The sequence below is a fragment of the Leucoraja erinacea genome, chromosome 1 (assembly GCF_028641065.1).
Source record: "Leucoraja erinacea ecotype New England chromosome 1, Leri_hhj_1, whole genome shotgun sequence".
Taxonomy (NCBI): Eukaryota; Metazoa; Chordata; class Chondrichthyes; order Rajiformes; family Rajidae; genus Leucoraja; species Leucoraja erinaceus.
Genome location: NC_073377.1, coordinates 68481766 through 68754911, shown reverse-complemented (window position 1 = coordinate 68754911; position 273146 = coordinate 68481766). Strand labels below are relative to the sequence as shown.

Sequence of the window (273146 nt, the reverse complement as noted above, 5' to 3'; positions counted from 1 at the left end):
CTCCCAAGGGTTGTCCAGTATCTTTGAGATAAGGAGATCAAAAGTGTATATTGCATTCCAAAGATGATGTCACCTATGCATTTGTCCCCAAAATGTCTTACTCCAACGCCCTTGAAATAAAGTCCACCAGTGAAGATGGTAAATCCCGTGACTGTGACTGCTCTACAAGCAGCACCACTCGTCACGGTTTGTGTGACAACCAATCTTACATCTCTGTCCACACATTCTCCCATCCCAAACACCACGCTCCTATTAATCTATAATGTGGCAATAATATCTTAAAAATCTAAACATACCACATCTCCTGATTCCCCTTCATTTAATCTGAGCACAACTGCTGCAGAAATGTTCTCATTAATTTATCATACAAGCATGTTGATCTTAGTGAATCAGGAAAACCTTTGCTTTGTGCCCTGTATCATGTCGTTAATAATAGGCTCGAGCATTTTATTGAGACTAACCAGTCTACAGTTCCCCTTTCCTCCCACTCACATCACCTTTCCCTACACACACACACACAGCAGATTTCACCCTCCCTCTTAAAATAGCGGTTTTACCTTTGCTGCTTTGCAAATGCAACAAAGATAATTGGGTCCTTGGTTGGCTGAAGGGCCTTGTTCGATGCTGAAACTAAACTAAATGAAACTGATAATAATGAGTCTAACTTCCTCATTCTTATTAGCCACTTCGTTCACTTTTACATTTAAAAATCCATTATTGTAAAGATGAGTGTAAAATCCATACTTGGGTTTCAGCCATTCTGTATTTCATACAAATGTATAGTACATAATTCTGCCTCAGTCTCAGAGAGCAAACACTTTCTTTTATTCCTCCTTTCTTTTGCTGGTATAGTAAGAATATGTCCATACCCACATACTGTTAAGCATAATTCTTTCCAATGTTCATCTCCTCCCCACCCTCCGTCCCCCTTCCCCCAACTTTCTCCCTCACTTCCCCTTCCCCTCCTCCACTCTCAGCCCCCCTCTCTCCCTCTCTCTCCTCCCATCTCTCTCACGCTTCCTCCTCCACCCTCCCCCCTCACCCATCATCCCTCTGCTCCTCCCCTCCACCCCCTTTCCCTCTGTCTCTTGCCCTTCTGTCTCTGCCCCTTTCTCTCTGTATCTCCCCATTCTCTCTCTGCCCTCACTCTCTGCCCCCCCTCTCTCTAGACGTGCCTGCGAGTTGGGGGCTATGCGTCAGTGGATAGGGTTATGTGGTAAAAGGAGCAAATTAATAATATTAATATAATATCAAGGGGGGTAGTTAGTGTCTGTGCGGGGGGGTAGTTAGTGTGTGTGATGCCTCATGCTGCCCCCCCCCCCCCCCCCCCCCCAGCCCCCCCTTCCACCGCAACCACACACATTGGGGAACAGACCCAATAGGTCTGCACTTGGTCTAGTGTTATTTAAATATTGTGTTTAGTGGGGGAGTGGGATTGGTGAGAAGTGAGGGGAGCAGGGAGGGGAGGGGTATATGGAGGGGAGAGGGGTTATGGAGGGAGGGGGGAGTGACTGAGGGTAGGGTGTGACTGAGGGTAGGGGGAAAGGTGAGGGAGGGAGTGGAGGAGGCGAAAGAAGAGGGAGGATGAAGAGGAGGGGAAATGAGCCACGCCTGTGCAGTTGGGGGTTCTGGGCGAATGGTGGAATATTGCGTTGGGGGAACGGGTTGCATTGGGGGAACAGGTGAGTAGTGGAATATTGCATTGTGGGAACGGGATGCAACGGGTCCCACTTGGTCTAGTATCTATTAAAACTGTGTGTGTGTGTGTGTGTGTGTGTGTGTGTGTGTGTGTGTGTGTGTGTGTGTGTGTGTGTGTGTGTGTGTGTGTGTGTGTGTGTGTGTGTGTGTGTGTGTGTGTGTGTGTGTGTGTGTGTGTGTGTGTGTGTGTGTGTGTGTGTGTGTGTGTGTGATTTTGCCTGTGAAACGTATCTCCTGGAAAACCAGATGCCACAATGGGGAAATTTTTAGATATTTCAGAAGAGATTTTCATTGTAATTTTAAAAATCCACTCCTCTGTACATTTCATACATTATTTTCCCGGCTTTATTGTTAAAATTGTTGACCAATCTGATCTTTTTTTTAAAATCTGACCGCTGCCCAGCTGCTGACGTTACAATAACAGTGACATTTTTACATCTTCTGGTAGAAAATGTCCTTATGATTTCAAAAATCCTATTCTCTATAAATTTGGTCAAATATTTCCTGAGATATTTACTAAAATTTATCACCAGACTGACATTTAAAAAAATATATAACGGTTGCCCAACTGCTGACCTCACAATGCTTTTGCACCTGTCCCACCTGCCTCCCGGCCCGGCCCCCCCCAGCCTGCCTGTTGCCCCCCCCGGGGGGGCTGGGGGGTTAGTGTGTATGACGTGGCAGGCTCCTACCCTGAATTCCAGTGAGCTGCTGACAGCTTCTGGGCATGAGACGCACACGCTTCATTTGCAGAACATTCTGAACGCGTGACACTCGGTTGCATTTCACTCTCCCTGTCTCTCCCTCTCTCCCCGATCTCTCTCTCTCATATGACAATTGAAGCAGGAGTCGACTACTCAACTCCTAAGATGTGACTTTCCATTCAATATGATACTAGCTGACCTCCCCAAGGTGCCATGTCTTCTTTCGGGCCAGTTTCCCTTCATCCACAAATTCCTGATCGTTCAAAATTTATCTCTTTAAATATCCCCAGTCATTTAGATCCCTCAACTCTTTGGTAATAGATAATTTCAGAGTTTCAACACTCTGTGAAAAGAAAATCCCATGCACCTGGTTTTAAAGTACACTCTCCAGTCTTGTAACTGCGTCCCCTTGTTTAACATTCTCCTCTTAGTGGAAACACATCTTATAGAGTCATAGAATCATATTGTGTGGAAACAGGCCCTCCGGCCCAACTTGCCCATGCAAACCAACATGTGCCATCTACACTAGTCCCACCTGCTTGCACTTGGCCCATCCCTCTAAATGTATCCTATTCATGTACCTGTCTAATAGTTTCTTAAACATTGCAATAGTATCTGCCTCAACTACCTCCTCTGGCAGCTTGTTCCATACACCCACTACTCTTTGTGTAAAACAGTTACCCCTCAGGTTCCTATTAAATATTTCCCCCCTCATCTTAAACCTATATCTTCTTCAGAGACAGAAGGAACTGCAGATGCTGGAATATAGAGTAAAATACAAAGTGCTGGAATAACTCTGTGGGTCAGGCAGCATCCATGGAGGAAATGGATAGGTTCTTGGGTGAGGTTTTGGGTCAGGACTCTTCATTGGTCTTCATCAGCTGAGTTAGTCCAGCACTTTGTGTTTAACAACATATTTTCTTTATGTTGTGTACTGTTTAACACTAATATTGCAGTTATGATTATTTTTTAATAAACACAAACAAATACACTATATTATTAAGAATGGTTCCATGAAGCATTATCAATTGTTCAGTCAAACCTTTTCTGAAATAATTTGTCCATTTGAATAACGTTGGTGCTGAGAAGATGGCACATTCTCTGGTGCTGGTACCATTAAGATCCTATTTTCAGTATTCCACGACAGAGAGCTAACATATATCTCAACCAAAAAGACATCTTGGTCATAATCCAGAAGACCCTGGTTTCATTCCATTCCACATTGACAAAATCATAAATAAGACCATTTTATTATGTGCTGTTACACAGGGCAATACGTCAACTGAAGGCAGCAAGACTTGCTTGCACAGGGTATTACTCAGAGGTTAACTGGTCAGGATTATTTATATGGTATAAATTTGATGTTAGGAAAGGGAAGGGAAAGGTGAAAATAGATTACGAAATAAAACTGGCAGGGAACATAAAAAAAAACTGACTTCAAAAGTTTTTATAGATATGTGAAGAGAAAAAGATTAGTTAAAACAAATGTAGGTCCCTTGCAGTCAGGAACAGGTGAATTGATCATGGGGACCAAAGACATGGCAGACCAATTGAATAACTACTTTGGCTCTGTCTTCACTAAGGAAGACATAAATAATCTGCCAGAAATAGCAGGGGACCTGGGGTCAAATAAGATGGAGGAAATGAGTGAAATTCAGGTTGGCCGGGAAGTGGTGCTAGGTAAATTGAATGGATTAAAGGCCCAGGGCCAGATAGGCTGCATCCCAGAGTGCTTAAGGAAGTAGCCCCAGAAATAGTGGATGCATTAGTGATAATTTTTCAAAACTCTTTAGATTCTGGAGTAGTTCCTGAGGATTGGAGGGTAGCTAATGTAACCCCACTTTTTAAAAAGGGAGGAAGAGAGAAAACGGGGAATTACAGACCAGTTAGTCTAACATCGGTAGTGGGGAAACTGCTAGAGTCAGTCATTAAAGATGGGATAGCAGCACATTTGGAAAGTGGTGAAATCATTGGGTAAAGTCAGCATGGTTTTATGAAAGGTAAATCATGTCTGACAAATCTTATAGAATTTTTCGAGGATGTAACTAGTAGCGTGGATAGGGGAGAACCAATGGATGTGTTATATCTGGACTTTCAGAAAGCTTTCGACAAGGTCCCACATAAGAGATTAGTATACAAACTTAAAGCACATGGTATTGGGGGTTCAGTATTGATGTGGATAGAGAACTGGCTGGCAGACAGGAAGCAAAGAGTAGGAGTAAACGGATCCATTTCACAATTGCAGGCAGTGACTAGTGGGGTTCCGCAAGACTCAGTGCTGGGACCCCAGCTATTTACAATATATATTAATGATTTGGACGAGGGAATTGAATACAACATCTCCAAGTTTGCGGATGACACAAAGCTGGAGGGGGCAGTGTTAGCTGTGAGAAGGATGCTAGGAGGCTGCAAGGTGCCTTGGATAGGCTGGGTGAGTGGGCAAATGCATGGCAGATGCAGTATAATGTGGATAAATGTGAGGTTATCCACTTTGGTGGCAAAAACAGGAACTGAATGGTGGCCGATTAGGAAAAGGGGAGATGCAACGAGACCTGGGTGTCATGGTACACCAGTCATTGAAAGTAGGCATGCAGGTGCAGCAGGCAGTGAAGAAAGCAAATGGTATGTTAGCATTCATAGCAAAAGGATTTGAGTATAGGAGCAGGGAGGTTCTACTGCAGTTGAACAGGGTCTTGGTGAGACCACACCTGGAGTATTACATACAGTTTTGGTCTCCTAATCTGAGGAAATACATTCTTGCCATAGAGGGAGTGCAGAGAAGGTTCACCAGACTGATTCCTGTGATGGCAGGACTTTCATATGAAGAAAGACTGGATAGATTTGGCTTGTACTTGCTAGAATTTAGAAGATTGAGGGGGGATCTTATTGAAACTTACAAAATTCTTAAGGGGTTGGACAGGCTAGATGTAGCAAGATTGTTCCCGAAGTTCGGGAAGTCCAGAACAAGGGGTTGGGGAAGTCTTTTAGGACCAGAACAAGGGGTCACAGTTTAAGGATAAGGGGGAATTCTTTAGGACCGAGATGAGAAAAACATTTTTCACACAGAGAGAGGTGAATCTGTATTTAAGAGGGAGTTAGATGTGGCCATTGTGGCTAAAGGGATCAATGGGTATGGAGAGAAGGCAGGTACAGGATACTGAGTTAGATGATCAGCCATGATCATATTGAATGATATGATCGGTGCAGGCTCGAAGGGTCGAATGGAGCACCTAATTTCTAGGGATGAGATACTTTGCCCCGTTCCCCCTATATTTAAGAGGGAGTTAGATCTGGCCCTTGTGGCTAAAGGGATCAGGGGGTATGGAGAGAAGGCAGGTACAGGATACTGAGTAGGATGATCAGCCATGATCATATTGAATGGTGGTGCAGGCTCGAAGGGCTGAATGGCCTACTCCTGCACCTATTTTCTATGTTTCTATGTCTATGCTGCTTCTTTACCATTGTGCTCCTCTTTATTCTGTATTAAATGTGCACCAGAGAAATAAACATGAAGGGATACTGGCCTATTGCGAGCAAATGGGATTAATGCAGATAGGCACCGTGGTCAGCTGAGACGAGGAGAGATGGCAGAGCCAATGAGTCAACGGAAATTTTGTTTGGTTCTGAGTAATTTTGGAATAAACAATCTATATTATATCTAGGGGTGGGAGTGGGGCGATAAGATTTTTTTTACCATGATGGAAGGCTTCAAATAAAAATGCTGCTTGAACCACGGCCATTACCATTTCAGTTCAATACCAGATCCTTCTAATTGCAACCAACTGTGGACTGTCTTATTGCCGACCAAGATGAAATGTGAGACAAACCTTGGCTCATGCTGGAAGTCTGTGACCAACTGAGTTCCACAGGGATCTGTGCTGCCTCCTTTGTGTTTGTGGTATATACAAAAAACTTGGACGGAAATGTTGATGAGTTGGTTTGCAGGTAACACCAAGATTGCGGAAGTTGCAGACTTTAGATTAGATTAGATTTAGATTAGATTAGATCCTTTAATAATCCTTTACAGGAAATTACAGTGCCACAACAGCTTCAAGACATACATAACAGCAGACATTTCCTCAGATAGCTTCCATACTTAATAAGTTAAAATACAACGAATGAATACTAAAAAAATGCAAAATTATTTTTGTGCATTATAAAACCTTATAGCAGCTGGTATACAAGACTTCCTATATCTCTCAGTTTTGCACATTGGTGCAATCAGCCTCTGACTGAAGATGCTGCTCTTGATCACCTTCAGGGTGTGGAGTGGGTAAGTGGGGTTGGTCATTATTGAACCCAGTTTGTTCAGAGTTCTGGCCTCTGACACCTGCTGGACCATTAGTTGCTCAGCCCCGACCACTGAGCCGGCCTTCCTGATCAGCTTGTCCAGTCTGTTTTTGTCCGCTATGCGGGCGCCTTCTCCCCAACAGGCCACAGCAAAAAACAGAGCACTGGTCACCACTGAATGGTAGACACTGCACAGTGGGGGTTGGCAGATGTTGAATGACCTTAGCCTCCTTAAGAAATACAGTCGACTTTGTCCCTTCCTGTACACCGCCTCCATATGACTCTTCCAGTCCAGCTCACTGTCAAGCTGCACACTAAGGTACCTGTGGTTGGCGACCACCTCCACCTCAGTGCCCCTGATGGTGATTGGTGTTGGTTGAGTCCTCCTCCTCCCCCTCCTGAAATCCACAACTATCTCCTTCGTTTTTGTGGTGTTGAGATGGAGGTTATTGTGTGCACTCCACTCCACAAAGTTGTTTATTGTATCTCTAACAGCTGTGTCATCTGAAAAATTCTGCAAATTTGAGCTAGTATACAGTGGTACAGGAATATAGGTCAGCTACAGAAATGGATGGAGAAATGCCAGGAGGAGTTTAATCCGAGCAAGTGCGAGTTGTTGCTCTTTGGTAGGTTGAATGTAAGGAGAAAATCTACCATTAATGATGAGACCTGTGACCACATTGATGTACAGAAGGATCTTGGGTTAGATGTCCATCACACTTGGAAAGTGGCAACACAAGTAGATAGTGATAAATAAGTTCATAGGTTCATTAGTGAAAGGAGCAGAATTAGGCCATTTGGCCCATCAAGTCTACTCCACTATTCAATCATTTTATTTTAATACATTTTATTGAGCCATCAAAAAATGGGTACAGATTATGTTGCCATATCCAAGCTTAAAACAAAAGGATATAACAAAAATAAAAACAAATAAATACATAAATAAAGTGCAGAAGGTGACTACAGTACATAGGGAGCAGTGCAATAATTCTTTGTAAAGACTCTTGTTTCTAAAGATTCTAACTCTCTTGTCTTCTATCATAATTTCATTAAAATGGATAGTTTAGAGTGTAGATAGGTTTGTGTCAATATTCTTCTGTGCAACAAATGACATAAATGGTTGCCAGATTTTATAACATTGGTTGACTCTATCCTTTAGAACATATCTTATTATTTCTAAATGTAATGTACTGGTCAAGTCATGAAGCCACATTCTAGCATTGGGAGCTGTTGTTTTTTTCCATGACATGAGCAGTAGTTTATTTGCCGTAATGAGACAGTAGGAGATGAATTGTCATTGAACAGTTGTGAGTTGCCTTGATGTTTCAGATACCCCAAAGGAGGGCTCTGGGTTTAATGGGATGTTAAGAATATCTGAGATATTCTTAAATATATCAGGTGAGTTTAGGGCACGATACAAAGTTATGAACAAGAGTAGCACCTAAGGAGTGACATTTATCACAAGTAGGAGAAACATTTGGATATATACTGTGTATTTTTGCCATGGAGTAGTAAAGTCTATGTATAATTTTGAACTGTTTGAGGCAGTGTCTAGCACTGTTTGAGCACCTATGTATAAGTTTATCTGGTATTTTCACATTTATGTATTTTTCCCAATTTTAGATTAGATTAGATAGATTCAACTTTATTGTCATTGCACAATTGCACAAATACGAGTACAGGTAAAACAAAATGCAGTTTAGCATCTAATCAGAGTGCAAAGTAGTAAAAATACTGGTGAAAACAATATGTAGATGAATTGAACTAGTACATAGGCAAATAAATATATACAGATAAAAGGGTATGAAAGATAGCTAGCGTCGGGCCTGTGAGTTCAGCAGGGTAATGGTATTTTGGAAGAAGCTGTTCCTCAGCCTGCTGGTGCGAGACCTGAGGCTCCTGTACCGCCTCCCTGATGGGAGGAGGGCAAATAGTCCATGGTTGGGGTGTGAGGGGTCCTTAATGATTTTCCCAGCCCGTCTCAGACACCGTGTGCGGTGAAGGGCAGCCATGGCAGGGAGCGGGGCACCGATGATGTGCTGAGCGGTTTTCACCACCCGTTGCAGTGCCTTCCTGTCAGCTGTGGTGCAGCTGCTGTACCATACCGTGAAGCAGGTGGTCAGGATGCTTTCGATGGTACAGCGGTAGAAGTTGGACAGGATCTGGGGGGACAGGTGAGCTTTCTTAAGCCTCCTCAGAAAGTAGAGGCGCTGCTGCGCCTTTTTAATCAGTTTGGTGGTATTGAGGGACCAGGACAGATCCTCTGAGATGTGTACCCCGAGGAATTTGTAGTTGGAGATGCGCTCCACCTCAGTCCTGTTTTTGTGGATGAGGGTATGTCTGCCACCTCTGGTCTTCCTGAATGTAAGGAGAAAATCTACCATTAATGACGAGACCTACGATGATTTCCTTCATCTTCTTTGAGTTGAGGACGAGGTTATTATTGGTACACCAAGCTGCCAGGTGCTGGACCTCCTCCCTGTAGGCTGATTTGTTATTGTTCCTGATCAGTCCTGCCACCGTGGTGTCATCAGCAAATTTTATGATGGTGTTGGAGCCATACATAGGGACGCAGTCATGGGTGAAGAGGGAGTAGAGGAGTGAGCTGAGCACACAGCCCTGTCGCACGCCGGTGTTCAGTGTCAGAGTGGAGGAGGTGAGGTTGTTGATCCAAACAGACTGGGGCTCTGTTGGTGAGGAAATCCAGTGTCCAGTTGCATAGGGAGGTGGTGATGCCAAGTCCGCTGAGTTTGGTGATCAGACTGGTGGGGATAACAGTATTAAATGCGGAGCTGAAGTCGATGAACAACAACCTGATGTAGGAGTTGTTATTGTCCAGGTGGGTCAGGGCAGAGTGAAGGGCCGCAGATTGATTTTATACTTGCTAGAGGATGGAGAGGTTATTGATAGAAGGACATCATACATATAGGTGTTGAATTTGTCTTTATATGGATTCCTAATTCACTCCATGTAGAAAAACGAGAACTTACCAGTTTGAAGTTTGCTCTGTATTTTATGAGGAGTTAGGATGAGGGATTACGTGAAGAACCCGCTCAGCACGCATGCGCGGCATACTTCAAAGCAGCGGTTTGGAAATACAGATAGACACAGTTATTGAAGTAAACACAGTAAAGAAAAGGAGACATCAGTTTAACATTTTGACCCATATTAATAAGGGTGGGAGCGGAGGGCACATAATCCCTCATTGTAACTCCTCATAAAATACAGATCAAACTTCAAACTGGTAAGTTCTCGTTTAATCTTACTATTTTACTTCGGAGTCACATGAGTGACTACGTGAAGACTTCAAAGCTCTGTGATTTCAAACCGTGTAACAGGTATTATTTCACGCACTGCCGAAGTCCTTGAGGGAGGAAGTGTGTTATCGTAATCAACCAATGAATCTGTTTGTAGAAAAACACAATGGTATTTTTTAACAATAATACCAAAGAAATTAAAATGCTCCCCTGGGCTTAAATTAAATATTTGCAGTCTGTAAAATCTTTTCTGCAAATAAAACAGGTTTAGCCAACGGCTTATTATAAAATTTCTGAACGGTCTTTCCCCCGACCATCCTGCTGTAGCCAGGATGTGGTCTATGGGCACGTCCATTCTTTTAGCCGTCGACGTGGATGCTGCCCTGGTGGAATAAAATTTGTACATGTTAGTGTTTATCCCAGCAGCTTTTAGCTCCTGCTTGAGCCATTTCGAAATGGTTTGGCTCGTCACCCGACCATAAGGTTTTTTATGACTGACCCACAAGGCTTTTCATCTCCCTCGAATATTTTGGTTGTGTCTATGTAGGATAGTAGGTGGGTCATGGCACATAACCGTGGTTCTGGTGGGTAAGCCCGGAATTCCACGACTGGATTAGGTGTTCCTAGTCTGCTCCGTTTGATCAGTCCCTGGATAACGACAGAGATCTGGTCTGGAGATGTGAGCATGGTGTTCAGTCGCAATAGGTGTAGTGACTGGACCCTCTGTGCAGATACAAGTGCCATCAACATGAGTGTTTTGAGCATAGATTTGTTCCAGGTTGAGGGATCTGGCTGGTGGCTATCCACTTAGATATGTCAGGACCACACTGACATCCCATACATGGGTGTACCTTGGTCTAGGGGTTAGAGATGTAAATATCCTTCATTAGTTTGACCACCAGTGGGTGGGACCCCATGGCCTGTTGTCCTGGAACTGGTTTTAAATAGACAGGCAGGGCAATTCTAGCTGTGTTGATGGTTCTGTAGCTGAGTCCATCATCGAGGTGAAGGTTCGCCAGGAATTCCAGTACGTTGGTAACTGTAGCGGTTGAGTAGGTGGTCCCTGTATCCAAGCAGTACTTCTCCCATTTTTTGATGTTGGACAAGTGCTGTTTTTAGTGGATGTTCGGAGGGATGCTGACATGGTGTCGACAGTTTGTTCTGATAATCCCAGCCCCAGAAGTGGCTTGTGCAGAATCTGCAACCCAGGAGTTTGATTTGTTCATGGCACGGGTGGCTTGTGCCCAACACTGGGTGTTAATAACTGGGTCACTGGGGAATACCATCGGAGTTTCAACAACCATGTCATGGAGTATTGGGAACCATGGCTGCGTAGGCCAGTCGGGTACTATCAAAATACCTGAAGCAGAGTCCATTTGTATTGTACGTAGTCCCCAACTGATGAGGCAGAAGGGAGGAAAAGCATAGAAGAAGAATTTCCCCAATCCAGCGTGAACGCCTCTACCGCTACTGCCTCAGGGTCTGGTTCCCAAGCGACATACATAGGTACCTGGTGATTTAGCCTTGATGCAAATAAATCGATATCTGGTGTGCCATATTGCTTGATAACTTTTGCAAATTTTTTGAGGTTTAACATCCATTCGATGTTGTCATTAAATTTACGTGACCTGGTGTCTGCCACTGTATTTAGCTTACCTGGCAGATAAGTTGCTGATAGCCAAATATGTCTTTCGACACACCATTGCCAAATAGTGTTGACCAACTTGTCGCATGATACCAATTTTATGCTGCCTATATGGTTAATGTAGTGGAATAAAACTCTAGGAATCTATCATTTATGTCTTTGGATTTTGTTAGCTCTGTTCCATTGTTACTTTTAATTTTATGTATTGTTCGGTCAGTCTCCATTTTTATTAGCTGCCATGCCAATAATTTGTGCGGTCTGTCTCCGAATTCAAAGTATTTTTGTATAAAAATATCTTACTTATTTTTGCAGAGAGTAATTGATTATATTGATATCTCAAATTTGCTATGTTCCTATGTAAATCAGGTGAGGGAGCGTGTGCGTTATCCCTGTTCAATTGTTAGATCTGTTTTTCTAATTCTTCTATTTTTATTTTATTGTTTTTTTTTCTTGCAATTTCGAATGAGATTACACATCCCCTCAAATATGCATTAAATGTCTCCCACAATGTGGCAGGGGTGATTTCTGGGATATCATTTGTTTCAAAATAAATATTAATTAGGGTTTTTAAATATTCACAAAACTCTTTTTCAGTTTAGTAGCTGCGGGTTCAGTCTCCAGGTTCTATACGATTAAGTCATATTTTCCAAATAGAGTGAAAAAATGAGAGGACTGTGATCTGCGATCCCAATATTGTGTTATTTAACATTTGTTGTAAAGGGCATTTTTTTTGTATCTACCAAGAAGTAATTGATTCTACTGTATGAGTTATGTACTGAGGAATAAAAAGAGTAGTCTCTACCAGCAGGGTTCTCGACCCGCCATACATCTGAAAGATTCATATTTTTGAGCAACGTATTTAGGAGTTCGCTTGAATTGTTTCTTGGGCTCTTTTTGGTGGATGATCTGTCAAGATATGGATCCAAAACAATGTTAAAGTCTCCTCCTATGATTAGGTTTGTTTGAGATATATCAGATATAAGGGCAAAGACCTTTTTGAAGAATGAAGGGTTGTCTATATTGGGTGTGTATATATTAACTAGAGTTAAGGATATATTGTGTATTTCCCCGTCATGACCAGATACCGTCCTTCCTTGTCAGCAATTGTTTTGTTATGAATGAAGGGTACCCCTATAATATAATATTTAATAGCTAATTGTCAACTAGAAATTTTTATCATGATATATGAGTGCTGTTCCTCTTGCCTTTGTGGAAAAGGTTGTACGATATATGTCTTCTATCCATTTTGCCCTGAATCTATTTTGAGAGTCATTCTTTAGATGTGTTTCTTGCAAAAACATTATATCTGAATTCAGTGATTTCAGACGTGCCAGTACTTTGCCTCTTTTGACTAGTATTCCAACTTGTGAATGTCAAACCTTTTTCGTGCCAGTCTCATTACTTACTTTGCATCCCAATTGTGTATCATATGGGGTGTCTTTATCTATAAGAGTGCGGTCTTCCTGAATAGATCTGTCCCTGTCTGTTTTCTGCATTAGAACTAGTAACATACCTAACAACAATAACAAAAATAAAATATCTCTAGCCATTACCAAAATAGTTATGGCACGAGTTCACTATGGGAAAAAAAGAAACATAAGAAATAATAATTTTAAAAAATTGAAATATCAAATTTAAGAAGCTTCACTACTAAGTAACTGTAAACTTTGTTTACCTTCGTTACTTCTTACCTTAAAAATAACTTGAGAACTTTGAAAAAATATAAGAAACAAAAACAACTGATTATAACATAGTATCAATGAATTAGTTAACAAAGTTAGAGAACTTGTGAAACATATATAATAGAGAGAGGCTGGACGACCCAAAGTATTATTTGTTTTTTGTTGTGTCTGACCGTGTTCTGAGGAGGTATTCCGTGTAGTCCTGGGTTGTTTGGGGATCAGTGAATGAAGTTTGCTCACCGTTGTAGGTCACCAGGAGTCTCCCTGGGTAGAGCAGGCCGTATCTGATGCCGGGTTGGTCCCATAGCATTTCTCTGGTTTTAGTGAAGAGTGCTCTCCTTTTTGCGATGGTTGGTGGGTAGTCGGGGAAGATCTGGATCTTTTTACCTTGGTATTGGATGTTTCTTGTTCTTGTTAGGTACAGGGAGAGGATGGACAGGCTTGAATTGTTTTCTCTGGAATGCCAGAGGTTGCAAAGAGAATTGATAGAAATGTATAAAATTATAAGAGGCATAAATAGGGTCAACAGTCAGAACCTTTGTCACATGTTGTAAAAATCGAATACTAGACGCCATAGCTTTAAGGTGAACGAGCCTAAGTGTAAAGGAGATGTGCGGGGCAAGATTTTACACAGATGGGAGTGAGTACCAACACACTGGTGGGGCCGGTGGTGAAGGCAGATAAGATAGTGGCATTTCAGAGGCTTTTGGATAGGCACATGGATATGTGGAGAATAGAGTTTTATGGATAATGTGCAGGCAGATAAGAAGTGATCTTGGCATCATGTGTGACACGGAGATTGTGGATCAAAGGGCCTGTTTCAGTGCTACAGAATTATATATTCTATGTAGTAATCAACATTTATGCACAATGTTCCTCATTAACCAAAGTGTTTAGGAAAATACCAATGCTGTCTTTAATAAAGCAACAGAATTAAAATACAATAAGTTGCGAAAGTACAAAGTCAACAAAAAATGAACAAATTATGTATTCCAATTTTGCTCACTTTAGTTCAATTTTATTTTAAATTATATCACACAGCAGATCTCTTTCTGGGTTCTGTAAAAATGAATTTTTAAATCCATATTGTGTAAGTAGAGTACCAATAAGGTGATTTCTCACATGACAGTAAGGGTGAAACATCGCGTTATGTGACTGGTCATTCATAAGGGTTATAGTTTGCATATTCGTTATTCAGTTTGCTAAACAAATATAAAATATACCTGAGCTGAATTCCATCTGTTGTGTGAAAATCACCAAACATATTACTATATATATATACTATTATGCTGTGCATTATTTTATGACTGCCATTAAACAATTTAAAATGAAAAAAAAGAGTGTGTCAAATCACATGCTAGTACCAGAGTAAAATTAAGTCCAAAATAAAATGAACATTTGCCTTGGGGAAATTTTTTATGGACAGCAGGCTATTTTTTCAGTTGAAATTACTTTTTTTCCATCAGCTTCAGAGCAGAAAAAAAAAATTGGTATGCGACAGTCATTATAGTGTCATTTGATCTATGCTTCAAAGGAATTTTTTAAATTGTGTAACACTATCATTCTATTAATTATGCAGCAAAACTATTACAATGTTTAGTCGCTTTGCATTATAGAAAGAGTGGAAATGGAAACAAAAAACGTTTCATGGGTCTCCCACAACTAAATATTTTTCAACAATGAGGAATATAACTACATTTATGAATTAACTTTTCTCGCTAAAACAAAGGCTTTAGAAGAAGTATTTTCAATTTTCAATGGAGACTGTTTCTCCGGTCAACAGTCGTTTTATGGTTATTATCAACTGTTAGTATGGGTGTCAGCGGTTATGGGGAGAAGGCAGGAGAATGGGGTTAGGAGGGAGCCATACTATAGATCAGCCTAATTATTTAACCCTATCACTTATGATCTAGTGATCTATTGCTGGTATCTCATAAGTAAATTCTGCATATGACAAATAACTTGAATACTCAGTTGTATATATTTTCTGGCATTCGGTTTAGCTTTAATTTACTATTAATGATGGGTTATTTAATAATATTTACACAATGGATTTAATTGAAAATAGAATATTATTTCTGCAAGCTTCAAAATGGATGGTATTGGATACAAACAATCTGTAAACAGAAACAAAATATATAAAGGACATTTTCTTTCAGCTGTAGTGGTTGGCAGAAAATTATGTGAATAGATGTTATTTAGCTCAGCAATTTTTTTTAATGGGCAAGGCATCTGTTGCCTTACAGCACTGGAGACCCGGGTTCAATCCCAACTACGGGTGCTGTCTGTATGGAGTTTGTACGAAGGGCCTGTTTCCTCGCTGTATCTCTAAACTAAAACTAAACTAAATTGTAATGTAACATCAGTAATATTCTCACTGGTTTAAAATGCTATTCACTACAAATTGTCTGTCCCCCATTTTACCTTCTGCTAATGCTTGTGAGGGGCATTCTGATGAGGGAGCTGTCTGCACTTTGTTACCTCTTGGTCCAATTGCTCTTTGGCCTTTGCCATCCATCTCGGAGCTGCGGATATCAACCTTCCAAATGCAGCAAAAACAAATGTCCACAACAACCCAATCTATTTTCCACAAGATTGTCCAAATTTCTTGATTATGTCTTTGGCTAGAAAACCCTCTACGTGCAATAAGCAGCTAAATCATCTACACGCTGCAAGTTTAAAAAAAATCTCTCATCCATGGGCCAAGATTTTTTTTTGGCCAGTAACGATCTGATATTGACTAATTTTCTCAACATTCACTAATAATCTACACACATACTTCAAGCAGCTCACTAATCAATTAAGCCCTGAAATCCAATGACTTTACCCAGAGGCACAGATCATCTGAATACATCATGAAGAATGCAATCAATTGAGTTGACTCAGGAGAACTAGGTGGACCAGACTCCATTCAGGAGTGGAGTGGATGGGGGGGGGGGAGCAGTAGGTACAGAAATGCATTAACATTTCTTCATGAAATACGAGGGACATTTCTACAGAAAGCCGAGGGACATAGCCTATTCAAGTCACCTTGCAGTCTCCTAGCATCCTCCTCACAGCTAACACTGCCCCCCAGCTTAGTGTCATCCGCAAACTTGGAGGGACTTCATGTCACCAGATCATTAATATATATGTAAATAGTGGAATCCCAGCACTGAGCCTTGCGGTACCCCACTAGTCACAGGACCATGTACCTGTCGTTATCAGTGGAATAGTGATGGAGAAAATTCACAGATTCAAGTTCCTAGCTGTGCACATCGCTGATGACTTGCCTCGAGCCCAGCACTTTGACATAATTATAAAGAAATTACAATTAAGTGACCGAATTAATTCTTTAATTACAAAGAAAGCAAATCCTCCACTTCCTCAGATGTTCGACAAGTGATTGAATACTCCATCGAACTTCTGCAGGGGCTCGTTGGAGAGCATACTGACTGATTGGAAGAGACAGGCTTGGTTAGAGTGGATGTGGAGAGGATGTTTCCACTAGTGGGAGAGTCTAGGACTAGAGGTCATAGCCTCATAATTGAAGGATATTCTTTTAGGAAGGAGACAAGGAGAAATGTATTTAGTCAGAGGGTGGTGAATCTGTGGAATTCTTTGCCACCGAAGGCTGTGGAGGCCAATTCATTGGATATTTTTAAGGCAGAGATAGATAGATTCTTGATTAGTACAGGTGTCAGAGGTTAAGGGGGGGAGAGCAGGAGAGCAGGGTAAAGAGGGAGAGATACTGTAGATCAGCCAAAATTGAATGGCGGAGTAGACTTGATGGGCCAAATGACATAATTCTACTCCTATAATTTTGGATTGCATGATGGTCAGTAATTTGAATGCTCAAGAACGAGGGAGGCTGCAAAACGTGATGGACATTGCCTGGTTCATCCCAGGTATTGACCTTCCCATCATGAAAGGGATCTACAGGAGGCAATGTCTGAAAGAAGGCAGCAAATATCATCAAAGACCCTCACCACACTGGCAACACTCTCATCTTGTTGCTACCATTCGGAAGAAGGTACAGGAGCCTGACAACCATAACTAGATGGAAGAACAAATTCTTCCCACAAACCATTAAGCTCTTGAACTATCCTGCACAACCTGAGCTACAAGCCTACCGAGCATGAAGTATAATGGACTTTGCACTAATATTAGATTATGTACTTGCACTTTTATGGTCTGGTTTACCAGGAATAATTGATAATTATAAATGTATGTGTTGTATTTAATGTACCCGTAAAGCTGCAGCAATTTGAATTTCATTGTTCCAGTCTGAGTACATATTACAATAAAGGACTTGTAATGTAGTCTACTAAGTACTACCCATCTGACCACAGGCAGGCATGATGCATTTCATGAGCAGATACTTAGAAAATTTACTTATCTTAACATATCATGAACAATTCATAATAAATGCATTGTGTAGGTGTAACTAATGCAACTTGACAGTAGCTAGTCTTGCACTGTCTCTCTTCCAATCATTTAGAATTGTTATATATGAAATTACTGAGATGTTCAGGCACATTGAGTTCCTTGTCATATAAATTATACTAAAGTGCATGTCCTAGCATGACTGACAGCTAATACCAAAAATGTTGGTCCATTTATTTCCAAAGGAATAAAAAATATATATGACAAGGTAGGAAGATTGTTCCATTTCTTCGATATAATAAAGATGTTGCCTTTAAGTGTCAGAAACTAAAATAAAAAGAGACAGTCTTTGGGCTTGACGTTTTATTTTGCTTAAATGTCTGGAAGACCTATGTGAGGATTTTGTTTGTTGATTTTAGCTCTGCATTCAACACCATTGTGCCAGAGCTACTACACTCCAAACTTTCCAAGTTGACTGTGCCTGAATCCCTGTTGGCGGATCACCAGCTTCTTGGCAGACAGGAAGCAGCGTGTGAGGCTGGGAACGCACATCTCGGACCCGCAGACTCTCAGCACAGGAGCACCACAAGGCAGCGTACTGTCCCCTCACCTCTACTCTCTCTGCACCAATGACTGCACCTCCACTTTCCTCCAGGGGTGGAAATCCCAGGGGGGACAGGGGGACGGGCGCCCTCCTCCCCCCCCCCCCACCCGTTTTTTGAAATCCGGATTTTAAAACTCGTTGAAATTTCCGCTTTCCGTGAGACAGTGGTGGTGGGACTGATGATCGAGGGCGCCGATTGGACAAGAGTGATGTCAGTCAGCAGGCAATGGGGTGGCGGGGTACCATGATGATTCAGCACGATGATTGGAGGAGGGAGGTGTCGGTCAGAGGTGCAAGTAGTGGGGTGGAACTGAGGATAGAGCGCGGTGATTGGAGGAGGGAGACGTCCGAGGAGCAAAAATCATAGAGCGGAGCTTGAATTGGCCCGTTCGCGGGGCTTTTTACCGCCCGGCCTGGCGCAGCTTTGATCTTCCATCGCCCCGCGGTCAATCTGCTGTGTCGAGGCGATCGAGGCTCCCGATGTTGAAGCCCCCGCCGGGGGATGGAAGGCCCCGTGAACGGGCCGATTCAAGTCCCACGATTTGGGGCGGACGAACCTGCGGTTGCTGGAGTTTGGAGTCGGTCACCAACCAGGTCAGCTCCTGATGTTACCATCCACAACAAAGATACTAGACAAGGCCCACAGCCGAAGCCTCACGTGTGTGTGCATGTGCGTGTGTGTGCACGCGGTCGCCAAGCAAGTGTGTCCCCCCCCCCCCTGTTTTGACAGCGATTTCCATGCCTGGTTTCGTCTCTCAAGCTTCTCAAGTTTGCGGAAGACACAACCCTGATTGGGCTGATCCAGGATGGGAAAGAATCTGCCTAGACAGGAAGTGACCCAGCTGCCGTCCTGGTGCCATCGCTACAACCTGGAGCTCAATGCTCTTAAGACAGTGAAATTAATTGTAGACTTTAGGGGTCCGCCTCCCCTCACCCCACTCACCATCAACAACACCACAGTCACATCTGTGGAGTATTTTAAGTTCCTGGGAACCATCATCTCCAAGGACATTAAATGAGGGGCCACCATGGACTTCACAGTCAAAAAGGAACAACAGAGGTTGTACTTCCTGCGGCAGCTGAGGAAACACCATCTGCCACAGGCAATGAGGGTCCAATTCAATACGGCAATCGTAGAGTCTGCCCTCACCTTCTCTATCATGGTCTGGTTTGGCTCAGCCATCAAGCACGACATCCGGAGGCTGCAGCGAATCGTCCGATCAGCTGAGGTTATTGGCTGCAACCTTCCCTCCATTGACGAACTGTACACTGCAAGGGCCGGGAAGCGAGCGGGTAAGATCATCTCTGACCCCTCTCACCCTGGCCACAAATTCTCTGAATCACTTCCGTCTGGAAGGCGACTCCGGATTGTCAAAGCTGCCACAGCCAGACATAAAAACAGCTTATTTCCATGAGTAGTAGCTCTACTCAATAACCAAAAATCTGCAGTCTCCTTTTGCTCTGGTATTTTATTTAATTCACATGTTTAAACAATAATGGTTTATTCATAATGTTCAATGTTTTATGTTTCATTCCTAACTGTCACTGTAAGTCATGTTGTCACTTGCGCGTGGAGCACCAAGGTAAATTCCTTGTATGTGAATGTACTTGGCCAATAAACTTATTCATTCAAGATCTACAAGATTTTTCTACCTACACAGATGGTGCAATGGTGGTGATGTCAACAGACTCATGCTATCCTTTATTAGGTATGTTACAAAACCTACCTGAATCGTGTCTAAGTATCTGCCCTACCCCGTGTGCGCGATTTTGATGCTGTTTAGAGGGGGCGGGTTTAAAACGCGATTTTTACTAGGCTGTTGCAATCGAAAATGTTCAGCCTAGTAAATCATTAACGGAAAATCGCTGAAAGACCCCGTCGCAAAAGGTATTATTAGTTTTTATGGCCTTGTATAATAGTTATAGTAGTTTAAAAACCACTCTCTCAACCCGCAACCTCTCGCAGCCCCAGGGTTTTATAAAGCAAACAATTAAAGGTATGTACCTTATTTTTACATTAAAAGGGGCTTCTTAAGAACCCTGTAAATAAAGTTTTCTATAGCGAATAGTTCATTTTGGGCTCTTTATATCCCGCAGTATTTTTCTCGGCATTTGGGGGCACAAATCCACAGCAATGTGAACGTTCTAAACCAGCGCGTTTCACAGGAACCCACTAGAAAGCCGATTTAAATTGACTTTAATTTACAGCAATTGAACACTAAATTCCTTCCATTTGGCCTATAAATTGATGTAAATGAGATTTAAAAATCATGTTTTATTGTGAATTATTTGTGAATATTATTTGGACACTTAGGCTATATAAAAATATTAATCATTTATTAAGAAATGGATAGATGTTTAGATCTAGTAATTGAAGTTTGAAATTAGCTACAATTGGGTTAACTAATTATATGCTTTAATTTCAGGTCCTCCAAGTAAGATTATTTTATATTTGTTTCAGAATGGTTCAATCTATGATAACTGAAAATTTCATTCAGTTCTCTTAATTTTTAAGAAGGTTATGGGCTTTTGACAGCACACGATCACAGCTTTTTTGTCTTGTCCATAGAAAATCAATAGGGAACAAGATGCTAATTTCCGAGTATGAAAATGGCCATAACTTTTTTATTACTTGAGATATGAAAGCGAATTAGGTGTCAAATTAAACTTATTGTTATGCTTTATCTGATGGGATAAATTGCAGACTTAATTTTTTAAATCTCAAAATTTTGTAACATTGCTACCTTTATGCTAATGGAAGGAAAATAAGTAGAAAACAAATCCCTTCGAAAAATTACTAAAATATAATCATAGATTTATGCTACACAGAAACTGGCCCTTCAGCTCATCATATCCATGCCAACTTTTTTGCCCATCTATATTAATTTGACTGCATCTTTCCATGCCTGGTCTACTTTACCAAAGGTGTAAATGCCTCTTAAACATAGTGATTGTATCCCATTCTGACCTTTCCTGTGGCAGCATGTTCCGAACATCAATCATTCTGTGTGTAAAGAACCAAGTTACATTTATTGTCACAGCACCAACTGGTGAGATTTGAGTTACCATACAGCCATATGAACAAAAAGAACACAATGCACGATAGAATTTAACATGAACATCCCCACACAGCGGGATCAACATTTCCCACTGTGAGGGAAGGCAATAAAGTTCAGTCATCTTCCTCTCCATTCACCCATGGTCGGGGCCTTTGTGCCTTCCGCAGTCGCCGCCACTACGGCAGTCCGATGTTCAGGCCCTCTCGCCGGGAGGATCGGAACTCCGACGTCGGAACAGAAGAACACTCTATGCCCACTTTAATATCCATTCATCTTACCTGATGCCTATGCCCTCTTGTTTCTGACCCCCAGATTGTGAGAGTAATACATTTGAATATCTGCCTTATCTTTGCCACTCATATCTACTTCAATCCCATATATCTCTAACAGATGACCCCCACATCCTCCTTCCCTCCAGGGTAAACAAACTCAACCTGTCCAATCGATCTCCATAACTAAAGTCCTTTAGTTCAGACATCATTCTCTTGAATCTCCTCTACATTCCCTCCAGTGCAATCACACCCTTCCTATAGTGTGGTGACCAGAACTGCTCAGCCTAAGCCCAAGTGCAGTGCTCAGTCTAAGTGCAGACTAAGCATGTTTTTGTAATGTTGCAACACTACGTCCCAACTCTTATTTTCTATGTCTTGACCTATGATGGCAAGCATGCCATATGGCTTCTTCAGCTCCCAAATTGGCAACTTCAGGCCACACATAATCGTGAACCCCAAGATCTCCCTGCTTTATCAACTTTGCCTCAACATTTACTGTATAACTGCACTATTTGTCTTCCGAAAATACCTCTCATCTTACAAGTCAGGATAAAATTCCATCAGTCATCGCCCCAGTTTTTCAACACTAATGTATGTAAAATGAAAATTGAATAAATGTTGTTAAATGTTTTTGTTGTTCTCATGTTAATTCAATCTGGTAGTACTTTTGTGGATTTTGCTTACCTTTATTTCTGGTTGAATCTGGCTTGATCACAGAGGATGGGTCTGCCAATTGTTCAGTTGGCAATCATGTCATGACGAGTGAGCTCAGTCTTTTACGGTGTTGCTGTGAATGGGGGGGGATCTACTTGCCTTCAAAGGGACCAGTAACACCCCACCCTCGCCATCTGTCCATCCAGCTCCAATGAGATTTTTTGACAGAATTTAATTGCCGAGTGGTAGGATGCTTCTAAATGATTGGTATCTCTAACATTTGTCTGGGACACCAGATTAGTATATGAGCAATGGAGGATGGAGAAAGGATTGTGTGAACACTATTTTCCCAATAAATCATTTGGCTTAGCACAAACTGTAAGATAGAGCTATATTGGACAAATAATTATTTGAAGGCTAAAGATGGTCCAAACATCTTTTATATAATATTCCCATTTTTCAAATTCCTGCTTTCTCCCAGGTGGTTAATCATACAACCAGTGAACGTAAATAGGAAGAGGAAATGGGCATTCTGCCTCTTGAGCCTGCACAGGAATGTTCGTCATTCAAAGTCCACATTCCTACCCTCTCTCCATAACCCTTAAATCCCATACAGATCCAAAAATCTATCCATCTCAACTTTAAATATATTCAAGGATTGAATCTCCAAGACTTTCAGAGTTAGGAATTTGCTAAAACTAATGACACTTTGAAATTCCTCCTCGTCTAAGTCTAAAAGAGCATGTCCACATTCTGAGATTAAACCCCAGTACTGGACCATTCAATTAGGGTCCCAATGCAACCCTCAAGAATCTTTTGGCTTCTCTAAGAGTAAATGTTTTCATAAGATCATCCTTCATTCGTCTAAATCGTATGAGCACAGATGTGAGCAGTTTATCCTTTCCTTATAAAGTAATGCATTCATACCCAGGATCCTAGCAAACCTTTCTGAATTGCCTCCCATGGTAATTCATCTTCCTTTAAATGAAGGGATTAAATCTATACTGATCTGCTTGTAGATTATTTATTTTGTTATACTCCAAATCTCTTGAAATGTCAGGATTCCATTATTTTTTCACAATTACCTGCTGTACCTCTATATTAGCTTTCCATGTTTCCATGTTTCATATATGAAGACCCTTGATGCTTTGGTGTGGCAGCTGTCTGAAGACTTTCCTCAATTAGAAAACAAACTCTTCTGTCATTCTTCTATTTGTGAACAAATTTAGAGATTTTCACACGTTTTCAAAATTTGGCTATTTTTGGCCAACTCACTTAACCTACTAATGTGTTTCTGCAATCCTCCTCACAGTTTGTCTTCCAATTATATATCACCTGCAAATTTGACTCCAGCACATTTGCTCCTTTCCTTTAATTAAAATATTATGTATTGTAAACATGTGAGTTCTCACTACTGATGCCCATCAACCTGAAAGTAATCACCTTAATCCTGCTCACAGCATCCTGCATGCTAGAAACATAGAAACATAGAAAATAGGTGCAGGAGTAGGCCATTCGGCCCTTCGAGCCTGCGCCGCCATTCAATATGATCATGGCTGATCATCCAACTCAGTATCCTGTACCTGCCTTCTTTCCATACCCCCTAATCCCTTTAGCCTCAAGGGCCACATCTAACTCCCTCTTAAATATAGCCAATGAACTGGCCTCAACTACATTCTATGGCAGAGAATTCCACAGATTCACCACTCTCTGTGTGAAAACAAATGTTCTCATCTCAGTCCTAAAAGACTTCCCCCTTATCCTTAAACTGTGACCCATTGTGACTTCCCCAACATCGGGAACAATCTTCCTGCATCTAGCCTGTCCAACCCCGTAAGAATTTTGTAAGTTTCATTAAGATCCCCCCTCAATCTTCTAAATTCTAGTGAGTTCAGGCCGAGTCTATCCAGTCATTCTTCATATGAAAGTCCTGACATCCCAGGAATCAGTCTGGTGAACCTTCTCTGTACTCCCTCTATGGCAAGAATCTTTCCTCAGATTAGGAGACCAAAACTGTACACAATACCTCAGGTGTGGTCTCACCAAGGCCCTGTACAACTGCAGTAGAACCTCCCTGCTCCTTTACTCAAATCCTTTTGCTATGAATGCTAACATACCATTTGCTTTCTTCACTGCCTGCTGCACATGCATGCCTACTTTCAATGACTGGTGTACCATGACACCCAGGTCTCGTTGTATCTCCCCTTTTCCTAATCGGCCACCATTCAGATAATAGTCTATTTTCCTGTTCTAGCCACCAAAGTGGATAACCTCACATTTATCCACATTATACTGCATCTGCCATGCATTTTCCCACTCACCCAACCTATCCAAGTCACCTTGCAGCCTCCTAGCATCCTCCTCACATCTAACACTGCCCCCCAGCTTCGTGTCATCCGCAAACCTGGAGATGTTGCATTCAATTCCCTAGTCCAAATCATTAATATATATTGTAAATAGCTGGTCCCAGCACTGAGCCTTGCGGTACCCCACTAGTCACTGCCTGCCATTCTGAAAACGGCCCGTTTACTCCTACTCTTTGCTTCCTGTCTGCCAGCCAGTTCTCTATCCACATCAATACTGAACCCCCAATACCGTGTGTTTTAAGTTTGCATACTGATCTCTTATGTGGGACCTTGTCGAAAGCCTTCTGGAAGTCCAGATATAACACATCCACTGGTTCTCCTTTATCCACTCTACTAGTTACATCCTTGAAAAATTCTATAAGATTCGTCAGACATGATTTACCTTTCATAAATCCATGCTGACTTTGTCCAATGATTTCACCACTTTCCAAATGTGCTGCTATCCCATCTTTAATAACTGATTCTAGCAGTTTCCCCACTACCGACCTTAGACTAACTGGTCTGTAATTCCCCGTTTTCTATCTCCCTCCATTTTTAAAAAGTGGAGTTACACTAGCTACCCTCCAATCCTCATGAACTACTCCAGAACCTAAAGAGTTTTGAAAAATTATCACTAATGCATCCACTATTTCTGGGGCTACTTCCTTAAGCATTCTGGGATGCGGCCTATCTGGCCCTGGGAATTTATCGGCCTTTAATCCATTCAATTTACCTAACACCACTTCCCGACTAACCTGGATTTCACACAGTTCGTCCATCTCATTTGACCCCCGGTTCCCTGCTATTTCCGGCAGATTATTTATGTCTTCCTTAGTGAATTCATGTCTTCCTCGAGCCTGCACCACCATTCAATATGATCATGGCTGATCATCCAACTCAGTATCCTATACCTGCCTTCTCTCCATACCCCCTGATCCCTTTAGCCACAAGGGCCACATCTAACTCCCTCTTAAATATAGCCAATGAACTAGCCTCAACTACCTTAGTGTTTTGATACTATCCCTGATTTCCCTTGTTATCCACGGATGCACTACCTTCCCTGATTTATTCTTTTGTCAAACTGGGATGAACAATTGTTGTAGTTCATCCATACGGTCTTTAAATGCCTTCCATTGCATTTCCACCGTCAACCCTTTTAGAATTAATTGCCAGTCTATCTTGGCCAATTCACGTCTCATACCCTCAAAGTTACCTTTCTTTAAGTTCAGAAACCTTGTTTCTGAATTAACAATGTCACTCTCCATCCTAATGAAGAACTCAACCATATTATGGTCACTCTTGCCCAAGGGGGCACGTACAACAAGACTGCTAACTTACCCTTCCTCATTACTCAATACCCAGTCTAGAATTGCTTGCTCTCTCATTGGTTCCTCTACATGTTGGTTTCGAAAACTATCCCGCATACATTCCAAGAAATCCTCTTCTTCAGTACCCCTGCCAATTTGATTCACCCAGTCTATATGTAGATTGAAGTCACCCATTAAAATTGTTTTACCTTTGTTGCACGCATTTCGAATTTCCTGTTTGATGCTATCCCCAACTCCACTACTACTGTTAGGTGGTCTGTACACAACTTCCACTAGCATTTTCTGCCCCTTAGTGTTTCGCAGCTCTACCCAAATCGATTCCACATCCTCCAAGCTAATGTCATTCCTTTCTATTGCGTTAATCTCCTCTCTAACCAGCAACGCTACCCCACCTCCTTTTCCTTTCTGTCTATCCCTCCTGAATATTGAATATCCCTGGATGTTCAGCTCCCAGCCTTGGTCACCCTGGAGCCATGTCTCTGTGATCCCAACTATATCATATTCATTAATAACTATCTGCACATTCAACTCATCCACCTTATTATGAATGCTCCTTGCATTGAGACACAAAGCCTTCAGGCTTGTTTTTACAACTCTCTTACCCCTTATACAATTATGTTGAAAAGTGGCCCTTTTTGATTTTTGCCCTGGATTTGTCTGCCTGCCACTATTACTTTTCACCTTGCTACCTATTGCCTCTACCCTCATTTTACACCCCTCTTTTTCTCTCCTATTTGCACCCATCCCCCTGTCACATTAGTTTAAATCTTCCACGACAGCACTAGCAAACACCCAAGGACATTGGTTCCATTCCAGTCCAGGTGCAGACATCCTGTTTGTCTTGGTCCCACCTCCCCCAGAACTGGTTCCAATGCCCTAGAAATTTGAATCCCTCCCCCTTGCACCATTTTACAAGCCACGTATTCATCTGAAATATCTTCCTATTTCTACTCTAACTAGCACATGGCACTGGTAGTAATCCAGAGATTATTACCTTTGAGGTCCTACTTTTAAGTTTATCTCCTCGCTCCCTATATACACCTTGTAGGACCTCATCCCGTTTTTTACCTATATCGTTGGTGCCAATGTGCACCACGACAACTCGCTGTTCAATACAATAGTCCTTCCCTCCTGTGCCACATGAACATGGCTGCTTCTGCCTTCTCCTTCTCCTGATGAGCCATCTCCCCCAACAATATCCAAAATGGTATACCTGTTTAGGAGGGAGATGACCGCAGGGGATTCCTGCACGACCTGCCTACTGCTACGCTGGCTAGTGGCCACCCGTTCCCTTTCTGTCCGCTTAACTTTTACCTGCGGTGTGACCAACTCGCTGTACGTGCTATTCACAACTTTCTCAGCATCGTGGATGCTCCAGTATGAATCCAACCGCAGCTCCAACCGTTCAATGCGGTCTGCCAGGAGCTGCAGCTGGACACACTTCCTGCACACGTAGTCACCAGGGACACCGCCAATATCCCTGATCTCCCACATGTTGCAAGATGAGCAATCCACGGGGCCGATCTCAACTGACATGGCTTACCCCAAATTAAATCAACTCACTCAAACTATAAAAATCTTAATCCTTTGAACTGTACCTTTACTAAAAAGCACTGTACCCTTAACTAAAAACTAGTTAGCCTTCTGTCCATGCAAATATATCACACTATGTTCAGTAACCTTTTGTGTGGCATTCGGCCAAAAGCCTTTTGAAAATCCAAATTTATGCTATCTACTTTCTCGGTCTCCAATTTGGCTGAAACGTTCATCAAAAACTCTAGTACATCCGTCATACATTGGTTTCCCCTTCATGAAGCCATGATGAGTCTGCTTGATCAGATGGTGACTTTCCAAATGCTTTCATATTATCTCCACATTGAGAGATTCCACCTTTTTTCCAAAAATGGATATCAGGCTCACCAACCCATAGTTACCACCATTTACTTCCAATCCTTTTGGAATAAAGATATTACATTGGCAGTTTAACAGTCCTTAGGTATCTCTCCAAATGTAAAGACCTTTGGAAGATTACAAGTCTAGGAAGGCAAAGTAATTCAGCCATGAAGGAAAGTCACAAAGAATTGTAATGGGTTGATGAACAAAAACCATGCTTGCAATGTGTAAAGGACATCAAAGTGACAAAGACTATACTGAATCGTAGTGTGGGAAAGGATATTAACAAAAAGTGTGTTTTTAAGAGAAAAGGAAATTGCACATGACAACTGAATATTGCACACAATGTATAATTTCTAATTCAATTTCTACTGGAGTTTAACAGAGATACAATAATTCAAAAATAGGTAACTATTAAATGTCACTGAGCCATAGGAAAGAGGTAAACAATTTAATTCAAGACTGGTTTATCCCCTAAAAAAATGTCTTTAATTTCAGACAGTCATGCACTGTTGCCCTGTTACAAACTGTTACACTGTAAAGAATGTAAAACAATTCAAGGCCTGTCTGAAAATTTCCTGGAAGATTCTTTAAATGATAGAATTGTAACACAATCACATAATGGTATGGCACAGTCTTTTGGCCTTTGGCCTTTCACGTCTTTACTGTATCTATATTAGAGCAACCCAACCAGTCATATTCTCCTCCATCACCTCATAACCTTATAAGTTCTTCCTTTTCAAATATTTTTCCAACTCCCACTTGAACACCACAATTGAATCTGGCTTGACAATATTTGCAGTGTGTAAAATAATATTATGCAAGTCACTTTTGGTTCTACTGCCAATCAATTTCATTCCATTTCCCTCTATTTGTTGATGCATCTGCCACTGGGAATAGTTTCATCCTGTCAATATAGCCTGTACCCCTCAAAATGTTTTAATATCTCTATCAGAATACATTGTAACCTCTATTCCATGGAGAATAACCTCAGTTCCTCCAATCTATCCCCTAACTTATATGTCCAGCTTTAGAATAATGTTGGTAAATGTTTTCTGCAACCTCTCGAAAGAATGTACCTCCTCCCTGTGGCGTGGATGACCGGCAGAATAGTTTGCCAGCAGCTGCAGGGCTGCGGGCATCTTCTGTGTGTGGGAACTCTGCTTACACCCACATTTTCAACTTGCAGAGTGTTTGGGTTAGGAACAATTCTCTGGAATGGAACCCAGCCATTATCTGGGAGGGCTAATGCATTTCACTCAGTCCATGTGAGTGATTTTTGGGAGAATTCAAATCAAAGATGATGTTCCAAGTCATTTTGAAGTAAGCTGTAGTATGAATTTCAGAAGTAGCTTCTGGCAGGTGAACTATCTTTTCCATTGCTTACCCCCACCACCATATAGAGACACACAATAAAAGGACAGTGATAGCAAAGAATGGAAAAATGGAAGATAGACACAAAAAGCTGGAGCATCTCTGGAGAGAAGGAATGGGTGACATTTCAGGTCGAGACTCGAGACCCTTCTTCAGACCCGAATAGATTGTGATGGAATGTGACAGTGAACGAGACGCATAGACACATGTTATATCTTTATATATTTTTTTGCATTTTTTCTAGACCTGCCTTTTTTGTTAACAAATTCATTTTGTTAAAATTTTGAATTTGAATTGGAGAATCTGAAAATAATGTTTGTATGTGGAAAGCGATCAATTTACGACATGATATTTTCCAAGCCACAGTGAGAGTCCAAAATAATTATATTTCACATTACTACTTACTTATCTAGGGGGAAAGTTCGCATAAACTTATTTTGTAATGGGTGACTTCTACACTCGCTGTGCAGGAAGGAAGTGCAGATGGTGGTTTACACTGATGATAGACACAAAAAGCTGGAGTAACTCAGCGGGTCAGGCAGCATCTCTGGAGAAAAGGAATAGGTAATGTTTCTGGTCGAGTCAGAAGAAGGGTCTCGATTCAAAACGCCACCTATTCCTTTTCTCCAGAGATGCTGCCCGATCCGCTGAGTTACTCCAGCTTTTTGTGTCTAACTTCTACGCCTATTGCCCACTTCCACATTGGAGAAATGGAAACCCATTCCCTCATGAGCATCAAAACTCAGTCTCACAAAGCACAGCACAGGATTGGAGTTTAGAGCCCAGTTCTCAGCCTCTTGAAACTGATGCTTGAACAATCTGTGTGGTTCATTAATTCCATGAAAATCAGGGTCATATTACTTCAAAAGATAAAAGAGTAATGCAACTATTTTAATGGCCCAATTACTGTGACATACAATGTACAAATCAAGTCGAGTTTATTGTGATATGCAAGTATGGTGAGGTATAGCTACAAACAAAAAATCTTTCTTGTATGACCATAAAGAATGTTACAACTAATTAATTCTGTAGGGAAAGGAAATGCAGATGCTGGTTTATACCGAAGATAGACCTAAAGTGCTGGAGCAATTCAATGGGACAGGCAGCATCTCTGGAGAAGAAGGATGGGTGATGTTTTGGACCGTTCTTTAGATTCATTAAATTCTGTAGGCAGGACCAAAAGGTCATTAGCAAGACTATCTATAAGTGATCAGGAGGAGTAAGAATATTTCTCCCGGCTGGGAAGTCCAGTCTTCACTGACCTCTCTTACTGGCAGATTCCAATGCCTCACCAATGCCTAAATTGAGTGTAAGTGGGGTATCCACTCTTTGTCTGCCATCAGTGCCAATCAGTCTCCTCTCAGTGCCAACTCTAGGTGGGCCACCAAATGGATGTTTTTCTGGCCATTAGAATTAGCTGGTATCCCTCAATTGTAAATCCAGAACAACTTTCTAGTTCTCTGCTTGGAAAATAAAATTGTCCAATAAATAATTTATTATCAACTCACTTTATCAATTTTGGTACTTAATTCAATATCTTACCCAGCAAATGTGCTTCAATATTTACTCATGTGAATATAACTGTAATAGAATGAAATTGAGTAGGATGTTTCTATATTTTACATGAAGACGTTGCTCAATAAACAAAATCTGAAATGATCATGGAATAATTAGCAGACGTAGATTTTCCATGACTTGTTGGGGGAAATGTTATAGATTCATACCCACAGCAGAAACCTGGCGCAAAATGCCATTTAAGCCATTTCTTCAACATTCCTGCTGGCTTTCCATAGGAGTGATGGGTGATTAGGAAACACCACTGGGGAAATTGTACCTGCTTAATGTACACTGTCAATTTTGAAACACCCGAATCGTTTTCCCTACAATGGAGTTCAACCCCAAGGTTTGGAATATTGAGGCTTCATTAGGATTCCAGTCAGGCTTAATGTAGCAATCTTCATTTTTGTAGCTTTCATGGTTTTACCATTATACCGCATTTATGCATAAGCACTTTTTCCTATTCACTGAGATTTCAAATTTTGTTAAAAAAGAAAAAACATTTGAGACACATACATATTATGTGAACCTGAAAAGTGTCCAATTTATTTATAGGTTTGCATTACTGGAGCAGAGACGGGTTATTAAGTTTCTTTTGATCAGACCAATACCAGAAGTAATTACGTAGTAATGGTATACTTTTCATTCATTATTGCTTAGTAAGCATGCAATCTATAACATCCTTATTTGGAGCAGTGCGGCCAATTCACATTCAATATTAGATAAGATAGAATCTGTGATAAGGTTTTTCTTTGGCATATATAAATAATATTGGTAAACATCTGTGTGTCTGTTAGGATTAGGTTATGGAACTTTTCCTACACCATAAACTAAGGAATTTGATATAATCATGCCACATTGCCTATGAAAACATTTCCTTCACAAAGGAACAATCCCAGGAGGGAACACAAATAAAAGGACATCACCATAATAATTGAGATATGTTTTTTTCCACTTTCCATTGCACAGTTTTATTTCTGCTTATTAACGTTCTTTTTTTTCTGTACTTGCATGCATTATAATTGAGTAAATACTAGAAAAACATAATTTTCTTTATTTTTGTTATAGATCTGTGTCCAAAGTTTTAATTTTCTTCGCTTAACATAACATTCTAAAAATCTAAAAGAATGAGAGTCAATCACTCCAACAAAATCCTCAACAGATTTAAGTTGTACTTTCCGCGAAGGGCAGATGAGATTTAACTTGAGGTTTTAAGAATAAAACTTCCTAAATTAGTTTAATGATTTTCCAGCACCAGAGGAGCATCAATAGTTAAATATAAATTTGGTGCTCTGCTGCATACCTAAAACATGCCTCTCTAAAAATGCAACTCTGGATCCTGTTATCGGAACCCAGTGGAAAATTAGGTTACAACGACCGTTCTGCTGTTAATGGTCCTCCTGGATTTAACAAGCACCAAGTGGCTTTACCGGTGATCTGAGTCTGCTGTAGACATACAGCAAAAGATTGAGAAAATTTGCCAATTTATTGCAAGCAGCAGTGAGAGCTGGTATCCTGTTGTGAAATACAAAGTAAGTCCAGGAGTTGAAGTTTCCCAGGCCTCACATTACAAGTGAGGAGATGGAGAAGCTCTGATGGAAATGGTAAATTTTCCTCAGGTCACAGAAGAAGTGCTGGATGACTGGTGGCCAGTGATTGTGGTGCCTCTGTTCAAGATGGGCAACAGGAGTAAGGCTGGCAATTACAAGCCGCGTCAATCAATATTCTTTCTCCGAGTGTCTCAAGTATACACTGGGAGAAGCAGTAATTGATCAAGGATCAATTTTGAAAATGGGAGATTCCGTCTGATTAACTGAGTGGGTGTTTGAGGAGGTGACTAGGTGTGTGAATGAGACTATTGCAATGATGTAGCCTACATGGATTTCAGTGCGTTCTTTGGCAGGGTTCTGCATGAGAGACTGGTTCAAAAGCTAAGATAGGAAGTTGAAGGAGATGATTAAAGGTTATTTTAGTGATTAAAAGTCTGTGACATAATGGGTACTGTAGGAATTGGCTCTGGGAGCCTTGCTCTTTCTTATATGCATTTACAATATGGATGTGATTGTAGGAGATAAGATAAGTAAGTTTGCAGATGACATTGAAGATAGTTGGTGGTGTTCTGGAGAATTGTCTTTGGCTACAGAATTAAATTCAGTAAGATGGGTTGAGAAATAGCAAATAGAAATGAATCGTGAAATTGAGTAGTCACATTTATTTAGATAAACATTTGATAATGCCAAAGGCTAAGGGAAGGTCTTGAGAAATGAATCAGCATAGATAAGTACCTGTGGGCCGAAGGACCTACATCGTGCTCTCTGAATGCCTCTGACTTGACTGCACATCACCTGCTTCAGCCTCATCATTACCAATTCCCAAACCCAAGTTAAAATTGGCCCTTTTATCTTTCATCATCTGTAAAATAATCAATTTCTACGATAAAGACAACATGTAAACACCAAGACCTGCCAACAATTTAATGTCATGTTTCTACTTGTTGATTAATAAAAGAAACACACACAAAAAATAAATGGCACTCATTGTTCACACAATTTTGCAGGTTGTTAACTTATCAAAATTGCAGCACATTTTAGAAATGATTCTAGGAGAAAATAATTGTGTTACTTAAATTGCAATCCCCTGATTTTTTTATGTTTTGCTTTACAAAATATCTAACAAAATATCTTGACTTGGACCAAAATCTTGGAAGGAAATCTATCAAACACAGCTTTGGGTTAACTTTTCTTTATTGTATCCCTCAAGGTTCTGCAATGTTAAAGTTGGTTCTGAAGATAAAATGGATTTCAGAGATGTTAATGTGGTTAGTGAGGCAATTTTTTCTGTGCATTGTATGATGCCATTGTTGGGTTAGTCACAGGATCTGCTCTATGACCTCGGCACCGGTATCATCATGCAAATCCCCAAATCACATGCATCAATATTCAACATTAAAACCAAAATGGCAACACAAAACAAATGTGGAAGAAATACAATAAAGTAAACATTAAAGTTGTGTTATAAGATTTTTTTTTAGAGAAACCTAGCTTTTGCGTTTCTTTAAACGTAAAGTATTTCTTGCACAATATATAAACTTTTTTTTACAAGTTAAAGTTTTGCACTTGAACCAAAGTAAATTGTGTATTAGACACAGGAAATTAAAAATCACTAGATACTACTTTTAACCATCAACACTTTCATATAACATGTGGTATTACATTTTTAAAAATCATAGGAGTAGTAACCTAATTGTTTAATTCAACCAATAAGTGCTAACATATGAACTCCTTTGACTATGTATCTGTTATGCAAAACCTTGTAAACATTGTGGCTCATTTGAATTCATAATCCCATGCTTTGCCCATCATACTTTAAGGAAGCAGATTTCAATCTTTCACCTGGCCAGTAACCTGGCAGAATGATGACAACCCATTGTAAAAGCTTTTGATTTGTAATCCTTTGATTACAATGAAAAACATGTGGATTCTGCAATAGTTGTGTGGTCTGCTCAGCCAGATTACTGTCCAGACTATCGTCCAGACTATCATATTAAAAATGACATCTGTGTCTGTTGTTATAACTAATCAATTTACTGTTCCAATAGCTTATGTCAATTGTTCCTTCATTGAGTTTGTAGCTTGAATCGTTTTTATAAATTGACACATGGGTTGCATGGATTCTGCAGGTCTTTTCTGAATGAAACATGATAAAGTAAAGGTTTAATTCAAAAACATACCAAAGTACATAGATTAGCAATTACCGGTTGTATTTGGCATCATCATCCTTTAGAAATTCCACACGCTTAAATTGCATCAATGATTATGTTGTGGCATCATTCTTTATCTCTTTAATAACTGGTTCTCTGTTTAAGTATGTAGCCCAGTACACTAAATTGAAAGTTCCAAATAAAACTGGGAACATTATCCTGGACATTCTGTCAATTTTGCTTACGCTGTTAAATGTTTTCTTGGCCTCCTGTGGCTTGGTCTCTGGTTTGGCCTCTTTTGGCTCTGCAGTTGCACTCTTCGCAATTGTTGGCAATACTGAGTCCTTGGTGATATTAGGTGCATAATTGGCAACTGCCACTGCATAAGCATTATTTTTCTTCATGACGGAAGCCTTTTTTTTCTTCTGCAAAAGTAAGAAAAAGTAATTCATTAATTTCATCATTATTTGATGGAAACTCATCAAACCATACAGTGCAGGATTGGGCTATTTGGTTCATATTTCCCATGACAGCTCTTTCAAAGAGCTAGTAGTATTGTGATTATAGTACTGGCAATTCTAAAGTTTAGACACAAATTCAAATCCTATCAAAGCAGCTGGGATTTTAAATTTAGTTGATTAAATGAATCTGGGATTTTTAAATAAGAGATAAAAGCATAGAAAATAGGTGCAGGAGTAGGCCATTCGGCCCTTTGAGCCAGCACCACCATTTAATATGATCATTGCTGACCATCTAAAATCAGTATCCTGCTCTTTCCCCATATCCTTTGATTCCGTTTGCCCGAAGAACTAAATCTCTCTTGAAAACACCCATTGACTCCAGATAACATCAGTAATGGCAACCATTAAACTCCTGCTTTGCTCTTTTAAGACCCTTATGGTTCATCAATGCCCATTAGGGACACCTGACAGAAGTGTGACTTTAGTTCTTCAGCAACCCAGTGACCCGGGTTAAATCTTGACCATGGCTGCTGTTCTCCCTGTTACCTGCGTGGGTATTGTCCCAGAGCTACTTCAAAGACGTACAGGTTTGTAGGCTAATTAGCTTGGCATAAATGTAAATTGTTCCTCATGTGTAGGATAGTGTTAGTGTGCAGGGATTGCTGGTCGGCGTGAACTCGGTGGGCCGAAGGGCCTGTTTTCGTGCTGTATCTCTAAACTAAATTAAGTGCCTTACAAAAAAGAATGGCTTTTCTGGATAATCCTATTATTTGAGTGATAGAAATATCTAAAGATGAATTGTGTTAATCATTTCAAAATCCATTAATAAAATCTAGAGATTTAAAAATATATATTTATTTCAAAATATTTTCTAAATCTCTTATAGAATCATTTCTAAACCACAAGTCTGGTCTCAAAATTTTGAACTGATTTTTGGAAATGTTATAACTATTTAATTTATCTTGGGAGTGCACAACACAATGCAGTATACTGTAGATTATCTATCGGCTGTTACCAGTCTACTTCTGTGTCAGTGTCACGAGTTCACAAAGTTTGTGTGATGAATATCACTATCATTGCTGGCTATTTTCTTCTACTTTGTATCTTCAAGTAGATATTGCAATTTGTACTCACAAGCATCATTAATTTGAAATGTATTAGGTCAATAATACAGAGATTTAAATTGAAATTAAATCTGCATTACACATTCTAGATTGAAATATACTTCACATTTTTCCACATATATAGACATAGTTCAATTATTTAATTAAGCATTTCAATTTCATCTCCAAGATGTTCAATAAATAACACAACATGCAATGAATATCAGTTTTGCATTAACCCATCCACTTTCAAAAAGTTAAATGATGTATCATGTGTTAGGTTCCAGTGGGACTTTAGTGGAACCCCGGATGGAAATTGTAAAGTGTTCGAAAACATGTTTTTAATCACTCTATCCCAATTTCCATATCAAAAACTATATTTGGAAAACGTCAAATAAATGAGATGAACAGTGATTGTTCAGGCATTTACGAAGCAACATCTGATGTAACGAGCCAGAAATTCTTCTTAGATTACCTGCACTAAAGGGGAAGAGAATATTAGTGTATGGTTTTGTTCAACTCCAAATACTTAGTCTCAACTAAAGTTAATGGGACCAACGTACATTTGCTAACAGGAAAATATAATTGTACCAGATGTAGAACCATCAACTAAAGATGTTTTTCCCACTGATGTTCCAATGTTGTGTTTGGTTTAGTTTAGTTTAGAGACAGTGTAGAAACAGGCCTTTTGGCCCACCAATTCAACGCTGGCCAGCAGTCACCCATACACTAATTTTATTCTGCACGTTAGGGATAAATTACAGAAGCGAATTAATCTACAAACCTGCACGTCTTAGGAATGTGGGAGGAAAGGAAAACCCAGAGAACACCCATGCGGTCACAGGAAGAACGTAGAACTCCGTACAGCCAGCACCCGTGGTCAGGATTGAACTCGGGTCTCTGGCATTGTAAGGAAGCAACTCTACAAGGTACCACTGGGCTGCCCTTTTTTTTTTAACATTTTTTATAAATTGAATGGACTTTACCAATTTTTATTTAGCCACAAATCTCAACAGTTTTCAGCAGCTTGTTTTTTTCCGCCCTTTTAATAAAAACAGCTGCAAAGTTTGAAAAAGTTTCACACAAGATTCACATAACTCACAAACGAGTTAATACCACATTTAAAATGACTCATGATTTGCAATATATCTAGAGAAAGGCACTGAAAGTGAAAAGCTAGCCACTTTTTTTCTGAGGTTTGGTGTTTTTGCTGCTCACCCAGTGTATGCTGATCGAACTGTTACTCAGCCATGTCTTTCTGAGACGCATCCATATGGGTCAGTTTGGTGTGGAACTTCAATAAAGTTTCTACTAATTCCACTAATATAGTTTCAAACCTTATTATGATTCAAGCAAATAATATAATTTCAAAGTTATAACCAATCATGTAGCAGAAGTTGTGAATAGTCATTCTTATCTGTTTGGGCTGATCTCATTAAGATTATTTATGAATATAATCAATTCCCAAAAAAGTTTCACTTTACCCCATCAGAAAACAGCTTGCTAAAGATACAAACATGCATTAAAATACAATATTATTACAATATTTTGTATTCCATGTATATTACTCATAATTAAATTCGATTTTTTTTTTAAGTGTCTTTACTTATTCGTCCAAGTAGAAAAAATCAACTGTGAATTAGCAGATGGCGCTGAATTTACATGTTCACCAAGGGCTGCTGTGGAAGATTCTGCTAAAATTATGAATCATTTGAAACATTGTTTAAAAAGCTTGTGTGTTGATTCTTTTTGTATAATGTTATCAAGATGAAGTCATATACAGGTAGTTCGAGCCTGTTTTATTCTGATGTCAGCATCGCTAAATGAGGAATGTTTAAATGGAGGACAAAATATCAATCATGTGCTTGAACCACAAATAATAGAAACATCCCTTATATGTTATTGATTTCTAACACAAAGGCCTAGAGATTGTACTCCAGATAATTTTAAGCACTCGACCATTGAATCAGACTGCAAAATTGATTGCATACATCCTGTTGCTCGGAGCGCAACGTGGGGATTTGAACCATGCACTGCTATGCACATGACTTGGATATAGTAGTGAACCCACCAGAGGCACCAATTGGGATGCAGAACATGCTTGTCATTGTCGCTGCACTTTGAAGCAGGAATACGCATCAATGAAATGTTAGCCTCAACCAGACTTTGGGAGGATGATCTGACGCTTTAGGAAAGATTATTCCTTTCATGAGCGTCGCAATGTATCAGGAAGTTAGCCGTGGAATAGAAACATGGTCTGTTTCTTGATGGTAGACAAAAGTGCTGGAGAAACTCAGCGGGTGCGGCAACATCTATGGAATGAAGAAAATAGGCAAAGTTTTGGCCTGAAACCCTTCATCAGACTGATGTGTGTGTGTGTGTGTGTGTGTAGGGGGGGGGGGGGGGGGGGGAGAAAGGAGAAAGGTAGAGGAGGAGCCAGATGGCTGAGGGAGAGCAGATAAGGGGAGGAGCCAACTAGGGCTACTGGAAAATTGGAGAAGTCAATGTTCATGTTTCTTGATGCGTTGATGGATGAGGTTTTTGTTGTTTTGCAAGGCCCTCTACTTTAAGAGGTGGGCGAAAGGGATCTTGACCTGTGATTCTCACACTATTGTCTAATTAAATATCAGAGAAACAGCGTTTCCCATCCTGTAACTGCCAGATTCTTACTTCAAACAGCAGTTCAGGCTAAAGGGCCTGTCCCACTTGGCCATCATTTGCGCCTCATTTACGCGTTATATATAAAATAGGTCAATGTGTCGTGACGCGTGGGGTGCGAGTGGGTGACGCACGCATTGCGCATGGCGAGGTGTGGAATCGCATGTGGTGGCGCGCGGTATCCCGCGACGCCCAGGATTTCGTAGTGTAACAAAATCCTCGCGTGTCACCTGCGTGACGTATCGCGTATACACACTGACGCATTGGCATCGTATGCTGGCGTCGCGACGTATTATGTGGTGACGCGTGGTTACGTCACCTTGCGTCAACGTCCGTAACCATGCATCGCCGCGTGCCGCATGGTATTCTAATGACGTCACAAGCACCAGACGGCTGTGCTGACACGTGATTTGCGTGCGGCATCGCGCATCACGACGCGTTGACCTAATTTACATATGATGCGTAAATGAGGTGCAAATGACGGCCAAGTGGGACAGGCCCTTGAGGACCATTAATTGCACCAACAAAATCCACCTTGGCGAGGCCCAATACAATACAAAGTTTGCACTTTGTGAGTGAGTACCAATGTCCCATGGAGTAATGCTTTGAATATATTTGGTGTTAAGCTCATGGAGCAAACATAATGATCCCTTGCGGGATCAGATAAAGATTGTGTGGTTCCCCTATGCTGGATTATTTCTGAACATATCAGCATATTGCAATCTCCAGCCTGCAGTATCATACCATTTTAAGTGCCCTGTATGAATCGATAAATTAATGACTGTTCATGAAAATTGGGTGTAAGGTAAAACACTGGGGACAGTGCGTAACATGGGAGAGATAGAAGTCTTGATCTGCTCTCAGACATTTTATACCAATGGACAAAAATCTTGCTAGACTTTTTATCATTTATGTACAAAGTTTTAACATCAATGGCTGCAATGATACCAGAGGAAAGTAATACATTTCCACGTTCTTAGGAATGCTAAACTTTGAATGTAATATATATTTTTAGAACATCTCTATAGTGACATAAACCTTGTCTCGTCATACTTTGGGGGAGGAGCAAGAAAACAAAGGGAATAAAATCATGTGATTAAAGTTCAAATATGTCTCCAATAACAAGCCATGTAAAATAACTTTATAATTGAGAAACTACTGCTTGCTTGTGTAGAGGAGGATGGGAGTTTAAGAGTTAATATGTACGTGACAGATTGTATGTTGCACGTGGTGAGCCTGCTTTACTTACTTAGAATTGCTAGCTAATGAATAACAGGTGGTTTTGCAGAACTGCAAAGGGTGTTGTGACTAAAAAGGGAAGAGGCCTGATACCAAGTAGTACTGTGGAGAAAAACAAGTCTGTTCTAGACAATAAGAGCCAGTGCAGAAATGTGTTAATTGTGTGGTTAGCTGGACCTGTGACTACTCGTGTATAAATATACTGCCTGTGCACAAAATAATTGAGTGGGACTGCGAGGAGCTGGCAAGTATGTGACCATACTTGCAGTGACTTTCCCACCCCCGCTAGCGGAATAAAGTTGTATCTTTACTATGAGCATCAGGGTCTGACGGTGTTTATTATTCCAGAGCACGGGCGAGCTGATCTCTTGCTGAGCTTTGTCCAGCCTCAATCTCTCTTTTTAAAAAATTAGTTTCCCCCCCTATTTCTGTCAGTCTGAAGAAGAGTCTCAACCTGAAATGACATCTGTCCATTCCCTCCACAGATGCTGCCTAATAGTTCCTCCAGCACTTTTGTATTTTGATCAAGTTTGTTGTGTTTTCATTACAATTGAGAACTCAGATAGGAGTTGTGTGGTTTCATCATTCAATGGACTGTAAACAATAAATACAACTCGCTGTATTTTTAATATATTTATCACTCTATAAATATTAAAGAGATATTGGTCGAAGCAGCAGCACAAATTGTGTTCAATGAATTACCACTCTGCATGATTTTCTGATTGGAACAGAAAATAGGATGTCAATTTACATGTATTCATTTGATACTTAATTCATTCCCATTGTAATAGTGGGGAAAATCCTTCATCCCTGACTGTCCTCAATCACCACAATTGTATTCTGGTTCAGGCATCTGACGTGATATAATAAGACTTCACAACTAAGGCTGATCTGGTTCCTGTACCGAACCTGGACCCACACCTGTTTCTCTTCTCCCCCTCCCCTTCCACCTACATTCTTTCCTCTAGCCTAACGTATTTTCATCTCTGGCTTTTGTCCAACCATCTGCCTATCAAACCTCCCCCTCACCTGTATTCACATATTGCCTACCTGGCTTTGTCCTGCCCCTCCTCTCTTCCTGCTTTATTTCCCCCATTCTCAACCACAATCAGTCTGAAGAAGGGTCTCAATCCAAAAGGTCACCTATCTATGTTCTCCAGACATGCTGTCTGACTCACTGTGTACTCCAACCCTCTTTGAAAACTAGCATCTGCAGATCCATGTTACTACGTAGGCTAATCTGGTGATACAACAAAGATCCCAGCACCCATCCCTGTGGAACTCCACTGGTCATAAACTTCCAGCCTGAAAATTATCCGTACACTATGACCCTTTCTTCTGCCAGTAAGCCAGTTATGAATCCATATGACCAAGTCACTGTTAATCTTGTGCTTCTTAATCTTCTGGATTAGTCTACCGTGAGGGATATTATCAAATGCCTTACCAAAATGTAGACAGCATCCACCACACTACCTTCACGATCACTTTTGTCACCTCCTCAACAAAACATTATCACGTTGGTTGGACATGACCTGCTGCCTACAAAGCCATTCTGACTGGCCCTAATAAGTTAATTATGTTCCAAATGGGAGGAAATTCTACCTTAAGAATCCTCTCCCATCAGCTCCTCACCACCGTTATGAGGCTCACATGCCTATAAATACCCTGGATTATCTCATTGTCTTTAAAAAAGGAACAACATTAGCTATTTTCCAATCCTTCAGGACCTTGCCTGGAGGTAGAGAAGATGCAAAGATCTTTATCAAGGCTCCAGCAATCTCCTCTCTTGCTTCTTTTAATAATCTGGGATTGATTCCTTCAAAACCTGGGGATTTATCCACATTAATGATCTTCATGAGCCCCAACACCTCCTCCTTCTTAATCTCTAAAGGCCCTTGATTCGGAATTTACTGAACGTTATTCCCTTTATCAAGTATCTGTACACTGCGGATGGCTCGATTGTCATCACGTCTGGTCTTTCCGCAGATTGGTTGGCATGCAACAAAAGCTTTTCTCTGTACTTCGATACACGCAACAATAAAATAAACCAAACTATCCTCCTAGTCCTTTCACTTGGTAAATAAAGATGCAAAGTACTTTCTTAGTATGTGGCCTTTTTCCCCTGATGCCAAGCAGAAATTCCCCCCTTTATTCTTAAGCAGCTCTACCTTCTTCCTGGTTGACCTTTTGTTTTTAATGTATGCATAGGTTTTTTGGTTATTAAAAAACTAGGGTTTTTTTTAAAAGTCTGCTTGCCAAAGTTATTTTGTGACCCGTTTTGCCCATGCCAATTGAGTTCTTTCATTTTTACTTTATATTCCTTAAAGGCCTTGTTTGATTCCACCCTTTTAAACTTTGCATGTACTTCCTTTTTCTTGTTGACCAAAGTTATAATTGCTTTTGTCATCCTTATCCCTCTTCCATATCAGAATGTACTAGTCCTGAATTGCAATCAACTGGCCTTTAAAAGACTCCCACATGTCAGACATGGACTTGCCCAATAACAACTGCCCCAAATATATTCTCTTGAGCTCCTGTTTAAAAACATTGTAACTTGCCTCACTCCAATACCTTCCCGCAAGGTCCGGACCTACCCCTATTCAATACAACCTTAACACTTATAGAGTTGTGTTCACTATCCGCAAAATGCTATTTCACTGAAACACTAGTTACCTGGCCATGTGTTCTGTTTTTTGACAAGATTCATGATTTAGCAAATATACAAGGTCTTTCTTTTTATCTCCAGTACTAAGATGCCAAATATTATTATTATAGTCCTGTTCCCCTAAGGGTCATGTCAGCAAATTCAGTATTGTGAACATGGCTTGTATTGCTCTGTGGTACAAAAGGCACTGAACTTATCCATTACATCTAGGAGGAGAGAATATTATGTAATCATACAGAACATATTATTTTAATTATTTCCATCTTATGATTCTATTAAATGTAGATAAAGGAAACCTTACCTTATCATTCACAACACTTTTGCCATCCCAAGCCCAGCCTCTTTTCGTAAAATAATTTACTGTGGCAAATTCTATTAGTGCAGAAAACACAAAGGCATAGCAGACTGCAATAAACCAGTCCATGGCAGTGGCATAAGCAACTTTAGGAAGAGAGTTTCGAGCACTGATACTCAGAGTTGTCATTGTAAGTACTGTTGTCACTCCTAGAAAAGGACAAAAATGATTAACATTTTACACCCATATGTATACAAAACATCCCTCAAATGCTCTGTTATGTTTATTTTGTTGGCCAAGCAACAAACAGTGCAAGCTTATTGCTCAGTGCAAAGTATATGAAATGATTTTATTGGCAATGCAATTTGCTTTTCTATAACATGTTAGCCTGTTATACTGTATACTAATCACACCTTCTTTGATTCTCATTCACCAGCCCATTAAACAAGTGGAGCATTGATGACAATAAGCTGGAGCTTGCTATCACATGGTGTCTGAGTTGCTGTTTCTGCCATTTTAATCAATTTTCATTACGATGGCCTTTGCAAGTCTAAATAGTTAATTTAGATCCAAATTAGCACCAGTGACTCACAGCAGAAAAATGACTTTCTCTTGCAAAGGGACTGAATTATTATCCTTTTAATTAAAAACTGAATGTGTTCTTCTTTAACCGAATGGAAATGCTATATATATATATATATATATATATATATATAGCATATAGCATTTCCATTCATATATATATATATATATATGCATACATGTATATATATACACACACACACACACACACACATATATATATATATACACACAGAGAGATATAGATATATATATATATATATACAGGGGGGGAGAGACACACACACGGGGATATATAGATATATATATACATATATATATATATATATATATACACACACACACACATCCATATATATATATATACACATATACACACACACACACATATATATATATATATATTATGCTTTGCATTTGTCCTTACTTTTTGACTGCTTATTGAAATTGTAATATACTGATGCTAATACATACAAGAAGCAAAATTAAAACAATCCCTATAAGTGACATGTCCTAGTGAATAATGGTCATAATATTAACATGAAGACCCCTCCTGAGCTTGGGGTGGAAGCCAAGAAGTGTCTACATTGCAACTGCAACAATACTGCTGACTTCCAGATTCTAAGAAAACAAGCTGCACTCAAAGCATGATACTAATCCACGTTAAAATGACAATGTACAAATTGGAATTGTAGTGCATGACGGAAGTTACCTCTGGATTCAGGAGGACCTTATTTATCCCAGGAACGTGAGGAAGAAACCTGAGGCTCTCCCTGAAACAGTGTGTCATTGAATCTTAAAGAGATACAGTAGGAAAAAAAGGCCTCTCAGTTATGACATATTGTGCATTTTCTGCATATCTGAGGAATTTTACTATACAATCAGCATTAATGGTGTCAAAGTGGAGGTGGTGAGAGTTTCCAGTTCCAAGGTGTTAATTTTACCAACAATCTGCCCTGGACTGATGCCAGTGAAGCTAAGACCGCGAAAGCACACAAATACCTATACTACATCAGAAGACTCGGGATGTCCAGCAAGGTCCCCAATTATCCTTACCAACCTCTACAGATGCACCACAGAAAACATCCTATCGGGATGCATCACAGTTTGGTTTGGCAACACCTCTCCTCAAGGCTGCAAGAAAATGCAGAGAGTTGTGGATGTTGCCCAGCTCTCCTCATCAACTCCATCCACACTTCACGCTGCCTCTGAAAAGCAGCCAACATATTCAAAAAGCATTTACATCTGGACCATGCCCTCTTCCCCCTCGCCCTTCGGGTAGAAGATACGAAAGCTTGACAATGCATACCCCTAGATACAGAAACAGTTTCTTCCCCCACTGAACAATACTCTCACAAGCTAAGAGTGTAGTCCCAACCTCTCAACCTACCTCATTGATGCCCCTGCACTTTGTTTGGCTGCACTTTCTATGAGTTGTAATGCTATAATGCTGTGATAGTGTATTCTGCCCTCTGGTTATATTTCTCCCCTGTTGTTCATGTGTATGGCTTGATTGTTCTCGTGTATGGTATAATTTGACTGGATATCACGCAAACAAAGTTTTTTGGTGCAGGTCGGCACACGTGGCAATAAGAAACCAATATTGACAGGAATTTGAACTACAAAGGACTCAAGGGGTTTTAGAAGAGCGTGGTAAAATGGTGCTGAGGACAGTGCTGGGTCCTATTGAATGGCAAAGCAAGTACAAGGGGCTGATTAGTCTTCTGCAGCTTTTTATATTATTTCCCTTATGTTCCCTGCCACTGTGCTATGAAATTGGCTGTAACAAGCATTTCAGGAGATCTATTACCTCCTGCAAACTCAAATACAGTCTTATGTACATGCCTACTTTATCCATTTATCCACTTTCCTTGTATATATGCTGTTAAACATATCGTTTCATACTCAAAATTAATGAAATCATAGATAAACTGAGATGAAATCAATATCCTGTTCACTTGGAACATGAAATAGAACATCTTGTTCATAATATTATGGAGGATGGCAATAGAAGGGGTGATCTGGTTATTTGCACTTATCTTTCTGCAGACTGGTGTAACCTTTTATATTACAAGTTCTTGTCCAATTGTATTTTGAATATAACTATTGAATTTTATAATCTGAGCAATCCATTCCAGAATAATAATGTGATGCATAAACAGAAGAAATCTCTGCGTTTTCCCTCTAGTTCTTTTGAAAATTACCTTAAATCTGTGATTTCTGATCACTGGAATTTTTCCAATAGAAATGTTTTTTTTCTCTCTACTATTACATAATAGCACATAATATTGAATGTCTGACCTTAATCTTCCCTCCCCTAAAGAGTCCCCAATAGCTTTTGATATGCACTCAACAATGAGATAGATGTCAGCAGACTTAGAATACCTGTGCATAAAAGGGTCCATCATGCTTATAGTTAGCCCCTAGATCTGTACAAATGACCTAGCTGGTTGAAGTACACCTCACAGACTTGTGAGCTTGCACACCACAGTATTTTGATCGAGTCTTCTCTGCTTGGCTCTGACAATAATGAGTCCAGTGGATGTTTCATAAGGGACTGAACTTATAGAGCAATTACCATTGTCAAAACCCCCCATGATCTACTTTCTGGAGGTCATCTTTAGAAAAATATTCAATGAAGTCAGCCACATTAATATCATGGCTACAAGGACAGATCAGAGGCTGGGTGACTCACCTCCTAATACTACAAAGGCCTTCCATCATATATAAGGCACAGAGAAGTAAGATGCTGCACTCTGCACTTGCCTGCACGAGTGCTGTACAGTCAAATCAAGACTCAGAACATTCCAGAACAAAGTATTTGGCTTGACCAATATTCCATCCTCCACATTAAACATTCATTCCCTCCACTATCAGCACAGTATCTTCTGTAAAATGCACAGCCATATCTAGGCTCTGCCATCTCAACAGCACCTCCCAGTGCTGCAACCTTTAGGGAAGGGCTTCAGGTCATGGGAATACCATCAACTGGGCATTCCATTCCATTCCGAACCACATACCAACCCGATTTCAAAGTGTATTACTGCTTCTTCTTTGTCGTTGGTTCTAAATCCTGAAACTTTCTCCTGAAATACATTATTGGAGTAGCTTGATGGGAAGGACTGCACTGGTTCTAAAAGATAGCTCACCATGATCTACTCGGGGACAATCATAGATGGGAAATAATTGCTGGCTGGACTTAAAGCACGCAGAATATGAAGAAATAAAAAATACACTACAGCTCAGAGGAACTCATTGCGGAGATTGACAGATTCTCGATTTGTATGGGTGTCAGGGCTTATGGGGCGAATGCAGCAGAATACAAGATACAAGATACATTTATTTGTCACGTACCAATTGGTACAGTGAAATGTGTGGTCGCCATAGAGTCATACAAATAATAAAGATCACAGAACACGATAGTGTTTAACACAGACATCCCCACACAGCGAGATCAAATTCCCACTGTGAGAGAAGGCTCCAAAAATTCAGTCATCCTCCTCTGTTGTCCTCCTGTGGTCGGGGGGGCTCCCAAACCCCGCGCTGTCGCCACTACGGGCGGCCCGATGATCAGGCCCGCTCGCTGGGGTGATGGAAGTCCGACTTCGGGACTGGATGACCTCCTCAGCGGCTTGGACATCCAAGTCGGGCACCTCCTACCGGAGTCCGCAGCTCCCGAAAACCGCAGGCCGCGCTGGGCGGAGATGCAACTCTGGGGGCCCTCGGCAAAGGGCCCCAGGGCTCCGCGATGTTGAAGTCAGCGCCGCCCGTGCTGGAAGCTCTCCAAACCACAGCTCTGCAATATTGGAGCAGCGGCCCAACGCTCCGGAGCTCCACACGGCGATCCAGGTAAGGCATCGCCCGCTCCGCGGTGAATCCAGTGCTGCGCCGCCGCTGTTGAAGTTCTGGTCCGGTCCCCGGCAGGAAAGGCTGCTCCAATCCAGGTGGTAGGCTGCGAGGAGGGGGCGAGGACGAGACTCGGAGAATAGTCGCGTCCTCACCAGGAAGTGATTGGGAAACAGTTTCCACCTTACCCTACCCCCCTCCCCCACATAGAAAAGTTAAAGATCCCCCAAAACAAATTTTAAAACTGACTAAATTTTTTTTTTTAAAGATTGAAAACGAACAGACTGTAGGCAGAGGCTGCCTTCAATACAGCGCCCCTAGTGGCACCGCATAGGGTTGAGAGAGGAAGATAGATCAGCCATGATTAAATGGCGGAGTAGGCTTGATGGGCCGAATGGCCTAATTCTGCTCCTAGAACTTATGAACATATGAGCAAATCTCACAATGCTACTTTAGAACATTCAATACAAGATCTTTTTCCCAACTTCCAAGCCCATGCCACTGGAAGACATCCTCAGCGGCTTGGCAACTAATGATGCAAGTCTAAAATGTTGGGCTATAGTAAAGGTTCTGAAGAATTGCTGCGGCAGAGTACAGGGGCCAGGATAACTTGTAGACCAAATCATGGCGAGTTTGATTCAAGTACACAATATGAGAATATCTGCATCTTCTACAAGAGCAACACGAATCACCTCTCTTCTCATTATCAAATCTCCTGCTACTGACATCCTAGGTATTGTAATTGGCCAGAAATTTGACAGAAATACTGTCAAAACACGGAGGCAATGAACGCAGGTTAGAGATTTGATGTTCTACATCAAGTCATTGACCTGCCTTTCCACAGCTATTCTATAAAAACACGGCTATTCTGTAAAATCAGGAGCTCCTCGCTTGCCAGGATCAGTACTTTGTTAACAGCACTCAAATAGCTTGGCAATATTCTAAATAAGTAAGTCTGGTTGATTGGAACCCTATCAGCACCCTATTTATTCACTCATTTCAGCACCTGTTCATTTTACACACACACACACACACACATTCCACACAACACACACACACACACACACACACACACACACACACACACACACACACACACACACACACACACACACACACACACACACACACACACACACACACACACACACACACACACACACACACACACACACACACACACACACACACACACACACACACACACACACACACACACACACACACACATATATATATATATGTATATATAAACCCTTCCACATAATAACTGAATCAAAATTCCTGAATTCACAAAGTAACAGCACCATCAAGTACCTTCAATGAAACTTCTGGGAAGCAAATGCTAGACGTGCCAGCAATGCCCAGCCCCTCGGACATCAATTTTGCAAGCATGCTGAAGTTATATGGCACATTCACTTTCATTTCAATTCTTACTGAATTGTCTTCAAGGGCTTCATGTGGAACTTTGTTGAGCTGCATCTAAATCAGCTGCTTTCAATATTCTTTGTGCTTGAATTCATTTTATTTACCTGTATTAGTTTTATTTTCACACAGTAAAATATGAGCCAAAGCAAAGTCTTAGTACACACAAACATTTGGTGGTTGTTATCTGAACACAATAAAAGTAAGTTGGAGCAGCTGTACATTGCAGTAAACCTTTACAAAATCTTTATGCTCATTCTCTCCTGATTTATAACCATATAACAATTACAGCACGGAAACAGGCCATCTCGACCCTTCTAGTCCGTGCCGAACACGTATTCTCTCCTAGTCCCATATACCTGCGCTCAGACCATAACCCTCCATTCCTTTCCCATCCATATAACTATCCAATTTATTTTTAAATGATAAAAACGAACCTGCCTCCACCACCTTCACTGGAAGCTCATTCCACACAGCCACCACTCTCCGAGTAAAGAAGTTCCCCCTCATGTTACCCCTAAACTTCTGTCCCTTAATTCTCAAGTCATGTCCCCTTGTTTGAATCTTCCCTACTCTGTGGGAAAATCTTATCCAGGTCAACTCTGTCTATCCCTCTCATCATTTTAAAGACCTATATCAAGTCCCCCCTTAACCTTCTGCGCTCCAAAGAATAAAGTCCTAACTTGTTCAGCCTTTCTCTGTAACTTAGTTGCCGAAACCCAGGCAACATTCTAGTAAATCTCCTATGTACTCTCTCTATTTTGTTGACATCCTTCCTATAATTAGGCGACCAAAATTGTACACCATACTCCAGAAATGGCCTCACCAATGCCTTGTACAATTTTAACATTACATCCCAACTTCTTTACTCAATGCTCTAATTTATAAAGGCCAGCACACCAAAAGCTTTCTTTACCACCCTATCTACATGAGATTCCACTTTCAGGGAACTGTGCACAGTTATTCCCAGATCCCTCTGTTCACCTGCATTCTTCAATTCCCTACCATTTACCATGTACGTCCTATTTTGATTTGTCCTACCAAGATGTAGCACCTCACACTTATCAGCATTAAACTCCATCTGCCATCTTTCAGCCCACTCTTCCAACTGGCATAAATCTCTCCGTCGACTTTGAAAATCTACTTCATTATCCACAACCCCACTTATCTTAGTATCATCTGCATACTTACTAATCCAATTTACCACACCATCATCCAGATCATTGATGTACATGACAAACAACAGTGGACCCAACACAGATCCCTGTGGCACCCCACTAGTCACTGGCCTCCAACCTGACAAACAACCATCCACCATTACCCTCTGGCATCTCCCATTCAGCCACTGTTGAATCCATCTTGTTACTCCACCATTAATACCCAACCATTGAACCTTCTTAACCAACTTTCCATGAGGAACCTTGTCAAAGGCCTTACTGAAGTCCATATATACAACATCCACTGCTTTACCCTCATCAATTTCCCGAGTAACCTCTTCAAAAAATTCAAGAAGATTAGTCAAACATTGACCTTCCAGGCACAAATCCATGTTGACTGTTCCTAATCAGACCGTTTATCCAGATGCTTATATACATTATCTCTAAGTATCCTTTCCATTAATTTGCCCACCACTGACGTCAAACTAACAATCTATAATTGCTAGGTTTACTCTTAGACCCCTTTTTAAACAATGGAACAACATGCCCAGTACGCCAATCCTCCGGTACTATTCCCGTTTCTAATGACATTTGAAATATTTCTGTCATAGCCCCTGCTATTTCTAACTTCGCTCAATGTCCTAGGGAATATCCTGTCCGGACCTGGAGACTTATCCACTTTTATATTTCTCAAAAGTGTCAGTACTTCTTTTACTTTGAACCTCATAGTTTCCATAGCTACTCTACTTGTTTTCCTTACCTCACATAATTCAATATACTTCTCCTTGGTGAATGCCGAAGAAAATAAATTGTTCAATATCTCCCCCATCTCTTTTGGCTCTGCAGATAGCTGTCCACTCTGACTCTTTAATGGACCAATTTTATCCCTCGTTATCCTTTTGCTATTAATATAGCTGTAGAAACCCTTTGGATTTACTATCACCTTACTTGCCAAAGCAACCTCATATCTTCTTTTAGCTTTTCTAATTTCTTTCTTAAGATTCTTTTTACATTCTTTATACTCCTCAAGCACCTCATTTACTCCATGCTGCCTATAATTATTGTAGATCTCTCTCTTTTTCCGAACCAAGTGTCCAATTTCCCTTGAAAACCATGGCTCTTTACAATTTTTACTATTTCCTTTCAACCGAACAGAGACATAAAGATTCTGTACTCTTAAAATGTCACCTTTAAATGTCCTCCATTTCTCTTCCACATCTTTCCCATAAAACAAACTGTCCCAATTTACTCCTTTTAAATCCTTTCGCATCTCCTCAAAGTTAGCCTTTCTCCAATCAAAAATATCAACCCTAGGTCCAGTTCTGACCCTCTCCATAATTATATTGAAACTAATGGTATTGTGATCACTGGTCCCGAACTGTTCCCCAACGCATACCTCTGCCACCTGACCCGTCTCATTTCCTAACAGGAGGTCCAGCACCGCCCCTTCTCTAGTAGGTACTTCTATGTATTGCTGCAAAAAACTATCCTGCACACATTTTACAAACTCCAACCCATCCAGCCCATTTACAGCATGTTAAATAATTTTGGTCCACAAATGCTACATGTGTTTCATTTGACAGCCTTTAGAAGTAGCCTGGAGAACAAAATAAACAAGGCTCTTAAAGTGATGAAATGTTACCCTGAGGCCAAGGATGAAATTGTTTCATTCTTAGAGTCTTGCAATTAATGCTGTTGTAGAAAAACATTAACAATATCAGGATAACAGGATAAATAAGCCTGTTTCCCCTTGTGTGCATTCAGAATGCAAAGTGGTTTAGATTGGAACATAATGAAGCACTCTTAAATATGTAAAGTTACTTTTTGTACGCATTCACCATAGATCTGGTATTATTGCCTGCAAAAAAAAAAACTGATGGAGGTCAGGCAGCATATCTGAAGGGAATGTACAGATGGCATTTCGGGTCTGGTCCCTTCTTTAGACTGCTGATTCCAGCCAGGCGGATTATGATTTTTTTTCATAATGCTTGCCGAATGTAAACAATAAAAAAAACTTATTGGCCTCTGTAGAGAATAAGCTTCATGCTATGAGGAACACAAAACATTTTTGACTTTACTGGCATGAAATTGGGAATCTATCTGATTTTATTTCCTTGAAATCTGCCTAATTTCAATCCAAATGGTGAAGACAAAGATATTGCTATCTTTCTAATTTAATATGACTGGAACCAAGATGATAATGTTCAATAAAGTTTTGCACAGACTTCATTTCTGTCACAAGAGAGACCGGTATGAAATATTATAGCACAATCTTAATACAACTGCAGAAATATGACAGTCAGCAGCAAAAACAAAGTGCTGGAGAAACAGCAGGTCAAGCAACATCTGCATCTGGGGAGGGAGTGGGCAAATTTTGTGTCTGGACTCTTCTTCAGACTGAAGACTTCTCGAGACTGAAGAAGGGACCCAAACTGTTGTTAGTCTATTGCCACCACAGTTGCTGCCTGATCCATAGGATCCATAGATTATATGGTGTACAACAATGACAGGCAACTTGCACAGTGCCATTTTCTCTGAAAAGCAAATAAATAAAGCATAGATAAATACAAAAGAAGCATAGATAAAACAATTTTCTTGCAGTGGAAATGAAAATAGAAAGTGCTGGAGATATCCAGCAGGTCAAGCCACGTCAGAGAAAAGAAAAACTAAGTTTTTATAGGTATATTAAGAGTAAACAGAGGCCACAGTAAAGGGTGGTAAGAGAAAGAATAGGTTCCCTGAAAGATCAACATGGCCATCTTTGTGTAGACAACAAGAGACGGGAGGTGATATTAAATGAATATTTCTCATCCAATTTTACTGAGGAGAAGGTCGAGGAAACTAAGGAATGAGGCATAGGAGTTATGATGCCTTAGATCATCGACGACTTCCAAAGGAGGAGGTATTGGCAATATCAAGCGCATTAAGGTCAATAAACGCCAGCACGTTAGCATGCATCCTGGACCTTGTGGGAAGTTAGGGAGGAAACTGCGGAGGCTTTTTGCAGAGATATTTGCATCTTCTTTAGCTCCAGAATACTGGAGGGTGGTTAATGTTGTACCATTATTTCAGAAGGGCAGCAAGGACAGGACAGGGAATTACAGGCCAGTGAGCATAACATCAGTGGTGGAAAAGTTGTCAGAGGGCATTCTTAGAGACAGGATATACCAACAGTTGGATAGACATGAACTGGTTAGTGTTAGCACGGCTTTGTGTGTGGGAAATCATCTCATCAATCTGGTAGAGTTTATTTTTAAACAGATCACTAACAGGATAGATAAAGGCAGGGCAATGGACCTGATCCATATGGACACAAAGAGCCGGAATAAATCAGCAGGTCACGTAGCATCTCTGGAGAACATGGATAGGTGATTTGTCGGGTCGGGACCCTTCTTCAGCATGGTCACCTATGCATGTCACTGAAAAGTCACCTTCCATGTTCTCTAGAGATGCTGCCCGACCTACTGAATTACTTCAGCTGTTTGCGTCTTTCTTTCCTGTAAACCAGCTTCTGTAGTTCCTTGTATCCACATTAAGAAGGGTTTCGGCCCAAAACGTTGCCTATTTCCTTCGCTCTATAGATGCTGCTGCACCCACTGAGTTTCTCCAGCATTTTTGTGTACCATCCACATTATGTACATGGGCTTTAACAAGGCCTTTGACAAAGTTTTGTGAGGTGGGCAAATCTGTTGTGTTAATTGGCGTCTATGTTCCACCCGATGCTAATGCTAACACGGCTATGGATATTTTATCACACCACATTTCCTCCATGGAAAGCTCGCATCCGGACTCCATCATTATAGCCTTGGGCGATTTCAACCACAGCTGTCTAACAAAAGAACTTCCTAACTACACTCAGCAAGTTACATGCCCGAGCAGAGAAAACAATACATTGGATCATTGTTACACTAACATCACTGGCGCTTACCGTGCCTTTCCTCGTGCTCCACTGGGCAGATCCGATCATGTAATGCTGCTGCTTATCCCCACATACAAACAAAAACTGAAATCCATCAAGCCAAAAACAATAACCGTTAAGTCCTGGTCAGAGGATGTCATCGAAACGCTAAGGGGATGTTTTGAATGTACTGACTGGGACTCTTCCTCGACGCATCCGGCAACAACATCGACGTGTACACTGACGTGGTGACGTCATACGTCCGCTACTGTGAAGAACTGTGCGTCCCCTACAAAACTGTCACAATACCCAGCAATGGTAAACCCTGGTTCAACAAACACATACAACTTCTTCGCAAAAAGAAAAATGCAGCCTACACCAACTGTAACAAGGATCAGTATAAATCAGCAAAATACGAACTCAGGTCTGCAATTCGGAAAGCAAAATTAGCTTATTCAAACAAATTGGAACAACAACTCAAAACCCACAATTCAAAACCCACAATTCAAGAGAAGTCTGGAAACATCTACAGACGATGACGGACTACAAAAAACGTCCTGTTCCCATCCCAGACGAGGATCCGGATTTACCGGAAAAACTGAACACTTTTTATGCACGCTTTGACAATGCCACCCCGCCATCCATGCCTCCCGCCCCACCTAACTCAGCACCATTCACCATCTCTGAGGAGGTGGTTAGGGCGGCCTTCAAAAATCTTAATAAAAGAAAAGCGGCAGGGCCTGACAACCTCAGCCCCGCTGCTCTCAACCACTGTGCAGCTCAGCTGGCCCCTGTGTTCACCTCCATCTTTAACACCTCCCTCAGCCAATGTAGAGTCCCGCAGTGTTTTAAATCATCCATTATCATCCCTGTGCCCAAGTCCTCCAAGGTGAGCTGCCTGAACGATTATAGACCTGTGGCATTAACATCAGTCGCCATGAAGGCCTTTGAGCACATAGTCCTCACCTATCTGAAAATTCACACTGCCCCCATCATGGACCCTTTCCAATTTGCATATAGTGCCAACCGGTCTGTTGAGGATGCTATCAACTTAGCTCTTCACTATTCCCTACATCATCTGGAATCACCGAACACCTATGCACGCATCCTGTTTATAGATTTTAGCTCGGCCTTTAATACTATACACCCGATTAAACTCTACAATAAAATGTTGGACATGAGCATTCACCCAGCCATGTGCCATTGGATTCTACACTTTCTAACAAACAGACAGCAAAGAGTCAAGGTGGGTGAAAAACTCTCCAGCCCTCTGACTCTCAACATAGGAGCCCCCCAAGGGTGCGTTCTGTCACCCCAGCTCTTCTCACTTTACACCAACAACCTCACATCCCAATGCAGCTCAGTTAAAATTTTTAAATATGCAGACGACACAACAATAATTGGCCTTATCTCAGACAACAACGAATCACAATACCATCTAACAGTCGATAGCGCAGTCAAATGGTGCGCAGACAACAACCTCCAGCTTAATACTTCAAAAACCTTAGAAATCATCATAGATTTCAGACGCAATCAAAACCACAAACCCCCGGTCCATGTCAACTCTCACCCCATAACCTCCACGAACTCATTTAAGTTTCTAGGCACCTATATCTCCAATAACCTAAAATGGCACATAAATGCAGACCACGTCATCAAGAAAGGTCAACAACGCCTATATTTCCTCAGACAGCTCAAAAAGTTCAGAGTCCATAAACACCTCCTGGTCCGTTTCTATCAATCAATCATTGAAAGCATCATCACCTCCTCAATCACAGTCTGGTACGGTAACACCGATAGTCACTCACTACATAGAATACAGCGCATTGTTTCCAAGGCCTCCAGGATCATCAACTCCCCCCTCCCCTCAATCCATTCCATTTATCTTCAACGTACCTCAAAACGGGCAAAAAAGATCATCTCGGACCACTCCCATCCAGCAAATCACCTTTTTCAGTCTCTCCCTTCAGGGAGGCGCCTCAGGTCACTTGCTACTAAAACCACCCGCTTTAAAAACAGTTTCTTCCCCTCAGCAATAAGAACTCTTAATTCCGTCCAATAATCAGACAATAATATGATTTCTGATGTATACAGTGTCTTGTCTATGGTCTTTGTTTGTTCTTTTGCATTATGTAATGTTGGTGAGATGTGTGATTTGTGATGTGGTATGGATGCACTTTATTACGGTGATCTGTGTTATTAGTGGTATGTAACTAAAGCAGTGTACCATCATGTACCGAACCCAAATACCACCAACCCTGGTTGCGTGGCAAATAAAGTTTCTATTCTATTCTATTCTAGAATCAAAGAAGAACTTATAATATCTAGATCATTTGGTAGTGTAGGTCAAGGAATACCAAATTAAATTTAATCCTGACAAGTGTGAGGTGTTGCAATTTGGGTATGTCAAATGAGGGCAGGACTTGCACAGTAAATGGAATAGCACTGTTGCAGAACAGATAAATCTCGGACAACAGATGCAGGGTTTCTTAAAGTGGCAAATCAGGTGAACTGTGTGGCAAAGAAGATCTTTGTCTTCATTGAAAAGGGTATTGAGAACAAACATTGGAACATTATGATGCAGCTGCACAAGTCATTGGTGACAGCATACTTGCAGAAATGTGTGCAGTTCTGGTCACCCAACTATAAGAATGATGTCATTAAGTTGAAAAAGGGTGCTAAAAAGATTCACCAGGATGTTACTTGAACTTGCTCGCTTGAGTTATATGGAAATGCTAGATAGGCTGGGACTTTTTTCTTATAACACAGAAGATTGATTGAGATTGACCTTCTTGAGGTGTACAAGATAAGGAGGGACATTGATTAAAATGAATGGTCACATCTTATTTCCCCAGGGTAGAGGATTCTAAACCTAGAGAGCACAGGTTTAAGGTGAGAGGAGAGATTTAAAGAAGACCTCACAGGAAACTCAGAAGATAGTCTGTGTCTGGAATGAGCTGCCAGAGGAAGCTATAGAAGCAAATAAATTATGACTTTTAGTTTAGTTTAGAGATACAGTGCGGAAACAGGCCCTTCGACCCACTGAGTCAGCACCAACCACCACACTTACACACATTATGGAAATTTTACACTTAAACCAAGCCAATTAACCTACAAACCTGTATGTCAAATCGAAGACCTCTGAGAAAACCCACATGGTCACGGGGAGAACATACAATCTCCGTACATCCACTTCTAAAAGACATTTGGACAACTCAACTTATGTCCTCACATTTATGCTGGGAGTTGAATCCAAAACTTTGTAGCTCAACAGATGATAGCAAATTTAGGTTTGGTAGAAATTCAATGAGATAACCTCAATGGTTGCTTTTGCAGATTTGTGAAAAAGGGGCAGTATAGTTTCTTTACAACATGTTGACAAGTTGCTGAGCCAAGTTTGTATATTACTCCCCATGGGAAAATTTAGATTTCTGGCCTCATTCAAGATGTGTTTATTGTCACATGTACCATAAGGTACAGTGAAATTCGAGTTCCCAAACGGCCACACCAAGTGAAAAGCAGTAAGACGCACAACCACATAAAATAAAATATAACATAAACATCCACCACAGCACATCCGTCACTTTTCATATTTCCATATTATACAGGAGAGTATTTGGCCCATCAAGTCTCTGCTGGCTCTCAAAGCTAACCGATCAATCCCATGCCCACACTATTTTCTTGCAACCTATTTTTTCTCGTAAATGCCCGTTAATATCACTTATGTCCCCAACCTGCAACCGACATTATGGAAAATGAACCTAATCATCACCTTGTGGTGCGTGGGTCTCAAAAGGAGGCACGAAGTCCAGTGTTTGAGAAGCACCTTTATTGTATTCCTCCCGGTTGAAGGGAAGACGAAACCAGAGGAAGATGGCACCCAAACCCTGCCTTTTAAACCCTCCGGCTGAGGGCCGCCTCCGGACTGCACCACTCCTGTGCCGAGGGGTTCGGCAGTATAATGGCACGACCCTTAGGAGCCGCCACAACCTTATCTCTGTGATACGCAATAAACTAGCCCGTCCGAAGGAAACCCATACAATCACGGGGGGATGTGCAAACTCCATGCAGACAGCAGGGGAGGTCAGTTGCAAACTGCGGGAAATGGTGAGATGGAGGCATTGCTGGAATTGCCTAATTCAGTTCTTAGTTTATCTTACAAAATCTGATCGATAGTTCAATTAACATATATATTGTATGAAGAAACATTAAGGAAGAAGGAAATAGATAAAACAAAACGACATTCCACAATTTATGATCCAACATTTTTGAGGAACAATAAGCTATTATTTTTATTAACTAACCTATAAAACATAGATTTAGTCCTGGAGAAAATATGTATTTACTTGGGGAATCTATTTTAATTCAACAAATACTTAATTAGGGCTGAAATATATCAAAAGAACCTTACAGATTTAGACAGTGCAATCTTTTTTTGTAATTTAAAAACACAATATAATCAAGCTTAGTATTTCTTGTATTCAGAATTTAAAGATGATACTACAAATCTTTACATACGATGATCAATACAGAGGAACAAGACTAAGTCAATTTTCAGTTGGATAATTTAAATTTCGCCATAGTTTAACTTCAAGATTGTATCACCAAAAAGAAGATTAAGGTGTTGAGTTAAAAGATTAATTTCTTAATCTCAAAGCATCAATTTAATAAAATTCCATTTGTGCAACTTTTATAATATTTATTGAACTTTAAAATGTACAAGCAATTTATAATATTCTATTTCAAAATGCTGTATTATTTATGTCTGGAGGTGGCACTGTAAATACTCATTTATTTCCATTACAACTGTCACCATGTAGTTAGCAAGAACATTAGTAACATGAGTGTATTTAAAGTGAGTTGAGAACAGTGGGCTTTCATCCAATCTGAGACCATTCCATTTTGTTCTGTCTTCCTTCCTCCTCTCCTCACTCTTACTTTGTATTTTCAATCTTGTGCTCTTTTCAGTTCTGATGGTATATCATCAAACAGAAACAAAAATCTTGTTTTTCTCTCTCTATAGATGCTGCATGACCCGTTGAATATGTTTTGTTTTTGTGTTGATAAGTACCCTTTATGCGATGAAGTTATCCTAATTAAATTTAGCCATCCACACAGTTTTCTGTAGTAACAATTATTAATTTTGAAATCTTGAAAAGAGAAATATGTGCATTCAAATGTAAAAGATGGCATGCATCTGCCTCAGATTTCTATGGAGACCCCTTAAGAATATGAATATTCAAAGTGAGATTCCTGAACTTACAGCCAAATGGAGAGAGGGTTAAACCACAATGTGGGTTTCCGTGCCTCAGGAAGCCGCAAAGTTAATTGCGGCTTGGCTTGTTCTGGGGCAAGGAGGGTGTGTGCAGAAACCCGTGTCACTATTGTGTCACAGGTCATCCAAAGTCCGTACTAAGTTCTGGTTCTCAACCCATGGTCCAAAACGACATGTCAGGGAAGTTAAGTGCTTTTGCTTCATCAGGCTACATAACCTGGATGTTATTTAAGACGTACAGGTTTGTAAGTTAATTGGCTTTGGTGAAATTGTTAATTGTCCCTAGTGTGTGTGGGATAGTGTTGGTGTGCAGGGATCACTGGCCAGCATGGACTCAGTGGGCCGAAGGGCCACACTGTATCTCTGAACTACCATTTAGAATTATTATTCCACCATCAAAGTTACACTGCTTTTGCAGAATGTTTATCAACATTTCATTAAACGGTGTAATGAAGCTATGGATTAAATAAACAATATTTCACTGATAAATATAAATGGATAATGATTAATTTAATTGTACAAAGCTTATTTCATGACACTCATGGATAATAGAAAGTCACCAGACCATAAATAACCATATGACTATTTTTGACATAAATAATTCAATTTTATGGCTGCATTCACTGAGGATTTTGTTTACAGTTTTTGTATTTAATTATTCAAATTATTGTATTCAATTATATCAAATCAATTAATCTGAAATTGGCTTTTAGTTCTTGGGAAATTACCTCAATAATCTGTTCAATTTCTATTGTTCATTCTTTATGGTTAGACTACTTTAATAGAACAAGAACAAAGACATCTTAATTCCCTGACTATTTTAGTGGATAAAGTGCATTAAAACTAACTATTACTTTCATTGACTATTTCAAATCCCGCCTTCCATTAATGCCCATTTCATTTTTTTTACACAAGCATAGATGCTGCTACAATTCAAATGAAGAGAACAGATCATAAAAAATGGCATCAGCAGAGGCCATATTGGCTCTGATACAAAGCATTCCACACAGGCGCATTCACCATGTCCTTTGAAAAAATGTCTTCCTTAACTAGTCTCCCTCTTTCATTGTGGACAGTATCTTTGACTGTATCTCATCTATTTCCCAAGCCTTTACTCTAATTGTTTCTTATCTTAGAGAAAGGATTGATGGTATTCATGGTCCTCATCTTCTATCTACATGTCTCTGTATTCAACTGATCAAATTCTATCTTCTTTAACAGAATTCCAGCTGTAGACAGAAGATGTTTTTCTTCCTTTGATTGGGTTTTTTAAGGAGGAAACAAAGGCAATCAATGAGGCTAGGGTGGTGGATGAGGTCTACATAGATCTCAGACTGGCATTTGATAAAGTCCTCCATGATAATCTAATCTAGCAGATCAAAATGTGCAGAATTAAAAGTAACGGTTGTATGCATTCAGAACTATCTTACTGACAGAGGGTTGTGGTGAAAGGGCACTATTTAGGCTGGAGTTGGTGGAACCTCAGTATGCAGCAAGGATATGGATCAATTACAAACAATGGATAGATGGAGTTTAATCCGAACAAGGGCGAGGTGCTGTACTATGGGAGTTTGAACGTAAGGAAAAAATATATAATTAATAACATAACATCTTAACAGAATTGATGTACAGAGATATCTTGGGGTCCAAGTCCTTAACTTCCTGAAAGTGGCATTACAAGTAGATAGATCGGCAAAGAAGGCATATGGTATGCTTGCCTTAATTGGTCGGGGCATTGAATATAAGAGTAAAGGTGTCAGGATACAGTTTTAATGGACTTTGATTCGGCCACATTTGGAGTACTGCGTGCAGTTCCGCCCCAATACAGGAAGGATGGGGAGGTTTGGAAAGGGTGTAAAGAAGGTTTATCTGAATAATGCCTGGATTAGGCTGTATTAGCTACAGTGAAAGGTTAGGTCCATTGGATTTCAAACTAATCTAAATTAAGTAGAATCCATGTAGGTGTGTCTGAGATGAAAAATGTAACCTGGTGCAGTGTGTTTGCAGAAAATGTTTCAGTGCAATGTGTTTTGCAGCAATTTTTAATTTGTGATTTAGCTAAGTATGGAATCTTATAATCCAGTGAAATTTCTTGAATTTATTTTATTAGAAATGATTGTACAGGGATAAAGCGATCAACATAACAATTATACAATCATTGTACAGCTTCATTTTTAACGTTAGAACCTAAATTTTAAAAAAAAAGAATAAAGAAAAAAAGTGAGAAAAAAAATGAAGAAAGAGAAGTAAAATAAGAGACAGCAAGAAAAAGACCCTTAAGCTACCAAAGAAGTGCAAGAGAAAAGAAAAGAAATAAGAAAAGAGAAGATGGAGATATACCTCCCCCCCCCTCGCACATCGCAGGCATCGGATTTAAGTTTGTGTTTAACCGTTCTGTTGTTGCAGAAATTCAGTAAAAGGGAACCATGTCTTAAGAAATTGATCTGCTTTTTCCGCCAAGACTAATTTTTTCCAAATGTAGCGTCTCGGACATATCTGTAATCCACATCTTCACTGTAGGGATTGTTGTCTGTTTCCAAAATTTGAGTATTAATTTTTTCGCCGTTAGTAGGCCGTAATTGAGGAAATTTGACATACCTAAAGTGATCAGTTTTATATCTGGTTCCAATTTAATTTTAAGTATTTTGGAGACGATATCAAATATTCCCCTCCAGAAGTTTTTTAATTTTATACAGGAGGAGAAGGAATGGGTTAAAGTGGCTTCTTGGAGGAGACATTTGGGAAGATCTTGTTCAATTTGGACTTTGAGTAATAGAGTCTGTGCAATATTTTAAATTGTATCAGGAAGTGCCGAACATTGAGAGAGCAGTAGTGTATGTATAGAAGGCTTTCCTCCCAGCTATCTTTTGAAATTAATAAACCCAATTCGTCTTCCCATGCTCACCTATGCCTCAGAAGATGGGATGTGTGCAATTAAAAGAGTAGTGTAAATGTAGGATATTAACTTGCTTGTATCAACCTGTCTATTCATGCATTCATCTAGTATATCTGGACCCATAAAGTGACAGTCTTGTGTATATGTTTTCACATAGTCTCGGATTTGAAGATATCTAAACAAACTACTTGCTTTCAAATATAGAATGTCTCCAACATCAACATTTGATCCTATTCAATTATTTTATAACGTGCTATTTTTACTAAAAATATCTTAATTGAATGTCACATCCTCTTCTTTGTGTATTGCAACATATTTAGCAGGTGTTCAGAAAGATATTGACAAGCAAAGGAATCGTAGTTGAACCTGTAATGTTGATGGAGCCAAAGCACATTCTTATCTGAGGCAAGCTTTCAACATTATGCAGATCCATTGACTTATTGTTTCTTAATTCTAATTCCCAGATATCCATTCTTGATATCCCACAGAGAGTTGACATTGTCAAAGATCAATGTCTACAATAACTGCACACGGTATACGTTCCAGAGGAATCGGGCAGACATATTGTTTAAATTATTGGCCATATCTCTAAATATTTATTCACTAAGATTTTACTAAAATCATTACGTTGAGGTGTGATAAACAGTACCTGGACGTGACGCCGACAGACAAGAGGCCGAAGCAAAGAAGTCAAAGCCAAAGAACTGAATAGAAACAAGGCCGAAACGACAATAAACCGAAAGAATCCGAAGACGAAACTCCTACTCACTGAAAGGATGGGACGCCTAAATGCAAACTAACCGAAAGGACGGGACGCCTAAATCCCAAGGAACCGTGAAGCTGCGTCGCCTAAAAGCAAACTTATCGAATGGCCGCTCTGTCGAAATGCCACCTACCCGAAAGGCGGCGTCGCCTACAGGCCACAGGACCAACTGCCGTTCAACAGAAACGTCCAATAACGGACATGACATTGCCGGGGGGCGGGACTTGTCAGCGATTGGACGCGGGGGTCTGGACCAATCGCTGACAAGTCCCATCTCCCGGCAACGTCAAGTCCGTTATTGGACGTTTCTGTTGAGTGGCAGTCGGTCCTTTGGCCTGTAGGTGACGCCGCCTTTCGGGTAGGTGGCGTTTTGACAGAGCGGCCATTTGGTAAGTTTGCTTTTAGGCAACGCAGCTTTTCGGTTCCTTGGGTTTTAGGTGTCCCGCCCTTTTGGTTAGTTTGCATTAAGGCATCCCATCCTTTCGGTTAATAGATGTTTCGTCTTCGGACTCTTTCGGTTTATTGTCGTTTCGGCCTTGTTTCCATTCCGTTCTTTGGCTTCGACTTCTTTGCTTCGGCCTCTCGTCCGTCGACGCCACGTCCGCACGCGGTGATAAATAGATAGCTTTAATTAGTCAAAACAATTATAGTACTTCCTTGCACTTTATTCATATACAATAATGTACTGAAATATTTTTGACTTTAACATCATTTGCCCTGCTTTTAATTAGTTAATTAAGAAGTGTAATAGAATCCAAAAGTTGTCTTTAATCACACGAAACCATGTTGGATTTCTTTCACCTAAGACATATCCATTTTGGATTTTATTAAACTTTTAAAATTTAGATCAGTTGAATCCAATAACCAGACAATAAATGAAAGGTGAAAACTGCTTAGTGGTTCAAAAACTCAAATTGAGTTTTGTTTACTGTTGCAGTAATTAACTTGCAGCTGAGCTACTATAGCGAGTACAACTTTAATTGACAATTTTATGGATCAACATATTTAATAACACCATCTTGCATTCGTCATTCTTCATTGTAAAACCGTACAAGGTGATGCACAGAAACATTAATGACCAAAATAATATCAGGTAATCTGTGTGTACTGAAATGCTTCGCAGCTATTTTCTGCATGTCTAGGAGAATTATTAAATTGTGTCCCAATACCTTGTGCACTATGTTTTCTGTATCCAAACTGAAACACTGCAAGGTGCTTTGTACCTCCAGTCAGTAGTCCCTGTGATGTACCAGCATTTAATGGGACATGCAAATCATGAAGAGATAGCATTCTTGTCTTTCAGTCAGAATTTTGTGGGTTCAAGATACTTGGGTACATAATGTATGACACTTTCCAACAGAGCAGAGTCCTCCTACTGTCCTGTCTGACATTCATCATTCAACCAACACCATTCAGCAGAAGATCCAGTCAGATATATCTTCTTTGCTCTCCTCTTTGCTAGCGTTACACATCAATACATATATATATATATATATATATATATATATATAACAGATAATCTAATCAAAACTTCCTAAAGAAGTTCCATTAGTTCTTCATTCAGTCACCCATCTAACAACGGCTATACGCCACTCATCGCAAAATAAAACCTGCAGTCATCACATTACATTTCCTTTGAAATTCATATAAAGGTACCATAAAGAAATCATAGGCCATTTTTTAGGAGTGTAGTGGAGAACAATATTATACCCTAGTTAGATTACTGAAATTTTCATCTGTGACAAGGCTAAGGAATTCAGTTAGCTGGCGTTTTTTACTGTATTGGAACTATGGAAACCAATTGTTTTTGGAAGCAGATGTGAATTTGCCATTTCAGGTTGAATTCACATCACTCGGGACATTTGATTAGATGTCTGCAGTTAAGATCCACCATCGCAATAAAGTTTTACCAAGAGATCAGCTCCATATAAGATGATGCTGGGATGTTACCTCAGAAATTAGGATTAGGTTTATTAATGTCATGAGTACTGAGATACAGTTGATCACTGTTCTGAGGATCAACGGCAGCAGATCATTGCCAGAATACGAGTCATGAGAGTTTTGTTCCCTTTCCAAAAGTGCTTCCTGAAAGGGACCACTCCTCAATCCAGTGCTGAAAACTTGCCTGAGATAATTTCCTTAAATCTTGCACAGTCTCCTCTGGGCATCCCCTTCCATTGTGCCACTATCCTAACTGCAATCACCCTGTTATCAGAGCCATGCTCCTCGGGCACCTCCCATCTGGTTCCAAGTCCTGATCCGGTGCCTGACTGCATGCCCACCTCCCCCACCCGATTTCCATAGACCCAGCCCCAGTCCTGGACCTATGTGTTGATACTTGATGGCTTATGCTTGGACGTGATTGAATGTTGCAATATGGAGTAAAGAATCAAAAACAGTTGACATGCTATGCAATGATCCTTTAGTATTTAATATCGCAGATTGATTTCTAGGTCAAAATGTTTTAGAATTGACAGATTTGAATCAGATCTTCGCAGAGGCAAACAACTAGTGAGGAGACTGTTAATTATGTTTAAACTGCTCCAAATTTATTCTTATGATATCCCAATTGTTGAAAATCATTCAATTTTCCCTTACAGAACTATTCAACAGCATCAACAGGCAAAATACTAATTCCCTATATTTTTCAGTCACTAAAATCTATGTATAAGAACAGATAGATTTCTTTAAAAAAATTAGCTTATATTAGTGAACTCATGTGATAAATCTAGAAGCCTTCTCTCGCCCACGACCAATCAGATAATGTATTTTATTTGTTCCTGATTAAAGTGTCCCGTAATTTAAGCATTAATTCATAGTTTGATAACAATTAGATAGTAACATAGCACTATATGACATCAATAAATGGTATAAGAAAAAAATAATTCAGTCCCTATAACTGGTCTACTCATCATAAATTAATTTGAGTCCTAAAACATAGATTTTGACCTATTATTTTCAATAATATTACACACTATGACTACATCCCAACCAAATGCATAGGTTAAGTCATTTTCTAAATTGATACTATTGCCCTCTTATTGAAATAACTGTCCATGAATGATCTTACATTGTGGTGTCAGCCTAATTTCTCCATGATGAACAAACCTTATCTCTTCTGCAGTCCACTAAATAAATGTTACATTTTAATGAATGTTTGTTGATTTGCCTTCGTCCAATTTTTTTTTAAACATCGAAATGCAATATATAAAATAATCATCATCAATCCCTAACAAATGTACAAATATAACTCTTCAAATTCAATGTGTTCTGCATGTCACCAAGTCCCGGTTTTAAAGTGATGTGTCACTTGTAAATACACATACTAATGCAAATAAAGAAACATTTACTACAATTAGTTCAGTGAGGCATTTCACAGATTAGAAAAGCGCTCCACTGATACAATACGATCAAACTTTATTTATCCCAGGAGGGAAATTGATCTGCCAATAGTCATAAAACACAAAGTATATGAAATTAAAGTGACGAGTGGAAAAGGATTGGGGATGTGCAAAAAGATTGGGAAGGGGGGAGGGGGGGAGCCAGTCTGTGTACCCCACAACAGAAGGAGGAGGGGTTGTACAGTTTGCTGCAGTGTTCTGTACTGCATCTTGGTGGAGCCACTCTGTTGCTGAAGGTGATTGTACTGACCAGGCTCTGTACATTGCACACAGATTGTACAGGCTCTTGCCTGATTGTAAGACCTTACTTACCAAAGACAGTCCTTGCAGGCACTGACTCTCTGTTCAACCAGAATGACACTTGTGAGAGTATGACAGTCATGATGCATGGCAGGTAGGTCTGGATCACAAAGTATCCGATTTTTCTTTTCAGATGGAAATATGTTGTCATGACTTTATATTCGCCTGAAATGAAAAGCAAATCAAGAGTGGGTTTGCAATGTTAAATTAGATCAGTTCTATACCTCATGTTTTATTCCGTTAATTTACAATACAAAATACATGACAAATGCTACATACTACAAGTACAAATTACAAACCTATTCTACCTTGTTTAACCTGAAATGACCAGTGAGAAAGATTGAGTTGATTAATTTTGTTTTTCTTTTGGCTGTTGCATTCAGAGTGAAGAGATTCATACTTCAGTAAATGTAACAAAACCAATTATTAAAAACACATACCCTGTGAGACATGTGGATATAAAATCATTAAATTGGAATTTATGGTCTTAGTTTATAGCAGAGAAATGTAAAGGTTTTCAAGGACATTTGATTAAACTTGCTAAATATTTATAATGACAACAAGTTACCGTATATCAATTTTACTAGAGACCTCCAGATCTTTACAAGCAGAAGTGCACACAGAGATATTATCCTAGATATTTAATCATGATGCACCTATTTTTATTTAGGGGCATAAAATCAATCAGCAAATGCAACTGGGATGTCGCAGTGCCACAAGTCACGCATTACTTTTATTCATTGAATCCTGTGCGTGCTGGGTGCAGAGATTTTGTCAATCCATTTGCCAAACCTAACTGACACCTACCCTGCAAAACAGATTCAATTCACACCAATTAAAAAGAACCAGGGTGGGCCACACATGAGAAAGCAGGTCCTTACACCAGTTGCAATTGTTCACTGGATATTTGTTGCCAAATTCTAGCTTAGCCAATAAGACTTTTGGAGCAGATAAATTAGTTTTCCTGAACAGAAAAATAAAGAATCCATCCTTTACCAACCATGAACATTTGAGACTTTATCATTACCCATGGAGCACTTCAGTATAACCAGATATAAGGTAGAGGCTGGTGGTAAGGCTCTCTTTGTAACGTAGATTAAAGCCGAGAATGGGTAGCGCTACGATCAAGAGGATCTCTTCCATGGAGTTGACCAAGAGTCAGGCTCATGAGTCCAATTCCTCTCCAGAGCCAACAGCTGCTTTCAAAACCTGCCATAACAATGACATGTCACCTTCTGAAGACAGTGTCTGGGCTGCAATGTTTATAATGAATGCCACCATCACTTTGAACTTCTTAGATCCAGACCATCAGGAATGGGCTGGGTTATTAGCCACATTTAATATCACAGTGTATCAGAGATGCTCGTTCCCAAAAGTGTAAGAACATCACTACCATCAACAGGAACATAGGCTTCTTGAAGGTTCAGGGAGTGATGAGTGCATCCAAGTGGCACTTTAAGCTCCACTTGAAACACAAATGCTATCATTTTCTGAACATCCATATAATTGCAATATCATATGTGCATGAACGTCCTGTGCCAAGTCCACTGTGCTCGTGGTATTTTACTGTGATGGGTAATTATGGGTAATGGGAGTCTTGATGGTCCTATTCGAAGCTCCTCAAACCAGACTTGAATCTCATTCCTCAGGTAGAACATCATTATATTTGTCCCCATGAAATCATATAGAATGCAGCGGAGAGTTTTGTAGGGTAGTTAAAACTGAATTCCATCGTCTGGATCCCTTGGCCCTCAATACCCAACACAGATTACCCAACACTGTACTGTCATGCGTCCCCTTTGATCTGTGTTTTCACACCTTACCCTTCCATGTCTCTATGTCTCGCTCTCTTCTGACTCTCAGTATGAAGAAGGGCCTCAATCTGAAACATCACCCATTCCTTCTCTCTAGAGATGCTGCCTGTCTCGCTGAGATACTCCAACATTTTGTGTCTATCTTCTATGTTATATAATGTAGACAGCTGAAGGTCACAGACCTTCTCAGCAAGAGCGATAAGGAGCACTAAGTAAGGAAGAAAGACCTAATAGTGATTATAATTCCTGTCAGAGCACATCTTACTGCCCTCAGATTCACTGAGACCCCATTCTAGGAAATCAGCCAATGAAAGATTGTGGGTACACAAAAAAGCTGGAGAAACTCAGCGGGTGCAGCAGCATCTATGGAGCGAAGGAAATAGGCAACGTTTCGGGCCGAAACCCTTCTTCAGACACAGAAAGATTGTGATCTATTTTAAAATTCCTCATGTTGACATATTCATTTGAGAGAATTAAATACATAACAGAACTTTGGATCTTGTGCATAACAGAAAACAACATCAAAGACAAAAATGGCATGTTCCCCCACTTGTACCCTATCTCTTTCCAACTGTGGTGGCATTTTAACATGCCTCATCATGATACCTTTGCTGAACATGATGCCAAGACCAACTCTGATCGAACTGTGCATAGTCCATAGGCCTATGCAAGTCTAAATGTCAGTATTGTATCTGACTCTACCACCACCCCTGGCAGTGCATTCCAGTCACACATTTATGTAAAAAAAAATCTGCCCTCCATGGCTCCTTTAAAGTCACCTTAAAACTACGCCCTCTAGTATTTGATTTTTTTATCATGGGGTAGACTGTCTACCCTATGCCTCTCATAATATATCTTCTATCAGGACTCTTTGTAACCTCTGGCATTCCAGAAAAAACACACAAGGTCTGTCCAAACTCTATCTGTAGCCAATACACCCTACTGCAAATGTCAATAAACCATTATGGTAAACCTCCTCTGCACCCTTTCCAAAACCTTCACATCTGCCCAGCTATGACAACCAGAACTGCACACAGTACTCCAAATACAGCCAAACCAAAGTCCAACAACGCTGCATCATGACTTCCTGACTCTTATGCTCAATGCCCTGACCAACGTAGCATACAATATGTCACTCTGCTCTTTACCACTGCTCATGTTGCCACTTTCAGGGAGTTATGGGCTTGGACACCAAAATCCTTCTGTACATCAATGTTGTTAAAGGTCATGTCATTAATTGTATATTGTCCTCTTATATTAAACCTCACAAATTTCAACATCTCACACTTGCTCGGATTAAACTCTATCTGCCATTTCTCCACCTATTTCCGCTATATACTTTGACGGCCTTTCTCACAATCTATGATCTCAGTAATCTTGGTGTCATCTGCAATCACAAAAAGCAGAGACCCCAGCACAGATCCCGGTGGAGCTCCGCTGGTCACAGACCTCCAGCCTGAATATTGATCTTCCACCACAACCTTCTCTTCTGTGAATAAACTAGTTCTGAATACATATGGCCAAGTCATTGGTAATCTTATGCATCTTAATCTTCTGGATCATTCTGCCGTGGGGCACCTTATGAAATGTCTTACTAAAATCCATGTAGACAACATTCATCTTCCTATCCTCATCAATCACCTTTGCCACCTCTATCAAGTTAGTAAGCCACAACCTGGTGTGTACAAAGTCATGCTCACAGTCACTAATTAACTCACTCCCTCCAAATAGGGCTAATACCTATCCAGAAGAATCATTTCCAATAGTTTTTCGCTCTTACAGGAGCCTCAACAGCCTATCCTTACCTGAATTTTCCTACTTCCCTTCTTTAACAATGGAACAAAATTAGCTAGTTCTCTAGGACCTCACGTATAGCTAGAGAAGACACAAAGATCTTCATCAAAGCTCCCACAATCTCCTATTTGCCCTGTCCCAATAACCTGGGATAGATCCCATCAGATCCTGGAGATTTGTTTACCTTAATGCTCTTTAAAGTCCCTAACCCCTCCTCCTTCTTAATCTCAAACTACCCTTGGATATTAGTATTCTCCACACTGATCTTACTGTCCTTCGTGTCCTTCTCCTTGGTAAAAAACAGACGCAAAGTGCTCATTTATTACCTCGTCTACATCCTCCAAGCACAAATTCTCTCCTTTTTCCTTGAGCAGACATACCTTTTCCCTGGTTACCTTCTTAGTTTTAATGTAGGTATAAAAAGCCTTGGGATTTTCTTTAATCCAACTCGCCAAAGCCATATTGTTTCTAGTCATCACATCTGCAAAAATCAGGCAAATACTTGTACCGTTGAATAAATGTAGCTTTAAATAGATTTTTAGTTGCTTTCAATCAGACTAAATTGAGAGTAGACACCCAACTGGATTCAAACATTAATGTTAATTTAAACAAATCTGCTGCATTTATACTTGTTCATCAAATGAGCAAATAATTACTGTAGCATCACATTTCAATTTAATTTCCTGTAGCTTTTTTGAGAACTCCAAAAACTCTCTAAACAGATCAGTTCCAAATGACATATCCTGTTATTCCAAAACACTGCCAAACACCATGATAATACTAAATACCTACTCAAAATCATGTACAAATTATAAATCAGTGTCTTGCACTCCGCTTGTTATTGCTATTTACTAATTGTTATCTGGGTATCCTTTAAAATGTAAGTGAATATTCTCTGATTTGTGAATAACCAGAATTGAAGCAATGAATCAGGTGGCAAGTCCATTGAAAAGAGGCCTTTGGCATTCATAATGCAGCAGCTACCAATTTAGGTGTGAATGAGGCTGAGTTTGCGGTACATAGATGTATATTGTACATCTAGCCCATACCTACAGTTAGTCCAGGTAAAGAGCAGCGTTTCATGTCAATTTGGTGAATGCAGAAATAAGCGTACTTTTCCAGACACCAAAAAACAAAATTAATGCTTGCATAATTTCTCCTAACCTTTATACTTTATCATCTTTTCATTTCAGAAAGCCAAACTTTCTAGAATCAGGCAGTGGGAACTTGTAATGAACATCAATTTATTGTGATATGTATTTGTCTTTCTGATATAATGTGAAAGTTCATAGAAATTAATATATTTAAAACATAATATTTATTTTCCCCCAATAATTACAAATATAAAAAGAGACACAAATGTTATTATGTTCTCGTAAATCAAACACAATGATGAAACAATTAAATTCTTACTTGAATTACTTGAATCGTTTATAGATATAGCACGGAAACAGGCCCATCGGCCCACCGAGTCGACACCGATCATACTTGAGGGTCTTATGTATAGTGGCACCTGTACTGAACTGTGTACCTGTACCTCGATCCATGATAAATAAAGTATTTATCTTTATCTATATTTAATCTTTAAAATTCTAATATAAAAATCAGTCCAGTCCCCTTGGTTTCAGGAGACCTGCGCTGCTTTGGAAGCATTGGGAACAGTATTTCTAGCTGCCCAAGTAACATGGTTAATAGAGGTTACACAATACAGTATAACCTTTAGTTCAATGTTGGTTAATTATCGTGGTTTTCCTTGAGTAATACATGTTGGGGCCTGAACCGCAGGTGCATCAAAAGGTTTTTTGAACAATGCCATCCTACTATTCTGTCGGGAGTGGATGGGGTGGGAGCAGATTAATCTAGCAGGCTACATGATGGCTACTTCATTGTCAATAACTTTCTAAACAAAAAATGGTGCAACAGGGCAAACAGGAGACCATCGGAATGATGTAGACTCTATACGACCGGGAGCTGGTGAGATGTCTCTGGGATTCTAAAATGTTAGAGGAGATGATATCCTGATGTGAGACGACAATGAAGAGAGGGGTGAGTGGAAAAAGTATTTGTGTATTGAATTTAGAAACAAATCCCCAGAAATCTGGAATTCTGACAGAAACCGACTCTGCCAGAAAACAACATTTATTCCAAAATTAAAATAACTCGCAATTCCCAGTAGATAGATAGATATAATTTATTGCCACACAACCAGGGTCGGTGGAAATTTGGGTTGTCAGCAGCAGTACAATAATAAAGAACACACAACCACAATAAAACTGTAACACAAACATCCACCACAGCAATCATCATTGTGGTGGAAGGCACAAAATTTGTCCAGTCCTCCTCCATTGCCCCCCCCCCGTGGACAGGACCAGAGTCCAGAGTCAGTCCAGGATCGGCTCTTCCTCATGCATTTCCCAAATGATAACTGAAGTTCCTAAACATGTTACGATGTTTAATACGATCATTTACATGACTTTTCAAGCAAAATATTTTGTGAATGTCAGTACTATTTTTCTACAATTCTATTTACAAACCTGTACTGGACCTGATAAGTTCTTCACCCACAGTTTGTCCGAGTAGGTCATACTGATTCAGGCGAGAACCATCTTCTGCAACCTCCACAGATTTAGCTGGTCCATAAGTCCAATTGTAATTCACCTCAAAACGGGTATATGCATCTGCAAATGCAATAAAGGTAGTTTGAATTGTGAGTACAGAGATTATTGCCTTTGGCTTAAGCACTACTCATCCCCAGAGTACATAGAGTCCACCAGGAGAAACAAAAGCAGAAAGCAGACATTTTTCTTCCTTCAATAAAACTGCTGGCAATGTGCCTGATTCTCAATAAAAGTGAGTCAATGCCTCAAAGGGTTTCTAAACACTCTCTAAATTAAGGGGCATCATTACAATTTTCAGATTAAAAATAGAAACAATGCACCAGAAATAGCTCTCATTGCAATTGCATTAAAAGACAGCTATGGTGGGTTCATGCAGTTATTTATGATTTAACGGTGCTGATATTCTTTCCTCAAGGATTATCCAGCTCTGCTGCACTTCCATTTGCCTAAGAAATATGATCAGGCATGATCAGAAAGACCAATACATGAGGACACTGCTTGCATTAAAATCATTAGGAAATAAATCGACAGGTATAACATCTGCAGTTTTAATTAGAGCTTTGACAATAGAGCCTTGAAATATTTCCCCTCTAAATGGCGTAATAACAATATTAAGGGATGGGAATGCAAAGATATTTAAAGAAAATTAGTGAAAGATATTTACTGCTCAATATTCTCTAAAATAAATTCTCCAGTCCTGATATTCCTCAAAGGTTCTCTGGGTCTCCTGCACTTCTACCTGTAGAAGTAGATTTCTTGGAGGTTCAACAGGTCTCTTGTTGGAGTTCCTGCAGCAGCATGGGAACATTTCTAACATAACTTTTGATACTTTATTTTTTCTTTTTTTTTGTGAAATTGTTCACGCATTCAAATTTTGTATCTATGTATATCCATTTGTCACTCTGCCTCAGCAATAAAGCACTGGTGTCTGGTACAGCAGAGTGAGAGCAGAGTAAAACTCATTTTAATAGATTTCAAATTAATTTCTTAACTCCACAGGAATAAAATGCTAATGTTTGCAGATGCTGTAAACATTAAATGAAAACAGTAAATGCTGGGAAGTGTCACCAGGTCCAATTTCAGAGCAACCACAAACAATATATCCATGTCTCTTAAAAAAAACCCTGCCATTTTATGATTTCCAAATTTATATTTCATATGTGTGGCCTGGCAGGACTGAAGTTCAGGGAATTTAATCTTCAGTGGAATTGAAACAGCAAAGGTAATTCTTGTAAAGCAAGGATATGTTACTGATGATTCAGCTTCTTTACTTTGCAAGTTAGCCAGTTGAAAGTCTGGAAGCTCAGAAGATTGAGCAAATCCAAAAATCATTTTACGTTAGGTAACATCATGGCCGATGCCCTCTGGGACAGTTGAGGAAAGCTGAAAACATCTGGGGCATTAATGTTGATTGGGAGGACACACACATCTGAGCTGCCTGTTGAAGCGAACGTACACGTCTGCATAGCCAGCACGCAACTGGATACATGCGTTAATCAGGCAAAACTCAGAATTTTGCAGTAGCCGATCACCCTTTTGCAAAAGTATACGCGGAAGAATGCTAAGATTTTCACGATGGTTCGGATAGAAACATAGCCTAAGATGTAGACATACATTGGAAAAAAAACTAGGTACTTCCTAAGAAGTGCAAAATAAATGGACTGTCAGACGTTTGCAGATAAGGAAACTGATGGAATAATTTTCTAAAGTGAAAATGTATTAGCACAGCTATCTGGAGAAAAATGAGAAGTGACTACCGTTTGTGTTATGTTGAGCAGCAGAGTGATTGATTTATTATCTTGTACACGTCAGCTCATGCTGCTTCTTATGCACAAGAAGCACGTCTCGTAAATAAAAAGCATTTTTGTGAACTGTAGTTTTATAATCAGATGGCTGCACACCGCCTCAGTGAGCTGTTACACTGAGAATATTTATGAACTTCTCTGCGTGATGGATCATTGGTGACGACAGTAATTATAAAACTGCATCATTCCAATTCCGCTGCCATCAAATAGTTCTAAATCCGACACAGGAGATGTCAGTGATGGGAAGTTGACAAACTCTTTCAAAATAATATGAGAAGCATAAATTATATTACAATAGTAACAGCTTGGTGATTTCCAATACATATTTAAACAATTTTGCCCTGAAAATATAGCTATCAAACTCAATCTTCATTTCTATTTCAGACTACACAAAGATACAGACAACAAGTGTGTTTTTGTTCTCTTTTTGTTGTGATTCATAGGATAAATCTAAAACAATTGACATTTGGTTCACTGTGACATTATTGTTCATCTCTTCAGACATTTGCAAGTAGCTTTCTCATACATCTGAAAATAATTGCACATGCAATGAAGTGAAATGCTCTATGCCACTGACCGCTATGCCAAGACAGATCAGTGTATCCAGAATCACAGTGGGTTCAGACATTTAGAATGCTGCTGGCTGGAATCCAGATCAGCATGGGGGTTAAGCATTCATATCTGGGGTTGTAGCAGATATGGTCTCAATTAATATTGCATTCCCTCTCCCGGAAGTAGAGGATAGGAAGGGCGCTGATCAGGAAAATTTCTTCCACAGAGTCAAACAAGAACCATGATCCTGACTTCAATCCCTCTCCAGAGATGATGGCTGCTTCCAAAACCAGCCATAACAATGACACGTTACTTTCTGAAGATGGTTCCCTGGACTGAAATGTTTTTAAAGAGGAATGTCATCATCACTTTGAACTTCTTAAATCCAACTATTCCAGAATGGGCTGGGTTATCAGCCACATTTAACATCACATTGTGTCAGAGATTCTCTCTCCAAAAAGAGTAGGAACATCACTACCTTCAACAGGAGGAACAAGGGCTTCCTGAAGGTTCAGGAAGTGATGAGTGCATCCAAGTGGCACTCTGGGCTCCACTTGAAATACAAAATGCGAGCACTTCCTGAACATCCAAATACCGACAATGTCATATACGCATAGACCTCCTGTGACAGGTTAATTCTGTTATCATTCACTGCGCTCTCAGCATTTTACATACAGGTGGGTATGGGACTCTTGAGGGCGAGAGCTATTCCTCCTATCCTCAGCTCCTCAACCAGACTGAATTATTATTCCGAAGGCAGAGTATAATTAACCCCATGAAATAATGTAGAATACAGTGGAGAGTTTCAGTGGGGTGGAAGATTGCAACCTTCACGTGGTCCACCCTGTTTCAACTAATGCAATCAACTCAACGTGCACAAACGGAAGATCAAATAGAACAAGTTGTCCAACAACTTTAGGCAGTGCATGCCACACGTTGAAAAAGAAGAAGAGAGTTTCAGTAGGATAGTCAAAGCTGAATCCCATTGTCTGGGTCACTTGGCCCATAGATGTCCTAAAACTGTACTGTCATCAGATGTATGTTACATATTGTAGACAGGTCAAGCCAAGGTCACAGACCTTATCCTCGATGCCCAGCAAGAGATGGACAAGAAGGAGAAGGAGAAGGAAGTGAGGAAGAAAGACCTAACAGTAATGATACTTTCTATCAGACCACATCTTACTGCCTTCAGATTCTTTTTGGGATCCCATGCTAAGAAATCAGCCAATTAAAGAATTATGATTTATTTTTAAATTTCTCATATATTGAAATATTTACATGAGAGAATTAAGTACATACCAAACTGCAGGCATGTTATTATAAAGTCCAACATGTCCAAAATCTATAATTTGCAGTCAGTCTTACAAAGTAATGATATCAATTTCCAATAGGACATAAAACAGTACAGCACAGGAACAAGTCCTTCAGCCAACAGTGTCTGTGTCAGACATGATGCCAAGACCAATTCTTATATGCACGTACATAATACATGTCCCACCATTCCCTGCATATCCATGTGCCTATCCAAAACTCTCTCAAATGCCACTTTTGTATCTGGCTCCATCACCACATCCACAGTACACTTCCGGCACTCACCACTATTTGTGTAAAAATACTTACTCAGTACCTTTAAACTTTCTCAATCTCAACTTAAAGCTACATAATGTTTGGGGCAAAGACCCATCATTTTTTATTTGCATCTGTACTCCAAAATCACATGTGGTTAAAGTGCACATTGTCAGATTTTAATAAAGGCCATTTTTATACATTTTGGTTTCAACCTTGTAGAAATTACAGCAGTGTTTATACATAGTTCCCCCATTTCAGGGCACCATAATGTTTGGACACAGCAATGTCATGTAAATGAAAGTAGTCTTGTTTAGTATTTTGTTGCATATCCTTTGCATGCAATGACTGCTTGAAGTCTGCAATTCATGGACATCACCAGTTGCTGCGTATCTTCTCTGGTGATGCTCTGCCAGGCCTGTATTGCAGCCATCTTTAGCTTATGCTTGTTTTGGTCCTAGTACCCTTCAGTTTTCTCTTCAGCATATAAAAGGCATGCTCACTTGGATTCAGATCAGGTGATTAACTTGGCCACTCAAGACATTGACAATTTTTTAGCTTTGAAAAACTCCTTTGTTGCTTTAGCAGTATGTTTGGGATCATGTTCGGGAACCGGTAGGCGGCGCGGCTCTGGCCAGCAGCGGCCTCTGCAGCCTGTCCGCGTTTTTATTATTTTTTGTCTGTGTTTTTATGTAGTTTTTGTTATTTTATGTTGGGGTGTGTGTGTGGGGGAAGGCGGGGGTGGGGTGGGGAGGGGGGGGGAAACTTTTTGAATCTCTCCCTGCACTGGAGACCCGACCTTTTCTCGTCGGGTCTCAGGTGTCGTTGAGGCCGCAACGAGGAGCGGCCTCCAACAGGAAGAAGCCGGGGACTCAGGTGTCGACTCACCGTTGCCGTCGCGGAGCTGGCCGAGTCCGGAGCGGGTGGAGCGGTGGAGGAGCGCTGCTGCTGCTGCTGTCGTTGCTGCTGCTGCTGCTGCTGCTGCTGCTGCTACCGGAGAGTCGGAGGCTCCAACGACGGGTCTGTGGACGGCGGCACCGGGAGCCCACGGCTCCCTGGAGGGAGACCGCTTCTCAGGGCTCCTGCAACGGCGACTTCTCCCGCCCGAGTTGCGGGGCCGAAGAGCTCCTGGAGCGGGGCCTGACACCACTGCCCCGCGCGGCTGGAATGGCCGCGGACTCTGCGAGCGCACACCGGGGGCTCTAACACCAAGACCCGGTGTGCGACCTCGCACCACCCGGCGTGGCTTTAATGGCCGCGGGACAATCGCCATCGCCAGCCGGGGGCTATGACTTTGACTCTGACATCGGGGGGGGGGGGAGAGTGCAGTGGAGAGATAAGTTTATTTGGCCTTCCATCACAGTTATGTGATGGATGTTTATGTTAAATGTAATTATTGTTGTGTCTGGGGTCTATTTGTATGTAATGTATGGCTGCAGAAACGGCATTTCGTTTGGACCTCCAGGGGTCCAAATGACAATTAAATTGACTCTGACTCTGATTGTCTTCGGTCGAATGAACCACCAGCCAACGAGTTTTGAGGAATTTGTCTGAACTTGAGCAGATAGGATGTGTCTATACACTTCAGAATTCATTATGCTACTACCATCAGCAGTTGTATCATCAATGAAGATAAGTGAGCCAGTACCTTCAGCAGCCATACATACCCAGGCCATAACAACCCCACCACCGTGTTTCACAGATGAGGTGGTATGCTTTGGATCTTGGGCAGTTCATTCTCTCCTTCATACTTGCTCTTGCCATCACTCTGATATAAGTTAATCTTTGTCTCATCTGTCCACAAGGCCTTTTTCCAGAACAGTGGTTGCTCTTTTAATTACTTCTTGGCAAATTGTAACCTGGCCACCCTATTTTAGCGGCAAACCAGTGGTTTGCATCTTGCAATGTAGCCTCTGTATTTCTGTTCATGAAGTCTTCTGCGGACAGTGGTCATTCACAAATCCACGCCTGACCTGAAGAGTCTTTCTGATCTGTTGGACAGGTGTTTGGGGATATTTATAAAGAAATAAAGACATTTATAATAGAGAGAATTCTTCTGTAATCAGCTCTGGAGGTCTTCCTTGGTCTGCCAGTCCCTTTGCGATTAATAAGCTCACAAGTGCTCTCTTTCTTCTTAATGATGTTCCAAACAGTTGATTTTGATAAGCCTAAGGTTTGGCTGATGTCTCTAACAGTTTTATTCTTGTTTTTCAGTCTCATAATGGCTTATTGTTTCCAAAGATGGAAAGACTGGAGGAAAGACTCGGTGCTGAGAGCTCTCTTGTACCTGCATTAAGGAGGCAATTAAACGCACCTGAGCAATTACAAATGCCTGTGAAGCCATGTGTCCCAAACATTATGGTGCCCTAAAATGGGGGACTGTGTATAAACACAGCTGTAATTTCTACATGGTGAAACCAAAATGTATAAAAAAGGGCTTTAATAAAATCTGTCAATGTGCACTTCATTCTATTACAAATCTCAAATTGTGGAGTACAGAGGCAAATAAATAAATGATGGGTCTCTGTCTCAAACATTATGGAGGGCACTGTATGCCCTCTAGTATTTGATTTTTCCATCCCAGGGGAAAGTTGCTGACTGTCTACTCTATCTGCCCTTCATCATTTTATCTCCTATCAGGTCTCCCCGCAACCTCCAGTGTTCCATAGAAAACAATACCAGTCTGTCCAACCTCACTTTCTAGCTAATACTCTCTCATGCAGACAGCAATCTAGTTTTCAAAATGTGGCCTAACCAAAGTCATATATAACTACAGTACATCAAGACTATATTCAATGAAGGCAAGCATACCATGGGCCTCCTATACCAAATATCACATGCCTTCTATGGTAAAATATGCATAGGAGTCTATTGATAGGCATTAAAGCAACAGTCCTTTGCATAGGAAAGGCATGATTAGGAGGTTTAGCAATGATCTTGTTCAAGAAAGGCTGGGAAAATCTGGGGAAGCCAAGGCTTCAACTTTGTTTCTGGAGACTGGAAGGGGCCAGCTAATATAAACAAAGATCATGCTTGCCAAGTGCTCATCTCACTGATTCCACTCAGAAAGCAGTACAGGAGCCTGACAGCCATGACTTCCAGTTCAAGCAGATTCATTCCAGCAGTCATCAGGCTCTTGAATCATATTGCACAACCCTAACAAAAAACCGTAGTCATTAACAATCTACAATGGACTTTGTTTTTGTTGCATTGTGTATTTCAGGTTTGCATTTTTATGGACTGGATACCTAGTATTACTGATTACTAATTTACTTAATTTTTGATCGTAGTATATTTGTTTGTTGTGCTATTGCGTTTAGGCGCCTTTAACGCTGCATCAAGTAAGAATTTCATGGTTCCATTCCCGGTGTGTATGAAATTAAACACACTTGACTCTTGACTCACAGCGCCAGAGATCCGGGATCAATCCTGACCTCAGGTCCTACCTGTATGGCGTTTGCACGTTCTCCCTGTGACCGCATGGGTTTCCTCCAGGTGCTTCAGTTTTTTTCTTCCCAAATCCCAAAGATGACGGTTCAGGAAGTTAAATGGCCACAGTAAATTGCACCTAGAGTGTCGGTAGTGGTAGAATCTGGGGGAATTGAGGGGGATGTGGGGAGAACAAAAAATGGGATTAATGTAGGATTAGTGTAAAAAGGTGCTTTATGGTTGATGTGGACACGCTGGGCCAAAGGACCTGTTTCCTTGCTGTAACTCTTTATGACTCTAACAAGGGAAACATTGCAGGAAACGACCAACCTGGTCCCCTTCTGGTCCTAGCACCTCATCCCTCGATTCACTCCAGGGGAAAGCCACATAAATCTTCAGGACATCTTTAAAGCAAATCTACATTCTTAGAGAAGGAAGGTGCCATTTTGACTGTGCCTTTCCAGCGTGCTCAGAAGAGCAGGTCAAAATTGAGACTTTTTTGGGCAGGTCAAAAAAGACCTGCCATAAGGCAACTTTCTTGCACAACAGTAAATGACTGCCTTCCCAACTGTAGGAAGTGAAAATCAGATCCTAAAACCAGACCACTACATGGCCAAAAGAGACAAGGAGGAGAAACAGATTTCCAGTTTCCTAAACTTTTCCCCTTTTAGATTTGGCAGTTGGAGACCTAACAGAGGTGAGAAGTTAATGTTCTTACAAAAGAACAGTTACATTGGGCTGGTCTCAAATTTGGTGACCTTTCATTGGCTGGGACATATGGAAAACTTACAGAACTGAATTTAAACTACTAAAAGGATTGGCAACCTCTGCTATACAGGGTGCTAGTTTAATCTTGATTGGATTAGGTTCCTAAACCCCAGTAAATCCAAAGGCTGAAAGGCCACTTTGCGGTGTCATAGAGTCATAGAGGACAAAAACAGATCATTCGGTCCACCAAATCCATGCCAACCATCAACCACCTATTTAAACTAATCCTACTTTTCTTCTCCCCATATTCACATCAACACTCCCACCCCACTTCACCCCCCCCCCCGCCCCCCGCAAATGCTCTCAGTCACTTATACAATTGGTGCATTTTATTTTATCGTGGCTATTTAACTACTCACCCACACATCTTTTGGATGTGGGAGGAAACTGGAGCACATGGAGGAAACCCACATGGTCACAGGGAAAACGTGCAAACTCCATTGAGAAAGCAGCAAAGGATAGCATCAAACCCGGGTTTCTGGTGTTGTGAGGAAGCAGTTTTACCAGCGGTGCCACTGTGTCATCCATCAAACAAGAAGTCCCAGTTCTTGTACTCAATGCCCTGCCAATGAAGGTAAGAGCTTTCTTAGGTTTTCAGCACCATATCATCAGGTATCTTCTATACTTTCCTCTGGGTTAGAAATTAGACCACCCACTAAACCATACCATACTTACCACACTGTCAGCCATCTTATGCACAGCTCCTGTTTCTTCTGGAATGTAAATCAGGTTTTAGATTTCAGACTTTATAGGTACAGCGTGGAAACAGGCCTTTGGGCCCACCGAGTGCACGTCTACCAGCGATCACCCTATATACTCGAATTATAATACACAATAAGGACAATTTACAGAAGCCAATTAACCTACAAACCTGTACGTCTTTGGAGTGTGGGAGGAACCTGGAGCACCCAGAGAAAACCCACATGGTCACAGGGAGAACCAACAATATCCATACAGACTGCACCCATAGTCAGGATCGAACCTGGGTCTCTGGCGCTGTAAGGCAACAACTCTACTGCTGCACCACTATGCCGCCCTAGGTCTGACAATCAGTTTGACTTCCAGGCCAAAAAGTACACAAGATCTATGCGGAATATAAAGAGAGTACGAATGAACTCAAGCAGGCGGTTAGAAGGGTCAAAATGGTTCACAAAATGGCATTGGTGTCAGATGAAAGAAAATCCCAATTTTTTAAATCCCTACATTAAAAACAAGAACCTGGGAGAAATAGGACTGCTCAATGATCAAGAAGGGAATTTGTGCTTGGAGTCTGGGGATGTAGACAAGGTTCTAAATGAGTAATTAGAATCCATTTTCACAAGGGGAAGGACATGGAGAATATTGAGATCAGTGTGGAGAATACCACAATGTAAGGCTTGTTTGAGATTAAGAAGGAGAGTGTTGGGACTCTAGAAGAGCATCAAGGTGGATAAATCCCCAGGATCTGATGGGATTTATCCCAGGTTATTGAGAGAGGCAAGAGAAGGGATAACAAAGATCTTTGCACCTTCTTCATCCACAGACGAGATTCCAGAGTATTGGAGAGCAGCTGTTGGTGTTCCTTTAAAGGCCGGAGAGCCTCATGACAGTGATAGGGAAACTATTGGAGAGGATTCTTCAGGATAGGATTTGCTGTCATACGGAAGAGAACGGGTTAATTAAGGACAGTTAGCATGGCTTCCTCCACGTGTGTTACTAACATGATCTTGATTTTTAAGGAGGTGATGAAGGTGTTCAATGAGGGGAAAGTGATGGATATTGTCTGTGTGGATTTTAGTAAGGCATTTGATGAAGTCCCCATGGTTAGCTGATCCAGAAGATTAGGATGCAAGGGATCAACATTCGTATGGATTTGGATAAAGACAGAGGGCTGTAGTGAAAAGACAATATTCAGGCTGGAAGTCTGTGTTCAGGTAAGGTCAACATGGATCTGTGCTGGGATCTCTGATGTTTGCAATATATATAAATTGGTTAGTAAGTTTCCAGATGACACCGAGATTTCTGCGATCGCAGACTGTGAAGAAGGTTGTCAAGGTGTACCACGGGATAAGATCATCTACCGAAATGGGCAGAGAAGTGGCAAATGCCGTTTAATCTGAGTAATTGTGTACTCTGTACAGACAGCATCCGTAGTCAGGATCGAACCCGGATCTCCGGCGCTGTGAGGTAGAAAATCTACCAGCTGTGCCACTATGCCACCCATACATAGTCAAATGTTCTACTAAATGCCATGTAGATAATATCCACTGCCCGACTCAGCGATCACAGTGAATGGTGGGTCTGGCTGGAAGGGCCGAATGGCCTACTCCTGCACCTATTGTCTATTGTCTATTGTCTCTCATCAATCATCTTCACCGTTACGAAGGGGAAATCATGCTTAATGAATCTTCTGGAATTTTTTGAGGATGCAATTAGGAAAATGGACAAGGGAGAGCCAGTGGATGCAGTGTACCTGGACTTTCAGAAAGCCTTTGATAAGGACCCACATAGGAGATTAGTGGGCAAAATTAGAGCACGTGGTGTTGGGTATAGGGTACTGACATGGATAGAAAATTGGTTGGCAGACAGGAAACAAAGAGTAGAGATTAACGGGTCCCTTTCAGAATGGCAGGCAGGGGTACCGGAAGGCTCGGTGCTGGGGTCACAGCTATTTACAATATGCATCAATTATTTAGATGATGGAAAAAAAGTAACATTAGCAAATTTGCAGATGACACAAAGCTGGGTGGCAGTGTGAACTGTGAGGAGGATGCTATGAGGATGCAGGGTGACTTGGACAGGTTGGGTGAGTGGGGAGATGCATGGCAGGTGTAGTTTAATGTTGATAAATGTGAGGTTATCCACTTTGGTGGCAAAAACAGGAAGGCAGATTATTATCTAAATGGTGTCAAATTGGGAAAAGGGGAAGTACAATGGGATCTGGGGGTCCTTGTTCATCAGTCAATGAAAGTAAGCATGCAGGTACATCAGGCAGTGAAGAAAGCTAATTACATGTTGGCCTTCATAACAAGAGGAGTTGAGTATAGGAGCAAAGTGGTCCTTCTGCAGTTGTACAGGGCCCTAGTGAAACCACATCTGAGGTATTGTGTGCAGTTTTGTCCTACAAATTTGAATTTTTGCTATTGAGGGAATGCAGCATAGGTTCACGAGGTTAATTCCCAAGATGGCGGTACTGTCAAGAATAGGGCGGCTGTAATTGTAACATTAGCAAATTTGCAGATGACACAAAGCTGGGTGGCAGTATGAACTGTGAGGAGGATGCTATGAGGATGCAGGGTGCCTTGGACAGGTTGGGTGAGTGGGCCATTCCTGCAATAGGTGCAGGAATGGCAGTATATTCCAGTATATTGTCTATTAACCATTTCTCTCTACTGATAGTGCCTGCCCTGCTGAGTATTCCATTATTTTCTGAGTTTATTTCAGAATTACAGCATCTGTAGTTTGTTTGTTTCTAAATTTAACTACCCTTATTTGCTGCAAAGATCAAATGCTGCAAATAAAAAGCATCTGGAGCACAATAAATGTTCTGGATATTAATGCTGTCAATTATAGGGATGCAAAAGCAAACCTTATACTGAGAACACTTTGGGATGGACTATAACTTTGTGTGATAATATTAATTAAATGACAGGCATGTTCACAGTCCATTTTCAGATCTTTCTCATTTAAAAAAAAATTCAGATTATGAAAATTATGATCAAATTATTAAATTAAATTTGATTAAATTATTCGAAATGCCGTGTACTTAAAATTACATTGCAAACCTTGCGGTATCGATATGACATTTTGTGCACTGTTGATTTCTGGTGATAGAATGGCAAGGTCAAGCAAGGTCTCAAGAAATCTGACATTATCAATGCACACTGGGAGAAGGAACACTGTTCACAGCCACAAGCCTGGAAAAGCCAGAGCACGAGTTGTGCAGCCATGGTCGAGGGTCACCAGAATGCCTAAGCTGCTCCTCTGGCCCAACCTCCCTCTGGTGAGTATGGGTGTAGTCACCAAAGAGAAGGTTCACTGTTCTTCTTCCAAACCACTGTCAAGCACCAGTGAATGAATGACTTTGTCGTTCCTCCTTTTATCTGCCAAAATTTCAGATGGTTTTTAATTCACGGAAGGCAACGGAATGTAACTGGAATGATAAAAGTTTCTAAATCAAACAAACCAGATTATCTACTAATCTTAATACTTACAGCTTCCAAATTTCAAGGGGCAAGCATGTGCATCCATTGGAAAATCCTCCAGATGCATTGGGCACTCAGCTTGAACAGTAAGCCTGTCAGAACATAGAGCAATTAACCACGCAAGAAACTACCACCGGAATAAATTGTTATTTCACCAGTAAATGCATTTATTTCAAAATTACACTGCATCATTTATAAATGTAGACACAAGGAACTGCCGATACAGGTTTATAATAAAAGACACAAAATGCGAGTGTTACTTAGCGGGTCAGGATGTATCTCTAAAGAATATGGATAAGCGATGTTTGGGGTCAAGAATTTTCTTCACACTGAAGAAGAATCCTAACCCCACACATCACCTATCACAGACCTCAAGAGGTGTAGCCTGACCTGCTGAATTACTCCAATTCTTTGTGTCATCATTTCAAAAGCATTTAGATTTCTTATTATTGGTTACACAAGAGAGACTACAGATGCTGGAATCTGGAGGTGAGAAACTCAGCATGTTAAGCAGTAACCAAGAAGGCAGAGGAATAGTCAATGTTTTAGGATGAGACCCTGCATGAGAAGGGATTCATTTTCCAAATGCAAAGTGTTGATATATTTTCAGACTGCAATATTCAAAAAAGGATTTTAGAAATACTGTTCAGAACTTGAAACATCTCAGTGGAAGAAGTAAGCGTGTTTCACGGGGCAGAAGGCCAAATAAACTTTTGATGGAAATGGGAAAAAAAAGCTCAAAGGCAACAAAACCAGCATTCTGCAGTGAACTGTATGATCAAGAATGCACTGACTGAAGGAGCGGTGGAAGCAGATTCCATAATGTTTCAGAGGATATTTGCATAAATACTTGAAAAGATAAAACATGTTGGATTGTGTAGTGAAAGTAATTGGAAATGAGTTGGGCTTGCTGGGACTCCCAGCTTACCTCCACCAATAAATGGATTTCATTTCATTCACAATTATTGCCAACCGATCAAGCAAAAATATCTCCTGAGACATTGGGGGGAGAGAGTAGCACACTGTGAATAAATGCACATAATTAACATTTTGAATGCATCCAGTGTGAAAGTTGTAGAGCTCATCCCTGTCCCTGTACGCTGAGGTTTAATATTCACTGTTCTGTGCCTCTGTTCCTTCACTACTTTGGGGATGTGTTCACATCAAGTAGAGTGCTTTCCATAATGTTTGGGACAAAGACCCATCATTTATTTATTTGCCTCTGTACTTCCCAATTTGAGATTTGTAATAGAAAAAAATCACATGTGGTTAAAGTGCACATTGTCAGATTTTATTAAAGGGTATTTTTATACATGTTGGTTTCCCCATGTAGAAATTACAGATGTGTTTATACATAGTCCCCCCATTTCAGGGCATCATAATGTTTGGGATACATGACTTCACAGGTGTATGTAGTTGCTCAGGTGTGTTTAAATGCCTCCTTAATGCAGGTACAAGAGAGCTCTCAGCACCTAGTCTTTCCGCCAGTCTTTCCATCACCTTTGGAAACTTTTATTGCAGTTTATCATCATGACGACCAAAGTTGCGCCAATGAGTTGCACAAAGAAGCAATTATGAGACTGAGAAACAAGAATAAAACTGTTAGAGACATCAGCCAAACCTTCGGCTTACCAAAATCAACTGTTTGGACCATAATTAAGAAGAAAGAGTGCACTGAATATAGACAATAGGTGCAGGAGTAGGCCATTCAGCCATTTGAGCCAGCACCACCATTCAATGATATAATGGATCATCATCAACAATCAGTACCCCATTCCTGCCTTCTCCTTACGTCCCCTGACTCCGCTATCTTTAAGAGCCCTATCTAGCTCTCTCTTGAATGTATCCAGATAACCAGCCTCACCGCCGAAAATTCCACACTCACACCTCTCTGAAAAAGTGTTTCCTCATCTCCATTGTAAATGGCTTACCCCTTATTCTTAAACTGTGGCCCTTGGTTCTGGACTCCACCAACATCAGGAAGATGTTTCCTGCCTCTAGCATGTCCAAACCCAAGTAGATTGCCTTCCATAATGTTTGAGATGTTTCAATAAGATCCCCTCTCATTCTTCTAAACGCCAGAGTATACAAACCCAACCAATCCATTCTCTCAGCATATGACAGTCCAACCATCCCGGGAATTAACCTTGTGAACCTACGCTGCACTCCCCCAATAGCAAGAATGTCCTTCCTCAAATTTGGAGACTAAAACTGCACACAATACTCCAGGTGTGGTCTCACTAGGGCCATGTACAACTGCAGTAGGCACTCTTTGCTCTTATACTCAACTCTTGTTATGAATTGGGGAGCTTACTAATCGCAGGCCAAGGAAGACCTCCACAGCTGATGACAGAGGTATTCTCTCTACACTAAAGAAAAATCCCCAAACACCTGTCTGACAGATCAGAAACGCACTTCAGGAGTGCTTCAAGGAGTGCGCCTCTTCAGGAGTAGCTTCAAGGAGTGCGCCTCTTCAGGAGTAGCTTCAAGGAGTGCTCCTCTTCAGGAGTAGCTTCAAGGTCGGAAGCGAGAGCAGCTACATTGAAGGAGTGCATGGATTGGTTAAAAGATAAGCTCTTGGGAGTTTTTTTCAGTGTTTCTTTTCAGTAGCGGTTGGTTTAAACAAAGGCAGAACCAGCCTAGAACACATAGCTTCAAGGTCAGAAGTGGGAGCAGCTGTTGAAGGAGTGTGGGGATTGGTTCCTCTGGCTGCTACAACTGTGGAAAGTGTGTCCAAGTTCAGCTCCTGAAGAAGCAGCTGGATGGCCTCAGGGCCATCCGGGAAAATTAGAGTTTCCTGGACAGGACCTACAGTGAGGTTGTCATGCCAAGGATACAGGAAGAGCAAAGGTGGGTGACTGGGAGAAAGGGGAGTAAACGTAGAGTGCAGGAGTCCCCAGTGGCTGTGCCAAATGAAAACAGGTACACCCATTTGGGAGCTGTCGGGGCAGACGACACTTCCAGTCCGAGCGGCGGACAGGCTCCAATCCTAGCGATGAGACTCGACTGGCAGGACCGATGTCAGGCAGAGCTATAGTGGTAGGTGACTGCATTGTCCGGGGAGCGGTCTGGAGATTCTGTGGCGGCAGGCAAGACACTCGAGGATGGTCTGTTGCCTTCCTGGAGACAGGTTTCAAGATATCACAAACCGACTTCAGAACATTCTCAAGAAGGAAGGTGAGCAGCCGGACGCAGTTGTGAACGTGGGTACAAACAACGCCGGGAAGAAGAGGAAGGAGGTTCTGCAATGCGAGTTTGGAAGAAATCGGAAAAGCAGGCCTTCTCGGGTGTTTATCTCTGGATTGCTTCCAGTACCTCATGCTAGTGAAGGCAGCAACAGGGAGATGGGGGATCTGAATATGTGGCTGGAGGGCTGGTGCAGGGAGCAAGGATTTAGATTTATAGACCACTGGGATATCTTCTGGGGTAGGAGTGACCTGCACAAAGGGATCGGCTTGCACCTTAACTGGAGGGGGACTCACGTTCTGCCAGGCTGGTTTGCTAGTGCTACACGTGTGGTTTTAACTAAATAGTTGGGGGGGGAGGAGTTAACAAATTGGGAGTATAATGGGCCTGTTTTTTGAGGTTGTAACTGGAAAAAGGGACAAGGGAGAGCCAGTGGATGTAGTGTACCTGGAATTTAGAAAGCATTTGATAAGGTCCCACATGGTAGATTAGTGGGCAAAATTAGAACACATTGTATTGGGGGTAGGGTACTGACATGGATAGAAAATTGGTTGGCAGACAGGAAGCAAAGAGAAGGGATAAACGCGTCCCTTTCAGAATGGCAGGCAATGACTAGTGGGGTACTGCAAAGCTCAGTGCTGGGACCGCAGCTATGTACAATATGCATTAATGATTTAGATAAGGGATTAAAAGTAACATTAGCATTTTTTTTATAGGTGACACAAAGCTGGGTGGCAGTGTGAATTGTGAGGAGGATGCTATGAGAATGCAGGAGAGGTTGGGTGAGTGTGCAGATGCATGGCAGATGCAGTTTAATGTGGATAAATATGAGGTTATCCACTTAGGTGGCAAAAACAGGAAGGCAGATTATTATCTGAATGGTGTCAAGTTGGGAAAAAAGGGAAGTACAACAAAATCTGGGGGTCCTCATTCATCATCACTGAAAGTAAGCATGCAGGTACAGCAGGCAGTGAAGAAAGCAAATGGCATGTTGGCCTTCATAAAAAGTCGAGTTGAGTGTAGGAGCAAAGAGGTCCTTCTGCATTTGTACAGGGCCCCAGTGATACCACACCAGGAGTATTGTGAGCAGTTTTGGTCTCCAAATTTGAGGAAGGACATGATTGCTATTGAGGGAGTGCAGCATAGGTTCACAAGGTTAATTCCTGAGATGACAGGACTGTCATATGTTGATAGAATGGAGCGGCTGGGCTTGTATATTCTGGAATTTAGAGGGGCGGGAGGGGATCTTATTGAAACATATGATATTAAGGGTTTGGACACGCTAGAGGCAAGAAACATGTTCCCGATGTTGGGGAGGTCCAGAACCAGGGGCCACAGTGGAGGCCAATTCTCTGGATGCTTTCAAGAGAGAGTTTGATAGAGCTTTTAAAGATATCAGGGGATATGGCGAGAAGGCAGGAATGTGGTACTGATTGTGGATGATCAGCCATGATCATATTGAATGGTGGTGCTGGCTCAAAGGGCTGAATGGCCTACTCCTGCACCTATGGTCTATTGAGTCAGGTGCGGATTTGTCAATGACCATTGCCGCAGAAGACTTCATGAACAGAAATATAGAGGCTACACTGCAAGATGCAAACCACTCGTTAGCCGCAAAAATAGGATGGCCAGGTTACAGTTTGCCAAGAAGTACTTAAAAGAGCAACCACAGTTCTGGAAAAAGGTCTTGTATATCAGTTGAGACAAAGATTAACAGAGTGATTATCAGGGTGATGGCAAAAGCAAAGTATGGAGGAGAGAAGGAACTGCCCAAGATCCAAAGCATACCACCTCATCAGTGAAACACGGTGGTGGGGGTGTTATGGCCTGGACATGTATGGCTGCTGAAGGTACCAGCTCACTTATCTTCAACTGTTGATGGTAGTAGTTTAATGAATTCAAGTCAAGTCAAGTCAAGTCAAGTTTATTTGTCCATACACATACGAGATGTGCAGTGAAATGAAAGTGGCAATGCTGAACAAACAACCAAACTAAACACAACATAACACATATTATTTACATAATAAATAATGAAAAACGTTGGTAGTAGTAGTCCTGGTGAGAAAGGCGTTTACATGAATGCCTCTGGTCCGTTCTACTGCATGGCAACGGACTGACCGTCGGCTGGAACTCTGTTGCAGGGGTGGAAGAGGTCTCTCATGGTGTATAGACACATCCTCTCTGTTTGTTTGTTTTTTATATTCTTCGGTTTGTTTTATGTGGGGGGAAGGGGGAGGGGATCGGGGGAAATTATTTTTCAAGTTCTTACCTTCCCGGAGATGTGACCAATTTTTGGATCACATTCTCCGGGCTCTGCGACCTACCATCGATGGAGCTGGAAGCCTCCTAAGACTGTCGTGAGCCCCACCGCGGGGCGCGGACTTGACATCGGAGCTGATCCCTTGCCTGGGATCGCTCCCACCACGACCACTGTGGTCTTTAACATCAAGAGCTTGCAGTCAGGAGAGGCTAGTCGGGAAGCTCCAACATCGCGAAGGTTCGACCAGACCCGACGCAAGGTTTGATCGCCGGCGTGGGGGAGCTGACATCCCCCGATGCGGGAGCTGATTGCTTGATGCAGAGGTCCCGAACGCCGCCGGCTACGGGAGTCAAGATCATCCCATCAACTGGGGCTCGAGGCTCACGACCGAGGAAGAACAAAAGGAAGAGACTTGAACTTTATTCCATCACAGTGAGGAATGTGTAGGAGTCACTGTGGTGGATGTTCATGTCAAAATGTGTTATTATGAGTGATCTGTTGCTTTTAATTGTATGACTGACCTGGCCAATGAAATTCCTCCTTTGTCCCAAACATTATGGAGGGCACTGTGAATGCTTGCATTGCATCATTAAGACATGGGTGGTGCTGTGGTGCAGCAGTAGAGTTGCTGCCATACAGCGCGTGCAGCGCAGGAGACCCGGGTTCAATCCTGACTATGGGTGTTGGCGGTACGGAGTTGTAGGTTCCCTCCATGACTGCGTGAGTTTTCTCCGATATCTTCGGTTTCCTTGCACACTCCAAAGACATACAGGTTGTAGGTTAATTGGCTTGGTGTATGTGGAAATTGTTCCTCGTGTGTGTAGGATAGTGTTAATGTGCGGGGCATCGTGGGTCAGTGCGGACTCGGTGGGCCGAAGGGCCAGTTTCCGCACTGCATCTCTAAACCCAAACAGACGAGAATCAGATCAGAGAAGGGAATCTGGGGGTCAAGCAGGTCTGGTGATGTTAGGCTAAAGAATGGTGACGAGGGGGGATAATGTTGGCGATAGGAGAGAGAGTTATAATGATAATTTCTTTGTTTTCCAAATCCCACATTTGAGTAAGTTAGTTATGTAGTTAGCCAAAGTATGGAATCGTAAGTCTTGTTGCCTTTTATTCATAGTCTATGAAATGTGCCATCAAGCAGGCCTATATGCATATGGGAAGGGTCAGCCAACAGTTTCAGGAACGGTTAAATTACTTCTATCTGGTCTTACTCAAAATGATGGATGATAGATTTTAACTGGAAATGTGCTCATGTTTCTTGTTTGCGATTCTGGGAATTCCTCAGTCCAGCATCTGGACCAATTTCTCAGATGCAGCTTAAAAGGATGAATAAAAAGGTAATTTGGACACGAGTATTTGATTCATAAGCTAATTTATATATTAGATGTGTTGCCATCTGGAAGATTCCCTTTGGAATGCAAAGGTCTTTGTAAACAAACATTAATGCAAAATTGAATTCTTCCTCCATCATTTACCTGCACGGTCACAGCAAAGCAACACCAAGATAATACATATTATTTGCATTTACGAACAGATTGTTTTCTTTGATATTTAGTTCTCAATATTAACATTAATTTCATGACAGGGCACATAGTATCAGTCTATCTTCATGCTGCCTCAAAAATACAATCACTATAATGAAGGACCACTTACTTATACCCTGGTCATTACCTCTTCTCCCCTTTCCCGTTGGGCAGAAGACACAAAAGCTTGAAATCATGTACCACTAGATTTAGGTTATTGCTGACATGAGACTACTGAACAGACCTGACATAATTTAAGGATGTAGTCCCAATCAATCGAAAAGTTGTAAGGATTATGGCTGCAATGTATAATATTGAATCCTTTACCTCATTGTATAAAGAAGAGTTCCATCATCTTGTATTCGGAGCAGTTTGTTTGGCATGGTCATGTTATGCGCCACCGATTTCTTGCCATTATAAAAGAATGTGTCTGGTGTCCATATCTTACTGGCCATCAGATTGTTCAATCGAAGAATGTTCATTGGACCCTTAAATCTAAGCCTTTCATCTTTCCATCTTTGTCGAAAGAATACATCAATTGTATATTCCTGTTAACAGCAATCAATTTATGGTCAAACAAAAGCAACAAAAATGGAGATCTTGTAAAACCAACACATATTGTGCAAAATCAAGATCAAATCAGCCAAGTTTTGTCTGCTTTCCCATGGTACCAATTTCCCTCTTGGGATAAATAAAGTTCTATCGTAGTATCATATCGTATGGTTAGAATCTAGTCTTCACAAGATATTGGAACAGTTCATTGTCAAAGTTAGGCTGTGCCACTTGGCTGAAAACAAAATGTCCAATGACACTGGCCTTTGATTTTATTTTCAGACTGCCACTAAAGGAAAAGAAGAAAAATTAATGCTCATAATTCAATCTTGTGAAATATTGGAATCCAGAAAATGCCTATTTCAGATTGTGAAGTGATGTTGGCAATCTGAAAAAAGACAGCTAACATCATCAATGGCCCACACCACCCTGACCACATTCTCATTTCACCCCTGTCATCGGGAAGAAGTAAAAAAAAGGAATCTGAAAATTGTCCAGGTTCAGGAACAGCTTCTTCCCAAAAATCTTCTGGCTCTTGAACACTACAAACACCAACTAAACTATAAACTACAAATTGTCTTGGTTGCAACTAGGGACTTCAGCCTTTTGTTTTGCACTAATATTATTTGTTTAATTTATTGAACATTTTTATTGTATATTGTGTTATCTACGAGTGCTATGATTACAGACCTAGTATGCTGCTGCCATTTGAAATTCATTGATCTGTTTTCAGTACCAGTTAAATTCTCTTGAAAATTGCAACAGTGCTGACATCAATTTTTCAAGGTAATATATTATGAGCAATCATGATCAACTGCAAAAGCTTTTATAGATATGTGAAGAGAAAAAGATTAGTTAAAACAAATGTAGGTCCCTTGCAATCAGAAACAGGTGAATTGATCATGGGGAACAAGGACATGGCAGACCAATTGAATAACTACTTTGGTTCTGTCTTCACTAAGGAAGACATAAATAATCTGCCGGAAATAGCAGGGGACCGGGGGTCAAATGAGATAGAGGAACTGAGTGAAATCCAGGTTAACCGGGATGTGGTGTTAGGTAAATTGAATGGATTAAAGGCTGATAAATCCCCAGGGCCAGATAGGCTGCATCCCAGAGTACTTAAGGAAGTAGCCCCAGAAATAGTGGCTGCATTAGTGATAATTTTTCAAAACTCTTTAGATTCTGGAGTAGTTCCTGAGGATTGGAGGATAGCTAATGTAACCACACTTTTTAAAAAGGGAGGGCGAGAGAAAACGGGGAATTACAGACCTGTCGGTAGTGGGGAAACTGCTAGAATCAGTTATTAAAGATGGGATAGCAGCACATTTGGAAAGTGGTGAAATCATTGGACAAAGTCAGCATGGATTTATGAAAGGTAAATTATGTCTGACGAATCTAATAGAATTTTTCGAGGATGTAATTAGTAGAGTGGATAAGGGAGAACCAGTGAATGTGTTATATCTGGACGTTCAGAAAGATTTCGACAAGGTCCCACATAAGAGATTAGTATACAAACTTAAAGCACACGGTATTGGAGGTTCAGTATTGATGTGGATAGAGAACTGGCTGGCAGACAGGAAGAAAAGATTAGGAGTAAATGGGTCCTTTTCACAATGGCAGGCAGTGACTAGTGGGGTACCGCAAGGCTCAGTGCTGGGACCCCAGCTATTTACGATACATATTAATGATTTGGACGAGGGAATTGAATGCAACATCTCCAAATTTGTGGATGACATGAAGCTGGGGGGCAGTGTTAGCTGTGTGGAGGATGCTAGGAGGCTGCAAGGTGACTTGGATAGGCTGGGTGAGTGGGCAAATGTATGGCAGATGCAGTATAATGTAGATAAATGTGAGGTTATCAACTTTGGTGACAAAAACAGGAAAGTAGACTATTATCTGAATGGTGGCAAATTAGGAAAGGGGGAGATGCAACGAGACCTGCGTGTCATGGTACACCAGTCATTAAAAGTAGGCATGCAGGTGCAGTAGGCAGTGAAGCAGGCAAATGGTATGTTAGCATTCATAACAAAAGGATTTGAGTATAGGAGCAGGGAGGTTCTGCTGCAGGTACAGGGTCTTGGTGAGACCCCACCTGGAGTATTGCGTACAGTTTTGGTCTCCTAATGTGAGGAAATACATTCTTGCCATAGAGGGAGTACAGAGAAGGTTCACCAGACTGATTCCTGGGATGTCAGGACTTTCATATGAAGAAAGACTGGACAGGTTTGTACTCATTAGAATTTAGAAGATTGAGGGGGGATCTTATAGAAACGTACAAAATTCTTAAGGGGTTGGACAGGCTAGATGCAGGAAGATTGTTCCCGATGTTGGGGAAGTCCAGAACAAGGGGTCACAATTTAAGGATAAGGGGGAAATCTTTTAGGACCGAGATGAGGAAAACATTTTTCACACAGAGAGTGGTGAATCTGTGGAATTCCCTGCCACAGAAGGTCGTTGAGGCCAGTTCATTGGCTATATTTAAGAGGGAGTTAGATGTGGCCCTTGTGGCTAAAGGGATCAGGGGGTATGGAGAAAAGGCAGGTACAGGATACTGAGTTGGATGATCAGCCATGATCATATTGAATGGCGGTGCAGGCTCGAAGGGCCGAATGGCCTACTCCTGCACCTATTTTCTATATTTCTATGTTTATTAAATTCACATAAGCAGGATAAAAATAAATGAATAGAATTTGTATATTGTATATTGATCTCTTATAACTCTGTTTCTCTGCTAGACAGCTAGACAACATTTCCATGCACATTCACCTTAAATTCTTGATATTGCGGTAGGATGACATAAGGTAACATTATAAGAATTTGCTCATTGTGTGAGCAGATTCACAAACATGAAACAGAGATACTGCTGTACACTATAAAATTGTAAGCCTGATTCCTTGTGCACCAAAATGAAGACTCAAAATTAACCAGTATGACAATAAACGATAGGTGCAGGAGTAGGCCATTTCGGTTCTTCGAGTATCGCCATTCAATGTGATGATGGCTGATCATCCCCAATCAGTACCCCGTTCCTGCCTTCTCCCCATATCCCCTGACTCCGCTATTTTTAAGAACCTTATCTAGTTCTCTCTTGAAAGCATCCAGAGAACCTGCCTCCACCGCCCTCTGAGGCAGAGAATTCCACAGGCTCACCACTCTTTGTGAGAAAAAGTGTTTCCTCGTCTCCGTTCTAAATGCCTTACTCCTTATTCTTAAACTGTGGCCCCTGGTTATGGACTCCCCCAACATCGGGAACATGTTTCCTGCCTCTAGTGTGCCCAAACCCTTAACAATGTTATATGTTTCAAAATGTGCACTGATATTATGTGTAGGAATGAACTGCAGATTCTGGTTTAAATCAAAGATAGAAACAAATGCTGGAATAATTCAGCAGGACAGGCAGCATCCATGGAGAGAAGGAATGGGTGACGTTTCAGGTCGAGTCCCTTATTCATACTTCAAGGGTTTCGACCCGAAACATCACCCATTCCTTCTCTCCAAAGATGCTGCCTGTCCCGCTGAGTTACCCCAGCATTTTGTGTCTATCTTGTGTACTGATATTAATTTATGTAATATATACCTGCTGATAAAATTATGACTTAACTTAGCAAAGATGGTCTCCGTTATGAAGAAAAATATTGACTAGGAAAGACAAATCGACAATGTTGTAAGATCTTATTCCCAGATGATGCTCTATGCATGACTGAGTAAAGCATGGAGGGTCTGAGGAGATCTCTTTAATTTCATGGCATCATTTGTATGACATACCCAGCCAAAAGGAGGCCGCATAATCTGGTAAAAAGGATAGGATGTTTCCTCCAACCCTTCCAACAGTCAAGCATCATAAAACTGTGTCATTGGTTGTCATTCTTGAATTGATATTGTATAATATTTTAACATTCTATTTGATTGAAACCTTATGGAGGTTATCAGCCTCAATCCCATAGGGAACAGAATGTTCCCGATGTTGGGGGTCCAGAACCAGGGGCCACAGTTTAAGAATAAGGGGTAGCTCATTTAGAACTAAAATGAGGAAAAACACTTTCACCCAGAGAGTTGTAAATTTTTGGAATTCTCTACCTCAGAAGGCAGTGGAAGCAGATTCACTGGATGCATTCAAAAGTGAGTTAGATAGATTTCTTAGGGCTAGCAGAATCAAGGGGTATGGGAAGAAGGCAGGAACGGGGTACTGATTGTGAATGATCAGCCATGATCACATTGAATGGCGATTCTGGCTCGAAGGGCTGAATGGCCTACTCCTGCACCTATTTTTCTATTTCTCTGCCTTCTTTGCCTTCATTGAGTTGGCTGGTAGAGCTAGTAATCTCTGCAGCATGTTGACAACATATTGGATCCATCTAATCCCAGTAGGCAGCTGGACACCATGTTATAGGAAAGATGTTGCACAGAGTAGTGAAGATTTATAGAGGTGTACAAAATCATGAGAGGAATAGATCGGGTAGATGCACAGTCTCTTGTCCAGAATAGGTGAATCAGGGACCAGAGGACATAGGTTCAAGGTGAAGGGGAAAAGATTTAATAGGAATCTGAGGGGTAACCTTTTCACACAAAGGGTGGTGGGTGTATGGAACAAGCTGCCAGAGGAGGTAGTTGAGGCAGCGACTATCCCAACGTTTAAGAAACAGTTAGACAGGTAAATTGATAGGACGGGTTTGGAGGAATATTGGCCAAACACAGGCAGGTGGGACTCATTTAGCTGGGTCATGTCGGCTGATGTGAGCAAGTTGGGCCGAAGGGCCTGTTTCCATGCTGTATCACTCTATGAGAGTGACAACATGTTAGGCTTCATATACAATTGAACTAAGGAGCAGCAGGCCCCCAGAACACTCATCTACAGGCCCACTGAAAGCTGCACCTTTAACATTCATTACCAGCTAACTAAGACTTAGTAAGGCAATTTCTTTAAGATGCAAAACTCATCTTTATTGGTCACTAATGTTTTTCTTTCCCGAAATAAATTTTGCATATGCATTGCACACGTAAAATATTTGGTTACATAAATATTTCAAATAAATAATCATTCTGCTTACATTGAATAATCCATTCTTGGTAGTAAAGAGAAGTACAATCAATAGTTATTTCTGGAGTTGCTCATTAGAAAAGGGCAAATGTATAATTCTGCTAATCAAGGATGACTGAATAAATTCATTATTAGATGTGTGACAATAAATGTCACAGAAAACCAATATGCTGAATCAAATTATATCTTTCTATAGTAACCATAGCAGTTTACATCAAATGGAGAATAGATTTTATAAAATGCAATTAAATCTGAAATATATTACTGTAATGAAGATGAGAATATGTAACATGTTTCTGCAACTTACCAAAAATATGCTGCCATTCCAGTACATCAAGGCACAGAGATAAATAATGTGCATAATAGTGTTAAATTCTATGTCCAGAACAATGGAACTAGAGAATTAATAAGCCATAAGAAAGCAAGTTCGTCCTGTTTACCTAAACTCTGGACCAACACTACCAAGAAGAAATGTCAGAATTGTTGGACAAAGATGATGCTTTGAAAATGAAGTGAATATTGAAATATAGAACAGAGATGCAGTTAGATTTTCCATTTATTGACCAGGCAGAAATCTAGAATTACAGATAGGCCAACTAGCAATGAAAACGACCCATTTTACAGTTATGAATAAAAAATAAATTTAAAAATGTTGGAATGAATGTGATAATCTATCAGAATATAGTAAAATAGTAAGATTAAACGAGAATTTACCAGTTCGAAGTTTAATCGCTATTTTATGAGGAGTAACGTTGAGGGATTACGTGAAGAACCCGCCAGGACGCATGCGTGTCATTCTTCAAAGCAGCGGTGTGAAATCACAGATAACAGTAATGACTGAATATAGTAAGATTAGAGAAGAGGATACCAGTTGAACTTTATGATCTAGGGTGGGAGCGGAGGGCACGTAATCCCTCAACGCTACTCCTCATAAAATAACGATCAAACTTCGAACTGGTAAGTTCTCGTTTAATCTTACTATTTTACTTCGGAGTCACGTGAGTGACTGCGTGAAGATTTCAAAGCTCTGTGATTTCATGCCGTGGAAACGAGTCCATGCATCACATCTGCCTTAATTGACTAAGGGAGGAATTGTGTTAACATATTTAAACATGAATCCGACATTGAAAATCCATGATAAATTTATTAACAACAAATTATAGCCCCTATTTCATGGGGTGAGATCATATTACAGAACTTAAAATTGATTCTGCAAAAGTTCCAGGTTTAACCACTGGTTTATGGTAGAATTGTTGGAACGTTTTTTTCCCTTGACCATCCTGCTGGCTCCAGGATTTGGTCCATCAGTACGTCCAACTCCATAGCTGCCGATGTAGCTGCAGCCCTGGTGGAATGAGATTTGAATATGTTAGTATCCACCCCAGCTGTTGTTAAAACCTGTTTCAGCCATCTGGAAATAGTTTGAACCAACACTTTTTTGTGGGGTTGCTTGTGGCTGATTAGTAGTGCCATCTCATTGCCTCTGATGTTTTTGGTGTTCTCCATATATAATAATAAATGTCTTATTATACAGAAACGATCATCTATAGGGTAAGTCCTAAATTCTATTTTGAGGCCTGATGATCCCGGTCTATTCTGTTTGACTAATTCGTGAATAAAGAAAAGTTATATTTCTTGATGAAGAAGTCATATTGTCCAGCCTTAACTTATGTAAAGACTGTACCCTTTGTGCTGTGACCAAAGCCATCAGCATGACTGTTTTATGCGTCAGTTTTTGCAGGGACAGAGCTGTTGCTGGAGACCAGTTCCTTAGCAACGTTAGGACAATACTCACATCCCATGGTTCTTGGGGGATTGATATTAAAAATTCCCCTCATAAGTTTGGTTACCAGGGGGTGAGTCCCAACAGAATGATGCTCTGATCCTCGCCATGCTGAAAGGGCACTTCTGGCGCAGTTAATGGCACTGTAACTGAGCCCCTCATCATAATGGAGGCCTGCCAGGAATTCCAGAACAGACATTATGTTCATTGAGCTGTAAGTGATCAAGAAGGAACTGCAGATGCTGGAAGATCGAAGGTACACAAAAATGCTGGAGAAACTCAGCGGGTGCAGCAGCATCTATGGAGCGAAGGAAATAGGCGACGTTTCGGGCCGAAACCCTTCTTCAGACTGATGGGGGGGTACTGGGAAAAAGGAAGGAAAAAGGGAGGAGGAGGAGCCCGAGGGCGGGGGGATGGGAGGAGACAGCTTGAGGGTTAAGGTAGGGGAGGAGACAACAAGGGCTAGCAAAATTGGGAGAATTCAACGTTCATGCCATCCGGACGCAAGCAGCTGTAAGTGATGTTGTTTCTGTGACAATATATCTCCCATTTCCTGATGTATACCAGATGTTGTTTTTTTGTGGACTGCCTGTGAGCCGTTGAGATAATGTTCAATGTTCGGTCCATCAGTCCCAGTTCCAGTAGAGGTTTCTTTAGACTCTACAAATTAATAAGTTTGTTGTATTATGACATGGATGGCTATCCCCAGTTACGGGATGAACCAACAAATCTGGTCATTTCAGGATGGTGATACATGGTTCTAAGACCATGTCGAGTATCAGAGGGAACCATGGTTGAGTAGGCCAATCGGGCACTACCAAAATACCAGGCGCCGAGTATTGTATTTTGCGTAATACCGGACTGATGAGGCAGAAAGGAGGGAATGCATAGAAAAACAATTTCCCCCAATGCAGCGAAAAAGCATCTATCGCTGATGCCCCAGGGTCTGGTTCCCAAGAAACATAGTTTGGTAACTGGTGATTGAGTCTAGATGCAAATAGATCGATATCTGGTGTTCCATACCGTGCTACAATATCAGCAAATACTTTTATATCCAACATCCATTCGATGTTTTCATTGAATTTGCGTGACCTGGTGTCTGCCACTGAATTTAGGTTACCTGGTAGGTAAGTAGCTGATATCCAAATATTTCTCTGGATACACCATTGCCAAATTGTATTAGCCAGATTGTCACATGATGTCGATTTGATTCCACCCATATGGTTAATATATGCTACCACGGTGGTATTGTCAATCTGTAGTCTAACATGCTGGTGATATATTCCAGAACAGTATGACGTTAGGCCATAGAACACATCCAACATTTCCAGGTAGTTTATGCCAAGTGTCTGTAGTAATGATGCCTCCTGTGCATTCCATCTACCTCCACAGCTGGAGATGGAATTGGTAGCACCCGAACCAAGTGCACTGGCATCAGTTTGTAGCACCACTGAGGGGTTGCTGATAATGATAGGGCTGGAACAATGCCGAATGTTATCCCTCCACCATTTTAATTCCATAATTGCTTTGATTGGTAGCTTCATTGGTCTGTCGAAATGACCAGCATTAATTTTGAGTGCTTGTATTTTTGCCCTTTGTAAATTTTGATAATACAAAGGTCCAAATTGTGTGGCTGGAAAAGCAGCCACTATTTTGCCAATCACCGTTGCTACCAATCGGATAGATGGTTCACTGATGTTAATGAGGTTGTTGCAGGTCTCTGTTAAGACTGTAGCCTTGTTCTTTGGTAAAGTCACCGACATGTGAACTGAGTCAATAGTGAACCCCAAATAATCCATTATGGTAGAAGACGTTAGTTTAGATTTAACTGGATGGATGAGAAACCCCAGTTTCTCAAACAATTGTTTGGTGGCTGATACAGCTAATTTGGCTAATTCTAAAGTTCTGCCCACAATTAATATGTCATCTAGATAGGCCATGATCATATGTTTTTGTTTCCGAAGAAACGCTAAGGCTGGTTTCAAAATTTTTGTAAACAGCCTGGGGGCTGATGTTAAGCCATTTGGTAGAGCTCTATACTGCCAAAGCTGCCCCATCCAATTGAATTATAAATAACGTCTGTGGTCAGTCCTTATAGGCACTGAATAGTAAGCATGTTTTAAGTCGATGCTAGCCATGAAGTAGCCTTTGGAAATCAATTGTTTGGCAGTAACAAAGGTTTCCATTTTGAAATGAATATATTGCACACATGTATTCAATTTAGTCAAATCTATGATGATGCGACAACCACCATCTTTTTTACTTTTGTTAAAGATATTAGACACAAATTCCAGAGAATCGTGTTGGGTTTTTTCAATTACCCCCTTTGGGTGAAGTCTCACCAGTTCAGCATGTGCTAATAATTTTTCTTTTCGTGAAAGTACGAACGTTCGGTTCGGTACATGCTGAACTGGGGGGCTATTTTTGTACACATTTTCAATGGTATATCCCTGGATACTGTTTAGGATATAAGTGTCTGTAGGTAATGTACTCCATGCATGCAAAGAAGTGTAATCTTCCACCGATATGTGTATTATCCACACTTCCTATAATTTGTAAGGGACCAGACCAACCTACCTCCATGGTTACCAGTGGAAGGTTTACTTCTTCCTGTGTAGTCTTCGAGGAGGTTGAGACGCTGGTGTCTGGGTTTGGGTTTGGGTTTTGGGTTTGCGCATTTTCCATGAAGGCCGGTCTGGGCCATGGCCTAAAAAAGACCGCTGTCCTGTATGCCCGGCCTTTGAGCTTTCACCAGCTCTTGTTGTGCTGGTGGGTGCTGTCTTTGGCTGTGGGAGGTCCTTGCTGTTGTCGCCTTTATGAGCCCATGGGTTTTTGCCTCCTCATCAAGCTCCTTAACCTGCTTGGACAGGTTTCCCCCAAATAATAATATTGGTGGCTGTGTCTCCAGGTTTGCACAGGCCTGCAAATTTTGGATTTAAGGCAGGTCGGATGGCACTCTTTCTGATACTATTGATTTCATACTGCGTATTGCAGATTAGTGCCAGTACATCCTGTTGTTCTTGCAACATTTCCTTCCCATCCACTGTGCGAGCGAATGTTTTGATCCCTGCTGTTAGTAGTATTAGTATTTTCTGGAGCTTGACATCCAGGTTTCTAACTCCTGCTCCGACGTGTTTCCAGATACAATTATTCACGACTGGAACATTCAGGAATACTCAATTTCCTGGTGCCATATATTTGGCAGTGGTGTCCATCACAGCCTGTTCCTGTAGTTGCTTGAATGACAGGAAATAAAAGCTGGCAGCTAGTTTCTGTTCTAGGTTTTGTCCAGTCTGATCCGGCTGTATGTAGTTGGACACCATGTCCAGTAGATTTTCTCCTTCCTGCACCCACTGCACACTTGTAGGTTGTTCGGCAAACCCCTCTTCAGGGTCAGCCGAGAATTGACCCCCAGTACTCCCCTCTGACGAGGGAGATGCACTGTGCAGCCCTACGCAAGGTGCTGCTGTGGGTGTTATGTATGACCCACGGTGACTAGATTCCATCTCCCGGAGTCTGTCACGTTGGAGCATTTGCTCCATAAACCGCTCCATCCGGCTCCAGCGCGAACGGTCGCTGGCCGCTCGCGGTTTCTCAAAGTCGGACTCATCAGAGTCAACGGCTGTTTGTTTTTTGTTTTGCCTTCCCGCCCGGCCGCGGTGTTGATCTGGCCGGTGCGAGGGCTAAGTCGGGCACAGCTGATCCCATTACAGGTGATTCCTGTGCCGCCGGCCGCTGCTGGCTGCCCGAAACTCCACGGTCCTCCCCCGCCAGCTTTGTCGCAGCTCTAGTTGACTTTTTCGATTTATCCATCATTTCCCCACCTGTGAAACAGCATGGGAACAATAATGACCGCAGAGTAACCACTTACCTGTTGGTCCTGGCTTTTAAACTTGCCGCTGCGGGGGAACGTCATTCCACCCCGCCTGTTGTTTCGCAATGCGTGTAGCGATATGACACACATGCGTCCTGGCGGGTTCTTCAAGTAGTCACTCACATGGGTACAAAGTAAAATAGGAATGTTTCTGGAGTTCATCTCCTGGCACACTGTGATGGGTGTTATAGCCTGGGATTGGATGTCAACTATCCCAACAGGCTTTGGGAGGATGCTACTAGCGAGAGACAGAGCGAAATGCTGGAGCCAGGAGAACGAAGGAGCGCAGTGAAAATGGTCACGTGATGGACATCTGGTGAGAACAGAGCTGCAGGTAACGTCATGGCTAGGCAGTACGGCCTTGAGAAGATAAGGTGTATGGGAACGGCCATTTTGCAAAGGACTGTATGATTAGAATGAAAATATGGACATAATTAAGAACTCTCTAGCCTGATAAAGGATGAAGATGCTTTTTGTTTATTTAGCACTTGGATGTGACAACCCACAATGGTTGACTTTAGAATTGTGAGAGCCTTGGGATAGAACAAAGGCTTCCTTTCAAACATTGAAGGAAAACTAGTATAAAGGAATGGCTGTCAGACATCAGGACCGATAACGAGGGAACAACCATGGCAAGAAAAAGGGACCCGAGTTCGAAGCTCAGAGAAGACTGCACCCGACCAACAGAGTGAATCTGGCCAATTAATTCATACAGGTAATATCTGACTCCAAGTCATGAGTTTTGTGATTTAGTTTAAGAAGTGATAAGTTTAAATGGTAAAGTAAATGAGGTTATTAGAAGTCAATTGTTTGCATGCATGTTTAAGTTGCTCGAGTGTTAATAAAGATTTTACTTTGGAGTCTGGGAGATGGAGACTAGTCACAGTCAGCAGCTAGTAAGTCCTACAGCAGTACCTCTTGTAGGGCTGCACAGTGTTTCTCCCTCATCAGAGGGGAGTACGGGGGGTCAATTCTGGGCTGACCCTGAAGAGGGGTGTGCAGAACATACCCCTAGTGTGCATGGGGTGCAAGAAAACCTATTGGATATGGTGTCCCAGTTTATTCAACCCGACCAAACTGGCCAAAACCTGGAGCCCAAAATAGCTGCAAGTATTGACCACATGTCATTCAACCAGCTACAAGGACAGGAATTATTGGACACCACAGCAAGACACTTACCACCAGGGAACTGCAAATCACTAAATGTTCCCAGTGTCAACCAATGTATTTGTAAACATGTCGGAGCATCAATCAGAACCAGGGACTTGAAACTACAAAAAGTTCTGAAAGTCCTAACAGCGGGAATCACGCCTTTCACCCGCACATTAAACGAACAAGACATGACATAAGATCACCAAGATGCACTGACTTTATTTTGCAACTCCCAATACGAGTTAAATAGTATTAGGAAGAGTGCCATCCATTCGGCTTTAGACCCCAAATTTGCAGGCCTGTGCAAACCTGGAATCTCCAAACCACCAATATTACTATTTGGAGGTGACTTATCCAAACAGTTAAAATAACTTGACGAAGAGGCTAAAACCCTGGGGCTCATTAAAGCAACGTCCAAAAACTACTTCGGCCAGAAACAGCACCCCTACGCACCCACCAGTCGGCCAAGACAAACTGGTGAAAGCTCGAAGGCCAGGAATACTCAACATCGGTCTTTTTTAGGCCATGGCCCAGACCGGCCTTCCTGGAAAATGCGCAAACCCTCAACACCGACCCAACTACAGACCCAGACACCGGCGCCTCAACATCCACGGAGGATGCCGAAAAAGTAACAAACCTACCACTGGTAACCATGGAGGTAGGTGGGTCTGGTTCCTTACGAATTGAAGGGAGCATGGAGGTTGGTGGGAGATTACACTTCTATCTGGATGATTTCCAAAGGTTACTACATGGCAAGCATCGATTTAAAAGATGCTTATTATACAGTACCCATAAGAGGTGACCACAGATGTTATTTAAAATTCAACTGGATGGGTCAGAATTGGCAGTACAGGGCACTACCTAATGGCCTAACATCAGCCCCCAGGCTGTTCACTAAAATTTTGAAACCAGCCCTAGCGTTTCTGCGGAAACAAAAACACATGGTAATGGCATATCTAGATGACATACTTATTGTGGGCAAAACTTTGGAATTGGCTAAACAAGCGGTAAGAGCCACAAAACAATTATTTGAAAAACTGGGGTTTATCATCCATCCATTAAATCTAAATTAACGCCTTCAACCACAATGGATTATTGGGGTTCACCATTAACTCAGTTCACATGTCAGTGACTTTGCCGAAAGAAAAGGTTACAGCCTTAATAGAGGCTTGCAGCAAAATCATTGACATCACTAAACCATCCATCAGACTGGTAGCAAGAATAATTGGCAAAATAGTGGCTGCGTTTCCAGCCACACAATTCGGATCATTACATTATCAAAATTTACAGAGGGCTAAAATATGAGCACTCAAAATTAATGGTGGTCATTTTGACAGACCAATGAGTTTACCAACAGAGGCCATAATGGAAAGATAACATTGGGCATTGTTCCAATCCAATCATTATTAGCAACCCGTATATGGTACTACAAACTGATGCCAGTGCACTTGGTTGGGGTGCTACCAATTCCATCTCCAGCTGTGGAGGGAGATGGAATGCACGGGAGGCATCATTATTACAAACACTGGGCATAAACTACTTGGAAATGTTAAGTGCATTCCATGGCCTGAAGTCATATTGTTCTGGGTTATATCATCAGCATGTTAGACTACAAATTGACAACACCACCGTGGTAGCATATGTCAACCATATGGGTGGAAACAAATCGACATCATGTGACAATCTGGCCAACACAATTTGGCAATGGTGTATCTAGAGAGATATTTGGATATCAGCTACCTACTTACCAGGTAAACTACATTTAGGTGCAGACACCAGGTCACGCAAATTCAATGAAAACACTGAATGGATGTTGGATAAAAATGTATTTGCTGAAATTACAGCATGGTATGGAACACCAGATGTCGATCTATTCGCATCCAGGCTCAATCACCAGTTATCGAATTATGTTTCATGGGAACCAGACCCTGGGGCAGCGGCAACAGATGCATTTTCGCTGCATGGGGGGAAATTGTTTATTGATGCATTCCCTCCTTTCTGCCTCATCAGTCGGTTATTAAGGAAAATACAGCAAGACTGCGTCTGGTATTTTGATAGTATCCGATTGGCCTACTCAACCATGGTTCCCGGTGATACTCGACATGGTATTAGAACCATGCATCACCATCCATCATAGACCTAATTTACTGGTTCATCCCGTAAAAAAGGGAAAGTCACCCATGTCATAATTATATAAACCTATTAATTTGTAGAGTTTGAAAGCACCTCTGCTACACCTGGGACTGACGGACCGAGCAGTGGATATTATTTCAGCGGCCCACAGACAGTCCACTAAAAAACAGTACTTGGTGTACATCAAGAAATAGGAAATGTACTGTCACAACAATAACATCACCCACAGATCTATGAACATCCCGTCTGTTCTGGAATTCCTGGCAAGCCTCCATTACGATGAGGGGCTCAGTTATAGTGCCATCAACTGCGCCGGAAGTGTTCTGTCAACATACCTGTGGCAAGGAACAGAGCGGCATTCTGTTGGGACACACCCTGGTAACCAAACTCATGAGGGGCATTTTAATGTTAATCCCCCAAGAACCAGGTACTCCCAAATATGGGATGTGAGCATTGTACTGACCATGTTAAGAAACTGGTCTCCAGCTACAGCTCTGTCCCTACAGAAACTGACTATGAAAAAGGTCATGCTAATGGCCTTGGTCACGGCACAAAGGGTCCAGTCACTACAGAAACTAAGGCTGGACAACATGACTATTTCATCTGGAAATTTAACTTTTCACATCAATGAATTAGTCAAACAGAACAGGCAGGGTCAGCAGGCCTAAAATTAGAATTCAGGGCCTACCCGAAAGATGACCGTCTCGCTATTGTAACACACTTACTATTATATATGGAGTATACGAAGATTATCAGAGGCAAAGAAATGGCACTTTTAATCAGCTACAAACAGCCACACAAAAAGTGACAGTCCAGACCATCTCGAGATGGCTAAAACAGGTCCTAATAAAGGCTCGAGTAGACACTAACATTTTAAAATCTCACTCCACCAAGGCTGCAGCTACATCAGCAGCTATGAAGTTGGATGTTCCTATGGACCAAATCCTCAAGACAGCAGGATGGTCAACGGAGAAAACTTTCCAATGATTTTATAACAAACCAGTAACTGAACCTGGAACATTTGCAGAAACAATTTTAAGTTCTGTAATATAATTTTACCCCATAAATAGGGGCTATAATTTGGTGTTAATAAATTTATCGTTGTTTTTTTCAATATCGTATTGATGTCTAATGATGTTAACACTATTCTTCCAATAATTAAGGCAGATGTGATGCATGGACTCGTTTCCACAGCATGATATCACAGAGCTTTAAAATCTTCACGTAGTCACTCACGTGACTCAGAAGTAAATAGTAAGATTAAATGAGAACTTACCAGTTTGAAGTTTGATCGTTATTTTATGAGGAGTAACGTTGAGGGAATACGTGCCCTCCGCTCCCACCCTTGATCATATACTCAACTGGTATCTCTTCTCTAATCTTACTATGTTTAGTCATTACAGCTATCTGTGATTTCACACCGCTGCTTTGAAGAATGACACGCATACGTCCTGGCGGGGTTCTTCACATATTCCCTCAACGTTACTCCTCATAAAATAATGATCAAACTTCAAACTGGTAAGTTCTCGTTTAATCTTACTATTAATTTGTACTAAACCTTGGTTTGGAGTCTTTTGTTTGACACGTCGGTTGATACCCTATAGAAGTAATAGGGTAAACAATGTGCAGGAATTCAGGTGGGATTTACAGATAGGAATAGACAAGGCAGCAGAATTCCTAACCCACTGTCAGGTCTTACAGATATTATAAAAAACAAATGTGTACATGACATTTCTGTTTGGTGGAGTTTTAAGGTTTATTAAAATTACCATTACCATTATAGTTACTGTAAAGAATTATTCAAAAACAATTCAATATTAGCTGACAGTTACAATTCCATACAATTCAATAATGATGGACAAAAATGTTGAGAACATGGACATTTTATAGCTGGTACAAAAAAAATGCCGGATGATTGAAGGCACTGAGTTTAAATAACTCCCTATCTCGCTGTTGCTTTTGCCGAACAGGCAAAGTACTTTCAATATTTTGTTTCTATTTCTGATTCGGCAGTGCTTTGATTTTGCATTTAAAAACGTTACTGGCAAGCAGCATAGTTTTGTACTGACCATTCATGATGAATGGACACCTATCTCTATAATTACCAACAAGGACAAAAGTAATGAAACAAATCAGAAATAACTTTGAAGAGCCACAAATTTCAAAAGTCAGATTAACTTTATTTTGTCCACAAAATGGAATTGTAATTGTCAGCATGGAAGAGATTAATCACAATGTTGTAGAGTCTTTATTCACTGGTCAAAAGATGTGATCACCCCCAATCACATTTTCTTAACTCTTTCAAGCATTTATTAATGTTGTTTTTATCATTATTTAAAAATAAGCATGAACAAAAGTGGATATAATGCTGATTCTCTGGGATATATATTTTCTTCTAACACTAATAAAAAGTGAAACCAATTAATTGTTTAATCATCAATAAATATTCTACAACTGCTATTATAAATCTGCTTACACCCCCTGGCTAACTTGGCCCACACGCCTCTACTATAAAAACCTTTCCTGATAATTTATATATGTTCACATATTGATGCATTCATTTTATTCCATTCACCCAGATCAGCCGTAAAAGTTAGAAAAAAAGAGAATTGATGCAAATTGCAAATAATTTGTAAAGAAAGAGAGGAAACTGGTAAAAAGTGAAGAGTGAACCACGAGATTCACCATCTGCTGAGGACAAGAAATGTTGCATTTTTAACTGACAAATGAGAATCATACAAGGAACTCAGGTACAACTTCCTGTGGGCCATCAAAAGTGCAAAGATACAATTCCAACCGAAGCTGATTCTGCAATGCTTTGATTTCGCATTTATAAACTTTACCAGCAAGCAGCACAAATTAGTACTGAACATTCATGATGAATGAATGTTACAGACGGACATTCAACAACTGTGCTTACACCCTGCAAGGCAAAACAGGGTAGCATAATCATTAACGATCCATCACTTCTGGGGGAACTCAAAGTCCTTCATGCACGTTTTGAACGAGAGAACAATGAAAATCCTACACAAGCCCCCACATCCTCTAACAACACTATGACCTCAGTTTCTAAGGTTGGCACCAGAGCATACTGCAAAAGGGTAAATTCATTCAAAGCAACCAGCCCAAATGGTGTTCCTGGCCAATTGCAAATGACCTATACAGACCAACTGGTGCATTCAAGGACAACAACCTCAATTCCACCTCTCAATTCTGGGGTTCCCACCTGTTTCAAAAGGCTGTCATAGATGCAGGAGTAGGCCATTCGGCCCTTCAAGCCAGCATTGCCCTTCAATGTGATCACGGCTGATCACCCACAATCAGTGCCTTGATCCTGCCTTCTTCCCATTACCCTTGATTCCGCTAGCCCCAAGAGCTCTGTCTAACTCTCTTTTGAATGCATCCAGTGAATCGCCCTCCACTGCCTTCTGAGGCAGAGAATTCCACAAATTAACAACGTTTTTCCTCATCCAAAACTGCACACAATATTCCAGATGTGGTTTCGCCAGGATCCTGTACAACTGCAGAAGTGCCTCTTTGCTCCTATACTCAACTCTTCTTGTTATGAAGGTCAACATGCCATTATCTTTCTTCACTGCCTGTTGTACCTGCAAGTTTATTTTCGATGATTGATGCACTCCAAGAAGAGTATGGTGCCCGACTCAATGACTACTGTTCGGCAACACTTACATGCACCGTAATGAAGTGCTTTGAGAAGTTGATTATGGTGCAACTTAAGGCCCCAAAATTGAATCTGCTTCAATTTGACCAGAGCCACAAATGGTTGACAGCAGAGGCTGTCTCAGTGGTTCTCAACTCTGCTCTGAACCACCTAGATAACAAGAACACATATGTCAGGTCACTGCTCATCAATAACAATTCAGACTATCATCCCCTCCAAACACATCAACAAGCTCCAAGACCTTTGCCTCTCTACCACTATTGCAATAGAATCTTTGATAGGCTTATCACGTCCTCAAACAATATGATTGGTAATGACCTCTCCTCCTCACCAACTATCAAAATAGGTGCACGACAAGGCTGAATGTTTGCTCCCCACTCTATTTTCTATAGCCCTGACTGTGTGGCTAAGCACTGCTCCAGAGTCATCTATAAATTAATCAATGAAACCACTGTTGTTGGCCGAATCATAGCGGTCAACGTCCAGGAAAGAGATAGACCACCTGGCAGAGTGCTGCCACAACAAGCTCTCAGCCAACATTAGCAAAACCACAAAGCTAATTGGTGACTTCGGAAAGGGGAAGTCGGGAGATCAAGTGCAAATTTTCATTGATGGATCAGCAGTGGAGAGTGAAAACAACGTAATGAAATGCTGCCAGAGGAAGTAGTTGAAGCAGGGACTATCCCAACATTTAAGAAGCAGTTAGATAGGTACACGGATAGGACAGGTTTGGAAAGATATGGACCAAATGCTAGCAGGTGGGACTAGTGTCACTGGGACATGTTGGCTGGTGTGGGCAAGTTGGGCTGAAGGGCCTGTTTCCACACTCTATAACTTTGAGAGATGGGCTGTCAAAAACATTCTGACTAGTTGCATCATGGCCTTGTATGGTAATTCCAACACACAGGAGTGCATGAGGCTGCAGAGTGGTGGACCCAGGCTAGTCCATCACATGCACAGCCCTCCCACCATTGAAAGCATCTGGACATTGCACTTGCCTTAGAAGGTGAAATTGAAATGGATTCAAGTCGTATTTGGGGCTTAAGTTGCACCATAACATCTAAAAGCACTTCATTACGGTGGATGTAAATGCTACTGAACGGTAGTCATTGAGGCAGGCACCATACTCTTCTTGTGCACCAGTGTGATCGATAGCATTTTGAACCAGGTGGGATCTCCAAAATTGAGAGGTAGAATTGAGAGGCGGGTGTTGTTCTTGAGTGTCTTAGAAGGTGGCATCCATCATCAAGGATCACCACCATCCGCTTCTCACTGCTTCTATTGGGCAGGAGGTACAGAAGCCTGAAATCCCAAACCATTAGTTTCAGGTATAACCATATTCCTACAATTATCAAATTTGGGAAAGAACCCTCACAAACTTAATACTAACTAATCAACAGAACACGAAGGTCTACTTCTCGTACCATCATCGACTGTTCTCCAAATGTGTTTTGCACTAAAACCTTATTTTTGCGCAGCTTTTTTTCTACTGTCATGTAGAATTGGTGTGTGATTTATGTACACTTTATGTTTTTGTGCATTGTCTGAGTCTATATACCTGTGGTGTTGCTGTTGGAAGAGGACCTCACTATATTTGTGAATGTAACAATAACCTCAACTTGACTTGATCGTGTCCATTCAAAAAGTATCTTAAATGCCACCATCGTATTTGGCTCAGCCACCACCTCCGGCAACGCGTTCCAGGCACTCACCACCTGGTGTGAAAAAACTCCATTGGGCAGGAGATACAGAAGCCTGAAAAGGGTTCTGACACTCTTTCCTATCTACGCCATTGTGCTTTTGAATACTTCGATCAGATGTCCCCGCACCCTCCAGTGCTCCAGAGAAACTAATCCAAGTCTGTCCAACTTCTTCCTGCTGCTGAAAACCCCTAATCCAGACATCATTCTGGTAAACCTCCTCTGTGCCCTTTTCATAATGATCACATGGGCCTAGAAGTTCTTGTGTGTCTTCTGACTATGTTCTGCTTACAAATGATAATATTTTATGCAAACCAGGAAGTTAAGAACAATGCAGGTACCGAAAGATTGAAAGTCTAACTAAAAAATAATTTAAATATTTATATTTCAAAGGTACTTTATTTGTCACGTGTGCAACTGCACAGTGAAATTCTTTTTGCATATTTACACATACAGGCACTGATATGTTTTGGTGTCACTTCCAAAGTCCAATTTACCCGTGTGCTAGGTCTACTGGGACAGTTCAAGATCCACACCAGATCATCACAAGAACTGATGTCCCTCTCCTCGCCTGGTCATCTTTGTGTCCCGAGACATCTCTTGCAGCTGACTTTGAAGGAGCTGGAGACATTACCCCAGCTCATTCTCCTACCGGCCCTTCATCATCGTGTCTGACGTCTCCAGTGGCTCCCTTCTGGTACCGCGGTCCACTGAGCCGTTGGGTCCTCTGGGCGGGTCCCGGTTCCGCAGTGCACTGAGTTTCCGTGTCTTCCAGACAGGTTCCTGGTTCTGCAGCAATGGCACCTCGGGAAGGCCTCTTGCATGCAACACTTTGCCTATGTTTGCCCCCTCAGTGTGAAAATAAAACAGACAGGTGTCTTTTATCTCGTGAACTGATATACATAGGGACAGAAGTTCCAAGAGTTATTAAAATTTAGGTTAGATCCCTATATGCAGGACCAATGTCACATCTGGGTGCTGGACCTTATGGTGAACACATTGGCCACAGAGCAGGTCTGGGTTAGATTTATCTGAGTACTGGCCAAACAAAAAGGGATAATTGATCTGCAGTTCCTTCCTACCCAGGGATAATTTATGAAGGCTTGTGCAGACTGAGCTGTACAACTTCCATTTAATACTGTCTAATTCCAAGCACTACCAACTCAGTGCAGCTCTTCCACATACTGCTAAATACCAGGAACACAGTTCCAACTGATTTGTCACACATCATTGCCCTGTTACATTCATCGGCATTAATAAATGTCAGATAAAACACTAGCAGCAAAAGAATATGTATAATTATTCAGTCATCCAGAGTCACTGACACTATTATAACATTTTACACAGCACAAAGATATCTATTGTAAGACAAAATACTCTCCAATTCATCATGGGCAACCTCATTTGGGGTTTATTAATAATATATTACAGATCTTATAAATGGCACTCACATCCACCTAAAAAAATGTCCTATAATTGCATGGTCTATTTAGTCAATCTTATATACTAATGCTGCAAAATGCTATTTGCCCTTTATTAGCATGTTGCTAATAGCCCTTCCTGCTCTTCTAACATTTTGTGTATCTCTGGCCAAGTCTACTTCATTCTTTAACGATGGGTTCGCCTCCAAACCAGAAATATCAGATCCCCAGTGCAACCTACAACATAATAAGTATGAAGAATGGTCCCCACCCAAAACGCTGTCTATCCATCCCTTCCACAGATGCAGCCTGACCCGCTGAGCTACTCCACCACTTTGTGTTTCACTCAAGATTTCAGCATCTGCAGTTCCTTCTGTCTTGACATAATGCTAAGGGTGTCTTGCAACCTGTATTGAATCCCTCACTACAAAACAACTGGGCATCCACCACTTGAAGCCACACCTGAAATCAAAACCACATTTCTCCATTCTCATCGGAATCATCACATCCATCCAACAGTAAAGAATAAACATAAAAGCAGGAAATACTGCAGCCGGAAGAGGCAAAATGTAAACAACTAAAAACTATTTGACACTGAGCAGTGATGAAGATATGTATGGAGACCAGGATAGTAGAGATGTCAATACCAGTAATTGGTCTCTGCTACACTTAAAATTCAAAGAGACATATAGTCCCTTCAATCCAACTTCTTGCCGATCAAAATGCTACATGTAATCTAATCCCATTTGTCCATGTTTGGCCAATAGTCCTTAAGCTCTTGTCACATTTATTTTAAATGTTGTTATCGTGACTGCCTCAACTACCTCCTCTGGCCGTTCATTACATATGCCCACCACCCCCTGTGTGGAAAGGTCATCCCTCAGGTTCCTCTTAAATCTTTCCCCTCTGACCTTAAACTTATTCCTCCAGCTCTTGATTTCTCTACTCTGGGAAAAAAATTATGTGCATTGACTGTATCTATTCCCTGATACTTTTATGCATCTCTTTCGGATGTTCCCTCAGCCTCCTGCACTACAAGGAAGAAAGTCCCAGTCTGCTCAATCTCTCCCAACAGCTCATGTCTTTGATGCTCAGACCCTTGTTAGTTTCTTGTGCAAACTCCATATCACATGATTTTTTTTAATATCCAAAAATATGAACGTGGGTTCATTCTTATCAAGGAGAATGTAGAATTACATGGAACAAAAACATAGAACAGTACAGCAAAGGAAGAGGCCCTTCAGGCCACAATGCCCATGCTGAACATGGTGCTGTTAAATTAATCTCCTCTGCCTGTACATCAGTCAGTCAGTCAACTTTATTTGTATAGCACGTTTAAAAACGACTCACGTTGACCAAAGTGCTTCACATCAGTGCAGGTACTAATTTGATACATACAACGGTGGACAGACCCAACGATACATACATAAACTGTTTACAGCGCCCCCTCAGAGGGGCACAAAGACGCTGGGGAGTAGAAATATCTTTTGAGTCGTGACTTAAAGGAGTCAATGGTGAGGACAGTTCTGATGAGGAGCGGGATGCTATTCCACAGTCTAGGTGCTGCAACCGCAAAAGCACGGTCACACCTGAGCTTAAACCTAGACCTGCAGGATAGTCAGTTGCCCCAAGTCCGCCGACCTGAGGGACCTGGAGGGAGAATGGTGGGTTAGAAGATTTTTTATATAGCGGGGTGGCAAGCCCTTAAGGACTTTGTAAATGAATAAGAGGAGCTTGAAGTTGATTCTATACCATACTGGGAGCCAGTGGAGAGAGGCCAGGATCGGGGTGATGTGGTCCCTTTTCCAGGTACCCGTCAGAAGTCTTGCTGTGGCATTTTGGACCAATTGCAGACGGGACAGGGATGGTTGGCTGATGCCAGTGTATAGGGAGTTGCAGTTGTCAAGGCGGGAAAAGATGAATGCGTGGATGATTTTTTTCGAGGGCGTCAAATTTGAGGAATAATTTAACTTCAGCTATTGTACGAACTTGGAAGAATCCAGCTTTTACCACAGAGTTGACGCTTGTCAAACTTTAATACGGAGTCAAATATCACACCAAGGTTTTTGACGTGCGGTTTGAGTAAGGAGGTTAGGCTTCCAAGACTGCCTGTTATCATTTTGATGGAGTCGGAGTGGCCGAGTTGGATGACCTCAGACTTGCTCTCGTTAAGTTGGAGGAAGTCTGGGTCATCCAACATTTTATGTCCTCGAGGCAGTGCATGAGGCTGATTAAATTGGACCAGTTGTGGGTTTCAGGGGGAGATAGAGCTGTGTGTCATCTGCATAAGAGTGGAAAGAAATCCCGTGCCTTTGAATGACTTGGCCGAGGGGGAGCATGTACAGAGAGAAGAGAATGGGGCCAAGAATGCAGCCTTGTGGCGAGCTGGGGAAGAGAAAGAATTGCCTATGTTGGTAGAGAAACTCCTATTTTTGAAGTACGAAATGAACCAGCTCAGGGCAGTGCCATCAATACCAACACCGTACCGGAGACGGTCAATTAGGATGTAGTGGTCCACTGTATCAAACGCTGCGCTGAGGTCGAGAAGGAGCAGGATTGCACAGTCGCCGGAGTCAATGGCGAGAAGTACGTCATTGTGTACCTTCAACAAGGCAGACTCTGTGCTGTGGTGGGCCCTGAAACCTGATTGGAAAGTTTCCAGGATGGAATTTTAGTTGATTTTGAATTACCTGTACATGATCTTTATCCACCCATTTCCCTGCATATCCATGTGTGTATCTAAAAGCTTCTTAGATGCCCTATTGTCTCTACCATCTCATCTGGCAGCTCCTACCTGGCACCCACTCTTCTGCAAATTGCAAATTAGGCTGTGACATTAATGCAGACCCATTGTATTATTCTTGTCTGGGAACCATGGACATTAGTTTGCAAGATAAATAAAACCAATTTGAATGGATCCAATGTGACTTGATGGACACTGATTGGGAGCTGAATTGGTTGGAGAGCCGTACAGGGAGGGAGGGTCTTGAAATTATATCCTGAATTATTCCAAATGCTCCTGAAAACATGCAAGAAGGAAAGAGAGAGGGGCCACATAGTAAGGCTACCCGTCACAAATCATAGAAACGTACAGCGCTAGGAATGTGCCCTTTCCACCCACCTGATCCATGGCCTATCACATTGTCTTCAATGCTAATTCCATTTGCCTACATTCGGCAAGTGTCCCTTTAAGATTTCACTAACCTAGTATCTGTTCAGATGCGTTTAAGCCCCTGTCCCACTTTTTCGGTCACTGCAGGTGACTAGGCTGTTGCCACATGGTCGCAGGGTGATGCCTGTATGGTCGTGAGTAGTCTCCTCAAGTCGCCTAAAGAATTGTAACGTTTTTCTGGTCGCCACTGGGTTTTGAACATCGCTTGACGTAGCTTGTCTTCTCCTGTCGTAGGTGTTGTCGTAGGTTGTCGCCAGGATGACGCAGGTTGTTGCCAGGTGATGTTGGTTGTCACCAGGTGCTGACTTTGGTGAATACCATTGGCGACTACCTACGTCAACTTGTGACAGATACCGGCAACTGAATTGTCTTCAGTTGGCTTCAGTTGTCGCTGACAGGGTAGTTGCTTGTCGAGGCTTGTCGCGGGTGGATGTAGGTTGGCTTTGGTTGTCATAGGTTGTCGTCTGTGTGGTCGTAAGTTGTCATAGGTGTGTTCGTAGGTGGACGTCCTAATTGTCGCGGGTTGTTGGTAGCTTGCCGTAGCTTGATGTCGACTAGGTGGTAGGTTGTTGTAACTTGTCGTAGACATTGTCTGAGCTCCGACTCCATCAAAATGTTAACAGGCAGTCATGGAAGCCTAACCTCCTTAGTCAAACCGTACGTCAAAAATCTTGGTGTGTCCTGTGACCTTTACTTCTGCTTTTGCAATGCATGACTGTGTAGCACCATGTGGATTGTACCAATACTGTTATGTCTGGCGGTTTTGTTTTATTATTATTTTTTTTTAATTATAATTTTTTTTTCCTTCCTTTTTTTTTCCTGTTGTCTTTTTCAGTTTTTTATTTTTATTTTTTGAATTGTATAAAATAATTTAAAAAAAATATTAAAACGAAAAATCTTGGTGTGATATTTGACTCTGTATTAAAGTTTGACAAGCAAGTCAACTCTGTGGTAGAAGCTGGTTTCTTCCAGCTTCGTACAATAGCTAAAATTAAATAATTCCTCAAATTTGACGCGCTTGAAAAAAATCATCCACGCATTTATCTTCTCCCGCCTTGACAACTGCAACTCCCTATACACTGTCATCAGCCAATCATCCCTGTCCCATCTGCAATTGGTCCAAAATGCCGCAGCAAGGCTTCTGACGGGTACCCGTAAAAGATACCACATCACCCCGATCCTGGCCTCTCTTCACTGGCTCCCAGTATGGCATAGAATCAACTTCAAGCTCCTCTTACTCATTTACAAAGCCCTTAACGGCTTGCCCCCCCCACCTTTATCAAAAATCTTCTAACCCCCATTCGACCTCCAGGAACCTCAGGTCGGTCGACTTGGGGCTACTGACTATCCCGCAGTTTAGGTTAAAGCTCAGGTGCAACCGTGCTTTTGCGGTTGCAGTACCTAAAATGTGGAATAGCATCCCGCTCCTCATCGATGCCCCCACCATCGACTCCTTTAAGTCACGACTCGAAACCTATTACTACTCCCTAGCATTTTTGAGTCCCTCTGAGGGGGCACTGTAAACAGTTTATGTATGTATTGTTAGGTCTGCCTACCGTTGTATGTATCAAATTAGTACCTGCACTGATGTGAAGCACTTTGGTCAAAGTGAGTTGTTTTTAAATATGCTATACAAATACATTTATTATTATTATTATCGTAGGAGGGGTCCAGTCGCTGCTTTTTCGGCGACCTGCTACAACTATAACAGTCGCCGAAAAAATCGCCTAACTGGGACAGGTCCTTTAATGTAATTGCCTCAACGAGCACCACCACCAGCTCATTACAAATATTCACCACCACCACCATCAGTTTGAAAAATGTGCCTCTCTGATTTATATAAATTAAATTTCACCCCTCTCCACTTTCAACCTTTGTGACAGAGCAGGGAAAAGGATGAGAAGAGTGTGAGAAGGGACTACTCTTCTCCTTATCGATGCAGGACTGCAATCCCAGTATACATTTTCCTGTGCTTTTAACATAGCATCGAATCATTTTGAAATTCAGTAACATTATATGCAATCAATCTGTTGTTAAATTATGCCACTATTTCATCAGTTGTGTGACACATTTATTGAATAATTCACATTTTTTGTAACTATAAATGAAGTTTTATAATGCATTGGAAATGTTTCAGTTGCACACAATATTTTGGCTACAAAAGTATATGAATTGCATTATTATTGAGTGATGTTGGAATTAATCACAGTTGAGGGCGACTGTAATGTTCCAACAGCAGGTAGAGCTAGAAAGTAACAGTGAAATTCCACTCTTTTATCAATAGTGTAACACTTGGAAATCTAATCCATTCACTGGTTCCATTGGTTTTGTTCACTAATTCAACATTCCTGTTTGAAACGCAGCACTTGTCTTATGTTTTTCAATTTATTTTGTTGGTTATGAACAACGGAAAACAAATATTAATTCTAGTTTTCCACATATCATGCTTCGTTCGTTCCACTCAACAGAAATGTTGCTGAGCTGGATAATATTTTGAAAATCATAATTTTCCCAAAAACAGTCACTATTTAGGAAAAGATTATCATATTCAATAACCAGCTGAAAGTTGGTTGGAAATATTGCTCAGATGATGAAGGAAGTGGAATTGATATTATGTAATCGTAAAAGGTCCCTGCAGCAATATGGTGGCGAGTCTTCCAGCTAAGAGCTGATTTTATTCTAAAATTTCTCGGCCTTCAATTTACAAGGTGAGTAACTCCAAAGAGAATTGAGCTAGGAGCTTAGAACTCTGTACCTCCATCTGTATCTGATGTATCCACTGTGCTTGATGAAACTTGCCACTATAAATAAGAAATCAATCTCATCCACAGTGGCATAAAAAAAACACCTCTCTGCTGGTAAGAATGCGGTAGAGCCACTTTCCAGAGAAACAGTGCGAGGTGGAGTCAACAACGTGAAAGTGTATGCGTGCAGTTAATGGGAGAGTGTGGGAAAGGTCACGTTTACAGGGCAGGGGGATGGGAACCAATGCAAGGAGACAGAGGAACATAAAAGGAGGACAAAAGCAAAAGGTAGAAGGGAGATAAGAAAAACTAACCTGAAAGCTTTGTGCCTTAATGTGAGGAGCATTTGTAATCAGGTGGATGAATTGAATGTGCAGTTGGTCATTAAGGAATATGATATAGTTGGAATTACGGAGACATGGCTCCCGGGTGACCAAGGCTGGGAGCTAAACATGCAGGGGTATTCGATATTCAGGAAGTATAGACAGAAAGGAAAATGAGGTGGGGTTGCATTGCTGGTTAATGAGGAGATTAATGCAATAGCAAGGAGAGACATTAGCTTGGATGATGTAGAATTGGTATAGGTAGAACTGCAAAATGGCCAAGGGCAGAAAACACTTGTTGGAGTTGTATATAGACGACCAAGCAGCAGTAGGGAGGTTCAGGATAGCATCAAGTAGTAAATTAGGGATGTGTGTAGCAAAGGTACAACAGTTATCATGGATGACTTTAATCTACATATAATCTACATACAAATTGGTAGCAACACTGAGGAAGAGGACTTCCTGGAATGTGTACAGGATGGTTTTATACACCAATATGTAGAGATCTTGTTATGCAAAGCCCCTTGGGCAACAGTGACCATAATATGGTGGAATTCTGCATTAGGTTGGAAAGTGACACGGTTATTTCAAAGACTATGGTCCTGAACCTAAAGTAAGGAGACATTGAAGGTATGAGACGGGAATTGGCTAGGATAGACTGGCAAATTATACTTAAAGGGTTAATACTTAAAATCATAGCAATGGCAAAGATTTAAAGACCGCATGGATGAATTCCAAAAATTGTTCATGTTTGGCGAAAAAATAAAATGGGGAAGGTGGCTCAAACTGTGGCTAACGAGGGAAATTAAGGATAGTGTTAAATCCAAGGAAAAGGCATATAAATTGGTCAGAGGAAGCAGCAATCTGGAGGACTGGGACAAATGTAGAACTCAACAGAGGAGGACAAAGGGGTTAATTAAGAGGGGGAAAAAAGTGCATGAAAAAAAGCTTGCAGGGAATATAAAAACTGTCTCTAAAAGCTTCTTTCTTCTTTTAAAAACTGGTCACCACCATGAAACCTACTACCTGCCCCCTCGACGTTGTCCCCTCTGCCCTTCTGAAGGATCTCATTACAATAGCCAGTCCCAGCATCCTCGCCATCTTCAACAGTTCTCTGGCCATTGGCACTGTTCCTACCTGCGTCAAGCATGCGGTGGTCCAGCCCCTCTTGAAGAAACCTAACCTCAACCGCCAACTTGCCAAGCAACTTAGACCTATTTCAAAACTGCCTTTCTTTTCAAAAGTCCTTGAAAAGGTAATTTTAAGTCAACACATATACACCAAAATACCATCCTGGAAAATTTCCAATCAGGTTTCAGGACCCACCACAGCACAGAATCTGCCTTGTTGAAGGTACATAATTACATACTGCTCACTGTTGACTCCGGCGATTGTGCAATCCTGCTCCTTCTTGACCTCAATGCAGTATTTGATACAGTCGACCACTCCATCCTAATTGACCGTCTCCGGTATGGGGTTGGTGTTGATGGCACTGCCCTGAGCTGGTTCATCTCCTACCTCAAAGGTAGGAGTTTCTCTACTAACATAGGCAACTCTTTCTCCTCCCCAGCTAGCCTCTGCTGCGGGGTTCCACAAGGTTCCATCCTTGGCCCCATTCTCTTCTCCCTGTATATGCTCCCATTAGGCCAAGTCATTCAAAGGCACGGTATTTCCTTCCATTGCTACACAGACGATACACAACTCTATCTTCCCCTGAAGCCCAACAACCGATCAAATCTACTTAACCTTATCCATTGCCTCAAGTATATCGACTGCTGGATGGCCCAGAGCTTCCTCCAACTAAACGAGAGTAAGTCTGAGGTCATCCTATTCAGCCCCTCGAACTCAATCAAAACGATAGCAGGCAGTCTTGGAAGCCTTACCCCATTACTCAAACCTCATGTCAAAAACCTTGGCGTGACATTTGACTCAGCATTGAAATTTGACAAACAAATCAATGCCGTGGTAAAAGCTAGCTTCTTCCAGCTTCGGACGATAGCTAAAATAAAACAATTCCTCCAGTTTGACGACCTCGAAAAGATCATCCACACATTTATCTTCTCCCGCCTCGATTACTGAAACTCCCTTTACACTGGCATCAGCCAATCTTCCCTGTTCCGCCTGCAACTGGTCCAAAACGCCGCAGCAAGACTCCAGACGGGCACCCGAAAAAGGGACCACATCACCCCGATTCTGGCCTCTCTCCACTGGCTCCCTGTGCTGTTCTGAATAAATTTCAAGATCCTTCTTTATGTTTACAAAACTCTTAACGGGCTTGCCCCACCTACACCAAATGTTTGCTTACCCACCACACCACCCACCACCACATAAGACAGTCAGGACTTTCTTATCAAGAAAGACTGGATAGACTTGGTTTATACTCTCTAGAATTTAGGAGATTGAGAGGGGATCTTATAGAAACTTACAAAATTCTTAAGGGGTTGGACAGGCTAGATCCAGGAAGATTGTTCCCGATGTTGGGGAAGTCCAGGACAAGGGGTCACAGCTTAAGGATAAGGGGGAAATCCTTTAAAACCGAGATGAGGAGAACTTTTTTCACACAGAGAGTGATGAATCTCTGGAACTCTCTGCCACAGAGGGTAGTTGAGGCCAGTTCATTGGCTATATTTAAGAGGGAGTTAGATGTGGCCCTTGTGGCTAAGGGGATCAGGGGGTATGGAGAGAAGGCAGGTACGGGATACTGAGTTGGATGATCAGCCATGATCATATTGAATGGCGGTGCAGGCTCGAAGGGCCGAATGGCCTACTCATGCACCTAATTTCTATGTCTATGTTTCTACACCACCTCCAGGTCCCTCAGATCGGCCGACATGGGGTTACTGAACATCCTGTGGTCTAGGCATAAGCTCAGGGGCGATCGCGCCTTTGCGGTTTTAGCTCCTAGACTGTGGAACAGCATCTCTCTTCCCATCAGAACTGCCCCCTCCATCGACTCTTTTAAGTCGAGACTTAAAACACATCTTTACTCTCAAGCCTTTCTTGACGTCCTCTGAGGGCTTTATGTATGTATTTATGTATGTACTTAATCTATGAACCACTGTTGTATAACGTTAGTACTTCCACCAATGTAAAGCACTTTGGTCAACTAAAGTAGTTTCTTTAAATATGCTATAGAAACAAAAGTGAATTGACTTGATTTTAGATATGTAAAAACTTAGTGAAGCCAAATGTAGGTCCCTTACAATTAGAGACAGGTGTATTTATAATGGGAAACAAGGTAATGGCAGAACAGTTAATCGAGTACTTAGGTTCTGTCTTCACTAAGGAAGACACAAACAATCTCCCAGAAATACTAGGGGACCGAGGATCTAGTGGGAGGGAGGAACTGAAGGGAACGCACATTAGTCAGGAAAATGGCGTTAGGTAAACTGTTGAGACTGAAGGCAGATAAATCCACAGGGCCTGATGGTCGGCATCCCAGAGTACTCAAGGAGTTGTCCTTAGAAATTGTGCATGCATTGGTGATCATTTTCCAATGTTCTCTCAACTCTGGGTCAGTTCCGGCAGACTGGAGGGTAGCCAATGTAACCCCATTTTTTAAGAAAGAAGGGGATGGGGAATGGGGAAGGAAGAAAATGGGGAATTATAGACCAGTAAGCCTTACATCGGTAGTGGGGAAGATGCTCGAGTCGATTATTAAAGATGTTATAGCAGCGCATTTGGAAAGCAGTGACAGGATCGGTCAAAGTCATCATGGATTTATGAAGGGGAAATCATGCTTCACTCATCTTCTGGAATTCTTTGAGGATGTAACATGTAGAATAGATAAGGGAAAGCCAGTGGACGTGGTGTATCTGGACAATCAAAACGCCTTTGACAACGTCCCACACAAAAGATTAGTGAGCAAAATTAGAGCACATGGTATTGGGGGTAGGGTATTGACATGGATAAAGAACTGGTTGGCAGGAAGTAAAAAGTAGGAATTAACGGTCCTTTTCAGAATGGCAGGCAGTGATTAGTGGGGTGCTGCAAGGCTCGGTCCTGGGACCCCAGTTATTTACAATATATATTAACAATTCAGATGAGGGAAATGTGACATCTCCAAGTTTGCGGATGACACAAAACTGGGTGACAGTGTGACCCTGCGATGAGGATGCTATGAGGCTGCAGAGTGACTTGGATAGGGTAGGTGAGTGGGCAGATGCATAACAGATACAGCATAATGTGGATAAATGTGAGGTTATCCACTTTGGTGACAAGAACAGGAATGCAGATTATTATCTTAATGGTGTTGTATTTGGAAAAGGGAAGGTGCAACTTGTACATCTGTCACTGAAAGTAAGCATGCAGGTACAGCAGGCAGTGAAGAAAGCTAATGGCATGTTGGCCTTAATTGCAAGAAGATTTGAGTTTAGGAGTAAGGAGGTCCTACTGCAGTTGTACAGGGACCTGGTGAGCCCGCACCTGGAGTATTGTGTGCAATTTTGGTCTCCTAATTTGAGAAAGGACATTATTGCTATTGAGGGAATGCAGCGTAGGTTCACCAATTAATTCCCGGGAGGGCGGGACTGACCAATGATGAAAGAATGGGTCAACTGTGCTTGTATTCACTGGAATGTAGAAGGATGAGAGGGGTTCTTACAGAAATATATCCAATTCTTAAAGGAATGGACAGGCTAGATGCAGGAAAAAAATTCCCGATAATGCAGTATCCAGAACCAGGATTTACAGTTTAAGAATAAGGGGTAGGCCATTTAGGACCGAGAAGAGGAAAAACTTCTTCACCCAGAGAGTTGTGAATCTGTGGAATTCTCTGCCACAGAAGGCAGTGGAGGCCAATTCACTGGATGTTTTCAAGAGAGAGTTAGCTCTCGGGGCTTAAGGAATCAAGGTATATGGGTAAAAAAAAGCAGGAACAGGGTGCTGCTTTTAGATTATCAGCCATGATCATATTGAATGGTGGTGCTGGCTCGAAAGGTCGAATAGCCTACTCCTGCACCTATTTTCAATGTTTCTATATCTGGCAGCATTTGCTAGAAAGCAATTACTGACGCAATTGTTAAAGGTATTGAGAGCCACAACCAACTGCTCAGAACCATTATAGGTCTTGAATGTAATTAAAAAAACAAATTGATGAATTACTGGCTGGAGCTCTGAGAATAAAAGTTGAGAGTTTAGTTTAGTTTAGAGATACAGCGTGGAAACAAGCTCTTTGACCCACCGAGTCCACACCGGCCAGCGATCACCCGTACACTAGTTCAAGTCCTACACACTAAACAATTTACAAGAGCCAATTAACCTACAAAGGCGCATGTCTTTAAAATGTGGGAGGAAACCGGAGCACCCGGAGAAAACCCACGTGGTCATAGGGAGAATGTACAACATCCGTGCAGACAGCACCCGTAGTCAGGATCAAACCCAGATCTCTGGTTCTCTAAGTTCCTTAAAGAGACCCGGATCATCAAAGAAACAGTCCACGCCACGGGGGAGATTCAAGAGAATTTAACAGCTAAAAGGGCAGAATTTCAGGCTGGTCATGCGATGAAGAAGCAGATGATAAATTAAAGGAGGATTAACCTATTTGATCCTTTGAGCCTTGTCTGGTTCATGGCTCATCCATTGCTTTGGCACTACTCCCCGACAATCTCTGCATATCTCATTGATTTCATTAGTCTCTGGAAATATATGAAACACCGCTTTGACTGAATCAGCGACTAAGCGTTTCACAGTTGGTAATTCCAAAGATTCACCACTCTCCGAATGAAAACTTTCCTTGACATTTCAGTTAGCCTTCAGTTCTAAAATGTGCAGCAAATATAATCAAAGATGTCCCTCCCTGGTCATTCCTTCTGCTCCTTGCTCCTATCCGTCAGAAGGTCTAGAACGTTGAGAGCACGTATAACCAGCTTCCCCTCTGATATCAGGTTTCTGAATTGTCCTTCCATCAGCTACTGTCTCATTCACCTCTACCCATTACTGACATTGGACGTTGGCTGAGGAATTGATGTGTTGCATTGCTGAGAACTACACTCTGCATTCTATATCTTCCCTTTTGCTCCATTGACTGTACTTAAGTTTGACTTGATTGTGTTGATGTATAAGTATATCTGATCTGTTTAGATAGCATGCAAAACAAAGCTTTTCACTCCAGTTAGGTACACATGACCATAATAGACTAAACATTAGCATGCTGCAATTTCTGGCAACTTTATAAGCCTCTTTCTTGGATTTAATACCATATTTAATTACTCCTGGACCCCAAATGTTGAGTTTTTGAAATAGTGAGCTTGTGGCAGGTTCTGTCAATAGACGTCTCATTTACTTAGGCTTTCCAACTATAGTGAGAGAGTGCTTGTATGACATTGCTGTGTCAGGTAATGCATGCAAGGATGTGGACAATAATGGTGGCAGGGAGAATATGACATGTTTAAGTTTCCAATTTAAACAAAAAGTTAATGAAGCAGGCATGGGGAAAATAGAAATTCTTGTGTGAGATAGAATGACATGGAACAATACTGCTGGCAAGCACATGATCTCTGCCAAACAGAATAAAACCCAAGGACAATCTGGCATCAGGATTTACGATACCAGGAGCACGGCAGAGTTTTCAAACGCCGTAGTCAGTGATGGGAGGTAGGAGGGGTTACAATGGATGGGATTTGGGTTATCGGGTGGCGCCTCACGCGGCAGCCTCGCCACTAGTGTGTCCATCCTTTCATCCTTTCAGGTATTTTAAAAGGTTCGCCAGCATTGAATCTCCGTCCAGCTCGGCCTGTGGAGTTTGGGAGCCACGGTCTCTGGTAGGATGCGGTCGATTCAGAAACTCCAAGCCGCTGAGAGTGTTCTCCCATTCCGACGTCGTCCCAGCGAGAGGGCCACAAACACCGGGCCGTTCGTAGCGGCGACTGCGGAGGGCTCAGAGGCCCTAACCACGGGTGAACAAAGAGGAAGATGACTGAACTTTATTGCCTTCCCTCACAGTGGGAAATGTTGATTCCACTGTGTGAGGATGTTCATGTTAATTTCTATCGTGTATTGTGTTCTTTCTATTCGTGTGGCTGTATGGTAACTCAAATCTCACTGCACCAATTGGTGCTGTGACAATAAATGTAACTTGAACTTGAACTTGATTTGGAGCAGTAAGAACAGGTGGTTACTACTATAGCAGGGGTGATAATTGCACTCTCATGGATAAGGTAATGTTGTGGTTCAGAGTCATAAAGCCATGAAGTCATAGTCATAGTGATACACTATGGAAATCGGCCCTTCGGCCCAACTCGCCGGCTAACATTTCCCACCTGCCTACGTTTGGTCCATATCCCTCCAAACCTGTCCTATCCATGTAGCTGTCTAACTGTTTCTTAAACGTTGGGATAGTCCCAGCCTCAACTACCTCATCTGGCAGCTTGTTCCATACACCCACCACTCTTTGTGTGAAAAAGTTACCCATCAGATCCCTATTAAATCTTTTCCCCTTCACCTTAAGCCTATGTCCTCTGGGCCTTGATTCACCAACTCTGGGCAAGAGACTGTGCATCTACCCAATCTATTCCTCTCATGATTTTATACACAGAGGGTGGGTAATATTGGGAAAATTAGATGACAAAGTTATTGAGGGATTGGGAAGCCATCTAGTTTATGGGAGATGGTGGGGGGAATAAAAGAGGGAGGCGCTGTGCCAGTTGCAGAGGAATTGTAATGTCAGAAGAATCATACATTACTGGAGTTTTGTTGACGAAGGGGGCAAATGGGAGCCATTACTTTGCAAGCCCCACAATTCAGTTTTGCAGTGTGAAGACTATAGAACTACAGTTTCATCCATTGTTATGGGTTACAACCACTGAATAAACAATTAGCTTGTCTAAATTTAAAAAAAATGTATTCCTACTTACCATGTCGGTGTCTGAAACTGGTCCAAAGCTGGTTACATAGATGTCAGTCTTCACTTCCGTTATTCTCTCTAATAAAATAAAACAAACACAATGGGTCATTCGATAAATAAATTCTGAACATTCTCCATCTAATCAAGCATTAAGTTATAATGCACAAGTAGACTTTTCAGATTGTATGCTACTGATATTAGCATATCCTGTTTGTTACACAGTTCATAATTCACATTTCATTCAATGCTAAACTTATGTTTGCTTTGAATTTTCAGCATTTGAAAACATTGAGCAATTCGTTTTTTCCACAGTTATTTTGGAAACATATATTTTACATTGTGCATTGGATAATGGACCCCGGGAAATGAAATTTATTGCAAATGAAGTACTGTTGATCATCTGGAGACATTGCTAACACTGAGTATCTGGTCAAGGATTTTAGCCAATAATCATTGCAAAATATTGTATTGATGATTATCATTGGTGGGCGGCGCGACTCTGGTCAGCAGCGGCCTCTGCAGTCTGTCCGCGTTTTATTATTTTCTGTCTGTGTTTTTATGTAGTTTTTGTTATTTTTGTTGGGGTGTGTGTGTGTGTGGGGGGGCGGGGAAACTTTTTAAATCTCACCCGACCTTTTCTCGTCAGGTTTCCGTTGTCGTTGGGGCCGCAACGAGGAGCGGTCTCCAACAGGAAGAGACCGGGGACTCAGGTGCTACGACTCACCGTCACCGTCGCAGGGCTGGCCGAGTCCGGAGTGAGTGGAGCGGTGGAGGAGCGCTGCTGCTGCTGCGGCCCGACCTCCGGAGAGTCGGAGGCTCAGCGGCAGGTCTGTGGACGGCGGCACCGGGAGACCGCTTTTCAGGGCTCTCGCAACGGTGACTTCCCCCGCCCGAGTTGCGGGGTTGAGGAGCTCCTGGAGCGGGGCCTACATCACTGCCCCGCGCGGCTTGGAATGGCCGCGGGACTCTGCGAGCGCACGCCGGGGGCTCTAACACCAAGAACACGGTGTGCGACCTCGCACCACCCGGCGTGGCTTTAATGGCCATTGGACAATCACCATTGCCAGCCGGGGGCTTTGATGACTCTGATCGGGGGGGGGGGGGGGGGGGGGGAGATTGCAGTGGAGAGATAAGTTTATTTTGGCCTTCCATCACAGCGATGTGATGGATGTTTATGTAAATTATGTTGTGTCTTGGGTCTATGTGTTTGCAATGTATGACTGCAGAAACGGCATTTTGTTTGGACCTCAAGGGGTCCAAATGACAATTAAATGTATCTTGTATCTTGTATCTTGTATCATTGCATTTAAAACATTTGAGTTCACAATGAATGACTCACCAAAGATTTCAACAAAACTTTTCCAAATATATATAATCACTAATTACTTGATATTATAAGATTGCATGTAATGACTGAGGTACAATCACATTAATATACTCATTCTCAATTTGTCAAGAAGGGGTTGGTGTTAGGTCTCTTGAAGGGCATAAGGGGCATAAATTTCCATTGCCAGATAGGATGTGGCCCATGTTATTGTGAGAGGCAAGAAAGTAGACTATGGACCTTTACTATGATCTTTGTATCTTCTCTAACCATAGGTGAGGAACCAGAGGACTGGAGAATAGCCAATGTTGCTCCTTTGTTGAAGTGAAATAGGAATAATTCAGGAAATTATGCGCCAGTGAGTTTCACATTATTGTACTTTTAGGTATAGAATTTATTCACATTTGGAAGAGAATGGACCAATTAGGGGTAATCAGTGTGGTTTTATCGGGACAAGCGTGTCTCGTAAACGTGATTGCGGATTTTGGCAAAGGTGGTTGATTTGAGCAGGGCAGTGGATGTTGTCTACATGGACTTTAGTAAGTTATTTGACAAGTTTTCTCATGTTATTATTAATGTTTAATGTTTTATGTGTCATTCCTAACTGTCACTCACTGTATGTCATGTTGTCACTTGTGGGCGGAGCACCAGGGCAAATTCTTTGTATGTGAATACTTGGTCAATAAGCTTATTCATTCATTCATTCAAAAAGGACATTAAAAGGCTGTCAAAGGATGTAGAAGGATATAGATCAGTTACAGAAATGGGTGGATTTATGGCAGATGGAGCTTAATCCGGGAGAGTGTGTGGGCTAAATGTAAAGGAAAGTACACAGTAAATGATAGAATTCTTAACAGCTTTAATGTATAGAGGTATCTAAAGGTCCAAGAGCATATCTCTCTGAAAGTAGCAATGTAACTACATAGAACGATAAAGAAGGTGGTCATAAGGAACTACAGATGCTGTAATCTTGCATAAAACACCAAGTGCTGGAGTAACTTAGCGGGTCTGGCAGAATCTGTGGGTGAAATAGCAAGGCTACAATTTGCCTTGCTATTTTCTCAGACAGAGGAATGGAGCCTTTCTCAGACTGAGGAATGGTGCCGACTCAAAACATTGCCTGTTTATTTCTTCCACAGATACTTCCTGACCCAGTGTATTACTCCACCATTTTGTGCTTTTGGTAAAGAAGGCATATGGTATGGTACGAGTCTGAAGAAGTGTCTCAACTCGAAACATCATCTATTCTTTTTCTCTAGAGATGCTGCCTAACCAGCTGAGTTACTCCAGCATTTTGTGTCTATCTTAGGCATATGGTATGCATTGAGTATAAGAGTTAGAAAACCATGTTGCAGGTTTATAAAACTTTGGTTAGGTTGCATTTGGAGCATTGTGTACAGTTCTGGTCATTGTTACTGGAAGGATGTGGAGACTCTGGAAAAGGTGCAAAACAGATTTACTAGAATCCTGCCGGGATGAGAAAGTATTAATAATAAAGAGGCATTTGACGATCTGAACAAGGAACCCAACCTAAAACGTCACCTATCCTTTTCCCCCAACCTCGCTGCCTGACCCACTGAGTTACTCCAGCACTTTGTGTCTATTGGACAACTTAGGTTGTTTTCTCTGAAGCGTCGAGGGAAGGTCTGAAAGAAGTTTATAAAAATAGGAGAGGCACAGACAGACATTGTAGGTACGCATTCAGAACTTCTCCCGAGGCATAAATGTCAAATACCAGGGAACATAGCTTTAGGATCAGAGTGGATAATTTAAAAGAGATGTGTGGGGCAGGTTTTAACAGAGAATGACGCGCAAGGAACCAGGGGTTGTGGTGGAATTAGATGTGTTAGTGGTGTTTAAGAGATCTTTTGATTGGCACAGGCAGTTTAATATGGAATCATGGTTGGCACAGACATTGTGAGACAAATGGCTCCAGTGCATATATTCTGTCAAATGGTGTGTTTTGAAAAATACATGTACTTTTGGCTCCATTTGGAAGTGTAAAAAATCGTACTTCCAGTTTGTGGGTTTTTTTTAAATTTTCATAACATATTCATTTTCAGGATCCTGCATCTTCCTAATTCATTGCTTGAGGTCAGTTTTCTGCACTCTTGAGGTATTGTAGTACTTTCTACTTTTTGTTTACAGGTTTTTGAAATTGCTTTACATTTTCTTCCCCCTGAAGTGGTGAAAGTGACCTTGATCAGTATTTTCTCCCAAAAAGCCTCCCACAAAATTCCTCCCAATAATTCAATTCCACTCTTTGCATATATCATTGCAACTTTTATGCAACCAAATAGAATATTTCACATGTATGTGCATTCAGAACATATGGTCAGTTTTCATGGCAGCAAATCTAAACTAATGTTTTCCAAAAAATTGTGATTGGTTAAACGAAATGTTTGCTGGTGTGGACATATGGACCACTTTATCAACACAAAAAGCTAGAGTTACTCGGTGGGCATTGGACCACTTTATACACAGAAATATACATTTGTACTTTGTTTTGTTTTATGCTCACCTTTCATAGGAAAAGATGAATAAATGGAAAATTATATTGGTCTTCCTCTTGTACATTAGTTTCCTTGAATATTTCGTAATGAATATTTAAAACAATAGGCTCAAATCACATAATGATTTAAAACAAAGTTCTGCTAGTGAAAATGTTCACTCTGTTTTTATCTTCAAAGATACTGCCTAAACTGCAGATATTTCCAACATTTTCTGTTTCTGTTTTTATCCCGAATAACAATTTATCCATCTAGTCAGATATTTTATTTGAAACGTATCCATTTTATACCCTAAGAGCAGTTGAGAAAATGCCAGTTTGTTATTGTGCAATAGATACAAATCAATACAGCAGCCAATACAATGTTGCCTACAGATTTTTATTTTGGGTTTCTTTAAATCTCTTGGATATAAAATGTAGTATTACAAATCACTATCAAACATCACTATTGGTTTTCTATTTATCACGGAATTACTTTCCTAAGGGAACATAGTGGTCAATTATTGTACATATTAAAACTAAATAGGTCAATCACTTTCTTTCTGTGCCTTCCAGGCATGTATTGTTATTGAAATTTATAACTTTTGTAAAAAATATTTTTGGAGTCATCTCCATTTAAGAAAAGCTGTACGATACTGTTTTCTTCTGGAGAAGCTCCTAAAGTTAGAGAAGATGAACAAACCATATACGAGTAAAACAAGTGGACCTGAAATACCTGAAATTAATTTACAAATCATTTTCCATGTGCTTGCAAAATATTGGGGTTGGTCAGATGGTTGTCAACTGCAGGTGGAATTACCACCTTTGCTTTCCATTGAAAGGGCTTGTTGTAGATGGACTGAACAGGTGTTAGTGAGCAAGACCACAAGATCCACCATATACCAGAAGATTCCAGAAACAGCAACAGCACATTGAGCTAAATTATCTCCTACAGTGTGGAGATTGTATAAATGTACATAAAATGGGTGAAAAGGAAAAGTGAAAAATGTCTAGTTGTCCAGACCTCCAGTGATGGGACCATATTTTGGTGGCAATGCAGATAGTGAATGTTGTTACTTTTACAGGTAAACTCTAAAGGTAACATCTCAAGAATAATTAGAACATATTAATAAAAGCTACATTATTTAATTTAAAGCTGGTTATTCACATCATCCCCTTAGAAAGGCATCATTTCCCACTCCCCTAAATCAGGAATGGATGCATTTCCTCCTGTACAACCTTGGAATTATTGTACTTCACAGCAACATCTTAAACTCCTCCGGCTCACATGCACGTGCCTGCATTTTACAATATTAAAATCTATGGGGGATATTAGAAACATAGAAACATTGAAAATAGGTGCAGGAGTAGGCCATTCGGCCCTTCGAGCCTGCACCGCCATTCAATATGATCATGGCTGATCATCCAACTCAGTATCCTGTACCTGCCTTCTCTCCATACCCCCTGATCCCTTTAGCCACAAGGGCCACATCTATCTCCCTCTTAAATATAGCCAATGAACTGGCCTCAACTACCTTCTGGTGGCAGAGAATTCCACAGATTCACCACTCTCTGTGTAAAAAATGATTTTCTCATCTTGGTCCTAAAATATTTCTCCTTTATCCTTAAACTGTGACCCCTTGTTCTGGATTTCCCCAACATCGGGAATAATCTTCCTGCATCTAGCCTGTCCAACCCCTTAAGAATTTGTAAGTTTTTATACGATCCCCCCCTCAATCTTCTAAATTCTAGCGAGTACAAGCCTAGTCTATCCAGTCTTTCTTCATATGAAAGTCCTGCCAACCCAGGAATCAGTCTGGTGAACCTTCTCTGTACTTTCTGGCAGGAGTGGGAATATAAATTATCCAACAACCCCTTTGTCTACACAAGCTTTCCAGAAGAGCTCTTTGAATTGCAGATAGTGCCAAGGAGAAAAATGGACCCTTTAGTGCTGCACTCCACCAAGTGCTGTGCCTCACTGTTATACATTGATAGACCTGCAACCACGGGTAGACTATTCCAGTGCTACAAAAAGTTAAACCTGTATTAAACAGTACTTTACGCATATTATAATAACAGACTGATCCAATCAAACCACAGCCATGTTGTCTAATTTGGTCACGTGACCTCCCTTTTAGGCTGGCACCAAGTGGAATTCAGGGACTGAGAGGTCAGCAAGAGGAATCACATCCTTCTTCCTGCCTGTAGCCACAGTCTCCTCCTGGCCACTATGTGCTTCTAACTGTGCAACTACCATGTCTTGGGGCTGGCCTGAAAATTCCTAGTCACACCATTATAGCCTCTGTTACTTTATTAGAGAACTGGTGTCCTGTATGAATGGTATATAGTCATCTGAATGTTTCTGTCACATAAGCAAACTTCCATACCATTTATATTGGTGGGGAGGGGGTGGAGGATATAGTTCCAAGATTCAAGTAAGTTAATAGTCTCCCGTTTACTGCCTTTACCTTCAAAGTTTTTGTATCCTGTGGTCCAAGAATCCATCATAGGGCCAAATGGCCTCCTCCTGCACCTATTTTCTATGTTTAACCATAAACATATTCAAATGTGCTATTAAGGGATAGAGCCTGTGTGTGCCCCAAGAAAGGCCAATAGAATTGGAGAGGAAGGAACTTGTATTGACCAATTTTCTATCATCTCAGTAGCTTGACAGATCATCAGCAGCCATTGGGAAGGAGAAGCTTGCCGTAGCAAAGTGCCTTTCCACAACATAAGAAACACCCAAGTGTTTTAGCTCCAGGGGGTGCAGAGATTGTAGAAATGTAGAAAACACAGCCAATATGCACATGCAAAGGTCTCATGCACAACAAAATGGTAATGATCAGATAATTTAAGTGATATTGTTTGAGGGATAAATATCGCCTGCAGTCCGTTTGTCTTTTACTTTTTTGTGTTGTTTTTTTTTCGTTTTGTCTAGTTATGTTTTTGGTTTTTAGGCTGTGTTTATGTGGGTAGGGGGGTGGGGGGTGAAACGGGGGCTGCTGTCACTCCCTTCGGGGGGAATACGACCTTTTTGTCGTGTCCCCCTTCTTTGCCTCCGTCTACGCTGAGGCCTAGCGGAGCCGGCGACCTCGGGACTCTGGAGGCAGCTAACAGTACTCGTCCTGGGCTCACTCCCGGCCCAGCCCGGGATGGAACGGTGCTCCCGTGAGAGCGGCATGGTGAGGGGCTGGAGTGGCCCAGCCCGAGGGAGGAACGGCACTCCCGCTGGAGTGGCCCAGCCCGAGGGAGGAACGGCACTCCCGCTGGAGTGGCCCAGCCCGAGGGAGGAACGGCACTCCCGTCGGAGTGGCCCAGCCCGAGGGTGGAACGGCACTCCCGTCGGAGTGGCCCAGCCCGAGGGAGGAACGGCACTCCCGCTGGAGTGGCCCAGCCCGAGGGTGGAACGGTACTCACGTGAGGGCGATCCGGTCCGGGGGCTGGGACGACGTTCTGGCGGCAGTGTCCAGAGTCCTGGGATCAGCCGCGGGCCGGCGGCTGCGTGTGCTGGACTGGAGGTACGGCGTCTTCGACCACCCTGGGCCACAGTGTTTGAACCGGCCCGTTCGCGGGGTTCGGTGAGCTGCGGGACTGTTTGTACCATTGCCCGGTGGGGAATCGCCTCAGCGCAGAGGGAGAAGAGGAGGGAAGAGACTGCAGCCCTAAGATTTTTGCCTCCAACACAGTGAGGAGGTGTTTGGAGGACTCACTGTGGTGGATGTTAATTTGTGTTTATTGTTATTTATTATTGTATCATTGTATGTATGACTGCAGGCACGAAATTTCGTTCAGACCGTAAGGTCTGAATGACAATAAAGGAAATTCAATTCAATTCAATGAATCATATTATTGAAAATAACACAAATGCTTGTTTTCAAATTCTAGCACGAGACCTTTTATATCAATCTGAAAGAGTAGATGGGTTTTTAATTTAATCAAGAAGATGAATCTCCAACAACATTGCTTGTGGGTATCAGTCTTGATTTTTAATTATAGCATACAGGGAGCGATGTGCATGGTAAAATAAGGCTGTATCTAACATACAAGCTAAACAATTTCAGAAAATATCAACCTACAAAGTTTTCCCTCAAAAAACAAGTGTCAGTGATGTGGCATAATGACTGGTTTGCAAGTGAAACAAACTCCCCTGATTACAAGGTATTTTACGTTCTGCAGTATGCTCCCAAAGGTATTCCACCACTATGATTCAACATAGTCTGTGATGACAGAGAAGCGCCTGATAAGGCAGAAACATCCTAGAATTTAAGATCTCTTTTACAAGATGCACTTTTGTTTAAACATGATAGATTAAGGGGCATATCTACCAAGTTAATTGCAAAGTAGATCCATTAAAATGAATGCACCAGATACTGTGCAAGTTAAACTCAATAACAAGTTCTCAGTCCTAAACAGCCAAATGAAGGCAGAATGCCAATTTTCTCTGCTTGCTTGTTTTCTGGATTGTTGATTCCAGTTAATGATTATCAGATGATTATGGCTGGACGATTCAGCAGGTGGTCAAAAGCTCTTAAAGGAAAGGAACAGGTGTTGGTAGGGATTCACAAATAGAGAAAATGTACAAATAGAGAATAGTCACAATCCCTTGGATTTAAAACACCTGAATGGAGACCTATGTGGAGGAGAGATAGAGACACAAGAAACTGCAGAATCTCGTGTCGAACATAAAGTGCTGGAATAACTCAGCAGGTCAGGCAATGCCTCTGGAGGACATGGAGAGGCAGCGTTGCAGGTCAGAACCCTTCTGATAGATATCCAGTACACCCTAGGGACAATGAATTCACGTGCATGTACACACATTCACACATGATCAGAAATCAGTACTTCCCACAATCGCTCCAAGATTCATACCCAACATCTAAATGTATACTGCATTCAACACTGCTGAAAGAATTATACCTACAAGTTAAGCACACTGCCAGTTCTGCAACCAAAATAACCTTATCGCTCCAACACATTCAATGTTACTTTACAATCTTTTCCAAGACAAGCTGGATGACAACTGAAAAGAGCAGCAATTTATGGGAAGACACAAACTTCATGAAGGGATAGAGCAAGACATCATTGCAGCCAAAAGATTAGATTGTGACATTGCATATTAACCAAGTGTACAACATGAAGACAAAATCTACAGGTAGAGAGATACTGGACTCGCGTCTTGCAACAAAGACAAGGGAGAGAATAGCTCACTGGTGATTAAATTCATGCAAAAATTATGATACAAAGAACTCAGACAAGGGATAGGTTACACAAGGAACGTTGCATCAATAATTCCTCAAAAAAACCTGTGGACCATGTTACCTGGTATCGACATTGCGAGAGCGAGAATATTGCCTTGGGGAACGGGTTGCGTTGGGGAACCAGGCCTCCTGTGGGGGCTATGGCTGAGTGGTGCAATATTGTGTTGGGGACCAGGCCTCCCATGTGACAGGGACCCAACGGGCTCCACTTGGTCTAGTATATATATTTGAGCTCCATGGAACACCAAAAGATACATATACAACTAGACCAAGTGCAGACCCGTTGTGTCTGTTCCCCCAAAGTGCGGTGTGTGTGTTTGTTGGGGTGGGGTGGGGTGGGGTGGGGTGGGGTGGGGGGGGGGGGGGGGGGGGCATGCAGCGTCACCAACCCTAACTATCCCCCCCCCCCCCCCCACACTCACGCTAATGGAGGGGCGAGGGAGAGGGAGAGGGAGATGGACAGAGAGAGAGGGGGAGAGAGTGAGAGGGGAGAGAGAGAGGGAGTGAGAGAGAGAGAGAGAGAGAGAGAGAGGGGGGGAGAAAGAGGGAGGGAGAGAGAGAGAGAGAGTGAGAGAGAGGGGGGGAGAGGGGGGGAGAGAGGGGGAGAGAGGGGGGGAGAGAGGGGGGAGAGAAGGGGGTAGGGGGTGTGTGGAGGGGGAGGGGGGTTTAGGGGAGGGGGAGAGAGAGGAGGGGGAGAGAGGAGAGGGGGGGAAGAGGAGAGGGGGGGAAGGGGAGAGGGGGAAGGGGAGAGGGGGAAGAAGAGAGGGGGAAGAAGAGAGGGGGGAGAAGAGAGGGGGGAAGGAGAGGGAGGAGAGAGAGAGGAGGAGGGAGAGGGAAGAGAGAGGGAGGAGAGTAGGGGGGGGGAGAGGGTAGGGGTGTGTGGAGGGGAGGAGGGGGTTTAGGGGAGGGGATTGATTGGAGGAGGGGGGAGGGGTGGAAAAAAGGGGGGGGGAGAGGGGGAAGAGGAGAGAGGGGGAAGAGGAGAGGGGGTGGAGGGCGTGGAGAGGGGGTGGAGGGGGAGAGGAAAGGGGGAGGAGGGGGCGGATGAGAGGAGGGGGGGGGGGGAGGGGGGGGGGGGGGGGGAGAGGGGGGAGGGGGGGGGGGGGGGGGGGGGGGGGGGGGGGGGGGGGGAGGGGGGGGGGGGGGGGGGGGGGGGGGGGGGGGGGGGGGGGGGGGGGGGAGGGGGGGGGGATGGGGGGGGGGGGGGGGGGGGGGGGGGGGTAGGGGAAGGGCGGGGACAGGGGGGGGGGTGGGAGAGGGGGGGGTGGAGGGGAGGGAGAGGGGAAGGGGGGAGAGGGGAGGGGGGAGAGGAGAGGGGGGGAGGAGAGGGGGGAGGGGGGAGAGGGAGTAGGGAGATAGGGAGTGGAGAGGGGGGGAGGAGGAGGGGGGGAGGGAGGGGGAGGGGGGGGAGGAGGAGAGGAGGGGGGAGAGGGGAGGGCAGGCAAGAGACAGGAGGAGAGGGGGGGGAGGTGAGGGGGGGGAGGAGGAGAGAGGGGGGGAGGGAGGGGGGGGGGAGGGGGGGGGGAGGGGGGAGGGGGGGAGAGGGGGGGGAGGGAGGGGGGGAGAGGGGGAGGGAGGGAGGGAGAAAAAGAGAGAGAGAGAGATAGAGGGAGAGAGGGAGAGAAAGAGAGAGAGGGAGAGAGGGAAAGAGAGAGGAAGAGGGAGAAAGCGGGGGGGAGGGAGAAAGAGGGGGAGGGAGTGGGAGAGGGAGGGAGAGGGAGGAGGGAGATAGGGAGTGGATGGGGGGGGGGGGGGGGGGGAGGAGAGGGGGAGGAGGAGGGGGGAGAGGGGAGGCAAGAGACAGGAGGAGGGGGGGGGAGGTGAGAGGGGGGAGGAGGGAGAGAGGGGGGGAGGAGGGGGGGAGAGGGGGGAGAGGGGGGGAGAGGGGGGGGAGGGGGGGGAGGGGGGGGAGGGGGGGGGGGGAGGAGGGGGGGAGGGGGGGAGAGGGGGGGGGAGCAGGGGGGAAGGGGGGGGGGGAGGGGGGGGAGGGGGGGGGGGGGAGAGAGGGGGAGGGAGGGGGGGGAGGGGGGAGGAGGGGGAGAGAGGGGGGAGAGGGGGGGAGAGGGGGGGAGAGGGGGGGGGAGGGAGGGGGAGAGGGAGGAAGGGGGGGAGAGAAAGGAGGGGGAAAAGAGGGGGGGAGAGAGGGGGAGAGGAGGGGGGAGGGGGGGGAGAGGGGGGAGGGGCGGAGGGAGGGAGAGGGAGGAGAGGGAAAGGGAGGGGAGGGGGAGAGGGAGAGAGGGGGAGAGGGGAGGAGGGGGAGAGAGGGGGAGAGGGGGGGGGAGAGGAGGAGAGAGAGAGGGAGAAAGAGAGAAAGAGTGTGAGAGAGGGGGAGAGGAAGAGAGGGGGAGAGGAAGAGAGGGGTAGAGGAAGAGAGGGGGAGAGAGGGGGAGAGGGGGGGAGAGGGGGGGAGAGAGGGGGGGAGAGAAAGGGAGGGAGAGAGGGAGGGAGAGAGAGGGACAGAGAGGGAGAGAGGGAGAGAGAGAGAGAGGGAGGCAGAGAGGGAGAGAGAGGGGGAGAGGAGGAGGAGGGAGGAGGAGAGAGAGGGGGAGAGGAAGAGAGGGGAGAGGGTGGGGAGGGGGGGGGGGAGTGGAAGATTGGGGGAGAGGAGGAAAGGAAGAGGGGGGAGAGGAGGAGAGGAAGAGGGGGAGAGAGGAGGAGAGGAAGAGAGGGGGGAGAGGAAGAGAGGAAGAGAGGGGGGGAGAGAAGAGGAGAGGAAGAGAGGGGGAGAGGAAGAGAGGAGGGGAGGGGAGGGGGGGGAGGAGGAGGAGAGGGGAGGAGAGGGGGGGAGGAGGGGAGGGGGGAGGAGGAGAGGGGAGGAGGAGAGGGGGGGGAGGAGGAGAGGGGGGAGAGGAGGGGAGGGGGGGGAGAGGAGGGGGAGAGGAGGAGGGGGGGGGGGGGGGGGGGGGGGGGGGGGAGGGGAGGAGGGGGGGGGGGGGGGGAGAGGAGGGGGGGGGGGGAGAGGAGGGGGAGAGGAAGAAGGGGAAGAGGAGGGGGGGGGAGAGGAGAGGGAGGGGGGGAGAGGAGGGGGAGGGGGGGGGAGAGGGAGGGGGAGAGGAAGAAGGGGGAAGAGGAGGGGGGGAGAGGAGAGGGGAGGGGGAGGGGGGGGGAGAGGAGAGGGAGGGGGGCGGGGGGGGGGGGGGGTGTGGAAAGAGTGGAGGGGCGGCAGTGCTTTTTTACCTCTAACCAAATTTCATTTTCAAACCAATTAAGGGTACTCACAGTGCTGTAGACATTTGTCAGTGTCATTCAAACCTCTCATTGAGGCACACCACTTGCAGAGACTAATTGAGGCACACCACTTGCAGAGACTAATTGGGGCACACCACTTCCTGGTTTTATAGTCCCTCCCCCTGCTGCCAGCGGGGGCAGCAGAGAGAATGGGGAATTTTGTAAAATCATTAATGTCTCTGTCGTATTTAATCGACGAGAAAAATCCTCGGCACACATACGGCGGAGGGGGGCTCTGAGCGAGGTGGCCAAAAATGACGGCCGTAGGTGGCGGAGTTCTCTCGGAAATCGCAGCACAGATCGCCAAAACCGGTCAAGAAGAGAGTTTTAATAATATATAGATGGACTGGCACAGAATGAAATCATCATGAGCCAAGATATCAAACATCCACCTGCGTGATTCATCACAAGCATTTGGGAAGGGCATATGCAGAGAATACAAGCAAAACGCGTAGCTGGGCAACTTGGTCAGCATGGACAAATAGGGCCGAAAGAGTCTGTTTATGTCCTGTGCAACTCTAGGAATCCCTCTGAAACCAGCATTTAACAACTGGAAAGTGTTTCAATTTGAGCACTTGTGTTGTGTAAAACATTTATTTCCAGAAAACATTCAATAATAAACTGGTGATGGGCTACAGAGGACTTTCTTATTTTCTTCAGTAATTGGCTGTAGGCTGTGATATGTTTCATCTTGAGTCTGGGTGCATAAGTCATCCTATTGTTATGAGGCCTGGTGGAGGGACCATCTCTACTGCATCATTATATGTATACTGATGACTGCAGATGTTAAAAATCAAATTATTTTTTTTAAAACAGTTATTTCATTCTTCCAGCATGAGCACAAATTACTAATTTTCATCCTATCGGGTTATATCACTTTTTCTTCATGGAATAACTTCAGAAAATGTGAAATGGAAGGTGTATTTGGCTGAAATTGACAAATTAAGGCTTCCATTGAATCATTCATTGAGGAGAAAAAGCAGCCAGACAGAAAATTCTATTAAAACATGCAAATTCAACAATAATTAAATTTTAGAACTGAGAATTAATTAACCAGAAATCCCTATAATTTCCAAAGGTAATTTTCCACAGAGGTGAGAAGATTTTGTGTTGTGTAGATTACATGGAAGTGACAGGTAAGCCTAATATTTATCATCTTCACCATGATTAGGCAGATGTTCAAACGCATGTAAGGTTTCATTTTATCATTTTCTTGTCAACACAGCGGTAGAGTTACTGCCTTCCAGCGCCAGAGACCCAGGTTCAATCTTGACTATGGGTGCTGTCTGTATGGAGTTTGTATGTTATCCCTATGACCATGTGGGTTTTCTCCGGATGCTCCCGTTTCCTCCCACACACCAAAGAAGTACAGGTTTGTAGGTTAATTGGCTTCTGTAAGAATAATAAATTGTCCGTAGAGTGTAGGATAGTATTAATGTAAGCGATCGCTAGGCTGGTGCGGACTCGGTGAGTCAAAGGGCCTGTTTCCGTGCCGTATCTCCAAACTATACTAAACATTAACCTGCTCTTTGTGTCAGTTCATGATGCATGGTGCAGCTGCCCAACTGCTGACATTTTATATCAGTATATCCTCCTGGACAACATTACTGTACCTTACATATGTAAATATCATGCGGAGCAGTTCTGAATTTTCTACTATTCTTGTTGACATTTACAAACACTTTCCACAATTTAGACACGTCCTTGATTTTGTTCAGCCTTATCAATTTGACTTGCTTTGAATCCAGTTCTGAAGAGCCTGAAGAAGGGACCCGACTTTAAAAGCCACCTATTTATTTTCTCCAGAGATGCTGCCTGATCCGCTGACATACTCTAGAATTTTGTGTCCATCTTTGGTATAAACCAGCATCTGCAGTTCCTTTTTTATTACATGTTGTGGATTTTGAGATGGTTGAAGAGATCTTTGCCGGATCTACTAAATGTCCATTACATGTACTGTAAATTAACTCTACTGCAGCGAGCATGCTGGAGGCCTGACAATACTGCAGCCAGAAAGATTAAAAGAATTAGAGCAAATTATATAGTCTTACTTGACCAGTCTGCACTGGCACTGGATTCCTGTAGGATCAATTAGCTAGAATTGTGACATTTGTCATCATGCGGCGATGCAGAATGGGGATAAACCTCTTTCAAAGGTTTCCTCAGAGTCGCTCTCAGTTGAAAGAGTCAAATTTTTTGAGGTGTATAAAGGAAACATTTAATGGTTACTGTTACTCTCCCAAAGTCATCACGGTATTTGTCAAAGGGTAAAGATCATGGCCATTGTACAAGGAGCTGGACTCAACTCCAATTACTCTACCACCACAACAGATGTCATTGTCTCTCCACAGGGTACTTGGACAACAAGAACATGTATTTGAGGCTGCTGTTCATCAACGGCAGCTAGGCATTCAAAACCATCAGTGGAACTAATGTAGATGGGATATCATGGTTAGCATGGGCAAGTTGGGCCGATGGGCCTGTTTCCATGCTTTATGACTATGACCATCAGCTTTTCCAAACAAGATCAAATTCAGGGAACAGAGGCTCTGCTCATCCCTATGCAACTGATTCCTCAACTTCATAATTGGCAAACTTCAATCGGTATGAATTGACTACAGCACCTCCTCCTCACTGACAATCAGCACCGTGACATCTCAAGACTATGTGCTCTAACCTATCAGTAACGAGCTTGAGGCTCAGTTAGAAACTGACAAGTATGATATTGTGGGAAGTACTGAGACATGGCTGCAAGAGGGCCAGGGCTGGGAACTGAATATTCAAGGGTATACCTCCTATCGAAAAGACAGACAGGTGGGCAGAGGGGGTGGGGTTGCTTTGTTGGTGAGAAATGAAATTCAGTCCCTTGCAAGGGGTGACATTGAAACAGGAGATGTGGAGTCAGTATGGATAGAACTAAGGAATTGTAAGGGTAAAAATACTCTAATGGGACTAATCTACAGGCCCCCAAAGAGTAGCCTGGACATAGGGCGCAAGTTCTATCAGGAGTTAAAATTGGCATGCAGCAAAAGTAATGCTGTGGTTGTTATGGGAGATTTCAACATGCAGGTAGACTGGGAAAATCAGGTTGGTACTGGACCCCAAGAAAGGGACTTTGTAGAGTGCCTTCATGATGGATTCTTAGAACAGCTTGTATTGGAGCCTACCAGGGAGAAGGCAATTCTGGATTTAGTGTTATGTAATGAACCGGATTTGATAAAGGACCTCGAGGTTAATGAGCCATTAGGAGGCAGTGACCACAACATGGTCAGGTTTAATCTACAATTGCAGAGGGAGAAGGGTAGATCGGAGGTGTCAGTGTTACAGTTGAATAAAGGGGACTATGGGGCCATGAGGGAGGAGCTGGCCAAAGTTGACTGGAAAGATACACTAGCAGGGATGACAGTGGAACAAAAATGGCAGGTGTTTCTAGGAATAATAGGCAGGATAAGTTCATTCCTAGGAGGAAGAAAGATTCCAAGGGGAGAAAGGGACGACCATGGCTGACAAGGGACGTCTGGGACAATATAAAAATTAAAGCAAAGAAGTACAACGTAGCAAAGATGAGCGGGAATCAAGAGGATTGGGTAATGTTTAAAGAACAACAGAAGATAACCAAAAAGACATTACGGGAAAAGAAGATGAGGTACGAAGGTAAGCTAGCCAAGAATATAAAGCAGGATAGTAAAAGCTTCTTTAGGTATGTGAAGAAGAAAACATTAGTTTAGACCAAAGTTGGACCCTTGAAGACTGAAAAAGGAGAATTTATTATGGGGAACAAGGAAATGGCAGATGAGTTAAACAAGTACCTTGGATCTGTCTTCATTAAGGAGGACACAAACAATCTTCCTGATATAGTAGTGGCCAGATGATCTGGGGCGACGGAGGAACTGAAGGAAATCCACATTAGGCAGGAAATGGAGTTGGATAGACTGATGGGACTGAAGGTTGATAAATCCCCTTGGCCTGATGGTCTGCATCCCAGGGTACTTAAGGAAGTGGCTCTAGAAATCGTGGACGCATTGGTGATAATTTTCCAATGTTCTATAGACTCAGGATCAGTTCTTGTGGATTGGAGGGTAGCTAATGTTATCCCACTTTTTAAGAAAGGTGGGAGAGAGAAAACAGGGAATTATAGACCAGTGAGCCTGACATCGGTGGTGGGGAAGATGCTGGAGTCAATTATAAAAGATGAGATTGCCAAACATTTGGATAGCAGTAACAGGATCGGTCTGAATCAGCATGGATTTACGAAGGGGAAATCATGCTTGACTAATCTTCTGGAATTTTTTGAAGATATAACTAGGAAAATGGACAAGGGAGAGCCAGTGGATGTAGTGTACCTGGACTTTCAGAAAGCATTTGATAAGGTCCCACATAGGAGATTAGTGGGCACAATTAGGGCACATGGTATTGGGGGTAGAGTGCTGACATGGATAGAGAAGTGGTTGGCAGTCAGGAAACAAAGAGTAGGGGTTAACGGGTCCCTTTCAGAAAGGCAGGCAGTGACTAGTGGTGTATCACAAGGCTCGGTGCTGGGACTGCAGCTATTTACAATATACATCAATGATTTGGATGAAGGGATTCAAAGTAACATTAGCAAATTTGCAGATGACACAAAGCTGGGTGGCAGTGTAAACTGTGAGGAGGATGCTATGAGAATGCAGGGGGAGTGGGCAGATGCATGGCAGATGAAGTTTAATGCGGATAAATGTGAGGTTATCAACCGGTAGCAAAAACAGGAAGGCAGATTACTATCTAAATGGCGTCAAGTTGGGAAAAGGGGAAGTACAACGGGATCTGGGGTCCTTTGTACATCAGTCTATGAAGGTAGGCATGCAGGTACAGCAGGCAGTGAAGAAAGCGAATGGCATGTTGGCCTTTATAACAAGAAGAATCGAATATAGGAGCAAAGATGTCCTTCTGCAGTTGTACAGAGCCCTAGTGAGACCACACCTGGAGTATTGTGTGCAGTTTTGGTCCCCTAATTTGAGGAAGGACATTATTGCTATTGAGGGCGGCTGGGCTTGTGCAGCGCAGGTTTACAAGGTTAATTCCCGGGATGGCGGGACTGTCATATGCTGAGAGAATGGAGGAGCTGGGCTTGTGCACTCTGGAGTTTAGAAGGGTGAGAGGGTATCTCATTGAAACATACGAATGTTAAGGGTTTGGACATGCTAGAGGCAGGAAACACGTTCCCGATGTTGGGGGAGTCCAGAACCAGGGGCCACAGTTTAAGAATAAGGAGTAAGCCATTTAGAATGGAGACGAGGAAACACTTTTTCTCACAGAGAGTGGTGAATCTGTGGAATTCTCTGCTTCAGAGGGCGGTGGAGGCAGGTTCTCTGGATGCTTTCAAGTGAGAGCTTGATAAGGCTCTTAAAAATAGCGGAGTCGGGAGATATGGGGAGAAGGCAGGAATAGGGTACTGATTGGGGATGATCAGCCATGATCACATTGAATGGCGGTGCTGGCTCGAAGGGCCGAATGGCCTACTCCTGCACCTATTGTCCATTGTCTATTGTCCACTCTCAGTAGAAGGGGCGGCACTTCACCACCAGATGTTCCAGGTGTGGAGAGCAGGAGTTAGACAGAACTGCCACGTCTGAGCACCACGAAGAATTGACCACGAGGCAGATGCCCCCTCCTCTCCCTTTCCCACATGGCTGCATACGGTCCATATGATGGATGGAGAAATCTGCAGGCTGGATGGCTGAGTGGGGAGCTGGGGGTGAACCATGTCTCTGTGAAACATGTCCTCCACTTTAATTTTCAGTGATTGTACATTGGCTAGTAGGTTGGTAAGGAGAGGGGGTCATAGTCCCCTGCGCTTCAGTCTGACTTGTAGTCCTGCCCGCCGACCACGTTTCCGGACTCCATGGAGGCCTTCCTGTTGTTTTCAGGTACAGTACTTAGTGATTCCCTGTGATGGGGATTTCCCTTACAGTTGGCAGCTCCGTTGCTGCCGGTAGATAGCAATAGCGCTAATGTGTTTAAATGCATTAGCAGCTTGCCAGTTCCATCGCTGGTTTCTGCTATTTCTTTTATACAGGTAAGCTGAGAACTATTATATTTGATCATTTTCTGTTGTGCTGCTGGCAACATGTTGCCACTTGGCGCCTGTCTGCATGGGCTGACCGGACATTGTACTTTGAATAATCTACTTTGAAAATGGCAGCGCTTACATGTGTAATATAGGAGAAAAATAATTTCACTGCGCTATAGCGTATGTGACAAATAAAGCACTATTGATTGATTGTTAAAGGTAATAAGTTGCTTTGTCTGCTGAGGATGATTATCTGAAAGGACGTGTGCTACCTGTAAAATGTTGTAATAGTAAATGTGTTTAGCCTCTGTTGGTTGTCAAATAGTTATGAGATGTGATACATGGAGAAGTGTGTAGGTTGATTATGCAGTTGAAATATAGAGGGATATTTTGATGCATTGTTCATTGATCTTGATCATGCGCACAAGCTTTAAACATTTGCACCACAGGGACCATGGACTTGGAGGCTTGCTGCCGCGCATCCCCCCCCCCCCCCCCCCCCCCCCCCCCACCCCCCCCCCCCCCCCCCCCCCCCCCCCCCCCCCCACCCTTCTCCTCTCCATCCCCACCCCCAACCCTGAAGTGTAGAAACCCTTTCTCCTGGTATCAAACTCCTCCTGGATGGTATCAAGGGCTTGGAGCCTAATGATTACATTATCGTCGGTTTAATGAGTGATTCTTAAGCACTGCAATATATTTAACTTTGTTTAAGATGCTGTCGCACCTGCTGAGAATTTCCAAGATTTTCTCAATACTTCAGCAGCAGTGGCAAACAGGAAGAAGCTCCATTTTTAGAAGTACAAACATGAATTTAATCAGTGCACATTCACTGCACAAGACTCCAACATTACCTCCTGTCATTGTGCACTAATGCAAAAAAACAAAATAATTGGTGCTGGTATAAACAGGCATGTATTCTCAGCACACCAACAGTTTAACACATGTTTTCCAGTGTGATCAATCTTTCTAGATACACAGATCTAAAAATCTGTTTGGTACTTGACCATACAAGGGAACCAATGCAAACCAAGGTATTACTGGGCAGCACGAGGGAGGGCTGTGGACAGTGAATGGTGACTATGTGGGCCTCAGTGCTCTTGTATTATATTCAGCTACCTGGCACAACAGTCCCAATTTTACAATTTAATGACCTGTGTTTTGCTAACAGCAAGATGTAAGAAGTTCACACAGATGAAGATGGCTTTCCAGGAACCGGCAGAATTTTCTGGGAACAAGTATAAGCATTGTGCTCCTTTTTCGTTAACTGATCCAAACTGATGGCAACAAGAACTTGTAACAATATCACATGGATCCACTTGAGTTCTACACCTGCAATTACAACTTGGAAGGATCATGCCGGAGATCAGATGCCAGCACATTTGATCTCTGGCGCCATCACCGAGTTGGGGTTTGAATTCAAAGTGTATCCCAGCTTTTCATTTGAATATGGTCATGTTCCTGAACTATAAACATAAGGTGTTTACATCGTATTATTTTAATTAATGCAAACAGCACAGCTAGATCAATTAAATATGTTTTCACACAGATTTAAATAATTTTAAAAGAGCTTTACCTCTATTTTTAAATGTATCCGATGACCAGCAAAGGCCTTCATGGGCCAACAAGGGACATGGTCTCTGGATCTACCACTTGAGGACTAGTCACTAGCTATGGGAGGCTCCATTTCTCTTTACTGGAATACCTGACAGTGCGGACTGGAGATCAATTTGTCCCCTATGGCTACAAAAGGTTAGCACAACTACAGGGACAACCCAATAGGTGAATGAGCCATGCCGTGCATGATCCAGACCATTCCATACTCGCCTTCCTGTGGGCTCAGGGAACAAAGAAAAATTGACAGAGAATTTTATATCCAGAAGTTTCAGCAGAATCCATGCTTTGCATCTAAATTTAGTAAGCATTACTAAATAATGCACATATTGATGCAATCGCAGTGACAACCGACTACAACACATTGAATAGTCCAATGATTGACAATCCTCACTGCTCTGGCCCATCCATTAAGTTGGCCATTTCGACAACTGGCATTCATGGCCCTTCATGTTTTCAGGAAAAAGAATATTATGCATATGTTTAAAACACATTCATAATGTATACCAGATTCATTGATGGAATGGTAGGTCTGCAGTATAAAATATCTGGTTGACTAGGTTTACTTTCACTGGAGATTAGATGAATGAGAGGGATCATTGAAACTTACAAAGCTGTGTGTCCAGGTCTAGACAGACTGGATGTCAGGAGGATTGTTCCCTTTGTGACCCACCCAAGTGTTGACAAGCAATGCATAGATGTAAGTGTGGTCTGAGGAGAACATGTTTCACTCAAAGGGCAGTGGGCGTGTGGAATTCACGACACAGCAGACTATAGAAATCACTGAATATAGATACATTTCTAGACACTAAATGTATCAAGGGATTATAGAGAGAGAGCGATCCTATGGTACTGAGATGGAGGATCAGCCACTCCCATATTAAAAGACTGCACTGACTCAAAGTTCAAATAGTCGACATTTGCACCTATTTTTCGTGCCTATGCTTTTTCTGCTTTGCACACGCACACACACACACACAATTTGCACAGATCACTACAGCAATCTATAAGATTCCAAAATGTGGAATTTGTATCAGAAGATCGAATGTGCAAACTGGCATTAAAACATCTATAGAAATAATCCAGGCTTGAGGAGAAGAACACAGATGTTCTGTCCACCTACATCAATTTGCTACAACAAAAACTGCACTTGCTGGTTTCAATCGTACAAGTAAAGGATACCATAATGAAGCATGAAAACAGTTTCCAACATTACAAATTCAGCTGCCATAAAATGGCATTAAAAATTATAGCGCAGATCTTTAAAAAAATCACTTCAAAATACCAGAATCTGGTTCTTTGTGTTTAGTTGCACTTGGAACGTATGGTGGAAATTGATGGTGCTTGAGAATAGACATAAATATAGGAATTACTTGCTCTCTAACATAGTTCTATGCCATATAAAAAACGAATATGGAAGACTTGCTGGTAACTTGCAAACACTACAAATAACCAAAATAAATATTCAGACAGTAACATTTCAGTGCCAATCAGCAGCTGATTGGCTTGTATCCTGTGTAAGGCTTTATTGTATTCGAATAAAGGGGAGAATGAGGGCCAGGGCAGTTTACTGTTCTGGATGTCAGATGTGGGAGGTCATGGAGTCCGAGTGCCCTCCAGACATCCACATCTGCGCCAGGTGCGTCGAGATGGGGCTCCTAAGGGACCGTATTAGGAACCTGGAGCAGCAGCTCGATGACCTCTGTCTGCTCAGGGAGAGCGAGGAGGTCATAGAAAGTAGTTACAGAGAGGTGGTCACTCCAAGACCACGGGAGACAGAAAACTGGGTCACAGTTAGGAAGGGCAATGGGCAGAGGCAGGGACTGGTGAGTACCCCGGTGGCTGTACACCTTGAAAATAAGTACTCATGTTTGAGTAAGGGTGGGGGAGACAGCCTACCTGGGGGCAGCGACAGCGGCCGGGCCTCTGGCACAAAGACCGGTCATGTTGCTCAGAAGGGTAAGGAAAAGAAGAGGAGGGCAATTGTAATAGGGGACTCTATAGTCAGGGGGTCGGATAGGCGATTCTGTAGATGCAGACAGGAGACCCGGATGGTAGTTTGCCTCCCTGGTGCCAGGGTCAGGGATGTGTCTGAACGTGTCCAAGAAATCCTGAAATGGGATGGAGAGGAGCCTGAGGTTGTGGTACATATAGGTACCAACCACATAGGTAGAAAACGAGAAGAGGTTCTGAAAGAAGAATTTAGAGAGTTAGGTAGAGAGTTAAGGAGAAGGACTGCAAAGGTAACAATCTCAGGATTACTGCCTGTGCCACGCGACAGTGAGAGTAGGAATGGAGCGAGGTGGAGGATAAATGCGTGGATGAGGGACTGGTGCAGTGGGTATGGATTCAAGTTTCTGGATCATTGGGACCTCTTTTGGGGAAGGTGTGACCTATACAGAAAGGACGGGTTGCACTTGAACTCGAAGGGGACCAATATCCTGGCGGGGAGATTTGCAAAGGCTACTGGGGAGATTTTAAACAAGTATGGTTGGGGGGAGGGACTCAAATTGGGAAAGCTAGCAGTCAGTGTGTGAAGCAGGAGGCAGAGAATGGTAGCGCACTGACCCAAAATGTAGGGGAGAGAGACGAAAAAGACAATAAACAGAGAACAAGAGAGGGTGGGTTTCTTAAATGTGTATATTTTAATGTTAGGAACATTGTAAGAAAGGTGGATGAACTTAGAGCCTGGATTGACACCTGGAAGTATGATGTTGTGGCGATCAGTGAAACATGGTTGCAGGAGGGCTGTGATTGGAAACAAAATATTCCAGGATTTCGTTGCTTCAGGTGTGATAGAATTGGAGGGGCAAGAGGTGGAGGTGTTGCATTGCTTGTCAGGGAAGATATTACAGCAGCGCTTTGGCAGGATAGATTAGAGGGCTCGTCTAGGGAGGCTATATGGGTGGAACTGAGAAATGGGAAAGGGGTAGCAACACTTATAGGGGTGTATTATAGACCGCCAAATGGGGAGCGAGAATTGGAAGAGCAAATATGTAAGGAGATAGCAGATATTAGTAGCAAGCACAAGGTAGTGATTGTGGGAGATTTCAATTTTCCACACAGACTGGGAAACACATTCTGTAAATGGGCTGGATGGGTTGGAGTTTGTAAAATGTGTGCAGGATAGTTTTTTGCAGCAATAGAAGTACCTACTAGAGAAGGGGCAGTGCTGGACCTCCTGTTAGGAAATGAGACAGGTCAGGTGGCAGAGGTATGCGTTGGGGAACAGTTCGGGACCAGTGATCACAATACCATTAGTTTCAATATAATTATGGAGAGGGTCAGAACTGGACCTAGGGTTCATATTTTTGATTGGAGAAAGGCTAACTTTGAGGAGATGCGAAAGGATTTAAAAGGAGTAAATTGGGACAGTTTGTTTTATGGGAAAGATGTGGAAGAGAAATGGAGGACATTTAAAGGTGACATTTTAAGAGTACAGAATATTTATGTCCCTGTTCGGTTGAAAGGAAATAATAAAAATTGGAAAGAGCCATGGTTTTCAAGGGAAATTGGACACGGTTCGGAAAAAGAGAGAGATCTCCAATTATTATAGGCAGCATGGAGTAAATGAGGTGCTTGAGGAGTATAAGGAATGTAAAAAGAATCTTAAGAAAGAAATTAGAAAAGCTAAAAGAAGATATGAGGTTGCTTTGGCAAGTAAGTTGAAAGTAAATCCAAAGAGTTTCTACAGATATATTAATAGCAAAAGGATAACAAGGGATAAAATTGGTCCATTAGAGAGTCAGAGTGGACAGCTATCTGCAGAGCCGAAAGAGATGGGGGAGATATTGAACAATTTCTTTTCTTCGGTATTCACCAAGGAGAAGGATATTGAATTATGTGAGGTAAGGGAAACAAGTAGAGTAGCTATGGAAAGTATGAGATTCAAAGAAGAGGAAGTACTGACCCTTTTGAGAAATATAAAAGTGGATAAGTCTCCAGGTCCGGACAGGATATTCCCTAGGACATTGAGGGAAGTTAGTGTAGAAATAGCAGGGGCTATGACAGAAATATTTTAAATGTCATTAGGAACGGGAATAGTGTTGGAGGATTGGCGTACTGCGCATGTTGTTCCATTGTTTAAAAAGGGGTCTAAGAGTAAACCTAGCAATTATAGACCTGTTAGTTTGGCATCAGTGGTGGGCAAATTAATGGAAAGGATACTTAAAGATAATATATATAAGCATCTGGATAAACAGGGTCTGATTAGGAACAGTCAACATGGATTTGTGCCTGGAAGGTCATGTTTGACTAATCTTCTTGAATTTTTTGAAGAGGTTACTCGGGAAATTGATGAGGGTAAAATAGTAGATGTTGTATATATGGACTTCAGTAAGGCCTTTGACAAGATTCCTCACGGAAGGTTGGTTAAGAAGGTTCAATTGTTGGGTATTAATGGTGGAGTAGCAAGATGGATTCAACAGTGGCTGAATGGGAGATGCCAGAGAGTAATGGTGGATGGTTGTTTGTCAGGTTGGAGGCCAGTGACTAGTGGGGTGCCACAGGGATCTGTGTTGGGTCCACTGTTGTTTGTCATGTACATCAATGATCTGGATGATGGTGTTGTACATTGGATTAGTAAGTATGCAGATGATATAGGTGGGGTTGTGGATAATGAGGTAGATTTTCAAAGTCTACAGAGAGATTTATGCCAGTTGGAAGAGTGGGCTGAAAGATGGCAGATGGAGTTTAATGCTGATAACATGGTAAATGGTAGGGAATTGAAGAATGCAGGTGAACAGAGGGATCTGGGAATAACTATGCACAGTTCCCTGAAAGTGGAATCTCACGTAGATAGGGTGGTAAAGAAAGCTTTTGGTGTGCTGGCTTTTATAAATCAGAGCAATGAATATAGAAGTTGGGATGTAATGTTAAAATTGCACAAGGCATTGGTGAGGCCAATTCTGGAGTATGGTGTACAATTTTGGTCGCCTAATTATAGGAAGGATGTCAACAAAATAGAGAGAGTACAGAGGAGATTTACTAGAATGTTGCCTGGGTTTCAGCAACTAAGTTACAGAGAAAGGTTGAACAAGTTAGGGCTTTATTCTTTGGAGCACAGAAGGTTAAGGGGGGGACTTGATAGAGTTCTTTAAAATGATGAGAGGGATAGACAGAGTTGACGTGGATAAGCTTTTCCCACTGAGAGTAGGGAAGATTCAAACAAGGGGACATGACTTGAGAATTAAGGGACAGACGTTTAGGGGTAACATGAGGGGGAACTTCTTTACTCAGAGAGTGGTGGCTGTGTGGAATGAGCTTCCAGTGAAGGTGGTGGAGGCAGGTTCATTTTTATCATTTAAAAATAAATTGGATAGTTATATGGATGGGAAAGGAATGGAGGGTTATGGTCTGAGCGCAGGTATATGGGTCTAGGGGAGAATACGTGTTCGGCACGGGCTAGAAAGGTCGAGATGGCCTGTTTCCGTGCTGTAGTTGTTACATGGTTATATGGTTATATTTGCACATAATCTCCTCAGGATAAAATGGTGAAACTGCACACTTGAAACACAGTAACACAAAACATTTCCAGAGTAGTATGTAGCAACATAATCTTAAGATTGAAAAAAAACATATTGATTCTTAGATAGTAAAATTCTACATTTTTATTCCAAGTAAAATCACCAATGCAAAATCTGTGATATTTACCAATGTGCCACGTAAGCAAATGATGAGATATCTTCTATGATTTCAAGTTGGTTTAAGGTACTTGTGTACATACAACACAACAAATCAGAACTCAAAATGCACATGAAACCATTTAACAATCATGTATTTAAATAATTTAGATAATTTTAAACACCAGCACTTCGCTGATATTTTAAACAATATAGCTTTACAAGGCTGTTAGGAATTACTTGTAGTCCCCAGTGACATATTATTTTTAACTTGTTTTCTTTTTTGCATAGGTCTACAACTTGGCATCATCCTGAAAACCAGTTTTCAACTGAATGATAAATTGTTAACAAGGATAATGAGGACGTTATCTGGTGTGTCTGGACATGGAGGAGCCACTTCCTTATTTTATTGACTTTGATTCCATAATGCACCCATTTCTTTAGGAGAGATTTGTCACATTATGTTTCCCAAATATTTTAATTGCAAATGTTCAGAAATGACTGAAGATTAAGCGAATCAAATGCTGATCAGGAGGATTTTCCACAACTCTTAATCTCAAAATTTCTGGTCCTATTTGGCTTTGATGGTGTTTGCAGCATGCAGCCATTTTGGACTCTCAAGGACAATATGACAGGCTTGTCAATTTTCATTATACAACAGCAGACAAAACAACTGATGGAACTGTTTTCTGTTTTTCCTCAGTGCTATTTCCTTACAAGCAGGCACAATTCCTCCATTCTGCTCTCAGTAATTTAAATGCAAAGCATCTATCTCTCTGGAAACCCTAGTAACTCCTACCTACCAATTTTCCACTGCCAAGCGTGGTCTCTCGAACACTACAGATAAATCAATGCTCCTCTGTGTTTGCTGGCAGAGTGTTTGGACAATCACAAACAAGACCTTTGCTATCCACAGCATTGTGGTGAACAATTGCTATAATATCCTGGCATTGGCTGTAAATAGATGGCAAGCTACCTTGCTCCTTACTTAAGTTTATTTACTGCTAATTCCCATGACCAGCTCGATTAAAATGGCTAGGACCATGATGCAGTCCATGCCACCTTGGCTTCTCATCTGATTCCAGGTCCTCCATCTTCAGACACTTTTTTTTACAATTTCTAGCATATTAAACAGCAAGTTCTCCCAGCTTTTCTTTTGATCCTCGTCTCCTTTTGCCTCAGCACCATGACTCCTTATGCAATTTTCTATCTTCAGATCATATCCTTTATAGACCTTCCCTTTTCTACAATTTCCCTCCTTGCTTTTTTTTTCTTGCCCCTTAACTAAATTCCCAGTAAAATGCTTACAATCTAACCTTCCTCTCATGTCCTCCATATAATTGACAATATAAACAATTCCCTCTCCTTCACTTACATTGTTAAAATCCTCACCATCAACCTTTCCTCAAATAATAATTTCACCCTCATCTTCTGAGCCCTTGAAAACACTCTTATGCCCCTGTCCCACTTAAGAAACCTGAACGGAAACCTCTGGAGACTTTGCGCCCCACCCAAGGTTTCCGTGCGGTTCCCGGAGTTTGCAGGTGGTTGCTGGAGGTTGCAGGTAGTGGAAGCAGGTAGGGAAACTGACAAAAACCTCTGGGAACCTCCGGGCACCGCACGAAACCTTGGATGGGGCGCAAAGTCTCCAGAGGTTTCCGTTCAGGTTTCCTAAGTGGGACAGGGGCATAACTTTGCACCCAACTTCACTTCCTTTGCAGGCTCCTTAATTAAACAACTTCCAAGTCTATTCTCAGCTGTTCTGAACTCCATGCTCAACCCCCATTCATACGATGATGCAAAAAAATGGTCTAACAACAGTAACAAGAATGGGCATGTGGCATAATTTATCTCTATCATCCCTAACCTCTCTTCAGTGTTTATCCTGAACCAAATCGAACTTCTCCAAAACCGCGTCTCCTGTATTGAGCTGTGTGGCATGTTCCTCACTTGATTACACTCTTAACCATCTGATTGTAGCCAGAGCATTCCTACATCTGTATCTTCAAATGCCCTGCACATACTCTCCGCATAAATCTCAGAACATCTATTCCCAGAGCAGTCTGTATCCCAACTCAGTTTACACTTCCCATTACAAGGATTTGGAATATTATCTTTTCACTTCTCCAACTCCTCTCTATCTTTAAGACTATAGAATGCTAACTATTTGACCAAGCTTGTTTATCTTCAAAGTCTCCCTTTTAATAATATAATAATATATTTTATTGTCATTGCACATAAGCGCAACGAGATCTGGAATGCAGCTTCCATCCGATGTCATAACATAAATAAGTAATAAAATTTAGATTTATATACCCGAGAACGTGGATTGTAAAAAGAACATTAAAATAGTCAAAGCAGTTCAAACAGACTAAAGGTTTCTCAACAGATTCTAATTACACTCTGATTTTCCGTGTTTGTTCCCAAACCAGGATAGTGAAATGAAAATAAGGTGACTTCCAAGTAATCGAGTGTTAAATGCACTGTTCTGAACATTTCTAATCTATGAGGACCACGGGTAGAGAAATCCCACATTAAATCAGGCACTTTGTACTGCTTCACTATTTTACTGCAACATTGTACCAGTGATTAATTGACCTTTACATTGTACCCACCTTTTTCAGGAAGGCACGAGTATTTTGTTTAGAATAAATTTAGTTTCCTAGATAGAACAAAACTACATTTCAAATGCTTTTCCTTTACTGACCTCCTAATCCTGGTCTTAACCGGTTGTCATAGCCATCCAGTAATCGGTCAAGAATTCTAGTAAAGACCGTGATTTTGTCCCTTGCTTCATCTTCGACTGAACTAGGTTGCCCTGTTCTGAAATTAAAATTGTACATGTTAAAATGCATAATATGGCCAGCAATTCCTGTAGTCAAACTATTTGTAATGAATACAATGTAAATATTCAATCCAATTCTCACAATTCTGCAGATCACTGCAATTAATTTGTGATGAAACTGTTCTGGGAATATTTATGAATTTTATACAAATATTATACAGAGGGTAACTTTCCCCTTGATTATTTCTCTGAAACACACCATTATTGTTCCCGATGTTGGGGGAGTCCAGAACCAGAGGGCACAGTTTAAGAATAAGGGGTAAGCCACGTAGAACGGAGATGAGGAAACACTTTTTCATGCACAGAGTTGTGAGTCCATGGATTTCTCTGCCTCAGAGGGCAGTGGAGGCCAGTTCTTGGGATACTTTCAAGAGAGAGCTAGATAGGGCTCTTGAAGACAGCGGAGTCAGGGTATATGGGGAGAAGGCAGGAACGGGGTACTGATTGTGGATGATCAGCCATGATCATATTTAATGGCGGTGCTGGCTTGAAGGGCCGAATTACCTACTCCTGCACTTATTGTCTATTGTCGTTACAAATTATTGAGATAAATGCATATAAAGATATAATTTCACAACATTGAGATAATTGATCAAAGTTAAGGCATGTCCCACTTTCCCGAGTTACTCATGAACTCTCCCGAGTTTTTCCCTTGATTCGAACTCGGGGAATGTCGGGGAATGTCGGTAGTAAGCTCGTAGGAGCACGTAGGAGTCTGTTGAATTTTCGTAGCGGCTTGTAATGCCAGCCATAGGAACTTGGGGCATCAGGGAAGTCAGGATATTTTTCAAGATGTTGAAAAATGTCCACGAGTAAATAAAATAGCCCCGAGAACCGACGAATGGCTATTACCGTAATTCTCTGAGTTCGAAACAAGGGAAAGTTCGTGAGTAACTCGGGAAAATGGGACAGGGCCTTAAGGATGCCTACTGCTGCAATTAATTTCAGTAACATAATTCAACATGCTATTAGAAAACTCTTAGAATATTAGCAGATATATTGTGATGTTAAGATAAACAAAGCTTCGCTGGGTTAAAATAATTGGAAACACAGCAGCATCATTGTGATTGCTTCAGAACTGAGGAAACGATTTTCAATTAAATGTCTCTGTTGATGTGCAGAGGGAAACACATATACATCCTCCCCCCAAAAAAAAACATTTTAATGTTGTTGGCAATTTAAAACTTTAGAGATTTAAATTCTTTTCCAGCATGTACGGAATCAAAAAGGACTTCCAATAGTACCATTTGTAGTAAAGTCCTTCTAACAATGCTTGTTTTACATCAATGTTGAATGTTAATTTACCACAATGTAAAGCTACATGAAAAGTTTCTAAGCCAATATCATACAGCCACAATTGAACTACTTAATCATTTTGCATTTCTTTGATATTAGCAGAAGTCACTTTGCGTAGCAGATGGTCATTTGTGAGGTTTGTAACTGAACTGACATAAGGAAACCGGATGCATGTTCTGCAATATAACCCAATCAGACGAAGATCTGAGCAATCTCTAGATGAACGGAAAGATGATTTTGAATCACATAACTTTTTTGAAACCTGACTACTTTCAATGTTTCATGTTGGATACCTCTGTATGCATTGTTTATATATAATATATACAGGGGCATACAGTGTTTGTATAGCCCAATATACATCGATGACGCTGAAGTAGAGATGGTTGAAAGCTTCAAGTTCCTCGGAGTGAATATCTTGCAACTTGTCCTGGACCAGCATATTGAAGCAATGGGCAAGAAACCATAGCAACATTCTTAGAAGGCTTAGGTCAGTATGTCCCCAACAATTCTCACCAATTTCCACAAATGCACCATATAAAATATTTTATTGGGATGCCTAACAGCACGATTTGAGAAAAGCACGATTTGATAACAGCTCCATCCAAGACCGTAAGAAATTGCAGACAGTTGTGGAGGCAACCCAGACCATCACGCATACCAACCTCCTTTCCATTGACTGCATCTACACTTCATGCTACCTTGGCAAAACTACCAGCATAATCAAGGATGTCTCAACCTGGACATTCCCTCTTATCCCCTCTCCCATCAGGCATGAGGTACAGACATACAAAACCAAGTACATCCAGCTTCAGGGACAGTTTCTACCCAGCCGTTATCAGGCAACTGAACTATTACCAACCAGAGAGCAGTCCTGACCTAACATCTACTTTGTTGGAGACTTTTGGACTACCTTTAAGCAGACTTTACTGGACATTTGCTCTGAATGTTTTCCCCTGTGTCTTGTATTTGTACACTGTGGACAGCTTAATTGTAATCATGTATATTAATTGGATAGCAAACATCAAAATATTTTCACTGTACTTCGATACACATGACAATAAACAAAAACATGGATTTAGCATACAGAGCTTTTATTGTAGCACATTTGCTTGCAAAATAAACAGAGGGGTTTATCAAAAGGATTCCCCTCTTTTCTTCAAAGACTAGTGCCATGTAAACGTTTACAGCCATCTGAGAGGCAAATATGAGGGCACACATTTGGTGCACAGTTGATGTCATACTAGATTAGGTGCAAAAAAAGTGGTGCATGCATTAAATATGCAACAGTTACACCAGTTTAGTGAGTAAATAGTATTCAAGAGAATTTAAATCTTAAACTGCAGAGTTTAGAGACACCAATAGTGAAATACCATTCAAAGAAACACTTTACCCGTCAGCTGAACTTCAATGGATACTCTTTACATGGCAATGTACAAAATGCATCAGACAACATATTAACTACTTGAAATAGATGCTGCTCCTTCATTATTCTAAATGCCATCCAATGACCCGTTTCATCAAGCCATTTGCAATTTTAACACTTGTAGGCAAGCATTACTTGGCATTACATTCTTGCAAAGTACTGTGCAATTGCATTTGGCATAGTTGAGAAAATGTAGATTCTCTGATCAAATTGAAACTGCATTCTCTGCTGTGCTTTGAACTGTAGCATCATCATGGGAGTTTTCCACAGCTTCTGTGACCCCCATCTTGTTGTGCGATTGTGGTGAACTCTGAGCTGACGCCATCCTCAGGTGCAGTCTTGAGGTGACGAGTGTCATCAATGTATTACAAATCTGCAAAAATGAGGACAAGTTTGATCGTATTAGAATATAGTTTATCCTAAATTATTCTGTTAGTGGCACAGTATGCTAATCTGTTACTGTCTTGTATTCTTTGCACGGAACTACTTTACACAACATATTTGACTAGAAAATTAGTAACTGCACTGGAAGTAATTACAATGATAAATAGATCACGTAAATTGCAAAGTGATTGTATAGTTAATACTTATCTGTCGATGAAACAAGGAGCTTATTTTCTTACTTCCGTCACCATCGTAGTTTTATGCCAGTGTTTCTGTCCAAGTAGATTTGTAGACTTCCATGTAATTTCTCTTCATTGTTCTGGCGAAAACTGTTGAAATTTCTGGAATGCTTAATCATGTAACAATCATTTAGCCCTTATAAGTTTCACTAATGTTGGTGCATTCAACAGAACTTGATGTTTGCTGTGCCAGATACACAGAAGTAAAATAAATCAGTGTGTGGTATATGGTTAGAAGTGCATCATGCCTAATATGGGCACTCATAATCATGCATTATTCTAATGCGTTTCAGATATTTACTGCACAGTGAATAGGAAGGAACAGCAGATGCTGGTTTATACTGAAGATAGACACAAAATGCTGGAGTAACTTAGCGGGTCAGGAATAGTAGACGTTTTTGGTTGGAACCGGACTTCTGAAGTAAGAGTCTTAAGAAGGTTTCCAACCTGAAATGTCACCTAAGAAAGACACAAAAAGCTGGAGTAACTCAGCGAGAGAGGCTGCATCTCTAGAGAGAAGGAATGGGTCACGTTTCGGATCGAGACCCTTCTTCAGACTGGTTAGGGATAAGGGAAATGAGAGATATAGGCGGTAATGTGGAGAGATAAAGAACAGTGAAAGAAAGATATGCAAAAAAGTAGCAATGGTAAAGGAAATAGGCCATTGTAAGCTGTTTGTAGGGTGAAAGTGAGAAGCTAGTGCGACTTAGGTGGGGGAGGGATAGAGAGAGCGGGAATGCCGGGGCTACCTGAAGTGAGAGAAATCAATGTTCATATCACTGGGCTGTAATGATCATATGTTGATCAGAAATCAATGTTCATATCACTGGGCTGTAAGCTATGTATCTGGCACAGCAAACAAAATACGAGATGCTGTTCCTCCAATTTACATTTAGCTTCACTCTGACAATGGAGGAGACTGAGGACAGAAAGGTCTGTGGAGGAATGCGAAGGAGAATTAAAGTGTCTAGCAACCGGGAAATCAATAGTGTAAGAAAGAACTGCAGATGCTGGTTTAAATCGAAGGTAGACACAAAATGCTGGAGTAACTCAGCAAGACGGGTAGCATCTCTGCAGAGAAGGAATGGGTGACTTTTCAGGTCGAGACCCTTCTTGTCTCTTCAGACCCGAAACGTCACCCATTCCTTCTCTCCAGAGATGCTGCCTGTCCCGCTGAGTTATTCCAGTATTTTGTGTCTAACCGGGAGATCGGGTTTTCAGGCGGGCTGAGCAAAGGTGTTCCGCGAAACGATCGCCCAGGTGGATGGAGTTGAGGTACGTGGAAATCATTTCAGTGGGACAGAAGCAGGCACAAACAATGGGTCTGCCAGGGCAGTTGTGTTTGTGGATTTTGGGGAGAAGGCTCTGCGGGGCTGGGAAACGATAAGTTTGGAGGCTGTGGATGGCAGACAGCCAAAAGTGATGAAACCAGTAATGCTGTTTTAGATTAAGGCCTAGTGCTCATCTGTGGAATCATGGTCCAAGGATAAGTAGGAGGATGCGTCGGAGAGTTGTTGCCTGGCCTCAGCCCAGTAGTGGTCAGCGCGCCAGACTACCACGTCACCTCCCTTGTCGGCAACTGTCAGGGTTGCTGCAGTGCGATCGTAGGGCTGTACGTACAGAAGTGTCAGGGTTGCTGCAGAGTGAGCGGAATGTCAGGATTGCTCTAGAGTGAGCAGATTGAAATGCCACCTATTCCTATTCTCCAGAGAAGCTGCCTGAACCGCTGAGTTACTCCAGCATTTTGTGTCTATGTTTCAAGTGAGGTTTGCCAGGGAGAATAAATCGATTTTGAGCATTGACAAGCTATATATGTTTTAAAGACTTAGACGTAGATATTCATTCAGATTGAAGTGGTACTGAGCAGTTGTCAAAAAATAGGGCTAACCTGGAGTAAAACAATTATACACAAATTTCATGTGACCCGAGGGAAATTTCTCACTTCATTTTTTAAACAGGATATTTGCACTCACTAGCATTTTTTTCAGTGTAAAACTCTTTTACATAACATTGACAATAGAGAAACACACAGCAATTATACCTGCAGTGAATGTTTTATCCTCACTGGTCTAAAAAGCAAAAGCTATTATTTACTCACAGAAACAGCTTTTACTAAACCCATTTCCGTGCTATTTCAAGGTCAATGCAAGCTATTTTTTCCCCCTCAAAAGAAGATCTGTCACCTCCTTTGACCGCAAAAACAACTCAAGTGCCTTGACTGTTTTGCGATATGGAGCTCTTGGTCACGGTCACTTATGACTCCCGAGACACAGGATTATTTCAGTTGCTGCTGCTGATCTCTGCCACATCTCATAGTTTGCCATTCACTGCTGCATTTGGGAGGTCAACACAACTCTACACTCAAAAGAGATGACCATTTTTTCTTTATTCACTAGTCCACAGGAACAGACAGCGTGGGCTGGTGTTTATGCCAATGTTGTAGACTTAACCAGACTTCAGAAGAAGTGATTGGCAATAGACAATAGGTGCAGAAATAGGCCATTTGGCCCTTCGAGCTAGCACCGCCATTCAATGTGATCGTGGCTGATCATCCCCAATCAGTACCCCGTTCCTGCCTTCTACCCATATCCCCTGACTATGCTATTTTTAAGAGCCCTATTTAGCTCTCTCTTGAAAGCATCCAGAGAACCTGCCTCCACCGCCCTCTGAGGCAGAGAATGCCACAGACTCACCACTCTCTGTGAGAAAAAGTGTTTCCCCATCTCCGTTCTAAATGTCTTACTCCTTATTCTTAAACTGTGGCCCCTGGTTCTGGACTCCCCCAACATCGGGAACATGTTTCCTGCCTCTAGCGTGTCCAAGCCCTAAACAATCTTATACGTTTCAATAAGATCCCCTCTCATCTTTCTAAACACCAGAGTGCAAAAGCCCAGCTGCTCCATTCCCTCAGCATATGACAGTCCCGCCATCCCGGGAATTAAACTTGTAAACCTGCGCTGCACTCCCTCAATAGCAAGAATTTCCTTCCTCAAATTAGGGGACCAAAACTGCACACAATACTCCAGGTGTGGTCTCACTAGGGCTCTGTACAAGCGCAGAAGGACCTCTTTGCTCCTATATTCGATTCCTCATTATAAAGGCCCCCATGCCATTCGCTTTCTTCACTGCCTGCTGTACCTGCATGCTTACTTTCATAGTCTGATGTACAAGGACCCCCAGATTCCGTTGTACTTCCCCTTTTCCCAACTTGACACCATTTAGATAGTAAGAAGAGGAGTGTTGCATGCAATGCTGCACAATAGCCATTAGCAAAGACCATACTTCTTTTGTTACATTGTGAGAACTTGTAACATCTCAAGAGGAAACACTAGTGGAAATCAAACTGAAATTCTTATCCTTTGTATAGCTTTCACAAATAGTTTTAGGATGTTTTGGTGCCAAATAAAACGCACAGAGCAATTTCCAGAACTATATTCAAATAATTAGCAATCCCATGTCCTACAAAATGATTAAATGGCATTTTGTCAGCATCAATGCTAAACATTTTGTCAGCATCAATGCTAAACATTTAACTCTGAATTACAATTATAATAGTGTGTAGGATAGGACGGGTGATAGTTGTTCCGCGTAAACTCACTGGGCCGAAGGGCCCGATTCCTTGTTGTATCTCTAAACTTTAGTGTTGTGGCATTCGTCATTGCATGTGAAGACAAAGGTTCAAAGCTTATTTATTAGTCACATACACTAATTGGTGTAGTGAAATGCGTGCCATTGCAGCACATAAAAAAAGAATACAGACATAACAATAATAAAGAAATTTAAACATAAAAAACATCCCCCCACAATGGTTCCCATTATGAGGGAAGGCACAAAGTCCAGTCCCCATCCCCATGTCTACCCATAGTCGGGCCTATTTTGGCATCCGCAGTCGCCTTTACGGAGGCCTGATGTTCCAGGCCCTTCTCGCCGGTTGATGGTGCTCCGTTGTCGGGAGAATCCTCACAGCGACTTGGGAAACCTGGAACGGCCGCTTCCTTACCAGAGACCGCGGCTTCTGAAGCCAACAGGCCGTGCTGGATGGAGCTCCACCACTGGTGAACTCAGCAAGAGATCCCAAGCACCCAATGTAAAGTTCAGTGCCGCCGCCCACGGCTGGCCGCTCCACAGACCCGCAGTTCCGCAATGTTTTTATCGGCGGTCTCAGCTCACCGGAGTTCCAGCGTGGCGACCCGGGCAAGGCATCGCCTGCTCTGCGATGGCGCACCAGCAGATGGCGTGCCGCCGCCGAAGTCGAGGTTCTGGCCGGTTCCGACAGGAAACGCTGTTCCAGGCCTGCTGGTAGGCCGCGAGGACGGGTCGAAGACCCTGCCAGGATAAACGGCGCCTCTCCGACCAGGTAGAGACCCTGAAAAGCAGGTTTGTCCTTCCCTCCCCCCACCCCCACATAAAAAAAGACTAGAGCTCAAGAAAACAAAACACTTTAACTCACTAAAAATACAAAAAAGGTGAAAAAACAGACAGCTGCAGGCTGGGCAGCCATACCCTACAGGATGGCGCCCCCTACAATCATCAGCATGTAGCAAAGCTAGTCTCAATTAGAGCCAGATCGCACAATATGTACATGAAAATGATTGGACTGCAGAGATAGCTGAAAACAAAACTAAACGGTGCAAATAACAAGCATAGAACCAACCACTCGACAAAATATCAATCTTTAATAAGTGATTTTATAGATCTAGTCGAGGAAGATTTCCTGGAACTTACCAGCGTCTCAAAAGTTTATTCATAAGGACTGCAAGGTAAAAGTTGAGATCATAGATAACCATATCAAAAAACTCTAAACTGTAGAATTAAAATCTATTGTGTTTGTAATTTCTAACTGTACAAGAACCTGGCTTTGACCATTGCTAGGATAAACCCAGTAACACTTGTCATAGAAGTTCAAATGTTTTTTATACTATCGGTGCATGTCATGGATCTTTCCATTGTGTGACTTTTAGTATGGTATGCACTTCCAATCTTACAGGATCCTTCTTTGACAACCACCACCATAAAACCGCCATAACACATTCTCAAAATACAGGTAAAAGTAATGCAGAACATATTAAAAAGAGAGCCTGACCTACTCAATAACCGTTAAATTGCATTGCTGTCATAAAGTGTTTTCCTTAGGGGATCTGAGATGGCTCACCATCCATCTAAGAAGACAGGCCAAGAAAATCCTTGGGAGGCACATTACCTGAGCTGATTTAATTGAAAGGCTGGTAAGAATGGCCAGCTACTTGGCAGGGTGAAAATTGAGAGGGCTCACTCCTATATAAAATTTAAGAAAGCAAAACAAATCCTTATATAAAAGAGTGGGCAGTCAGCTGAGTCCCTGGAGTCTGGAAGAAGAACATAGTTAATAATTGGCTGTCTAAGAGTTGACAAATAAAATGGTTTTGGCAATATGTTGTGATGTTAGTTCTTGTAAATTAACATTTAGTACATCTGATAGGAACAGCATTACGTCTTAAAACACATGGACTGGAATATTCAACACACAATAGTAGATTTAGCCTGTTTTTTAACCAAGATTTCTGTTCACTATTGGCCACCCTGTGCCCCATTTTTTCTAGGTCAAGGACGACTCATCACAAAACCATAAATGACACAAAACCAAAAAGTGTATAATCAGGGGTGGTACTGAGATGTAAACATTCTGACCCAGGTATACTCAGGGTGGCACTGAACAGGTTAAATAACTTCCCTCTACATTAGAGAGAAGCGTTGATTCTCAGAGTACAAATTATAAGGAAAGAGAAAACACTTTGAGGTGTATGGAATCATGAAAGGAATAGGTTGGGTGCATGAACGGAGTCTTTCGACCAGGGTGGTGGAATTGGGAGTCGGGAGGCATAGGTTGGGATGAGAGGGGGAACATTTAGTAGGAACCTGAGGGGCAACATTTTCACACAAAGGGTGGTAGGTATTTGGAATAAACTGCCAGAGGAGGTAGTTGAGGCAGGTACTATAACACTATTTAAAAGACATTTGGACAGGTGCATAGAAAGGAAAGTTTTAGATGGGCCAAATGCTGGCAGTGGGACTAGTGTAGATATTGCATATTGGTTGGCATGGGGAAGTTGGACTAAATGATTTGTTTCCCTGCTCTATGACTCCATGACTGTGACTGAGTTTTGCGTTGAAAGACATGTGAAGACAAAGAAAGGTATTGACAGTGCCCAGAATTAGTCATGGATAGTAGAACCAGGGAGGATTGTTACCTTTGGATTTGAATGGCATCCTCCTCTTACGTTTGGTGTTTGAACTACCTTGGAAGAAGACACCTAGATGTTCTTTATTGGGTGGATAAATACTCAGGAACTTCACCCTTCATCATATATAAGAGAATAAGACATGATGCAATTTGACACCTCAACTCATTTTAAATATGGGATGTATCCTGATTTTTTTTGCGCTCCTTAACTTTTGATACATGATCTCAAGGCATCCTACTTTTAATATGCAAAGGTATTTTCCACCTTCTATGAAAATATCCAAACGACATATCCACTTCAAGAAACAGACAGAAATCTCAGCTGTTTGAGGCAGGATAGGTATTCACATGACATTTCTTTAAATTTGCATCATATCATCAAACACTTTGCAGCTGCATAAAAACCCATCTAAAGAAAAAGGTACCCCAATCTAAAATTATTAATCCACTTTCATAAACATAGGAACATTCCAACCATGACCCATCACTTACAATGATTAATTGGGCCATCTCCTCAATTACATTTGCCCAATTTTGCCTCATCCTTTTCTTTCAAAGGTTTATCGACCTCAGTCATGAAGATTTGAACAGACCTGGTGTACACTGACATTGGGCATTGACAGACTTTGTCAAAATATGCATCCAGACACCATTCCAAATGGCCTAGTTGTATTGTGTGGCACCACTGCAGTGGCTGCCTTGCCAGTCCTTTCACCTAGTCCTTTCACCCTTTTTGTTATTTTTAGTGTGTCTAAATGTATTTTTGGGGAGGGGGGGGTTGGTGTCTGTTGTCGCATCTTCCCCCCACCACCACCCCCGCGGCTTACCAACTGGATTGGTGCGGCCTTTCCTACCGGAGACTGGCCAGTTCGTCAGCAGTGGTCGCAGCGCTGAATTATCATCGCGGAGCGGTGTTGGAGCTCCGGAGTGTTGGGCTTGGTGGTTTTAACACCGTGGAGCTGTGGTTTGCGGAGCTGCTAACTGCGGGCGGCACTGACTTTAACCTCACGTAGCAAGGCGATCCCTTGCCGGGGCTCGCCAGTGTTGGCCCAGCTCGGCCTGTGGACTTCGGAAGCCACAGTCTCTGGTAGAAACGGCTGATTTTGAAACTCCAATCCACGAGTGTGTTCCGATCTGTTCTGAGGTCGGAGTTCCGATCAGCCCGGCGAGAGGGCCTGTACATCGGGCCGTCTGTAGCGGCAACTGCGGAGGGTTCAAAGGCCCCAACCACGGATGAACAAAGAGGAAGATGACTGAACTTTATTGCCTTCCATCACAGTGGGAAACATTGATTCCGCTGTGGTGGATGTTTATGTTAGACTCTCTCGTGTATTGTGCTCTTTTTATTTGTATGGCTGTATGGTAACTCAAATTTCACTGTACCAATTGGTGCTGTGACAATAAATGTGAATTTGAAAGAATTATTGTTAAGATTATCCCTAAATTATTCTGAATTTCCATAAGCAATGTATTCTCTGCATTTGCCCATTGGATTTTTAAATTATTTTGTGTTCATTCCTCTGCCTTCCAAAAGCAAGGAAATGCAATTCTATAGAGTAAGTCTTCCCAATTTGACCCTTTAAGATATCAGGTACTGCTGGCGAATCTAAACTGTGTGCCTTCTAAAGCCAGTGTATTATTCTAAAGGACTGGAACCCAAACTGACAGCAGTACACCCGATAGGATTTTCCTTGCTTCTGTTCAACCAAAACATTAGATATTCAGAGCACAATTACTCTGTCCTATTTTTAGGATTTGTAATTACTTTTATTACCAAAGCAATAACTTTTATTGACATATACAGAGTCACTCAAACACCTCTGTTTCTCCTGTTATTGGAAAAATATCAATGGGACAGAATTAATCTGTGCAAATCATGTGGGCTACATGGAATACAGAACAAGGTGCCAAGTGAGAGACTAGTTCAAAACGTAAAAGCGTCTGGGATCTTTGCAATTGGCAAATTAGGTCTAAAGCAGGGTCGTGATAGGAGCTATAGAGTCAAAGTGATGTTTTTTTGTGGTTGGAGGTTTATGAGCAGCGGTGTACCACAGGAATCTGTGCGGAGACCTTTGTTGTTTATCATATAACATGACAAATCTGGATGTGAATGTGGGAGGTGCAATCAGCAAGTTAATACGCATCCCTGCTGCCTCAGTCCCATATATCTCGACGGCAGAAATCAGATCTGTTTTGACGAGGGTAAACTCTGGCAACGCAGCCAGCCCTGGACCCCAGTCTTCTGATATTGTGCACCAAACAAATGGCCACAGTCTTCCCAAACATTTTCAACCTCTCATTTCAACTATCCACATCTGTTTTAAGGAAACCCCCATCATTCCAGTCCCCAAGAAAAACAAAATGACTTGTCTCAATGACTACCACCTTGTAGATCTAATATTAACCATCTATATCTATCGTATCATATCTATCATATATCTATCATATCTAATCTATCGAGTTTTAAAACTGTGTGTGTGTGTGTGTGTGTGTGTGTGTGTGTGTGTGTGTGTGTGTGTGTGTGTGTGTGTGTGTGTGTGTGAGGTCAATTAAGAGACCAAGTGCAGACCCGCTGGGTCTGTTCCCCCCCCCACAGTGGGGGAGGGGGGGGGGAGTGCAGCGGCTTCACACGCAAAATAACCACCCCACACACACACAGGGGGGGGGGGGGGAGGGGGGGGGAGATGGGTGGGTGAGGAGAAACCTCTGGGTCCCGTTCCCTCAACGTGCGGTTGCGGGGGGGGCTGCGGCTTCACTCACACACTAAGAGGAGGGGGAAAGGGGAGAGAGGGGGAGGTGGGAGAGACGGGTAGAGAGAGGACGAGAGAGAGGGGAGGAGTGGGAGAGAGAGGAGGTGGGGAGAGAGGAGGTGGGGAGAGAGGAGGTGGGGAGAGAGGAGGTGGGGAGAGAGGGGAGGTGGGAGAGATGAGGCGTGGAGAGCCTGTTCAGAACGGCAGAACAGAGGATGTACTTCCTACGGCAGCTGAGGAAGCACAATCTGCCACAGGCAATGATGGTCCAATTCTACACGGCCATTGTAGAGTCTGTTCTCACCTTCGCCATCATGGTCTGGTTTGGCTCAGCCACTAAGCACGACATCTGGAGGCTGCAGCGAATCGTCCAATCAGCAGAGAAGGTTATTGGCTGCAACCTTCCCTCCATTGATGGACTGTGCACTGCAGGGGCCAGGAAGCGAGCGGGCAAGATCATCTCTGACCCCCTCATCCTGGCCACAAACACTTTGAATCACTTCCCTCTGGAAGGCGACTCCGGACTGTCAAAGCTGCCACAGACATAAAAACAGTATTTATCCCCTTTGATCTGGTATTTTGTTGGTTCACATGCTTGATCAATGGTGCTTTATCATTAATGTTTTATTATTATATTATTATTATTATTATTATTATTATTATATGTTTTCTGACATTCGTAACTGTCACTGTATGTCATGTTGTTACTTGTGGGCAGAGCACTAAGGCAAATTCCTTGTATGTGAATACTTGGCCAATAAATTTAAACTTACTTAACTTACTTACTTTTAAGTCATGACCTGCCTTGCACAAAGCCATTCTCTTCCAAATGTGAATAAATCATATCCTTCAAAATTCTCTCCAATAGCAATTGGTAATGTGAGGCTCACCAGCCTATATTTTCTTGGATTATCTTTACTTCCCTTCTGAAACAAATTAACAACATCAGTTATGTCCCAGTATGCTTGGACATTGTCTGTTTCCAGAGAGGATACAAAGTTCTTGGTTAAGGTCCCATCAATCTCCTCTCTTGCTTCCATCAATAACTTTGAATAGACCCCATCAGACCCCGAGGATAAATTCATCATAACTCTCAAAAGATCCGAACACCACTTCCTTCTTGATCACAAAATGGCCATTACAATGATCGAATTACCTTCCATGTCCTTCTCCTTGGGGAAAGTGATGTAAAGTATCCATTCAATACCTCACCTACATCCTCATATAAGTTTAGTTTAATTTAGTTTAGTTTAGAGATACAACGCAGAAACAGGCACTTCGGCCCACCGAGTCCACAACGATCAGCGATCCCCGCACATTAACACTCTCCTACACACACTAGGGATAAATTACAATTATACCAAGCCAATTAACCTACTAATCTGTACTTCATGCATACATGTGTAGGAAGGAACTGTAGATGCTAGTTTAAACTGAAGAGACAAATGCTGGAGTAACTCAGCGGGACAGGCAGGATCCCTGAAGAGAAGGAATGGGTGATGTTTCAGGTCTGAAGAAGGGCCTCGACCAGAAACATCACCCATTCCTTATCTCCAGAGATGCTGCCTGCCCCGTTGAGTTACTCAGCATTTTGTGTCAATTTGTGGGGATGACAGTTTCAAGTTCAAGTGACAAGAGCCAAGCAAGGAAAGGACTTGGGAGAGTGCGACTGGCAGCATGTTGGGTTTGCAGTGGGTGGGAGGGAGGCGGGAGAGGGAAGGAGGATGGGGAGAGGAAGGGGGAGACAGAGAGGGAGAGGGCAGACCTGAACTCGGTGAGCAGGCGGCTATGACGGGGCACACACACACACACACACACAATATTTTGATGAACCTTCATGGGATAGAAGGCTTCTGACTGTGGTGGAGAAAGGAATAAACAGATAGATACTCAATAGACAGCATGGACATGGTGAACCAAAAGGCCTCTTTCCATGTGGTATTGCTCTATAACTCAATGCCTGATCTGTTCCCATTAAATTAATATTCCATTTGTCGCTCTCAAAACCAGAATAGATGGCATCATGCCTCCTCAAACAAAATGGCATATTCAATAGATCTCCCCACTCACTTGGCCTGAATGCTCTTTATAACTTCTAACTCCTATTCACATGGATATGCATCCAACTTTTCTTTCATCCAAATCATAAGTAACACCAATGTAACCAAAGCCCTTGTGTAGGCAACTCCTCTTGCCTTAAGGGCTTGTCTCACTTGCGTGTCATTGGCACGCAAATTACGTGATCTTGTGGTCGCATTGAGGTGCACGGGCATCGTATGGCCGCGCGGGGCCGGTCCCACTTAGAAGCGTGGAGGGGTATGTAGTTGTGCGCGACATCGCGTGGGGCTCTGAAATTTTTGTAATGAACTAAATCTTCGCGCGCCAACAGCCTGTCGCGGAACTGACGGCCAAAGTGGGACAGGCCCAAGACCCTGAGACAACGCAACGTGTCACCTTCAACAGCAGCAGAAGCAGGCAAACGATCGGCAAACTCGGCCTGGGGCTCACGGCCGTTGCGGTCCAGATCCGCCCCCACTTCTACTCCCAGAGCGGGGCCAATAAATTAAAGATCGACACAAAATGCAGGAGTAATTCAGCGGCAGCATCTCTGGAGAGAAGCAATGGGTGACGTTTCGGGTCAAGACCATTCTTTTCAGACTGAAAAAGAGTCTTGACATGAAACGTCACCCATTGCTTCTCTCCAGAGTTACTCCGGCATTTTGTGTCCATTTTCAAATGACGTTACGCGTTCCAGACGGCTGTGCGTACGCATGTAATCGCGACCTTCGCAGGACCATCGCGGTTCAACGCGACCACGAGGTCGCGTAATTTGCATGCTAAAGACACGTAAGTGGGACAGGCCCTTGACTCTATCAATCAGAAATTACAGTTCTCCAAGCTCTTAACCAAAACATTCAGGTGGTTACAAATCATCTGCTTTAGTGCAGTAAATATTCCAGGATGCAGATAGAAGACACCATGTGAATGGACAGGGAAATGGGGAAGTGATTACATTAAAACATGGCACAAAGACTGCAGAGGGAAAGGATAGTGGATTACAAAAATCAAGTAGAATCAGTTTGGTGAATTAAAAAAACAGGAAGTAAACATTGGTGGGAGTTGTATGTAGGCCTCATAGTGGTTGTAATGGATGAAATGGTATAAATCAGGAATTTTAATAAACAATAGACAATAGGTGCAGGAGTAGGCCATTCGGCCCTTCGAGCCAGCACCGCCATTCAATGTGATCATGGCTGATCATCCCCAATCAGTACCCTGTTCCTGCCTTCTCCCCATATCCCCTGACTCCGCTATTTTTAAGAGCCCTATCTAGCTCGCTCTTGAAAGCATCCAGAGAACCTGCCTTCACCGCCCTCCGAGGCAGAGAATTCAACAGACTCACCACTCTCTGTGAGAAAAAGTGTTTCCTGATCTCCATTCTAAATGGCTTACTCCTTATTCTGAAACTGTGGTCCCTAGTTCTGGACTCCCCCAACATCGGGAACATGTTTCCTGCCTCTAGCGTGTCCAAGCCCTTAACAATCTTATAAGTTTCAATGACATATCCTCTCATCCTTCTAAACTCCAGAGCGTACAAGCCCAGCTGCTCCATTCTCTCAGCATATGACAGTCCCGCCATCCCGGGAATTAACCTTGTAATTCGATTCCTCTTGTTATAACGGCCAACATGCCATTCGCTTTCTTCACTGCCTGCTGTACCTGAATGCTTACTTTCATAGGCTGATGAACAAGGACCCCCAGATCCCGTTGTACTTCCCTTTTCCCAACTTGACGCCATTTAGATAGTAATCTGCCTTCCTGTTTTTGCTACCAAAGTGGATAACCTCACAATACCTTAAAGTAACAAAATCAATGTAAAGACTGGTCAGACCAATTCTGCAGCAAATTAGTAAATAATGAATTAATGGAATGCATAAGGGATTTTTGTTTAAATCACCATTTTAAGGAACAATCAAGGGACCTAGCTGTCTAATGAGATTGGGTTAATTGATGTTCATGTCATTGCAGCAGCCTTGAGGACAGTGATCAAAGTATGATTGAATTTTGTAGAATGGCTGAAAGTGATTAAGTTTAATTTGAGATTAGGACCTTAAATTAATGAAGCACACTATAAAGGTATTAATTGTGCATTGACTATTGTAGATATTTGCAAGGTATAGCAGGTAACCAGTCGTGGATAACTTTTAACAAATTAACATATAGCTCTTAACATATACATTTAATATACATCTCTTGGACAAAATGATCTACAAGAACAGTCCAGCTATAGCTTGAGAAGTTAGAAATAGCTTCAGATCAAAGATAAGGACATAAAATTGATAAATCTGATCAGGAAAGGGAAAACAGATTACAAGGGGAGACTAGACAATAAACATGGAATGTGCAGGCAAGAACTGCAGGTGCTGGTTTAAAACGAAGATATGGCTCTTCAGAATGGCTGAAAGAAGGATCTTAACATCTTAACAGAGGCCCAGGAACCGTTGGTGTGGGAGGAGTAACCAAATCTGTAACTTTCCATTCGCAATTCACAGTTCAAAGCAAGTGGGCTTGAGGGGGGGGGGGGGGGGGAAGGGGGGGGGGGGGGGGGGGGGGGGGGGGGGGGGGGGGGGGGGGGGGGGGGGGTGGGGGGGGGGGGGGGGGGGGGGAGGGGGGGGGGGGGGGAGGAGAGTGGGGGGGGGAGAGAGAGTGGGGGGGGGGAGAGAGAGTGGGGGGGGGAGAGAGAGTGGGGGGGGAGAGAGAGTGGGGGAGGAGAGAGAAATAAAAGGGGAGAGAGTGGGGGGGGGAGAGAGAGAAAGTTAAGGGGGGGGAGAGAAAGTTAAGGGGAGGAGTGGGGGGGAGAATGGGGGGGGGGGAGAGAGTGGGGAGGAGGAGAGAGTGGGGGGGGGAGAATGGGGGGGGAGAGAGAGAGTGGGGGAGGAGAGAGAGAGGGGGGAGAGAGAGTGGGGGGGAGAGAGGGGGAGAGAGAGCGGGGGGAGAGAGAGAGGGGGGGGGGAGAGAGAGCGGGCGGGGGGGAGAGCGGGAGGGGAGAGAGAGAGCGGGGGGGAGAGAGTGGGGGGGGGGGGGAGAAAGAGTGGGGGGGAGAGAGAGTGGGGGGGGGAGAGAGAGTGGGAGGGGGAGAGAGAGAGAGTGGGGGGGGGGAGAGAGAGAGGGGGAGGGGGGGGGGGTGGAGAGTGTGGGGGAGAGTAAATAAACCGACAAATTTGTCACCAATGATTTTAAACAATTTATCGTGTTCGAATTAAACTCCCTGTCATGGATTTGACTGATTTACTGAACTGAATTTTATATTGCAAAGTGTATCAGATTAAGATCTCAACCAGGCACTGATGAACATCCATACTTTACAGCATCGGGTGGCACCGCGCGCGGCAGCCTCGCCCGCAATCTGTCTGTCCTTTCACCCTTTTTATTATTTTTAGTCTGTTTAAAAGTATGTTCCTGGGGGTTTCTTAGTCATTTTTATGTGGGGGAGGTGGGGAGGGGAAGGGGGAAACCATTTCCCAGTCACTTCCTGGTCAGGATGCGTCTATTCTCCGAGTTGCATCTTCGCCCCCCTCCCCCCCATTGCAGCCTACCATCTGGATTTTCCTTTCCTGCCGGAGACCAGCCAGAGCTTCAGCAGCGGCGCAGCACTGAATTACCATCGTGGAGCGGGCGATGCCTTACCAGGGATCGCTGTGTGGAGCTCCGGAGTGTTGGGCCAGCTGACGTGGAGCTGTGGTTCGTGGAGCTTCCAGCCGTGGGCGGCACTAATTTTAATATCGTGGAGTCCTGGGATACTTTGCTGGGGATCGCCAGTGTTAGAGCTCCGTCCAGCTGGGCCTGTGGACTTCGGGAGCCGCAGTCTCCAGAAGGAAGTGGCCGATTCAGAAACTCAAGCCGCTGAGAGTGTTCTCCCGTTCCGACGTCAGAGTCCTCCATCATCCCGGCGAGAGGGCCTGAACATCGGGCCGTCCGTAGCGGCGACTGCGGAGGGCTCAAAGGCTCCGGTCATGGGTGAACAAAGAGGAAGATGGCTGAACTTTATTGCCTTCCCTCACAGTGGGAAACATTAATTCCGCTGTGTGGGGATGTTTATGTTAAACTCTTTCATGTATTGTGTTCTTTTTTTTATGGCTGTATGGTAACTCAAATCTCACTGTACCAATTGGTCCATGTGACAATAAATATAACTTGAACTTTGCCACCCACCAATTCATTTGCAATAGGATGTGACTAATTTAGAAATATTAATTCATTTTGCTCGCTACCATACTTTGAAACATTAGGCTTCATCCACAATGAGCAGTTTGTTGATGTCTCTCCCAATATTAATTCAACAGAAAAAAAGGTTTGACTGAAATTTCTTGAGGCTAACAAACCTCAAAATATATTATTTTAATGAGACATGGTTAAAGTGCGAAATTGCTTAATTAGCTGTGAAGTAAGATAAACTGGACGCAAGGAGAACATATCCAATGTGTTAACCATCAATGTTTCTTAGCAGCAAATAGCAATCCCAACTGTGGACCAACTCGGTTACATTTTGCGAGCAGCTTTAATAAATCAGATTTTCACCCTTGCTCTTCAATTGTCAAGTCCATTAAAGGCGGAGAGTAGGCAGAAAAAGTAACAGTGAGGACAGTTTCTAAGCCAGTTGTAATTTAATAAGGCATTTGATGCACATTACATAGCACACCACAACTACAATACCCTGCAATCCAACCATCCGGAAATTCCAATGTTTTGGCATCTGGGTCACAGTGTAACATTTGGCATGCTTCCTTCCAGCTCACCATGCTCCAGGTTTCCCTGCTTCCTTCCTGTTTGCCAGGGCCACAATTCCCACATTGCCATTCAACTAACCAGTTCCTGGTTGAACTCCAGTTCCAGAATTTTCAAATGACCAGGGTCCCGTTGCCCATGCTTCCAGTAAACTACCTGGTTTGCTGGATAATTTAGTTTAATACTATCTAATGTCTAAGAAAAGTGAATTTTAAAATGTACGAGGGTATTAATATGAAAAAAAATTCAACTGTCGGAAAAATATAATAAACTTATCCAGAAACTCCCTCAGTTAAAGAGGGTGCAGAAAGAAAGTCATGGCGATCTTGCTTGAGCAAGTGGGCTTGAGTTATAAGGCTAGACTGGATAGGCTGGAACTGTTTCGCTGGAATGAAGTAAGCTGAGGGGTGATCATTTTGAGGAAAAGGTAAGGCATATAGTCACAGTCTTTTCCTGGCGTAAGGAAACATAAAACTAGGGGGCATAGGTTTGTGAGTGGAAAAAGATCTAAAAGAGGTCTGAGGGGCAGATTTCTCCACGTTAATGGTGGTGGGTTTATGAAACGAGCTCCCAGAGACGGAGGAGGCAGATAAAATGTCAACATTTAAACATTCAGACAGATGCATGGATAGAAATAGTTTAAAGAGATATAGGCCAAACACAAGCAAATGGGATTAGGCATTATGGTCAGCATGGACAAGTTGGACCAAAGTGCTTGTTTCCCATACTGAATAACTCTATGAACCAATTTATAACATTCCCTGGCATGGTGGATTATTGAAGCTTTACTGTAGTTTTGTCAGTTTTCTCCAAGCACTATCATCTACAACTTTGAATATTTTACCACTGTGAATATATTCTGGGCTTTATACAAGTAATTCTCATTTTACAAAACAGGTAATGAGGCCAGGTACCTTCAGGAAGATGTGTAACATTTTCCAAAAAGTGACCTCTATTCGAATAAAGTTGCTATGACAAATTAGGGGACCACTTTAAAGCAAGTTGACAAACAACACATGCCACAAGTTGAAGTAAGCTGGAAGGAAATAATTTCCTTCACAAACAAGATGAACCCATGGATATATTTAACATTATCCGTTTTTTCCACAATCTATGAGATTTCAGCAACTTTTCAAGATAGTGATACACTTCCCCATCGTAACAACCTTCCTGGGGAAATTTATGAGATAGGATGAATTGGGTCAGGGTTCATGGCCTTACAAGAAATAAACTCTTCTTAAAATGGACAACCACAAGTGGAGGGCTTTATATCAATCATTTATTATCGGCCTGGCTGCTACATTATAGAAAGGGGGGTTGGGGGTAACCTTTTACAACAGATCAAATCAATTAGTGCAGATGGAGAAACAAGGAATTGCAGATGCTGATTTACAAAAAATCAAAAAAATAAAAATAAAAAGATGTTTCAGGTCAACTTCATGATTTAGATGAAGGGATTACAAGTACACTAGCAAATTTGCAGATGACACAAAGCTGGGAGGCAGAGTGAACTGTGAGGAGGATGCTATGAGAATGCAGGGTGACAAACAGGTTGGGTGAGTGGGCAGATGCATGACAGATGCAATTTAAGGTGGATAAATGTGAGGTTATCCACTGGTGGCAAAAACAGGAAGGAAGATTATTATCTAAATGGTGTCAAGTTGGGAACAGAGGAAGTACAACGGGATCTGGGGGTCCTTGTTCATCAGTCAATGAAAGTAAGCATTCAGGTACAGCAGGCAGTGAAGAAAGCGAATGGCATGTTTGCCTTCATAACACGAGGAGTTGAGTATAGGAGCAAAGAGGTCCTTCTGGAGTTGTACAGGGCCCTAGTGAGACCACACCTGGAGTATTGTGTGCAGATTTGGTCCCCTAATTTGAGGAAGGATATTCTTGCGATTGAGGGAGTGCAGCGTAGGTTCACTAGGTTAATTCCCAGGATGGCGGGACAGTCATATGCTGAGAGAATGGAACAGCTGGGCTTGCATACTCTGGAATTTAGAAGGATGAGAGGGTTTCTCATTGAAACAGATAAGATTGTTAAGGGTTTGGACACGCTAGAGGCAGGAAACATGTTCCCGATGTTGGAGGAGTCCAGAACCAGGGGCCACAGTTTAAGAATAAGGGGTAATCCATTTAGAACGGAGATGAGGAAACAGTTTTTCCACACAGAGAGCTGTGAGTCTGTGGAATTCTCTGCCTCAGTGGAGGCCAGTTCTCCGGTTACTTTCAAGAGAGAGCTAGCTTAGGGCTTTTAAAGATAGCAGAGTCAGGGGATATGGGGAGAAGACAGGAACGGGGTCTGATTGGGGGATGATCAGCCATGATCACATTGAATGGCGTTGCTGGCTTGAAGGGCCGAATTTTCTATTAACCCTTCTTCATACTGATTATGGTGGAGGGGGGGAGGGGGGGGGGGGGGGGGGGGTGAGGGGAAGGGTAGAGAAAGCTGCAGAGATGTGGGGGCAGGACAAAGTCCAGCAAACAGGTGACGATGGGGGGGGGGGGGGGGGGGGGGGGGGGTTTGATTGGTAGATGGTTGGACAAAGGCCAGAGATGAAAAGACACAAAATGGGAGGTAGATAGGTGTGCGAATTGTGAAGCTAGACGATGGAATATAGGTGAAAGGGGATGGGGAGAAATGGGGGGGGGGGGGCGGGGAAGGGCAGAAATGAGTAAGAATCCTAATGGGGAACAGGAAAAGAGGGGGAAAAGGTGGGGAATGAGAAGAGGGATTATTGTACATTAGCTACCTGAAATTGGACACTTTATTGTTCATACGAATAGGTTGTAAGCTACCTAATTGGATATATTAGTCAAGTCTGCAGCAGTTATTATTATATAACGGCGATATTGTATTATTGTGTTCAAGAAGGAACTGCAGATGCTGGAAAATCGAAGATAGACAAAAATTCTGGAGAAACTCAGCGGGTGCGGCAGCATCTATGGAGCGAAGGAAATAGGCAACGTTTCGGGCCAAAACCCTTCTTCAGACTATTAACTTGTAGGTTTTTTCAGGTTGGGTCAATAAACTTTTATAAAGAGAACTGAGTTATGCTGCTCCGAGTCTTCATTGGATCTATTCCACTCAGATCAGTTGCAGATCAAGGGCAGATAGGAGATATCAATAACATTCACCCACAATAATAATCACATTGCCTCTGCACCAGATAAAGATAGGTGAAATGTTATCAGTTAATAATGCTGCCAATCTAATCTCCAAATGATAAAACTGGCAATGGGAGAGTGATAATTTATTAAAATCCATTTACAGGCGACTACTGCCCCATTTCCACTGGGTTGCAAAGCAGAAGATGAATAGCTATATTTTGAAATAATTCACAATCACAGAATTTGTGTTATAGCAAACATCTCCAAAGCGGCTTACAAAGACCGGACGTATTATATTATACTCTTACTTAAACTCATGGATTTTGACAGTTGCACTGTTCGGTATTAAATTCCATTCGATCTGCCATAACTTAACAGAATATTTAAAGACCAGAAGTGCAAAAGAGACAAATATTTATGATGATACATTTGTTGGACATGAAGCAATTTTACACCATCAAGTACCATCAATATTCTACCTGCCACATAATTTGCACAGAACTCTTAAAAAAACAATGGTGAACCTGTTCAGGGAAAATCAGATCACACCCTGAACAAAATACAAAAGATCTACTTTAACCAAAACTGGGATCTATCCTTATCAATCAGAACACCAACTAAAGGCAGTTAGATGATTATTCCAAACACCTTGTTGAATAAGTTTAAATAAGTTTATTTGCCAGGTATTCACATACAAGGAATTTGCCTTGGTGCTCCGCATGCAAGTGACAACATGACATACAGTGACAGTTAGGAATGACACAAAATATTAAACATTAATAATAAAGGATTTAAGATTGCAGATTGCATTAACTGGGTAAGATTGTTTAAATGTGTAATAATTATATGTTTTTTTTTCATTTATTATATTGCTTACTGAGTACTATGTTTACATATTCCGTTTGGCTGCTGCAAGTAAGAATGTCATTGTTCTATTTGGGACATATGACAATAAAATACTCTTGACTCTTGGTCTCAAACTACAACAGACTCGGGTCAGAAGCATAAAATGGAAACTTATTAAAAAACTTTGATCAAGAACTTTCATACATCGAGATGTGATAATCATAAAAAGACAACCCGAGGTGCACATCAGTGGCCAACCTGAAAGTGCCTCATCTTGCCACAAACAAAAATCACACCTGTCCAATTTAAACTTATTTGGTTGCCTCCAACTTGAGCATGACCCCTGTGGTATTACAACAACAACAAAAAATGCTGTATCCTATGACAAATATTGATACACAATTGTAAAGTGTTTATGAACAGATTGAGTAACCAACCTATAAAAGGAGAGTCTAGACCTTTTATAAAACCTGGAGTGTAGAAGGTTGCAGCTGTTGATTCAATAGACAATAGGTGCAGGAGTAGGCCATTCGGCCCCGAGCCAACACCACCATTCAACGCAACCATGGCTGACCATCCCCAATCAGTACCCCATTCCTGCCTTCTCCCCATATCCCCAGACTCCACTATTTTTAAGATCCCTATCCAGCTCTCTCTTTAAAGCATCCTGAGAAGCCGCATCCACTGCCCTCTGATGCAGAGAATTCCACAAACTTACCACTCTGTGAAAAAAAAGTGTTTCCTCGTCTCCGTTCAAAATGGCTTACTCCTTATTCTTAAACTGTGGCCCCTGGTTCTGGACTCCCCCAACATCGGGAACACGTTTCCTGCCTCTAATGTGTCCAAGTCCTTAACAATCTTACAAGTTTCAATGAGATAACCTCTCATCCTTCTAAACTCCAGAGTGTACAAGCCCAGCTGCTCCATTATCTCAGCATATGACAGTCCCGCCATCCCGGGAATTAACCTTGTAATTCAATTCCTCTTGTTATAAAGGCCAACATGCCATTTGCTTTCTTCACTGCCTGCTGTACCTGAATGCTTACTTTCATAGACTGATGTACAAGGACCCCCAGATCCCAACTTGACGCCATTTAGATAGTAATCTGCCTTCCTTTTTTTGCCACCAAAGTGGATAACCTCACATTTATCCACCTTAAACTGCATCTGCCCACTCACCCAACCTGTTTAAGTCACCCTGCATTCTCATAGCACAGTTTCAATGAGATCCCTTCTCATTCTTCTAAACTCCAGAGTGTACAAGCCCAGCTGCTCCATTCTCTTTTCTTACAGAGGTATGCAAATTCATGAGGGGCATAGAAATTGTGAAGAGCCAGTCTTTTTTTCCCCAAGGATAGGAATGTTTACAACAAGATGGTGTACGCTTAAGGTAACAGGGGAAAGATTTCGCAGCTGAAGCTGAAACTTTTCACACCACTTTCAAAGGGTGATGCATATATGGAACAAGCTGCCAGAGGAAGAGGTAGAGTCAGCTACAATTACAATGTTTAAAATACACTTGAAAATGCACATGGACAGGAAATTGATATGGACCAGATGCAGGCAAGCGGGACTAGTTCGGTTAGGCAACTTGTTTGGTGTGGGCAAAATCGGGCCGAAGAGCCCGTCTCCATACTGTGCAGCTCTACAGCTCTTATAGTTTCAGAAATTAATTTTTTTTTTAACTTATGAAACTATTTGGTGAGCGTGGTGTGTGTTCCTTTTGAGTTCACACCAATAAACAACAGCAAAATGGTAACAAATTGTCAATAATCTTCACGCTGACCATAAAGATGGCAAATTATGTAAATGATACCATTGGGAGAACAAGAGCACATATACAGAAAGGAGGGAGATTAAAAAGAAAACCATCGGATATGTCAGCAAAATTGGCAGCTAAGTAATAACGTAAATAAATGCAAGATTTAAATTAGCAATGTGATGAAGGCTACAGGAGATACATGTATCACATGAGAATATAAAAGATAAAGAGGTCACATACCTTTATGCAAAAGGGATACTACTAATAATGGAGAGGTGGTAGAAATAAATTACTAGGAACTAGCAGGAGACAACTAAAATGTTTGTCGTTAAATTTGTTGAGATTTTTGCCAACGTAATTAAAGTTATAAGAAATGTATTTCCAAGTAAAGACTTGAGAAGAATGATAAACCCCACTCTTGTGGGTTTGCACTACTCATTTGGATTTTGATGATAATTTTAAAACTTCCCAGTCATTTTTAGTTATTAGATATTTATAAACTAAAAATATTTATTCAAAACTGCCATTCGGTAATTCCTACTCCCATTCTCTGAATTACTGTTGTAGGTTTTTGAATTGCTCGTCTACCTGCATAAGACCAACACAATCTATGCCTTTCTACCTATACATCTAAATGTACACATTTGCAATTATACATGTCAAAATGCAGCAACATGTGTTAATTAATCCAGGAGTAAGATTAATTATAGGATTTATGTTTTAGTTAAAGAGCTCCATGGCTACATTAAAAAGATGTGGGGTTTGAACAAAACTGATCAAATTAATTGATCATTATGAAGGACACTAGATTATAAAAGTATATGACTTTCTTCTATTTCAGTAATGTTGTCAAATATTATTATGTGAAAATCAAACAAAAATAGTACTGCAGATGCAGGAATTCTAAAAGAAAAACAGAAAATGAAAATATTCAGCACGTCAACTTCATATGTGGGAAGATAAACAGAATCTCCATTTCAAATCAGAGACCCTTTGTCAGAACTAATGAGGCCTGACCTGTTGAATATTTTCTTTACTTCTGTTAATGCATTTATAAAATGTATTCCCAAAGAAACAAGCTAATTATTTTTTGCAATTTGTACAACAAAACAAACCTAACCATCAGCACTAGGTTCAAAATTAATGACAAAAGCAAATACCAAATGTAACAAAAAGTCAGGATTTACTGATTGAAGCCAATTAATTTAAATCTTTAAGATTGAATGAGTGAGGCAGGATTAATAGGCTGTTCGTAGAACGAGTTAAAGTAGAAACCATAACAAGACTTGAGTTTTAAGGGGGTTGACTGGAAATAGAAAATACTTGAGATGTGATATTGTTGGAGATTGGAAGCATCACACAAGGAATTTAGCAAGCATTGATTGAGGAATATGAAGAAAAATACAAAAAACAGTTACCATAGGACGAGGATAATTGAATGCTAGAGGAGAGAGGTAGTTCAGCTATCCCTTCTAATTGGTTCATGAGGTGCTGAAACAGCAACCGAATGTGGAAACACTTATCATACCTGGAGCAGCCTTGGTTAATCGGAAGTCAGTAGTGAAGATTGCATTTTGTTGCCAGTATGTGCAGCTGATAGAATATCATCACAAAGATGCATTGAAGGATCAACAAGTCACCATAATTCAGTCGAATCAATTTACAAATGTAATTTTGAATAACAAAAATTGATCCAATGTAGCAAATATATTGCTCATTGACCAGAGGTCTACTTCACCTCTCTGAATCCATTAAGTTTACAATTTGTTTCATTCCACAAACTTCAGCAAACCTTCCGAGAAATCAACAATTCTCAAATAAAAATAATAAACCAGATTATGCTAATCCAATCCCCTGTGCCCAGAACTGGCAACTCCAGTCCTTTCACCAGGGAGTGTGGGCATAGTGGCACAGCAGTAGAGCTGCTACCTTACAGCACCAGAGACCCAGGTTTGATGCTGACTGTGGGTGCTGTCTGTATGGAGTTTGTACGTTCTTCCTGTGACCATGTGGGATTTCTCCGGGTGCTCTGGTTTCCTCCCACACTCCACAGATGCGCAGGTTTGTAGGATAATTGGCTTCGGTAAAGATTGTATATTGACCCTAGTGTATAGAATAGCGCTAGTATACAGGGTGATCATTGGTAGGCGAGGACTTGGTGGGCCGACAAGCCTGTTTCCATGCTGTATATCAATTAAACTAAACTAAACCTACTCAGGCTCAGCATGACGGGCCATGTGGTCCTCTGAACCACGGAGTCTACAGAGTAACAGATTCACAGGCAGCACAATGTAGGTAGCTAGTCGAGTGGCTCTCTCATAACGCCTAAGAGCTAGGTTCAACCATGATCTCCAATTACATTTCTATAGAGTTTCATCGAATCCTACACTATGGAACTACACTACATCTATGTTCTGCTAGAGCTGCACTCTAAAGATTGCTTGTAAGTCACTATAGGCTTTCAGGTACCTTATATTTAAACATAGAAACATAAAAATAGGTGCAGAGGAAGCCATTCGGCCCTTCGAGCCAGCACCACCATTCATTGTGATCATGGCTGATCGTCCCCAATCAATAAACCGTGCCTACCTTCTCCCCAATATCCCTTGATTCCACTAGCCCCTAGAGCTGTATCTAACTTTCTCTTAAATCCATCCAGTGATTTGGCCTCCACTGCCCTCTGTGGCAGGGAAATCCACAAATTCACAACTCTCTGGGTGAAAAGGTTTTTTCTCACCTCAGTCATAAATGGCATCCCCTTTATTCTAAGACTGTGGCCCTGGTTCTGGACTCGCCCAACATTGGGAAAAATGTTCCTGCACGTAGAATTGTCCAGTCCTTTTATAATTGTATATGTTTATATAAGATACATATACAATTCTTGATACATCCTTCTAAACCAGTGAATCCAAGCTTAGTCTTTTCAAACTTTCCTGATATGACAGTCCCGCCATCCCAGGGATCAATCTCGTGAACCTATGCTGCACTGCCTCAATCACAAGGAAGTCCTTCCTCAAATTAGGAGACCAAAACTGTACACAATACTCCAGATGTGGTCTCACCAGAGCCCTATACAACTGCAGAAGACCCTCTCTACTCCTATACTGAAATCCTCTTGTTATGAAGGCCAACATTCCATTAGCTTTCTTCACTGCCTGCTGTACCTGTAAGCCAACTTTCAGTGACTGGTGTACAAGGACACCCAGGTCTCGCTGTACCCCCTTACCTAACCTAACCCCATTGAGATAATAATCTGCCCCCTTGTTTTTGCCACCAAAGTGGACAACCTCACATTTATCTATATTATACTGCATCTGCCACGCATCTGCCCACTCACTCAACCTGTCCAGGTCACCCTGCAACCTCCTAACATCCTCTTCGCAGATCACACTGCCACCCAGCTTTGTGTCATCCGCAAACTTGCTAGTGTTTCTCCGAATTGCCTCTTCCAAATCATTAATATACATGGTAAACAGTTGCGGCCCCAACACCGAGCCTAGCGGCACTCCACTCGTCACTGCCTGCCATTCTGAAAAGGACCCGTTCATTCCTACTCTTTGCTTCCTGTCTGCCAATCAATTTTCTATCCATGTCAACACCCTACCCCCAATACCATGTGCTCTAATTTGAGTCACCAGTCTCCCGTGCGGGACCATATCAAAGGCTTTCTGAAAGTCTAGATACACTACATCCACTGGCTCCCCTTAATCCATTTTACTTGTCACATCCTCAAAAAATTCCATAAGATTAGTCAAGCATGATTTTCCTTTCATAAATCCATGCTGACTTGGACTAATCCTTTTAATGCTATCCAAATGCCCCATTATTACCACTCTAATAATTGACTCCAGCATCTTTCCCACCACCGAAGTCAGGCTAGCTGGTCTGAAATTCCCCATTTTCTCTCTGGCTCCTTTCTTGAAAAGTGGGATAACATTAGCTATCCTCCAGTCCACAGGAACTGATCCTGAATCTATTGAACATTGGAAAATGATCACCAATGCATCCACTATTTCTAGAGCCACCTCCCTGAGGACCCTGGGATGCAGTCCATCAGGTCCAGGGGATTTATCATCCTTCAGTCCCATTAGCCTACCCAATACTATTTCTCGCCAAATGAAATGCCCAGAAATTCCCGCCATTATTGTTCCACCGTCATTCCTGCTAGGATCCCTTTCCTGTCTATCTTGGCCGGCTCCTCTCTCATGCCTTCATAGTCTCCTTTGTTCAACTGCATCACTGACAGTTCCGATTTAACGTTCTCCTTCTCAAATTGCAGATTAAAACTAATCATATTATGATCACTACCTCCAAGTGGTTCCTTTTCCTTGAGTTCTCGTTATCAAATCTGGTTCATTGGACAACACTAAATCCAGGATTGCCTTTTCTCTGGTCGGCTCCATTACAAGCTGCTCTAAGAATCCATCTCGGAGGTATTCTACAAACTTTCTTTCGTGGGGTCCCGAACCAACCTAAATTTCCCAGTCTACCTTCATATTGAAATCCCCTATCACCACAGTGGCATTACCTTTGTTACATGCCAGTTTTAACTCCTGCTGCAACTTACACCTACATCCTGGCTATTATTTGGGGGTCTGTAGATAACACCAATTAGTGTCTTCTTGCCTTTACAATTCCTCAACTCAATCCACAGTGACTCTACATCGTCAGTCCCTATGTCTTCCCTCGCAAGGGACTGAATTTCATCCCTCACCAGCAAAGCTACCCCCCCCCCCCCCCCCCCTCCTCTGCCCACCTGCCTGTCCTTTCTATAAGATGTATAACCCTGAATATTAAGTTCCCAGGCCCGATCCTCCTGCAGCCACGTCTCGGTAATCCCCACAAGGTCATATCTACCAACCTCTAACTGAGCCTCAAGCTCATTGACTTTTCTTCTTATACTTCGCGCATTCAAATACAATACTTTTAATTCCTTACACATTTCACCTTTCTCTTCGATCCATATTACACTTGGCCACACTCTCCTATCCCTTTGTGAGCTTTCTTTCCCGTTAACTATCCCTTTACTCCCTTACCCTTTAACTCCGTCCTTGACTATCCCATTTGACACCCCACCCTTATTTAGTTTAAAACCACCTGTGTCGCAGTGGCAAACCTGCCTGCCAGAATGCTGGTTCCCCCACCTGTTCAGGTGCAATCCGTCCCTAAAGTTGCAATTGCAGAATGAAATGCATGTAATTTTGATTATGACCCTTTATGCTTGTTTTAATTTCTTATATAATTTCTTATATAATCACCACATGAGGTGAAGTTTATGTATTTATATATGCTGCTCTGCATTTTACCCACTTCCCTGCATTTTGTTTGTCATTTTTAAATTAGATACTTAACTTCCTTTGAAAAGTTACAACCAAAGCTGCTGCTACTTCTAAAAGCAATGCAACCCACATTAGGCCAACTGACTGCATTAAAATATTTCTGTTCCTTTCCCCTCAGCTCTTTGACCATTATCTGTGGCAGAGTAGAAATGGTATAAGTTGACCTATTCTATAAAACACTTTAGAAATGTCAACACCCAGGTTCAATCTCTCTCGGCGGTGGTGCAGCGGCAGGAGCGGTGAAGCCTCGCAGCGATGTGGTCTTGGCAGTGGTGAAGCCTCTCGGCAGCAGCGATGCCTCGCGTGTCGACCCACGGTTCGATGGTCGATGAGAGCATGGAGGACTGCTGTGAGGGGGGAGGGGAAGAACAATGGAGGACCCGGCGTAGAGGGACCATAGTGAGGGGGGAGGAGAGGAGAGAGAACAAAAGAAGGAGCCGGTGTGCTTTGTAACTTTGTCAGTGCCGTAGGTGGCTGCTATTTGTATACATTGGGTACGCAAGCAAAGAATTTCACTGTGCCTGGTCACATGTGACAAAGTATTTCATTCCATTCCTTAAACATCCTTGATCAAAGAAGACAAAATCCAACCTTGTTACTTTTTCCTTGTAATTTATGTCCCTTGTCCCAGGTACAGTTCAGGTTAAAAAACTCTGCATTTTCAACATCTGGGTTTTGAAAATTGTGACAATTCCAGTGACTCTTGCATTCTGTCTAGGTGTACAACTACTACAGGCGTACAATAGCTAAGATGTGCTTGTATATAGTAATACTTGTACTGAACTGTATACAAAAATGAATTTTACAATATCTCCATAGGTGACAATAAAGTACCATTGAACCTTCTGCACTTAGGCCAAGACGTGCAATCAGCTTATAATATGCTGTCCATAATGCATATTTCAACTCGAGCTAAGGCTTAGACCAGTAATCTATAAAGGTTTGGCATGACTTTTCTTTTTCTTCTGTACTCTGTGGTTTTAGTTACAAAACCCCTGTCCCGCTGAGTTACTCCAGCTTTTTGTGTCTATTTCCAGAATCCTCCATATTCCTTGTAAACTGTCTTTATCAGCTTTGTCTGCCACCTTCCACAAATTGTAATTTTGAATCCCACAGGTTCTTCTATTTGTGAACCTTAGTTATACCAATATTAATTTTAATTCCTTTCATACGAGTAATCTAGTTTAGTTTAGAGATACAGTGAGTCCGCGCTGACCAAGGATTACCCATACACTAGCTCCATGTTATCTCACTTTTGCATCCTACACACTAGGGGCAATTTACCGAAGCCTATTAACCTACAAACTTGCATGTCTTTGGAATGAGGAAGAAAACTGGAGCAAACCCATGCAATCATGGAGAAAATGTACAAATTCCATACAGACAGCAGTCATAGTCAGGATCAAAGGCTGATCTCTGGCACTGCAAGGCACTATTAAAGGCAATAGGCTCCGTTAATAGGAACACTACAACTGTGCCACTTTGTGCCCAAGGCTTCAAGAAAAAAAAATGGACACAATTTCTAGATACATAAACTCAGAGAGTTAGCTGTTAGGATGTCAACATGGTCAGCCATTTAAACCTGTATCACTATTATGGGCTATCATCAGCTACAAATCAATGCCCAGTTTTGGCTCAGTGGCAGTCTTCTCAAAGTCAAAGTCAAAGTCAAAGTAGCCTTTATTGTCATTCAGACCTTGCGGTCTGAACGAAATTTCATTGCCTTGCAGTCCTACATATAGTAAAAATGACAAAAACACACAATAAACACAAATTAACATCCACCACAGCGAGTTCACCAGGCACCTCCTCACTGTGATGGAAGGCAAAAGTCTTAAGTCTTTGTCTCTTCCCTTCTTATTCTCCCTCTGCGCCAAAGCGATCCAGGCTTCTGATGTTGTGACCTCGCCGGGTGATGGTAAGTAATGTCAGTCCCGCGGCTGAATCTAAGCTCCGCGAACGGGCCGGTTCAAACTTCGCGGCCCGGGGTGGTCGGAGCTGCCGAAGCTGCCACCCTCCAGTCCAGCGGACGCAGCTGTTGTCGCAGGAGCTCCGGAGAACAGGTCACCAACCTGTGACCTGCGAGCTCCCGACGATGTCGTCCACTGGGCCCGCGGCCGAGTCCACGGGGCCTGCGGCCAATCCCCCGAGGTCGGGTCGCCGCAGACGCTGCCCCAGCTCCGAGGTCGGGCTGATCCTCCGAGGTCGGTTGGTGAGTGTATGGAAAAAGATGCTTGTAGAGGTAGTCGAGGCAAGTGGATAGGAAAGGTTTAGAATAGACAGTTGGGACTAGTGAGGATGGGGCACCTTGGTCGGTGTGGGCATGTTTGGCCGAAAGGCCTGTTTCCATGCTGTATGATTTTATGACCATGGGTGGGAAGAAAGACAAATATATTTTATTCTGTGATGCAAAACATCTAAAAACAAAATAAAATGAGCAAAAAAATTGAAATCCTAACAGAAAGTCATGCATTGAGGTCTTTCAAGGAGTAACCAGAATAGAGGATAGAGATACTGCAGGTAAAAAAAGCCTTTCATCATTCATATAGGGACCATCAAGTCCATGACACCTACCAAGCACACATCCACACTAATCCCAATTGATTCTACCCACATTCACATCAGAATCCCCCCCACCTACCAGATTCTACCACTCACTTATCAGGGGAATTTTCTGCAGTCAATTGATGTGTAGACCTGCACATCTTTGGGATGCAGGAGGAAACCGAAGCACCCAAAGGAAAGCCAAGTGGTCAAAGGAAGAGAATACATACTCCATACAGGCAGCACATGGATAGGACAGGTTTAGAGGGATATGGACTAAATGCTGGCGTGGGACTAGTGTAGCTGGGACATGTTGGCCAGTGTGGGCAAGTTGGGTCAAAGGACCTGTTTCCACACTGTATCTCTATGACTCTAAGACACCAAGGTCAGGATTGAACTCAGATCACCAGAGCTAAGAGGCAGCATCTCTATTAGCTGCGCTGTGGGTTACTCTATATTACCGTGTTAAAGATTTATCAGGGGAATTGATTAAAAAAATAGCTTCAATCTGTGGTTTGGAGGTGTGGGAAAAGCGATGGTGCAAGCACAATCTTTTTTGCATCCTATGCAAGGAGAAAAGTAAACACACAGGAACATAATCCCAGCCATTATCACCTGACCCAGCACATAACAGTAGTCTTACTTCTGAAGACCAATCTCACTGATTCCAGGAGAGTGAAACACTGAACACGTGCAATTATACACTAGCTGGAAAAGGCAAAGAGTAAAGGATAAAGGAGAAGTCTATCAGCGAGCAAGATCAGCGGATTACGCAGCACTCAATAATGGCAATCTACTCATCCCACAATATAAAGGCGTCAACATTTTCAGGACAACCATAAACAACTAATGATACCCACAAGTTTAGTTCAGAGATATAGTATGGAAACAGGCCAAATCTGCGCCGACAAGTGATCACCCGCACACTAGTGTGGCAGATGTTTATAATTTAACTTAGTCAATGAAAGACGATTCTGTTGCACTTGGTGCAAGCTAAGATTTAACTTGTTCTATTACTTTGAATTATCTATTACTATTACAGAGCCCAGCATAATTCTATTGGTTACAATATGGAGAAACTGCTTTTTTAATTTGATTTAAATTATTAGACTTTTTTAATATATAAAAGAAGTAATTATCTTTCCAATTATCTTTTGGAGATTCTGAACATTAAAACATCAGCCTTCACTGCAATTGGTGAAGAGTCCTCACTGTCCAACTAGCTGTTTATGGTTATCCTGGAATTCTGGCATCGCCATGGTCCTGGGATGAGCAAATTCCCAGAAGACGGTGTGCAAGGACAAATGTACCCAAGGCTCGGCAATCGGTGGGCAGGAGCTGCACAGTGGTGCAGCGGTAGAGCTGCTTGTTCACAGCGCCAGAGACCTGGGTTCGATCCTGACTACGGGTGCTGTCTGTATGGAGTTTGTACGTTCTCCCCGTGACCTGCGTGGGTTTTCTCCGGGATCTCCAGTCTCCTCCCACGCTCCAAAGATGTACAGGTTTGGAGGTTAATTGGCTTGCTCTAATTGCAAATTGGCCCTAGTGTGTGTAGAATAGTGTAAGTGTACTGCATCTCGAAACTCTAAACTCAATGGTCAGTGGAAAGTTCCCTCCCAGCTCCATCCTTCCCTCTCATTTTAGCAACTTTTGGAAAGAATTTAGCACCAAGTACAAACCAGGCCTGCCAAAAAGCTAAAAGCAAGAAGTCATTTGTAAAACACAAAGTACTCGACGATATTTTTTTTTTACTCATAGGTTACTCGCAGGTCGTAGATCGTTCAACATGTTATTCGTAGGTAACCGAGAGTAGTCGAAGGTAATCAAAGGTAGTGATAGATAGTGTTCAACAGTCGAAGGCGGTCGAAGGAGGTCTTCTACATAGTCGAAAGGGGTCTTCAACATGACACTTTTTCAAATGCTTCTAAACTCGCCAATTAGTTCACCGCAGTGGGACAGCCCCTTAATAAGCCTGCTCAGCCTCTCCCTATAGGGCCTGTCCCACTGCGACGACATAATTGGCGAGTTTAGAAGAGTTTGCCCTCGACTCATACTCGCAGCATGGTCGACACGAGGTCCTAGGAGGTCTTTGTAACTCTCCTTCATGCTCGAGAGTAGCCCCCGCATACTCGTGGCCTCACTAGGTCGCGGCCTTTTTTCAACATGCTGAAAAAAGCCTGCGAGTATAAAAAGATTTCCTTGGGAAAAAAAAAAGAAAAAAATTGATTTTTTGTTTTACTCATAGGTTTAGTCGAGGTAAGGCGTAGTTGGTCATAATGCTATCGTAGGTAATCAAAGGCAATTGAAGGTACTCGAAGGTAAAGCTCGTTGCGAGTAAAAAGGTAAGTAAGCCGACCGGTAATGTTAAATGCCCGCTAAACTTTATTAAAAGTTATCTGGCTTCTTAAAAGTGTCTACACTCCTTCTCCCTCCTTCTCTGCCCGCCCCCACCCGCTCTCTAAAGGACTTGCCATAACTGTGCCAACCGTCTGTTACCTTCCTGTTCATCGCGGGTATGAATTTCAGACAGCGCTCCCCGCTTTGCCTGGCCCCCACCTTTGCGATGTGTTTGTGTATGTGTGTGTATTGGTCGATCCGGCTCGTGGTTTCACCGCTGATGGTCGATCCGGCTCAAGGTTTTTCAGTCGAGTGCCCTCGAGCTTGAAGGTTAAAGACAGTCGCTGAAAAGTCACGTTAGTGGGACAGGTCCTTATAGCTCAGGTCCTCAAGTCCAGCAACATGTTGTAAATCTTTTCTGCACCATTTCCAGCTTAACAACATATTTCCTATAACAGGGTGACCAAAACTGAACACAATACTCTAAATGTGGCTTCGCCAATGTCCTAGATAACTGTAACATGATCTTCTAACTTATATACTCAATACTCTGACTGATGCAGGCCAATGTGCCGAAAATCTTCTTGACCTACTTTTGATACGACTTGCAAGAAACTATGCAAATGCATTCGTAGATTCCTCTGCTCTACGACACCCACCAGAACCCTGCTATTTACATATGTCATATGAACTGGGATCAAACCAACAAGATTCTTAAGGGCCTGTCCCACTTACGTGTCCTTGGCATGCAAATTACATGACCTCGTGGTCGCGTTGAGCCGAGACGGTCGAGCAAAATTACATGCGTACACACAGCCGTCTGGAGCGCATGACGTCATTTGAAGATGGACACAAAATGCTGGAGTAACTCAGTGGGACCGGCAGCATCTTTGGGGAAAATGGGTGACGTTTCATGTCAAGACTGTTCTTCAGTCTGAAAAGAAGGGTCTTGACCCGAAACGTCACCCATTGCTTCTCTCCAGAGATGCTGCCGGTCCCGCTGAGTTACTCCTGCATTTTGTGTCTATATTCAATTTTCTTGGCCCTGCTCTGGGAGGAGAGTGGGGGTGGATCCGGACCGCAATGGCCGTGAGCCCCAGGCCGCGTTTGGTGATCGTTTGCCTGCTTCTGCTGCTGTTGAAGGTGAGACGTTGCATCGCGCCAGGGTCTTGGGCCTGTCCCACTTCGGCCGTCAGTTACGCAACAGGCCGTTGGTGCGCAAAGATTTTGTTCACTGCAAGAATTCCGGAGCCCCGCGCGATGTCGGGACCGGCCCCTCACAACTCCATACCCCTCCGCGCTTCTAAGTGAGATCGGCACCACACGGCCATACGGTGTCGCGTAATTTACGAGCCAAGGACGTGTAAGTGAGACAGGCCCTTTACTTGCTGCAGGTTTACAGGCACATTTAAAGCAGCAACGCTACAAATAAATATACAATAAATTATTAATTGTTCTAAGAAAATCAGATATTGATAGTACAAACCATAGCACAAGTTCTTGGGAAGAAATTGTTCTTAATCCTGGAGGTAAAGGTAGCTACCTGTGATAGAGTCAATAGCAGGATGCACCAAGTTGGAATATCAAGATGGAAAATAAAGAGTTTCTCACAAGCTCAAAATAAAAAAAACTTCCTCTGCCTGGGAAAGAACTGAACAGAATTGACTCTCTCTGCAGCCGTTTTCCCTATGGAGCTCCCTTCCCATTTTTTCTGAGTTGTCAAATATACTAGTAGAGGCAGCTGTAATAAACTCCACTGCATGTGAAAGAATATAATGCAAAAGTGCAAAAATAATTTCAATGCCAAATTAAACATAAATGAAGGAATTTAAAAAAAAAAGCAGTAGTGACAAACATAAAAAAGGTATTCTCTTTTAATTGGAGACAATTGTCAATGCACACCTTTGAGCATTAGGTTCTAGAGTCTTGTATTAAGGGTAGGATTTAAACAATTCACAGAATATACTAAAAAGGTAAGCCCTGCACTCACATAATGTGGCTCTTACGAAGCTCATTCATTCCAACAACTTTAATTTCTTGTGCACTCCACATTACTTAATGGGAAAATGCACTCCATACACCATTAAGGAAACCACTCTGCACAAATCCAACGAGTCGCTCAAGTCCAGAGCATGGTAATGAAACATTATATTTTCAGTTCACATTTGAAGGAATTATATTCCTTGCACCTGTTACTTTCTTGGAAGCTAATGTAGTTGCTTCCAAAATGTAACCATCTGAAGCCAAATAGCAAACCCAAGCAAGGTTGAGACATACCTGAAACAGGTCCAGTTGAGGTCTGCGCTTGGGTAAGTCAGATTGTCTGAAGAGTGCCCAATAATGGTTGCTCCCAGGTCCACATGTTCCCACAATGCCCCAAGTGTGACTTTGTACAGGGAATTTTATCATTCAATTTGTTCCACACATCGATAATGTATTGGGAATTCTGCTGTGATGTTGAAATTGTCTTTGGAGTTTACGCCTCAATAAATACACAATCAATTTTCAATCACATAATAATGATAAGGGGATATGATATATAATTGAATTTCTAGGCAAAGCTATTCAAATGTATAATATTATAAACAGAATGACTTTGCAACCCCAAATAAACATTTCAGGGATTCTGCACTTTAATCTCCACTGCTTTTGCCTTGAGTTAGCTTCATTCACCCACTCCAATAACTAGATTTTGTTAGTGCCCCCTCCCTTGGATGCCACTTACTAGATTCCTATCACTGGCAGACAGGTCAGGAGAGGCCAATCCCTAGCATCATTGGTAACAGCTGGTTTGACCCCTGAACCTTGTCAGCATACCCCTCTATACAACCCAAGCATTCCACTCAGAGGCAAAGACAGCTGTGTAGGCGGGATAAGCCCGACATGCCAGTGTCTCTTCCTGCCCACGACACCGAGACTGCGCCCATATACAGAGGCAAATAATGAGTTGGCAGGATAATCCAGAGACCCAAAGCTGAGCTGCTAGGATAAGCCTGGGACTGCCAGCACCTCCTCTTGAGGCAAGGGTGAACTACAGGCAGAAGTCTGAGATCGCCACGCCTCTTCCTTCAAGGCCAGGAAAGAGCTGCTGGGGCAAGCCCGAGATCACCAGTGCCACTGTACATGCGAGAGACAGCGCTGCCGTGTGGTCCTGGAGTTTCTTACCACCTTAAATAAAATATATCACGCGAGTTCACCCTACTGTGAGCATCGGTGTGGTCATTGCCGAAACTGGCATCATCACCAACACATCTTATAAACATGAAACGTGTATAAACTTACTGGATTTTGATATTTACTACCTATAAAATTATTAATCTGTTTAATTGTATCTGAGATAAATTGTCAGAAGTTTCTGCTTCAGCTCCCAAAAATATTTATTAAATCCATTTACAAATTCATTAAAAGTTTTGATACTTACTTGCAATATACTTCTCAAATCTAAGTTTCCATCTCATTGCTACGTTCAGGAGTTACCCAAGCTAGAATTCAGAAATAGTTCATTCACTTTTCCTTCATATCCACGCAATGATCAGTTCGGGCATAGGGAATTGTTACCGTAACAGGCCTCTTCAAAAGGCATTAATTCACCTCACTGGCACCTCCTGCCAAGAGTACCTGGCTGTACACTTGAAGAGTTTCTGTGGACACCCGAGGAGAACATGACCTTTATGGATAACATTATCCACCATTCCATGAACCACTCCGAAATCCTGGAAGTGCTCTCATTCCACCTCTCTTGACATGGCAGCAGGCATTCTTGAAGCAGCAACACTTTCCAGTAATAGAAAGAGTGAAGCTAATTCTATGCCTTAAACCACTTAGAAATAGCTCCAGAGATCACAACTGCAAGGTTATGTGCCGGCAACTACAGTTACCTTGCAATAGATGTTCACAACTGAGCTAAAATCCAGAGAGCCTCATCACATTATTCTCAACAATTTTACAGTGAACCTCACTATGCAAGATTCAGGTCTTTATGACACTGCTTTTCCATACCACTGAAACTGAAATCTCACAAGAATACAAAATTAGGTTTACAATGTTGCTGCACTACTCTATTTCAGCACAAATAGTAAATCAGAAAGAATTTTCCATCGAGTTTCTCCACCCTGCTTCTCCCTTCTGGATGTTGCCAGGATGTGAATAGAGAACTGGCTGGCAAACAGGAAGCAAAGAGTAGGAGTAAACGGGTCCTTTTCACAATGGCAGACAGTGACTAGTGGGGTACCGCAAGGCTCACTGCTGGGACCCCAGCTATTTACAATATATATTAATGATCTGGATGAGGGAATTGAAGGCAATATCTCCAAGTTTGCGGATGACACTAAGCTGCGGGGCAGTGTTAGCTGTGAGGAGGATGCTAGGGGACTGCAAGGTGACTTGGATAGGCTGGGTGAGTGGGCAAATGTTTGGCAGATGCAGTATAATGTGGATAAATGTGAGGTTATCCATTTTGGTGGCAAAAACAGGAAAGCAGACTATTATCTAAATGGTGGCCGACTAGGAAAAGGGGAGATGCAGCGAGACCTGGGTGTCATGGTACACCAGTCATTGAAAGTAGGCATGCAGGTGCAGCAGGCAGTGAAGAAAGCGAATGGTATGTTAGCTTTCATAGCAAAAGGATTTGAGTATAGGAGCAGGGAGGTTCTACTGCAGTTGTACAGGGTCTTGGTGAGACCACACCTGGAGTATTGCGTACAGTTTTGGTCTCCAAATCTGAGGAAGGAGTCATTATTGCCATAGAGGGAGTGCAGGGAAGAGTGCCCGGGGAGGGGGTTCAGAGGGAAAACTGATTGACAAGGGAGATGTCTTGGGGGACTGTTGATATGAAGAAAGGTTCTACTGCAGTTGTACAGGGTCTTGGTAGATTGGTTTATACTCTGAGGAAGGAATTTTAGGAGGGAGTGCAGAGAGTTCAGGGGACTGATTCCTATGTCAAACTGTCTTATGAAGAAACAATAGACTTGGTTCTTAGAATTTAGGAGATTGAGAGGGGATCTTATAGAAACTTACAAAATTCTTAAGGGGTTGGACAGGCTAGATGCAGGAAGATTGTTCACGATGTTAGGGAAGTCCAGGACAAGGGGTCACAGCTTAAGGATAAGGGGGGAAATCCTTTAAAATCGAGATGAGAAGAACTTTTTTCACACAGAGAGTGGTGAATCTCTGGAACTCTCTGCCACAGAGGGTAGTCGAGGCCAGTTCATTGGCTATATTTAAGAGGGAGTTAGATGTGGCTCTTGTGGCTAAGGGGATCAGAGGGTATGGAGAGAAGGCAGGTACGGTATACTGAGTTGGATGATCAGCATGATCATATTGAATGGCGGTGCAGGCTCGAAGGGCCGAATGGCCTACTCCTGCACCTAATTTCTATGTTTCTATGTTTCTATGATTTAAGGGCTAGTGCTTTATTCCTTGGAGCGCATGAGGCTGAGGGGTGATCTTATAAAGGTGTATAATATCATGAGGGGAATAGATAGAGTGCATGCATTATTTGTCTTAGTGTAGGAGAGTCAAGAGCAGATATAGGTTTAAAGTTACAGGTGAAAAAATTAATAACAACCTGAGGGTGATCGTTTTGCACAGAGAGTAATGGGTATATGAAACAGGTTGCTTGGGGAAGTAGTTGAGGAGCGAACAAACACAACATTAAAAAAGACAATTAAAAAAGATAGGGGCCATGAGGATTGAGCAGACATTGTTCCAATGCCATCTTCACATTTGTCCACAATTTGGTCGCATAGCGGGTAATGATGAGGCAAAACACTGGAGGGAGATTGAAAATCTGAAAAATCTTGCTTTCATTGTTAGCAGTACCAAGAAGCCGATTAATTACTTCAGAGCAGGAAAGCAGAGGGTCCACAAACTTGTCTTCATCGATGGGATGACGTGGAGTCAACAGCTTCAAGTTCATGAGTATCCTGGGTCCAACACATTGATTTCCACACAACAAAAGCTCATGAACATCTCTTATTCCTTAGAAGATTGACTATGTCGACGAAAACTCTATCGAATTTTTACAGTGTACAGTAGGGAGCACATTAAGAGGTTGCATCATGGCCTAGTTTGGCAAGTCGAATACCAAGGAACAAAAGAGATTACAGAGAGTGGCAGATACTGCCCAGTCCATCACAGGTACTGAATTCCCCACCATCAAAGGGATCTATAGGAGGCTGCTTCAAAAAAGCTCCCACTGTCAAAGACCCATACCACCCTGCCCACGCTCTCATTTCACTCCTACCATCAGGTAGAAGGGACAGGAGTCCAAAAACTATGACCACTAGCTTCAAGAATAACCATTTACTAGCAAACATCAGGCCCGTGAACACTACATGATACTAACCTCAACAACCATGAACTTCTATGGACTGTGTTTTTGGTTGCATTGTCGACTTCACCTTTTGCACTATTATACCTGTAGTTATTAATTTACTTGATTTTTGACATGGATAGGAAATGTTTAGAGGTATGTGGAATATGTCCTAGCAATTGGGTCAAGTGTAGATGGGGCTTAGTAACATGTGGTCAAGACCACATCCTATCTCTCAATGTCAGCCAAATGAAGAAGTTCGTCACCGACGAGGAAGTGGGTTGGAGCACATATCGTGTATTAATCGTGCTGAAGTGACGATGGTTGCAAGCTTAGGTGTACATATCATCAACAACTTTCTTTGATCAATCACTTTGACGACCTAACCAAGAAAACACACTTGTATCCAGTTCCTCAGAAGATTAAGGAAATTCATCACGTCTACAATAATAATTTCTACGGTTGCACTATGGAAAGCATCCTATCAGGATACAGCTCAGTTTGGGTTGGCAACTGCTCTGCCCAAGACCACAAGAAATTACAGAGAGCTGTGGTCAACCCCAGTCCTTCGGGCAAACCATCACTCCCACCCCACCCCCATTAACTACAACTAGACCTTGTGCTGCCTTAGGTAATCACCAAACATAATTAGGGAACAATTACATGTTATTCATTCTTTCTTCTCCCCTCTTCTGTCAGACAGGAGATACAAAGGTTTGAAAGCAAATACCACCAGATTCAAGAACAGCTTCTACCCTGTTGTTATCAGACCACTGAACAGATTTCTCATAACTATGGATGCAATTCCCATCTCCCAATCTACATCAGTGACCCTTGCACTTTTTTTTAACCTGTACTTCATCTTAATGGTAACACGATATTCTGCATTCAACCCTTTTTTTCTGCACTACCTGTTGTATTCATGTGCGTATAGTGTGATTTTACTCATCTATGGCATAATTTGCTTGCATAGCGCACAAACAAGGTTGTTCACGTATCTCGATATTCCTGCCAATAAACAAATAAATCCAGTGCCGATTTAGGAATATCAACCGTTGCATGACAAGTCTGACTTTTGGAGGAACAGTACTATTTCCTTCACAATAAAAGATCTGACGCATTTAAAGATACTCAAAATTTCAGTTTTATTTAACTGGATGAATAAGTCTTCCACTTCTTTGACATATTTTCAATTTCCCCTTAAGGACCTTGGAGTTTTAAAGTCTGAAGATGGGTCTCGACACGAAATATCACCCATTCCTTCTATCCAGAGATGTTGCTTGTCCCGCTGAGTTATTCCAGCATTTTGTATCTATCTTTGGAGTTTTAGATACTGCTTCAGCACTTGTGATAACATCTGGTGCTTCACTGATCGAATGGGCCATGATGTCTGGCCACTGACTAAAAACCACTAAACCAACCTGGGATTTTGCAGATACCCTCCCCAAAACCATTCGGAGGCCAACATGCCACAGTTCAAGTATTTCCCTGCATTATACTTAGCATAATTCACTGCTTCAAGGTAGCACCACAATCAATTACATATATAGGGTTGTATACATACATATATAGAGAGAGTACAGAGGAGATTTACTAGAATGTTGCCTGGGTTTCAGCAACTAAGTTACAGAGAAAGGTTGAACAAGTTAGGGCTTTATTCTTTGGAGCGCAGAAGGTTAAGGGGGGACTTGATAGAGGTTTTTAAAATGATGAGAGGGATAGACAGAGTTGACGTGGAAAAGCTTTTCCCACTGAGAGTAGGGAAGATTCAAACAAGGGGACATGACTTGAGAATTAAGGGACTGAAGTTTAGGGGTAACATGAGGGGGAACTTCTTTACTCAGAGAGTGGTAGCTGTGTGGAATGAGCTTCCAGTGAAGGTGGTGGAGGCAGGTTCGTTGTTATCATTTAAAAATAAATTGGATAGTTATATGGATGGGAAGGGAATGGAGGGTTATGGTCTGAGCGCAGGTATATGGGACTAGGGGAGATTATGTGTTCGGCACGGACAAGAAGGGTCGAGATGGCCTGTTTCCGTGCTGTAATTGTTATATGGTGTTATATGGTTGTGCAGTGATCGAAAATTGCCAGCAATTCATGACCACATGGATACCAAATTGCCCCATAATGTAAATAATCTACTTTAATAAATGCAAGAGCTTCTATTGGAGTCTTCTTAATATGTACAAAAAAACATTGTCCAAGCAAGCTGAAATTGAATTTTGAAATTATAGAACTTCAAAGAATCTGAAAGAAGTATTTGAGAGATGCACTTACTTATGCACCTATAGTTTTTGTGAAAATACTTGCTACTGCACAACCTTTTATCCGGTGTTCCAGAAACCGGCTCCGAAAACCGGCCATTTTATCCGGATGTCGTCTGCGCTCCTCGCGTTTGGCGCCATGCACGACCCACGGTCAACAGGTCTGTTACAGCGGCTGCCTCCTCTCCATATCTCATTGCAGTAAAAGCAGTTAAGCATGAAGGGGTAAAAATTCTAGTCCCCTACCTGGTCGGAAACGGGGAGCGGTCCATGCCTTACCGGGTCGCTGTGCAGTAAGCTCCGCATGTCTGGCCGCGGGCGACGCCGGTTTGTTCCGAGAAACTTACCCCTGGCTGCGAGGCTTCCAAATACTTTGCGATCTGAGATATGCCAATGAGCGCTGTAGCACTCTGGATATATGGTCGGAGCTCACTCCAAATCTAGACGCTGCTGTTCTATTATTGCCGCACCGACCCGGTAAGGCACCTGTATTAATAGCAAATAGCTATCTTTACAAGTCCATCTGTCCTTTGCCCTATATTGCTTCACAGTTTATCTGAAATTTCTGTGTTCTAGCTGTTAATTGATGCAAGTGTTAGTGATGATAGCTTGTGAACATTCTTCCCACTTGTCATTGGTTTCTCCATGCTCTGTGAGAAGAGGAAATTAGCAATTATTAGTGTCCAAACATACTGATCATCGGAGAATTATATTTTCATTGCATGAACTATGAAGTACTTGGACACAATTCATGTACTGTACAAACACTGATATAGTAAATGGAACACAACAGAATATACGATTAATGCATACATACCAGTAGCCTGCATTCATCTCAAACATTCTGAAGAATCTCCCGATAGTCTTTATTTCTCCTGCTCATGTTCAAGCAAAGAACTTTCAAAATGAAATCCACCAGATGTTTGTGCAAATGGCTTCCACAGCAAGCTTTCGGATAAAAGGTTTTGTACTGCAATTGGCACTTCTATGGAGTCTGCTCCAGCATGCAGCATGGACATTCATTTCTCCATATCTCACAGTAAAGCAAGCATGAAGAAACTGCCTTCCCAAACAATCCAGGAATTGTCTCATGTTTTGTTAGAAACCATTTAATACTTTGCATCTGAGATATTTATGAGTAGCACTCTATATATGGTTCACTCACTAGACCTGCTGTTCTATTATTAACCAACACCTGTATTAATAGCAAATAGCTATCTTTACAAGTCCATCTGTCCTTTGCCCTATATTGCTTCACAGTTTATCTGAAATTTCTGTGTTCTAGCTGTTAATTGATGCAAGTGTTAGTGATGATAGTGTCCCACTTGTTGTTTCTCCATGCCCAATTATTAGGACAAACATACGATCACATTGCATGAACTATGAAGTACTTCCAATTCAGCTGTACAAACACTGATATCGTAAATGGCTACAACAGAATATACGATTAATGCATACGCCAGTAGCCGAATCTCAAACATTCTGAAGAACTTAGTCTTTATTTCTCCTGCCATTGAACTTTCAAAATGCCATCTGTCGTGCCCACAGCTGTACATAGGTTAAGGTTAATTTAATATTCAACAATACATTTATGTTTTATTTATCTACTCGTCTTTATGAAGATGTCAATCACAATCTAATCATTCATATCTTCATTCTCTTCATTTAGGAAAGGCTGAAATCTCAACTACAAAGTAATTTTTTTTAATGTCTGGGCAATGTGTTCACTCAGTTCATTCAAACATGCAAATATTAAAGGCAGGGAAAGACCACCCAGTCTCTTAAGCTTCCTCACAAAGTCATGGTGCACAAAATATTCTGATGAACAAACTACCAAACCAGTCATGTAATCTCTAAAACAAGGTTAAAAACTGTTTAAAACTTGAGAGAATGTTGAAAAATTCTATTCCTACTTCCGAAGGCATGCAAAAACTCATTCAGCACAACACATTGCCAATGATCATATTGCCCGATGTTTCATATACAACTTACTGGATGTCACGTCTGCTCTAGTCCAGCTCTCTGTAGAAAATTTGCAATGTCAGCAAATAGCACAAGCTGGTATATTGTTCCAAATATCCTCTGATCTGGGAACTATACCAGTTAATATCTTACGCAATTCTCTCTTGAGTGACTCATATGTATGGACTTTCTTCACCAAACTAGCCAACATAGTTTCAATTAGTTGCAGTGATGCAGTGCAGAAACAGGCATTCAGCCCACTGGGTCCACGCTGACCAGCGATTCCCGCATATTAACTGTCCTACACACACTAGGGGCATTTTTTATATTTTACATTTACATTTACCAAGCCAATTATATACCTGTACGTCTTTGGAGTATTGACATAATCCATCAAGAAAATCACAATCAAGTCCTTTGCACATGTACTTTATCAAATCTCCCTTAGTTATTGCATGTCCAGACTTTTGTTTCACATTTCACAATAAGCATTTGCAGATTTTTCATTCTTTCAGCCTTCCAATGAGCACTTTTCAAAGCTTCCATGCGAAGGACCAAAACTGACCAAAATCTGGTCAGCCAGGTTTTGTACAAGGAAAGATAGTGCAATGCATTTTATCTTGAATAAATTAAATTAATACAAGATAAAATATGTCTGTTCTGGATTTATAGTGTTTCTATGGACTTCTAGTGAATTGCAAGTTGTAACTCCAAAGGCTGTTTTCTTTCAATCAATCAACCTTTATTGTCATCTTGCAAGCAACAGTTGTACAGTGTAAAATGAAAAGACGTTTCCCAGGGAATACCGGAGCATCGCACATGAAATTTAAAATGTTTCACACATAATAACACTAAAAACAATCCAGTCCCTGATGGAACAGTATAAATAAATAGTTAAAAGCAGGTAAAACACAACGTTAAAATACAATAAACCAAACATAAAAATGTCCGGGGCAGCTGATTTGAGTGGCCAGTGCCAGTTATTACAGTGTCCGTGTCAGTTATTAAAGTGTCCGTGCCAGGCAAGAGATCCAGGTGTATGTGGAGGGGGTGCAGTTTGTCCTTAGCAATTCTCTGAGCTTTTTTCAGACAGCGGCTCTGGAACAGTTCTTGTACCGAGGGTAGGGAGACGCCAATGATCCTCTCTGCTCCCCTCACTACCCTCTGCAGAGCCTTCCTGTCCGAGCAGTTGCAGGTGGAGTACCACGTATTCTCATAATCAATGTTAACTCTGATCCGTGCAATTTGTGAAAATACTTTGTTTTGTTTAAACCTAAATAAACAAAACTGCATTTATTAAAAAATTATATATCCTAATTTCAGGCATAATTTTAGTAAACCTCCTCTGCACCCTCTACAAAGTCTGCATATCTTTAGGGCAACTAGTACTGCACACAATACTCCATATGCAGCCTAACCAAAATCCTATAAACTTGCTTCATGACTTTCTGACCCTTGTACTCAATGCACCAACCAGTGAAGGCAAGCAAATCATATTCCTTCTTTACTACCCTTCTACTTGTGTTGACACTTTCAGGCAGCTATGGACTTGGACTCCAAGATCCCGATCTACATCAATGTTGTTAAGGGTCTTCCCATTAATTGGATATTTTCTCATACATTCGACCTACCAAAGTGCAACATCTCACACTTGTTTGGATTAAACTCCACGTGTATTTCTCCACCCACTGCTATAGCTGACTTATAGTCCGCTGCATTTTTTGACAGCCATCGTCACAGTCCATAACCCCAGCAACCTTGGTGTAATCTGTACACTTACTAACCAACCCATCTACGTTTACATTATATATATATATATAATATCAAGTTCAAATTAGTGTATTGTCATGTGTCCCTGTATAGGACAATGAAATTCTTGCTTTGCTTCAGCACACGGAACATAGTAGGCATTTACTACAAAACAGATAAGTGTGTCCATATACCATAATATAAATATATATATACACATGAATAAATACACTGATGAAGTGCAAATAACAGAAATTGGGTTATTAATAATCAGAGTTTTGTCCGAGCCAGGTTTAATAGCCTGATAGCTGTGGGGAAGTAGCTATTCCTGAACCTGGTTGTTGCAGGTATACCATCAGGTCCAGGCGCTTTTCGAAGGTTACCCCTCTGAAGGATTTCCTGGCGACGGCCTTTGTGACTAAGACTGGAATATCATCACAGTTCTGCGAGTTTGGTAACCAGCTTGGAGGGGATGATTGTGTTAAATGCCGAGCTGTAATCGATGAATAACAGCCTGACATATGAGTTTGGAGGGCTGGTTATCCAACGCAATATTCCACCTCTCCACCAATTCTAATATTTGTGGCCAGTTGATGGTGGGGGGGGGGCTTTCTGGAGCGCTAGTATGGGTGTTGTGGGCTGAAGGGACTGGTTTCCAGAGGGCTAGCATGAAAATTGTGCGCCAAATGGATTCTTGGGCTGGCGTCTCAGTCAATCAAGCCTGTTGTGCTGGCAACTCACTCACTCACGGCTGGTGGGCTGGTAGTTGACTCAAGGCTAATGGCTAATCCTTGAAATTCTATTTCAAGCAGGGTATAAGGCCACCAAATTCAAGTGCAGTTTCATACCATTTGAAGTAGGGTGCAAAGCCACTAAAGACAGCGAGTCATGACCTCTCCCTCCTCCATCTTGCAGAGACTAAGCCACACCCACATTTCCGGGTTTTATAACCCACTCTCCCCCTCCCCTACCCCACCAGAAAAGGTGTGGCTTTCATGGCGTGATTGACAGGAGCGAGATTCTCATTAAAAAATGTTAAACTAATAACACTTTTATTTTACATTGATGGGAAGAATTATCTGCACCTGCTCAGTGGAGGGGGACTGAGTAAGATGGCCAAAAATCACAGCCGTAAGTGGTAGCGTTTTATCTAAAATCAATATACAGTGCAAACAGGAAGTAATTGCATTTACAGTAGTGCCTTTTAACTTCAAGCCAAAGCACCCAGCCACCATTTTCAGTAAGGAGTGCATTTCAACTTCAAGCCAAAGCACCCAAGCCACCATTTGCAGTAAGTAGTGCATTTCAACTTCATTCCACCATTTGCAGTAAGTAGTGGCTTTCAACTTCAAACCACACCCAAGCCACACCCAAGCCACCATTAGCAGTAAGAGGCGCCTTTCAAGCAACCAAGCCACCATTTGCAGTAAATAGTGCCTTTCAACTTCATGCCAAAGCTCCCAAGCCACCCATTTGCAGTAAGTAGTGCCTTTCAACTTCAAGCCAATGCACCCAGGCCCCCATCTGCAGTAAGTAGTGCCTTTCAACAAGCCACCATTTGCAAGCCTTTTAACTTCAAGCCACACCCAAGCCACCATTTGCAGTAATTAGTGCCTTTCAACTTCAAGCCACACCCAAGCCACCATTTGCAGTAATAGTGCCTTTCAACTTCAAGCCAAAGCACCCAAGCCATCATTTGCAGTAAGTAGTGCCTTTCAACTTCATGCCACCATTTGCAATGTGGTGTCTTTCAACTTCAAGCCACACCCAAGCCACCATTTGCAGGAAGTAGTGACTTTCAACTTCAAAGCTCCCAAGCCACCATTTGCAGTAAGTAGTGCCTTTCAACTTCAAACCACCATTTGCAGTAAGTAGTGCCTTTCAACTTCAAGCCAAAGCAACCAAGCCACCATTTGCAGTAAGTAGTGCCTTTCAACTTCAAGCCACACCCAAGCCACCATTTGCAGTAAGTAGTGCCTTTCAACTTCATGCCACCATTTGCAGTAAGTGGTGTCTTTCAACTTCAAGCCACACCCAAACCACCATTTGCAGTATGTAGTGCATTTCAACTTCAAGCCAAAGCAACCAAGCCACCATTTGCAGTAAGTAGTGCCTTTCAACTTCAAGCCAAAGCTCCCAAGCCACCAATATATATATATATATATATATATATATATATATATATATATATATATCATATACAACAGATCCCTGTGGAACCACTGGGTCACAGACCTGAATATTGTTCTTCCAAAACAATCTTCTATCAGTACACCAGTTCTGAATCCTTACAACCAAGTCACTGTTAATTCCATGCATCGTAATCTTCTGGATCAAACTAGCCTAGGGAACTTTATCAAATACCTTACTAACTAATGAAATTAATAAGACACGACTAGTCACACACAAAGCTATGTTGACTGTCCCTAATTGACACAATCTCTTCCAAAGGGGAGCAAATCCTCTCCTGAAGAATCCTCTCCAATAGCTTCTCTACTACTAACAAGAGGTTCACCGGCCTACAATTCCCTGGATTCTCCCTATTTCCCTTCTTAAACAAATGAACAACATTTGCCACCCTCTAGACCAAAAATGAAGTAATTGGGAATCAGGCTAATTGCTGGCAAGTCTCTGTCTGGCAAGTCTATGACTTTTTAGGTAAGGAAACCAAAACAACATCTCACAGGTGTCATCGTTCTAGTGTAATCTCACTAAGGCCCTATATAATTGCAGTAAGACATCATCACATCTGTACTCAAATCATCTCACAATAAAGGCCACTTTACTATTTGCCTTCCTAATTTCTTCTCACATCTACATATGGGCCTTTTCTAATGAATGTAAAGGATACATTGGTTCCTTTGAATATTAACATTATTTAATCTCTGATCAGATTTCTGTCCAGTGCACCAAAGTAGTTAACTTCAAACTTTTTCACTGTCATCTATCATCTGCCATATTCTTGCCACACATTCAGTTGAGTATATCCCCTTGAAGCTTAAACACCAATTGAAAAGTTTTTTTTTTCTAATTTTGGGCACCACGCTTAAGCACAGAAGTTAAGGCTTTAGAGAAATGGCATACACTACCAGAATGGTATCAGCGATGAGGGAATTCAGTTTAGTACAGATAACAGAGAATCACACCTCAGAGCAGAGAAGAATAAGTATAGATGTTCAGAATTAAAGGATGTTCTTTTAAGAAGGAGATGAGGAGAACTTTCTTTAGTCAGAGAGTGGTGAATCTGTGGAATTATTTGCCATAGAAGGCTGTGGAGGCCAAGTCAGTGGATATTTTTAAGGCATAGATAGATAGATTTGTGATTAGTACGGGTGTCAGAGGTTATGGGGAGAAGGTGGGAGAATGGGGTAAGGAGGGAGAGATAGATCAGCCATGATAGAATGGCAAAGTAGACTTGATGGGCCGAATGGCGTAATTCTACTATTCTTTATGACCTTATGATGTAATAGAAATGTTCTAAATGGTGAGAATGTTTGAAAAAGCAGGCCGGGAATACAGATTCTACTTGTAACTGAGTTAGTAATGAAAGCATACCGATTCAGTATTCAAGGCATATCGACAGAAAAAAACAAGGAGAAACAAAGCATGTCTTTTTTCAAAAAACAAGAATTCCTATTGTCTGGGATTAACTTTCTAATTAGATGATGAAGAAGACTTAATAGGTAGCTTCAAAGTGATATTGGATGGATGATTAAAAAATAATTATGAAGAGCTATTAGGGAAACCAGAAATACATAGGATTTATTGGGTTTCACTCTTTCAAGCAATCATTACAGACATAATCAACCGAATGACTTCCTTCCGAACCAGTTGATGCAGTGTATGTGGGCTGTCAACGGCCTTCAATGAGTAATTATTCAAACAGATCAGTCCAAAATACTGGCATGAGTGAGGATTGGTTAACAGATTGCAGGAATAAGTGGGTAATTTTGAGGTTGGAGGCTGTGATAACACATGGAGTAGAATAAAACAGCAGATGGACTCCAGCTTTTCACAATCTATAATCAATGATGTGCTTAAAGAGATAATGTATTATTTCAAAGTTAGCTGATTAACACAAAACTAGGTGACAATAAGTAGGCTGAAAGAGGCTTCAAGGACATCAAGATAAGTTAAAACAACAGTCCGGCACGGCAGATGATTTTAATGGGGGAAAATGTAAGATCATCGACTTTGAGAAAGAAAAATGTAGTTTCACAAAATGGTGAAAAACTAAAAAGCTTTTGTGATCAGAGGGACCTGGGATCTTTGAACATGAAACATCTAAAAGTAACCTGTGGCCTCTGCAAACAATCAGGAGGGAAAACATTATGTTGGATAGAAACATGTAGTTCCATTACACTGAGCCCTGTATTCATCTGAAATATTGTGTACTGGTCTGGTCTCTCAACCTAGTAAAGGATGGAGGAAGAGAAAATGGAGCAAAGGTTCGCCAGAATAATTCTTTGGATCATGGTTCTACTGTATATTTTAGACCGATTGAGCCTATGCCATCTTGATTTTTTAATCTCATTAACCAGCATAGAGATCTTTTTTTAATTGAAACATTACCAATTCCTATGCAGCTTGATAGGGAAAATTCAGGGATTATGTTTTCCGTATCCAAGGTATCTAAATAAGGTGGAAGCCCTTCAGGACAGAACTAAAAAGGAATTTCTTCATCCAAAGGGGAGTGAAATATTGGACATTTCTGCCCAAGAATGGAGGAGGCTCAGTCACTGAATATCTTCAAGCTGGAGATGAATAGATTTTTTGATGATAGGAATTAAAAGGTTGGTGCATGGAAGTAGTGATGGGGATATGGATCAGGCTGAGCCTTATTGCATAGCAATAAGTCTGCATGGCCTTTCCATTTTCTATATTCTTGACTTTATCAATTGATAATCTTACGATGTTACAATACTCCCTCCCATGGAGCGGCTGGGGGGGGTGGGGGGGTAATATTTATTGGGGAGGAAATAAACAAATGTTAGAGTGTCTGCTCCTTATAGCTGTTCAGATATTTGTAGGGTTAGTGTGTGTACACTTTGGTTGAGACCAAACAAGATTCATTTTACAAATCGCCACCCATACACCCAATTGCACACCAGTTGAAAGCACAATCCCCAAATCAAAAATATTGTAAAATCATGACCGAAGCATTAATAATTCTTCACCTACTTTGGTGCACTGTGGTAGAAATGACTGGATCCCGCAGATTTTCTTCATTACTCCATTTTTACTTAAAGTGAATGCAGTTAGCTCCTCACCTTGGATCTATGTTTTGCTTTACTTGCATCTCTGGTAAATTATTCTCTTCCCAAGCAGTGAAAACCAGCATAAAGAAACTATTGATAAAGACCTGCCACTTCCCGATTTCCCGACAAACGTTACATGGCACACAACCACACTGATTATTAGACAGTGGAAAATCACTTTGCACTATCAACATCAAGGTCAAGATGAAAGCAAAATTCTTACAAAGCTGTCAGCCTCAGCAAGTGTTTGCATTAAGTTAAATCTGTATGAACATTAAAATAAACACAGGAAAAGAAAGGCATACAGCCAGCTGTTCAAGGCTGTTTCACCACACACCAGTCATGGCTTATCTGGTCTTGACATCAACTCCACTTGCATTAAAATTCTCCATAATCCTTGATTGCCTTGTGGGTTAAAATCTATTTTCCTGGCCTTGAATAAATTCAATGAATTAACCTCCACAGCTTTCTTGGACAAAGTATTCCAAATATTCATGATTCCCAGAAAAGAGATTCCACCTTATCTCCACCTTGCACAGCATATCAGTAGCCTGTAAACTTAACCTCAGCAAAATTAGGCCATTTGACCCATCAAATCTACTCCACCATTCGATTATGGCAGATCTATCTTTCCCTCCTAACCCCATTCTTCTGCCTTTTCCCCATAACCCCTGACACTTATACTAATCAAGAATCTATCTATCTCTGCCTTGAAAATATTCATTAACTTGGCCTCCACAGCCTTCTGCAGCAATGAATTCGACAGATTAACCTCAGTACAATTTGCTCTCCCTATTGTAAAACCAAAGCCTTGTCGAGCAATAGGCCCTGGCATAACCTTTTTTAAAAACGTTTTCATATTTCAGGATAGGGTGATCATTGGCAAGCCAATGTTTGTTGACCATCTTTAATTGTCAATAGGGCTTACCAGGTCATGCAATTTTAGCTTGGTGTCAACCACATTGGGAATGGAGTCACATGTAGCCAGACGGGGTAATGGTGGTAGAATTATTTTCCCGACAATGAGAACCATATGGACTTTTGCAAATTTCAGTTGCCATCATTGATCATCTTCTTGACGATCGTTACTTTTATTATTTCTTTTTAAAAATTACAAATTACAAACCAAATTTAAATTTCAGAGCCACAAAAAGAGAATATAAACTTGTGTCCCGGAATCGTTAGTCCAGTCCTCAGGGTTACCAATTAAATAATTGATTTCTCACTTTGCCAGTTAAGAAGGATTTTCAGCCTGAAATACTTAAAGTCCAGATACCTTTATTTATCTCTCCACAGGTGCCGCCCGACTCACTGAGTATTTCCAGCAATGTTTTTGACAGAGCAAGTCCCACCATCAAAACTGCTGATTAGGCTTTGATATTCATCTTTGCAAAATTTAAAACCTGGCAAAGGCCTTGAATGCTTTGGGAGCATTCAAAAAAACTTTTAAAAAATCAACACAAATTTTAACAAAAATCTTCAAAATTTTAATAACTTTCAAAACATTTAACTTTATTAAGTCCTGGGAACTGAGGGGCGAGTTAATAGATGTATACAACATTAAGAGGGAGTCAGATAGAGTAAAACAAAAAAATATTTTTCCCTTGGCGGGAGCATCTAAAACAAGCCTGTGTGGGTAGAAGATGAGACGGACATAGGAGATTTAGAGGGATCTCAAGGGGAATTTTTTCCCACATACCGAATGGTTAGAATCTCAAACATACTGCCTGAGTACACTTTCACATTTTAGAAATATCAAGCAAGCTACTGCATTTCACCTCTGGAAAGGTATGGATGAGGTGCTGGTGAATGGGTCTAGTATTGTTAAATACAATCGCCAGAATGTACGTGGTGAACCAAAGAGCTGGTTTCTGTGCTGAATTACTCTATGAACCCATGGCTTAACTAATTCAAACAATATAAATTCATCTGGTTGAGTATGTGTTAAGTCTGTACATTCTCCGTGTGATAACATGGGTGTCCTTGGAGTTCCCTAGTTCTCTTCCAAATCTCAAATATGTACCAGTAGGTTAGTTATCTCCAAGTCTACGCTGGTTGCGGGATATTCAGAGTATAGTTGACAGGCAAATTATGCGGAATAGTGGGGAAACAAATGGAGTGAATAGGATTGATGGGATTGTTCCTAAGAGATGGCACAGACATGTTGAGCCAAATAGGCTCCTTCTAAAAAAAATAAGAAAGTATTAGGATAATGTTATCCTCATCTGTCATACTGTAGTTCCGATGCCGCATTGAAATAAATGAACAAGCTTCTATGCCAGATTAAACTGAGTGCAGATTTCATTCCTGTGTCAGATCAAACTGAGTGCAGATGCTCCATTGGGAGTACTGAGAATGTGCAACAAACTCATCATGTACCAACGGGCTTCACGTTCACGTGGGAGTTACCAACTCGTTTCTGTCAAAAGAAGAATAATCGGCAGATTTTTGGGGAATGGGGGACATTTCCAAGAAGGTCCAGCCCCTTATTTATTTAGCTGTGGCTCGGAGTAATGGGCTACTCTGAATACATACAAAATAACAAATTACAGATCCATTGCAAAACTTATGAAACATGATGCCCTGATACCATCCAAGACTCTCCCAAGAATACACCCAAGCGGTATGAACATTGACTTCTCTAATTTCCAATAGCCCTGGCTTTCCCTCTCTATCCCCTCCACCTTCCCAGTTCTCCCACCATCTTACTGTCTCCGATACACTATAGACAATAGGCAATAGGTGCAGGAGCAAGCCATTCGGCCCTTAGAGCCAGCACCGCCATTCAATGTGAGCATGGCTGATCATCCCCAATCAGAACCCCATTCCTGCCTTCTCCCCATTTTCCCTGACTCCGCTATCTTTAAGAGCCCTATCAAGCTGTCTCTTGAAAATATCCAGAGAACCGGCCTCCACCGCCCTCTGACAATTCTCTGTGTGAAAAAGAGTTTCCTCATATCCGTTCAAAATGCCTTACCCCTTATTCTTAAACTGTGGCCCCTGGTTCTGGATTCCCCCAACATCGGGAACATGTTTTCTGCCTCTAGCATGTCCAAACCCTATGTTTCAATTAGATCTCCTCTCATCCTTCTAAATTACAGAGTATACAAGCCCAGCCGCTCCATTCTCTCAGCATATGAGTCCCGCCATCGAGGTATTAACCTTGTGAACCTATGCTGCATTCCCTCTATAGCAAGAATGTCCTTCCTCAAATTAGGGGACCAAAACTGCACACTATACCCCAGGTGTGGTCTCACTTGAGCCCTATACAACTGCAGATGGGCCTCTTTGCTCCTATACTCAACTCCTCTTGTTATGAAGGCCAACATGTAATTCGCTTTATTCACTGCCTGCTGTACCTGCATGCTTACTTTAATTGACTGATGAACAAGGACCCCCAGATCCCGTTGTACTTCAACTTTTCCCAACATTTAGATAATAATCTGCTTTCCTGCTTTTGATACCAAAGTGGATAACCTCACATTTATGCACATTAAACTGCATCTGCCATGCATCTTCCCACTCATCCAACCTGTCCAAGTCACCCTGCATTCTGATAGCATCCTACTCACAGTTCACTCTGCCATCCAGGTTTGTGTCATCTGCAAATTTGCTAATGTTACTTAGAATCCCTTCATCTACTGTAAATCATTGATATATATTGTAAATAGCTGCGGTCCCAGCACCGAGCCTTGTGGTACCCCAAGGCTCTCACTTAACTTTTTTTCCCTGTTGCCAGCCGGGCAATCTTGGCAGCTTTTTTGGTTGCCAAATGACAGTTTAGGTGGTCATTTTAGACGGTTTGCATGACACGTGCGATAATGTGCTCAGACAAAGGGCGTAGTTACCAGTTGGAATTATGCTCACATATTATTTCTGCTTCAAATAAAGTCACAAACTAAACATATTCACCAATCAACACATGATATATACCACAATGACATGCAGCAAAATTATAATACAGTATCTCAACTCTTTTTATACATTGCAATTAATGCAAATTCTATTAGTTCTTTCCACTTCCAAACAAAAATGTGGTTGGATTATTCAGCGTATGATCAACCTGTGTCAATAAATCCTGGACCATTGAAACATATATGCTTAACCATGCACACCACAGATTGATGCAAGCATGTTTTCTGTGAAGGACTGAAAATTACCATGACATGACCATAGCATGGGTCGTTATTACTATTGGTACAGAAACACTCTCGCTTCCCACATAATTTATCCATAACAAAATATACAGGTTACAAGGAAATTTCTAAAGGTATTTTATGATAATAGCTGTTAAAACCGACTATACCCATCTGACAAGTTAAACATTACGCTAACTGACAAGAGATGGCCAAAGGACAAAGGACATAACTGCAGCAAATGTTCTTTTGATAATATGTGTAAAGGTGTCAAAATGCCACATTACCGGGCATTCGGATTAGATGTACGTGTTGCGAACAGCAATGAAGATACCCAGTTTGAACGCACCAGATTAAAAAAAATAATTGATAAACGTTGTTTCCATCATTCCCACTTAAGAATTAACGTTAAAATTTCAACTGAAATATCTCCTGACCAAATTTGTGATGTATATGACCGACTGTAGAAGTAAAATCTGTATAAATCCAACATATAGTTGTGAATTTGTGTACCTTCGATATTCCAGCATCTGCAGTTCCTTTTTAAACATATAGTTGTGAATGTTGCTTATTAAATAACTACAGTACTTATACTCCATTTTAAGAGCATTGACTTGCCGTTAAAATGAATTCTGTAATAACGTGTCAATGGTAGCAGTGACAATCGAACACTGCGGTTTTAATATTTAATGAACTGCAGATGCTGGAAAATCGAAGGTACACAAATAATAACATTGGGGAATTAAAATACATAGTCAATGTTCGCTCTGAAGACATTTCCAGCACAATAAGGTCAGGGAGGGGGAGGGGGGGGGTTGTGTGAATCAGTGCGGGGTGGATAGATGGTGGTGGGGGGGGGGGGGGGGATCAGTACAGGATGGATCGGGGGGGGGGGGGGGGGGGGGGGGCAGTACAGTGTGGTTCGAAGGGTCTGTGCAGGATGAATGGGATATCACGAGGATGAATGAGGTGATCAGTACAGAATGAATGGGAGGGGGGGGGGGGGGGCTCAGTACAGGATGAATGGAGGAGAATTGCAGGATGGATGGGAAGGAGGGTAAGTACAGGATGAATTGGGGGACCAGTGTAGGATGGATGGGTGGGTGGCAGGAGGTGGATAGGGTGATCAACGCAGGATTAATAGATTGGGGAGGGGAGCACAGGGGATGTCAGTGAGGACTGAATAGAGGGCGGAATGGGGATCAGTGCGGGATGGAGAGGAGGGGTCCCAGGATAAGGGGGGGGGTGTGGGGGGGGCGTACAGGAGAGAGGGAGGAGTACAGAGAGAGAGAGAGAGAGAGAGAGAGAGAGAGAGAGAGAGAGAGAGAGAGAGAGAGAGAGAGGAGGAGAGTGGGGAGAGAGAGAGAGAGAGAGAGAGAGAGAGAGAGAGAGAGAGAGAGAGAGAGAGAAGGAAAGTCAGCGCTCCTCGGACAATCGCGCCCGCTGCCTTGGCCGTCCCTGTCCAACGCCAAGTGCCGCCGCCATCTCCCCTCCTCCGCCAGCCAACAGCAAGGTGTGGGACCGAGCTGCTTCTGACGGCAGAAGGAGGCCTCCCCCTCCCTCTCTCCTCCCGGCCTCGTCGTGTGAGAGGGTATGTTTTGAAAGAGCCGTTGGCAGAGTGGCAGGCAGCGGCCGCAATCAGGGCGGGCGGGGTGCGGGAGGAGGAGGAGATGGAGCCGCTGCGTGGGGCCCGTCATTCGCTCCGATCCTTCGTCACCCTGCACCTAGTATCTTTGCCCCACAATACAGCCGGTGCTGACACGAAAAGTCACGTTCCTTTTCTGCACAGATGCTGCCTGGCCCGTGGAGTTACTCCAGTTTTTTGTGTCTATCTTCGGTATAAACCAATATCTGCAGTGCCAAGCTGGCCAAAATTACTCAGCATTTAGGTTACCCGGCGGTACTTTGGGTGGTCAATGGCACCCGGGCAACCACTAATTTCTAGCCCTGGGTACCCCACTAGTCACTGCCTGTCATTCTGAAAGGGACCCGTTAATCCCTACTCTTTGTTTCCTGTCTGCCAACCAATTTTCTATCCATGTCTGCACTCTACGCTTTGACTACATTCTATCGTTGTCCCGCCCGCTCCCCTGACATCAATCTGGAGAAGGGTCTCGACCCGAAACTATAAGAACGTGTAATAACTCAGAATCCATACATAAATATGTTATTTATTATAGTAAACACACAGAGCTCAAATACATAGGTGTTGTAAACTCAAGCTCAACAACGAATCTAACTAGAGGCTGGACTAACAGACTAGATAATATGAGACACTCAACCAGATGACTGTTTGAGTATACAGTGGTATGCAGTAAAACATGACATGGATCAGGTCAACTAATACTGATCTGACATCCTCCTTTTTAAGTATAATAAATCATGCATCTAAATAAGCATATAACTAAAATTTCCAAAGTATAGTAGGATGACACCATGCTTTATAAATTGCAACTAAGCGGTGAATAATATGAATAAGGAGGAGTACAATGTGGCATGGAGGATTGCGATATCTACATGGCTGCAGTGCACCAAGGTCAAGTGATCACACCTGCTGAAACAATGTAACAGTGGTGGCGAAAATTGATACAGGTGCTCGCTGTAATGTTATGTCTCAAATGGATTTCTCAAAGCTACGCAATGCTGAGAAGATGAAAGCAAGCAGCGCCACATTACTCGCTTATGGTGGAAGCAAACTACTTCCCATTGGAGTTGACGACCTGTAGTGCCACCTAGCGACACAGTCATACAAACTACGGTTTTATATTGTATATACCCCTTCTGGGTATAGAAGCTTGTATTGACATAGGGCTGGATTCATTCAGCAAAGCTGTTCATCCACTAATACCAACCCCTGACTCTACACAACGCATCTTGGTCGATTACAAAGACATTTCTCAGTTCATGGGGCCCCTCTCTCTCTCATGTCGGACAATGCAGGACAATTTACAAGCCAAAGCTTCAAAGACTTTGTCCAACGCTGGGATTTCAAACATGTCACCAGCAGCCCAGAATATCTGCAGTCGAACGGGTTAGCGGAACAAGCCGTTCGCAGTGCGAAACAGATGATGGAAAAATCTAAAAGGGCAGGGTCCGATGTCTTCCTGGACCTCACGCTGGCTAGAGCAATCAGGTCTTGTCGAGTTAATGAGTTGACCGAAGCACACATTAAAACACTGACCACACGACAGGCTGCGTATAGCATCGATGCTGCGCAACTGTATGTTAGAAGAGATCGACAACCTTATCAGCTTAATGAAACAAAACAGACCCCTTCTGACTGGCCTGGCATAAAATTTATTAAATACCACAATAATTGCGGAGGTTCAAATTTGCCATGGCTGCAAATGCAGAAACCATTTCTGGAGAACTGGTAATCCCACTTCTGACACCATATAAGAATGTGTAGTAACTCAGAATCCGTACATAAGTATAATTTATTTATTATAGTAAACACACAAAGCTCAAGCTCAACTACAAATCTAACTGGAGGCTGGACTAACAGACTAGATACAGTGGAATGCAGTCAAACATGACATGGATCAGGTCACCTAATACTGACTGATCTACAGAAGCGTCATCCATTCCTTCTCTCCAGAGATGCTGCCTGCCCCGCTGAGTTACTCCAGCATTTTGTGTCTACCGTCAACAGCCTATTGATTTATCAAATAGTTTGAGAATCCCCAAGATTCAGCCTGATTTTTTCAATAGTTTAGGTTTTCTCAGCACCCAAGATAAAACAATGGTTATTAAATTAACCCCAATTCTCATTTGCAATGCAAAATGTTAAAGTCATAATCCATGTTGGTTAATTTGCTACATAGATTAGCTAGCAATAAACTATTGAACATGTAATATTTCACTTTGTTGAAGAAAAAACACTTCAGGTAATCAGTTACATACATCCAGGAAGCTGCTGATATTTACATTTCATTTCTCCCTGCATGTCTATAAAAATATCTGATCCATCTGTTTGATCATGACATGTATTACACTGTGCTTTTCTGGTGTTGATATGCAATGCTACAATGCATCAGAACCTCTAACTTGACACGGATGTTTATTAAACATGCTTAATGGATAAGGTAAGTGAATGAATTAGAACATTTATTTGTTTAGAGTTCAGTTATTATATTACATTTTTAAGTTGGGTATATTGATGGAAAAATTGTAGATCAATGTAGCTTCATTTTTAATTGGAATTCATACCGGCGCCTTAATGTTTCCAAAATAAGACCAGTAATACAAAGTAGATGGCAATCTCCAGCAGTGATCTATGCACGGTGAGGTACACGGCCAATAAAACAAAAGATATTTATTGATATGCAAGCAGTGCTTTGAATTAGGATGATTCACCAATCTCATACAGTAGGATCATGTACTGTCCATCAACCCTGAAGAATTAATTATTCATTTATTATAGAAATAATAACAAAATACTTCAAGACTCTTTTCTTGCTATAAGCAGTCCCAGACTCTTATAATCAAACCCATCTCTGATTCAAATTTGACTAAAAATCAGCAGATGGATATTAACAAGGAGACTGACCCACACAAAATGTTTGATATATTATCAATTGTATAAGGCGTTGCTACTCCAAAAATACAGTTCTGTGTACATTATCTAAAAACAGAAGCTTGACCATTGACAACAAATGTAGACAGATTCAGAAACTGTGTCTTTCTCAATATTATCAGACTACTAAATGGTCCTCCCATTAATTAGGGTGTAGTTCCAATCTTCCAACCTACCTCATTGCAAACATTGGATGTTTTCTTAGCAACTGTAACACTATAATCCTGTATTCAAGTATTTTTCTTTTTGCTCTACCTATTGAACTTGTGTATTGTTTGATTGCATTCATGTTTAACCATATAACCATATATGTACAATATAGTACAAATTGACGAAGATAGCATACTAAGCATTTCGCTGTATTTCAGTACATGTGATAATAATAAACCAATACCAATACTAACTAATGAATGGCTCAAAATTTCAGAAATAATTGCCATAGAAAAGACAAAAATCACAAAAGTAAAGCTTATATACCTTTAATATGCTAACTCAACAATGTTGGCAAAATGTTAATCGTGTATCAAGATTCAGCCTCACTAAAGTGTAGGAAAGAACTGCAGTTGCTGGGTTTAAATGGAAGGTGGACACAAAATGTTGGAGTAACTCAGCGGGACAGGCAGCATTTCTGGAGAGAAAGAATGGGTGACGTTTCGAGACCCTTTATCAGACTGAAGTTCAGTATTCTCATTCTTCCATCGAAAAATAAAAATAAAAAAGGTCTTGACCCAAAACGTCACTTATTCCTTCTCTCCAGGGATGCTGCCTGGCCCGCTGAGTTACTCCAGCATTTTGTGTCCACCTTCAGCCTCACTTATGTAGCAGTCTAATGTATCAGTCAATGTTTGTTGAAGAATCATTCAAAACAGACAAGTAAATTTTACCAAAATATTTACAACCTGCTTAAATCTGATTAATTAGAAATTAAAATATCGTTTGAAATAAGTATCCCACAATAAATATTCCAAAAGCACAGGAAATAGACTGAGTCCAATTATGAATAGCAGGCCCATAATTTATACACATCAATCATCGCAATAGCTTCAAAGCTCTAGTTCATTGTAAAATGGCTCTTTTTGTTTTCAAGATTCCTTTAATCTTACTGACAAATTTCTAAAACACTATTTGTAGAAACTACAATTTACTTGGTCATTTGTCAGCTGTCACATTTTCAATATTATTTCTAACACAGCATCAACTTCTCAGAAGTAGATTACAATTTTGATGTAATTCTTTCTTTTAAAGTCACTCAGGAAAAAATCCTTAAAACTGAAGGAGAACCAATCACTCATATTTCTTCAGTTATACTGTATTAATTTCTTAAAGATATCAACCAATCTTTAAGTAAATGTACTATAAAGTTTTTAACTTTCATACAGTTTAGGACGATTATTTTTAAAAGAACTATGAATGCATGTATACATTAATAGTCAATAAACCTGTTATTTGATTCGACCAGTGATAACAGATTTCAATGAAAGATATTGCTAGGCATTTCCAGCTAAAATATTTTAGATGCTTTGTCAGGGGAATAGAACAGATGGATAAAAAAATATCAGAACTTATCTGGACCTATCATTTTTCTCCCATCAATGTTTTCTGAAGCAAACCTTGCTTATATTAAAAGGAAGATTCAATAAATTTAATCCAAGAAGAAGCCTTCTACCTCGCGACCATTGAGAGTCTACTGACATATTACATGTCAGTGTGGTATGCAGGATGCTCTGCTGCAGACAAGAAAGCGCCCCCGAGAGCAGAGAGAATCACCGGCTGCCCATTGCTCTCTCTGGAGGACATTGCCACCTCACGCTACCTCAGCAGAGCCACTAACATCATCAAAGACTCCACACACCCACACTCCACACACCACCTTTTTGAACTGTTGCCCTCTGGCAGGCGTTACAGGTCAGCCAAAACACGCACCTCCAGACTCAGAGACAGTTTCTTCCCCAAAGCAATCTGCACACTCAATATGAACAAACACTGAGTATTATCCATGCTGCACTTTTCCATGCTGTTACCCACCTCGCACTTTACTATCACCATGTGCAATACAGATTATTTATTTATCTTGATACCTAGTTTTATAACATTGTTTTTAAATTGTGTCCTGTGTTTTTATGTTATGCACCAATGGAGTGGCAATAATAATTTTGTTGTATGCAGAGCATACAATGACAATTAAAGGCATTCAAATTCAACTAAAAGATGATCAGGCAAAATGCCTTTGCTTATAATTGTACTTTCTAAGTATGGGATTCTTTAAATTTAGTGAGTCTGTAATCTTATCATTCAAGGTGAATGTATTTGGAAGCATTCATGAGTTTTCTAAACAAACCACTGCCAAAAAGAAAATGTTCACTGTTCTTGGTATTTTACACAAATTTCAAAAGTACAAAACGAGAAAAAAACATGCGAAGGAAACTATAACTTCATTTTTGCAGGTAACACTGACGCAAGGATGCCGCCGGACGACCAAGGAAAGTTGTGCAAAAAGGTTTAGTGACTGCTGTGGAACAGACTTCCAACAGCAGTTAACAGCTGTGATGCATCCAACGCATCAAGCAACAATGAGCAGCCATATCAAAGATTTCCTACCAACAACAGACCAAAAAATAAAAGGCACAGTTTTTCCAATAGGTTTTTATACATTTTACAGTGCACAAAATGATGATACCTGTACAAGATTAAGATAGAAGCGGGTATATCAAAAACAACATAGAAACATAGAAAATAGATGCACAATTTCAAAAGTACAAAATGAGAAAAAAACATGCAAACTAAACTATACCGTCGTTTTTGCAGATTAACACTGAAGCAAGGATGCCGCCGGACGACCAAGGAAAGTTGTGCAAAAAGGTTTAGTGACTGCTGTGGAACACACTTCCAACAGCAGTTAACAGCTGTGATGCATCCAACGCATCAAGCAACAATGAGCAGCCATATCAAAGATTTCCTACCAACAACAGACCAAAAAATAAAAGGCACAGTTTTTCCAATAGGTTTTTATACATTTTACAGTGCACAAAATAATGATACCTGTACAAGATTACAAGGAGGCCATTTGGCCCTTCGAGCCAGCACCACCATTCATTGTGATCATGGCTGATCATCCACAATCAGTAACCCGTGCCTGCCTTCTCCCAATATCCCTTGATTCCGCCAGCCCCTAGAACTCTATCTAACTCTCTTTTAAATTCATCCAGTGAATTGGCCTCTACTGCCTTCTGTGGCAGAGAATTCCACAAATTCACAACTCTCCGGGTGAAAACGTTTTTTCTCATCTCAGTTTTAAATGGCCTCCCTTTTATTCTTAGACTGTGGCCCGTTGGTTCTGAACTCCCCCAACATTGGTAATTTTTTTCTTGCATCTAGCTTGTCCAGTCCTTTTATAATTGTATATGTTTTTATAAGATACCTCTCATCCTTCTAAATTCCAGTGAATACAAGCAGAGTCTTTTCAATCTTTCCTCATATGGCATTGTTTGTATTTTTATTCTTCGATGGGAGAATGAAAAGAATAAGAAACATTTTTTTGTATGATCCACCTTGCAGTCCTCCCCAATTCCTAGCTATCACAAAAACTGTTTTCACATAATCTATGGAAATGGCAGAGTATACAGACAACCACAATAGTGATGTGAAAATCGCACTTCAGAAACATTCACTTCTTAGTTAAGCTGTTCCAATTTTTACAACACAGTTAATAAAATCAATTTACTGTCCAGTCTACTCCCAAACATCAGCAAACTGATGGGATGTGTGAGATTTGACCAAAAGTGCTATCTAGTTGCATGTAACCACCAATAACCTCCTCTCATATGCTCATTTTGAGATTCATCTGGACCATATAGCTCCATGGCTCAATAGTTGTGATCTAAAAATGGACAAAATAATTGAATACCAGCCACAAAAGTAGACTGATTTCCCGTACTATCAAAGCAACTAACCAAGTGTACACAAAGGAACTTCAGTACAACTTAGGTCCATTGGAAATAAAGGAGAGAGCATTTGAATGGAAGGAGTTATACCATGTACAAACTAAGATTGTTGCAATATTTCAATGATATCGGTGAATTCTACAGCCAATTATTTTGACAATGACCTTTTCATCATGAGATCAAAAGGTGGGCATGGTCACTGATAATAACACCGTTGTCAATTCCAATCACAGTTTTGCAGGAAGTAAAGTAGCACAAGCCTGTTTCCAACAAGACCTAGACAGCATCCTTGCAGGAATTGATAAGTGACAAGTAACCACTGGTCAATACCCAACTTGGGACAGTCTCAACACTTATTCTTCATAATCAAAGGTATTACCATCACTGAGTCCTTTACAATCAGCAACTTAAGGGGCTTGCCATTGACCAGAAATGTAATCCAACCAGCCACATAAATATTGTGGCTACAAGATCATCTTAGAATTTAGGTCACCCTGCATCAAATGACTCTCCTCCTGACCTTTCCATCACAAGTAAGGCACAAGTGAAAAATGTGATTGAATTTGTCCACTTGGTAAACATAGTTTCAAGACACCCAAAATTGTCCAAGGCAAAACTGCCCTATTTGTTGTTACCCAAATAAAAATGGAAATAGTTGAGGTTCAAGTTCCTTGCTGTTAATATTATCAATGATCCGTCATGGACTGACCTCATTAATGCGCCAGCCAAAAAGGCACACAAACACCTCTACTTCCTGAGGAGACGGAGGAAATTTTTGCATGTCTCTAGTGACTCCTACAAACTTCTACAGGTGCACCATTGAATGCATACTGTTGGGTTGCATCCAAGCTTGTTTTGGGAGCAGCCCTGTCTAAGACCGGGCTTTAGAGCTTTATTCTTTGGAGCGCAGAAGGTTAAGGGGGGACTTGATAGAGGTTTTTAAAATGATGAGAGGGATAGACAGAGTTGACGTGGAAAAGCTTTTCCCACTGAGAGTAGGGAAGATTTAAACAAGGGGACATGACATGAGAATTAAGGGACTGAAGTTTAGGGGTAACATGAGGGGGAACTTCTTTACTCAGAGAGTGGTAGCTGTGTGGAATGAGCTTCCAGTGAAGGTGGTGGAGGCAGGTTCATTTTTATCATTTAAAAATAAATTGGATAGTTATATGGATGGGAAGGGAATGGAGGGTTATGGTCTGAGCGCAGGTATATGGGACTAGGGGAGATTATGTGTTTGGCATGGACTAGAAGGGTCGAGATGGCCTGTTTCCGTGCTGTAATTGTTATATGGTTATATGTTATATGGTTATAAGACCATAATAAATTGCAGAGAGTTATAGATATAGGCCAGTTCATCACACAGACCAGACTTCTCTCCATTTGCACTACATGCTGCTTCGGAAAAGCAGCCAACATCATCAAAGACTTGTCCTATCCTGGTCATTCTTCTTCTCTCTGCTCCCATCTAGCTGATGATACAGAAGCTTGAAACCTCACACCATCACTCAGAACCCCCCCATCCGCTATCAGGCTTGTGAATGATCCTTCCATAAGCTAGGGTGCTGTTCGATAAATCTATGCCCTATCGAGGATATTTCATAATCAGAATCAGAATCGAACTTTATTCGCCAAGTATGTTTTGCAACATACGAGGAATTTCATTGGCCATGTCAGTCATACAATTAAAAGCAGCAGATCACTCAAAAACACATTTTAACATGAACATCCACCACAGTGACTCCTACATATTCCTCACTGTGAAGGAAGGCGAAATAAAGTTCAAGTCCTTCCCTTAGTTCTTCCTCGGTCGTGGGTCTCGAGCCTCTGTTGAGGGGACGATATTGACTCCCATAGCCGGCAGCGTTCGGGCCCTCCGCGTCGAGGCGATCAGCTGCCGTATCGGGGGGGATGTCAGCTCCCCCGCGCCGGGCGATCGGACCTCGTGTCAGGGCTGGTCAAGCCTTCCACGACGTTGGAGCTTCCCGACTAGCCTCTCCCGACTGCGAGCTTGATGGTAAAGTCCGCGGTGGCCGCGGTGGGATCAATCCCAGGCAAGGGATCAGGTCCGATGTTAAGTCTGCACCCCACGGTAGGGCTCAAAGTCGGTTCGAGGAGGCTTCCAGCTCCATCAATGGAAGGCCACAGAGCACCCGGAGAATATGATCCGAAAATTAATCACATCTCCGGCAAGGTAATAAATTGAAAAAAAGTTTCACCCGATCAGCTCCCCCCACATAAAACAAATCAAAGAACATTAAAACAAACTTTTAACACACTAAAAAATAATAACAAGAATGAAAAACGAACAGACTGCCAGCAGAGCAGCCTTCGCCCCGGCACCCCAGAGTATTTTTACCATGAAACTCGCAAGTAATTAAGCAAATTAGTCCTGCTGGAGAAGACTGCTGCAGTACACATTCTGAAGAAACTTGGAATCAATGACATAAACTTCTGGATTTTCACTTTTGAGTTTTCTGTAAATTAATTTCAGTTATACTCTGGGGGTGTGAGATTGCAACCCTCATATGCTGCACCCTGTTTCGACGAATGCAATCAAACTGGCATGCACAAACAGAAGATCAAACAAAACAAGTTGTCTTACAATTTTAGGCTGTGCACGCCATATGCAAGAAGAAGTTATACTCTGTTTTTGCGCTCAGTGCTAATAGCCTTACCATTATTTCTTCCCACAAATTCCAACCATCAACTTTTTAATATTAATTTCATATTTGTCCTCAGTAGCCAATTATTCATCACCAACTGCTTTGAAAGGAGTAAGAAACGAATGGGTTCTACTAACACCAGGTGTTTGACACAATAAGATTACTATTCTTAATATTTGCAGGGCAAATATTTCCCCAAAGCCTTTTAAAACACCTGGGATTGTATGCATTAAGTATCTTATTTGCTACGGGGAAACACAATGAAAAAAGCACCACACAGTGCAACCCTAGCATTGTCACAGCATAGCATTGGGTGTTAGTAAAATGTACAGAAAATGAAACTTTCAAAAGCAGTTATTTAACCAATTTGCAAAAGTGCACCAAATGAAGTCAATCACAATTTAAATAATTATTTCTAAGTTTGCCCTGAAAGAACTATTGCAAGTAACATTACCAATAAAATTATACTTGTCAATAACAAGGCAATTCCAGGTCACATACACAAGTAATATGTTAAAGCTGGCTCCACTGAAGAGTCAATCAATGTTCCTTCAGTTATATCTTAAATTTAGAGATAAAAAATAAACTCTCTGCTCATCCCAGAAAGAATCATCCTGTCAAACTGTAGCTCATGAATCAAGGTATTCACTGAATCATCAAAACAACACATGTAACCATTATGGCCTGTTTCCGTGCTGTAATTGCTATATGGTTATATGTTATATGGTTAAGACCGTAACTGTACTAAAAACAATCGCATTTGTCAAATCATTCTGGCTTTATCTTAAATAATGACAATACAGGCGGCTGTGCCTCACCATCTCCCTCAAATTGAACAGATCACAAATACTGTACACAAAGCTACATCAACATTGATCGTGACATGTTTAGGAAGAAACTGCAGATACTTGTTTAAACCGAAGATAGACACAAAATGCTGGAGTAACTCAGCGGGACAGGCAGCATCCCTGGAGAAAAGAAATGGGTGATGTTTCGTGTCTGAAGAAGGGTCTCGACCCGAAACATCATCCATTCCTTCCCTCCAGAGATGTTGCCGGTCCCACTGTGTTACTCCAGCATTGTGTGTCTATCATTGATAGACTCTTAAAGGTAGCGGAGTCAGGGGATATGGGGAGAAGACAGGAACGGGGTACTGATTGGGGATGATCAGCCATGATCACATTGAATGGCGGTGCTGGCTCGAAGGGCCGAATGGACGACTCCTGCACCTATTGTCTATTGTTTATTGGCCGTGACATCTTGTGTTTAATTATGTTAAAAGATACTGATATTTAGGGAAATGACTGTAGCATGCCAAAATATCTCCTCGAGAACTGTATCATACACATATCTAGCTTTGTTTGATGTATGCTTTTATGGCCGTGAACAATTTTCACTATTTTGCAGGTGAATGTAAAAAGTGTGGACCAGAAAAATATGAAATAGAACATTTTACTGCATTGAGTCATACATGTGCTATTTGTTTATTCTTACAATTGCTGAACAGATATAGGAAAGGTTAAATAACAGGTTCATTTTTATGCAATGTACAGATGTTTGGGATTCCATATTCATATGCACATTCTAGGTATACTTTCAGGGCACACCCATCAGATGATATTTAGCAAAAAACTATTAGTGAATAATGTGAAAGCGATCTAATCAAAAATTTAAATATCCTACTCTGTGAATGTGACTTTAAGTGGTTTACCTTCAATAATGATTAAAGTAATTTTCTGTTGGGCATACATTATTTATCATTGGTGAACAGTATTGGAGGCTACTCCTCTCATGTGACTGAATAAATCAAATTCTGGGTTCATTTTCTGACATTTGATGTTTCTCTCCATCTATAAGTGGACTACTGCTTTACTCTGACTGAAAAAATGTCCAATTACGCATGCCTATATTGCAGGACTGCTTGGGACCAATGTCGAAACTACACCAGTCATAACTTTATATAAAAATGATAACCCCTTTGACCCTAAACAACTTTCACTGGCAACAGAATATACTTGGAATGCAATGCTTGTCTTTTAAGTTTAATGCGATATTTCCGATAATGTTAGAAATATTGAATTCAACATACAGTAAGAAAGCCGTCCAACTGCTATCCAATTGTACAAATCCTATATAAATGCAAAGTGTTTCATAATAATTGAACTGCATCCTTATAATATCCATTGCAAGTTACAATTGATACACAAATATTACTAAAATGACAGGCCCTTTAATCCTTTAGAAATGAGAGCTCAAAATAATCGATTCTGCATTCATTGAGGACAACTGATTTAATCACCTAACAAACAAGGAGTTACTTTGACTTTCAATATCTGTGGTTTGCCACTAATCGATTCATCAGTCGGAAATGATATCTTTCAAAGCCAGATAAAAGAAGAGCACCAAATGTCACACAAACGTAATGGTGATTCTGTACTCTTTGCTCAGTGATATTCAGCAGTAAGTTATAACTTTGTGAAAATGCAATTAATAAGTGTCAGTCATACAAGCTACTTATAATTTAAACTATAAATTCTAAGTAAATCATTTGTTAAAAAGTAATTTTAAATAAATACTCGCAAGATGCTGTTTTAATGCAGAATTTGTTAATCTTAATGCACACTGCTGCATTCACCAACATTACGTTAACAGTTTAATCATTCTGGAAAGTATAATTATAATGTTTATGGAATATTTGTGAACCTTGCCATATTAATAATGCTATATATCTGCATATTAGAAAGATTACAGAAAAAAAGAATGGAGTTTGCTGCTTGACAAAACACAAATGTGTACCAAGACACTAGCATCCTTCACTTACAGCTTTGATACATGGATGCCCTATGTCAGACACCATTCCATATGATAATAATTTTGTTTATTCTAGTCATTCTGAAGCAAGTAGCATTCTGATACTTCTTATATTTTTTTAACTGATCATGCATTGCATAAAACTGATGACATTGCAGAAAATGTTACAAAATGTACAGTAAAACTTATTTGAGTTATCATGAACTAAGTTTGAGCTTGGGGACATTCCCCAGGTTTGACAGCTGGGTTCTGCTAACTAATATGAAAGTACATCAAAAATTCTTCCACCATGTATGGAACAAGCTGCCAGAGGTAGTTGAGACAGGGAATATCCCAACATTTAAGAAGCAGCTAGACACGTCCATGGACAGTTTTGGAGGAATATGGACTAAATGCTGGCAGATGGGACTAGTGCAGCTGGGACATGTTGGCCAGTGTGGGCAAATTGGGCCGAAGTGTTTCCACATTGTATCACTCAATGACTCTATGACACCTTGTAAATTCTAACATGATTACTCTTCTGCAGTTCTGAAAAAACATTCCAGGCAAGGGATTCATTTTTTTTTTTAATTTCATATGCCGACAAACCTGTATTGTTTTAATTTTTATTTCATATATTTCACTTTAGATGCTTAAACTGTATAAACATGAAACAGAAATGAATTTAATTTTGGATATATACACCCACTGAAAATGTTTCAAAATCTAATAACTGAATATTACCAACCAATTGAGTGATATAATAATCTCTGTTAAACATGCTATGAGGTATCATTAGCTTGGCCATAACATCCATGTTTGGTACATATTAAATTGCCTTATGCCTATAATGTGTTTTTTTTTAATGTCTATGTTTAGCTAAATTTACAAATACCTCAAATATGGTACACTAGAAGATTTCAGTATCTGATTGAGTTATCTGTCAATTATACCTCTATACAAAGTGCGGCTCTTCCTAAACTTCCAGGGTCTAAAAATTTAAACAGGCAAAGTAAGGATAATAATTGCCAGTGTAAGTAAAACAGGTTTACTTACATTAGCAGGATCAGTCGATATTAAGTGACCTCTAATCCATAGCTGCAATATTGCAGTTTAATGTCTATTATAAATAAAGTCAGTCTTAACATTACTGTTAATGTTAAAAGGAAAAAAAAAAACTATAGTATTCTGCAAGAGAACTAAAAAATCTCTTTGAATCTTACAGAGAAAATAGCCTCTTACCTTAATTTATAAAGGAACATAACTGCCAAAAATACCAGAAGAAATATCTCCACCATAAGTACAGTCCCAAACAGCTATTCTTACCTCATTAATTTGTAAATTAGTGCTCTTGCCACAGTTCCATTTACATCTTGAACATGGTTATAATAGACAATAAGTGCAGGAGTAGGCCATTCGGCCCTTCAAGCCAGCACAGCCAGTGGTGCTGATCAGCCAGTGGTGCTGACTATCAGCCAGTGGTGCTGATCATCCACAATCAGTACCCCGTTCCTGCCTTCTCCCCATATTCCCTTTATCCATATTACATTTATTGGCATTTTAACACAGGTTCTGATCAATTTATGATAGCTTAATCTACAACATTTATATGAATGAATAAACTTTACTTCAATGATCAACTATTCCCACATGTAGAAGCAGTGTTGCTCGGCCTATGTTAAAACATTGACACTAGCTCAAGTAAAAAAGTATTTCTAACAGGCTCTTGAAAGACTTTCACTAAAATCACATGATATTGTCTGGGACCATTTTGAATATTCAATTGATATGTGATCAATCAAATTATTTTTCCTTAATCATTCATCTTTTTTAAAAAACAGACAGATTTCATAATATTAAACTGTAAATGCCTTGCTCACTCAGACAGCTAAAACTGCTGGGTTTTTTAGCTGAAGTTGTCTGCTGACTCCACCTAGAGGTTTTAAATCTGTTGCAACTCTTTTTTCTCAAAGTAACCAAAGTAAAACATCACCTGATGTTTCTATAAAACTATGGTTAATCTCCGAATATTGGCTTGGTTATGTTTACTTTTACCCTTCTGCCTTCAAACACCTCTGGTTTACATCACTGGCCATAATGAAATGAAAAAAAATCCAATATGGCAGCTATAAGTGTAGCTTTTATAATTTGTCCAAAATGTTCTCAATTTGAAACATGAATAATAATTTGCTGCCATTTACACATTAACGTAGATTCCAATTAATTATCCTCCTGCAAGTCTATGTACAATTTTGATCATTCTTATTTTTCACATACAAGATATGTGACATTAAATGCCGATATTGTTTGCACAGGAGCACAATTCTAGTTCTTGTGGTATACCTACTTTCAAGATTTCAGCATATTTTCTGATTAGCTATATACATCAATAGCTTTTATCTGATGCACATAATGTACAATGGAGGAAATCAACTGCATGGGTAACATTATGGCCTCATGCCCACAATCACATTAACATTTTCAATAAGCATATTGAGGATTGGAAAAGCGTACAGTTCCAGTGAATGACAATGCATTTAAAACAATCATTTATTTCAGATTTTCATAGTGGAAAGAAACACCACACACATACTTTTTTTTACATACTAGTGGTGATAATTGCTTAAACTGTGAACTGGGCATGTTCTTTCCTGCCTGACACCAGGTTATAAAAGGTTAACAGAAAGCCATGGGTGAAAGCAGTTTAATATTCATCACTCCTCTACTCACCCTACTAGCCAAGAGACCATCAACACCAGACTAATAAGGGCTGAAGGCTGAAATTTGTTCATGGTCAGATGTGTCTTCATGACTGGTCCTCTAAAAAAAAGTTAAAACACAACACAGCTATAGCATAAGGTAAACGTTAAGGCTGCATAAACCTCTACAAGTGTCGGAATCGTGCTCCTAAGCTTTCCATGACTTCAGCACCAAGCAATAATTGATGTGACAAAGCCAATTTTACAATTCCCAGCTGTATGGTCCCCGAACTACAGGTGTGGGTTTTTTGCCCCTCTTGTGCATTAAAAATAACCTTAAAGCGTTCATTTTAAATCGGATGTGTGCAAACCATATTTCCACATGCGGAGAGATTCATCCCCCTACACCCTCCCCACCTTCCCCAAGTAGCTCACACTGTTTTGGGGACACCGTTGTCACAGCCGCTTCCAATATCGAAGTGGAGAGGCCAGTTGACGGCAGTGGTCAGACTTTAGGACATTTTGCAAGCTTCACTCCACGAATTGGTGCGATCGCAGGTAAAATGCGTTTACAAATCGCAAAGCAGGGCGAGATGCAGGAACAGAAACAAGAGCTGGAGCGTTGCAGTTGGGGTCGACAGCGATGCCCAGGTTGCGAGGAGCGAGCAAGCGACGGGCGAGAAGCAACCCGCCGGAGCTGAGAGTTTGCTTCCCTTGCGGGATTGCTGGTGCGGGCAGCCGGCTCCTGGGGGAGAACACGGTGGGTGCTCTTACCGACCTCTTACCTGGGGGTGCCCGAGGGCTTTGGGGAGGGGGGAAAGGGGGGAACAAGACAGCGGGGCGGGAGGGGGAGGGAGTTGTCTCCCACTGAAGTGAGCGGCAGCCGGAATCCGCGCCAAGCCAGCAAGCCAGAGCCAGCCCTGAGTTGCCTTTGCTCCGAGTGAGCTGCTGCTGCTGCAGAAACACTGGGTGACAGTGCTGTTGCGAGCCCTTCCGCCCGCGCCCGCCCGCCCGCGCGCTCCCGATCCCACTCCCGCTCCCGCCAACCCCAGTGGCCGGGAGCGCGCCGCCGCCGGGGGGGAAAGGGGGACACGCCGCGGGGACGCGCACTCGCAGAGTCTATCCGCTGACACCACCTCTGGGGTAACCCGAGTTGCGGCCGGACACTTGCCTTGGAGGTTGCGGCAAATTGCCAGCGGATCGGATCTGATGCCCGACTGCAAAAAAAAGGAAATTCCCCACCGTGGCGCAATACAACACCAAATACCCTTCCTCTTCAGTGCAAAATAAAACCCACCCCATCTCGGCCCGGTGCAAAAGCAAATACCGTCACCCCCCATCCAGCCTATTGCAAATAAAATGCCCTAATCCCCGCCTCTATTATAAAACACCCTTGATTCAGGCCTTCTAGAAGAGGAATGTATACCCTCTTCAAGTGCTAGCAATGCAAGTCAGAATAATATCTTGCCTCGTGCAAAATTAAATACCTCCCAACCCACCAGGTCTATTTGCAAACAGATAACTCTCTACCCCCCTGCCTCTTCACAACGAGAAATTCTTCCCCTGTCCCTAAAAACAAATCAGCTGTCATCCAGCTCACACCTGTCCCCACCTTGCCCAGTTCCACACTGTTAAACACCCAGACTTGTCATCCAGCCCAACTCCAAATCTGCAAACACCCAGGCTCTCCTCTTGCCCAACTCCATATCCACTCATACCCTGCTTTTCCACCCTGCTCGTCTCCGCATCCAGCCTGGCCACCACAGTTTCTTCCTCAGCTCCGCACCTCTACACATCCCGCCTTCCCACTCTGTCCAGTCTTATTCATTCACACACCCATTCTTCTCAGCCCAGATCCAACCGTGCCCAGCTCCACCCCTGTCCATACCCACTCTACCCAGATCTAGACTAATATACACCCAACCATCTAATCCTGCCTAGCTCCACGCACATTCTGCCAACGAGAACAGTGTTAGCCTTGAATCCATTTATTGGTACTTCTGATGCTTGTTTCTGAAAACAACATTAATATTTCTTCAGTTGCCTTTTGGCTTCTGCCTTGCCGTTTTGCAGCGGTCCGCTGTGATATGGAAGGTCGCTTCAACCAGCCTGCTGTTTTAGTTTTAATTGGAATGCAATGTGTGCATTTAGCATGAAACATGTTGATGTGCGTTTCCTAACTCTGTTTTTTTTACATGCGCCGCTCCTCATCCGCAAACATATGACGGGTGCTCGTATCTCAGTATAATTTCCAAACTAACAGTCTCGGGGATCTATAATGGTCGCTATTTTTTTTATTGCTCGTGCAACAACTGCCAGTTCGTTTACTTAAAATTACATTGTTATTATTATTTTTAAATGGAATGAAAGGCAATAATGCGCCTTTTAATGTATGTTGTTTACAAATTGAATAGGTATCGTTGCGATAATATATTGTTGCACATGTGTTTATATCCCTTTTGGCAGTTTATAATTCAAACTTAACATGTCTGTATTTTTGGCCCCAGTCGTGATCGTATATTTCAAATGTATCCTCCGCTCCCCGATATCTTGTCGGAAACCAGGAATGAGAATAAAGTAAATGAACAATTAAAAACAGTAAAATGAGTAGCCTGAAAGACAAAACGTATAGTCATTAAGTCATCGGGGTTTCTAGTTTAACGCACCCTTTACATCTGATTTACAACACTTAATGCTGATATAAAGCTCTTCAAGTTATACAAATCAGTCATTTATATTCTGCCTATGTACACTGCCCATGAATAATTAAATGCCTGTATTTTCACAGCCTCCCTTGACAAGACAGATAGAGAAACTGCGGGAGAAAAGGAGCACAGAAATTTTGAATGCGATGACTGTTGTTACAGCACTCCGCGTCTGTTTCTTGTTCTTTATTCCTGGGATGGTTTCCATTGCTCCATTGATAATAGATTAATGTGTTTTCATTACATCGGATGCAGCTTATCTTTTGTCCTCAGAGGCTGATATGTGTTTTGTCGTTGCATTACGTTTAAATTGCAGAGCACAGAATTATCACATTTTTATGAAATTAAAGTAATGGAATTATTATTGATTTGCATATTATAACTAGAGTACGATTTTGATACATTCCTATAGATACCTTTTAACTAATAAACTCTCGCTATCACACACAAAATCATGTCAGTGAAATATTAGTTTACACGAAACTTTTCGTTTTAATTTTAAAGACATTGGAAATCAACTTTACACAGCGTCTGTTTGCTTTGTTACATTTTAGTGACATGACAAACATCTTGCAGCAGCCTTGCAGAGCATGGTGTCCATGGCAACTATGCAAAATCTGAGCTTTAAACATGACAAACGTCACAATCAATAGGCAAGTATCCATTCATTGAAGTGAAGTGCCGCGTGTATCTATTTATTTTGCTAACGACAGAACAATGAATAAGCAAAGAGTGTGTTTTCTCTCCCTGTAAGCAAAGCTTCTGAGAATGTTATGCACCACGGTGATACATTTCAGTATTCCTAGTTTTAAATTTCAAAGTAAATGGTCGCACGTTCTCTAATCTCTATTTTGTATTCCAAAACTTTGTCGTTTTGAATAGAGTTTCGAGATTTATGGTTGTGCACACCGTAAACTGTGGTTCATTTTTGTACGTTTGTAAACACACACACGAACACACACACGTATACCTATATACATGCAGTATATATACACAGATACACGCATAATCTTAAAACAAAGTAAAGAGCATGGTAATTTCAAAAAATGTTGTTTATCTTTGGAGCCAGGCATTGGTTTATTGCCACATGTACCGAGATGCAATGAAAAATATCCACCTTCTTTATCTGAAAGTGTTGATTCCTTGTTAAAACATTAATTCCTTCAAATTTATTTTTGTCTTTTTTTTCGCAGGCTATTCATTTTTTGCTGTCATTAAAAAGCCTGGAGAATCTGTGCATAACAATATAGCCTGTGATCTGTATTGAGATTAATGGTGATGATAACATTAAACCTGACATGAATCCCTGGAGTACACATCTATGCATTTTCAAAGAGAAAATCTATATTGAACACCCTTCTCTAGCTTTTGTGCCCTCTTTGATAGACTTGGTGGAATTATGTAAACCTAGGTTGCATGCCAACATTGAAAACTCACAAAAACAACTTTTTCAAAATAAAAAAATGTGATTTTAGCCCATATCTCTCTTATAGAGTCATAGAGTGTGGAAACTGGCCCTTCGGCCCAACTCGCCCATACCAGCCAACAATGTCCCAGCTGCACAGTCCCACTTACCAGTGCTTGGTCCAACCTGTCCTATCCATGTATCTGTCCAACATTTTTTTAAACAATAGGATACTCCCAGCCTCAACTACCTCCTCTGGCAGCTTGTTCCATACACCGACCATCTTTTGTGTGAAAAAGTTACCCCTCGGATTCCTATTAAATCTTTTCCCTTCACCTTGTACCTAAGTCCTCTGGTCCTCAATTCCCCTTGGGCAAAAGACTCTGTGCATCTGCCCGATCTATTCCTCTCATGATTTTGTATACCTCTATAAGATCTCCCCTCATGGAATAGAGACCCAGTCTACTGAACCTCTACATATAGCTCACACCCTCTAGTCCTTGCAACATCCTCGTAAATCTTTTCTGAACCCTTTCAAGCTTGACAATATCTTTCCTATAACATAGTGCTCAGAATTGATTTTTGAACACAATATTCTAAATGCGGTCTCACCAACGTCTTATACAACTGCAACATGACCTCTCAACTTCAACTAATACTATGACTGATGAAGGCCAAAGTGTCAAAAACCTTTTTGACCACATTATTTACCTGCGACTCGACCTTCAAGGAATCATGCACCTGTAGTCCTAGATCCCTCTTGCTCGACAACACTACCCAGAGGCCTACCATTTACTGTGCAGTTCCTGCCCTTGTTAGACATATAAATACCTTGGAGTGCACCTTGATAACAAACTGGACTGGTCTGTCAACTCTGACTCCCTCTACAAAATAGGCCAGAGCAGACTCTTTTTCCTCAGAAGGCTCAAATCCTTCAATGTATGTAATGACATGCTGCACATGTTTTACAACACTGTGGTTGCAAGTGTTATTTTCTACGCTGTTGTCTGCTGGGGCAACAGCATTAGTGCAAAAAACAAAAAGAAGCTGGTCAAACTGGTTAAACGAGCTAGCTCAGTGCTGGAGGGGAGAGTAGACTCTGGGATGGATGTGCTTGAGAGGCATATGAGACACAAGGTGCAGGTCATCCTGAAAAACCCCCGGGCATCCCCTCCATGTAATTCTGGAGAGTCAAAAGACTCTCCCTGCCCTGTAGAACGGAGCGGTTCAGGAGATCCTTCACCCCTGCAGCCATTAGATTTTATAATTCGGACCGCTAGGCTGTAGGGGGATGCATTCTTGCAATTTTTAATTTTTAATTGTTAATTATTGGTCTTTTTAAGTATTTATTGCTTTCAGGTAGTGTCCACAGTGCATTCTATGTATTTTCTGTCTGCGTTCGTTTTGAATCTGTGGGTTTGTTGGTTGGGGGCTTCTGGACATCTGAATTTCCCTGAGGGGATCAATAAAGTATTTATTATTATTATTATTATTTATTGTTCGACATCCCAAAATGCAACACCTCCCACTTCTCTATATTAAATTCCATCAACCCTTCCTCCTCCGCCCACCTGGCCAATCGATCCAGATCCTGCTGCAATCGTTCACAACCATCATCACTATCTGCAAAAACACTACATTTTGTATCATCAGCAAAATTGCTAATCTTGCCCTGTATGTTCTCATCCAAATCATTGATGTAGATGACAAACAGTAACGGGCCCAGCACTGAACCCTGAGGCATTCTACTAGTCACATGCATCCAGTCTGAGAAGCAAGCTTCCATCATTACCCTCTGCTTCCTTCCATGGAGCCACTTTGCTATCCATTCAGCTACAGTATCTTTCCTTGGATCCCATGCAATCTAACCTTCTAGAGCAGCCTTCCATGTGGAACCTTGTCGTACACCTTACTGAAGTCCAAGTAACGAACTCTGCTCTCATCAACCTTTTCGGTCACGTCATTAAAAAAATCTATCAGATTTGTGAGACACGACCTCCTATATAAAAAATCATGCTGACTGTCCCTAATCAGCCCTGGTCCATCCAAATGCCTGTATATACTATCCCTCGGAATACTCTCGAGTAACTTACCAACTACAGATGTTAAGCTCACCGGCATATAGTTCCCAGCATTTTCCCTGCAGCCCATCTTGAAAAGAGGTACAACATTTGTCACAGTCCTTCTGCCGGCACCTCTCCTGTATTAAAGGACGACTCGTAAATTTCAACCAGGGCTCCCGCAATTTCCTCTCTAGTTTCCCACAATGTCCTCGGATATATCAGATCAGGCCTTGGAGATTTGTCTACCTTCAAACACGACAGTATCTTCAGTACTTCTTCGACAGAATCCTGACTGCTCTCAAGACACTTCCAGTGACTGATCCAATTTCCTCCATCCTACTGTCTTTCTCCTCGGTAAATACAGAGAGACGTAGTGGGAGAGATTTAAAAGTTTTAAAGTGACATTTAAAAGTTGGATTTCTTCAAATCTGACCGACATCCACTATAAACCCACTGACTCCCATGGCTATCTAGACTACACTTCTTCCCACCCTGCTTCCTGTAAGGCCTCCATCCCCTACTCCCAATTCCTCCGTCTACGCCGCATCTGCTCCCAGGATGAGGTGTTCCACACCAGGGCATCGGAAATGTCCTCATTCTTCAGGGAACGGGGGTTCCCCTCCCCCACTATAGATGAGGCTCTCACCTGGGTCTCTTCCATACCCCGTAACACTGCTCCCCATCCCTCCACTCGTAACAAGGGCAGAGTCCCCCTAGTTCTCACCTTTCACCCCACTAGCCGGCACATACAACAAATAGGCCTCCGTCATTTTCGCCACCTCCAACGTGGCCCCACCACTCGCCACATCTTCCCATCTCCCCTCAGCCCTCGGGCTCAACCTCTTCCTTTTTCCTTTCTTCTCCGCATCCCCTCCACCCTATATCAGTCTGAAGAAGGGTTCCGGCCCGAAAAGTTGTCTATTTCCTTCGCTCCATAGATGCTGCTGCACCTGCTGAGTTTCTCCAGCACTTTTGTCTACCTTCGATTTTCCAGCATCTGCAGTTCCTTCTTAAACATTTCTTCAAATCAGCACTGGCAGTTAGGCAGTTATGATGTCACAATACCCTACCGGCTCCAATGTTTCTATCCCAGAACACTGAGTCCTTCACAGCAAATGCCCTTCAGGGAAAGAATCTGCCAGCCTAACCCAGCACAGTAAAGTTTAATGATTAGATGGTCTTTAACAAAAGATGGCCTTGTCGGTAGCACCTACATCACATTAAATTTTAGTACAATAGCATTTTTAAAAAGTTTTAAATGACCTGCATAGTGAATGAGTGGTGGAAACGGGTTGCATTGGGGGAACCGGCGAGTAGTGGAAATGGGTTGCGTTGGAGAAACAGGTTACATTGGGGGAACGGGTGATGGGGGTGATTGGCTCCAGGGGGCGCTTGTCTCCGGGGTGAGTGCCGAATCTGCAATCGGGGACCAGCCCTTCCGTGTGACGCCACGCCCCCCCCCCCCCCCCCCCCCCCCCACATTTAGTGACAGGATCCAACAGGTCCCACTTGGTCTAGTATAGTTATAAAACACTCATATGTATGTGTGAGTCTATGCATGTGTCTGTATATGTCTGATTCTGCATCTTCGTCAAAACGCTTGAAATTTTCCCACATTCTTACTCACATTTTCCCGTCCATGCCATAATCATGTTCCCTTCATATTTGATGCTATATTTCACAAGTTATTGATGATTAAAGTTTTAATAAAGCCCACTTTGAAAATATATAACTGCCTGTGAGACTAAGACTTTTCTAGCAGCTTCCAGTGATGATGTCACAATGCCATCTCAGTCGTCCAATCACAATGGGATCTCAATTACATAAGTTGCAGTGAAGATTCCGAAAGCCGAAAATGACATCACAATGGCATCTCAGACACACGCTGCAGTGAACATTCCAAAAACCGAAAAACAACATTATCATGTGATCTCTGCTGCTGATCTCAGTTGTAAGGAGAGGGACATAGTGGGGGAGATTTAAAAGTTTTAAAGTGCCATTTTAAAGTTGGATTTCTTCAAATCTGCACTGGCAGTTAGGCAGTTATGACTTCACATTGCCCTACAGGCTACAATGTTTCTATCCCAGAACACTGTCCTTCATAGCAAATGTCCTTCAGGGAGAGAATCTGCCAGCCTAACCCAGCACAGCAAAGTTCAATGATTACATATGGATAACAAAGATGGCCTTGTCAGTGGCAACTACACTTGGTCTAGTATGATCATATCATCATATCGTAAACTTATTGAAAGTCTGATCTTGTACGTGTGTATATGTGTGTGAATATGCTTGTGTATATGTGGTTGTCTTTACATCTTCTCAAAAACACTACGCAGTAACGATTACATTTTTACATATTCCTATTGACATTTTTCCCATCGATGCCGGGAGCTCCTTATCTGAACATTTTATGCTTTATTTCTTGACTTATTCTGGACTCATTACTGATTAAAAGTCTAAAAAGTTTGAATTTAAAACCACCAACTTCAACTGATGACATCACAATGGCTCTGCTAGCAGGGATTAGCCTCAATGATGATTTCATCCTATATTTGATACGTTATTCAATATTAAAGCTTTAAAAATACCATCTTTCACAGGATTTTTACATATTCTGATTCACATTTTTTTTCCCTCTAGGCAGAGATCACTTTCACTGAATATTTTATCCTTTATTTCTGACTTATTACTGATTAATCGACTTATTACTGATTAAAGTTAAAAAAAAATCAAAATACCTTGAATTTCAAACCAACCAGCTTCAACTGATGAAGTTACAATGGCAGCTTCAACTGATGACATCACAATGATAGACTAGCAGGGGGAGGGTGACTTGCTATTGCAAAACGCAGGGCAAGTGCAATTGTATTTTTTTTTTAAAGATCATTGCTGAGGGAGGCAAGGGGAGTGCTAGAATCTTACATTCAGGAACGGTTTTAGTTGGAGGACCACGCCTCCCTTGGGGGCTACGGGCAGGGAACGAGTGCGTTGGGGGAGCAGACCCAACAGAACTGCACTTGGTCAAGTACTTATTAAAAGTCTGATCTTGCACGTGTGTATATGTGTATATGGGTATGTATTTGTAGTTGTCTTTACATCTTCGCAAAAACACTACACAGTAACGATAACATTTTTACATATTCCGATTAACATATTTCCCCTTGAGGCCGGGTTCACCTTATCTGAACATTTTATGCTTTATTTCTCAAATTATTCTCGACTCATTTCTGATTAAAAGTTTAAAAAAATCAAAAGACTTTGAATTTAAAATGACCAGCTTCAACTGGTGATGTTACAATGGCTTGGCTAGCAGTGATCAGCTTCACTGCTTTTAAAAATGGCAACTTTCACAAGATTTTAACTGTTAAAATCATTCCTGCCAGCTTCCAACACGCTTCGATACAATGTTGCGATACAGGAACAAACTGAACTTTTCACCTCACAGGAAGGGGAGGGTGAATTGCTATTAAAACACGCAGGGCAGGTGCAATTGGAATTTGTTTTTAAAGCCCACGGCTGAGGGATGCAGGGAAGTGCTGGAATCTTATGTTCGGGAACGGCTTGAGTTATTGGACCACGCCTCTAGTGGGGGCTATGGGTAGGGAATGGGTGCATTGGGGAAGCACTTGGTCTAGTATACTTATAAAACTCTCACCTTGTATGTATGTGTGTATGTATCTATGCATCTGTATATGTCTTTTTTTGTATCTTCCTCAAAAAGCTATGCAGCAGCACTGAAAATGTTCCAGATTCTTACTCACATTTTTTCCTTCCATGCCATAATCAGGTTCCCTTCAGATTCAGATTTCCCTTCCCTTCAGGTTCCCTTCAAATGCTATATTTCACATGTTATTGATGATTAACGTTTTTTAAAACGCTTCTGAGAGAATGAGTCTTCCAGCAGCTACCAGTGATGATGTCACAATGCCATCTCACAATCCACCAATCACAATGGACTCTCATTTACACAAGCTGCCGAGTGCGATAATGACATCACAATGGCACATTGCGAACAGTAACAACAGCTTGAAGGAGAGGTTGCCAATGGTAACATCAGCAGAAGCTTGGAGGAGAATGCTGCACGCCACAATCTAGGGAAAGAGGGAGAGAGAGATACAGAGAAAGAGAGAGAAAGAGTTGTGTTGGGTGAACTGGTGAATGGTGCAAGCGGGTTGCGTTGGGGGAACTGGTGAGAGGTGGAATGTTGCATTGGGGGTTGCCAAAGGTAACAGCAGCAGCAGTTTGAAAGAGAATGTGGCACGCCACCATCTTCACTCCAACTGGGCCGCACAAGGGGGGGGAGTGTGTGATGGGATGGGAGGTGGGTGGTGGAGGGGTTTTCAAAAGTCGAGTCTATTAATTGACCAAAAGATTGATTGGTGTTTTACCAAAAAATCCAGTACTTTCCTCCTCCGCTAAGAGGCAGGAAACAGGCAGGAAACTTCTTCCCGAGGTTGGGGGACTCCATAACCAGGGGCCACAGTTTAAGAATAAGGAGTAAGTCATTAAGAACGAAGACGAGGAAACAGAGAGTTCTAAACAGAGAGTGGTGAGCCTGTGGAATTCTCTGGATGCTTTCAAGAGAGAGCTAGATAGGGCTCTTAAAAATAGCGGAGTCAGCGGATATGGGGAGAAGGCAGGAATGGGGAACTGATTGGGGATGATCAGCCATGATCACATTGAATGGCCGAGCTGGCTTGAAGGGCAGAATGGCCTACCCCTGCACCTATTGTCTATTGTCTTTTGAAAAAATGTTTCCTCAACTCCGTTCTAAATGGCTTACCCCTTATTCTTAAACTGTGGCCCCCCTGGTTCTGGACCCCCAACATCAGGAGCATGTTTCCTGCCTCTAACATGTCCAAACCCTTAATAATCTTATATGTTTCAATAAGGTGCCCTCTCATCCTTCTTAATTCCAGAACATACAATCCCAGCTGCTCCATTCTCTCAGCATATGAGCCATTCCGGGAATTAATTATGAACCTACGCTGTACTCCCTCAATAGCAAGAATGTCCCTCAAAACTGCACACAACACTCCAGGTGTGGTCTCACTAGTGCCCTGTCCAACTGCAGAAGGACCTCTTTGCTCCAATACTCAATTCCTCTTGTTATGAAAGCCAACATGCCATTTGCTTTCTTCAGTGCCTGCTGTACCTGCATACTTACTTTCATTGACTGATGAATGAGGATAAAGAACAAATAAATGAAAGATATGCAAAAAAGATATGCAGTCTAAAGATGGGCCTTGACCCAAAACATCACCGATTCCTTTACTCCAGAGATGCTGTCTGACCCGCCTTCCATATCATCCTATTTATCTGTGTTGTTATTTTCAGGGAATCATGTATTTGTACCCCTCAGTCTCTCTATGTTCTACAACACTGTCCAGGCCCGTTGAATCCTGCTGACATTGAGTAAAAGAGAAATACGACTTTTGGCATAGAATCAGAACTAAAGCTGTTAAGAGCCTAAGATATGATGACTCCAAAATAACACATGGACTAATAATTGTATTTTACTGTCTCATATGCTATGCCAATAAAGGCATGAATCAATATCAAATTGCATGGAATTCTTCCAGCGCAGGTTTCCAAGTTAGGATCTATATATCTGCCAATCAAAACCAAATATAAATAGTGATCTATTGTAATTATTGATTGAATGTCCATTAATTGCTGCAGGCAATTGCACTTTGAAAAATACAGCACAGTATTTGTAAGTAACAAGAACTCCTTTACTCAATCTATGTGTTTAGGATTGCTCACAGGGTCATTATTGATATTTTGTACTGCTAGGTGGCATTCCAAGTCAGGGGCATTTGCTGTTCCAATCACGAAGATCAAAATTGTTACATTACCTTCACTAATTCCTAGTCAATCCACATAGCCCGTAACTCAAATCCCTGTGCATCTCAGGCATGAGTAAACGCACAAATTTCCAAAAGAAAAATTCAGATCTTTCACTAATCTCAAAAGGCAATATGGTCATAAGGTTCTTCATGATAGGAAAAGAATGAGGCCATTTGGCTTATCAAATGCTGAGTAGCACCACTATTTTATGTCTTTATTTCAAATTTCCAACATCGACAGCATGATGTTTCCATTAGAGGGAGAGTATAGGACTAGAGGTCATAGCCTCAGAATTAAAGGATATACTTTTAGGAAGGAGATGAGGAGAAATTTATTTCATCAAAGGGTGGTAAATCAGTGGAATTCTTTGTCATAAAAGTCTGTGGAGGCCAAGTCGATGGATATTTTTAAGGCAGAGATAGATAGATTTTTGATTAGAACAGTTGTCAGAGGTTATGGGTAGAAAGCAGGAGAATTTGTTTAGGAGGGAGAGATAGATCAGCCATGATTGAATGAGCAATGATGAGAGCAATGACGCGAGGGAAAAGAGTTTCTCCAAGGAAGGAGCGTGGGGGAGGCGCAGCTTCTGACTGGTATCTTAGCAATATCGAATATGAACAATGAAATGAAAAATGAAATGAAAACAAGATTTTGCAGTTTGGAAGAAATGATGAAAGGAATTTCGAGCAAATTGAAGGAAGTTCAAGACTAGCTGATTATGATACAAGATGGATCTTGTGAACAGAAGGAATAAATTGATAACTTGCGAACCTTGGGCCAGGAAAGAGAATTGAAGATTGAAAAACTGGAACGGAAAATGAATTAAAATACTCGGGCACTCCAGCAATACAAGATTAAAAATATGGATCTGGAAAACAGAAGCCGTCGACTGAATTTGCGAATTGTTGGTTTGCCTGAAGGTCAAGAAGTGGATGACTTTATAAAATATGCTTCTAAAATGATAAAGGAGACTTTCAACACCGTCACTATGAAAATCTACCAATTTTGGATAACGCACACAGGATCAAGAAGAAATGTGGTCTCCAAGATAAACTGAGACATATGATCATTCGGTTTCACTTCTTGCAGATGAAGGAGAATATCCTCCAAGCAGCAAAAAGTTGGGCATGGTTGAATATGAAGGATGCAAGTTTCGGTTTGTTCCTGATTACAGCTGTGAGCTTTTGGAATTGAGAAAGTCTTTCCGTAATGTAATGTCTGAGTTGTTTAAGAAAAAGTTGCACCCCGTCTTGCTTTATCCAGCTAGACTGCGTTTACGACTCTTTAATGGTAACAACTGATTTTTTAACAATCCTCAAGACGCTTCCAGCTTTCTGGGGGTTTATGGGGGTGAACCCGCGACAGTGATCTACTGATAGTTGATTAAGTTACAATTGGAGATTTATTGTTCCTATTTTGACAATATATTGTTTTGTAAATGATTAAGAATTTAATTGGATGAATTGTTCCTTAATTACTTTTTCGAATTTTAGTATGATGGTATCAAATAACAACTTTCACCTTCTCTAAGATACTGTTAATTTAATGTAATGGAATGATATATTAACTTTTAAGATCTTCTTTGTAAGCATTTCTATTTTTAAAATGTCCATCAAAGGAATTTTCCCCCCTGTTTTAGACAAACAAAGTGGAGCAGTTCTTGTTTTTCATATTTAGACCTTGGATAAATAATATGAAGCAGGTCTTGTCTTACACAGTTAACATGCACTTTTTAACCATACAATTAATTTGTTTTGGCTATTGAGTGGTAAATATGCCTTATTTTTACGTTGGGTGCTGTCATTAGGAGAGATGGGTTAGGGAAGGGATTATTAGGAGAGATGGGGTAGGGAAGGGATTATTAGGAGAGATGGGGTAGGGAAGACACTGATTGTCTACTGGTCAGTTTCGGGCTTTGCATGGGTCGTGTTGGGGGGTCTTTTGCTTTTAGCTTAGTTTTTTTCTATCTGCGCAGAAATGGAACTACAAAAATGTCTGAAATGTCGTCACTTCTGGCTCTGCCTTAGATTCTTCTCCTTCCAGTATCATGAACTGTTATGCTTTAAGAAATTAACCCTTTACATTCCACATGATTTTTACAAACAATATGGATAAAGTTATTAACTTCCTTTCATGGAATGTGAATGGTTTGAACCATCCCATTAAGAGGGAAAAAAAGTAAAGTTCTTCGTAGACTAAATGCTCAGATTATCTTTGTTCAGGAACTAATGTAAGGAAAGACAACAATCAACAATTTTTTTAAGTTTTGGAGAGGTCAGCAGTTTCATTCAAATTCACAGGCTAAGGTGAAAGGAGTCTCTATTTTTATTGACTCCTCAATTTTGTTTGTTCATTATGAAACAATTTCTGATCCATATGGTAGATTTTTGATGATTACTGCGTCTTCATAACCAAAAAGCTGTTATGGTGAATGTTTATGCACCTAATATTGATCACCCTTAGTTTTTTAAACAGTTAATCGCATCATTTCCTAATTTAAATGAACATCTTTTGATAACGGGTGGAGATTTTAACTGCTGTCGATGGACAGATCTGCATCTGATCATGTGCTTCCAAATAAATCAGCTAGTTTTATCAATTATTTTTTACTTGACTGTGGAATGTTAGAAGTCTGGAGATTCCTACACCCAAATGACAAATAATTTTATTTCTTCTCTCATGTATATCATAGTTACTCTAGAATTGATTACTTTATAATAGATTTTCGGCTAGTTTCATCGGTCACTGCATGTGAGCATGATGCAATTGGTATTTCTGATCATGCACCATTAAAACTATCAATTAAACTACCTGATTCCAAGTTTAGTGCTAAACAATGGCGATTTAATACTGCTTTGCTTCGAGATCTAAATTTTGTTAATTTTATTCAAGATCAGATTGCTTTTTTTCATTTTAACAAGTTCTACTGAAAAAATACCCAATGGTATAGTCAGAGATGCTTTTAAGGCTATACCATTGGGTATTTTTTCAGTAGAACTTGTTAAAATGAAAAAAAGCAATTTGTTTTTCTGGTTATAAACTAAATCTTAGTAAGAGTGAGCTTTTTATTATGGACAGTTATTATGGACAAATTATGGACAGTTTCCATTTAGATTGACTACAGATGTTTTTATTTATTTAGGCATTAAGATTACCAAGAAACACAGGATTTACTTAAAGCCTATTTTACGCCTCTAATTGACCATATCAAACAACAGTTTACTAAATGGTCACCAATGTCCTCATCTTTAATTGGCCGAATCAATGATATTAAAATGTTGATATTACCTAAATTTTTGTATTTATTTCAGACAATACCAATTTTTATTGCTAAATCTTTCTTTGATATTATTCTCCAATATTTCTTCATATATATGCTAGAATAAAAATTCCAGACTAAGTAAAAAATACTTACAGAAATCAAAAAAAGATGGTGGGTTGGCACTGCCAAATCTTAGACTGTACTACTGGGCAGTTAATGTTCGTTATCTAACGTTTTGGACAAAAGATTTAGAAAATACCCAATGCCCAGGATGGATACATCTTGAACGTGATTCTATGCAAGGACTAGCATAGGCTTCTATTCTAGGGCCTCGTTACCTTTTACAATTATGAAATTGAATAAATATATGACTAACCCAATAATAAGACATACACTCCGAATATGTTTTTTTTTTGGATTGAATGATTTTATCTTATCGATTCCTATCATATCTAGTTTTTTCTTTAAACCTTCTAGTACTTATCAAGCCTTTCTGTTATGGAAGAGGAAGGGATTAGTAGCTTTTCGTGATTTGTGTTTGGATGGTTGTTTTATGTCTTTTGAACAACTCTCCAATAAATATAATCTACCTAACTCACATTTCTTTAGATATTTACCAATTAGACTTTTTTGAAGGCTACTCTACCCTTTTTTCCATTTCCACATCAAACCAAAATCTTGGATTTTTTTTAACATTTGAACCCCTATCAGAGGGGCTCAATAATGACTATTTATGAGTTGATTTTGAAATTACAAATAGATATATTTGATAAAATTAAGAATGACTGGGAAGCGAACTGCAGATGTCTATAGAGAAATGGGAGAGGATACTTCAATTAGTTAATACTTCCTCAATGTGTGCAAGGCACGCTTTGATACAATTCAAGGTGGCTCACACTCATATGTCAAAAGATAAGTTAATTCGTTTTTATGGGCATATAAATCCTACCTGTGACAAATGTAATTCTGAAGTGGCCTCATTGAGTTATATAGAAACATAGAAAATAGGTGCAGGAGGAGGCCATTCGGCCCTTTGAGCCAGCACCGCCACTCATTGTGATCATGGCTGATCATCCCCTATCAATAGACCATGCCTGCCTTCTCCTCATGCCCCTTGACTCCACTAGCCCCATGAGCTCTGTCTAACTCTTAAATCCATCCAGTGACTTAGCCTCCACTGTCCTCTGTGGCAGGGAATTCCATAAATTCACAACTATCTGGGTGAAAAAGTTCTTCTCACCTCAGTCTTAAATTGTCCCCTCTCCAACTGTTATAATAATTATTTTACCTTTATACGGTGGAACGGACTTGCCACAAACAGGGACTTAAATTATTGAAATTCTTTGCTGCCCAGATTCTGTTCTGCTTCTTTTTTTTCTAGTTTAAGGGGGTTTTGTTTTTCATTTTTTCTCTTTTTTCTTTTTTCTTTTTAATCTTTTTGTTTTATATATATACAAGTTCTCTTTTAAACACTTAACTATATTTACATAGAGACCGGGAGATCTATATTCAATGTGTATTTTGAGATAATAATCTGCCCCCTTGATTTTGCCGCCAAAGTGGATAGCCTCACATTTATCTATATTATACTGTCCACTCACTCAACCTGTCCAGGTGACCCTGCAACCTCCTAACATCCTCTTCACAGTTCACACTGCCACCCAGCTTTGTGTCATCCGCAAACTTGCTTGTGTTGCTCCTAATTCCCTCTTCCAAATCATTAATATATATGGTAAACAGTTGCGGCCCCAACACCTAGCCTTACGGCACTCCACTCGCCACTGCCTGCCATTCTGAAAAGGACCCGTTCACTCCTACTCTTTGCTTCCGGTCTGCCAACCAATTTTCTATTCAATAGTCAACACCCTACCCCCAATACCATGTGCTCTAATTTTAATCACCAGTCTCCCATGCGGAACCTTATCAAAGGCTTTAAGAATCTATCTCGGAGGCATTCTACAAACTCTCTTTCTTGGGGTCCTGAACCAACCTGATTTTCCCAGTCTACTTGCGTATTGAAATCCCTCATCACCACAGTGGCATTTCCTTTGTTACATGCCAGTTTTAACTCCTGCTGCAACTTACACCCTACATCCAGGCTACTATTTGTGGGTCTGTAGATAACACCAATTAGTGTCTTCAAGTAACCCCGGCTTTCCCTCTCTCTCCATCGCTCCCCCACCCAAGTTGCACCAACTCTCGTTCTCACCTAGCAAACAACAAACAATGGCCTGGATCCTTTATCTTTGTTACTTGTTGCGTATCTTTCATTGATTTGTTCGATATCTCTCTACATCATCGTCTATATCTTTTGTTTCCCTTTCCCCTGACTCTTGTCTGAAGAAGGGTATCGACCCCGAAACGTCACCCATTCCTTTTCTCCAGAAATGCTGCCTGTCCCGCTGAGTAGCTCCAGCATTTTGTGTCATTCTCCAGTAAATTTTATTTTAATTTCACGTACCTTAATCCTAAATGGCCAGCGCTTTATATTGAGATTTTGCTTCCCCATCCAGATTTAAATGGACAATTTTACTCGGATATTAAATATCATCTGATCAGTCAAATTTATTATCAGAAATTTCTTAGACAATTCAATAAAATCCTACACATCCTTCTGACTAGAATTGGCTTTATAATCAGAAAACTGGTATTACCATTGTGACAGATGCTTAGTTCATCAGCGTTGAACTTCAACAATAAAAAAATTTAACAATTTCTATGGCAGTAATTGCAATTTAAACTTTGTGACTATGCATTACCACAGAGGGAAATCTTATGCTGAATACGTTATAAGTGTTCAAGAGCCGAATTTATCCAAGTTTCCAAACTGTCATAAGGCTGATAAAATCCTTATCATATTCAGAAGTAATATCCTTTATGACAGTGAAACTCGGATATTACCCCTCATTATCCTTTTCAGCCACGCTGCATCTTTGACATGTTTGGTCTCATCACACTCCTCTTATGCCCTGCTATCTAGGAATGCATTTGGCTGATGAAGTTTCCTATCACTCAGAAGCAATCAGTGCTCTCTCAGTAGTTGCTCAAGGGACTTATCTTGATTGGCTCATGCCATCCTCATGCAAGAGATTGAGCATGGAATGTTGGCCACAGCTCTGTGTCAGCACCAGCTCTCTCAGTGGTGTGCCAGTCTTCTGGTGTGTCATGCTGCTTCTTGGCTATACAAGATTAGATCATAAAATCATACGATCATAAGTGATAGGAGTAGAATTAGGCTATTCAGCTCATCAAGTATACTCCACCATTCAATCATGGCTGATCTATTTCTCCCTCCTAACCACATTCTCATGCCTTCTCCCCATAACCTGTGACACCCATACTACTCAAATCAAATGACTAAAATGATTAAACCAGCAACCACTCTAATTTATGTCATGATATGATATACACACTGAATGCCGAATTTCCCTTTTACAAATTCACATTTACTAATCCCTACTTCCTTTCCCCGTTTTGGTAAAAGTCTGAGGCAAACTATTCACAATCTTGGCATCCATCATATGTGACCTGAGCTGAGCTTTCATTATTATATCCTCTTCATCACAAAGACCTCCATTGCTTCAGATTACCATAATTTGCTACTACTTGATACCAAAATTCCAAAATCCTCCTGATGTGCACTGCACATTCTACCTCTGCAAACGCGTGTTCATTTCAACGGTTGTCGACAGTATAGTCCAATAACAGATATCAATTAATACAGTACATAATAGACATTTACCTAACCCAATAATTCAGTAACTAATACATTGTATTCAAACGGAGCTTCTGGAAGGAAGCAAACAAGAATAAACATTGAAACATGTGCCCTGAGATTCAAACAGTTTCTCTAAGGCTCAACAGTTCGACCAATCATCAACCAACAGGATGACTGTCTTGCAATATTATTTATACTATTTACAATGCCCTTGCAGCAATCCAATCGAAATGATGCATTTAGGGTTTGTTTACAAAACTGCTATACATTTTATCAATTTAGGAGAAACAAGAACAACTGGACCCCTCACCATCCTGCATGCCAGTCTGAGCCTAGACTGGCTAACGCCATCCCAAGCCTGTAAATGTGAGCTGACAAGGGTTAAACAATTCTGACAAGTGCAGGGATCCTCCATTCTGAAGAAGGGTTTCAACCCGGAACGTTGCCTATTTCCTTCATTCCATAGATGCTGCCACACCCGTTGAGTTTCTCCAGCATTTTTGTCTACCCTCTATCATCCTCCATTTTATGGTGTCTTTAATTTGGCCAGCATTAACAATGTGAGGTTGCCTGAAGTACAGGAAGAGAGGAAGAGATCAGATTGGTGACCATGAGGAAAGGAAGTAGACGGAGAGTGCAGGGAGCCTCTGTGGCCATTCCCCTTCAAACCAGGTATACATTTTGGATAATGTTGAAGGGAACGACCCGTCAGGGTTGAGCAGCAGCCACAGTCAAGTCTGTGGCATCGAGCCAGGCTCTGAAGCTCAGTGGGGGAAGGGTAATGTCGGGCAGAGCCATTGTGGTAGGAAACATGTTAGTTATGGGGACAGACAGGAGATTCTGTGGCTGCAATCGAGTCTCCAGGATGGTGTGTTACCTCTCTAGTGACAGGGTCCCGGATGTCTTGGAGCAGCTGTATGACATTCTCGAGGAGGGTGGGTGGCCACAAGTCGTTTTGCATGTTGGCACAAATGATACGGGTAAGAAAAGAGAAGAGGTTCTGCAAAATTAATAAAAAGGAGCTGAACAAAAGGTGACCTCCAGGATGGTGTCCTCCAGATTACTCCCAGTGCCACATGCTTGTGAGGGTAGGAACAGAAAGATAGGGCAGATGAATGCATGGCTGAGTAGTTGGTGCAGGGAGCAAGGATTTTTGAATAATTGGGATCTGGGGCAGAGATGACTTGTAGAAGGAGGATGGGTTACAACTGAACTGGACTAATATCCAGAAATGGCAGAAAGGTTTGCTAGTGCTACTCGGGTGGTCTTCAACTAGATTGGCAGGATGGGGGGGGTTTCCAATGAAGGACAGAGGCAAGTGAGAAGAAGGCGATGAAATAAACTTCTGTGGACAGAATACACAGGAGCACACCAGGGAGAGAGGAAGGACTGTTGGATTGAATTGCATTTATTTTAATGCGGGAGACCTGATGGGTGAACCGGATTAACACAGATCAAGGATAGGTGCATGTGACTGGGACATTGTAGCTGTTATGTGAACAGAGGGACAGGACTGGCAGCTTAGTGTTCCAGGGTGAGTCAGGCATCATCATAGGTGAACATAGAAAGATGATGTTTTGAGTTCGGACAATTCTTCAGACATTATATGGGGAGGGGGCAAGAAACCTGGAAGAGGAGGGACAGGATAAAGCCTAGCAGCTAACAGCTGACAGAGGAGAGAAGGGTTATTTTACTGACAAAGCCTAGAGATAAAAAGACAGAAGGTGTGAGACAAATAGATTGAAGAGTTGCGAATTGTGAAGCTAGAGGAAGGAATTTTGGTGAAAGGGGAGGGAAGAAATGGGTGCGTCTATGTGAGCAACAGGGGGTGGGGTGGGGGGGGGGAGGGGGTTATGTAGTTACCTAATATTGGATAATTCATTGTTCATGTCGATGGGGTGCAAGCTACCCAATTGCAATATGACTCTTTTTTCCTCCTTTGTTGCATGTGGCCTCACTCCGGCAATGGTGGAGGCTCAGGACAGGATCAGCATGGGAATTGGAAGAGGTTAAAATAGATAGCATCCAAGAGATCCAGTAGGCCTTGGCAGAGCAAGAAATTGAGAGTAGGGGATAGTCTTAGCAAGGAGCAGGGTGGGAGGAATCCAGATTACCCTGTAGGTTGGTTAGTTTGCTTGTACTGCCTGTGTCTTTTTGTAAACCAGCAGCTGCAATTCCTTGTTTCTATAAGATTCAGAAGGATACAGGCCAAAGGCAGGCAGGTGGGACTAGCATAGATGGGGCATTTTCATTAGCACTGGCAACTTGGGCTAAACTGTCATCTGTTGCTATGCTCTGACTCTGAGGCTAAGTAAACATATCAAACTATAAGATCAAAGTTGACTTTGATAACAGTGAAGATTTGTAATTTAACATAGATAAAGAATAGTTTACAATTAATAAACCAGCATCTGCAGTTCCTTGTTTTTTTTTTTCAATTTAGCATCTCTGAATTCATTTTGATTATGCTGGCATGCTGTTCCTTTATGTTGGAAGAACTTCAAGTTCTGTAATAGCATATTTATTATTGCGTATTATTTCATTAGTTCAGCAAAATCATTGAAACTTGATTAACATCTCCGCAATCTTTGGTGCCGACAAAATAAAGTCAAGGGAATGGCAAGACCAGATCTGGAGAAGTACAGAGAAATGGAAAAAGGATAGGATTGATGGACTTGCAGACTTCGCAAAATAACAAGAATCTATACATTGAGATGTTGTCGGACTGGAAGCCATAGAACTTCAACGAACACAAGTGTGAAGGTTGAAAGGGATTGTTTGCAAGATAGGTGGCAGCATATTGATTCTTGTTCTTTTTTTCTATTTAGTAAAAAGAATTGTATCATAGAATCAGTGTTAATGAGTACTTGATGGCCAGCTTGGGATCAGTGGACTAAAGGGTCTGTTTCTTTGCTGTATGATTCTGCATATTTAAGGTGCAAGGGAAACGAATGATCCTGGGCATTCAGGTCTGGAGATACAGTGGTCTACAAGAAGTCCAGGTATGACCTTGGTAAGGCCATCAAAAAGGCCAAAAGGGACTTCTGGTCCAGGCTGGAGGATGAGACGGATGTTCGGCAACTGTAGCGGGGCTTGAATGCAATCACCTCCTACAAGGCTAAATCAGGAGGTAGCTCGAATGTCAGTGAAGCATCACTCCCTGATGAGCTCTTTGTGTTTTATGCACGCTTTGATAAGGAGAATACTGACGCATATGATCTCACTGGCTCGCCACTCTGCTCTGGAACACTTGGACAACAGAAACTCATATGTCAGGCTGTTATTCATTTACAGCTCGGCATTTAATACCATCATCTCCTGCAAGCTGGTTACCACGCCCTCAGATCTGGGTCTCTGCGCATCCCTTTGCAATTGGATAATCAACTTCCTCATTCACAGATCACAGTCTGTCCGTTTTGTTGGAAATGTGTCAGCCTTGATAACAATCAGCACAGGAGCACCTCAAGGCTGCTTGCTTAGCCCCCTGCTGTACTCACTCTATACTCATGATTGCGTAGCTGGACATAGTGCAAACTCCATCATCAAGTTCGCCGACGACACCATTGGTGTGGGACGTATCACTGATGAGGACGAGTCACAGTATAGAAGTGAGATAGACCGATTGACCAAATGGTGCCAACGCAATAACCTGGCTCGCAACACCAGCAAAAACAAGGAACTGATTGTGGACTTCGGAAGGCATTGGATGGGGACCCACAGTTCCGTTTATATCAACAGGTCGATGGAGGAACGGGTCAAGAACTTCAAATTCCTGGGCGTGCATATTTCCGAAGCTCTCCTGGTCCCAGAACACTGATGCAATCATAAACAAAGCACATCAGTGCCTCCACTTCCTGAGAAGATTATGGAGAGTCGGTATGTCAAGGAGGGCTCTCTCGAACTTCTACAGTTGCACAGTAGAGAGCATGCTGACCGATTGCATTGTGGCTTGGTGCGGGAACCTGAGCGTCCGGGAGCGGAAAAGGCATCAACAAGTTGTAAAAGCTGCCCAGTCCATCATCGGCTCTGACCACCCTACCATCGAGGGGATCTATCGCAGTCGCTGCCTCAAAAAGGCTGCCAACATCATCATATCTGCAACATCCAGGTTCAGGACCAGCTTCATCCCCACAGCCATCAGACTATTAAACACAACTTGAAACAAACTCTGAACTATATCAGCCTATTGCACTTTATCTGTTTATTTTGTATGTAGATATATATTCTATGGTATATGGACACTGATCTGATCTGTATTTATATTCTGTTGTGCTGAAGCAAAGCAGGAATGTCATTGTCCTCACTGGGACACATGACAATAAACTCTCTTGACTTGACTTGACTTGAATGGCCTCCACAACATAACTTGTGTAGCAAAGAATACTGACCTCTGTTGGTTGATTTCAAGTTCAAGTTCAAGTTCAAGTTCAAGTGAGTTTATTGTCATGTGTCCCTGATAGGACAATGAAATTCTTGCTTTGCTTCAGCACACAGAACATAGTAGGCATTGGTTACAAAACAAATCAGTGTGTCCATATACCATTATATAAATATATACACTCATGAATAAATAAACTGTTAAAGTGCAAATAACAGATAATGGGCTATTAATGTTCAATGTTTTGTCTGAGCCAAGTTTAATAGCCTGATGGTAGCTATTCCTGAACCTGGTTGTTGCAGTCTTCAGGCTCCTGTACCTTCTACCTGAAGGTAGCAGGGAGATGAGTGTGTGGCCAAGATGGTGTGGGTCTGCGATAGATCCCCGCGATGGAAGGGAGGTCAGAGCTGATGATGGACTGGGCAGTGTTTACTACTTTTTGTAGTCTTTTCCTCTCCAGGGTACTCAAGTTGCTGAACCAAGCCATGATGCAACCGGTCAGCATGCTCTCCACTGTGCACCTGTAGAAGTTAGAGAGAGTCCACCTTGACAAACCGACTCTCCGTAATCTTCTCAGAAAGTAGAGGCACTGATGTGCTTTCTTTGAATCAGTGTTCTCGGACCAGGAAAGATCTTCAGGGATGGGCACGCCCAGGAATTTGAAGCTCTTGACCCTTTCAACCATTGACCCGTTGATATAAACGGGACTGTGGGTCCCCATTCTACTCCTCCCAAAGTCCACAATCAGTTCCTTGGTTTTGCTGGTGTTGAGGGCCAGGTTATTGTGCTGGCACCATATGGACAGTTGCTCGATCTCACTTCTATACTCTGACTGATCATCATCGGTGATACGTCCCACAACAGTGGTGTCGTCAGCCGACTTGATGATGGAGTTCACACTATGACCGGATACGCAGTCATGAGTATAGAGTGAGTACAGCAGGGGGCTGAGCACGCAGCCTTGAGTTGCTCCCGTGCTGATTGTTATCGAGGCTGACACATTTCCCCCAATACGAACAGACTGTGGTCTGAGAATGAGGAAGTCGAGGATCCAATTGCAGAGGGATGCGCAGAGACCCAGTTCTGCGAGTTTGGTAACCAGCTTGGAGTGGATGATTGTATTAAATGCCGAGCTGTAATCAATGAATAACAGCCTGACATATGAGTTTTTGTTGTCCAAGTGGTCCAGAGCGGAGTGGAGGGCCAGCAAGATCACATCCACCGTTGATCTGTTGTGGCGGTAAGCGAACTGCAGTGGGTCCAGGTATTTGTCGAGGTAGGAGTTGATTTGCACCATGATCAACCTCTCAAAGCACTTCATCATCACAGGCATTAGAACGCGACCAGGTATACCATCAGGTCCAGGCCCTTTTCGAAGGTTCACCCCTCTGAAGGATTACCTGATGTCAGCCTTTGTGACTGAGACTGAAATACCATACAACCATATAACCATTTAACAATTACAGCACGGAAACAGGCCATCTCGGCCCTACAAGTCCGTGACGAACAACTTTTTTCCCTTAGTCCCACCTGCCTGCACTCATACCATAACCCTCCATTACCTTCTCATCCATATGCCTATCCAATTTATTTTTCAAATGATACCAATGAACCTACACCACTACCACTCTCTGAGTAAAGAAGTTCCCCCTCATGTTACCCCTAAACTTCTGACCCTTAATTTTGAAGTCATGTCCTCTTGTTTGATCACAACGAATGGGGGCCCGGGAAGGCACATCGGTGGTCTCCCTGTCAAAGCGTGCATAAAACACATTGAGCTCGGCAGGGAGTGATGTTTCGCCGACATTCAAGCTGTCTCCTGATTTCGCCTTGTAGGAGGTGATTGCATTCAGGCCCCGCCACAGCTGCCGAACATCTGTCTCATCCTCCAGTTTGGAGCAGAAGTCCCTTTTGGCCTTTTTGATGGCCTTACCAAGGTCACATCTGGTCTTCATGTAGACCACTGTGTCATCAGACATGAATGCCTGGTGTCCGGTCTTCAGAAGATTGTGGATCTCAAAGTTCATCCAAGGTTTCTGATTGGGAAACACTGAAGATTTTTGTAGGGATGCAGTCCTCCACACATTTCTTAATGAAGTCTGTAACGACTGTGGCGTATTCGTTCAAGTCCGTTGCCGAGTCCTTGAACATTGCCCAGTCTACAGACTCCAAACAGTCCTAGAGTTGTTCCTCTACCCACCTCCCCCCCCACTGCCCGCCCTGACCAGCTGTGTACAGTCCTCACCTCTGGGAGTGCGCTCTTTAATTGCTGCCCGTAGGCAGGAAGAAGCAGCACCGCGGTATGGTCGGATTTACCGAAATGAGGGCGAGGGATAGAACAATAGGCATTCTTAATGGTGGATGGAGAACCCTTCAGGCTGGACCTCAAAGCCCTCAAAGTCGGCAGCTCCAGCTTCACTGTTCCTAGGAGATCCAGCCCGTTGGCTCTGGAGGTCATCCAGGGGTTTCCAGGTACAGTACCTGCGTTCCTCAGTCGGGTCGGGAGTTTTACAGCCAGCGTGGGAAAATTTAAAGTCCGGGTCTCCCGCAGCTGTGGAGATCGCGAAACTACGAGAGCCTTGAGGTGCTCTGAAACTGCACCGTTTTCTGCCATTTTCCTGATCCAGGTGAGTTGATTGAAGTTGTATTTAAACCTTTTAGGTTCTGGTGCTCCGCAAAAGTCGTCGCTGGCAGGCGCCATCTTGCTCTTGCCAGTAATATTAGAACTCTTGCTCTTTTCCAGCAATATAAGAAAACATACAAAAATACATATATTGCAAACTGTAAAAGGCTAGAAAAAGAAAAGGTTTTGTCAAGACCTGAGACAGGAAAACAAGATAATAATATAGAAGAAGCTGTGATTAAAAATCAAAATTGCTGAAAATACTCACGAGGTTAGAAGAAACTGTAGCTAAACTTCTCGAACTTGGTGTAAAATATAGCTCAGAAAATCTGTGCTAGGATGCAAAAGCTGATTGCAAATGATTGATTAATTGTTTCAACATCTGCTTGTAGTGACATTTCTTGTAAGGGGGAACAAATGTGATTTTATTTGGATAAACCTGATGGAAAATTTTATTTGGATAAATCTGGTTGAAAATTTGAAGCACTGTGGTCTGATAATCTGATATTTGAGCCTAGTATATATGAACTTAGCTAATGATGCCTAGCCATCCGGCAAGATCCATTTGTAATGTTGTACGGGATGGACTGGAGGTTGGATTTGCTCCAACTACCTTCAGGTAACCATGAAGGTACATTTTGTTAAACAAGCAGTAGGATGTTTCTGTATTTTTCTTCTGATAAAATCTATCGTTTAGCGGATTAAATTCCTGGACAACCTCCGGGTGCATTTGAAAGGTCCAAGCATTTGTCCATAACAAGTCCATTGGATATAATTAAATGGTGCTTTCTATATGAAAGAAGTGTGTATACAATACAATACAATACGATATGATAGAACGTTATTTATCCCAAGGAGGGAAATTGATCTGCCAACAGTCATAAAAACAGAAAATACATGAAATTTAAGTGACAAGTATAAAGGATTGGGGATATGCAAAGATTGGGGAGGGAGATGGGAGGGAGAGGAGTCAGTCTCAGTCTACCCCATAAGAGAAGGGGGAGGAGTTGTACAGTTTGATAGCCACAGGGAAGAAGGGGCTCCTGTAGTGTTCTGACCTGCATCTTCGTGGAACCAGTCTGTTGCTGAATGTACTCTTCAGGTTGACCAGTGTGTCATGGAGGGGGTGAGCTGTATTGTCCAGTTGGAGGAGTATCCTCCCCTCCAAAACCACCTCCCATGAATCTTACTGCAGGTAAAGTAACTTGACTTAAACACTGTTTAAGCATTAGGATGGTTTTCTGCACATCAAACCTTCAGTTGCTGCAACTAAATAATGCTGAGAATCGTTTCGTAATTGCCACAAAAATACAATTGCTTAACTCCACAATTTAAATATTGCATTGTATGCAGATTTTTAAGTGATGGCATTGTCATAGATGAACTCTATACCAAGCTTGTATTTAGAGGATACCCCTGACAAAACATCCCTGTTCAATGAAGTAGAAAGATGAACATATGTTGAAAAGAAGAGCAAAAACACCAGAACCAGTGGAGATAAAGAATAATGAACAAATGAAAATAATTTTAGAGAAGCATTCGGTTCCAGAACGGTGACAAATCCTGGTGCAAATTCAATGAAAGATCAGACTATAAAGTAAAATAGCAATCTGTTGTCAGGAGAACAGAAGATGCATAAAGAAAGGTAGAGACCAAGAACATTACTCATTTACAACAAAGCAAAGCTGTGAAAGGACTGGAAAATAGGGAGTAAGGTCTTGAAGGGAATCTTCACACAGAAATAGTGAAACTTGTCAAGTGATTGGGTAATAGGCATACGGAATTCACATGGGGAGAAGACACAGTCTGTGGACTTTTGAATTAAAAGCATAAAATCCGAGTATGCTTAAAGCCCTGTCCCACGGTACGAGTTCATTCCAAGAGCCCTGCCAAGTTTGCCCTGCTTCGAAATCGGAGATTTACAGTATTGGCCACTCGTCGGTACTCGGGGCTCTCGTGGACATTATTCAACATGTTGAAAAATCTTCACGAGTCTTCCCGTGCTTACCTGCGGTTAGCGAGTCTTCCCGAGTACCTGCCGTTAGCTTAACGAGCCACTAAGAGACGTCCCCGAGCTCCGACGTACCCGCTATGTTCATTCTCCATGCTTATAACCATATAACAATTACAGCACGGAAACAGGCTATCTCGACCCTTCTAGTCCGTGCCGAACACATAATCTCCCCTAGTCCCATATACCTGCGCTCAGACCATAACCCTCCATTCCCTTCCCGTCCATATAACTATCCAATTCATTTTTAAATGATAAAAACAAACCTGCCTCCACCACCTTCACTGGAAGCTCATTCCACACAGCTACCACTCCCTGAGTAAAGAAGTTCCCCCTCATGTTAACCCTAAACTTCAGTCCCTTCATTCTCAAGTCATGTCCCCTTGTTTGAATCTTCCCCACTCTCAGTGGGAAAAGCTTTTCCACGTCAACTCTGTTACCACAAATTTGATTTTTTTAGAACTCGGGAGAGGTCTTGGAATGAACTCGTACCGTGACACAGTGCTATTAGCGGGTCCAGCAGCAAATGGACAGAGAGAGAGAAACAGAGTTATGTCCCACTTACGCGATTTTTGCGGCGACTGCCAGCAACCGTCATAGGTCGTTGCAGGTCGCCGATGTTGCAACATGTTGAAAATCCAGCGGTGACCAGAAAGATGCTACAACTCTTTGGGCGAATGAGGTGACTACTCATGACACCCCTGCGACATGTCGCGGGTTGAAGCCTGTATGGTCATGAGTAGTCATACCTTGTTCTGGTCGCTGCTGGATTTTCAACATGTTGAAAATTTTCGGCGACCTGCAACGACCAATGACGGGTGCCGGCAGTCACTGAAAAAGTTGCGTAAGCCGATTAATGTCACAGATGGATGAACTTCTGTCAAAAGTGAGCAGATCTGGTGTACAGCTACCCACCTGTAACATCTGGCAGTTCTGATTTCTAGCTTCCTAGTTTGGATGAAAGGTCATTGATTTTAAATTTTGGTTCTACAAATGATGTCTGACGTAGTGGGCACTGCCCGCATTTTGTGGTGTTATATCAGATTTCCAGCAATTGATTGAGTTTGGGATGCTAATCTTTGAGGTGGACCAAGCTGGACAGATTGACCAGTGTGGGGGGGTGGGGTGGGAGGAGTCAGTCTAGCCCATGACAGAAGGGGGAGGAGTTATACAGTTTGATAGCCGCAAGGAGAAAGAATTTCCTGTGACGTTCTGTACTACATCTTGGTGAAACGAGTCTGTTGCTAAAGCTACTCCTCAGGTTGACCAGTGTGTCATGGAGGGGGTGAGCGATCATCCTGTGAGGGTATATGGGCGGAACTTAAAAGGGAACAATCATGTTTATGGGTTCAAGAAGGAACAAATCTTGTTGATGGGACTGTTTTTTTGGTCTGTGGTAAACCCAAGATGTCATCATCTACAGAACATTAGTTAATAAAAAACCTCATGGACTATTTTAAAGGAGAATTTTCTGAGTATCGTACCCATTCATTATCCATTACTCAACCTGATGATGTAAGACATTGCATCTTGTGGGAGCTGACTTGATGTTAAGTGACTATTGCAGTCCCAGACTTTGCAAAGTGAACATATTTTTTTTAAGTATACAATTGGCTCAGAGACACATCAAGGAATTGGCAAACAAGGTAAATAAACCCAACTGTTACAAATAATAAATTGTAGTCACTTCCAATATTTCTCTGGATATCATTAGATATCAAGATGTTATTATTATTTGGCAATTATTAGATATAAAATTAGCGTATACACACTGCAAACTCAGCCCTGAAGATGGAAGCTATTAACTTTATCATCTCAGTTTATATATTTGATCTCTGGTCTGTTGGAGATTTTTATTTCTGTGTTTTCTAATAGTTTTGCTTCATAATCACAGCTGCTCGTTTGCATTGCGAACCAATATTATCATGTTGTTACAGAGGACTTCCTTGTCTAAGAAAGACTTCATTTGAATGCATTACTACTGCTGCTCATATAAACCTTTATTACAGTCCTATACCAATGTTTGGTTTGAATGCTGGATTCCACTGCAACACAAACAGATTTGGTTTACTCAAAACATGGCTGATGGAGATTATGTACTGGGTTTACTAAACTATTGATATAACTATAAATTGTAATCTGTGTAACCTGACTGCTATTCATTCTCTGCCTTTACTTAAGAACATAAGACATTGGGAACAGGAGTAGGCCACTCGGCCCCTCAAGCCTGTCCCACCATTCAATGGATCATGGCTAATCTGCCCCAGGCTTCACCTCTTCTTCTCCCCCAAACCCTTGATCCCCAAATCTCACCTCTTCAAGTCAAGTCAAGTCACGACAGTTTATTGTCATGTGTCCCAGATAGGACAATGAAATTCTTGCTCGCTGCAGCACAACAGAATATTGTAGGCATAAATACAGATCCGATCAGTGTATACATATAGCATAGACCATATATACACACATAAATTACCAGATAAATTGCAATAGGTTGTTATAGTTCAGAGTTTGTTTGAAGTTGTGTTTAATAGTCTGATGGTTGTGGGGAAGAAGCTGTTCCTGAATCTGGATGTTGCAGATTTCAGGCTCCTGTACCTTCTACCTGACGGTAGCAGAGAGATAAGTGTGTGGCCAGGATGGTGTGGGTCCTTGATGATGTTGGCAGTCTTTTTGAGGCAGTGACTGTGGTAGATCCCTTCGACGGTGGGGAGGTCAGAGCCGATGATGGACTGGGCAGTGGTCACAACTTTCTGCATTCTTTTCCATTCCTGGATGCTCAAGTTGCCAAACCAAGCCACGATGCAACCAGTCAGCATGCTCTCTACTGTGCACCTGTCGAAGTTTGAGTTAGTCCTCTTTGACATACCAACTCTCCGTAATCTTCTCAGGAAGTAGAGGTGCTGATGAGCTTTCTTTATAATTGCATCAGTGTGCTGGGACCAGGAAAGATCTTTGGAAATATGCACGCCCAGGAATTTGAAGTTTTTGACCCTTTCCACCATTTGATATAAACGGGATTGTGGGTCCCTAACCTACCCCTTCCAAAGTCCACAATCAGTTCCTTGGTTTTGCTGGTGTTGAGAGCCAGGTTATTGTGCTGGCACCATTTGGTCATTTGATCGATGTCACTTCTATACTCTGACTCGTCATCATCGGTGATTCATCCCACAACAGTGGTGTCGTCGGCGAACTTGATGATGGAGTTCGCACAATGTCCAGCTACGCAGTCAAGAGTGTCAAGTGAGTACAGCAGGGGACTGAGCACACAGCCTTCATGTGCACCCGTGCTGATTGTTAACGAGGCTGACACATTTCCACCAATACGAACAGACTGTGGTCTGTGGATGAGGAAGTCGAGGATCCAATTGCAGAGGGATGCGCAGAGACCCAGATATGAGAGCTTGGTAACCAGCTTGGAGGGGATGATGGTGTTAAACACCGAGCTGTAGTCAATGAATAACAGCCTGACATAGGGTTTCTGTTGTCCAAGTGGTCTAGAGTGGAGTGGAGAGCCAGTGAGATTGCATCAACCGGTGATCTGTTGTGGTGGTAAGCGAACTGCAGTGGGTCCCGGTTTTTGTCGAGGTAGGATGTGATTTGCGCCATGATCAACCTCTCAAAGCACTTCATCACCACAGATGTTAGTGCCACTAGTCGATAGTCATTGAGGCGCGTCACCTTACTCTTCTTGGGCACTGGTATAATTGATGCCCTTTTAAAGCAGGTGGGGACCTCAGACCTCATAAGTGATAAGCTGAAAGCGTTCGTAAAAACTCCAGCCAGTTGGTCTGCACAAGTTTTTAGACCACTGCCCGGTATACCATCAGGTCCAGGCGCTTTCCGAGGGTTTAGCCCCTGAAGGATCTTCTGATGTCGGCCTCTGTGACTGTGACTGAAATACCAATACGGCGAATGGTGTTCTCCCTATTGAGAAACGCATTGAGCTCGTCAGGGAGTGATGTTTCGCTGACAATTGCTTTGAATGTGGTCAAGTTACTTGGCAACAGTAAACTTTCCAAAGGAAGCAAAGCACATTGAAAGGATCAACATGTTTTTGCTTAAACGGAGCCTGTTCTCTGCCAATTACTGTGAATTATCTCTTATTCTCTTTATCTTTCATGGCTGCAATCCATGGGCTAATCTTGGAGAATTTGGAGATGGCAATGCCCTCCCTGTAGTTGACCTACATCCACAGGTACCACACGCAAGGCTGCAGTTCATCAACAAACCTGCAATACCATCACCGAGATACAATGCATTATCCTAAAATGGATTACATTTTTTTTCATCAATCTACACATAATACTCCATAATAAAAAAGCGAAAACAAGTGTTTAGATTTTTGCAAAGTAATTTAAAAGAAATAACTGAAATATCATATTTACATAAGTATTCAGACCATTTACTCATTACTTTGTTGAGGCACCTTTGGCAGCGATTACCGCCTCAGGTCTTCTTGGGTATGACGCCACAAGCTTGGCACACCTGTATTTGGGTAATTTCTCCCATTCTTCCCTGCAGATCCTCTCAAGCTCTGTCAGGTCGGATGGGGAGCGTCGATGCACAACTATTTTCAGGTCCCTCCAGAGATGTTCGATCGGGGTCCGGCTGGGCCTCTCAAGGACATTCACAGACTTGACACGAAACCACACCTGCATTGTTTTGGCTGTGTGCTTAGGGTCGTTGTCCTGTTGGAAGGTGAACCTCCGCCCCAGTCTGAGGTCCAGAATGCTCTGGAGCAGGTTTTGATAAGTCTCGCGGCCGAATCTGAGCTCCGCGAACGGGCCGGTTCGAACTCCGCAGCTCGAGGCGGACGAAGCTGTTGTTGTGGGAGCTCCGGAGAGCTGGGACTTGCGACTTGGGACCTGGGACCTGGGACCTTGGGACCTGGGACAACCTGGGTCTTGCAAGCTTGCGACGTTGTCATCCACTGGGCCCGCGGCCGAGCCTCCGAAGTCGGGTTGCCGCCGCCGCAACGCCACCACAGCCCCGAAGCTGGCAAGCCTCGCGTTGAAAAGTCCTGGCTCTGCCTCCGGAGCCTCAAGGTCAGTCCCAGTTGGAGGCCACCAGCTCTGCCATTAGGCCTCACCGCAGACGGAGACGGAGACCGGGGATATACGACAAGAAGGGGTTACATCCCCCCCGAAGGAAGAGACCAAAAACATGTTTCTCCCACCCCCCCACACATACACAACTAAAATAAACTGAAATAAACTAAAACAAAAAAAAAAAAAGACAAACGGACTGCAGGCGAGCCGCAGTGGCAGTGCCACCACTCCTAGATATATCACAAGGGAAAGTCTCCCAGTTACTGCCACAGAAAAACATCCCCACAGCATGATGCTGCCACCACCATGCTTCACCGTAGGTATGGTATTGGCCAGGTGATGAGTGGTGCCTGGTTTCCTCCAGACGTGACGCTTGGCATTCAGGCCAGAGTTCAATCTTGGTTTCATCAGACCAGAGCACCAGAGAAAACAACCCCTTTTGGCAAACTCCAAGTGGGCTGTCATGTGCCTTTTACAGAGGAGTGGCTTCCGTCTGGCCACTCTACCATAAAGGCCTGATTGGTGGAGTGCCACAGATATAGTTGTCCTTCTGGAAGATTCTCCCATCTCCACAGAGGAACTCTGGAGTTCTGTCAGAGTGACCATCGAGTTCTTGGTCACCACCCTGACAGCCCGATTGCTCAGTTTGGCCGGGCAGCCAGCTCTATGAAGAGTCCTGGTGGTTTCAAAGTTCTTCCATTTAAGAATGACAGAGGCCACTGTGCTCTTCGGGACCTGCAATGCTGCAGAAATTGTTTTATGCCCTTCCCCAGATCTGTGTCTCGACACAATCCTGTCTCTGAGATCTACGGACAATTCCTTCGTCTTCATGGCTTGGTTTTTGTGCTGACATTCACTGTCAACTGTGGGACCTTATATAGACAGGTGTGTGCCTTTCCAAATCATGTCCAATCAATTTAATATACCACCAGTAGACACCTCAAGAATAATCAATGGAAACAGGATGAACCTGAGCTCAATTTTGAGTGTCATAGCAAAGGGTCTGAATACTTATGTAAATGTGATATTTCAGTTATTTATTTTTAATTACTTCGCAAAAATTTCTAAACCTGTTTTCTCTTCTTCATTCTGGGGTATTGTGTGTAGATTCATGATTAAAAAAAATAATTTAATCCATTTTAAAATAAGGCTGTAACGTAACAAAATGTGTAAAAAATGAAGGGGTCTGAATACTTTCTGAGTGTACTGTATGTGAATACCTGATGAGATACGAGTTAACTATTTTAACAAAGGCATCCGAATTGCACCCATCTATTCTGTGGCATTGCTGAATAAATGCTCTTGTAGGGTAATCAGTATCTGGCATTCCCCCGATTCAGCTGAATGTCTAGTCAGCTCACAAATATTTCTTTAAACAGTGGATTACAAGGGGAAAGGAAGATGGGGAGCTAATTTGGAGAAGATCAGATTGTTTACTTTTCCGACACCCCCTGCACATTCATCTTTCTCTGTGAGTTTAAATCAACCCTTGATCCAGCTCTTCATTATTGGAGGTAAGTAAAGGACAGTAAAACATATCATTAGGAGAGAGGCAGTGTAGGTACAAGGCAGAGAATGCTGAGATACAAGGCAGAGAGTGCTGAGATACAAGGCAGAGTAGGAGTCCTGAGCAAAGCACTCAAGGGCCTGTCTCACTTGCCGATTTTTTCGGTGACTACCATCACCTCATCACGCCGCATCATGCCATGTCACTGCCATGTCACGCCTCATCACGCCATGTCACCGCCATGTCACGCCTCATCACGCCGCAACACGCCATGTCACCGCCATGTCACGCCTCATCACGCCGCATCATGCCATGTCACCGCCATGTCACGCCTCATCACGCCGCATCACGCCGCATCATGCCATGTCACCGCCATGTCACGCCTCATCACGCCGCATCACGCCATGTCACCGCCATGTCACGCCTCATCACGCAGCATCACGCCGCATCATGCCATGTCACCGCCATGTCACGCCTCATCACGCCTCATCACGCCGCATCACGCCATGTCACCGCCATGTCACCGCCATGTCACGCCGCATCACGCCGTGACTTTTTCAGTGACCTGATACATCAGTCAATGATGCCAGATGTCGCCGAAAAAAATCGCCAAGTGGGACAGGCACTTCAGTCGAAAAAAGTGTCCTGTAATGTAATATATGCAGGATTCAAGGATTTGGATCAATCTTCTTCATATGTTTGACGCAGTAGAAGTCTGCAACAGGGTGATGCCATCCATTTCGACACCCGTAGGCGCCCGCACTAAAACGGGCGCGTGCTCCGGGTTGGCGCCAATAACTATTTATTCTAGCAAAATACAAGTAAAATACAGAAAAATGATCAACTATCAATAAAGAAACAATACAACATAACTCTCACGCCCCTCTGCGTATTTGAGTCCATACCGGCACACACCAGGGTCCATGCTCTCTCTCTCCCTCTCTCTCCGCCCAACTCACCCACAATGTCCCAGCTACACTAGTCCCACTTGCCTGCGCTTGGTCCACTTCCCTCCAAACCTGTCCTATCCATGTACCTGTCTAACTGCTTCTTAAACGATGGAATAGTCCCATCCTCAACTACATACTCTGGCAGCTTGTTCCACCCTTTGTGTGAAAAAGTTACCCCTCAGGTTCCCATTAAATCTTTTCCCTTTCACCTTAAACCTATGGCCTCTGGGCCTCGATTCCTCTACTCTGGGCAAGAGATTCTTTGCATCTACCTGATCTATTCCTCTCATGATTCTGTACGCCTCCATAAAATCTCCCCTCATCCTCCTGCGCTCAAAGAATAGAGACCCAGCCTACTCAACCTCTCCCTATAGCTCCCACCCTCTAGTCCAGGCAACATCCTCAACAATCTTTTCTGAATCCTTTCAAGATTGGCAATATCTTTCCTACAACATGGTGCCCAGAACTGAACACAATATTCTAAATGTGGTCCCCCAACGCCTTATACAACTGCAACATGACATCCCAACTTCTATACTCAATACTCTGACTGCTGAAGGCCAAAGTGTCAAAAGCCTATTTGACCACCTTATCTACAGTACCTGAGACCCCACCTTCAAGAAACCATGCACCTGTACTCCTAGATCCCTCTGCTCTACAACACTACCCAATGGCCTACTATTTACTGTGTAGGTCCTGCCCTTGTTCGACGTCCCAAAATGCAACACCTCACACTTCTCTGTATTAACTTCCATCAACCATTCCTCTGCCCATCTGGCCAATCGATCCAGATCCTGCTGCAATCTTTCACAACCACCTTCACTATCTGAAAAGCCACTCACTTTTGTATCATCTGCAAACTTGCTAATCTTGCCCTGTATGTTCTCATCAAAATCATTGATGTAGTTGACAAACAGTTATGGGCCCAGCACCAAACCCCGAGGCACACCACTCGTCATGCCTCCAGATCTCAGTTAAAAACCGAACTGAGATTTGAGGAAAGTGGGATTTTTATTATTAAAAATTTGAGTATATAAAATAAAATCTTGATTCCTGAATTCTAATCTGAACCAGAACCGAGAGCAAATTGCTGGTACTGCGGTTTCACTGAGGATTCCACTGACCTCTGCGAAAGGTGAAACAAGAAACTGAGAAAGTCCTGCTGGAGATACAGGCCCTGTAGTACTGATGTCAAAACAAAAGCAACATCACCCAAATCTGACAAGCAATTCAACTCTAATAGCAAAAGGCGAAATACATTAGGAATATATTTATCATGTAAACCATGGGTGATCCGGTACAAGGACTCTAATTATTATTTCTCTGTGTCAATAAACTGGTGCATACAGGTTAAATGGAAAGAGTAAAGCGATGAAGAATACTATGTCAATAAATGCCTAATTTGCACATTGCATTCACTTGCAGCAGCATTCCACAGTGAAACAGTGGCCTTAATTAAAAAAATGAAAATTAAGTGGACCACAACATTTCCTGCTGGTTGCTATTTTTCAATAGTCAATTATGAGTATGCCAGATGCGAAAACACTTATAAATAATGACCATCCATGGTTACTGGGGAAAACAGCCAAAACAATAAATGAATTGAAAGGACACAATGAAAGCATTCAGCTTGCAGTTTTCATAGGTATAAAATCTACTTTCCCTTGGGAATCTACTATCTCCTTGGTGATAAAACTTGGGTGATATTATTGTGTGGCTTTATTGTCACAATTAATTTCACTTGGTAGACCTGTTGTTTCACAGTTTCACAATCTGACCGTGGGTGCTGTCTGTGTGCAGTTTACGCCATCTCCTTATGACTGCATGGATTTCTGATGAGCGCTCCGGTTTCCTCCCTCGTCGCAAGGATGTGCGGGTTTGTAGGTGAGGAGTGGTTGCAAAAGTGGGATAACGTAAAACGTGAATGGATGATCGATGGAATGCATGGAGTCGGTGAACCGAAGGACCTGATTCCATACTGTATCACTAAACTAAAGTAATCTGAATGTCGCAGATAGAATTTCTATTTGCTTGTGCATTTTGGTAAATGGGAGCCAATGGAAAGATTCAAGTCAAATCAGGCTAGTTTACATTTTGAATGCCCTGTTGCTGTCCCTCCAAACACACGTCCATATTATAAAAGAGATGTCACCTTTCTCATGGATTTGTGCATACTACAATTACAAAAGGTAAAGATAAATAGGACAATAGGATAAATAGAAAGGAAAGTACAGCTCTGCCTTTCTCTGCAGTAAAAACGAGGAGAAATATTCTTTGAGGACCTTACCCATTTCCTGCAGCTCCAGCGATAAATCAACAACAGGAGGGTGGCAGGGTAAGTTGTAAACTTAGTAGGTGCTTCAGATGTCTGAGCTTCTCTCTTGTAGGAGAGACGAGGCAATTTCAACCCCTGTGGGCACCTGAATTTGGGAAAAAGTAATGGGCTGAATCTAAATTGTTAGTGACTCAGAAATGTATGACTAATCCACCGACTTCCATATTTAGCCTGAGTAGGTTAGTATGAAGAAGAGTCTCGACCTGAAACTTCACCCATTTCTTCTCTCCAGAGATGCTGCCTGTCCCGCTGAGTTACTCCAACATTTTGTGTCTATCTTAGGTTAGTAAGAGGTTTTCATCTGAGAATTTCAACATAATAGAGTTTAAAAGTTTAACCTCAAGCCTAGAGGCATCCTAGAACTTACCAGTGAAGCTGAGGTGAGAGGACTGTAGCAAATGGATGGATACCGAAAGGTCAACAGATGAACCTGAAAATAAATGATACAACTGCCTCGCTGCTTTCCCTGTTACCCTGTGAAAGTCAACCTTTACACTAACTGTATTTGGAGGTTGTTGAATAAATCTTGCAGAACATTTTCTTAGAATGAGTGATTTAGGCCATTTGGAAGAATGGGCTGAAAGTTGGCAGATGGAGTTTAATGCTGATAAATGTGAGGTGCTACACCTTGGCAGAACAAATCAAAATAGGACGTACATGGTAAATGGTAGGGAATTGAAGAATACAGTTGAACAGAGCGATCTGGGAATAACCGTGCATAGTTCCTTGAAGGTGGAATCGCATATAGCATTTTGTTGTCTCTGTACTGTACACTGACAATGACAATTAAAATTGAATCTGAATCTGAATCTGAATATAGATAGGGTGGTAAAGAAAGCTTTTGGTATGCTAGCCTTTATAAATCACAGCATTGAGTATAGAAGCTGGGATGTAATGTTAAAATTGTACAAGGCATTGTTGAGACCAAATCTGGAGTATGGTGTACAATTTTGGTCGCCCAATTATAGGAAGGATGTCAACAAAATAGAGAGAGTACAGAGGAGATTTACTAGAACGTTGCCTGGGTTTCAACAACTAAGTTACAGAGAAAGGTTGAATAAGTTAGGTCTTTATTCTCTGGAGCGCAGAAGGTTAAGGGGGGACTTGATAGAGGTCTTTAAAATGATGAGAGGGATAGACAGTTGACGTGGAAAAGCTTTTCCCTTTGAGAGTAGGGAAGATTCAAACAAGGGGACATGACATGAGAATTAAGGGACTGAAGTTTAGGGGTAATATGAGGAGGAACTTCTTTACTCAGAGAGTGGTAGCGATGTGGAAGAGCTTCCAGTGGAAGTGGTGGAGGCAGGTTCATTGGTATCATTTAAAAATAAATTGGATAGGCATATGGATGAGAAGGGAATGGAGGGTTATGGTATGAGTGCAGGCAGGTGGGACTAAGGGTAAAAAGCTGTTCGGCACGGACTTGTAGGTCCGAGATGGCCTGTTTCTGTGCTGTAATTGCTATATGGTTATATGGTTATATGGTTAATTTGAGCTAAGTCCTGATAGCTTTGGTATTCACTTTTAAACTTGAGAGGTGCCAACCTTTTAAATAAGCGAGTTTGGTATTCTGAAAAACGCAAGGAATCATTGGATTTGTCCAATGATTCCTTGCGATTCCTCCATACTGTGGGGAATGACATGAGTATGGAGGAATCTCAAATGCAGTGACTTTACTGCTGTAAATATTTAGTGAATGAAATTGTGTCTAAGTGAGCAGTAAGTATTGGGCAGGAAGTCTGACAACAAAGAACTAGTGGAACACTTGAGAGAGATAGAATCGTAGACGGGGTAGTCTATTTAAATGTATGATTCATTTCCATGTCCGCAGGTTATATTTACAAGACCCAGCATGAGAGGTTTGGAAGAGAAGTGAGCCAAGGATGGATTCTCAAGAGATTTCACGGAAACAGTATAGGGATATAAAACTAAGCTATAATCAGCTGGTTACAATAATGTCCCAACAAATCAGTAGTGCAGCTGAGGTGGGAATTTCTAAAAATAAGAAAATTGGGCAAGTTTGCAATAAGTGACTTACTGGAAGAGGATGATGGGAGCATTAGGCTAACTTAGCAAAGATACCTTAAAGATCAAATTAGAGTAGGAAAATTCTACGGCTGCATACTCTGGAATTTAGAAGGATGAGAGGGAGATCTTATTGAAACATAAGATTATTAAGGGTTTGGACACGCTGGAGGCAGGAAACATGTTCCCGATGTTGGGGGTGTCCAGAACCAGGAGCCACTGTTTAACAACAAGGGGTAAGCCATTTAGAATGGAGATGATGAAAAGCTTTTTCACACAGAGAGTTATGAGTGTGTGGAATTCTCTGCCACGGAGGGCGGTGGAGGCTGGCTCTCTGGATGCTTTCAAAAGAGCTGGACAGAGCTGTTAAAGATAGCGGAGTCAAGGGATAAGGGTAGAAGGCAGGAATGGGGTACTGGTTGTAGTTGATCAGCCATGACCACATTGAATGGCAGTGTTGGTTTGAAGGGCAGAATGGCCTACTCCTGCACCTACTCCTGCATTATTGTTGATTGAAAGTTGATTAATACAAAAATAGCTACGTATGGGAGTTAAAAAAATTGACAGAATTGTAAGATGATAAAGGGAATAAAGCAAGAGTTATCTACAAGAAGGATGGGGTATCTGTTGCCAGTCTCTCCTGTATAAATCAATAACTAATGGCCACAATCCCCAATTGTGAACAGGTTCTAGGCAATTTATTATAAAACTATAGAATCTTTTAAGTAAATATTGTAACCTGAATACTGTTCTGTGACAATTTTGGGACAGCAGAACATTTCTGAGTTCTCTAAGGAATGCTCGGCAATATACATTGAAATAAAACAAGTTCTTTGAGAAACTCTGCACTGCTGTAAGAGATTTTTATCTGGGTATTCTGCCATTCTGAGCTGTAATTAAGAGGGTGACTGACTGGGTTCCACGTGAAAGATGGAATTGAGCTGAAGGCAAACACCCAAATCCATCCAATTGCAGTCAAATAGGACTGCTCATCCCTCTGCAATTGGACCCTCAACTTCCTCATCCACAGACCACAGACTGTTCGTATTGGTGGAAATGTGTCAGCGTCGATAACGATCAGTACGTGAGCACCTCAAGGCTGCGTGCTCAGTCCCCTGCTGTACTCACTCTATACTGATGACAGCGTAGCCGGTCATAGTGCGAACTCCATCATCAAGTTCACTGACGACACCACTGTTGTGGGACGTATCACTGATGGGGACGAGTCAGAGTATAGAAGAGGGATCGACTGACTGACCAAATGGTACCAGCACAATAACCTGGCCCTCAACACCAGCAAAACCAAGGAACTGATCGTGGACTTTGGAAGGGGTAGGATGGGGACCCACAGTCCCGTTAATATCAACGGGTCGATGGTGGAGAGAGTCAAGAGCTTCAAATTCCTGGGCTTACATATTTCTGAAGATCTCTCCTGGTCCGAGAACACTGATTCAATTGTAAAGAAAGCAAATCAGGGCCTCTACTTCCTGAGAAGATTACGGAGAGTCGGTTTGTCAAGGAGGACTCTCTCTAACTTCAACAGGTGCACAGTAGAGAGCATACTGACCGGCTGAATCGTGGCTTGGTTCGGCAACTTGAGCACCCAGGAGTGAAAAAGACTACAAAAAGCAGTAAACACTGCCCAGTCCATCATCGGCTCTGACCTTCCTTCCATCGAGGGGATCTATCGCAATCGCTGCCTCAAAAAGGCTGGCAGCATCATCAAGGACCCACACCATCCTGGCCACACACTCATCTTCCTGCTACCTTCAGGTAGAAGGTACATGAGCCTGAAGACTGCACCGTCCAGGTTCAGGAATAGCTACTTCCCCACAGCCATCAGGCTATTAAACTCAACTGAAACAAAACTCTGAACATTAATATACCATTATCTGTTTATTTGCACTTTATCTGTGTATTTACTCATGTGTGTATATATTTATATAATGGTATATGGACACACTGATCTGTTCTGTATTCATGCTTACTATATTCTGTTGTACTGAAGCAAAGCAAGAATTTCATTGTCCTATCTGGAACACATGACAATAAACTCTCTTGAATCTTGAAACAATAGAAAGGGATGCTGGAGGTGGTTGTGTCATTGGTTGGTGATGTGGTAAGAATGGATCATGCACCCATGGTCACAATAATGAAATGTATTGTTCGGAGCTTTGGATGTGGAATATTTGGTGCAATGCAAAGGAAAATGAAACTTAATTGACGAAATTCAAATATGGATTTGCAAGAGGGATGAATAGAGTCAAGAGACTAGAAGATGGTTCTCCTGAACATCTTATGGTCAGAGCAGGTTGAGAGAGAAGTTTAAAAATGCTTATACAGTAAGACATACAAGGCAGGCTGGAGTAGAGGAGTTATTATGTTGTTTAGGTTTAGCTGCCTTAAAATAAATAGTTAGTTGGTAATGGGCAGTTAATGAATTCCTTTTATTTTGAATTGTAGAACCTTAGAACAAATTCTTGCAGGAAACAGGCCCGTCAGGCCAATTTGCCCACACCGTCCCATCTACTCTAGTCCCACCTTCCTGCATTTGGCCCATATCCCTCTAAACCTGTCCGATCCATGTACCTGTCTAAATATTTCTTATATGTTGCCATAGTACCTGCCTCAACTACCTCCTCCGGCAGCTTGTTCCACACACTCACCACTCTTTGTGCGGAAAAATTTACCCCTCAGGTCCCTATAAAATCTTTCCCCATATTTATACCGCTTCTATTTCTGATAAGTAAAGCAGTGCATTAGTCTGGATTAGCTCACCAACGTAAAAATTGCCAGGAATAGTTCTTAAAGTAAGGAGGAACAGTATGGTCATACTGGTTAACGTAAGGAACTACACGAGATATTGAAACTAAATTGGAGAATGGGAGATATTTCTGGATTGAGGACGAAGATTTTGGACAAGGGACTTCTGATAAATAAGCAATCTATAGTACAATATTTCATTCGTTCCTGATTAAAATTCAGGGGTTAGCCTCTGTAAATTGTCTCCCCCTCCTATTTTCTGGAGACATAATATATTTTTATAACTCCCCAATGGTCAACACAGTAGCAAAATAGATTGCCTGCTAGCTGCACCTGTCACTGAATGATGATTAATATTGATTTATTAGATTTAAACCCTACTTAACTCCAGATATGCAAGGCTGGTTTACTTTTTTTGCTGTCAATGTGATTCCAGCAGGAAAAATTACTATACTTCTACTGCAAAATGCCTGGCAATTTACCCCAAGCTGGTAGTTGATCAAGAGCTACAGACTGAGGCTGAAGTTCAAGTAGTGACCAATATTATGAATTCCACCCTTCGTTGATCAATTTTAGGTCTGCATTTCATCACACAAACAATGAACTGAAGTTGCAATCAGTATCTTGTTGAAAGCAGTAATCAGTCCATCTTATTAAAACCCAATCACACATTGATTTTTAGCTTTGAGATTTTTTTTTGCTGCTGTTGCCAGCAGTTAGAATGGAAAATACTAAGAAGAGAGTGTTGATGGACTTGGCCCGAGGCAAATATAACAAATTACAGCAGTGGAGCTGCACAGCTTGGTAGTGAAGAACAGGAAGAATGTCAAAGGTAATTCCCTACATAATGAAGAACCTCCGTGAGCTCCTTCTGTACATTCAGCTCTTTGGCCTTATAACGGTTGTAAAGTGTTTCATTCATAAAGATAAGTGATGTGGACATTATTCTGATTGAATATTGGCATGGTTTCAACTCTTTCAGAGTAAACACTGGCTCTCTTTGAAGAACCATTGTGGATGCATTGACAAATAAAGATTCTACCTTGAGCCTGCAACATCAGTTAATAACTTCTATTCTTGCCTCATGATGCTGTTTACGGAAGATTGTTTAAAATTAGATCCAGTTCAATTAGAAACAGTAAACGGGGGTACAATAACACAGTGGTTAAATTACTAGGCTAATATCATTCAGAAGCCTGGACCACTGATCCAGAATCTTGAGTCTGAATCTGCCATAGCAAATGGGGAATTTAAATTGTAGTAATTACACCAAGCTAGAATAAAAAGCCAGCATTGGCAATGGAGATCCTGAAACTATCAGATTGTTGTAAAGACCCATGAAGTTCATAAATATTCATCAGGAAAGGTGTTTTGT

At 42.0% G+C, this 273146-nt stretch overlaps 1 protein-coding gene across 4 annotated transcripts; it reads right to left on the bottom strand.

Moving 5' to 3' along the window:
• Positions 1-29787: 29787 nt before the first annotated feature.
• LOC129697963 (gamma-aminobutyric acid receptor subunit alpha-2-like) lies at positions 29788-230969 on the bottom strand. 4 transcript variants are annotated; one of them, XM_055636750.1, is made up of 11 exons: positions 230847-230969; positions 230300-230345; positions 229160-229249; positions 155600-155715; positions 127327-127394; positions 92224-92444; positions 84931-85013; positions 72534-72677; positions 66404-66556; positions 42855-43057; positions 29789-34852 (listed from the first exon to the last, which is right to left on the bottom strand). In XM_055636750.1, exons 3-11 carry the CDS (start codon positions 229237-229239, stop codon positions 34541-34543), a joined length of 1380 nt encoding a protein of 459 aa, XP_055492725.1. In that variant the 5' UTR covers positions 229240-229249; positions 230300-230345; positions 230847-230969; the 3' UTR covers positions 29789-34540. The 4 variants fall into 4 exon arrangements, with proteins under 4 accessions (XP_055492707.1, XP_055492725.1, XP_055492715.1 ...); XM_055636732.1 differs by lacking the exon at positions 230847-230969 and having other exon boundaries at positions 29788-34852; positions 230300-230828; XM_055636740.1 differs by lacking the exon at positions 230300-230345 and having other exon boundaries at positions 230847-230959.
• Between the last annotated feature and the right edge of the window lie 42177 nt (positions 230970-273146).

What these genes read in the sequence shown, in the direction of transcription:
- LOC129697963 (XM_055636732.1), bottom strand. Translation starts at nt 230,430, where the DNA reads ATGGGGTGGGTTTTATTTTGCACTGAAGAGGAAGGGTATTTGGTGTTG. An exon ending in ACTCTTCTTTATACAATGAG is followed by an intron (nt 85,014 to 92,223) that starts GTAAAGGATTCA and finishes ATGTTCTGACAG; the next exon opens with GCTTACTGTTCAAGCTGAGT. An exon ending in CCCCTTGAAATTTGGAAGCT is followed by an intron (nt 72,678 to 84,930) that starts GTAAGTATTAAG and finishes TTGCATTTGCAG; the next exon opens with ATGCATATACCCGTTTTGAG.